Raw genomic sequence first — 286,812 nt, 5'->3', positions numbered from 1 at the left:
GCTGAGTGAAATAAGTCAGTCGGAGAAGGACAAACATTATATGTTCTCATTCATTTGGGGAATATAAATAATAGTGAAAGGGAATATAAGGGAAGGGAGAAGAAGTGTGTGGGAAATATCAGAAAGGGAGACAGAACGTAAAGACTGCTAACTCTGGGAAACGAACTAGGGGTGGTAAAAGGGGAGGAGGGCGGGGGATGGGAGTGAATGGGTGACGGGCACTGGGGGTTATTCTGTATGTTGGTAAATTGAACACCAATAAAAAAATAAATTAAAAAAAGATTAAAAATGCTAAAACAGAACAATGAGGTACCAAGAAGAGTGGAAGAGAGATGGCAAAGTAGGAAGATCCTAAGCTCACCTTGTCCCATGGATACAACTAGATAACATCCATATCAGAATAAAGAACCTAGGAAATGACTCAAAGACTGATAGAACAAATCCCATAGCTAAAAGCAGGGAAGAGGCCACATTGAAGAACACAGGAAGGGTGAAACATGATCTGGGAGCAAAACTGACTGGGGCCAAACAAGGTAGGAGGGCAGTTGGTGGTTACAGACATGGACAGAAAACAAACTTTAATACCAGGGAGCCCAGGAACAGGGAAGACGAATCTCTCTAATATTTGCCTTTGAAAGTAAGAAGGGGTGGATTTTCATGAGTTCTTAAAGCCAGCAGAACTTAAAGCTTGGAATTTGAAAAATCAGAGGGTTTGGCTCTGGGAGAACCCAATAGATAGCACAACAAATATCCTGTGCAGATACCTTGTAGAACCAGGAGTTTGAAAAAGAGATGAGGACAGACAGGAGGCAGAGTGATTTGCTCATTTCAGAGCATGGCCTAGAGACATAAGGATTACAGGGAGACCATTCCAGGAATAAAGGAGCTGGCAGGTGCCATTTCCCTCCCCTACTTCCCAGCATAAACAATGGCCACCTTCGGAAACCAGCACAGAGCCAACACTCCATACCTAACTTGGTTACAAGAGACTCTCTACCCTATGCTTCCCCTAATCCACCCTTCCCAGTTGCTCACCTGAGTCCCTGCACTGTGGTCCCCTCCCCCAGAAGACCAGTGCAAGCCTCAGCATTACCATGCCTCCTGACCCATGCTTCTTATGGGGCCTCAGTTCTGGCTGCAGTGGTAGTGGGTCTCATTTTGTAAGCAAGCCATCAAACACCTTGTTAAAAAGTGCTGACCCCTGCTGCACACAATAGGTAAAGAGAACCTCTACAGACAACTCTACTCAAGGGAAAAAAGGTCAAGACTCAACAACAGAGTACACACAACATACATAGGAGACATGCATTGAAGCACCAGGACCTAGGGAACAGGGAATACTGCACTGCAGGGCACTACAGGACCACTTCTTCACAAGGCTATTACTGTTAAGAGCAAGAGAAACAGCTGATGTTCTTGAACACATATACAGACACAGAAAGTCAGACAAAATAAGGAGATGAGAAACACCCCCCAAATGAAAGAATAGGCCCAAACCACAGCAAGAGATTAAAGTGAAACATATATAAGTAATATGCCAGATAGAGAATTTAAAGTAATGATCATAAAGATATTCTGGACTGGAGAACAGAGTGGAAGACTTCATTGAAACCCTTAACACAGAGATAAAAAAAGAGCCAATCAGAGATTAAGAACACAATAAAATAAAATTAAAAATATACTTCACAGTGGTGTGCTTGGGTGGCCCACTTGATTGAGTGTCCAACTCTTGGTTTGGGCCCAGGTCATGATCTTGGGGGTAGTGGGACTCAGCCCTTCATCAGGCTCTGTGCTCAGTGTGGAGTCTGCTTGAGATTCTCTCCCTCTCCTGCCCCTCTCCTCATTTGCATTCTCTCTCTCTTAAATAAATAAATAAAATATTCTAAAAATATACACTTCTTGGAAGATATAGCACGCTAGATGAAGCAGGGGAACAAACTACTGACCTAGAAGACAGAGTAATGGAAAATAACCAAGCTGAGCAAAGGAGGGGAAAGAAAAGTAAGGAAATTGAAAATGGTCTTACAGAAAACAGTGATTCCATCAAGTGTAATAACATCTACATTGTAGGGATATCAAAAGAAGAAGCTTAGATAAGGGGGCAGAATATTTATTTGAAGAAATAATAACTGAAAACTTCCCTAATCTGGAGAAGGAAGCAGAGATCCAGATCTAGGAGGCACAGAGATTCCCCCCCCCAAACTTCAACCCAAACAAGTCTACACCAAGATACATAGTAATTAAAATGACAAAAAGCAGCAGGAAAAAAAGGCAGTTACATACAAGAGAAACTTGATGAGGCTATCAGGAGATTTTTTAGCAGAAACTTTGTGGGCCAGACTAGAATGGCATGATATATTCAAAGTACTGAAAGGGAAAACCCTGCAGCCAAGAATGTGCTATCCAGCAAGGCTATCATTCAGAATAGAGGGAGAGATAGTTTCTCAGACAAAAACTAAAGGGGTTTATGACCACTAGACCAGCCCTACAAGAAATATTAAGGGGGACAGAAGACCAGAAGTGAAAAATATGAAAAGTTAAAAAAAGCAGTAAAAATATTTATGTAAAAATCAGTCAAAAGATTCATAAAATAAGAAAATGTAAAATATGAAACCATATAGCCAAAATGTGGGAGGGAGTGGACTAAAGAATGGGTTTAAACTTAAGCAGCCATAAACTTAATTAAGACTTCTATATGCAAAAAAATGACTTCTATATGCAGAAGATGTTATATACAAACCTAATGGTAACCATGAATCAACCATGAAGTATGCAAAGAATAAAGAGAAAGGGATCCAAGTATATCACTAAAGAAAGTCAACAAATCATAAAAGACAGTAAAAGAAGGATCAGAGAAAATCTATAGAAACAATCATAAAACAAGTAACAAAACAACAATAAATACACACTTATCAGTAATTACTCTGTGGGTAAATGGATTAAATGCTCTAATCAAAAGACATAGGATGATAGAATGGATTAAAAACAAGACCCATCTATATGTTGCCCACAAGAGACTCATTTCAGACCAAAAGACACCTGCAGATGGAAAGTGAGGGGATGGAGAAACATTTATGACATAAATGGATGCCAAAAGAAAGGAAAGTAGCAATACTTATATCAGACAAGATAGATTTTTTTTAAAAAGTTTTAAAAGATTTTATTTATTTATTTTAGGGAGGGCATGTGAGTATGAGCAGGGGGAGAGGCAGAGTGAGAGGGAGAAGCAGACACCCCGCTGGGCAGGGATCCCAACATGGGACTCAATCCCAGGACCCTGAGATCATGACCTGAGCAAAGGCAGACTCTTAACCATCTGAGCCACCCAGGCACCCCAACAAGGTAGATTTTAAAACAAAGACTATAACAAGAAACAAAGAAGAATACTATGTAATGATAAATGGGACAATTCAACAAGAGGTTATAAAAATTATAAATATTTATGCACCCAACATGGAAGCACTAAATACATAAAACAGTTAATAACAAATATAAAAGAAATAATTAATAGTAATACAATAGTAGGGAATTTTAACAGATCGTCCACAAACAGAAAATCAAGTGTGGCCTTGAATGACACACTAGACCAGATGGATTTAACAGATATATTCAGAACATTCCATCCTAAAATAGCAGAATACACATTCTTTTCAAGTGCACACAGAACATTTTCCAGAGCAGATCACATAATTCATCCTGTGCATCTTTTCTTTTCTTTTAAAAAAATATTCTATTTATTTATTCATAAGAGACAGAGAGAGAGAGGCAGAGACATAGGCAGAAGAAGAAGGAAGCCTCCCTGCCAAAAGCCCAATGTAGGATTCAATCCCAGGACCCCAGAATCACAACCTGAGCCAAAGGCAGATGCTCAACCACTGAGCCACCCAGGTGCCCCCTGTGTGTCTTTTCTAATCACAATATTATGAAACTAGAAATCAATTACAAGAAAAAAATATTGAAAGAGCACAAATACATATAGGTTCAACAACATGCCCCTCAACAATGGTCAACCAAAAAATATAAGAAGAAGTAAAATTGTTTAGCAGCACATACACTAAAATTGGAATGATACAGAGAAGATTAGGATGGCCCCTGTGAAAGAATGACACCAAAATGAAAACACAATAGTCCAAAATCTTTGGGATGCAGCAAAAGTGGTTCTAAGATGGAAGTTTATAGCCACACAGGCCTGTCTCAAGAAGCAAGAAAAGTCTCAAACAACCTTAACCTTATACCTTAAGGAGCTAGGAAAAGAACACACAAAACCAAAAACCATGAAAAGGCAGGAAATAATAAAGATTAGAACAGAAATAAATGATAGAGAAACTGAAAAAAAAAACAACAATAGAACAGATCAATGAAACCAGGAGCTGATTCTTTGAAATATCAACAAAATTGGTAAACCTCTAGTAAGACTCATTAAAAAAAGAGACAGTACCCAAATAAATAAAATTACTAATGAAAGAGGAGAAATAACAACTAACACCACAGAAATACAAACAAGCGTAAGACAATATTATGAAAATCTATATGCCAATAAATTTGACAACTTAGAAGTGGATAAATTCCTAGAGACATATAACCTACCAAAACTAAGGTGGGAAGAAATAGAAAATTTGAATGAACCAATAATCCAAAAGGAAGTTGGATCAGTAATAAAAAAACTCCCCCAAAACAAAAGTCCAGGACCAGATAGCTTCACAAGGGAATTCTACCAAACATTTAAGGAAGAGTTAATACTCATTCTTAAAGCTATTTCAAAAAATACAAGAGGAAGGAGAACTTCCAAATTCATCGATAAGGCCAGTATCACCTTGATTGCTAAACCAGATAAAGACATCACAAAAACAGAACTACAGGCCAATATCCCTCATTAAGGAAGATGCAAAAATCCTCAACAAATTCAGCAAACTGAATCCAACAATATAATAAAAAATCATACATCACGATCAAGGGGTATTTATTTCTGGGATGCAAGGGTGGTTTAATATTCACAAAACAACCAATGTGATATGTCACATCAATAAGAAAAAAGGATAAAGACTCTATGTTCACTTCAATAGATACAGAAGAAGCATTTAGTAAAGTACACCATTCATTCATAATAAAAACCGTCTGCAAAGTAGGTCTAAAGGGAACATATCTCATAATAAAGACCTTATATAAAAACCCCACAGCCAACACCATACTCTGGTGAAAAACTGAGAGCTTTCCACCTAAGGTCAGGAGCAAGGCAAAGATGTCCACTCTCACTACTATCTTTCTTTCTTTCTTTCTTTCTTTCTTTCTTTCTTTCTTTCTTTCTGTCTGTCTGTCTTTCTTTCTTTCTTTCTTTCTTTTTCTTCTTTCTTTCTTTCTTTCTTTCTTTCTTTCTTTCTTTCTTTCTTTCTTTTCTTTCTTTTTCTTTCTTTCTTTCTTCTTTCTTTCTTCTTTCTCTTTCTTTCTTTCTTTCTTCTTCTTTCTTTCTTTCTTTCTTTTTCTTTCTTTCTTTCTTCTTTCTTTCTTTCCTTCTTTCTTTCTAAATTGTTTTATTTATTTGAGAGCAACAGAGAGACAGAAATAACGAGAGAGAACATGAGAAGGGAGGAAAGGGAAAAGCAGTCTTAACACTGAGCAGGAATCCCGAGGCGGGGCTCAATCCTAGGACCCTTGGATCATGACCTGAGCCAAAGGCAGACACTTACCAACTAAGCCACCCACGTACCCCTCACCACTTTTATTTAACATAGTACTGGAAATCTTCATCACAGGAATGAGACAAGAAGAGGGAATAAAAAACATCCAAATTGGTAAGGAAGAAGTAGAACTCTTGCTATTTGCAGATGACATGATACTAAATAGAGAAAACCTCAGACTCCACCGAAACAATACTAGAACTGATAAATGAATTCAGTAAAGTCGTATGATACAAAATCAATGTACAGAAATCTGCTGCATTGCTATACACTAATCATGAAGCAGCAGAAAGTAAAATTAAGAAAAAGAATCCCATTTATAATCACACCAAAAATAAAATATCTCAGAATAAACTTAACGAAAGAGGTGAAAGACCTGTACTCTGAAAACTATAAAACACTGATGAAAGAAGTTCAAGGTGATGTAGAGAAATGGAAAGATATTCTATGCTCATGAGTTGGAAGAACAAATATTGTGAAAATGTCTATTCTACCCAAAGCAATCTACATCCCTACTGAAATCTCTATCAAAATACCAACAGTATTTTTCACAGAACTAGAACAAATAATCCTAAGATTTGTATGGAACCACATAAGATAAAAAAATTTGTATGGAATAAACAATTGTTGGCAAGGATATGCAGAAAAAGGAACTCTCTTGCACTGCTGGTGAGGATGAAAATTGGTGCAGCCATTGTGAAAAAGAGTATGGAGTTTCCTCAAAAAATTAAAAATAGAACTACCCTATGATCCAGTAATCACACTACTTGGTTATTTACCCAAAAAATATAGAAACATTGACTCAAAATAATATATGCATCCCTATGTTTATGGCAGCGTTATTTACAATAGCCAAATTATGGAAGCAGCCCATGTGTCCATTGATTGATGAATGGATAAAGGTGTGGTGTCATATATATATTATTTAGCTCTCAAAAGGAATGAAATCTTGCCATTTGCAACAACATGGATAGAACTACGAGTATAATACTGAGCGGAAAAAGTCAGAGAAAGACAAACACCATATGATTTCACTTATATGTGGAATTTAAGGAACAAATGAGCCAAGGAAAAGAAGAGACAAAGCAAGAACGAGATTCTTAACTATAGAGAACAAACCAATGTTTATCAGAGGGGAAGCAAATGGGGGAATTTGTGAAATAGAGGATGAGAATTAAAGAATACATTTACCATGAAGAAAATGAAAGAAAATAACATTAATAAACAAAATAAGAAAATAATAGGAGAGAGCTTGCACCCTTAGAGCTGGGTAAACCAAGGGAAGACCTCGGGTTTCTGGAGAACCATAATATGGAAGAAGGGCCTCTCAGTGCTGGGACTCAGACCTCTGTGGAAAGGGGGCTACCTAGTTAGTGGTGGTTTTTAAATGTGCTGAGCAGGGACCTTGATGCATACCTGGCACTCAACCTCTATGGAGGATGAGTTGCTCAGGTAGTGCTGAGCCTTAGGATCTCAGCAGAGCGTCCCCTGGGTTGGGTTCAGATCTCTGAGGAGAGAAAAGTCATTCGCGTGCAATGACTTTTAGAAAAGTCAGAAAAACTGCAAAATTGGTGTCCTTACAGAAACCACATGGCCCTAGTTAAATGAAAACCTTTGTTGGGGTGAAACTGAGAGGCACAGGAAGCAGACAGGAAGTTGCAAACCCCTTCTCAGTGTTACCTCACTATGGTACCTAACAGGGAGCCAGTTGCTAAAGGAGAAATGTGACTGAGTCTCCGGTTTTCTATAGCATAATGTGAAATGTACAGCTGAAGACCTTATGTATCCCTCACCTACTCCTTCTTCCTAAAGTATACATTGTACTAGGAAAATAACAATAAGCGCTTTAGTTACTTTGTATTTCTTTTTTTTTAAATTTTTTTAATTTATTTATGATAGTCACAGAGAGAGAGGCAGAGACACAGGCAGAGGGAGAAGCAGGCTCCATGCACCGGGAGCCCAACGTGGGACTCGATCCCGGGTCTCCAGGATCGCGCCCTGGGCCAAAGGCAGGCACCAAACCGCTGCGCCACCCAGGGATCCTGTTACTTTGTATTTCTTTTAAAACATAATTAATAGAAATAAATCACTAATGTCAGCAATATCCACTACCAAAATATGACCCCACTAAGACCATAAATTCACAAAGAAGTTCTTTTTTAAAATAGAAATCATTTAGGGACGCCTGGGTGGCTCAGCGGTTGAGCATCTGCCTTCAGCTCAGGGAGTGATCCCGGGATCTGGGATCTAGTCCCACATTAGGCTCCCTGTAACGAGCTTGCTTCTCCCACCGTCTGTGTCTCCACCTCTATGTGTCTCTCATGAATAAATAAATTAATTAAATATTTTAAAAAATAGAAATAATTTAGAGATTTTAATTAGTGATGCAATGAAGCACAATTTGCATTTTAGGGGAGTGGGTTTCAAAGCAGTGTATGCATAAACCAAGAGGTATCAAAGACAGTTAATTGAGGTTCAAGGATAAAGTAGTAATTCCATAAGTATATCTTTGTATGTAATATTTTTATTTATGTTAAAATTTAATTTCATAAGCATAAGTAAGCTTCAGTGGGAAAAAAAACAGCGATTGCCTCTGCAAGTTGAAAGAGCATTTAACAAAAAAAGAACATGTAGGAGCATTATGAAGTTAAGGTAGTGTTTTTGTTTGGTTTTTGGAAGGCAATGTTTTTGTCTTAAGTGTTCATGTTACACAGGTATATACATACAGTTATTCTCAGCAAACATCTAGTACAGAGTTTTTCATTTTCATTTTTTGTAAATTTTACAATAGAAAAACTAAACAAATATTAAATTCTAGCTAATGACATGCATGCTGAAGTACTTACAAAAAAGTTTACTGATATGCACAATGTACTTTGAAAATAAAATGGGGCAGCCCCGGTGGCGCAGCGATTTAGCACAGCCTTCAGCCCAGGGCTGATCCTGGAGATCCGGGTTCGAGTCCCGCGTCGGGCTCTCTGCTTGGAGCCTGCTTCTCCTTCTGCCTGTGTCTCTGCCTCTCTCTCTCTCTCTGTGTGTCTCTATGAATAAATAAAAATTAAAAAAAGAAAACAAAATGGATTAATGGGTGGGTTAGATATATAAATGAGTAGATAAGTAAAAAGTAGAGTCCAGGTGGAATGTAATAGAATATTATGAAAATTTTATGTCCATAAGTTCAATAACTTAAAGAAAATGTGCAAATATTTTAAAGACACTGCCCAATCACTCAAGATTTGTATGAAATGAATAATCCTTCATCTAAAAAAACATTTAGTTAGTAGATTAATATCACCATAAGGAAAACTCCAAGACCAGATGATTTCAATGGTAAATTCTATCAAATGTATAAATAAGAAATGGTGCAAGGTCATGTGTGTTGAATTGTTTATTAAGGACATAAATGTTTAGAATTCTTATGTCTTCTTCATTAACTGATCCGTTTTTTATTACAAAATAACCTTTGTTATTCCTGGTAGTATTATTTGCTCTGAAATCTTCATCTGATATTATAATAGCCATTTATGCTTTTTAAAAAATTAATTTTAGCTTGGTATGTAGTTTTTCATTCTTTTAACTTGTTTTTTCATATATAAGGTATATAAAGTATTTTTTGTAGGCAGCATGTAGCGGGGTCTTGCTTTTTTATGCAATCTGACAATCCTGCATTTTAGTTGGAGTGTATAGATCATTAACCTTCATGTAGTTATTGATATAGTTAAGTCTATTATCCTGTTCTTGGTTGTAATGTCCAAACCGATCCTTATTCCCATTTTACTTTTATTCTGCCTTTTTTTCAGATTATATTTATGATTTTATTTTACCTCCTTTGTTGATTTCTTAGCTATAACTCTGTTTTGTTATTATAGCGGCTGCTTTAGAGATTATAGTATGTATCTTTAACTTAACATGGTCTACATTCAAGTGATATTTTACTACATCACATATAATAGCCTCACAGTAGTACACTTTCACATCTCCCCTCCCAGCTTTTATTCTATTGTCCTTCATTTTATTTTTTATTTTTTAATAATAAATTTATTTATTGGTGTTCAATTTACCAACATACAGAATAACACCCAGTGCTCATCCCGTCAAGTGCCCCCCTCAGTGCCCGTCACACATTCACCCCCACCCTCCGCCCTCCTCCTCTTCCACCACCCCTGTCATCGGCGAAGAGGGAGAGTTTGACTTCTTCTTTGCCAATTTGAATGCCTTTAATGTCTTTTTGTTGTCTGATTGCTGAGGCTAGGACTTCCAGTACTATGTTGAATAGCAGTGGTGAGAGTGGACATCCCTGTCTTGTTCCTGATCTTAGGGGAAAGGCTCCCAGTGCTTCCCCATTGAGAATGATATTTGCTGTGGGCTTTTCATAGATGGCTTTTAAGATGTTGAGGAATGTTCCCTCTATCCCTACACTCTGACGAGTTTTGATCAGGAATGGATGCTGTATTTTGTCAAATGCTTTCTCTGCATCTAATGAGAGGATCATATGGTTCTTGGTTTTTCTCTTGCTGATATGATGAATCACACTGAGTGTTTTACGAGTGTTGAACCAGCCTTGTGTCCCAGGGATAAATCCTACTTGGTCATGGTGAATAATTTTCTTAATGTACTGTTGGATCCTATTGGCTAGTATCTTGTTGAGAATTTTTGCATCCATGTTCATCAGGGATATTGGTCTGTAATTCTCCTTTTTGGTGGGGTCTTTGTCTGGTTTTGGAATTAAGGTGATGCTGGCCTCATAGAACGAATTTGGAAGTACTCCATCTCTTTCTATCTTTCCAATCAGCTTTAGGAGAATAGGTATGATTTCTTCTTTAAACGTTTGATGGAATTCCCCTGGGAAGCCATCTGGCCCTGGACTCTTGTGTCTTGGGAGGTTTTTGATGACTGCTTCAATTTCCTCCCTGGTTATTGGTCTGTTCAGGTTTTCTATTTCTTCCTGTTCCAGTTTTGGTAGTTTGTGGCTTTCCAGGAATGCGTCCATTTCTTCTAGATTGCCTAATTTATTGGCGTATAGCTGTTCACAATATGTTTTTAAAATCGTTTGTATTTCCTTGGTGTTGGTAGTGATCTCTCCTTTCTCATTCATGATTTTATTAATTTGAGTCTTCTCTCTCTTCTTTTTAATAAGGCTGGCTAATGGTTTATCTATCTTATTAATTCTTTCAAAGAACCAACTCCTGGTTCTGTTGATCTGTTCCACAGTTCTTCTGGTCTCGATTTCGTTGAGTTCTGCTTGAATCTTTATTAACTCTCTTCTTCTCCTGGGTGTAGGATCTATTTGTTGTTTTTTCTCTAGCTCCTTTAGGTGTAAGGTTAGCTTTTGTATTTGAGTTCTTTCCAGTTTTTGAATGGATGCTTGTATTGCGATGTATTTCCCCCTTAGGACTGCTTTTGCTGCATCCCAAAGATTTTGAACGGTTGTATCTTCATTCTCATTAGTTTCCATGAATCTTTTTAATTCTTCCTTAATTTCCTGGTTGACCCTTTCATCTTTCAGCAGGATGGTCCTTAACCTCCACGTGTTTGAGGTCCTTCCAAACTTCTTGTTGTGATTTAGTTCTAATTTCAAGGCATTATGGTCTGAGAATATGCAGGGGACAATCCCAATCTTTTGGCATCGGTTCAGACCCGATTTGTGACCCAGTATGTGGTCTATTCTGGAGAAAGTTCCATGTGCCCTTGAGAAGAATGTGTATTCAGTTGAGTTTGGATGTAAAGTTCTGTAGATATCTGTGAAAACAATCTGGTCCAGTGTATAATTTAAAGCTCTTGTTTCTTTGGAGATGTTGTGCTTAGAAGACCTATCGAGTATAGAAAGAGCTAGATTGAAGTCACCAAGTATAAGTGTATTATTAAATTCTCAGTATTTCTTCACTTTGGTTATTAATTGATTTATATATTTGGCAGCTCCCACATTCGGGGCATATATATTGAGGATTGTTAAGTCCTCTTGTTGGATAGATCCTTTAAGTATGATATAGTGTCCCTCTTCATCTCTCACTAGTCTTCGGGGTAAATTTTAGTTTATTTGATATAAGGATGGCTACTCCTGCTTTCTTTTGAGGACCATTTGAATGGTAAATGGTACTCCAACCTTGTATTTTCAGGCTGTAGGTGTCCTTCTGTCTAAAATGAGTCTCTTATAGACAGCAAATAGATGGGTCCTGCTATTTTAATCCAGTCTGACACCCTGGGTGCCTTTTGATGGGGTCATTAAGCCCGTTCACGTTCAGAGTTACTATTGAAAGATATGAGTTTAGTGTCATCATGATATCTATTCAGTCCTTGTTTTTGTGGATTGTTCCACTGAACTTCTTCTTAAAGGGGAATTTTAAGAGTCCCCCTTAAAATTTCTTGCAGAGCTGGTTTGGAGGTCACATATTCTTTAAGTTCCTGCCTGTCTTGGAAGCTCTTTATCTCTCCTTCCATTCTGAATGAGAGCCTTGCTGGATAAAGTATTCTTGGTTGCATGTTCTTTCATTTAGGACCCTGAATATATCCTGCCAGCCCTTTCTGGCCTGCCAGGTCTCTGTGGAGAGGTCTGCGGTTACCCTAATACTCCTCCCCATAAAAGTCAGGGATTGCTTGTCTCTTGCTGCTTTAAGGGTCTTCTCTTTATCTTTGGCATTTGCAAGCTTAACTATTAAATGTCGAGGTGTTGAACGGTTTTTATTCATTTTAGGGGGGATTTCTCTATTTCCTGGATCTGAATGCCTGTTTCCCTTCCCAGATTAGGAAAGTTTTCAGCTATGATTTGTTCAAATAAATATTCTGGCCCTCTGTCCCTTTTGGCGCCCTCGGGAACCCCAATTAAACATAGGTTTTTCTTCCTCAGGCTGTCGTTTATTTCCCTTAATCTGTCTTCATGGTCTTTTAATTGTTTGTCTCTTTTCTCCTCAGTTTCCCTCTTTGCCATCAACTTGTCTTCTATGTCACTCACTCGTTCTTCCACCTCGTTAACCCTCATCGTTAGGACTTCTAGTTTGGATTGCATCTCATTCAATTGATTTTTAATTTCTGCCTGATTAGCTCTAAATTCTGCAGTCGTGAAGTCTCTTGAGTCCTTTATGCTTTTTTCTAGAGCCACCAGTAGCTGTATAATAGTGCTTCTGAATTGGCTTTCTGACATTGAATTGTAATCCAGATTTTGTAACTCTGTGGGAGAGAGGACTGTTTCTGATTCTTTCTTTTGAGGTGAGGTTTTCCTTCTAGTCATTTTGCTCAGTGCAGAGTGGCTAAAAACAAGTTTTATTGGGAAAAGGAGAAAAAAAGAGGAGAGAAAGAAGGAAAGAAAAGAGAAAAAGAAAAAAGAAAAAAGAAAAAAAGAGATGAAAATGAAAGAAAAAGAAAGAAAGGAAAATAAAGGTGGTGGAAGCAAACAGAAATTAAAAAGCAAAAAAAAAAAAAAAAGAGCCAAGGGGGAGTATCTTCTGTTTCCATATACTTTAAGTCCCTTGATTTACCCTGGAACTTGTCTATCTAGTTGGTCTTCTGGGGGAGGGGTCTGTTGTGCTGATTTTTAGGTGTTAGCACTTGGGGGCGCTGCTCTGTCCCCTGCCTGGTGCAGGGCTCAGTGTGGGTTGTTTACCCCCTGAGGCCCCAGGAGGAACAACCACAGTGGGGGCGGCCAGCTCTGGAGCCCTGGATTCAGCTCCCGCAGTAACTACAGAGCTCTCTGTCTGCAGGCGCCTGGATGCTCCGGGGGTGGGTCCGCTGATCTGCTCAGCTCTTTTAGTTCTATGATTAACTTTGAGTTAATTTTTTAAAAAATATTTTATTTATTCACGAGAGATACAGAGAGGCAGAGACATAAGCAGAGGGAGAAGCAGACTCCCTGTGGGGAGCCTGATGCAGGACTTGATTCCAGAACCTCAGGATCACAACCTGAGCCAAAGGCAGATGCTCAAGCACTGAGCCACCCTGGTGCCTCTGAGTTAATTTTTAATCTAGGTTCATTTATTATTATTATTATTATTATTATTATTATTATTATTTGCATTTGAGTGTCCAGTTGTTCCAGCACCATTTTTTGAAAAAGACTTTATCTTTTCTCCATTGTATTGCTTTTGGTCCTTTGTCAAATGTTAGTTCACTATATGTATGGGTGTCTATTGTCTATCTGTTCCACTGATCCTTTGTCCATTCCTTCATCAATACCGTAGGCTTTTGAGTACTGAAACTATACAGTTTTGAAGTTTGGTAGTGTCAGCCCTCCAACTTTGTTCTTCAAGATTGTGTTGCCTCTCCATATAAAATTGGGATCATTTCGTTGATAGTCACAAAATAACTTGCTGGGATTTTGATTAGGGATCCATTGCATTTTTAATCTCAAACATGATAGTTTTCATCTATAGATCTTCCATTTTCTTTTATTTATTTATTTATTTATTTATTTATTTATTTATTTATGATAGTCACACAGAGAGAGAGAGAGAGGCGCAGAGACACAGGCAGAGGGAGAAGCAGGCTCCATGCAACGGGAGCCCGACGTGGGATTCGATCCCGGGTTTCCAGGATCGCGCCCTGGGCCAAAGGCAGGCGCTAAACCGCTGCGCCACCCAGGGATCCCAGATCTTCCATTTTCATTTTAAAAAATATCTTCCATATCTCTATCTAATTGAACATACAGAATATAGATAAACAATTCTAATGTCAATTCTGAGTTGGTTTGGAGGTATTCATTATTCTCATTATGGATCGTGTTTTACTGGACCATTGAATGTCTATTTAATTATTAAATGGATGTCTGTTGTGTAATTTATTTTGGTGGGTGGTGGATATTTTCAAATTTCTGTACATATTCTTGGATTTGCTCTAAGTTACATTTAAGTTACTTGGAAATAGTTTATTTCATAAATTGCTTTTGTGATTCTGTAGGGTGGATTCGGAGCTATTCTCCATCTAGGGCTAATCATTTCTTCTTACTGAAGCAAGACTTTCCTGTGGATTCAGCTGAATAACCAGTGAATTATAAGAAATTCCAGTCCGGCTTGTGGGAACAGGCATTTACTCCCTTTGCCTGGAAAGCATCCTCTTATACCTCCATTTTTTCCCCCACCAGCCTGGGTTAGTTTTATGTACATGTTCTGGTTACTATTTTTAATATTCAAGGGACTTTCTAAAGAATTAGTAGCTTCTCTTTGTGGAGATTTCTCTTCTTGTGTATTTTGTTCTACAATCTGTAGTCACCCTGGTTTCTTCAAATACTTAGCTCCATCTCTCCTACCTGGGAAGTCCACTGGGCTCTACCCCAGTTCCATCTCCCTGTACCATTACCAGGAAACATTTCTAAAATTAGAAATTCAAATTTTTGTAGATACATCACTGATAAGATTTCCAATCCTTGTGTTAGTTTTCTAAAATTCTGTTTTCCATGTCTTTATGTTATTTTCTATGTCTTTATGTTATCAAAATTTATTGGCATAAAATTGTTCCTATATTCTGTTTTTATTATTTGAGTGTTTAAAGAATCTGTAGAAATATCCCCTCCTTCATTCTTGATATTGGTAATTAGTATTTTCTGTCTTTCTTAATTAGTCAAGCAGGGCTTAATGAATTTTATTTATGTTCTCAAGAAAACAAATAATGTTAGCTTATCAGAAAACTGATAATATGCTTCTTATTAGCTCTATAATGTCTTTTTTACATTACTCTGGTATTTTTTTTTCTTTCAAATTTTTTATTTATTATTTATGATAGTCACACACACACACAGAGAGAGAGAGAGAGAGAGAGAGAGAGAGAGAGGCAGAGACACAGGCAGAGGGAGAAGCAGGCTCCATGCACCGGGAGTCCGACGTGGGATTCAATCCTGGGTTTCCAGGATCGCGCCCCGGGCCAAAGGCAGGCGCTAAACCGCTGCGCCACCCAGGGATCCCACATTACTCTGGTATTAATTTGCTCTTCTTTATCTAGGCTTCTTAATGTGCACAATTAGATTATTGATTTTTAAAACTTTCTGCCATTACTTTATTTAAAAGAATGTTCAGGGCTATTCTCTCTGTATGTTATATTATGTACTTTCATCAACTCTATGGTGTTAGCATTAATATTATTCCTTTTCAACAGATAAGAAATATACATTTATAGAAGGTAAAGATTACACTAAGTTATATAGTTTATAAGTTTCAACTCTGACACTGAAACCCACATCTGTCTTTTTTTCCTGACAGAATCATTAAACATGCAACCACTCCACTATATTGCTCTCTTGGCAAACTATAGAGGGTCAATAATGATTCTTAATATTTGTCTTCTATTTTTCATCACTAAGAACCTAATGATGACCTTCATTAATTTTAGTTTCAGGTTTAATTCTGATCCAGTGTGGCCTTCTCCTGTGTGTCATCTGGGAAATAGGATGGCTTCTTCTTGTAGTAGAGTCCTTAGAAATGAACATAGAAGGTTCTTCCACTTTGCTTTTTAATCCAAGAAAGCTGTGTCATACTACGGCTCTGTCTTTCTATTCTAAATAATCCAATATTACAGAGGCTATTTTACTTTCCCCAGTAATGATGTGTTTATCAGGTCCTCATCAGCCTTACATACATTTGATTTTTTGAGTCATTGCTTATGACCATTCTAAGATAACTATATCTGAGCATCCCTACTTATTGGCAGTATGCAGGGGTTTCCTTTGCTTTAGGAACATAATTTCCATAATTTCTATGTTCAGTAGAGCATAGATCACTTTGTCAAAAATAGATGTCTTTCCAAGAATCATTTTTATTTTGCTACCATCCTCATGTACATTGTTCCAAAGATTGCCTTTGGAAATAGCTATGAATTATTGAATTTGGAAACAGCTCACTATGTTTCCTTTCTATATACTTTCTAATATTATTCCAAGGTGACCAAGATTCCCTGGGCACTCCATCTGCACAGACATTCCTGGATTCATGGAAGCCCAAGGGATTGTTATTACCAGAAAATCCCCACTTTGCTACTTGAAGGATATTTATCACGATTAGAAACTTATTTCCATATATTACTCAGATATTGCTTTTTCATTAAAATCATATCTATCATTATTTAATATTTTTCTACCACTTCATTCATTCATACATTTCTAGCATCTTGAGGAATAATAGTGCTATTTTAAGCCTACGACTCTGAGGATAAACTTAATGTGCCTATGAATGAAAAGGATAATCTTTCAATTGATGTGACAAATTTTTACACTAACAGAATGTAGTGTATTATGCCTGGAAATGAGATATTGAGCGGAGGTATGGACTGCCAAAAAACTGATTAATATCAGGGTTTGATAGTAGGGATTTTAGGTGACTCACCATTCAGTTTGTGGTTTTTGTTTGGAAGTGGAGAGAGGCAGCCTCTTTGCATTTTGTCCATCTTTGAGACTTATTTTCCTTCTCTGTCAAACCCTAGAGTCAACCTAATGATGGGTGTATATTTGGGGCTATGTTATCTTTGAGACTGCTACTTAATGTAGTATCAGTTATGCTAGTCTCCAAGGAAGTTAAATTATAAGACTAGAATCTCAGTGGTTTGTGTTTTTGAAAGGAAACCAAATCTGCTACCCACCCTATACTGACTACCTACCTAACCCATTATATGAGGTCTTTCACTCCACACTACATCGTGTTGAGCTTCTTGTCTTTAATAATGTCTATTCAATCTTTATTTTGGAAAGGGGTGTAAGTGGCTGAAGTATGGATTAAGGCTCTCACTGGGAAAATCAATTTTCACATTTTGATGACCACAGGAAGCTGTCAACAGTTCAAACATCATGGTTACCTTCTGGTTTATATGACAATTAGGATACACAGTTTTATCATGGAATAGAATCATTTAGCAAGAATATTTACAAGAAGGAAATGTCTATTAAACTTTAGGGTCTGCCACAGCCAATGTTCTGGGTTCCAATAGAGACTGCTTCTGGTAAGGTAACCAGGTTGGGTTCTACTGAACTTGAAGCTACAACTCCCACCTGGTCACTTTAGTCTTCATGGTAGTGGATCAGCAGGCAAAGAAAGTTTATATAGTATTGGGGCAAGTTGACTCTGATTACCATGCAGAGATATGAGTTGTTGCTACATAATTAGGATAGGGAGAAGTATGTCTGAACCCAAATGATTCATCAGGAATTCTTTTTTAGTGCTTCTTGCCTGGTAACAACAGTAAATGGAATCAGTTTAAAATGGGTGTTGATTTCTTCATAATTTTAAGAATTATTTACACTTCAGATCTTGGCTAAGTGGGGCTGAATGCAACAAAACGTCTTAAGATTGTTGACTCAGAAATCATTCTAGGAAGACTGCCTTCATGCTTGGTCCTTTAAAAGCCTGGTCCTTCAAAAGGAGTTCATTCTTTGGAGGCTTGAAGTAAATTTAGCACTGTTCATTAAACACCATCTAGCTCTGGTTTTTAACATCTCTTCAACTCTGTTCTGACTGCGTTCATTTCAATTGTATATTTTTTCTAAATAGCTTTAATAATGTTAAAATGTCCAAATTCTCTTTTCCTTCTCATCTGGTAGGGTTTTACAATTGCTGAGATCTCAACTATAAAGTTTTTATGAACCTGTCCCCTATTGGCACAAGTCATCTTGAAATGCATCTCAGGGAATAATTAACCCTATGCAGCAGAGTGCCTCTACACTGGAACACTTTAGTTTTGCTGGAAATAGTAGAATTAAAAGGATAGAACATACATGGACTTAAAAGGTAATCCAGGACTCTGAGGTCTGGAAAGGAAGGGAGGAAGGACCCAAACTCTAGAAACTAAGGGTCTTGAAAATCATTGGACACTAGGCATGTCAATTCTTACCTTTCAGCAAATGAGCTTAGAGCTTGCAATAGGGGAAACAGTCTTCTGTTGACCTTTTGAAATTCTGCCTCCTGTCAGCCATCCAACAAATTAGTTCCCACCTTGTCCAACACTGCCTCAGATGCAGCCTCAATTGGCTGCTCCTTAGAGCCCCACCCCCCCCGCCCTTCCTGTCGCAGGACCTCCACAGGCACAGTAGACCGTTCTATTCTTTGCCACCATCTTCTCTGCTGCCCCCACCACCTCCCAGCAGGCACTCCTGCCAACAGCCTCAGCTCAGCAGCAATCTGGCAACCGCCATCTTCACCACCTTTGTCAAGCAGTTAGATCATTTCTTCAGTTGTGGCACCAACTGCTGTATCTCTTCTGCCATGTCTGTTATAGAGAATCAAGGCCCAATCCCAGGTGAGCAGAAGGGATCCAGTGGTGAGATGGGCCAGGATCCTGGATCCATCAGGAGTGGTGCAGTGCCTGCAGAATGGGGGGCTGGAGTCTCAAGGGCTGCAGCCCCTAGGTATTTCCAGGCAGTTCGAGCCCTTTGGGAGGAGGAGGGTGGCAGGGCGCTGCCGAACCTATAGTCCAGGAAAACTGGGATGTACAGCCTGTAGAAGTGGAGGCGGAGGAGGAGGAAGAAGAAGAAATTGAGGAAGAGGAAGAGGAGGAGGAAGAGGAGGAAGAAGAAGAGGGAGAAGAGGGAGGGGATGAGGATGGGGGCAGAGAAGAGGAGAATGAGGAAGAGGAGAAATATGAGGAGGAGGAGGAAAATGAAGAGGAGCACAACAGCTATGAGGAAGAGGATGAGAATTATGGGAACAAAGAAGAAGATGAAAATGGTAAGGAAGTTGCTGAAATTGTCTCTGGCATCTGTGAGTTCCCCATTGTACAATTTTGGCCCCTATTCAGACCTGTGACCCATTCCCTTTCCTATCATGTCCATGATAACAACCATATCCTGGCTCAGCCCCACACAGGTTGCATGGTGGTCAGGTGATGCTCCGGGGAGCCCGAGGACCCCGGAGAAGGACTGGTGCCTCGGGAGGTGGAGGACCCAGAAGAGGTCCAATCACATACCAGGAGCCAAGATCCAGGAGGGAAGGTACTTGGTAGAGGTAACCTGACCCTGGGAGCTGGAGGAACACACAGAGATGGCTACTTCCCAGAAAGCAGAGGAACCAGTGGAGGTCAAGGTCTGAGAGGGTGAAGTACTGGCTGATGCTCCCACTTTCTGGGAAAGTAGGGGATTATGCACCCAAGGAGATGGAGGTGGCGAATGGAGGCAACATCTTCAGGCTCTTGTAGCCTCTGTTGGTACAGCTGGCTTACTTTCAGGCCACTCTTAGTGCTTGCCTCACAAGCAACAGGTCAGTGTTCTCAAAAAACTTCAGGTTGAATTTATCCAATTCTATAAAGGCTTTTATACTCTTGAGAAAAAGTATAATTTTTACCAGCCTCTGTTTGATAAGAGAGCTGAGATCTGAGATCATCAATGCAATTCATGAGCCCAAAGAAGGTGAATGTCAGTAGGAAGTAGGTGTTCAGGAGGGTGTGTGGGAGGAAATGGAAAGTGAGCCAGCAGGAAAAGGGCAAACAACTGGTATACCTCATTTTTGGTTGATAGCTTTTAAAAATGTAAACTCTTGGTAAGATAATATGAGAAAATGATGAAATGGTAGTGGAGCACTTTTCAGGGGTTGAGGAACAAATGTACTTCATGATAGAATTTGTCTTTAAGTCAAACACATATTTTCCAATGAAGTTCTGAGAAAAACGTACAAAATGCAGTGAGGACCAAGTGACTCTGATCCCTTCTCACAAGGGCCAGAAATAATTAGCAGTACAGGGATTGAGATCTACTGGAAATACGGAGAAAACATCACTAAGAAAATGATCAAACAGCAGAAAGCTGAGGGCCATGGAAATGTTATCAATCAGTAGGAATATTTCCAGCTATTCTTTTTTAAAAAACATATTTCTATTCTACAGATACTCCTGATGCAGAATACAGGATGCCACTATTGATTTTAAATTGTGATATTTTTTTCTGTCACCTTCTGGTCCCAAATTCCACATCATTCTTCACTAAAGAAGCAACTGAACATCAGGATAAGAACTCTGATGAAGAGGCCCAAGAAGCTGGGGGTGAGGAGATGGAAGAGGAAGAGGATGAAAATGAAGAACCAGAAGGAAGACTCAAAATGGCTGTGAAGTCAGCAGAGGACAGCTGTGTAGAATCCAAGTAGTAGTGCAGAGCCTTGAGTATTAACCATTTCTGACATATACTTGTTACTGACAGCTTTACGTTTTTAAAAATTTTTGTAAATAAAAAATTGTTGAAATTTAGTTCTGAAAAAACAGTTCAATGTTAACAATATGCTTATATGCTAGATCGTAGAAAAGGCAGGATATGCTAAAATGTACTGCATTGGTAGCTGCAAGTCCTTTGTCCTGTAGTTTTAAGACTACTACAGATAGGACATTTATTAGACATTATATTAGAGATCAATTTTGTTTTTAGAAAATGGTCACCAGAAGAAGTAGCTAAAGCAGATACACCATGTACTAACTGTACCTTCATCACTTGGTCAAGAAACATTGTCTCCTATAGTAACAATGCTTTGAGAAGATGACTCCTTACAAAAGTAGTAAAAAGTTAATGATTTCATTAGTAACTCACAAATATTAGTTCAATTTAGGTTTTTTTTATTTCATATGCTATTCAAAAGAGAAGAAATTTCATCATAGTAAGATTGTTTATCACTGAATTGGTAATTAAGTCTTAGCTTTTATTTCTCCCATCCTTTCATCTCTTTCTCTCTCCTTCTTTCCCTCTCCCTCTCTTTCTATCTCTCTTTCCAAATTTTCACAGCTATTGATGTTTGATAACAGCCTCATTCTCATTTTAAAGATACAGAAACTGGAATTCTGGGAGCATAAGGGATGTATGATCTGCAGAAAAAGCACAGGCTTCTAAGGTAGAAATATTTATTTAAATTACAGAAGGGCCTCTAAAGAAAAAAAAAACAAGCATTTATTGTGGTGGGCAAGAGAGAGTTGAGATTGGTGTGATCAAATGATTGAAGCATGTGCACCCTGGTATTAAGGGTCTGGGTTACAACAAGAAACCATTTCATATTCTCCTTGTTGAGACAACAGATGTACATAGGATTGACTCTTACATTAGAACATTACTGGTGCATGTTAGTGGTGTACAATTGTTAATTGACTCTTATTCCATCCTACAGTTGAAAGGCGTAGAAAGAAATGGATGTTGAAAGAAGAAATGAATTTATTCTTCAAAGATATTCTAGTTTTCAGTAGTCCAAACCACTAGTTTTGTTTCAAAATTAATACCCCAAAATGATATTAACTGACATCTGGCTTTACTCTTACCTTTTACAGATATATTTGACAGCATTTGTTTACATTAAAAACAAAAGCTTGCTTGAAATAAATAAGTTGCAGGGTTTTTGTTACAGAAATGACACTGACTTGGATCTTTCTGTCTTTTCTATTTGTTTTGGCCTACTTTACAGTCTTTGAGAGGAATCTCTTTCAACTGTTTGGTAAGCCTATTTTAAATTATTTTATTGCAGTCTCAAATCAATTAAGATATAACTTATAAACATTTTATGTAATGGCAGGGATGGTAGTCTAGCTTCTACTGCATTTTATTGAAAGAAACCAGTGGACAACCTAGCTTGCCTGGAGACCAAATTGTGCTATTGACATGCCATGGACCAGCAGCATCAACATCACTTGAGAACTCGTTAGAAATACAAATTCTCAGACCCTACTTCAGACCTATTGAATCAGAAATTCTGAAGGTAGGCTGCTAGCCATCAGGGTTTTACAAGTCCTTCAGCTGCTTCTGAAGTACACTAAAGTTTTAAGAACCACTGGTTTAGAGCAATGTGGGAAAACAACCTTCACCTACAGTAGGGCCAGCCTTATTTCACTGACTTGGTACTGCTGCAGGTAAACTGAACAAGATGGTAAAATCTGAATTGAGGGGCCTAACATGCAAAGACGTCTTGGAGGGATGTGTTACCTTTATAGGGCTGCCAAAAAAAAGAAAAAAAAGACATCACAAACCAGTTGGCTTAAAACAAGACAAATGTATTCTTTCATAGTTCTGGAGGCCAAAAGTCTGATATCAAGGTGTCAGCAGGACTGGTTCCTTCTGGAGGCTCTGAGGGACAGTTTGTTTCATGCCTCTCCTAGTTTCTGTTGGTTCATGCCATGCTGGTGGTGTTAAATATATATAAATATACATATAGATATATGTGTATATACTTACATATATGTATTTCTGTCTTAATATAGTTAAGATATTAACTATACAAATGACTATATAATTGGGCAGCCCAGGTGGCTCAGCAGTTTAGCGCCGCCTTCAGCCCGGGGCCTGATCCTGGAGACCCAGGATTGAGTCTGTGTCCGGCTCCCTGCATGGAGCCTGCTTCTCCCTCTGCCTGTGTTTCTGCCTCTCTCTGTGTCTTTCATGAATAAACAAATAAAATCTTTAAAAAAACTATATAATATATAATTTATATAACTATATAAGTATAGTTGTATAACTGATTATATTTTATATATACTATAATATTATATTTTATATACTATATTTTATATTAACTATAGTTACAGTTAACATATATTAAGAGCCCTTATGTGGGCTTAGGAATCTTAGGGGGTTCACATTAGACAAAATCCACACAACTCCTTTTGAGATAAACCTTTTTTGTGTGTGAATACTCAGAGTTCATGCCCCAACCCTAATTATGCTACATGGAACCTGGGGCCCTGAATTTGTTCCCCAAATGGCCTCATGTCTCAAGCTCCAAGACGCCTGGGTGCTCCTTTTCACTGTCTGCTTCTGAGGATTCAGTGACATTGTCAGTGTTGTACTACGGGACTGATTGGTAACAAAGAGGTGATGGTTATATGCAGGGAAGAGGGGACAAGTGGGCTACATTATCCACATAAATGCATGTAAAGTGTCCCTTGATGAGGAAGGATGCTCAGGGTGCAGAGAGAAGAGGGGGTAAGCTGAGTTCTGGGGATTGAGGTATGGACCAGGGACCCGAAGTGGGAGGGCTTACTCTCCTTTAGTATCACTAGAATAGAACTTTGAGTACTCTTAAGTATGGAAGACAGACCCTAAACTGACTTCCAATAATTCCAGAATTCTGGAATTCATGTTCTTGTATAATCCCCTGCCCTGTGACTTCCTTCTACACCAGACCCAGCAAAGGGCAGCCCTGGACACCCCAGGTATCCAGGTAGATAGTCTTGAACTTCACACAACAAACTATTCCAGACTTACACTTATGACTGACAGATTTGTGTTTTTAAATTCTCTTGATAAACTAAATAAGAAAAATATACTATTAAAGTACACCCAGTATTCTAAATCTGAAATTGGCCTTTCAGATCTTAAAAAGGTGAATTTTTCATGTTATTGGAGATAAGATTTTATTTAACAGCTTATTGGTTGACTTAAACATTTGTATATGGCAAGATGGCCCCAACTGAACCCTTACCCTGAAACCTTTAAATGTTACAAATGTTACTGGGGGTCCAGTTTGAATATTTGGGCTATTATTCCTTCTCCTTCCTTGCTTCCTGTCACATTTTTTTGCCTAAGGACAAAAAATAAAGTTCTGCATCTTGTTTTTAAATGGGCCCTGTAGCTAGATTCTATAGCTCATAATTCTATGGGGCTTGGACCTATGGATATAGTCCCTAAGCAAGGCTAAAGTATAACCACCAACCATTCTGCCCCTCTGCTTAGACCTGACCACACTGACACGCTCTCCCACTTAGTTTCAGTGCACATATTGTGTACACAAATCCACTTAAGACCACTTCTTCCCTGTGAAAATAGCCAGCTGGAGGCTATCAGCCATCATCTTGTTCAGGCACATCTGTATGGAGCCCATTTATGATCAGCACAATCCTCCTTAAGAATATTTTCCTTTTCTAAGCTGTTAATATCCTATTTGATTTCTCTCTTGATTACATATGGACTGAGATGCATAACAGAACAGTTTCTGTTTTTGTAATTTTATGTTTTCATAAAGCAAAGACCAAAGATGCCACAAAAAAGCTGGGAACTTGTCAGAATGTGCCTCTTGGCATTTAGATATCCTTAAACTCTTTTTTTTTATCCTTAAACTCTTTATTTGAACATAGAGTTTTATTGCTAACTTTTGTAAGAAAGTATTAATGGGGGAATTTCCAAAATGAGACTAACCTTACATTGGTTCACTCTGAGAAAAAGTAAAAAGGTTGGAGGTGTAACAGCTAGTACAGCACAATTATCTAGGTAAGGGTACCTATCCTAGTTAACTATTTGCCACGGGAATAAGAAGAAAATATAAGCAAATGTATCACCTCTAGGAGCCTAAAAATGCTCCACATAGCATCCTGGTTTGCCACAGTCACTTTAAGTGACACTGGATTTGCTGAGCTATATTGACCAAGGGGTAGAGCTGCTTGCATGGCAGCCTGGGCCCATTGTCTCCTCTTATTCTGGGCCCTGATAAAATTTGGAAGCCTTTAGATTATTCAGTAAATAGGCAGGAGTTGTATTCCCAAATAAGGTATATATATATATATATATATATATATATATATATATATATCCCTCAGAATCAAAAGAAGCCCACTAGTCATTGTGCCTATTTCTTAATAGTAGCTGAGGCGATGTGGTAATTTGTCCTTCCCTTTGGAAGGGAGATTTCAATATGCCTTAGACCTCTAGATCCCTAGAAAATTCACCAAGGAAGATTGCCTTTGAATTTTTGTGGGGTTCATTTCCTGCCCTCTGGCATGCATACATCCTACCATGGTGTTTAGGATAGTTGCTACATCCTGTTCATCAGCTCTAATCGGCACGATAACATCAATCTAATGGGACAGTGTCCTGTGGAATGAAGTGGAAGTGGTATCTTGTGAAATGAAGAGGCAATCAAGGTCCCTGAGAACCAGATTGTAATACAGAGCTAAGGGCACTGATACAGCCCTTCATATTGTTCTTGTGGATAAGAGTGTTCTGATTATTGCTTCAGCTCTGCCCCTTATTATAGTAGCTTCATCTACCTTTTCTTGTTGATTAAATATTGCCTCTTGGTTCCTGTCTTATTGGGGTTACACTATTCCTATTGATTTCAGAAAGCCCAAGTCAATGTTGGTAATTCTGGCTGTCATTTCTATCCAAAGGAGATTCTCCATCACAGAGTGCTTGCTGGAGAAGATCAACACATCCCCCAACACCTGATGTAAAGGTTCTGTGCTGGTGAATTTTTTTTCACTCTATCTGTTAGTAAAGGCCACAATGAAGCAATAATGTACTAGAGAGTAATGAGAAATTTCATTACTATCATATGTTAACAATACATGACAGGGATACAAACAAATGATAAAATGTTTTGCATTAGAGTAAGAGTGTAGCAAGAGGTGGGCTTTTGTATGAAGGAAGGATGAGTAAGCATGTCAAAGAAGTCCAAGGAAGGAGGTGAGGGAGTTCCTAATTGAGGATACCTTTAGGAAGAATGCTTCAGGAAGAAGCACCAGCCAGTGACAAGGCTTCTGTGCTGGAGCCATCCTGAAGCATTTGAGGACAGGTTGACTAGAGCTGAGTGAGCAAGCAGAAAAGTAGTAGGAAATGAAGTCAGAGAGGTGATGAGGAGGCCAGATTCTATGTGGCCTTAAAAACCATTGGAAGAGATTTGGTTTTTACTTTGAGAAAAAAAATGCAAAACCATTATAGGGTTTTTTTTTTCCATTATAGGGTTTTAAGTGGAGAAATGATACAACAGTACTAGCAAACACATGTATAGACTTCGTGTCAGAGTCTGTTGAATACTTTACAAGTATTAATGCATTTAATCCTTACAACATTTCTCTGGCAGTTAGGTGCCATTACTATCCCCATTGTTCAAATGAGTAAACTAAGGCAAAAATATTAGGAAAGTTCTCTAAGGCTACACAGCTAGTACATGGAAGAGCCAGATTGCAAAGCCAGGCAGTCTGGATCCAAAGTCCCTCCGCTTAACTGCTACAGAGAGCTACTTCTTCCAGTGGGAGTTCAGTTTTAAAAGGCTCATTTTGCTGCCATTAAGTAGGGTGTGAATGCATCAGGTAAGTCCATTGCCATCAGCTTGCCCCCAGTGCTGCAAAAGATCACTATGTTAGGGCAAGCACTAGATGAAGTCTGTGGCTTGAGTTCAGGGACCATAGCTATACTGTTTGTAAAATAACCCACTTTGCTCAGCAAACATGGGAGCCTAAGAGGGGTCCAATAGCCTGTGTCTCCACAGAAACATCAACAAAATAAGCAAAACTGTCAGAGTAAACTATGTCAGAACTTCTGGAATATTATCACTTGAATACAGTAATCAAGTGAATGCTGAATTCAGAAAAGGGGACAAATATGGTAGAAGAGCTTTGTTGTGGCCTTTAAATTTGGCCTGGCCCCACTTTGCTTCTTGGTATGATGCCAGCATTAAAGAAGGCAGCCTGTATCTACCCTGACTCCCGCCTCCCAGCCTACTATATCACTACTGAAAGGTAGTGAACAAGCCATTGGTACATGGGGCAAAAGATTATAGTCTGAATAAACAGTAAACATATCAAAATCCTGGGAAAATAAGCTCTGGAGAGTTACTTGGGGAAATAAGGGCTTTGAAAATCTTTCACATATAATGGGGAATCTAAAAAGCCACATGCATGCCCAGAGCATCATGTATGTTTAGACAAGTCTGGAGAAGGCCCTCAGCTTTCACCAATGGCTGATTTTAGGCTCATCACAAGCAGAAAGTGAAGGCTAAGATAGGATTATAAATGGATTGGCTAAGCATTTAAAGAGTGCTCCAACACAAAACCAATCTACAAAGACAAGAAAGGTATTTTTTTAAATTATTTTTATGAATTCCAGGAATTTAAGAAAATTCCTGCCAAATTACCAGCTGACCACAAGCTAATGGAACAAATACTTTAAAAACCTCACATGACAGTCTTTTAAAAACTAGTTTAGAAGAATCATGAAACCAACAAGCAACCTCAACACACAGCAATCAACAACATACAAATCCTAAGAGGAAAATCTGATTTTTTGAGTTATTACATTATTATATTCAAAACATCTAGTTTTAATTTTAAAATTTTCATTTTAAAAATGAAAAAATAAAATTTTCATTTTATTGAAAGTAACAAGAAAGTATGGCTCATTTACCAGAATAAATGATATTAACAGTAAATGTCCCTCAGACATAAACACATGAAAAGATGCTCAATATCATTAGCCACTAGGGAAATGCAATCAAAACCACAAGGCAGGGATCCCTGGGTGGCGCAGCGGTTTGGCGCCTGCCTTTGGCCCAGGGCACGATCCTGGAGACCCAGGATAGAATCCCACGTCGGGCTCCCGGTGCATGGAGCCTGCTTCTCCCTCTGCCTATGTCTCTGCCTCTCTCTCTCTCTCTCTGTATGACTATCATAAATAAAAAAATAAAAAAATAAAGTAAAAAATAAAAAAAACCACAAGGCAATACCACCTCACACACAAGAGATTGGCTACCATAACAAAGGCAGACAAGAACAAGTGTTGGCAGAAACTTAGAGATACTGAAACTCTCATACATTTGCTGGTGGGAATATGAAGTGGGTGCAGCCACTGTGGCAAATGGCTTAACAAAAAGTCAAACATCTAGTTTCCAAATGACTCAGAAATTTTACTACTAGCTGCATATCTTAAAAAACTAAAAACAGGCAATCAAATGTGTGTACAGGAATGTTCATAGCATCACTATTGACAATAGTCAAAAGGTGGAAACCGCAATATTTGTTGTATCCATCAAATGGAAAAGTACCAACCACAAAAAGGAATGAGTACTGTTACATGCTATGACATGAATGAACTTAGAAAACATCATGCTAAGCAAATGAAGAAAGAAGCTAGAGACAAAAGGATGCATATTATATGCTTCCATTTATAAGAAATGTTCAGAATGGGCAAACTCATAGATATGGAAAGCAGATTAGTAGCTGCTGGGGACTGGGAGAAGGTTGTCTCTTTTTAATGGCTATGGAATCTCCTTTGAGAGTGATGAAAATGTTTTGGAACTAGATAGAAGGGATGATTGCACAACAGTGTGTATATATAATGACACTGAATTGTATACATTAAAATGGTTAGCTTAAAAAAATAAAATGGTTAGCTTTATGTTATGTGAATTTCATCCTGATTTTTTTTAATGCTCACCTTTAACCACAGGAATCATGCTTGGAAATTCTCACAAGACTATGGGATCTCAGGAATGAGAATAAATGAAATGACATCTGGATTGTGTCTTCACCTCATGCTCAACCTTAGTCATTAATTTATTAATAGGCAGCATCAACATCAACTCCACTTTTCCCTGACTTCACATCCTTTGGGGGTTTTTTTGTATATTTTTTTATTGGAGTTCAATTTGCCAACATATAGCATATCACCCAGTGCTCATCCCATCAAGTGCCCCCCTCAGTGCCCGTCACCCAGTCACCCCATCCCCCCACCCACCACCCCTTCCACTACCCCTTGTTCAATTCCCAGAGTTAGGATTCTCTCACATTCTGTCACCTTCACTGATGTTTCCTGGTATATGTATACAATGGAATATTACTCAGCCATTAGAAACGACAAATACCCACCATTTGCTTCAATGGGGATAGAACTGGAGGGTATTATGCTGAGAGAAGTTAAGTAAATCGGAGAAGGACTTCACATCCTTTGAATATTTGAATGCATATAGGATGTTTGAATAGTTGAAAGTATATAGGTTATTTGAACATATATAGGTTAAATTTGGAGGTTTAACTCCTCTAACCAACTCTTCCTGACTTACCTGCTCCTCCCTCCCTTTTCTCTCTTGCCAGATAAGACTATGCTAAACCAAGGCTCATTACAATTGACTGCTTCCCACCTTTACTTTCATTGCACAACTTGCAGTCCTCCCAACTCTTAGGAACTTGCTTGTCCTTTGTTATTAATTTATTCCTGGCCTTGACCTGCTGCACACCAAAACCTGGAGAGTTTTCAAAGTGCCTCCTGTTTCCTTAATCTACTAAACTTGGTTCTTCTTACATGTGCCCATTCCTTAGTGTGCCACTGTCTTTGGACTCTTCTCCCCAATATACGATTGTGAAAATAAGATGCAATACACAAAGGACCATTGAGAGGGATGTTCAGTGGTTAATAAAGTATTGCGTCTCATAGTGAACATTCACAGAATGACTCAGCAGGAACCTGAGCTTTCTCTTTTGATAATTAATTCTATCTTTAGACTGTATTAGATTCTTAGGAATAAGATTAAGATCGAATCAGCAGATGCTCAATGAATACTTGTACATTGAAGCAAATCAATAAAATGTTGTTTAATGCTATGTGTTGCCTCTGTTTCAAAGCATATTGGGTCTTGGTTAGGTCAGTGCAGGTGGGTGGGTGCCTGAAGGTGGAGATAATGGTAATGATGATAACCTGTTCCATTGCATTAAGACCAAGTCAGTACTATTAAGAAACAACCTTTAACTGACAGCCAGGATAAACAGCAGGACAGAAATGACTTGTTCCTCTCAGTGTTTTTTCTAGCACCAAGCAGTGTTTAGCATATAGTAAGTGTTCATTGCTTGCATTTAAATGAAAGAATGAATAGCCAAGTTAAAATAAGGCTTAATGCCTCACAGTATGATTAACAAAAGAAGTGCTTTAGAAACAGCATTAAACACAAAATCAGAATCTCTAGGTTCTAATCCTGATCTGTGGACTCCATGTGTGGTTTTCTGTATCCTTTCCTTTTTCTAATCCTCACACATATCTGGAAAACAATGGTGTGGTGGAGAAGACAATGGACAAGGTAATTTCTACGGGTGTTCTTATTGCACTCATGTTTTATGACAAGAGTGACCACATCTTGATAAATGATGAATTGATTAAGCACTAGGGGTGGAATATGGCTGTGGAGCATGCCATCATGGGATCCAAGTTTCAGCCTCTATTAGAGAAGGTGGAAGAGACAAGATGCCTCAGAGCCCACAGCCTTGAGGGAAAATCAGTGGCACTTTTCATTGTTAAAGTCTTTTCTTTGCTATGCTGGACAGTGGCACTGACTAAAGCTAGAAGCCAATATAGCATCACCCTGATGTAGAACCTTGGCTGAAAAGAAGGAAATGCTGAAAACTTAGGTAAAAGTCAAGGGTAAGTCAAGAACTGCATTAGTACATAGACCCCTAGGAAGTTGGAACTTGAAGTGTCCCAAGCATCAAGTTATCTAATTCAATCTTTAAGTTGAAGTAATAGTAAAACAGACTTAAAAAGGGGAAGGAAGAATGTCTGGGTGACTCCGTGGCTAAGCATCTGCCTTCATCTCAGGGTGTGATCAGGGAGTCCTGGGATTGAGTTCCAGATCGTGCTCCTCACAGGGAGCTTGCTTCTCCCTCTGCCTATGTCTCTGCCTCCCTGTGTTTCTCTCATGAATAAATAAAATCTTTTTAAAAAGGGAGAGGGGAAGGAAACTGGACTAATCAGAACCAGGGCCAGGGCTGCTAATTTTAAGTTCAGTGCCATAGTTGCATCTTCAGATTAGAAGCACCCGCCTCTCTGTCTCTGTCCCTCTTTGTCTCTCTGATTCTCTCTCTCTCTCTCTCTCGCTCTCTCTCTCTCTCTCTCCTCATTTTCTTAAAGCATATAAGAGGAAAGTCCATGAATGATCTAGAATTGGAAGAGAAGGTATGATCTGGGCAGATTTTACAAAAGAAGGGAGCACATAATTTTGCCTGTACTTTCACAGGATGATCAGACTCCAGGTTAAGAACCTATGTCATGTAAGCTGTCATAGAATCCTAAAAACTCATGGCAGGAAAGGACTCTGTCACTCAGTTCACTCTTTTTTTTTAAATTTTATTTATTTATTCATGAGAGACAGAGAGAGAGAAGCAGAGACACAGGCAGAGGGAGAAGCAGGCTCCATGCTGGGAGCCTGATGTGGGACTCGATCCCGGGGCTCCAGGATCACACCCTGGGCCCAAGGCAGGCGCTAAATCACTGAGCCACCTAGGGATCCCCCACTCAGTTCGCTCTTACTGAGCATCTTTGACAGCTCTGCTATTTAATTATTTTCTTTATTAGAAGGTTTTTCTGATATTCTTTTTTTTAAAAGATTTTATTTATTTATTCATGAGAGACACAGAGAGAGGCAGAGACATAGGTGGAGGGAGGAGAAGCAGGCTCCATGCAGGGAGCCAGATTGGAACTCGATCCTGGGACTCTGGGATCACTCCCTGAGCCAAAGGCAGAAGCTCAACCACTGAGCCACCCAGGCGTCCCAAGGATTTTCTGATATTCTAATCATATCAGCATTGTATTGCTTTTGGTCAAAAGCCATTATAATACTCAGAGTGCAGTGGTTATGATATCAGCTTTAAAATAAATTAGGTGGATTAAAATGGATCAAATGAGTGTACTAGAAGTGAATCATATGTGTTAATAAAACGTGTTCTCCAATGCATACATTTCTGGTCGTTTTATATGTAGCATTTAAACCAGTTTTCACTTGGATTTCTGATGTCATCATTACAAAATAAAAGACTCTACAGGTTATGCTTGTATCCATTCTGTGTGGTAATGAACTTTTATTCTTCTATAATAATTCTAGATTCTTGGGTATTGAGGAAAAAAAATTGTAAATCAGAAAGACTGTTCACAGAAGCAGAATTGCAGGGGTGGGAGTATCCATCTGTAAAAGTTAGCAGTGGATTGATGGAAGTTAACCTGAGGTTGAAAAGATAAGATCAAGTGAAGATCAACACAAATTTGTAAGTTTGTTCCGAGTACTAAGCTGTAAGATTCTGTTTTTTAAAGTATGTACACCTTTTAAAAACCAACTGCTTTTAAAATAGATTCATCGCGATACAATTGACATACAACTAACTGCACATATTTAAGTGTGCAATTTCATTTAAGTTCCGACTTATGAACACACCTATAAAACCATCACCACATTTAAAACAGTGAACATATCTATCATCCCCAAAGTTTCTACATTCCCTTTGAAATTTCATTAATTTCTGCTCTAATTTCTTTCTTCTGCTTACTGTGGGTTTTATTTGCCCTTCTTTTTCTAGTTTCTTAAAATGGAAACATTGCTTTTAGATCTTTTAAAAAAGTTTTTACTTAATTTATTTAATTCTCATTAGTCAACAGAGAGTGCTATATTAGTTTCAGTTGTATAATATAGTGATTCAGCACTTCTGTACATCACCCTGTGCTCATCATGACAAGTACACTCCTTAAGCCCCATCACCTATTTATTCCTTTCTAAAATATGCATTCATTGCTATAAATTTCTCTTTAAGCACTGCTTTCACTGTATCCCACAACTTGTGGTATGTTGCATTTTCATTTTAATTTATTTCAAATATTATTTAATTTCTCTTGAGATTTCTTTGACTTGTCTTATCTGCTTAATGTGTCATTTAATTTGCACACATTTGGGGATTTTCCAGTTATCTTTCTATTATTGATTTCTAATTTCATTCCATTGTTGTCTGAGAATAAACATTATACAATTTATATTTTTTACAATTTGCTAAGGTGTGTCTTATGGCCCAGAATGTGCTCTATCTTGGTGAATATTTCATGCGTTTGAGAAGAATGTGTATTCTGCTATTGTTGGATGAAGTACTAAGTCTCTCTTGAGCTAATTTCTTCATTTCCATATTAATTGCCACAATTTTTGTTCAAGTCGCCATTTTTCACCTGAATTACTGCAATCGCTTCCTACCTAGTTGTCTGTGATTAGTTCAGCTCCCTTCAGTGTGTCCTCTATTGTGGACACCAGAATCATAAGTTACAAATTCATGTCACTTCCTACTGCACACACAATAAAGCTGAATTCCCCCATAATGCATTGCATTATCTAAGCCCTAACTACCTTTCTGGTCTCATCTTTCTATTCCATGTTCTACTTACCAGTCATCTTTCATGACAGGCCATTCCCTGAAGCTTCCATTCTCTCTCCCTGCATTTGTGCTCCCTCTGCTTAGCTCTTTCTTGTTTTGCCTGACTAAACAATTCTGTTCATTCTTTAGGACTCAAATATCATCTACATTTTCTGACATTTTATGCCTAGTAGAGTTCTGTTCCTACTTGCTCTCATATCACTGTAGCAGTTATCTTACCATAATGCAATAGATAGCCTATTTGACTTCCCTTATTTTCTGTGGGTTTCATGACAGCAAAGTCTTTAGCACAGTAGTAAAGCCAAAGTTAATCATCTAAAAATTAATTAAAATTTATCAGTTGATCATTTCAAGGACAGAAATATTATGATGGAGTAGGACCATGTTAGTATTTACTCAACAATACTTTGCTAAGCATTTACTACTGCTTTAGGGGCTGACACAATGGAAATGAGTAAGATACAGATTTTGCCCTTAATATGGTCAAAATCTAGTAGGAAGTGAAATGAACAGGGCTCTGGTAGGGCCAGGTCCAGAATCAGTAGAAGAAACACAAAGGGGATGCCTGGGTGGCTCAGTGGTTGGGTGTCTGCCTTTAGCTCAGGGCATGATCCTGGTGTCCTGTGATCGAGTCCTGCACTGGGCTCACCACGGTGAGCCTGCTTCTCTCTGTGTGTCTCTCATGAATAAATAAAATCTTTAAAAAAAGAAATACAAAGAGCTTATCAAGTGTTAATTATTAAATGGCGCAAAGGAGGTCAGAACACTGTTGGACTCCCCCGCCCCCAACATTTAATCCACGCTTTTTTCTAAAAATATTTCCTGACTGAACATATTTGGAAAGAAAAATGTCTCCTAAAAGCAGTCACTAGGGCAGCCCCGGTGGCCCAGTGGTTTAGCGCCACCTTCAGCCCGGGGTGTGATCCTGGAGACCTGGGATCCAGTCCTGTGTCTGGCTCCCTGCATGGAGCCCGCTCTTCTCCCTCTGCCTGTGTCTCTGTCTCTGTCTCTCTCTCTCATAAATAAATAAAATCTAAAAAGAATAAAATAAAAGCAGTCAGTACCAGGAAGCCAAAAGCAATTTGAAATAGAATGTATTAACTACTCCGAGATTCATAACTAAAAAGTCAAGTAGAAAAGGCTAGAGAAAGGGAAAAGAGGGAGGACAAGGAAGAGGTGGTGAAAGAAGTATTCAGTAAAATTATCAGAACCTGTTATTTGGCATCATTTAGTTCCAAAAACACAAAGTCAGCTTCTTTGTCTGATTCCTGAGCTTTTTGGATGGTTATGATGATCAGATCCAAGTAAGAGAGCGACTAGGGAGGCTAGACTCTATTTTCTGGCAAGAGTGTAGTTTGAGAAAAGGTGTTTTTCTTCACTTGCTTCCAAAAGCTTGCTCTGAGTTAAACAACGCCTAGCCTGTACTTTCCCAAAGCTCTTCCAAGGACCTCAACTCTAATACTCCATCTAGCTATATTTATATTCAAATTATGTTTTGCAACAAAATCTTTCTCATGAATCTAACTCTGATTCCTACCTTAAGGCCTTTGTTGTCTCAAATTTACATTTGGGGAGATATTTTATTTTTCCTCTGGGTCTATTATTCAACTTCTTAACATCATTAACTCAATTTTGGCAAAATCAAAATTGCACTTTTCTAAGGTGAGGTATAGTTGACACACGATGTTACATTAATTTCAGGTGTACAACATAGTGATTAGACAACTCTACACATTATGCTATTTACCACAAGTGTAGCTACCATCTGTCACCACACGATGTTATTCCAATAACATTGACTATATTCCTTATGATGTATCTTTTATACCTGTGATTCATTCTTTCCATGGCTGAAAGCCTGTATCTCCCACTTCCCTTCACCCATTTTGCCCAGCCCCCAGCCTCCTAACAGCCATCGTTTGTTCTCATATTTACAGGTCTATTTCTGCTTTTCTTATTTGTTCATTTTTAGATCCTACATATGAGTGAAATCATACAGTGTTCATCTCTCTGTCTGACTTATTTCACTCAGCATAATACCCTCTAGGTCCATCTATGTTATCATAAGTGGCAAGATCTCATTCTTTTTATGACTAATATTCTATTATATATAGATAAAGATATATCACCTCTTTATTCGTTCTCAAAATTTCACTTTTATCATTCTTATTAAAGATTAATCCACTCAAAACCAAGACCAGTGTTGGGGCACCTGGATGGCTCAGTCAGTTAACCATCTACCTTTGGCTCAGGTCATGATCTTAGGGTTCTGGGCTCGAGCCCTGCATCAGGCTCCCTGCTCAGTGGAGAGTGAGCTTCTTCCCCTGCCCCTCCCCCCCAACTCGTGCTCTCACTCTCTCTCACAAAAATAAATAAAACCTTAAAAGAAACAGTGTTGACATTGATATGTTGGCTGATTCCTGCCTGATATAAAATTAAAAAGTACTGATTTGCTTTTTTCTTTGACATAAATATGACAAAAATCAGAGTAGATATGTTTGAATGAAAGCAAATATCATTGGTAATCCTACTATATCTAGGCATGAGAGAATCTCGGTGTATCTTTCCGTACTCAGGGGTGGGCTTATTGACTTCTAACTATCATTCACATATGCTGGATTCAGGGGGCTTGATCCAGAAGATAGGCTGCAACTGCAAAAAGACAAAACAACTTCTATCTTGGAACAACATTCAATTTGTTTGCTGGTGTTGTTCTTGTGGACTCTGACTTTCTGGGTCTCCTACCTTCTGACTAACTTGTACCTACAGCATTTGTTTACTCCTTCACTTTCTTAACTCCCCCAGACTTAACTCTTAGTTTGGCTGGAATTGGGGTCTGCAATAGTTTTATGCATAGGTAGGCTCACAGTACTAGGGCCTTTGATGTATCCCTGTCCCATTGCTGACCATGATTTGGCATAACACTCTCTCTAGGTCTAGGTAGGGAGTAAGATGACTTGCCTTCCAGATTATTCTTTGTAGTGTCCTGGTAGGTTAAGGTATACACCTCCATGAGTATTCCCTTACCTGCACCTACCACCACCATATCATTCTCTAGTTATTTTGCTCAATTCTTACTGCTACCTCCAGTTTTTGCAGCTGTCAAAATATCCTTCTGCCCCACTAGAGCCAGAATTGAACTTCTAAATTGAATGACTTTTATCTGAATTATTTACTTTTTGTCCTTTACTATTTCCTGCATCTTTTGAAAGGGAGATGCATTCTATATAGATGAGATGATCTACAAACACTGCATCTGAGGAAGCAGGTTATACTATAGAGTACAGTTGATCCTTGAACAACATGGTGTTAAACTGCATAGGTCCACTTATAGGCAGATCTTTCCCCCATATACTACATTTTCTTTTTCCTAGCCTACTATATTGTAAGAATACAGTATATAATACACATAACATACAAAGTATGTGTCACTTGAATTTACATTATTGGTCAGGCTTCTTGTCAACAGTGGGCTGTTAGTAGTTAAGTTTTTGGAGAGTCAAGTTATACATGGATTTTCAGCTGTGTGGAGGTCAGTACTCCTAACCCCTGCATTGTTCACGGATCAACTGTAGTTACTAAAAGCATGAGATGAGCCAGAGCTCTACATCTTACCTGGTGGTATGTATGGGGGGAAGTTATCTAATCTCTGTGTCTCTGGTATCTCATATATAAAATATGAATAATAATTGTGCATACCATATATGGTTGGAGGATTAAATGAAAAAAATTCATGCAAAGCTCCGAACACAGTTCCCAGCAAACAGTAAATGCTCTATAATTTCTAGGTATCATTAATATTATCAATCCAGTCAGTATACCAGAGAGTTCTTATCAATTCTTATATTAAATGGAATGAATTGACCAAATTCCTCTATGCCAGGTTAAAAGTCATTTAGATTATGAGGCATGAGCCCATGCAAATTATCATACCCTAGAATTAGAGGAGGTTAACAATAACACTAGCTGTATTAAATTGAGGAAGTAGGCATAGGAGTAGTTCCCCTTGAAGTGCCTTTACTTCAGATGTATATACCACAGAAGCTTGTAACTCTGGAACCAAATAGGTAGAAATGAAGGCTCCTAGAGGTTACACAAATGGCCTTCCAAGGAACCATATTATTACTAAGATTTTGCTCTGTGCTGTTCTGGAGTCCTAAGGCCTTAGTGTGTCATGGGGTAGATGTTTAGGATAAAAGCCATCCTTCAGTAGGGATGAAAATCCTATATTAATATGAGTTTAAATACTTTGACTTGAAAAGAGAGAATTCATATTGGTCTTGAGTGTTCCTGAGGCCCCAGCCTGTTCTGTAGATGTCAGGTTTATAAGACATTATTCTGTGGCTCAGGTGCTTTTTGTGACTATAGGAGAGCATCTGTTTGGGTGGCTCCATTTATGGACCTGCTACCCTCCCAATTTTTGGAGTGCTCCTTCCAGAGATATTTTAAATCTTACATTCTCCACAGTTCTCGAGATTCTTGGCCACTGTCACTATTTGGAGCAGAATCCTACTCTGTGTTCATTATCCTCACTACCAAATGACTCATCTAGGTCTTTATACCAAAGCCTGCATAAGGAGCATGTGACTTACCTGAAAACTTGAGCTCCTATATATGTCATTCATGTAATTCAGTGACCACAGGGTCAAGTGTAAAATAAGGTGAATGATAGGAATATTTTCAGAATAAAAAAGGCCAAGACACTTCTGCCACTAAACCCAGTGGATCTCTGTGTCAGCCAGGGAAGAGTATTGTTTGGATCTCCCTTCAAGGAAGAATTTGCCATTTAGCTGCAAAAAAAGTGAAGTTAAGCCAAAAGCCTTCACCTATTAGCACTATCAGGATCCATCTCAGCTTTTGAGCCAAAACCACATTCTTCCTGAGCAGACCCCAGACAATAACTACCAAAAGCTTGGCCATTTCTGCCCAATGCAGAATTCTTCTAATGGGAAATGTTTGCTCCATAGCTCCCCATTGGATTGACTGAGACTTTGTCACATGTGCACTAATATCTAAGGTTTCTTCTACCCAGTTTTGCTTCATCCTTCATTTTATTTTTCACAGATGCCCTCTTATAAAGTTCTTGTACTTATACAGCTCTAACCTAGTGTATAATTTCTGGAGTGCCCAAATAACACAATCACTAGTTGTGATGTAAGCACATTTCAGAAAGAGTTGATATATTTGTTTCCCTTACCTCTACCCTTATCATCTCTGTTCCCAAAACATACACATACATCATCAGCTGAGATGCTTAAATAATGGAAAATAATGAAGAAACATATTCTTCCATATTGATCATGACAGTCAGCCAATTTGCTGTTACAAATGGATATGTGCTTCCACCCAACTCAGAATTATTCAAACATTTTTAATATACCAGATGGTTCACAAAGTGAAAATCTCCAGAGTCTATAATCAAGTCTAGGTAAACAAAGGCAATATGGGGAAGGTAACAATTTATTGAGACATGGAATCTTTGCATACAGCACCAAGCTATTTGTGCTAAGTAGTTTTCTTTCCTTTTTCAACAAAATTTGAAGGGATATTGTAAACTAGCCCATTACTGTCTGTCAGGGCAAATTCTTGGTATTTTCCATTACTTTAGGTGAACATGACTAGTAGCTACAAACTTTACCATAATATCTCTAGAATGACCAGTTGAATGTAAAATCAGAAAAATTAAAATGTGAAATTGGCTCAGTGGAATCTCTGAGTCATATAATTTTGTTTAATGGGTTGCAGACAATTTCTCAAATAGTGTCCTCAGTTACAAATGAGACATTCCCACACTAGCGAAGTCCAAAAATTCTTGACTTCTTTTTAAAAATATTGTTCTTTGTGAATAAAATCACCCCTCATAGTCTTTTTCAAAAAGCTTCCCAATTCAGTAAAAAAGGTAAGGGGCTTCTACTTCTAAAGGACACAGGATGCTCATGTCACCTATAGCCAATAATAAGGTGGTCTTAAAAAAAAATAAGGTGGTCTTCACCTCATTCCAGAAATTTTTGAGACAAGTAAACGTGTCAGAACCTTAGCCAAAGTATTTTTCTCTTTCCTGCTTCATTGAATTTTGCCCTCTAGAACCTCAGCCAAAATGCTAGACATGAGTCATTCATGGCTTCAAGGCAAGTTGTCAGAATGTAACCAGAGAAGAAAAGTGTCAGAATATTGGCTCTTGGATTTTTCAAAAGCTATAAGTTCAGGGGTAAGAAAGAGAAAATTTGGAAGCATGTGTAACCCAGTTTTCTTTTCTTCTCCTATCTGGATTGCACAGGCTGGGGAGTGAAGAGGGGAGAGACCACATGGAAAGTTATGGAGTCAGAAGGGAAAAAACAAAAGTTTCACCAGAGAAAAATCAAATCAGTGACTTTAATGAGAGACATGCTTCAAGGAGCCTATTGCTCACTGATTAAGTGTCTAGCAGGAACACCACCTGGCTATAGCCATTCAGCAACCCAAGCCCCTCATAAATTTCTGGATGCCTGAGCAAAGTGGGCTGATAAAGAACTATCTTGAGATCTCCTAGGGAATACCCACAAGATTTGCTCTTAATCTCAAGTGGTTATTGCTGTAGCGGCCAATACCATCAGTTGATACACTGGAATTGTTATGTCAGGGTTAGGAACCCTGAAATAGTCATGCTCTTTCTATTACTAGTAGTTCTGATGGAATAACATGAAGTCATCTGAAACAGAATGCTCTAGCCATTACAGCTAGGTTTTGAAAATGGCTATACCTACTCAAATACTTGTTATTTTCTGATAACTTCTGAATCCCTATTATTAGCCTTCACCTTTTAATTTTATGTGACTCCATTTATTAGTCAGGGTTCCAGCAGAAAACATAGGGCTCTCTCAAATTGGATAATTGCGGAACGTTTAATAAATGGACTAGTTACTGAGGTGTGGGCAGGGCTTAAGGAAACCAACAAGGTTGGTTCCTAGGGAAACCATACTTTCCCTAGGTCTGAAGGGATGAGGGTGCATTTACTGGAACCAAAAGGGAGATGGTAGCCATATGGCGAGGACTGCCTGACAGTTGTGAATTTCAGTATAGGGGTGAAACAAATCCCTGGTAGGCTAGCAGAGGAGTAGCCAGGGAGATTACTACTCTGTTCTCACTCTCCTTCAACCTTACCTCTGATCTCCTGAGGATGCCTCCTCCTGGTGGAAACCAGCTTGAAACCTTAAGGTGAGAGGGCTCACTGAAGCACCCCATACAGGTCAGATCAGGGGTCGGCGTAGGGGGGCAATGGAAGACATTCAGCACAAACTGGTAGGAGCTATAAATCCATGTAAAAACTCCCTTGAGGGATGCCTGGGTGGCTCAGTGGTTGAGCATCTGCCTTCGAGTCAGGGCGTTAAGTCCTACATCGGGCTCCCTGCATGGAGCCTGCTTATCCCTCTGCATATGTCTCTGCCTTTCTCTCTGTGTGTCTCTCATGAATAAATAAATAAAATCTTTAAAAAAACTCCCTTGAAAGCCTTGATCCCTTTGAGAATTAAAAAGAAAAAGCTATGAAACATTCACAACAACCACCACCACCACAAAGAAATATCAATATTTGATTTTTGCATGACTTTTCAAAGGAGTTTTCGCCCCTGTGGTTTCTCCACAGTGTATCTGGGAGTTCCATGGATACCAAATTAAGAACCCCTTGCTCTGGAGGAATGCATGCCATCCTGTAATAGTTCTTATTTCCTTAGCTTTTTTCCCCCTAATGTTTTCAGCAACTTAGATATCCCAGAGTAAAGCCGACACCTTTGGCCAACTGCAAGTGAGCCAACCAGACCCATTCTTTTTTCAGAACTGCTGTATCTGAGTAGCAGAGTTCTGAAGAAGCAGACAAAAAATATGAGGCTGGCCATGTGATATCGGGTTACCTAGCAACACTGACTGGAAGGCTCTCTTTCCTGAACCTCTTAGCAGAGAAAATTGTTTTTAAAACTGTATGAGAGCAATGGGGGTGGGGAAGCAGAGAAAGAGACAGGGACAAAGCGAGACAGAGGGCAAAATGCGGAGACAGACAAAGGAAGGCAAAGGAGAGAGTTGAGTAAACAAGCAAAAACAGAAATGAGAGAGAATGAGAGCAAATTTAGAGGAAAAGGGAAATGGAGAGAGGTTCAGGGAGTGGGCTGTGAGATACAGATGTTGAAGAGAAAGTGAAGCGTTGATGAAGAGGGAGCAATCCCTCTTCCGCACGTCCCCTCATGGATGGCTGTTGTGTGACCTTTATTTCACAATACGTTACCCAGTCTCTTTTCCTAATTAAACTTTTTTAAAAAGCCTTTATTTATTTGAGAGAGAATAAGAATAAGAGAGATCACAGAGGAAGAGGGAGAGGCAGTCTCGCCACTGAGCAGAAAGCCCGATGTGGGCTCGATCCCAGGACCCTGGGATTGTGACCTGAGATGAAGGCAGACACTCAACCGACTGAGCCATCCAGACGCATCCCTAATTAAGCTTTTTTTTCTTTTCTCGTAAGTCAAATAAATGCTCAGGTACAGCAGTAGCACCAGGAATTGTTTCTTAAGCACTGCTGGGACCATAGCATTGCTTAGGCCAGTAAAGATTCTTTTAAAATAAACACAATGATGATTTGTCCTCTGAGCAAAGCTCTTAATAGTTAGCCAAGTACTTTTACATCTGTCATCTCATGGTGCTTTTACTGCAGCTCTGTCAGACAGCACAGGGACTGTCATTACTTCAACTATGTGCATGAAGAAACTGAGGCCCTGAGAGGAACAGTCATTGCCCAGGTCCCCACATTTAGTAAGGTTAGATACAGGACTGATTACCTGTGGCCCTGACTCTAAGCTCCAGGGCTAGAGCCTGGGTGTAGTGCTCTTTGAACTTTCCAATTACACACTAAGTGTGGTGGACCTGACAGGGAGGTGTTTGCTCTCTACCACCTGCTGAGATGGGAGTGAAGAGCTATTGTAAAGTCTCAAGCCAATAGGAGGCTTATTCTTTCAACTTTTTTCCCCTAATGTGTAAATGTGTCCATCTGTGCCTCCAAGAACAGAGCTTAATTGGCCCAGACATGTAGCCAGCATCTAACAACCCCTTGAGATATCCCTGGGTACCCATCCTCTCAGGAAAACCTTGACTCTCTCATTTTCAGAATAACCACTAATGGTTGCAAAAGACCTCTTGGGCACCGGGAGGGATATTTGAGAGAGTATTAATTTGTGAGTAGAGCCCGAGGAACTGAAAGATCACACAGAATGGTAGAGCTGGCGATTGTGTGCCATGGGGCAGTTGAGTAGTTCTTATCCTCTCCCATGGCTCTCCAGTGTTTGGAGGCTGGGATGAAACAAAATAAATCCAAGTCCTCTGGCACTAAGCTTCTTTCCTGCTACAGTCTCCCTCTTGTCTGATCTAACTTATACTTGCTGACAGATTAAATTTTCAAAAATGTCACTCATCTGCCTACCAACTTTCAGTCATTTGTCTATTCCTTATGATAGTAGTTTCATTACCTGGCATTCAAGAGGCACTTAATATTGCCCCAATCTTCCTTTTCAGCTTCGTGTCTGCCTATTCCTGGAGCTCAAATGCCTGAAAAACTGGGCTACCTGTTGATTCTCAAAATATCCATACCTCACATCCATGTCCTTATTCAACCTGTGCCTGGAATTTCTTCCTTTTTCCAATCAGACAGTATTTCCCACCAGTATCTCTACATAGCACTTGGCTTTGTAAAGTGGCAAGTTGGGTAAACTAAGCTACATTTCCCAGAATTCCCTTTTCTGTAGATTAGGATGGGCCACAAGAGAGATTCTTTTTTTTTTTTTTTTAAGATTTATTCATTTGAGAGAGAGAGGGAGAAAATGAGTGATGAGAGGGGCAGAGAGGGGGAGAAGCCAATTCCCTGCTAAGCAGGGAGCTCGACACAGGGCTCAATCCCAGGCTGGGATCATGACCTGAGCCAAAGGCAGATGCCTAACCATCTGAGCCACACAGGCTCCCTCACAAGAGAGATTCTTATGGGAGATTTGCAGAGCATAGGGAAGCAGCAGCCATTCTTGAGCTCACAAACATTGTCATTCATCTACTGTCTTGCCTTGTTGGTGTAAGGCTGAAGTTAGGCCTGCAGCCACTCTATATTCCCCTGGATCCTATTTCAGCATCTCTAACTTCTGTACTAGGATGTGTGTTTAGTTTAATAACAAAGGGCCCTGATGTCTCCACAATATTTATGCCACCAAGGTTAGAGGCAACAAGAATGGACATAAATTCAGTTCATCCTTGTGAGCTCCAGAGCATGCCTGTGGTTTCCATCATGTTCTTGCTCTCCTCAACCTTGCATTCATCTTCCCTTTCCTGCTGCCTGTGGGCTTTAAGGTACAAGATCAGGTGCAAAGACAATAGCCCTACAGAAACTCTTAACCAATGTCAGCAATAGTTAAATCCCTGTGACAAATCCATGTGTATAAAAAAATCCCTTTGTAATTTTGCTTCTCTTCTCTGACTGAACTTGAATATAAGCCTCTTGAGGGCAGAATAAATGCCTTTGATATTTTCACAAATTTTACAGGTTACAACATGCTTTCATATTCACTACCTTATTGAATTATCACAATCAGAGCCACCACATCCAGTCATACATTAACCAGTACTACCTTCATCATCCTGGTATTCAAATTTTAATGGGACTGCCACTCTTTCCCTGAGTTGAACAGTATGGCAGTCATGGTCATCACAACCATTTGCAATAAATGAATTGCACAAAGATGATTCTTCTTCCTCTCCTTCCCCTTCTTTTTTTTTTTAAATAAGTGAGGACAGCTCCTATGCCTCCACCTACCCACACAATTGGCCCTGCACCACAGTGGAGGCAATGGCAGAGGTGGCCTGACCATCACATGCTACAGAACCAAGGGGCCTTGGCTACCACTGCTGCTGCGTGAGCGAATCCCACCATACAAAGCCCCCAAATATTTCTTTTTTGCCCCCAAAGATTCTTAAACTCATTGTTCTGATGAGAAAATGTGAGGGTAAAGGGGAGGTTACTCTACTTGAATGATGAAGTAACTTGCCTATTCATGCACTGAATAGGAGGCGATACTTCTTGTTCTCCTACATTCCAATCTATCATTTCCTTTTGCCTTTAAAGCCAGTTATGAGTGGGGAAAAAGTAATTTTTGCCTTACCAAAGGAAAGAAACACTCATTTCACAATGAATTGGCATTCGCCCTTTCCATGGCAAGAGCATGTGGAGAACAAAATGGTGAAAACCACTTTAATGGAGGAAATGCCTCTATGATGGCAAGGATCTATGACAAGGGTTTATCAAAACCCTTACCTGAGATATACAGCAGTTGAAGTTACTGTTCTGTTTGAGTTGCTGAAGTTGTTTCATGTAAGTCTTATCTACACAGAAGAGTCCCACCCATAATTGAGAGAATGAGACCTAGGAATAAAGTAGAACTGAAAAAGGGAAGAGAGAAGAAAATGAGTGAACATCATTTGAACTACTGGATCTACCTTGGGAATTTCCAGTTATTTAAGCCAATAATTTCCTTCGGGCTTAAGTCAGTTTGAGAGGTATTTTTGTCACTTGTAACTAAGAATCCGACTGGTAAATGGATTGGCATTAAAAACAGAGCTTTTTTTTTTTTTTTAAGTTAAAAGCCTTAAAGTAGTGCTAAGTATTTAAAGTCTGTGGACCAAGTTCTAGCTTCAGTTTTATGAGTGTTACAGATCAGTTCTCTTCTCTGGGTCTGTTTTCCCACCAATGTAAAGAAATAATCTTACCAAATGATTTTTAATGGTACTTCTAGCTCTAGTCTTTGAAATGACAATGTTCCTGGCTCTTTCGGTAATTCTTAACCTCTGGAACAACAAAAAAACATTGAGTTGGGGATAGGAGATAAGGACTGTAGCCCCCTCTGCCTCTGTTTGGCTGGAGTATCTAGGTCAAGACATATCCCCTCTTTGGATCCCACTTCCTCTCCTCCATCCATGTGAAGAAGTTAGAGTTGCTGCTCTGAGGAGTTTGCTATAGCTCTATTATAACTATCTCTCAAGGGATGTATATCTCAGAAGATGGTTTTAATAAACCTTTGTCTAGATCATGTGCTTCTCTGAGTCTCTGAGAGCTCATGTCTAAATCAGGCCAGGACATTTCCTGCATTTCCTGCTTCTCTGGATGTTTGTAGGTTTTTCTATTTCCACATGTGTGAGATATGTTCTCACTGAGTCCTTCAACCTTGAAAACTGTGCTTCTTCTAGGGAAAAGTCTATCTTGCCCCACTCTGCCTCACTTAGGAAAGGTTAAGATGTTTTGATATTTTCCTTTGTTATGGCTTAGTTCTTCTGAAAGGATTTGTTAAAAAAAAACTTCCCTTTTATTCCACTACCAGGAGGGGGCCACTGGGAGAAAAAAAAAGTGGGGTAGGGTGGGGGCCAGAGTTGGAAACAGGTTTCTGTACCAGTTGGAGATATGCTGCTAATCCTAAAGTAAGAGATGAAGAATCACTTTTACTCTAAGTCCCCTATTTTCAGATGCTTATGACTTTAAGAAATACAGATGAACATATGTTTTAGAGGTCTAACAGGACAGAATTCTCAGACTATGGAGTTTTGGTAAATATGCCATTATCAAGTCCTGTGAATTATACCATACAGTGGGATCAGTTTTGAGGGATGAAATTTATATTACTCAGAAGTCTAAGCAATGGATTATGTATATTTAGAAGATAAGAGAGAACTGATTTTCATCATCAAATTTGTGAAAAAAAAGAGCTCAAAACTATCTTTAAAAGGCACCAAAAAGTTCCATTTTTTCTTGCCTTACTTTAGACTCATCACTTCCTTACAAATTATGAACTGAGTATACACAAGGTAATATACCATATATGTAAAGTATATATTATAATAACAGAAAAATCTGTATGTATACCCATCACCAAGATTGAGAACTTGAATATGATCAATGCCTTTGAAGCCCACCTGTGCCCTCCCTGATTTATCCCCTTCATTCCTTCCCAGAGGTAATTACTATCCTGAAATTTTTTTAAAAGATGGTTTTATTTATTCATTTGAGACACAGAGGGGAGAGGGGAGAGGGGAGGGGGGGAGAGAGAGAGAGAGAGAGAGAGAGAATGAGCAGGGGGACAGGCAGAGGCAGAAGCAGACTCCCTGTTGAGCTGGGAGCCTGACGTGGGGCTCAATCTCAGGACCCGGAGATCGTGACCTGAGCTGAAGGCAGATGCTTAACCATCTGAGCCACACAGGTGCCCCAACTGTCCTGAATTTTGTTAATAATTCACTTACTTTCTTTATATGTTCACTGCACAGGTATGGTCCTTTAAGTGATGTGTCATTTTGGTCAATTTTTGGACTTTATACATAATTATATGATATGTACTAGTTGTTTGCTTCTTTCTCCCTCCTCCAACAAGTTGTTTGTGAAATTTATCCATCTTGTGTGCAGTTGTAGGGTCTATTTTCATATGAATTGGTTTTATAAAAATGCTATAATATATTTTCCTGTTGATGAACATGTGGATTATTTTTAGTTTTTATGCTTTTCCTGTTGATGAACATGTGGATTATTTTTAGTTTTTATGCTAAATTATGGTGCTATGAACCATCTCACGCATATCCCTGATGCCCATGTACAAGAGTTTATTTAGAGTAGTGGTTCTCAAATGAGGGTTTTTTTCCCCCCTCAGGGGACATTTGGTAATGTCTAGAAACATTTTTGGTTGTCATAACTGACAGGTGACATCCTGACAGTGAGGATGAGGGTGTGCTTCTGACATCCAGTGAGTAGAGGCCAGGGATGCTACTTAACATCCTACAATGCACAGGACAACCTTTTATATCCTAGAATTATCAGTCCCATAATGTCACCATTGCTGAGGTTATGAAGCCCTGATCTAGAATATAGACTCAGAAATGAAATAGAGACTGTCCAAGTTTAATTTTACTAGGTAATGGCAAATATCTTCAAAAGTGGTTGTACTGGATGAGATTTCTACTTGTTCCACATTGTCACCAATTCTTGATGTCATTACCTTCATTACTTCTTGCCTGAACTTTTGCCCTGGTCTCCTAACTCCCTCCTATCTGTCTCTTCCCCACCTCCCACAGATCCACCCTTCATGTTGTTGCTGAATTAATCTTCTCCAAACCCAACTCTGATTAATTAGGCCAAATTCCTGTGAGGAAAGTTTTGATGACTCCACAGTATACAACAAAATAAGGCTGACATTGAAGACCCACATAAAAAAGGTCCACAAAAAGGGGTTACTAGTTCTGTATACCTAATAATACCAACCTATCAAGTAAGTAGTCCTCAAAAAGCTCTGCCCTTTCTCTGCTCTCTGTTCCATCTTTACTGTTGAAGAATTACCCTTTCTTACAGTCATTTCCTAATTCATGTATTTGTCCATTCATTCAGTTAGTCAACACTTAGTTACTTTACTCTGTACCTACTATGCACCATTCACCTTCTAAGTACTGGAGATGTACCAGTAAGTAGGACATCCAAGACAGTTCTCTGACTGCTCCTCTCTTGGCCTCTCCCACCACCAAACCCTCTGAGCACAGCAGCACCCCACCATAGTTGATCTCAAGAATCTCTAGCTTCTGGAGCCTATGATTTTCCAGCCTCCAACCCTGGCCCTCATCCATCAGGTATTGTCCTTCCATCCAGGCCTATGTTATGGGTATCTAAGAGGCTGGAGGAGGGAAGGGCCACAAGGGGTCAGAGAGATGGGCTCTTCCCTACCTGTCCTGGCAGGGTTGATATTTGCTGGCTGGTGCCCAGACAAGCTCTCCCTTTGGGTCTTTCCTGGGTGCTCACGCTTACTCCTGTTGCTGTCCTGCCTGTCCTGTCCATGATGGCCATCAGGTAGATCTGGAGGAAGCTATGGTGAAAGATCAGGACAGAAGCCACATACTCCACATGCCAGGGCTTTTGGACTGGATGCAGGTTAGTTGCCCAGTGAAATGTGGAGCTCTAAATAGGGAGCCTTCAACCTGAGTTAGGGTCTGAACTAAGAGCAGAAGGCAGAAAGCAGCTTCTCGCTGCTCTGTTTTACTTTTAGATGCTCCTTTGCATCTCACCAAAAAACAAAAACAAAAACAAAAAACTACTGCCTTTAACAATCTGGTTTGGGAGAAATGGCAAAAATACTTGAAAACTAGGCCCTAAGGAAAAGTTGCCAACTTCTGCCCTACTCTTGCCCTACTCTGTATTCTGGGTACATGTACAACAAGAGTAATGGCAAGGGGTAACTATAATTCTTTAACATGCTCTTTCTGGACACTTTAGCTTTACAGACTGCCTTGCAAGTCTGTTTGCAGGTGCACTGAAGGCTACTAACTTTGTCTTTCACTGAGGCTGGACTTTGGGACACTTCAGTGGGAGGCTAAGGGAAGTCAATGACATTGATGCTACTTTGTATATGTATTATTCAGTGTTGTCCTCTAAAGTACAAGGGACTTGACTTGCTTAGGTACCAAACTGAACAGACCTCCTTAAAGTTGGTCATCATGTATCCCAGCTGGTCTTATTTTCAAGAGTTTTTTTTTTTTTCATGTTAAATTCAAATGTATTTCTTGACCTCTGAAGACTGATAATTCAAAGATTCATTTTGGTGTGTTCTCTTGCTAAGCTACATTTAGACAACAGGTCTCTGCACAGAATTTGCAGCAATCTGGTTGTCTCACAGCTAATCTGAAGTATAAAGGGGTTTTTGCACTGCTTTTAGATTGATCTTATACTAAACAAATTACCTAAATCTTGGGAGTCCATTGTATTACTTTTTCTGAGGCATCATTAGAAACATGTTGAAATCCAAGAGAGGTGATAAAGTGGTTTATTTCTTCACTCAACCAAGTAAAACTTACTACAAGGGCATCTACTATATACCTGGCCCTAATATTGTTCTTAGGGGTAGAAAGAAAAAGACATAGTCCCTGACCTCAAAGTTGCTCAATGTCTAGTAGCTAGCAAAAAGTGCAATGGTTAGCTCAAAGCCTATGAACTATTAGAGCAATGACCAAAGTTCAGTTGACTAAGTGCCATGATACTGCAAAGTCAGTACACAGGAGTATGAAGTAAGCTGAGTTTTAAAAGATGAGGAGATACTTAGAGAGCAACGTTGTGATGTATAAAAGGGATCTCCAGGTAGAAAGAACAATATATTCAGAGAAAGTCATAGAGGTATGAGAGAGTATTTTGGTACTTGCCAATGTTTCAATGTGAGTGCAACAAGGGATTTATTTTCTTAGGGGGAGTGGCAGGAGGTGAGGGTAAAGAGGCAGGCAAGGGTCTCAGTTCCCAGGGATAATAGGTTAGATTTCATATTTATGACTAAAAGAAGCCATCAAAGTGTTCTAATTTGGGAAGTGGTTTGTGTTTTCAGTATGTGACTCTGGAAGCAATGTGAAGAAAGGATCAGAGAGGGGCAAGGATAGAGTGTTGACTATAGTAATTATTTATGTGAAAGGTGCTGAAGGCCTAAACTAAAATAGTGGTAGAAAGCATGTTGAGAAGTTCCTAGAATTGAAAATCAACAATTGATGAGATTTAAGCCATGACTAGATGTGGGGATGCAGGAAGTGTTGAAACCATAGGGGAATGAGTGGTAATAGAGGTATTGCCAACTTGGGAAATTTGAGTGTGGACAGGAAGAGAAGATAAAGGGGAGAATATTCCAAAACCAAATCAATGGTAAGAAACGAAGTAGAAGACAGATGGGCAGAAATTAGAGAGGTTGAGGAATAGGAGGTCTCACTGGGATAAAAGAATATGAATAGAAGGAGTAAAAGAATGAGAGGGAAAAATAGCTAGGAGGTTGTGGTCCAAGACTGGGATATTTTTTAAAGGTTTTATTCATTTGAGAAAGAAAGAAAGCAAATGAGTCAGCAGTGGAGGGTGAGGAACAGAGGAAGAGGGAGAAGCAGGCTTCCTGCTGAGCAGGGAACCCAATACAGGGCTTGATCTCAGGACCCTGGGATCTTGACTCAAGCTGAAGGCAGCCACTGAACTGACTGAGCCACCCAGGCACCCTAAGACTGGGGTATTTTAATTTTAGATGTCAGAGGTAGAGTAGTTTTGGGTAAAGAGAAAGTTTGGAGTATGTCTGTGGGACATTGCAGTTAGTATGATGCAGAGAAGTTCATTGGAAATGAGAATATTAAGTTGCCGAATGGTTGATGTAGACGTTGGAGTCATCTGGGGGATGGTAAGATGGGCAAAGACCAGTGGATGGCTATTGTCAGTGGATGATAAATAGCATAAAGGAGTTACAAGAGGTGGCATAAATCTCAAGGGACAGAGATAATGAGGAATGGTCTAGAAGCAATGTAAGAGTGAGGAAGACCTGTATTTCTTCTGGCCCTAATATAGATGGTGTATGAGAGAAAAGAATCTCCACTGGAGAGGACTTCAGGGTAAGCTAATGTCCTCAGTAAACAGCAAGGTAACAGTTAAGGACTAAAAATGAAAGTAACAGAGCAGAGGTTGAAGTGAAGATGTTTCTGGGTTCTCCGTTTTGTTCCATTAATGTATTTATCTATTCTTGTGATAGAACTTGACTGTCTTAATTACTTAGCCTTATATGGAGACTTACTATTTGGTAGAGTGATTCTTCTATCATCTTCTTCCTTAGGAGTATCTTGACTTTTTTTGGTACTTCGATTTTTCCAAAGACATTTTAGAGTTAGACTGACAAACTCCGCAACATAGGATCTGTTAGAATTTGATTGCAAATGCATTATATTATCAATTGGAATAGTATAACATATTTATATTATTGAATCTTTCAGTCTATGAATTTGATATAACCTGATTTATTTCAGTCTTATTTCATGACCCCCAATAAAGTTCCATCATTTTCTTTGTGGAGGTCTTGTATATTTTATATTAGATTTATTTTTACATACTTCATAATTTTAACACCAATATAAGATTTAGTTTTCATATTCTAATTATTTTTTCTCCTCAGCTTTATTGAGATAAAATTGACAAATAAAAATTGTATGCATTTAAGCTGTGCAACATGATGTTTAAATATACATATATATAGAGAGAGAGAGAGAGAGAGAGAAATGTTTAAGCTAATCAAGCTAATCAACATATACATCACCTCACAAAATACTATTTTTTTGTGTGTGGTTAAAACACTTAAGATCCACTCTCTTAGCAAATTCCAATTATACAATACAACATTATTATTAACTATGGTCAAGATGCTGTACATTAGATCTCCAGAACTAACTCATCCTGCTTCTTGAGTCAATGCTGCTATCCTTTCTCTAACTTCTTAGGTCATTAATTTTCAGGCTTTCTTCTTTTTCCTCTAATTTATACTTCAACTACATCCCACAAATTATGTTATCCAGTATTTTCATTGATTTTCAGTTCAAATTATTTTCAAATTCCTGTATGATCCTTTCTTTTATCAATCAATTATTTAAAAATGGCTCTTCGTTTTCAAACATATAGGAAGTTTTCATGTTGGCATTTTGTTAATGATTTCAAGATTAATTCCACTGTGGTCAGAGAATGTGACATGGGTGGATTCAATCCTTTGCAATTTGTTGACACTTTCTTTCTGGACATGATATGGTCAATTTTTAAAAATACATATGTGCTTAGAAAAAAATTTACTTTCCATTTACTTAGTAGCTATAGTTATAAATGCAGGTATGGATATAAATGAACCTAGATGTATATCTTTATTAGGTCAAATTTGTTAATCATCTTATTTATATCTTCTCTACACTTACTAATTTTTTTCCAGCTTGTTCTATCAATTACTGAGAGAAGTGCATTATCCAACTATAATTGGTAATTTCTCCTCATAGTTATGTCACCTTTTGGTCTTGTGTTTTAGCCTATGTTATTAGGTGACAACAAATTTTAAGACTGTAGGGAATGATAGATACATCAACAATCATAGGTTGAGATTTTAACCCACTACTGTCAGAATCTGAAAGTTTAATCAAATTAAAATAAGCACTGATATCAAAGGTCTAAACACTATTATTAATTGGAGCTTTTATATAATATAAAACTTTACACTCAACAGAAAGTATAAATTCTTCTGAGTACATTGAGTATTTATAGAAATAGACCATTAAATAATTAAGAAAAGGGAAGCCTCAATAAACTCCAAAAGGTCAATATAAAAACTGCACAATGTTTATGCAGATTGCAATAACACAAAGATAGCTTTTTAAAAAAACTCCAATTTTTAGAAACAAAATAGCACATTACTAACTAACTCTTGAAGGAAACCAAGAAATAGGAGTACAGGTCCTCAACTCACCTGGTCCCACCAATTTACCCAGATAACATTCAAAATATCCTGAACACCTATGAATCTGACCTGAGATTTAAAGAGAGAACAGTGGGGGATCCCTGGGTGGCTCAGCGATTTGGCGCCTGCCTTCAGCTCAGGGAGTGATCCTGGAGTCCTGGGATCGAGTCCCGCTTCGGGCTCCTTGCATGGAGCCTGCTTCTCCCTCTGCCTGTGTCCCTGCCTCTCTCTGTGTGTCTTTCATGAATAAATAAATAAAATCTCTTTAAAAAATAGAGAACAGGAACGCTACAGAGAGAAGGGTTTTTGCCTCTAACAAGGTAGAAAGCTGGAAAAAAATAAAATAAAAAAGAATCAAGTCGGGGAAGGGCACTGCGAGGAGCTGGCCTAAAGCAGAGCAGTGACAGCCTCCGGGACAGGAAAGCCCAGCCCTGGAGAAGCGGAACTTTAAAAATCCACACTGGATTCTTCATGGATGGAAAAGTGCTCAGCAGGGAAATCGGGCAGAATCACAGGAGGGGCAGGGAAACCTCCAGTTTCCGGGAGTCACTAATAGAGGAAGTGCGCCTGTGGGGGAGAGTGCACCATAGACTGTGGGCCAAGCTGGGTAAAGGGCTGGAGGGCGCACCTGGTGTGGCCTCGTGGAGAAGCCAGTTAGTCAGGGGGCAGTCTGGGAGGAGGGGTCTGCACCGTGCCTTCAGGAGCCGCAGGCCCGGGTGCGCGATTCCAGCAGCACAGGCCCTGGAGCCCAGGGCGCCGGGCAGACACAGCCTAGGATCCTGCCCTCTCCCCGGGACAGGCGGAGGTGGCGAGGGCACAGGACAGCGAGGACGCTCCTGCCACTGGGCACCCCCAAGCTGTGCAGATCAGCAACCCGCCCCCTCCCTCCCCCCCCCCCCCCCACTGCCAGCATCCAGGCCAGTGCGGACTGGGAGACTGTGGTAGTTACTATGGGGAGCTGACTCCAGAGCTGGAGACCTGGCCACCGCCAGTGTTGTTTTTCCTCTTTGTTTCACCCTGTGCCTGGGAGGGGTGGGGCCACCAGGGAACAGAGGCCTCACAGGGTCAACGGCTTCCTGTGATCCCGGCACCCGGCAGGGCGGGGCAGATCCCCCAGGTGCACACACCTGAGAATCAGCACAGCAGGCCCTGCCCCCAGAAGACCCGCTGGAAGAACAGGGGAAGAGCAAGTTCTTGACCAAGCAACGCTACAAAGCTCCAGGGGGAAGTCGAGGGTTTTAGAGTATATAGAACTAGAGGGTATCCCACCCCCCAATTTTCTCCCTTTTCCAGTGCAACTCGTTTTTATATCAGACTAAAAATCTCCAATATTTTTCTCTTTTCCCACCTTAACTACAATATTTTACCACCTCTTCACTTTTAAGTTTCTCCCTTTTTGACTTTCATATTTCTACAATTACATGTCTTAGATATATTTTCCACTTCTAGATTCCCTTCAACATACTCAATTTAGTTTTGGGAGATACATGAGATACGTTTTTTGGTTTTGTGTTTTTTGTTTTCTCTGCCTCATTTTGTTCTACAATGGTGGAATTTAATACCTTCTAAAACATGACCAGCATACACCCAGAACCAAGTGGAAAACTGTGCTGGTTCATTCCCATCATGCCCCCCTCTTTTATCTCGTTTATATTTTGGTGTTCAATGTTGGAGTTTTCTACAAGTATTGCTGGTTTATATAAATTTGGGACTGAGCATCTTCTAACATACAGAACTTAATATATTTGGAACCAAGATGATCACCCTCTAGGACCCCTCAGACTACATTCTTCCTCCACAACAACTTCTTCACCACCATCTCTCAGTACCCCCCATTTTTTCTTCACTTTTTTTCTTTTTTTCCTCTTTACTTTTGCTTTTTTCTCTTTTTTTCTTCTTCCTTGGAATTCCTGACCTTTTATTTTTTACTACTTTATTTTAAAATTTGTTTTTCACTTTAGTCATCCTTTTGTTTTATTTTGTTCTGATCTTTGTTTTCATTTTCTGGTTTCTGACCTCATCAGAATCATCTAGGGTGAAATTTACTTAGGTGGTGATTGATATTCTTGACAGCCCACACATACAGCCAATCTGCACTAAGCAAAATGACTAGAAAGAATAACTCACCACAAAAGAAAGAATCAGAAACAGTACTCTGTGTCACAGAGTTACAGAATTTGGATTACAATTCGATGTCAGAAAGCCAATTCAGAAGCACAATTGGAAAGCTACTAGTAGCTCTTAAAAGATTCAAGAGACTTCATGACTGCACAATTTAGATCTAATCAGGCCAAAATATAAAATAAATTAAATGAGATGCAATCCAAACAGGAGGTCCTACTGACAAGGGTTAATGAAGTGGAAGAAAGAGTGAGTGACATAGAAGACAAGTTGATGGCAAGGAAGGAACCTGAGGAAAAAAAGAGAAAAAACAATTAAAGGACCATGAGCAAGGTTAAGTGAAAAAAATGATAGCCTCAGAAGGAAGAATAAATGTATAATTGGGGTTCCAGAAAATGCCAAGAGGGACAGCAGGTCAGAAAGCATTATTGAACAAATCATATCTGAGAACTTTCCTAATTTGGGGAGGGAAACAGGCATTCAGATCCAGGATTTAGAGAGGTCTCCCCCCCCAAAAAAAATCAATAAAACCCGTTCAAGACCTTGATATTTAATAGTGAAACTTGCAAATTCCAAAGATAAAGAGAAAATTCTTAAAGTAGCAAGAGACAAGAGATTCCTAACTTATATGGGGAGAAATATTAGATTAACAGCAGACTTCTCCACAGAGACCTGGCAGGCCAGAAAGGGCTGGCAGGATATACTCAGGGTCCTAAATGAGAAGAACATGCAGCCAAGAATACTTTATCCAGCAAGGCTCTCATTCAGAATAGAAGGAGAGATAAAGAGTTTCCAAGATAGGCAGAAACTGAAAGAATATGTGACCACCAAACCAGCTCTCCAAGAAAAATTAAGGGGGACTCTGTAAAAGAAAGAGGAAGTCCAAAGAAATAATCCACAAAAACAGGGACTGAATAGGTATTATGATGACACTAAAGTCATATCTTTCAATAGTTACTCTGAATGTGAATGGGCTTAACGAAGCCATCAAAAGATGCAGGGTTTCAGACTATATAAAAAAGGAAGACCCATATATTTGCTGTCTACAAGAGACTCATTGTGGATCTAAGGACACCTACAGCCTGAAAATCAAAGGTTGGAGAACCATATACCATTCAATTTGTCCTCAAAAGAAAGCAGGGATAGCAATCCTCATATCAGATAAATTAAAGTTTATCCCAAAGACTGTAGTAAGAGATGAAGAGAGACACACTATATCATACTTAAAGGATCTATCCAACAAGAGGGCCTAACAATCATGAATATTTATACCCCTAAATTGGGAGCTGCCAAGTACATCAATCAATTAATAACCAAAGTTAAGACATACTTAGATAATAATACACTAATAGTTTGAGACTTCAGCATGGCATTTTCTGCAAATGACAGATCTTCTAAGAAGAGCATCATCAACGAAACAAGGGCCTTGAATGATACACTGAACCAAATAGGTTTCACAGATATATACAGAGCGTGCATCCAGATGCAACTGAATACACATTCTTTTCAAGTGCACATGGAACTTTCTCCAGAATAGACCACATACTGGGTCACAAATCAGGTCTCAATTGATACCAAAAGATTGGGATTGTTCCCTCCATATTTTCAGACCACAATGCTTTGAAATTAGAACTCAATCAAAAGAAGAAATTTGGAAGAAGCTCAAACATGATGAAGTTAAAGAGCATCCTACTAAAAGAAAGGTCAACCCGGAAATTAGAGAAGAATTAAAAAGATTCATGGAAACTAATGAAAATAAAGATACAACCTTTTAAATCTTTGGGATACAGCAAAAGCAGTCCTAAGAGGGAAATACATCACAATACATGCAACCCTCAAAAAATTGGAAGAAATCTCAAATACACAAGTTAACCTTGCACCTAAAGGAACTGGAGAAAAAAACAGCAAACAAAACTTACACCAAGCAGAAGAAGAGACATAATAAAGATTTGAGCAGAACTCAATGAAATTTAGAAACGAGAACTGTAGAATAGATCAACAAAAGCAGGAGTTGGTTCTTTGAAAGAATTAATTAGACAAATTAACCCCTAGCCAGCCTTATTAAGAAGAAAAAAAGACTGAAATTTATAAAATCATGAATTAAAGAGGAGAGATCACAACCAATACCAAGGAAATAGAATCAATTTTAAAAACCTATTATGAGCGTCTATACACCTATAAATAGGCATTCTAAAAGAAATGGACCAATTCTGGAAAGCCACAAATTACAACTGGAACAGGAAGATATAGAAAACCTGAACAGGCCAATAACCAGGGAGGAGAGTGAAACAGTCATCAAACACCTCCTAAGGGCAGCCCGGGTGGCTCAGCGGTTTAGTGCCACGTTCAGCCCAGGGCCTGATCCTGGAGACTCGGGATTGAGTCCCACATCAGGCTCCCTGCATGGATCCTGCTTCTCCCTCTGCCTGTGTCTCTGTCTCTCTCTCTCTCGAATAAATAAATAAAATATTAAAAAAAACCTCCTAACACAAAAATCCAAGGCCAGATGGCTTCCCAGGGGAAGTCTATCAAACATTTAAAGAAGAAATAATACCTATTCTACTAAAGCTGTTTCTAAGGATGGAAAAGAACGGAATACTTCCAATCTTGTTTTATGAGGCCAGCATTACCTTGATTCCAAAACCAGACAAAGACCCCACCAAAAGGAGAATTACAGACCAATATCCCTGATGAACACAGGTGCAAAAATTCTCAACAAGATAATAGCCGATAGGATCCAACAATACATTAAGAAGATTATTCACAATGACCAAGTGGGATTTATCCTCGGGATGCAAGGCTGGTTTAACACTCGTAAAACAATCAACGTGATAGAGTACATCAACAAGAGAAAAAACAAGAACCATATGATCCTCTCAATAGATGCAGAGAAAGCATTTGACAAAATACAGCATCCATTCCTGAACAAAACTCTTCAAAGTGTAGGATAGGGGGAACATTCCTCAATATCTTAAAAACCATTTATGAAAAGCCCCCAGTGAATATCCTTCACAATGGGAAAAACTGAGAGCCTTTCCCCTAAGATCAGGAACATGACAGGGATATCCACCTTCATGGGTGTTATTCAACATAGTACTAGATGTCCTAGCTTCAACAATCAGACAACAAAAAGAAATTAAAGGCATTCAAATTGGCAAAGAGGAAGTCAAACTCTCCCTCTTTGCAGATGACATATTCTTGTACATAGAAAACCCAAAATACTCCACCCCAAGATTGCTAGAACTCATACAGCAATTCGGCAGTGTGGCAGGATACTAAATCAATGCCCTGAAGTCAGTGGCATTTCTATACACTAACAATGAGACTGAAGAAAGAGAAATGAAGGAGTCAATCCCATTTACAATTGCACCCAAAAGCATAAGATACTTAGGAATAAACCTAACCAAAGAGGTAAAGGATCTATACCCTAAAACCTACAGAACACTTCTGAAAGAAATTGAGGAAGACACAAAGAGATGGAAAAAATATTCTATGCTCATGGATTGCAAGAATTAATATTGTGAAAATGACAATGCTACCCAGGGCAATTTACACATTCAATGCAATCCCTATCAAAATACCATGGACTTTCTCCACAGAGTTAGAACAAATAATCCTAAGATTTGTATGGAATCATAAAAGACCCTGAATAGCCAGAGGAATATCGAAAAAGAAAACCAATGCCGGGGCATCACAATGCCAGATTTAAACCCTGGGTGGCGCAGCGGTTTAGCGCCTGCCTTTGGCCCAGGGCGCGATCCTGGAGACCCGGGATCGAATCCCATGTCGGGCTTCCAGTGCATGGAGCCTACTTCTCCTTCTGCCTATGTCTCTGCCTCTCTCTCTCTCTCTCTCTGTGTGACTATCATAAATAAATATTAAAAAATTAAAAAAAGACAGTATGGTACTGGCACAAAAACAGACACATAGATCAGTGGAACAGAATAGAGAACCCAGAAATGGGCCCTCAAGTCTATCGGCAACTAATATTCGACAAAGCAGGAGAGACTATCCACTGGAAAAAACACAGGCTCTTCAATAAATGGTGCTGGGAAAATTGGACATCCACATGCAGAATAATGAAACTAGACCATTCTCTTATAGCATATGCAAAGATAAATTCAAAATGGATGAAAGATCTAAATGTGAGACAAGGTTCCATCAAAATCCTAGAGAACACAGGCAACACCCTTTTTGAACTTGGCCACAGCAACTTCTGGCAAGATACATCTATGAATGCAAGGGAAATAAAAGCAAAAATGAACTATTGGGACTTAATCAGGATAAAAACTTCTGTACAGCAAAAGAAACAGTCACCTAAACTAAAAGCCAACCTACAGAATGGGAAAAGATATTTGCAAATGATCTATAAGATAAAGGGCTAGTATCCAAGATCTATAAAGAACTTATTAAACTCAACACCCAGGAAATAAACAATCCAATCATGAAACAGGCAAAAGACATGAACAGAAATTTCACCAAAGAAGACATACTCATGGCCAACAAGCACATGAGAAAATGCTCCGCATCACTTGCCATCAGGGAACTACAAATCAAAACCACAATGAGATACCACCTCACACCAGTGAGAATGGGGAAAATTAACAAGACAGGAAACCACAAATGTTGGAGAGGATGTGGAGAAAGGGGAACCCTCTGGTGGGAATGTGAACTGGTACAGCCTCTCTGGAAAAGTGTGTGGAGGTTCCTCAAAGAGTTAAAAATAGAGTTACCCTACAACTCAGCAATTGCACTACTGGGGATTTACCCCAAAGATACAGATGCAGTGAAAATTCAAGACACCTGCACCCCAATGTTTACAGCAGCAATGTTCACAATAGCCAAACTGTGGAAGGAGCCTCAGTGTCCATCGAAAGATGAATGGATAAAGAAGATGTGGTATATGTATACAAAGGAATATTAGTCAGCCATTAAAAATGATGAATAACCCTCAATGCTTCGACGTGGATGGACCTGGAGGGTATTATGCTGAGTGTAGTCAGTCAATCGGAGAATGACAATCATTATATGGTTTCACTCATATGGGGAATATAAAAAATAGTGTAAGGGATTATAGAGGAAAGGAGAGAAAATGAGTGGGAAAAATCAGGTAGGGTGACAGAAATTGAGAGACTCCTAACTCTGGGAAATTAATAAGGGGTAGTGGAAGAAGAGGTGGACATGGGGATGGGGTGACTGGGTGACAGGTACTGAGTGGGGCTTTTGACGGGATGAGCACTATGTGTTATACTATACGTTGGCAAATCGAACTCCAATAAAAATATACATTAAAAACAAGAAATATTTAGATCTGAATAAAGGGAATATTCAGTATTTCCCAAAATTTAAAATCCACTTACCACAGATTCAGCAGTATCAGCACTAGGTGCTTAACTTAGAAAATCCCATGTGCATGCACACCAGAAAATGTGGCAAGAAAACTCCGAGCTGCATTGTTTGTAACAGTTCCAAACTGTTGCAATTTGAACACAACCGAAATTCTAAAAGTAGTTGAATGAGTATTTGAAGTGATATGTCCATAAATAGGATATTATATAGCAAAGAAGATGAACAAACTTGGCTACGTATAATTTGGATGAATCTTATGGACAGTATATTAAGCAAAAAAAAAAGGGACACATAGGAATATATATTATACTCTATGAGCCCATTTTTATAAAGTTCAAAAACAATTATGCATAAATAGATGATAAAAGTATGTAAAATAAGAGAGGATGTAAAGAAAAAGCATGAGGGACTTTTGGAGGCTGGTCATGTTTTATTTGACTCAGGTAGTGCTTATATGAATGCCCACATTATAATATTTCTTTATACTGTAATAGTTATGTTTCATGCACTTTTTAGGTTTGTTGTGTTTCATAAAAACAGCTTAAATATTCCTCAGCAGGGTCATACTCCCAAATTTGAATCTCTTTATAATGTTGATTTTGAGGACAAACATGTTCTTCCATGCATTACAGCAGGTTCTGGACATGTATGTGTGTTTTGGTAGAGATGGAAGTAGTGGAGTGGGGTAAAGGATGTCACATATCATATTACAATCTGATGAAAAGAGGATATAACAGGATTCCCTTTACATGTAATTTACTCTGCCTTTTAAAACACACACACACACACACACACACACACACACACACACAATGGGAGTAAATCTGCTTTCATTCATGAGAACGGACCCATTCCAGAATTTTTTCACTTGACAGATATCAGTAATCTATACTAGTGGCCCTGAAATCATAGCATACATAAAAATCATTTCTCAGGGAGACTGTCAAATTGCAAAATCTTTGGGGTCACTCCTAGTAGGTGATGCAGCATGTGGTCAAATACCCCTGGAGAGTCTAATGCAGGTGCTCTAGGGACATAGGAAACCAACACTGCAGTGCTTACTACTTCCTTTGGTTTCAGTTTTATGGATAAAAATATCTGGTCAACTTTATTTGACTTATGCTCCTGTTCTAAAATACTTCAAGGTCTCCTATTCACTAAATGTCATGGATTCTGATTCTCTGTCCTCTGGTCTCTTCCCTCTCCAGAGCATCCATCTTATGTGATCCCTACAGGTTGGTCCTCTTAGCTCCTTGACACTCACTGTAGAGTATTTCATCTCTCTTCCTTCTTTGCAGGTAGGGATTGTGTCTTTCTCTTTCTTACTCCTATCCCAGAATGTGCAATGCTGGGCCAAACACACAGCAGAGGCTTTCAGAGTGCAGTTTTGCCTCCTCAGACAATCCAAACCTCAACATCCTGTTTTATTACTCCCCAGATGAGCAGACCAGACATAGCGCATGCTTTTGTAGACAAAATCCCAAATAGGCTGCAGTGAAGATCATGAACCAGCCTTCTAATTAGATTCCAATGACATAATGATACCCACTTCAGACACAGGTCTGGCTGTTCTTCATATTGCTTGAGTATTTCTATCTCACAATTGCAAGAATATTCTTCAGAAATTACCACTGTTCTCAAGTGATTGGATTTTTCAGTTTTTGGTGCTTTGCTTTCTAAAACTCCACAGACATCTCAGCAGTACTAAAAAATGCCCAGTCTCTTCTATTTCTTCATCCTTCCTTTGAATTCCTAGGCATTTTTTAATTTGTATAGGTTACTGCTTTTCCCAAGGATCCACTGAAAAAAGTAAGACAAAGTTTCTATCCTTGTGGAACTTATGTACAGATGTTGTATGAAAAAAATTAAACAAGATGATCTCAGAGAGCAAAGCATGCTCTTCAGAAAGTAAACATGGAAAGTAAACATAGAGAGTATATATGGGTTACACTTAGATTGGAAAGAGATGACTGTAATGAAGTGAAAAGTTGAGCCATCCACCTATCTGAGGGAAGAATATACCAGGTAGGAGGAACAGTAAACATCAAGCAAGCCCTGAGGCAAGAGTGCTCTTGATGTGTTTGAGGAACAGCAAGAGGGCAAGGAGAGCTTTGGCAAAGTCATACAGGTTAGGGTGGAAGGAAATTATGAATTTGTTTTTTATTATAAGTGGAATGGAAGCCAATGAAAGGTTTTGAGCAAGGAGGTTATAGGATCTTCTTACCTTCTGTGCAGAGAGTGAGATGGAGAGTTCTATGAGAGATGGTAGAAACCACTTTAATGTATTTAAGCAGAAATACTTGCAAAGGTGTTGAAAGAACCAAAATTTCAGAGCTATTTTCCTGAATAATATCACATAACTGGTATTATCGGGGATTGGGGGTGTGGAGAGTGAAGAATCCATTGCCATAATAGCTGGCTCTAAGACTACTCTGGCTCTGCTGAGATCATCACAAACTTTAGCTTCAAGATCATATCGCCTCATTCTCCATTTCTAATAAACGAACCATATGTCCCATGCTTTGCCTTTTGATACCCACAAAACCCTCAGGACCTCTATTATTGCTGCTGCAGAAGAAGCAAAAGCTTCCAAGACTATGATCATCAGCAGAAACCAGAAATCACAGAAGCACAGACTACACCTCATATCCCCTTTAAAATCTCATGCAAGTTTATCTGCTTTGGCAGAGGCTAAGTTATTTGTGGAATCCAAGCCATAAGGACAGAAGTTCAGAAAATGTAGATTAGCATTCGAACCTCTATCATTCAGTAAGGTTTTCCTTGATTGGGTTTGGAATGGGGGTCATTTGAACTAACCTATATTTGCCAGAGGACACAAAACCAGAAGTGGGGAAGCCAGTTAGGAGGCTATTGTAGCTGTCCATCTGAGAGATGATGGTGGCTTGGACCAGAGCAAAAAAGATAAAGGTGCTGAGAAGTGGTTAAATTTGTATTTTACTCAGAATACAGGACTTGCTTATAGAGTGGGACAGGGTTGGGGAAAAGAGAAACAAAGTGTGAAGATTAATGCTTCTTTCCTCCCCCTGCCCAGCCACCCAATCTTCTTTACAAAACCTCAAGTCAGGTTTAGGGGCTCTTCTTACGTATACCAGAGTATTATGCTGTAATGGAATCCCTTGTTTCATCATCTTTATTTTTACTAAACAAATCCCAGGGGCAGAACTTTGTCTGGCTATGCATGGCACAGTGCCTGTCACATGGGGCTCTCTTAGTAAATTTTGTTATACTAATGAATGAATACTAGATCACCTGGAATGCACCACCTCAGTGGCCTGGTGAATTTTTCTCTGTACCAAGTGCCCCTTAGGACTCTTTGCTTATTGCCAGTGTTGTCAGGTGGGTCTACATCTCCCAGTGTGCACTGTGAAACCACTTGGGTGGTCAGAATTTGGAATCCAAGAGAGGGGCAGGGGACTGAGCCGTACTCAAGCCAACACACATCATGTTCAGCTAAATTTCCCCTTTGTTATCCATGGGGAGTGATGACTCCAAGCATACAAAGCTGCTGACAGAAAGATATAAATGCTGAAGTGACTGCTATAGAAACTACCTGCCACGTAACTGCAAGGTAAAGGGCATCTTACATCAGTAAGTTTGGTGTGGACTGCAGACTTTGGGCAAAATTATATTTGAAACACTTGAATTCTGTGGCAACAAATAAAACACCAAGTCCAATTATTATAAATGACAAGGTAAAATGACAAAGTAGTTCAGTATAACTGAGGTGTTTGACATTCCTACCGGGTAAGCCAGAAACTGTGCTTTAAATCTTCCAAAGGAAAACTATGATGGATGGAACTGGAGGGTATTATGCTGAGTGAAGTAAGTCAATCGGAGGACAAACATTATATGGTCTCATTCATTTGGGGATTATAAAAAAATAGTGAAAGGGAATAAAGGGGAAAGGAGAGAAAAAGAGTGGGAAATATCAGTGAGGGTGACAGAACATGGGAGACACCTAACTCTGGGAAACGAACAAGGGGTGATGGAAAGGGAGGTGGGCGGGGGATTGGGGTGACTGGGTGACAGGCACTGATGGGGGCACTCGATGGGATGAGAACTGGGTGTTATGCTATATGTTGGCAAATTGAACTCCAATAAAAAATATACAAAAAAAGAAAAACTATGATGAATAGTCAGTTGCTTTGTAAATTGCCACTTCTAAATTAAGAGGGTAAAGTAGTCATTTAAAAATTAGTTTATTGGGATTCATTGAGCTTGGTACTTTGTATACTTCTCGAGGGTTCTATGCTCTTCATGAAGCCTGTGTAGGGAAGTGCCTTTTCTCCCATCCTGGATTCCAGGAGGTGCAGGCTAGGTCAGACACGTTTGGGACACATCCTAGATACTAGCTCCTCCTGGTCTGCAGGATTGTCTAATCCTTCTACACACCTTCCCCTGCTTCCAACCAGAGTCACACAACTCATCTCTGGAACTATGATTAAGGCCAGCCTGCTCCAAGGAGACCCACATTTTTTCCTTCTAGCTTACTTTGGTGATCCATATTTTTCCTTCTCCCTTGTCCTATCAACTGGCCCCCTAACTCTGGAAGGTATTCCATTCTTTGAGAATGGACTGTGTGCTCAGCAGCAGTTTTAGGTGTTTTATATGAATTTAACTCACTTTACCCTATAAGGAAGTCCTAATATTATCTCACTCTCAAGATCAGGAAGCTGAGGCACAGAAGTTAGGTAGCTTAAGATCATATGGCTAGTGAGTGGCAGAGCTGGGATTCAAACCTAGGCAGGTTGCTTTGAGAGTCTAAGCTCTGACTTCCACTATGTCATCTTCCCTCTTGGCTGGAAAATGGGAAGAATGAGAATGCCTACTTTACAGGGCTGCAGTGAGGATTAAATTATTATTGTTAGTCCTCTGGAGTAGGGTGGTCATTTTCTGACTAGTGAGCTGGGTTAGAGAGCATGTTTTGCAAAGTGAGTTCCAAACATAATCCTCAAGATGAAAACAAGCATTTCTACCTTTAAAAAATAAAACCAAAGTGAAATTCTGAATAAATGGAGTACCATAATAATTTCAGTGGAAAGAAGCTCTCTTAACATGTCTGCATTTAATGGAACATAAGAAGGGTCACTCTGACTTCAATCGAACAGCTGCCTCCTAAATAGGATCCACAGGTCTACAGTGAAGCTTTTCCAGACCTAATAGCTTTTGGAATAGGTTTATGCACTTGACCGTGTTTGCAGTCTGTTCCAAATGCCCTTTCCCCTACTTCAGTCATGCTGGTACTAACAAACAGAGCCTTGGTGACTTGTTTGTCTACTAATGTATGTTGACCCTTTATGTTCCACTTCAACTCACTATACTTCATGTGGGAGGAACAAAGTCTAGGGGAACCAAATCACTGAAATGAGCAATGTTCTCATAAAACAACATCAGGAACATGGAAGCTGTTAGAAGAACTGTGCTGGGTTCCTGTCATCTTATTTTATGGAAATTGATGCTGCCCAAATAATGTTATACTCACCTCTGCTTTCTATGTGAGCCCACTCCGTAAATTCAAGGGATTAAATAGATCTAATATGCCCACATCTTGAAGAACAAGCTAGAAAAAGGCTCATTTCTTTAAAATCCCATAATATCCAAGAACAAACCAGTGGCTTAAGTTAGGCTCACAAGCTAAGAAATAAATTAAATATATAGTTCAAGCAACCATCCCCCATGGGTTTGACATTTCTGAAAAAGAGAAAGCTGTAGCAGCAGAGCAAATGCAGCTCATTGCTGATTAAGGAGGCATCATTCAGTTCAGTGGAATTGATCAATTGTAGCCTGATTTTTTCCCCCACTCAGACTTCTACAATGTCAATTAGTACCTAAAATGACTTCTGTAATTTGTCATTTAGGATGTCGGGTGTTAAAATTACTTTTCAGTGTAAGCCACACAAACCCTAATTGGGTTTATCTGTTTATTTGTTAAATGGGATAGGAATTCAAGGGATTAAAAAATGGTGGGCAGAGAGTTTGTTTTTAAAATAAGACAATATGGAGAAAATGCAGCTACTTATGTAAGAAATGAAGCTTACAGACTTCTAAGGGAAATAAGACACATACACAGAGGATTCTAAGGGAGCCACACAATGCATGTACTCATAGGTGGCTTTGCTAGAAGAATATATAATACTGGATTTTCTTCTTTAAAAAAGGATGGGATTTTGGAAGAAGAAGGAAAACTGAATATTTGTAAGAGATTGTTGCTCAGGGAGTAGCCATTTGAGAAAATCAACAGTGTAGGACACGCAGCTGGTGTTGCAGAACTGCTTGGATGTAGGAAACCCCACCCCAGACACACACATCTGGTGGCAGAAGTGTTGTGAATGTGGCAGTAGTGTTTTGTATGAACAGAAAAGGAGACAACAGGAGGGAAAACTAGGGCTTCTCTAATATAGTTGGTGTCAATGAAGTGAGATTTGCTGGGTCATGGAAACATGTGGTTTGGGAAAAGAAAGGATGAAAGGGTGGAGGATAAAGAACTTTTGACTCCTGGGTGACTCTACATGGTTACATCTGGTATGGAGTAGCAGCTGTGCTGTAATCAGTTACCAATGGAAATTAGACATGGAGCCAACTCCTTGGTAGTTGGTTCACTAGATGCATAAGAAAATGCAAACTAATAAGAAAAAGGAAAATATTAGATCCCTTGGCTGTTATTTGTAATACCTAAAATGAAATTAAAAGGGAGTACTGTGTCCATATTGATGCTAGACCAGGCTCAGATTTCAGTCAGTTGGGGCATTGGCCATTAGCTTCAAAGCCAAGAGAAAAATTATGTAAGGACAAAACAAAGTCCCTCCATGATCTCTGGTCACCAAGAAAGTAGTCAATGTTGAGGGACAACAAAACCAAGAAACTACTGAAACCAGAGCGATGTCTGGTTGGCCAAGACCCCAGGAGAGAGAGCCTCAGGCTCCTCTCCAAGAGGATTCTTGCCTGTGCATGAGAAAAAATTCAAGAACAAGCCATTTAGAGTAAGGGACAAAGATTTTTTAAGTCTAGAAGTAAGAAAAGACCTACTTCAGGGACACCTGGGTGGCTCAGCAGTTGAGTGTCTGCCTTTGGCTCAGGGTGTGATCCTGGGGTCCTGGGATTGAGTCCCACATCGGGCTTCCTGCATGGAGCCTGCTTCTCCCTCTGCCTGTATCTCTGCCTCTCTCTCTCTCTGTGTGTGTCTCTCATGAATAAATTAAAAAAACTTTTTTTTTAAAGAAAGGACCTACTTCATAGAAAGATAGTGGTCTTTCCTCCCAGATGAGGAAGAAGAACCCCCCTTTCTGTCTAAGGAAGGGTTTTATAAGTCTTTAAAATTAGCTAACTGTATAGGGATGGCCTTACTTATTAACTTTCGGTTTATCATTTACATTGGGCAGTTAGTTGTTTTATTGTCTTAGGGCTATGAAATTACCCACAGGGAGCAATTTTAAGAAAGTCCAGGCTTTGTGGCCTTTACTGCCAGAGGGAGTGGAGTGTTGTGGTCTTCCATGAGTTGGATATTGTGATTCATTTTATAACCTGCTGACTTTTAGGTTAAAGGTCAGCCTAAGACCAAAATGGCTTTACTTTGGTCATTGTGTCTCCTGAGTCTCCCTTCCTTCCTGCCTCAAGAGGATATAGTGTGAAGGAGTGGTTTCATTTTGTGGATCGGTATAATCAGCTTCCTAAGGAACCTTTACTGAAATGGATAATGAGAATGACTAATTTGGGGCCTGTGTCTTTGCCTGTGAGTGCTGCAGATTGGAAGTGCTAGAGGAAGTTAGGTTCTAACAGGAAACCTGGAGATCAGCAAAAAAGGAAGTCATTGCCTGCTACTGGAAAGTCAGAGGCCTGGTTCTTGGCAGCATTCCACAGGAAGCTGGATTGAACCAAGATGGGAGGGGGGTGGTTTCCATGACAGGATAATCCAGGCCAAATAAGGAAGAAAAAGCATGAAACTCTGCTTCCAAGAAATCCCTGCCTGAAGTGATTAATATTTCACTCCCTTGTGAACAACTGTCAATAAAAGATAGAGACCTAAACCCCAGGGCTTGCATATCTCTCTCTGTCTCTTTTTCAAGTTTGCCAGCTCTCACATCTTGAGAGTATACTTTTGCTTTAATAAACTTTCCCAGTTATGTCACTTGTCTACTGTGTTGTGTCTGTCCCTGAATTCTATCTCCCTGAAGGGACCAAGAGCCTTTGGGGACATCTTTGGGATAGGCTGGGTTGAGGCCTTAGGGCCAGGGGTTTCCCCAGTTCACCAGGCAACAGAAGAGCCTATTGTGGGTTGATGCAGGGCCCACATGGTTCACTACTGAACGTTCACAGATGATGGCTATATGTGATTCAGACATCCAGGAGGTTATTCCCAAGGGAACAGCTATTCTGCAGGACTGGATAAAAGCCATTGTAAGATCTGTTTATCCTGAGAAAGGGGATCCACCCCCTGTGAATGCAAAGCTGAATACCCCCAGATGAAGCTGCTGATATGCTTTGTATGCAAGCCATGTGGACTGGTTTTGTGAAAGTTGGAATATTTTACCCACTGAATATGCCAGTTACTGAGGTCATGGTAAATGCTGTGGTTAAGGTGGCCTCTTTCACATGGGCACCCCAAAACTTCTTACTGCTACAAAACTGAGGGATAGGGATCCCTGGGTGGCACAGCAGTTTAGCGCCTGCCTTTGGCCCAGGGCGCGATCCTGGAGACCCGGGATCGAGTCCCACGTCGGGCTCCCGGTGCATGGAGCCTGCTTCTCCCTCTGCCTGTGTCTCTGCCTCTCTCTCTCTCTCTCTGTGACTATCATAAATAAATAAAAATTTAAAAAAACTGAGGGATAGTTTAAGAACTTGCTATCTCACCTTCCCCTGATGGGTATTACAGATGCTAATAAAAATATTAGGTTAGTTAACAAGAGAATAGAATGAGGCAAGGGGAGGGTCAAGTGATTTCCCAAAAAAGTGGAAAATTTTAAACTATGGAATAAGGTTATTATGGAATAAGGTGAATAATACAGATATTGATAGAAGCGAAACAAAGAGGAAAAAGAAAGGGGAGAGTCACAGGATTTGTCCTGCAGCATCAAAATCTTTAGATGGTTAAGAGATGGGATGGACCTTGATAAAGTTAAAACCAAGGTTTTAATATAACACTACCAAAGGTTGGGAGGGCCAAAAGGCCCCCTTGCTGGTCCACCAACATTAAAATTCTCTTAACAAGTCCAGTCTATTTATCCCAGTTTGAAAATTTATAAAAAGCTTAAAGGCTGAGTTTATAATGAGAAATCAACAATTGGTTGTGACAGTGGTTAGGCATTTTAATCAAGCTAAAGACTTACAAAAAGGGCTAGGGTCACTTGGCTCAACCCCTCATTGGAAACTCAAAGCCTTTTTGCACAAAAGTGGACAAAATGATCAAAAGGATGGAAAAGAGGTTTTCAAGACTCATTGACATAGGAGCCTCATGCATTGTGGTACCAAAATCCACTGGTGAAGCCCAGACACAGGCTATAGTTAAATTGAGATAAACATTAAAAATTAAAACATTAAAAACATTAAACATATTAGTCAACAAGATTATGAAAGTTGAAATGTTTAAGCAGCCTTTATGTAAAGAAGTATCTCCTTTACCTGAATATTTTCAGGGAATGGGTCTTATGTCATACTGGGGACACTTTCCCTACCTAGTATTGTAAAACCCAAACCTCTTAATGAAGTCCTAATGGGGGCTACAGTTAGGAATGTAAGGGTTAATGGAATCAAGGTAAAAGTTGTAGGAGAATTGGTATGTTTGAATAGGCTTTATGTGAAGAGGTTATGTCTTTTTTTATCTGATTGTATTATGGGGATGGACACTGTATCTGACTGGGGAACATTTCCTCTGCCTAGTACCATAAGACAGAAGGCATGCAAATTCATACTTCAAGCAATGCTCATTGGACATGCTAAATGGAAACTCGTAAGACTGCCTGAGTCCACACAGTACGGAATAGAAGCTAGAGTGCTGGTGGGATATGGACACACAGGCTGGGCCCTGTACAACTCCAGGGGCTACCAATTGCCATTTGTATAGGACCCCTGATTCTCACACCCTGGGAACAGGAGCAGAGGCAGGGGTGACTACAGGCAGGCCATCAGCAGCCCCTCTGAAGGGTAGGGAAGATAGTGGCAGCTGGGCCCCCACTACAGTGGTAGAGGTCTATCCAGTACTGCATTAGAACCTCCTTCCTATAATCCAGCAATTGCAGGACTAGGTATTTACCCAAAGGATACAGACATAGTGATCCACAGGGGCATCTGCACCCCAATGTTTACAGCAGTAATGTCCACAATAGCCAAAATATGGAAAGAGCCCAGATGTCCACCAGCGGATGGATGAAGATGTGGTACACACACACACACACACACACACACACACACACAAAATGGAATACTACTCAGCCATCAAAAAAGAAATCTTAAAAAAAAAGAAATCTTACCATTTGCACTGACATGGATGAAACTAGAGGGTATTACACTAAGTGAAATAAGTCATTCAGAGAAAGACAATTATATGGTTTTACTCATATTTGGAATTTAAGAAGCAAAACAGTATAATAGGGGAAGGGAGGGAAACATAAAATAAGACTAAGTCAGAGAGGGAGGCAAACCATAAGAGACTCTTAACCATAGGGAAAAAAAACTGAGCGTTGCTGGAGGGGATGGTGGTGAGGGGATGGGGTAACTGGGTGACGGGCATTAAGGAAGGCACTTGATGTAATGAGCACTAGGTATTATATGCAACTGATAAATCACTAAACTCTACCCCTGAAACTAAAAAATAAAAATAAAAATAAATAAAACATCCCTTAGTAGGGTCTCTGTCGCCTATGCTTTATTCCCCTGTTACACGGCGGTTTTCTTTTTCTTTTTTTTTAAGATTTTATTTATTTATTAATGAGAGAGAGAGAGAGAGAGAGAGAGAGAGAGACAGGCAGAGGGAGAAGCAGGCTCCACACAGGGAGCCCGACAGAGGACTCGATCCAGGACCCCAGGACCATGCCCCAGGCCAAAGTCTGGTGCTAAACCACTGAGCCACCCAGGGATCCCCCACGGAGGTTTTCTGAAGAATGGTTTGTAAATATCAGTCTGACTTGCCTGAATTCAGGTGACCATTTCACAGTGTATACAAATACCGAATTATTGGATTGTACACCTGAAGCTAATATAATGTTCTAGGTCAATTATACTTCAATTAAAAAGAAGGGAAACAGGGGCACCTGGGTAGCTCAGCAGTTGAGCGTCTGCCTTTGGCTCAGGTCATGATCCCATACTGCTGGGATCGAGTCCCACACGATGCTCCCTGTATGGAGCCTGCTTCTCCCTCTGCCTGTATCTCTGCCTTTCTCTCTGTGTCTCCCATGAATAAATAAATAAAATCTTAAAAAAAAAAAAAGGGAAACATATTATAAGTGCACATTCCAGTTAAACCATGAGAACTGAGGACCCCTGGTGGCTAAAAGTGGTAGTGACAACAGCCTTTCCAGATGGGCAATTGAGAAACCTCCTGGCGTGGAGGAAATGAACCCGGAAGTTGGGACACAGGGGGATTCCCTTCTGTCAGGGTTGTTCCATTATTATCACCTCCGTATTTCAGATGAGGAAACGGAGATTGAGAGGCTGTGGTACTAGATCTTCAGATTTGTAGAGGAATACCTTAGAGTTACTGGAACATTTCTCCTGCCCCTGCCCTACAATTGTAAGGGAGGGAGATACTGCTAAAAGATAATATAGATGTTAAAAGATAGGTTTCTACAGGCTTTGTGACACTTGGTCCAGATTGATGGTGCATATTGCATACTATGAATGAAGACAGGTTAATGTCTTTGCTGTTGGACAGCTCTCTACTTGGCTTGGGGTTAGGCTTTCCTGCCTGCGTAATACCTTCTCTTGGGGAAGCAGTATTCCTTGGGTGCTTGAGGAGGGGCCTTGTGGGTCCATAAGGCTGCTTGTTCCTCAAGCAATGAATGAAGGATTTTGAGGAAAATAATTGAAATTCTTCCCAGAAGAATTCATAAACAGTTATTTTGGCTTAGATTGTCATCAGGAAATTTCAGAAATTCAGGGGACCATAGAGTCTCTGATATGACTTTCCATATGGAACAGAGTTGCCTCTATCACATTGCTGACAAGCAGCCATTCATTAGTTGCATGAACAGCTGTAGTAACGAGTAGAGACCTCACTCCCTTGAAATAAAGCCCATTGTATTTTTAGGTCTCTTACAAATATAAACCCCTGCAGGAATTCTATGTGGGCTGAGCATAGGTAGTCCAGTGAATAAATGCATATGGTCAAGATTGAAGGTTGTTATAAAACACCCTGGGAACAACAACAACAAAAAATTTCTATTCTATATACTTTTCCTTAGAAACAGTGAAAGTTGGATGGGGGAGATAAGTAGAAGAATTTCTACATAGATTCACTTTTATTCTTCTTTCTCTTAAAAAGTCATATAAAAGCACATTTCTCCATCCTCAGAGCTCAGCTGCTACTAGCATTTTATTTTTGTATTAGGGCTCTTCAGAGAAATAGAACCGACTATATATATAGAGAGAGGCCTTTTTAAGGAACTTAGACCTGTATGGCCTCATTAATTCACATGGTACGTGACAGTTCAGAGGTGTCCTAAACCAGCCATTACCTGCATAAACAGGCTGTGATGCCAGCGTGGCATGTACACTGTCCTCAGATCAGAATTCCTCATCTTTGATAGCTGTGAATTAGACAAAACCTCCGTAATAGTAAAGAATATTTCCTTTTTCTGTCTCTGTAAATACTAATGAAATCGGATCATGAGGTATTGTTCGGTACCTTCCAGGATAGATTTTTAAATATTCTTAGTGCCAACTTAACAGAGAAAAAAATAGTGGTTTAAAATAATTGAAAGATAGTGGCCTTCTTCTACTCTCCAAAAATTGTCACTTTACTGAGACTGGGGCATACAGTTGGGTTGTCCTCACTTGACAATCATCACAACGCTGAGACCTGGATTTCATATTGTGTAACATCTGGATTGTCCTGCAGATGTAGCATGGTGACAGCTTCACACATGCCTTGAAAAGAGGCAGCCACACACTGACAGTTACTTATCATTCAGAACAAGAGAAAAAAAAATGAAATGGAAGAAAGATTTTCCTCCTGACTCTTAAGTTAGGCTAATCTATGTAAAATACATTATCTAATAGCAACCAGTGCAAGAGCGGTTTTCTGGCACAATTGCAAATTGCAGCTGGTCTGAATTATAGCAAGAAATATTTTACCTTGTGATAGAAAAGGGAAAAAGTTTCACCAAAGGCCAAACTGTGTAATAAAGGAAATTAAGAGTATTTGAAGATTTCATTTAATTTAATTAACTTTGTAATAATCTTAAATTACTTCTCTTTTTTATCTTTTTATAAATGCCCAATGAAGACATTGAATATGAAAATGCTAAAATAATATGTAAACCTAGTATTTTAACTAAATCAGTGCCAAACTTAAAAAAAAAATATATATATATATGTATATATATAGTACATATGAAGGTAGGTAACTAGGTAGATATGTATTCATTATAGGAAAACCATACATTATAGAGGCCAAGAAATCCCACAAACTGCTGTCTGTAAGCTGGAGAACCAGGAAAGCTGGTGATGTAATTTAGAATCCAAAGGCCTGCACTTGACGGGATGAGCACTGGGTTTATTCTGTATGTTGACAAATTGAACACCAATAAAAAATAAATTTATTAAAAAAAATAGAATCCAAAGGCCTGAGAATCAGGAGCTAATGGTCTAAGTCTCAGTCTGGATCTGAAAGTTGAACCAGAAGCATCAATGTCTGAAAGCAGGAGATGGATGAAGAAAATGAATTCAGTCTTCCTCCATCTTTTCCTTCTTTTCAGGCCATCAATGAATTAGATGTTGCTCCCCTGTATTGGTGAGGGCCATCTTCTTTACTCAGTCTACTGATTCAACTGCTTATCTCTTCCAGAGACTCCCTCACAGACATACCCAGAAATGAGGTTTTACCAGCTATCAGGATAGCCCTTAGCCCACTCCAGTTGACACATAAAATTAACCATCACAATTTCTGTGAAGAATATTCACCATTTTTATATAGTCCATGAGATAAGGGATACAAACTTATGAGATGATGGTCTTCCATGCATGAAAATAAAACTGAGAACAGCTCCTAGGAGTCAGGCAGCTTCAACAAATAGATTTGTTAACAAATGAATTTAATTCATTAGGAATGAAATGGATAATATCTTTATAAATAGCCTTTCATGGTACTTTTGAGAAAAAGGCATTTTTTTCTTTTTTTAATAATAAATTTATTTTTTTATTGGTGTTCAATTTGCCAACATACAGAATAACACCCAGTGCTCATCCCGTCAAGTGCATTTTAAAGGCCAGAGTCTAAGGGCACATCTGCTTGTCTCAATCTGTTCTGTTCCTGCCTAAGGCTAAGACTTCATTATCTCTAAGTTGGATCATTAACATAACCTTCTTTCTCTCCCCCACCACCACTTTCACTATGATGTATTTAGGAGTGGGTTTATTTTTATTTATTCCTGCCTAGGATGCAATAGGCTTCTAGAGTCCATGGAATATTGCCTTTCATTGGCTCTGGAAAACTTTTGGCCATCACCTTCCCTATTTTTCTTTCTTGTTCTTTTAAGACTCAAATTAAATGTACTTGTAGACATTCTCACTCTATTCTTTGGGTCTCTTGTCATACATTATCTCCCCCCCCATAATCTGTTTCACCAGGAAGAATTCTGTATGATTTCTTCTAATCTATCTTTCAATTTATTTATTTATATTTTTTTTCCTATCTTTCAATTTAATAATTCTCTCTTAAGGGAGTGGCATGGTATATTCAAAGTGCTGAATGGGAAAAATCTGCATCTACAAACCCTCTATCCAGCAAGGCTAGCATTTGGAAAAGAAAGAGAAATAAAGAGTTTCCCAGACAAACAAAAACTAAAGGAGTTCATGACCACTAACCCAGTCCTACAAGAAATATTAAAGGGGACACTTTAAGAGGAAAACTCAAAAGTGACAGTATAAAGGTAGGAAACACAAAAGCAGTAAAAATAAATATTTCTATAAAAAATCACTGAAGGAACTCACAAAAAAAGGATGTAAAATATAATAATATATACTAACAGTGGGGAGGAGAGGTGAAAAGAATGGGTTCAAACTTACATGATCATCAACTTAATTTAGACTACTATATGCAGAAGAGGTTATATACAAACCTAATGGCAACCATGTATCAAAAAACACTAATGAATATGCAAAGAATAAAGAGATACAAATCCAAATATATCATTAAAGAAAATCAGCAAAAAAAAAAAAGAAAATCAGCAAAACATAAAAGAGAAAAAGAAAACAAGAAATGATCAGAGAAAATTTTCAGAAACAACCACAAAACAAATAAAAAAATGGTCATTAGTATATATTTATCAATAATTACTTTGAACATAAATGGACTAAATCCTCTAATCAAAATACACAGGGTGACAGAATAGATTTAAAAAAAAAGACCTATCTATATGCTGCCAACAAGAGACTCCTTTTAGACCTAAAGACACCTGTAGATTAAAAGTAAGGGGATAGAGAAACATCTATCATGCAAATGGATGTCAAAATAAAGCCAGACTAGCAATACTTATATCAGACAAAATACACTTTAAACAAAGATTGTAACAAAAAACAAAGAAGGAAACTATCTAAAACACGAAAGGAACACTCCAAGAAGATACAACAATTCCAAATTTTTATGCATCCAACATTAGAGCACCCAAATACCTAAAACAGTTAACAAACAAAGGAACTGACTGGTAATAATACAGTAATAGTAGGGGACTTTAACATCTCATTTATATCAATGGACAGATAATTTAAACAGAAAGTCAACATGGAATCTGGCTTTGAATGACACACTAGACCAGATGCATTTAACAGATATATTCAGAACATTCCATCCTAAGACAGAAGAACACACATTCTTTTCAAGTGCACACAGAACATTCTCCAGGGTAGATCACCTATTAGGCCAGAAAATAAGCCTCAACAAATGCAAGAAGATCAAAGTCATACCATGCATGTTTTCTGATCACACTGCTATGAAACTAGAAGTCAACCACAAGAAAAAAATCTAGAAAGACCACAAACATATGGAGGTTAAATAACATGCTACTAAACCATGAATGGATCAATCAGGAAAATCAATCAGGAAATCAAAGAATAAATTAAAAACTACATGGAAACAGGGGATCCCTGGGTGGCTCAGAGGTTTAGTGCCTGCCTTTGGCCCAGGGCGTGATCCTGGAGTCCTGGGATTGAGTCCCACTCTGGGCTCCCTGCATGGAGCCTGCTTCTCCCTCTGCCTGTGTTTCTGCCTATCTCTCTCGTTGTGTCTCTCATGAATAAATAAATAAAATCTTTTAAAAAATAAAAAAAAATAAAAAGTACATGGAAACAAATGAAAATGAAAACATAATAATCCAAAACCTTTGGGATGCAGCAAAAGCAGTCCTAAGTGGGAAGTATATAGCAATATAGGCCTATTTTAAGAAGCAAGAAAAACTCAAATACCCTAACCTTATACCTAAAGGAGCTAAAAAAGAAACAACAAACAAAACCTAAAACCATAAGAAAGGAAATAATAAAAATTAGTGCAGAAATAAATGATATAGACAGTAAAAAAAATAGGAAAGATCAATGAAACCAAGAGCTGGTTCTTTGAAAAAAAATCAATAATATTGATAAACTTCTAGCCAGTCATATGAAGAAAAAAAGGGAAGGACTCAAATAAATAAAATCACAAAAGAGGAGAAATATCAATCAACACCACAGAAACACAATTATAAGAGAATATTATGAAAAACTATATGCCAGCAAATTGGAAAACCTAGAAGAAATGGATAAATTCCTAGAAATAAACTACCAAAACTGAAACAGAAATAGAAAATTTGAAAAATCTATTACCAGCAATATAATTAAATCAGTAATCAAAAAACTCCCAACACACAGAAATCCAGGACCAGATAGCTTCACAGGCAAATTCTACCAAAGAAATATAGAAGAATTAATACACATTCTCCTAAAACTATTCCAAAAAGAAAGAGAGAAAAGGAAGGAAAACTTCCAAGCTCATTTTATGAGGCCAGCATTACCCTGATACCAAAGCTAGATAAAGATTCCACTAAAAAAGAGAACTAGAGGCCAATATCCCTGATGAGCATAGATGCAAAAATCCACAACAAAATATTGGCAAGCCAAATCCAACAACATATTAAAAAATCATTCACCACAATCAAGTGGGATTTATTCCTAGCTTACAAGGGTACTCAATATCGGTAAATCAATGTGATATATCACATCAATAAGTGAAAAGATAAGAACCATCTAATCATTTTAACAAACACAGAGAAAGCATTTGACAAAGTACAACATCCATTCATGATAAAACCCCTCTGCAATGTAGTTCTAGAGGGAACATGCCTCAACATAATAAAGGCCATATATGAAAACTCATGGCTAACATCATCCTCAAGGGGGAGAAACTGAGAGCTTTTCCCCTAAGGTCAGGAACAAGACAAGGATGTCCACTCTCAGCACTATTATTTAACACAGTACTGGAAGTCCTAGCCACAGCAATTGGACAAAAAAATGAAATAAAAGTAATCCAAATTGGCAAGGAAAAAAGTCAAACTTTCACTATTTGCAGATTACATGACACTATTTATAGAGAACCCCAAAACTCCACCAAAAAACTACTAGAACTGATAAATGAACTCAATAAACTACCAGGATACAAAAATCATCGTACAGAAATCTGTTGCATCTCTATGCCTCAATGATGAAGCAGCAGAAAGAAAAATTAAGAAAACAATCCCATTTATAATTGTGGCAAAAGTAATAAGATACCTAGGAATAAACCTCACCAAAGAGCTGAAAGGCCTGTATTCTGAAAACTATAAAACACTGATGAAAGAAACTGAAGACAATTCAGAAATGGAAATATATTCCATGTTCATCTATTGGAAGAATATTGTTAAAATGTTTATATTACCCAAAGCAATCTACAATTAATGCAACTCCTATCAAAATATCAACATTTTTCACAGAACTAGAATAAACAATTCTAGACTTTACATGGAGCCACAAAAACCCTGAATAGCTGAAGCAATCTTGAAAAAGAAAAGCAAAGCTAGAGGCATCACAATTCTGGACTTCAAGTAATATTACAAAGCTGTAGTAATCAAAACAGTATGGTACTGGCAGGAAAGTAGGCATACAGATCAATGGAACAGAATAGAAAATCCAGAAATAAACCCACGACTGCATGGTCAATTAATCTTTGACAAAGCAGGAAAGAAAAAGACAGTCTCTTTAACAAATGGTGTTGAGAAAACTGCACAGTGACATGCAAAAGAATGAAAACTGGACCACTTTCTTAAATCATATACAAAAATAAATTCAAAATAGATCAAATACCTAAATGTGAGACCTGAAAGCATAAAAATCCTAGAAGAGAACATAGGCAGTATCTTCTTTGACATTGGCCACAGCAACTTTTTTCTAGATATGTGTCCTGAGGCAAGGGAAACAAATGCAAAAAGAAACTCTTAGGACTACAACAAATTAAGAAGCTTCTGCACAGCAAAGTTAATAATCAACTAAACTAAAAGGCAACCTACATAATAGGAAAAGATATTTGCAAATGACATATTCAATAAGGGGTTAATATCCAAAATATATAAAGAACTTCTACAAATCAACATCCAAAAAACAAAAAAAGTCCAATTAAAATATAGACAGAAGACATGAACAGACATTTCTCCTTTTTAAATATTTTTTTATTTATTCATGAGAGATACACAGAGAGAGGCAGAGACACAGGCAGAGGGAGAAGCAGGCTCCCCGCAGGTAGCCCAATGTGGGACCCAATCCCAGGACAGGGATCACGCCCTGAGCCAAAAGCAGACGCTCAATCGCCAAGCCACCCAGGCATCCCAGGAACAGACATTTCTCTGAAGAAGACATCCAGATGACTAACAGACACATGAAAAGATGCTCATCATCAGGGTAATGGAAATCAAAACTACAGTGAGATATCACCTCACCCTTGTCAGAATGGCTAAATCAAGAATACAAGAAACAACAGGTGTTGATGAGGATGTGGAGAAAAAGGAACCATCTTGTACTGTTGGAGAGAATACAAACTGTTGCAGTCACTCTGGAAAACAGTATGGAGGTTCCTAAAAAGTTAAAAATAGTAGTACTGTATTATCCAGGAAGCATATGACTGGGTATTTACCCAAAGAATACAAAAACACTAATTCGAAGGGATAAACGTACTCCCATGTCTATAGCAGCATTATCTGCAATAACCAAATTATGGAAGCAGCCCAAGTGTCCAGGGATAGATGAATGAATAAAGAGGTTGGATATACATGCAATGAAATACTACTCAGCCACAAAAAGAGGGAAATCTTGCCAATTTGCAATGACACGAATGGAGCTAGAGAGTATTATGCTAAGTGAAATCGGTCAGAGAAAAAGAAATACCGTATGACTTCACTCATCTGTGGAATTTAAGAAACAAAAAAGTAAAGGGAAAAAGAGAGAGAGAGAGGCAAACCAAGGAACAGACAGATTCCTAACTCTAGAGAACAAACTGATGGTTACCAGAGGGGAGGTGGGTGGAGTTATGGGAGAAATAGGTGACGGGGATTAAGGAGCACACTTGTAAAAAAAAATTAAAAAAAAAAAAAAAGGAGCACACTTGTCATGATGAGCACTGGGTGTTGTATGGAATTAATGAATCACTATATTTTACACCTGAAACTAATATAACACTGTATGCTAACCAAATATAATAAAAACAAAAACTTAAAAAATTCTCTCAAATTTATTTTCTTCATTGTACTTATCCTTGTCTAACACTTGTGTTTATTCTTCTGTTAAACACATTCACTAAATTCTCAATCATTATATTTTTTAGTTCTAGATATCCTATTTGATGATTTTTCAAATTGACTGTGTGGCCTTTTATGATTTTTCTGTTCCTTTCAGATAATTTCAAAGCTCATCTTTTATTTTTTGAACTACAGTAAACCATAGTCTGCATCTCATAATTCTGGTATCTGAAGTATTTGTGAATTTGTTTTCATGGTCTATTTTTTCTTCTGGCTTTTACAGTGCATTTTTCTTTGTGTGTATACTTATCACTATTTGCAGATATATTATTGAAAAATTATTGGGGAAACAGATTCCAGGCCTAGGAAGACAGAATCTTTCTGCAGAGAGTATTTTTCGCTTGCTGTTGACAAATGCCTGGCAATAGTACCTGCCCAAGACCACTTTAATCTAAATTCAAACGGAGTTCCTTGGATCACCCTTGTGATGGGTGATCTAGGCTTCTGGTTCACCATTATCCTGAAGGGGTAGCCACATAGTTTCAGCTTAAAGTGGCTGAGTAGCTCATTAGATTTACTCATTTGGGATGTGGGCTTCAACTTTTCATCCCCTTTGTCCATGAGGTTATCAAAACCACAGCTCACTTTCTTCTGGATTCAGCAAATGCCCATGGGCATAAGTGGATTTGAATGGTGGGCATTTCTACCTAGGTCCTTGTCTTCTAGATTTTAGCCTCATCATTTTTAGTTCTTTTAAGATTTGAATTATTTATTTATTTATTTATTTATTTATGAGAGACACACATAGAGAAGCAGCGACATAGGCAGAGGGAGAAGTAGGCTCTCTGTGGGGAGCCCGATTTGGGACTGCATCCTGAACCCCAGGATCACGCCCTGTGCCGAACACAGACGCTCAGCCACTGAGCCACTCATGTGTCCTCACTTACTAGTTCTTAATGAGGGTAATTTCTTGTTATATTTCATCTAGTTTTTTTTTGTTGTTGTTGTTGTTTTTGTTTTTTTAGTTGTCCTTACTTGGGATGGCTAATCCAAACTGCTTGGTCTGCCACTACCAGAAGCCAAAGTACAATATCCTCCTAACTGCTCTCCTTATCCCCTCTCTCTTCCTTCCAGTTTCTTTTTCTCCTTCATAAAGTAACTGTAAATTTCTTCCTTATCGTGTCATTTCCCCTGCACAAATGCTTCAAAAGCATACCATCGAATGTAAAACAGAAATCAAATTCTTTAGTTTGGCCAATCAGATCTAAAACTCTTTTTTGCTTTACTTATTCACTGAATAAGTATTTACTGTGGACTCACTAGGCCAGGCACTACCTATTCTTTTGATTTTTACCTTTTTTACCTCTTGTCTTACCTCCCAACTCACCTTAACACTGCAGCCAAACTGGAATACTCACTGTAATGTGTCACAGCCAGGTCAGAACACAGATGAGCTAACTCCTAAGTGTAGGAATATGGGATCATACTTTACACCGTCATCCCATATTCAGGTTTAAGTGCATTTAGTCTGGATATCTCTGTATATTCTAATAAATTAACTAGACAAAACCTCAACCCATACAGATTTTACTGGCTTTTATGTATTTTTTCTTACCTTTTTGGCTATTTGTCATGTGAGTCTGGAATGTAAGCTCTGGAAGTGAATTAACTATTGCCATCAAGTTTTCAGCACTCATTACAGTCACAAGGACACTTAGGGAGAAAAATAATTCAGACTTGACTTGCTTCCTTTGACAAATGTGGCACCGACTGGAATTTGTTCTAGGGTGCTTGGACATCCCACTTGCAAACAAATATACTCCCATCTGCTGGCAGTTGTCTGAAATACCAGTTATGACCAACTAAGCTGAAACAACAGTTCTGGAACTAGGCCAACCCAGAAATAGGATTCTAGTTTTAGCCTTTGCCACTATGTAACCTTGGGCCAACCTCTCTTCCTGCTCTAGGCTTCAGTGTCCGACTTGTACAATTTAGGGGGTTGGGCAAAATTACCTGGAATAGCTGTTACATTTTTGGTAAGCAAGAATTGTCTCCCCAAGGATGCCTGAGTGACCAGGGACAAGGGATGAAAGATTAAGAGTAGGAGGAGTGAGCTTGACTGACCCACTCCTCTATGTGATGGTTAGTGATATATAGATACTTCCACCTTTTTTTTTTTTCTAATCTTGCACCCATGTGGGAAGGAAGCGTTTGCTGCAATGGAAGGAAAAAGAAGGAGAAAAGGAGAGGAATAACAAAGGTGCTAGGGTGCTCTGCTGATTACAAGATGGCAGGAAATTATGAGATATATTGTAAAGTGATTTTTAAATGGTAAAAAAAAGTGTGGGTGGTTGAGGTAGGGTAAAGGGTTATATCTTTAGCTGGGTCAAACACTCAGCCACCCCCAGGAGTTCCACACAACTGAAACTTTCCCATATGCTGGGCACAAACAGTTCCATCTCATTTACCAAATACTGAAGGAAAGAGAAAGGGAACAATGTTTCTGTTGGAATGTTCTAGTTAACCAAGAGCAAACTTGAAATCTGTTATGATTTCAACACTTTTAAATGGCATGCCTTGGGAGGTGACTGAGTTCTAGTTGTTGGTTGCCCATCTGGCCTATGTGGCCTCTGCCTCTTTCTAAACTTGTTTCAAATTGGACCGAAGATGGGAAGGACAGAAGCATTTCCTCAGTCCATGATACCTTTCTATCCCACAAGAGTATGTTCAGGATGGTGGAAAGAATAAATGCCCTCTAGTCAACATGCCACGCTTTTCCATATAATGGGGCCAAGAATGCTGAAACATTAGAATGGCCTGCTCTCCCCGGCTAACTCCCCTTAAGATATACTTATTTTTGCCTTCTTTTCCAGTTCTATGGTGTCAGCCAAGAACACTCCGATGCTGTACACTCTAGTTTGGGGGGCAGGGTGCTCCAATTTGTGTCCTACTGAAGGGTCACTCCTGCTGTGGCCAGGGCCCTGTCATAAAACTTACTTGCTGATCCTCCTCCCAGTCTACCCAGAGGCGAAGCCCTGAGGTTTATTGGAGGCTCAAGCATCTGGGAATGACCAGCAGTCTAGTACCTCCTGGATTCCCTAGTGTCTAGCTCTTTCAGAACGCAGATTCAGCCAGGGCAGTCAAATCACTGCACTCCCTTCGCCACAAAAAAGCAAACTCTTAGGCACAATCTGTTCTTTTTTTTAAAATTATTTTTTATTGGTGTTCAATTTGCCGATATATAGAATAACACCCAGTGCTCATACCATCAAGTGCCCCCCTCAGTGCCCGTCACCCAGTCACCCCCACCCCCCCACCCACCTCCCTTTCTACCACCCCTTGTTCGTTCTGTTCTAAGAGAAAAGCAAATTTTGCAGTTTTGCAAGGAGGGGGTGGGGCGCGCCCGGGGCGGGGGGGGGGGGGGGGTGCAGGTCAAGCATCTGACTTCGGCCCACCCCTCCAGCTGCAGAGGTGCTAGAGCTGGCCCAGGAGAGGCTGCAGAAAAAGCAGAGGATTGGGCTGCGCCCTAGTTGGGGAAGGTGGCGGGATTGCTCGTCCTTTTGTATGGCTCCTGGCATCTGAGCCATTGGCTAGGCTGGAGTAGCCATGGAATGGGCGGAGCCGTCAGCGCATCTGGCTCCCTGCCAACCCAGCTGCAGATGGGACTGGCCTCAGACCAAACGCAATTCAAAGAAGCGGGCGCGTCCTGCGGGAGCAGCTTGGAGTAGAGCTCCTGCATGGCTGCTCCTCCCGCTGCGCGGGGCTCTGGACTCCTGGCCGACGCCCGCAGCTTCTGATCCCCTGGCCCTCTATGCTCAGCTCTTAGGGGTGACTCTTTGCCCAAGAGCTAGCGTCCCCTCCCCGCGCCTCCCTCCCCTCAGCTCCCTCTCGCCTCGAGCTTCTCGCTTACCTCCCTCGGTCTTTTTCCTGAGCCTCAGCCTTCTCTCGTGATTCGCCGTCGGTCTCAGCTATGCTATCCCGGGCTTGCTGGGAGCCACTGTCCTCCTACTGCTTTTCAGGACCCGGTTCCTGGAGGGCGACGCCCCCCTTTCCCCTCCTCAAAATTCCACTTTGACCTGTAAGGAATCCTCCTCCGATGTTCCCAGCGTCGTCTTGGACCCTCTTTTATTGGTAAGCTGGTCGCTAGGCTACCGTGAGCCAGCGGGAGGGGCGAGTGGGCGGTCTCTTGGTAGGACTGGGCTTGGGGGACACTTGGACACGGGCTTCTGAGCCACTGCCTATGCACCCTGCCCCTGAGCCCCTGAAGGGTTTGGTGGTGGTAATGAGGGTGGCCAATTGAGATGGACCCCTTTGTTTCAGTCCATATGCTACAGTGGCACCTGATAGCACCCAGTTTTAGTGTGTGCCCAAATAGCAGGGGGTAGGGATAACACCCCCTAGGGTCCACCCATCCATCCCCAGGAACTGAGGTCCCAGCCTGGCAGTTTGCTATCAATGGCAATGGCCCCTGCACGTGTGTGGTGGGCGGGGGGCGGGGTGAGGGTTGTGGGATGTTAACTTCAAACGGAGCACAAAGGGCAGTTTTATTTAAGTAGAAGAATGAGATTATTTGGGAATAACAGAGGAATTGCAATTTGTGACGAGCAAGCTATGGCAAATCGTAGGCAAGTCTGAAGAGACAAAGGGAAGGTCAGCTTTTATTAGGTTTGAGGAAGGAATTGGGGAGGATTCTGGACAGAGTTTGGAAAAGATGGGGGGGTGTTGAGGATGGAGAGGGTTTCTCATTGGCTGCAGGTGGTGATCAGTGTGTTGTTGCTGGGGCAGGGAGGAATCTTCCTTTTCTTAAAAACAGGAGCCCTCTCTTGTCAATGTAATTATCTTCTTCCTGCTGGGTATATAGGTTGCAGTGAAAGATGTGTACTTGAGAGGTCCCCCTCTGGGGCTTCTTGACTCCATTTTAAATGATGTTTCCTTTATTTATTTTCACATTTACACCTTTTGATCAAGATCTTGCCTTGAAAGTGTTGCTGACCAAGAGTCAGAATTTTCAAATGTAGCGGTTTGTCCCTGGGGACCAGAAAGGATCTTTCCTGGTTGTTGTTGGCCCACATTGGAGGGAATGTGCATAATGATTGGAAACCATTGAAGACACATTTGAGGAGTAAGGAAGATAAGAGGGAGAATTCTCACTTCCCATCTAAAGTCTATGTCTTATCAAGGTCATAAATATTGGAGATCATCTCAAAGCGCTGAGCTTGCATCACCCTATTTGATGTAATACTTCTGCAGAGGTTTGACAAGCAACAGGTAAAGTTTTAAAAAATAATTATACAAGTAGAATTAGAAGTAATATGACAAACCAATTTATATGATAGTTCCAAACCAAGACCCCAAACCCAGCTATGTAAGTCAAAAAACCAGGGGTCATTAGGTGAGATTTGTTGTAACCAGTATACATGTTGCCTGATCTTACAAAATTGAATTTCTACTTCTCCAGAGGTATCCTTGTGTAACAGGTGGCATTTGCTACTGCACAAACACATTGTTCAGCCAGTAGATAATCAAGGGCTATACGATTGTCCAAAACTATGTTAGTCAATGAATCAAGTGATAGTTGGTGGATGCTATTGCTTTGAAATTGATTGTGGAATTGGCTAGCTCTCCTAATGTTGGGGGGCGGATATCTGGTCCTGTGTTCACTGACACTTAGTCCAACCCAAGGAATAAAGCTCTCCCTATGGAAGCAAACCAGGAGTCATGTATGCCCCCTTGAAGTTCCCATTGAAGGTGGCTTTGGGGGCCTAATGAGACAGACTGATGGGAAGTCTTTTGATTTGTTACAGATGTTAACAGGAACGCTATTAAATGTGCCAATAACATTGACTTCCAAGCCGCCAGCTATTTAAGCATTCACATACTCATAGGAAATGCTGTCCATTGCAAACAAAACCAGGTGGAGCATAGAAGACTTTAGCTAAGGTCTGGTTATTGATAGATTCCTTAACTGAAAGTTTCTTGATTTACTCTTTCAAGGCATGGGTCGGAGGAGTTGGGATGACATTCTGGAGAGTTCCATCTTTTTCTAAAGGGGTCTCTTCTAAAAACCTTGCAAAGAGGAATAAACTTATTTGTATTTGCCTTGGGTACAGGGAGACCAATCAGAGATAAGGAAAAGAACCTGGGGGAGTGAAGATTGTATGGCTGTCAAAGATGGAAGGATTTAACTGAGGTAGTATGATTTCCCAGAAAGAGAAGGCAAACAGTGAGCACAAGCAAGGGAAAGAAGGTATATACATGCCTGGTTCTTCATCTTAAGGAAGCTGTTTCCTTCAGCAGCCATCAGCTTCAATTCCTTTATTTTCTGGTCACCAGTTGGTGGGTGGGGCCAGTCAGGGTTTGGTGCTTTCTTTAGATGTGACAGAGGAATCCAAAAGTCTCTTCCTTGGAATTTGGCAGCACAGGAGTTGGTTAGCAGTACCTGGTAGGGGTCTTTTCAGTGGGGTTGAAGAGAGTCTTTTTGGTACTTGTGGGTGAGTATAGCTCAGCTTGTGCTATATATAGCCAAAGGCAAAGATACTGCTTCAGTTACTTTAGAGGGAGTTGGAATTATGTATCCAGCACCCTATTTGTCATTCCACCTTTCAAATAAGAACTGCCAGTGAACCATGACAAATTAGTATCATAGAAAGGAGTTTCCTGCAAGTCATCACAGGGAGTCAGGAGGTGATCTGTCAAACAGTATCTTTTGGAGTATTGTCCTTGAGGAGGGAAGAAGAGTAGTAAAGGTTATTACAGTAAGAAAAAGTTACGTAAGGAGCTGTTAGCATGGGAATTTCAGAGTTGGTGAGATGGCCGGTTGAAAGGTGTTGAGTGTGATATTTAGGTAGGGATGGAGCATGAATAGAATATGAGGATTGGGAACAACAGGATGATGAGGGACAACGATATTGTTTATTGTTCTGAGATCCTGGACAGACCCCCATCCACAGACATTAGAATTTAGGAAGGCTTCTATTTCGTTGGGCACAAAGATGGTTAGAGGGGGCTTTAGTTGCCTTAACTAAAAGGGCAGTGGCAGGAATGGCTCAGAGGCAAGGGAAGTATCCTTATTCCACAAGGTCTAGCTATTGGCTGTTTTACTCTAGGGGATGATGGTGGTCCCTGTGTTTTTGATCAAATACCCCAAGGGCATTCCCTTCCTTTTCAGACGTAAAAGGGAAAAAAGGAAGCTGGTAATTGGGATGTCCAAGGGCAAGGGGATTTATTAAGCTTTCTTTTAAAGTTTTCTTTCTTCTTCTTTTTTTTTTTTTTTTACTTGCGCACAAGCAGTGGGGAGCAGACAGAGGGAGAAGCAAAAGCAGACTCCCACTGTACAGGAAGCCTGACACAGAACTCAATCCCAGGATCCCAGAATCATGACCTGAGCCAAAGGCAGATGCTTAACCTACTAAGCTACCCAGGCATCCCTCTTTTAAGTTATTAAATGCTAGGACATCCTGAGCTTTCCAATTAATGGGGTTAGGTTTGGTGTTCTTTAGTAATATATGTAAAGGCTGAGCCATGAGAGAAAGTTTGAAATCCATTTCTGATACTAGACCACCAACCCACCTTGGTTGGGTTGAGAGGCCTTGTAATTGGCACTTAGTTTTGGGTTTGGGGAAGTTCAGGACGCTCTGAAGCCTACTTGGATCTAGGTGTAGCCCTTGTTCTGAGATTAGATGCCGTAAATAACCAAGTTGAGTTTGAACAAACTGCACTTTTTCCTTGGGAGACCTGGTGTCCCTTTCATGCTGAAAGTTTCAACAGATGGGTGCTGTCCTCCTGTGAAAAGGGGATAGATGATGAGTGTCCTTACAACTAGCTCTAGTGTCATTACAGATGGAACACCTTAATGGCATTAAAAGTTCATTTGCTTCACCTTGTTGGCTATTTTGGTTGTTGCTGTCAAATCATAGAATTTATTTCCCCCGTTGGACAGAAAGAAATTCTAGCATGGTGTTTCTCTGAGAAATCTCAGTCCAATAAGTGAATAGAGGCAGAGAAATTAAGGAGGAAGGGTGGGTATCTCTCAGAGGGCCTCAACAAAAGGAGATGGGTTTAGAGACAGGAACCTGTTGAGGTTTGACACCTCCCTCCCATTTGAACCATTTTCATACTCAAGAGAGGGGTTATTTGATAAAAGTGATGTTGAGCACTGAAGAAGGGATAGCTCCGGTGTCAATAATGACAGAGAGATTCATTCCTAACCTGGAGAGTTGTTTTCCCAAGCTGATTAAGATCAGGATCAGGAAAAGCCCCTGTAGTTCCTTGGAGTTCCATCACTGGGAGTTAGGAAGAGGGTTGGTTAAAGGTTGATTAAAGGGCTAAAGGCACTCAGAGCCCTTAAGCTTGTAACAGCCTCCCCCCGCCCCATGCTCTGGCTTTTTGTAATAATGATAAAGATCAGGAGGGTTTGGGTTTTGTTTACGGGCCTTCATTTGTTGGAGTTGTAAACTGGGGGCTTTAGTGGTCTTCCTTTTAGTTGAATCATCTAGGGTGTGGGTGAGTGGATTTGCTAAATTAAATGAATCCAGAGTGGACGTGGTCTCCTATTCTATCTTAGTCCTTTTTAACTAGAAACTAAAGATCCCGGTTCAGCCCATTCATGACCATAGAGTTAAAAGCTACTCCCATGGATTTGACATTTAAAAGAAGACCAGAATTTTCTCTGAAAACAATTTGGAGCCAGCTGTAATAATTATGCATGGGCTCATTGGGCTCCTGGGAACAAACCTGAATCATATTCCAATCGACAGATTTTGGGAAGGCCCTAAGAATAGGCTGGTAAAGTCGTTTAGCAGTGTCAAGAGCTTGATCATATAACAAGTCAGGGGGACAGTGCCCCATTTATAGTTCTAGAGATTGTTCAGGATTATGTTGGTTGGCAGTGTTATCTGGAGTTAGGTCTGGCTCTCACTGATGAGCACATGAACTGATACAAATCTGAGAAACTGCATTGGTAAATTTGAGTAACTCATAAATTCCTCAGCGAATCTATGAGGATCCTCAGTCACTTTGGGAAAGTCTTTGACTATGGCTTATAATTCTGCTTTAGTCCAGGGAACTAAGAAATTCAGGATTTAGAATTTTTTAAAGATTTTATTTACTTAGAGAGAAGCAGAGACATAGGCAGAGGGAGAAGCAGGTTCCATGCAGGAAACCTGACATGGGACTCGATCTAAGGTTTCCAGGATCAGGCCCTGGGCTGAAGGCGGCGCTAAACCGCCGAGCCACCTGGGCTGGCCTAGAATTTTTTTAAAAGATTTTATTTGAGAGAGAAAGAAGCACACACAAGTGGAGGTGAGGAGAGGGAGAGGGAGAAGCAGACTCCCTGTTGAGCAGGAAGCTGGATGCTGGGCTAAATCCCAGGACCCTGAGATCATGACCTGAGCCAAAGGCAGACACTTAACTGACTGAGCCTCCAGGTGGTCCAGGGGTGTAGAATTTGGATCCTTGAGGGCTTTACTTGTAAAGGGCAGGTTTTAATAGTTTTGGGAGAGGAGGAAACAGGGAGAGATTCAAAAAAGGAAGTTTAGTGAGGATTAGAATGAGGAAGGGAGAGTATTAAAGAAGGTAGAGCCAGTCTGGGAGGGAAAGAGGAAGAAGGTGGGGCAGGGGGCTTAGTATAAAATAGGTGTGGCTTGCCCATAGACCAAGAAGGAGGGGGACAAGAGCAAGAGAGCACCTGAGACAAAGAGGACAGAGGAGAGGAGGAACAGGCCTCAGAAGCTTTTTTTGCCTCTTGTTTTTTGTTGTTGTTGTTTTGTTTTGTTTTTTATCTCAGTTAATTTGGAAACGGTACTTTGTAAAGAGGCGATTTTTGAGTCCTGTACATATTTGGCAGCCTCCAGGTACCAATTAAAATAGGCATCCCATGTAGTCTATTTCTTTTTAGTTTTTGTTTTAATTCCAGTTAGTTAACAAACAGCATCATAGGGACCCTTGGGTGGCTCAGTAGTTGAGCATCTGCCTTTGGTTCATGGCATGATCCTGGTCCGGGGATGGAGTCCCACGTCAGAGCTTCTCCCTGTGTCTCTCAGGAATAAATAAATAAAATCTTAAAGAAACCCAAAAACCCTAAACAGCATTATATTAGCATTATATTAGTTTCAGATGTACAATATAGTGATTCAGCACTTCCATATGTCACCCTGTGCTCATCATGACAAGTGCCCTCCTTACCAAGTAGTCTAATTAATTTTAGTCTCACGTTTTTTTTTTAAGAGAGCACACTTGTGGGGGGAAGTGGCAGAGGGAAAGGGAGAGAATTTTTTTTTAATAATAAATTTTTTTATTGGTGTTCAATTTACCAACATACAGAATAACACCCAGTGCTCATCCCGTCAAGTGCCCCCCTCAGTGCCTGTCACCCATTCACCCCCACCCCCCGCCCTCCTCCCCTTCCACCACCCCTAGTTTGTTTCCCAGAGTTTGGAGTCTTTATGTTCTGTCTCCCTTTCTGATATTTCCCACACATGTCTTCTAAGGGAGAGAATCTTATGCAAGCTGGGATCAATCTCATGACCCTGAGATCATGACCTGAGCCAAAAATCAAGAGTTGGAGGTTAAACAGGGAGCTAGCACCCCCAGTTCACAGCTTTCTAATTTGGATCTGAGAAAAACAAGTTTGGGGGAGGTCAGAAATTCCCTATAATGGCCATTGAAGTTCTAAATTAATTTTGGTTAAGTTGGTCCAGGTAGTAAACAAATGTGCATGAGGAGGGAATCATAGTTTTAAATATAAAACCAGCCAGAATCCCAGAAGAAGGACCCTCTTGAGAAGGTTTAGAAGATTGGGATCCTATTATTCAAAATCAGAGATTTGGAAAAAACAAGTGAGGACTCATCAGAAAGGATGGAGCCTCTAAATAGATTCTGAGTAAAGGCAATGAGTTCATCCCAAAGGAGGGAGCTCAAAATCCAAGAGACTTCCTGAACCAGAAGTAGATGGAGACTTGCCAAGCACCAAGGAATCTGTGTGGCTACCTTGCTTGATTCTGAGCTGTTATCTTCCAGGGTTTGCTTCCTTAGGATCCCACTTCTGAACACCAAGTAATATCAACTTTAAACAGCAAAGAGCAATTTTATTTAAGGAAAAGAATGAGTTTATTGGGGACACTTGGGTGACTCAGGTTGTGATCCTGGAGTCCTGGGATTGAGTTCCACATGAGGCTCCCTACAGGGAGCCTGCTTCTCCCTCTGCCTATGTCTCGGCCTCTCTCTCTCTCTCTCTCTCTCTCTGTCTCTCATGAATAAATAAATAAATCTTTAAAAAAAGAGTGAGTTTATTGGGAATAGCAGAGGAATTGACATTTGGGACAAACAAGCTATGGCAAGCCACAGGCAAATATGAAGAGACAAAAGAAAGGTCAGCATTTATTAGGTGTTAGGAGGAAATTGGGGAGGGTTCTGAAAAAAAAGTTTAGTGGAGAAGAATAAGAGTTTGAGGTGGGAGGTTCTCATTGGCTGCAGGTGGTGGTAGTGGTTTATTGCTGGGACAGGGAGAGATCTTCCTATTCTTAAAGGCAGGAGATAAATTCCTATGTGAAAAGTGTCCTCCCTTGTCAAAATAATTATTTTCCTTCTACCCCTGTTATATAGGCTGCAATGAGAGGTATGTACTTGAGAGATCTCCTTTTGGGGCTCCCTGTCTAAATTTGCAGTGCGGTTTCCTTTATTTTCACAGAGGTGAAGGCTAAAATTACTCTTTTGTGCTGCACTGACATCTTGTAAAATCAAGAGGACCTTGAATGAGCTAGTCACAAGTTCCTTTTCATACTTTGCTTCCTCCCTCACCAGATAGGGTCCCCTAGCCAAAGAACCCTCCTTATCAAATGGACTAGAAGTGTTCCTTTGTATCATCCCTGAGTAGTGGTTTCAGTTCCCTGTCATCTGCACAGTAATTCAAACAAGCCAATCACATGCTCTCTCAAGAAGCAGGGGGTACCTCACCCTCTTACTACAAAGCCTTCTTATAATGTTATTTCCGAGCACAGCCCTCACGTGTCCTGCATGGTATGCAGTGTCCTCTTCTTTTAGACTGTGAATGTACGTGACTGTTGATCTTTTCTTTCTAGAGTTGGGTGGTATGTGTTTAGCCATCCCCATAACTCTAGGGTGGGACTTCCTCACTCATCAAAGGGGTGAAGAGGAGGTGATTAAAACAATTGTCATCACACACATGATGATCCAACCACAATCAAGGGGGAGCTGGTCAGCTTTTACTCACTAGTCCTTGACTAATTGTTCTGTGATACAGTGAAGGCTGCCTGAGATGGGACCACCAATTGCTGGTGGGCTTGTGCTCTGGCCTTGGTGGCACTGTGTTGTTTTGTTGAGTGTTGCCATTTCTTCTTCCCTAAAACACTCTCTCCTTGGGATAAGAATTGTAGTTAACTGACCGGATCTCAGTGTGAAGTGTCTTTGAGTTTGGGCTGTGTGTGCCTGAGGATCTCTGAGGCTCCCACCTATAAAAGTGGCAATAACACAGCATCTGCACTTGAGTCTTTCATACTAGTGGTTGGGTTAGTGGCTTATTAGGCAGTGACCACTTCTTCTAAACTGGTGACCACTACTGGTTACTTGGGGCAGCGAGCCATGTGGTCATTGTGATTGCATAACTCTGGGATGGCCCTTTATTATATTTGCAGATAGGAAGGGGGCTCCTACCACACAGAGAACTAATCAAGCATGACACCCCTGGGTGCCTTAATAGTCACTGCTGGGGAAAGGGTGTGGAGCTTGTGTATTTCCTATATTGTTGCTTCCCTTGCTGCCTGTACTCTTTCCTGACAACCAAGACTATTGAAGTGCACATCCATGGTGGCTTATGGCCCATGAATTGGTGAGAAAAGGAGCTAAAGCATTTAATATTAAGCTGTTCTCCCAATACAAAACCCCGATCTGGTGTCAACAAAGCAACTGTTGACATAGGAGTTAAATGATGTATTTAGCCATCCCTATAACTCTAGGGTGGGACTTCCTCCCTCATCAATGGGGTGAAGAGGCTATTAAAACAATGGTCATCATATAAATGATGGCCCTAACCCTAATGATTCTGATTCTGGCTGAAGAAATTTATAAATCTGAGCAGAGTAGAGAGGAACACTCTAGAACAGAGTATATCCAGTGAAAAGACAAAAGAATGAAAGAGAAAAAAATAGTGCAACATACCTGAGTACAGGTGAGTGTGATATTGTGATTGGTAAGAAATAGGTGTTTGGTCTTTCAGATGATCAAAATGTATTTCTCATAGATACTTGGTCTTTGTCCATGGGTTCTGGCTCACAGCACCTAAAACCCTTGGAATTTCTTATGGTAAAGGCTTTAATATTATCTTTTGTTATGTTAATTAGTTGACTTTTGGAAAGCCCTTGGGTAACCTAAGGATAGGGAGTACTTGCCCCAAGGACCAATCAGGTTAAGGTTAGAGGGCTGGAACTTCCAGTCTCCCACCAGACCTCCAAAAAAGGAAAGAGGGGCTGGCTGGAGGTTGAATCAATAGCCAGTGCCAAATGGTTTAACCAATTATGCCAATGTAGTGAAGCCTCTATGAAGAACAGAAATTAAGGTTTGGAGAGCTTCTGAGTTGGTGAACATGTGATTTTGGCAGAATGGCATGCCTACAAAGATCTTCTTGGAAGCTCCCCACCCCTTCCCACATACTTTGCCCCATGCATCCCTTCAATCTGGCTGTTCCTGAATCATACCCTTTTATAGTAAATGGTTATTTAGTGAGTAAATGGGTTTCTTTTTTTTAATAAATTTATTTTTTATTGGTGTTCAATTTACCAACATACAGAATAACACCCAGTGCTCATCCCGTCCAGTGCTCCCCTCAGTGCCCGTCACCCATTCACCCCCACCCCCCGCCCTCCTCCCCTTCCAACACCCCTAGTTCGTTTCCCAGAGTTAGGAGTCTTTCATGTTCTGTCTCCCTTTCTGATATTTCCCACACATTTCTTCTCCCTTCCCTTCTATTCCCTTTCACTATTATTTATATTCCCCAAATGAATGAGAACATATAATGTTTGTCCTTCTCCGATTGACTTACTTCACAGAGCATAATACCCTCCAGATCCATCCACGTTGAAGCAAATGGTGGGTATTTGTCATTTCTAATGGCTGACTAATATTCCATTGTATACATAAACCACATCTTCTTTATCCATTCATCTTTCGATGGACACCGAGGCTCCTTCCACAGTTTGGCTATTGTGGACATTGCTGCTATAAACATCAGGGTACAGGTGTCCTGGCGTTTCATTGCATCTGTATCTTTGGGGTAATCCCCAACAGTGCTGGTTGTAGGGCAGGTCTATTTTTAACTATTTGAGGAACCTCCACACAGTTTTCAGAGTGGCTGCACCAGTTCACATTCCCACCCACAGTGTAAGAGGGTTCCCTGTTCTCCACATCCTCTCCAACATTTGTGGTTTCCTGCCTTGTTAATTTTCCCCATTCTCACTGGTGTGAGGTGGTATCTCATTGTGGTTTTGATTTGTATTTCCCTGATGGCAAGTGATGCAGAGCATTTTCTCATATGCATGTTGGCCATGTCTATGTCTTCTCTCTCTTCATGTCTTTTGCCCATTTCATGATTGGATTGTTTGTTTCTTTGGGGTTGAGTTTGGTAAGTTCTTTACAGATCTTGGAAACTAGCCCTTTATCTGATATGTCATTTGCAAATATCTTCTCCCATTCTGTAGGTTGTCTTTTAGTTTTGTTGACTGTATCCTTTGCTGTGCAAAGGCTTCTTATCTTGATGAAGTCCCAATAGTTCATTTTTACTTTTGTTTCTTTTGCCTTCCTGGATGTATCTTGCAAGAAGTTACTGTGGCCGAGTTCAAAAAGTGTGTTGCCTGTGTTCTTCTCTAGGATTTTGATGGAATCTTGTCTCACATTTAGATCTTTCATCCACTTTGAGTTTATCTTTGTGAATGGTGAAAGAGAGTGGTCTAGTTTCATTCTTCTGCATGTGGATGTCCAATTTTCCCAGCACCATTTATTGAAGAGACTGTCTTTATTCCAATGGATAGCCTTTCCTCCTTTATTGAATATTAGTTGACCATATAGTTGAGGGTCCACTTCTGGGTTCTCTATTCTGTTCCACTGATCTATGTGTCTGTTTTTGTGCCAGTACCACACTGTCTTGATGACCACAGCTTTGTAGTACAACCTGAAATCTGGCATTGTGATGCCCCCAGCTATGGTTTTCTTTTATAAAATTCCCCTGGCTATTCGGGGTCTTTTCTGATTCCACACAAATCTTAAAATGATTTGTTCTAACTCTCTGAAGAAAGTCCATGGTATTTTTTTTAATTTTTATTTATTTATGCTAGTCACAGAGAGAGAGAGAGGCAGAGACACAGGCAGAGGGAGAAGCAGGCTCCATGCACCGGGAGCCCGATGTGGGATTCGATCCCGGGTCTCCAGGATCGCGCCCTGGGCCAAAGGCAGGTGCCAAACCGCTGCGCCACCCAGGGATCCCCAGTCCATGGTATTTTGATAGGGATTGCATTAAACGTGTAAATTGCCCTGGGTAACATTGACATTTTCACAATATTAATTCTGCCAATCCATGAGCATGGAATATTTTTCCATCTCTTTGTGTCTTCCTCAATCTCTTTCAGAAGTGTTCTATGGTTTTTAGGGTATAGATCCTTGACCTCTTTGGTTAGGTTTATTCCTAGGTATCTTATGCTTTTGGGTACAATTGTAAATGGGATTGACTCCTTAATTTCTCTTTCTTCAGTCTCCTTGTTAGTGTAGAGAAATGCCACTGATTTCTGGGCATTGATTTTGTATCCTGCCACGCTACCAAATTGCTGTATGAGTTCCAGCAATCTTGGGGTGGAGGCTTTTGGGTTTTCTATGTAGAGTATCATGTCATCGGCGAAGAGGGAGAGTTTGACTTCTTCTTTGCCAATTTGAATGCCTTTAATGTCTTTTTGTTGTCTGATTGCTGAGGCTAGGACTTCCAGGACTATGTTGAATAGCAGTGGTGAGAGTGGACATCCCTGTCTTGTTCCTGATCTTAGGGGAAAGGCTCCTAGTGCTTCCCCATTGAGAATGATATTTCCTGTGGGCTTTTCATCGATGACTTTTAAGATGTTGAGGAATGTTCCCTCTATCCCTACATTCTGAAGAGTTTTGATCAGGAATGTATGCTGAATTTTGTCAAATGCTTTCTCTGCATCTAATGAGAGGATCATATGGTTCTTGGTTTTTCTCTTGCTGATATGATGAATCACACTGAGTGTTTTACGAGTGTTGAACCAGCCTTGTGTCCCGGGGATAAATCCTACTTGGTCATGGTGAATAATTTTCTTAATGTGCTGTTGGATCCTATTAGCTAGTATCTTGTTGAGAATTTTTGCATCCATGTTCATCAGGGATATTGGTCTGTAATTCTCCTTTTTGGTGGGGTCTTTGTCTGGTTTTGGAATTAAGGTGATGCTGCCTCATAGAATGAATTTGGAAGTACTCCATCTCTTTCTATCTTTCCAATCAGCTTTAGGAGAATAGGTATGATTTCTTCTTTAAACGTTTGATCGAATTCCCCTCGGAAGCCATCTGGCCCTGGACTTTTGTGTCTTGGATGGGAGGTTTTTGATGACTGCTTCAATTTCCTCCCTGGTTATTGGCCTGTTTAGGTTTTCTATTTCTTTCTGTTCCAGTTTTGGTAGTTTGTGGCTTTCCAGGAATGCGTCCATTTCTTCTAGATTGCCTAATTTATTGGCGTATAGCTGTTCATAATATGTTTTTAAAATCGTTTGTATTTCTTTGGTGTTGGTAGTGATCTCTCCTTTCTCATTCATGATTTTATTAATTTGAGTCTTCTCTCTCTTCTTTTTAATAAGGCTGGCTAATGGTTTATCTATCTTATTAATTCTTTCAAAGAACCAACTCCTGGTTCTGTTGATCTGTTCCACAGTTCTTCTGGTCTCGATTTCGTTGAGTTCTGCTCGAATATTTATTAACTCTCTTCTTCTGCTGGGTGGAGGATCTATTTGCTGTTTTTTCTCTAGCTCCTTTAGGTGTAAGGTTAGCTTTTGTATTTGAGTTCTTTCCAGTTTTTGAGTGGATGCTTGTATTGCGATTTATTTCCCCCTCAGGACTGCTTTTGCTGCTTCCCAAGGATTTTGAATGGTTGTATCTTCATTCTCATTAGTTTCCATGAATCTTTTTAATTCTTCCTTAATTTCCTGGTTGACCCTTTCATCTTTTAGCAGGATGGTCTGTAACCTCCATGTGTTTGAGGTCCTTCCAAAGTTCTTGTTGTGATTTCGTTCTAATTTCAAGGCAATATGGTCTGAGAATATGCAGGGGACGATCCCAATCTTTTGGTATCGGTTCAGACCCGATTTGTGACCCAGTATGTGGTCTATTCTGGAGAAAGTTCCATGTGCACTGGAGAAGAATGTGTATTCAGTTGCCTTTGGATGTAAAGTTCTGTAGATATCTGTGAAATCCATCTGGTCCAGTGTATCATTTAAAGCTCTTGTTTCTTTGGAGATATTGTGCTTAGAAGACCTATCAAGTGTAGAAAGCACTAGATTGAAGTCACCAAGTATAAGTGTATTATTATCTAATTATTTCTTCACTTTGGTTATTAATTGATTTATATATTTGGCAGCTCCCACATTCGGGGCATATATATTGAGGATTGTTAAGTCCTCTTGTTGGATAGATCCTTTAAGTATGATATAGTGTCCCACTTCATCTCTCACTACAGTCTTCGGGGTAAATGTTAGTTTATTTGATATAAGGATGGTTACCCCTGCTTTCTTTTGAGGATCATTTGAATGGTAAATGGTTCTCCAACCTTGTATTTTCAGGCTGTAGGTATCCTTCTGTCTAAAATGAGTCTCTTGTAGACAGCAATTAGATGGGTCCTGCTTTTTTTATCCAGTCTGACACCCTGCGTGCCTTTTGATGGGGTCATTAAGCCCGTTCACATTCAGAGTTACTATTGAGAGATATGAGTTTAGTGTCATCATCATATCTATTCAGTCCTTGTTTTTGTGGATTGTTCCACTGAACTTCTTAAAGGGGAATTTTAAGAGTCTCCCTTAAAATTTCTTGCAGAGCTGGTTTGGAGGTCACATATTCTTTAAGTTCCTGCCTGTCTTGGAAGCTCTTTATCTCTCCTTCCATTTTGAATGAGAGCCTTGCTGGATAAAATATTCTTGGTTGCATGTTCTTCTCATTTAGGACCCTGAATATATCCTGCCAGGTCTCTGTGGAGAGGTCTGCTGTTACCCTAATACTCCTCCCCATAAAGTCAGGTATTTCTTGTCTCTTGCTGCTTTAAGGATCTTCTCTTTATCTTTGGCATTTGCAAGCTTAACTATTAAATGTTGAGGTGTTGAATGGTTTTTATTCATTTTAGGGGGGGATTTCTCTATTTCCTGGATCTGAATGCCTGTTTCCCTTCCCAGATTAGGAAAGTTTTCAGCTATTATTTGTTCAAATAAATATTCTGGCCCTCTGGCCCTTTCGGGGCCCTTGGGAAACCCAATTAAACGTAGGTTTTTCTTCCTCAGGCTGTCGTTTATTTCCCTTAATCTATCTTCATGGTCTTTTAATTGTTTGTCTCTTTTCTCCTCAGTTTCCCTCTTTGCCATCAACTTGTCTTCTATGTCACTCACTCGTTCTTCCACCTCGTTAACCCTCGTCGTTAGGACTTCTAGTTTGGATTGCATCTCATTCAATTGATTTTTAATTTCTGCCTGATTAGATCTAAATTCTGCAGTCATGAAGTCTCTTGAGTCCTTTATGCTTTTTTCTAGAGCCACCAGTAGCTGTATACTAGTGCTTCTGAATTGGCTTTCTGACATTGAATTGTAATCCAGATTTTGTAACTCTGTGGGAGAGAGGACTGTTTCTGATTCTTTCTTTTGAGGTGAGGTTTTCCTTCTAGTCATTTTGCTCAGTGCAGAGTGGCCAAAAACAAGTTGTATTGGGAAAAGGAGAAAAAGAGAGGAGAGAAAGAAGGAAAGAGAAAAAGAAAAAAGGAAGAAAAAAAGAAAAAAAAGAGAAGAAAAAGAAAAAGAAAGAAAGGAAAGAAAAAGGGTGGGGGAAGCAAACAGAAATCAAAATGAAAAAAAAAAAAAACCCACGGGGGAGTATCTTCTGTTTCTTTATACTTTAATTCCCTTGACTTCCCCTGTAATTTGTCCGTCTTGCTGGTCTTCTGGAGGAGGGGCCTGTTGTGCTGATTTTCAGTTGTGAGCACTTGGGGGAGCTGCTCTGCCCCCTGCCTGGTGCAGGGCTCAGTGGGGGTTGTTTACCCCGTGAGGCCCCAGGAGGAACAAGCACAGTGGCTGCGGCCAGCTTTCCAGCCCTGGATTCAGCCCCCGCAGTAAATACGGAGCTCTCTGTCTGCAGGGCCTGGAGGCTCCGGGGCGGGCTGGTGATCTGCTCAGCTTGGGGCAGGAGCGTCCTTGCTGTCCTGGGCCCTCCTGGCCTCTGCCTGTCCCAGGGGAGGCCAGATCCTGGGCTGTGTCTGGGCGCCCTGTGCTCCGGGGCCTGCCCTGTTGGATTCGCGCTCCCGGCTGCGCAGCCGCCTCTCTGGAGCCGCCCCCTGAGCCCCTCCAAGCTGCTCCCAGAGCCGTGCAGCTCCCTCTGCACGGAGCCTCTTCCTCTGCCGGAGCCACCTCCAAACTGCTTCCAGGACACGCAGCCCCCTCTCTGCGGAACCGCTGCCCAAGCCCCTCGGAACTGCTCCCGGGCCAATGAGTGTGCACGCTGCAGCCCTTTAGGGAGCTCCGTGCACTCTCCCCGGGGCACAGCTGCTCTGTTAGTGTCCCAGGGAGCCCGAGGGCATCCCCTCCCTCCTGGGTCCTGCTCCAACTCCCTGGGAGCCCCTTTCCGCCCGGGAAGATTGGTGCAGCTCCTGCTTCTCCGGGACGGGGCTCTCCTGTCCTGGGGACACTCGCCCCGGCCTTAGCCCGGCTCCTCGCGGGGCCCCTCCCCCTTGGATGCCTTTTGTTTCTTTATTTCTTTTTTCCTCGTCTTCCTGCCTTGATAGAAGCGTGAACTCTTCTCACTGTAGCATTCCAGGTGTTCTCTCTTTAAATCTCAGGCCGAATTCATAGATTTTTAGGGTGTTTTGAAGGTTATATAGGTAATTTGGTGGGGACAGGTGATTTGGAGACCCTACTCTTCCGCCATCTTGACCCTCCTCTGCTGGCCTCTTGATATTGGATTTCTAGTCTATAGAATTGTGAGGAAAATAAATTTCTATAGTTTAAGCCACCTAGTCTGTGATATTTAGTTATGACAGCCCTAGCTCTAATTCACAGGATAACAGATGTCTCTATATACACAGTCAATTCTTTGTTATTCTATGTCCTGTAAAAGTCGCCATGAACACAGAATTAGTGAAGAGGAGACGGTTGCTCCTAGGCGAAATAGAGAGTTAGGTTCCTATGAGCCTCTGGTCACAACAGCATTTTCATCAACTAGTCAAACGTAAACTTGTTTTACATGTGTTTCCGTTTAAAGACATCTTATTTTGTATCTTCTGTTGATTCATTTACATTGATATTTAATATATTGTTGATATTTACATTGAACTCACTGATAAGAGCACTATAATTGCTGCCTAAACTGTGTATTTCTTGCCATTAGGCACATTGCAGCCTTCTTGTGCTCAGAAAAACTCGACAGTAGGTCAGCATTACACTTGGGGGCCAATTTAAATAGTGAAATCCCTAACACAAAGCACACCTGTGAACAACATGGCGCTAAACGTACTGTTCAAAGGTCACTTGTTTACTGTATGAGAGGTGCAGTGAGAATCTGGAATGCAGCTTTGTCTAAACCTAGCCGAGAACTTGTGGGTTGGATGACTCAATTTTTTTTTTTTTTGCCATACTGCACTGCACATGTTTGTAAATAATCACAAAATAAGCTTAGCATTGATTTTGTGGTTACAAATACGTTTTAGCAGGTAGAAAAATTTGCAGATATAGAACCTGCAAATAATGAGGATCAACTGTATTAAGGTCACAGTGTAAGGGCTTCAAACAGGAAGCTCCTTATGCCCTTTGGAGTCCAAGATCTTATTGTTATGACCAAAGCACTCATTTTAATTCTCAGAATACACAATGTGGGGCTCTTGAAAAAGGTGGTAAATGGAACTCAGACCTCCCCTGCTGGCTCCAAGCTGCTTGTTTAATTGATGGATGTCATTGGCTCCTCAAAGAACTCCTACTTAAGTTACAAAAGTGGTAAATAGCCCCCCTCTACAGGCATTGTTACAGGCATTATTATAAGCATTGATTAGCCTAAATTCATGTTCCCTAAGGACTCACTACACCAGTGCCACACAGTTGCCTTTATTAGCCATGATGGAGGGCACCTTAAAGTTCATGTTTTTCGATGACCACCTCACCATGTGGCGCTCTTCCTTTTGGGGGTTGCCTATTCCATTTCTTATGGAGGCATCACTACTCCCTGAAAGTCTCAGTTAGCATCAAGGTTTAAACTGATGTGAAGGCATCAAGAGGTCAATTATGGTACAGGGACTAAAATTAATGTTTTTTTTTAAATTTTTATTTATTTATGATAGTCACACACAGAGAGAGAGGCAGAGACACAGGCAGAGGGAGAAGCAGGCTCCATGCACCGGGAGCCCGACGTGGGATTCGATCCCGGGTCTCCAGGATCACGCCCTGGGCCAAAGGCAGGCGCCAAACCACTGCGCCACCCAGGGATCCCTAAAATTAATGTTATATGTTGTTTTGACATCTGATAAAATTAGAAGAACCTCAAATGGTCTAACCACAACTTCTCCTCCCTATTCTGTGCCTGCGGACAAGGTTTCTTAGCCAAACAACCCTCCTTACTAAACAGACCAGGTGTAGTTCCTGGTTATCTCTAGCTAGAGGCTTTCTGTTCCCTGCCAGCTGTGGATTTATTCAAATAAGCCAATAACATCCTCCCCTGGGAACCAGAGGTACTCTGTCCTCAACACTACAAAGGCCACCTCCTACAGACTCTGGTTGTTCAATCTGTTCCTGAGTGTAACTTGAGAGTGCTTCTCTGGTGTGTTGTGTCCTCCTTTCTCAGGCTGTGAGTATATGTGACTGATACATTGTTGTCATTGTGTTTGTCTGGTGTCAGGTGTTGTGTGTTTGGCCATCCTCACAACATAGGAAATAATCCTTCTTCCTTAATGGGGTGAATAGGAAGTGATCAAAATAGGGGTTTAGAGCAATGGGCAAGACACAAAACATAGATGTGAGAAATACCTATTTGAGTACAGATTTTAGCCCACTTTCAGTTGTGTGTGTGTGTGTGTGTGTGTGTGTCTGTATTGAAAGCCTGGGGACCCTATTTAATGCTAGCAGTGGAAATTATTGACTCTGCTTCATTGGAGCCCAGAGGGTGTAATCTATGGAAGTACATTCATGTGGCCTGAGATGGGTATAGTTTTGTACTTACTCTTGTGAAACTTTTGAAGATACAGGTGTTTTGTCTGTTTGATTTAAGTTTAGGTCTGAAGAGTTGTTAAATAGTCAACTATTGCATGCAGACCATACAGAAATATGTATTTGTTGTAGTCACAAGACCCTGAGCACTGGCACATGGGTAACATATAATTAGAAACAGGTTGGAAGGGTAGCCCGGGTGGCTCAGTGGTTTGGCGCCTGCCTTCGGCCCAGGTCCTGATCCTGGACACCCGAGATCGAGTCCCACATTGGGCTCCCTGCATGGAGCCTGCTTCTCCCTCTGCCTGTGTCTCTGCTTCTCTCTCTCTCTCTCTGTGTCTCTCATGAATAAATAAATAAAATCTTTTTTAAAAAAGAAACAGGTGGGAATACATTGCTTCAATTCAGGAAGAATTCATGCACATACTTTGGAATATTGCAAAACGTAATTTTGTGACTGAAGATAATCTGGAATAAGGTTTTAAATGGCAAACCAGAAATGAACATGTAACCATGGGGAAGAAATGGTATTCAGGCAAGTTTCCAGACAGCAGCTCTGCATTGTCCACAATCTCATATACCAGAGTGTGCTAGTGAGCCACCCCCTCAACACCCCCCCACATATTTGTAGGCACTGATGTTCCTTGGCCAACATGTGAAGGATCCCGTGTCATAGTGATGCTCAGGGCCTATTCTCTTTCACAAGCCCCTTTTGCGGGGAGAGAGAAATGGCCTCATTGAAGGTCTCAGGTGCCTTGGGTGAACATCTCAGAACCCTTTGGAAAGGCCAGGTAAATAAGGTTCTTGGGCCCAATCCCAACATCCAGGATGGTTCCTCCCTACCCCCACCATTTTAACAGGCAATTCTTGGATGCCAGCAGGGTGTCTGAGAGTTCAACTCAATTCTGACACCAGTCTACCTGGATACTGCATGAGATTACTGAAGTGAAGTGTTCAGTCCCACAAGACTGCCCTCCCTCCACACCAGGTGCCAGTTGCAAGTCCAGGTTGTTACCTGCACTCCTAACTGATTGCCTATAATGGAGACATTACCACTGCCATCTCCTAGGGTTTGATTCATTTGCTAGAGAGGTTCACAGAACTCAGAGAAACATTTTACTTACTAGATATAAAAGGATATAACTCAGGAACAGCTAAAGGAAAGAGATGCATGGGGAAAGGGTAGCAAAGATTCCACGCCCTCTGCATGCACTCTACTCTCTCCAAATCTCCACATGCTCACCAACCCAGAAACTCTCAAACCCTGTCCTTTTGGGGTTTTATGGCAGCTTCATTGTATAGGTGTGAATCATTGGCCAGTGGCTGTTGATTCAATCACCAGCCTTTTTCCCCTCAGGGGAGAGGTCAGGGGAGTGGGACTGGAAGTTTCAGCCCTCTAATCACATGGTTGGTTCTCCTGGTAAATAGCCCGTGTCTTACCTAACTCTGGGAAATGAACAAGGGGTGGTGGAAGGGGAGGTGGTTGAGGGGTTGGGGTGACTGGGTGATGGGCACTGGCAGGGGGCACTTGGCGGGATGAGCATTGGGTGTTATGGTGTATGTTGGCAAATCGAACTCCAATAAAAAATTAAAAAAACACAAATATGCAAACTAAGAAATGACATGTGAAAAAAATAAAAAATGAAAAAAAATAGCCCCTGTCTTTAGGTACTTCCCAAAGTCACCTCATTCACATAATGAGAGACACCTCTATCAGTCTCAACACTTAGGAAATTGCAAGAGTTTTGGGATCTGTGAGCCAGGAACTGAGGAGGAAGACAAGATATATATATAAGAAATATATATTTGGTCATCGTCTTTCAGATGATCAAATATATATTTCTTATAAATCAATATCACTCCAGTTTTCTGCAGGGCTACAGCTAGGTACTTACTCGTACTCACCCAAGATATCTCCAGGCAGGATGCACATGATTAGTGAGAGACATACCAGGCCCAGAATGAATGAGAAGACAGCCCTGAGGCCCAATAATCTGAAATGGCTTTGTTTGGTGGGAATCAAAAGGTTCTTCAGGTCATATGCTGTATACCCTAAAAACAGGTGTACAAGAGCAAGATTGTGGGGATTTACCCCAAAGATACAGATGTTATGAAACGTCGGGACACCTGCACCCCGATGTTTATAGCAGCAATGTCCATAATAGCCAAACTGTGGAAGGAGCCTCAGTGTCCATCAAAAACGATGAATGGATAAAGAAGATATGGTCTATATATACAATGGAATATTACTCAGCCATTAGAAACGACAAATACCCACCATTTGCTTCGACATGGATGGAACTGGAGGGTATTTGTGTCCCACCTTGTGAATAAAAGCTGAGGGGAAGAAGGAGAAGTCCACCTTATTGCTATGTGACTTCTGGCTAACCCACTGTGGGAAGAGAGGTGGGTGGGAGAGAGGGTGTGTACACATAGGACTATACATGTTGGCATGTGTACAGGAGAAGGGGAAGGCCCTGGAAAATTTGCAACTGGGGCAACCTCTGCTGTTGGTTGTCTGATAAACAATGTGGCATTTACTGATAACCAGTGACTTCTCTGTTTCAGCAAAAACTACAAATGAAGTTGGTTCAGAAGTTTTGGGACAGGATGCTGACACGATAGGATGTTCATCTGAGTCCAAATTTTGGAGGTAAGCCACTTATACACAATTGAGATTTGTGCATTAGGTTGACTAGGGCTGAGGTACAGCAAACCAGTCCTACCAAGTAAGCTGACCAGTGGCATGCCTTCAGGCTCTACACTTCTGCCTCTCTAGATCCCACTTTCTTGACCTGCAGTGGAGCACTTTTGGGATGCCAATCTTCAAGCCTTTTGCTCTGACCTTGGAGTTCCTCCCACTTCTCTGGCTTCATGTACAGAAGGCCTTCTGCTCTCTCCACACTTCCTAGTGAGGGTATCATAGCTGAGGTGCATTCCCTAGTGTGACCTAGAGGAGCACTACCCACAGAAATAAGTGTGTAGGCCATAGGGCCCTATGCTTTTCTAGCTGGAATTTTCTGTCATGCTCTATGGGGAGGGCACTTGAACACACATTCTTTGCACCCTGGGCACTCACCCTACTCAGTTTGTTAAAAACTGAGCACATGACCTTCTCTATCTAGTCTGCTTTGCCTGTCTAGGCTGCAAGTGCTTGTCTCTCTGTCCCCTAAGCCTTCAACTCTCACCAAGTTTTATTGGCTTTACCTCTAAAAAACATCTCATCTCTCCATAGATTATGGGCCCCCAAGATCAGGCCTTGGGAATCTTGCTGCTGAATTATTGCAACAATTTCTTCCCAACCTCTGGTCTCCCCAATGCCAGTGCTTGCCCCTCCTCTCCATTCAACACACTATCGTCAGTATGATCTTTATGAATCTAGCCTGATTTCTGTAGGAGTTTTGGATGGCTTTCTTTAACTTTCACATAAAATTCAAACTCTTTGGTCTAGCACTCAAACCTTGAGAATATAGATGAGAAATCACAATGAAGCTGAAGCACAAACTCCCAAGAAGCCCATGAGTGGTGACAGAAAACCTATCCCATATCCACAGAACAGGAGGAATGTTCTCTGGCCCAGGGGACACCCAGGAAACCTGAACCAATGACCGACAAAAGAAAGGGTACATTCAATAGAGGTTCTATAGGAGTATGAACTAGATGCCGATTCTAAAGGATTAATGCCAAGGGTTCACATTTGCGCAAATAAGTTAGAGCTTTTTTGAGTGCTCATTGTCTCAACCCTAAAGAACCCATAATTGTGAGGATTTGGCACCTAAAAGATAGATTAGTAGGGCTCCTATGTTTGGCATGGGAGCTACCTTGAAAACCAAGGCCGTTGCCATAGGCCCTGAACTTTGGAGGTGGGTCACTTGATTGATTACCCTCGGCTCCATTGCTCCCTGGAACCTGGAGTGGAGAGGACAGAAGGCAAGCTCTTTCAACAACTTTACCCTATAAGGATAGCAGTGCCTCTCCTAGGTGGATTCCCTAGGGAGGAGGACAAAACTCTTGAGGGAGGGAGGGCTGGGTATATGCGAATTCAGGTTTTAGAGCACAGCCAGCTCCCTCTTGCATGATACCGATGTTTGGATCAACTGGACCAAACAGTGGTGGGTGTCCAGGGAGTAGCTACCACATTTCTTTCTTTCCTTGTTCTCTTGCATTTTAGCTAAAGCTAACCAATGAGCATTTCTTACCATGCACATTCTTCTTCTGTTTTAAGGTAAGGTAGTTATATATCAGCAGGCATCCAGGGCCAACCTCTGGGGATTTTCAGGTGTGGATAGTCTGCATTATCTCCGAGGCACCCCACCTTCAAATAGACTCTGATCTGTTTACCACCCAATGCCTAAGTGGCAGTGGGGGTGGGAGGTAGGGGGTGGGTTATATTAAGCTTTCTCAGCATGCAGGCCTGGGGCATGGGAGAAAAGGTGGATCCTTGCCTGATTTGGTCAAACAGTAAATGAAGGGGGAAAGTGCAAGAACAATGCAAGACCTTTTTTAGACAGAAGGGGACACTGCAGGCCCTAGGCCTTCGGCTATTGTATATGTATGTGGGGAGTGGGGAGGCCAGTAGATGAGGCAACTTCAGATGCAATGGAGTGGGCAGCAGGGATGGAGGAAGCAGAGAACAAAGCCTAACATGATGGCGCAAGGTGTTCCTCCAAGGAGATAGACTCCCTTGACCTGGTCAGCGACCTTAGCATGCTCTAGGGAGAGAGCTCAGCTCAGGGGAGCAGGAGAAGAGGAAGGTGAACACCTGCTAATGGCCTATTTGTAAGTACCTACAAGGCAAGGTTAAAGTTGCTGAGGGGAGTGTTTCACTGGAAGAAAAGAGGGCCTGGGTAGATATTTACATCTTGATTCTAGAAGAGAGTAAGACTCCCAGAATCAAGGAGTGAACATACTAGATTACATTTTGAAATGCATGTAATCCAAGGAGGAAAGATACAGCAAGAGGAAAGCTGACACTGGACAGAGATGAGCAGAGAAACTAGAATGGAAACAAAGAGGGATGAGGGTACAGAAGAATAGTGAGGATAAGAAGGAAAATGCTTCCCAGTGATAAATAGTAGTTGATGTATCAATAGCCCTTAAAACCCATTCAAAACCATCACCTGCTTCAAAGGCAGGTTGAGCCCAAGCCCATCTCCATGTCCATGAGGTCATCAGTGGCAAGCAGGATCCAGGCAGTAGCACCTACCCCCATGAGAGCCACCTTCCCTCACACCTGTTCCTCTTATCAAGCCAGGCTTCAAGGAAATTAGGCTGAGGGCTTCAGTGTTTAGGGATCCCTAGATCTCCCTATGAGACCTCCCAATAGACTCAGAGTCAAATCTCTCTTTGCGTCTGCATTGAGGTAGATTTTCAGGGATTAATGCATTTGTCTTTCTCCACAAGTCCATAAGCAGAGGTGTTAGTACTGGGACATGCTTAGTTTTAAATAGGAGCTTTGTTACTTCCTTAATAAGGAAGGAGCGTTGAGAAGAGGAGGAGGAGCAGGCGCTAGGGAAAGCTAACAAAGCTGCTTCCCTCCAAGCAAGAGACTGGAAGCCACGTGTTGTGAACAGCAGCTCCCTAAGGGCTTCACACAGCCCAGCTCCTGGCATGACATGGGCACCGCCATATTGTGAAGTGAAGGTACAAATGAGACCTTATTATCACTCCTTTGTTCATCTGTTCTTTGAGTGGTTACACCTGCCACCTTTCTTGCCTCCCTGAGCTCATCAGGGAGGACAGTGAAGGGATATGGGGCTGAGGCCATCACTCTGAAGATGGGTTTGAGGCGCTTTAGCTGGGGATGCCCTGTCTTAGTTCTGGCTACTATAACAAATACTGTAGACTGGGGGGCAACGACAAGACATTTCTTATACTTTTGGAGTTTGAGATATCCAAGATCAAGATGCTGGCTAATTTGGTTCTGAGTTAGAGCTTTCATCCTACCTTGCAGACTGCTGCCTTCTTGCTGTGTGTGTACATGGTGGAGGAAGAAAGAGTTCTCATGTTTCTTTTTCATCTTCTATAGGCACAATTCCCATCATGGGAAGCCCACCCTCATGGCCTCATTAAGGCCTAATGATCTCTTACAGGCTCTACCTCCAAATACGATCCTGTTGGGGGTTAGGCCTTCAACATAGGAATGTTGGAGGGCACACAAATATGTAGTCCATAACACTTCTCTTTCAGTGATCCTTTTAGAGATGTGGGGACACTTTAGCTAAGTTCCTGTACTGATCACTGCTAGCACATAAGGTGGACTTTTTGGGTAGTTGAAGTAGAAAAAGTTTTCCTTTTTCTGGACTGATGCTCTGTGCCAGGGCACATGGCTTGGTAAGGTAAATGTGGACTGCATTTCAGCTCCCCCTTGCTCTTTTAGCTGGGAGCCCTTGGATAAAGCTCTATGCTGGCCTTTTAGGGTCTCCAGAAGGGATAGAATTGCCACCAGAATCCCACCAGAAGGGATAGAATTGCCTACATGGCACTGAATAGAATGAGTTGTATGACCCTGGGATTACTGAGGGGCCCTGGCTGCCTGGCCCTGTTCACTTCATTAAATGCATAATGCTGCTTCCATCCTCCAAAGGCACTTGGGGGTGTTGGGGGGAGGGCCTGAAAGGCTGTGATAAAAAATCTGCATCTATATAAACCCCTGTTACTACACAGCACTTTGCTGAGACTTGTTCACAATAGCCTTAAATGCTAGAGTCTGGGCCGTACCTCATCTCAGAGGCCCATTTACTTCTCCATTGTCATCCAGACAATTATTTCCAATAGCACTTTGCTTTTGGAAGCACAGGGCTTGGAGTAACACATTTCTCTCTTTTCTGCTCAGCTTCTGGGCCATCAGCCTACAGTGAAGCCAGCAGGCTGAATCACAATGGTTGTGCATATTTCCATAGCAGCAGTGTGATGTAATGCATAGAGCATAATGTGGCATTGCTATAGAGCTAGTTATAGGCAGCTTTGTGCCAATAGAGAAGAAAAATTTATTCATGCACGGCACCTTACCATTCACTGTATACTTTTAAATCCATGATCATATTTGAATCCCACCAGTGAAAATAGGGAACTAAAAAAAAGCTCCAGGAGGAAGGAACCTACTCAAACATAGGCTGATACATCCAGTTACGCTTGCACATTAAAATAACACACACAGGCATTCTTACTCACTCACACGAACATACTCATGTGTTTACACATTCGTTGATGCACACTTGTGCAATGCTCTTACATTTTCACATTAACATGCTCACATGTTTCTCACATATGATCATGCTAGTACATTTACACACAGACCCATACACTCACAGTCACTCACACGAAAATGCTCACACAGTTGGACAGACTTTATGTTCACTGAAACAAATGTGGTCACACATGTCTATATTCACAAATCATATATGAACAAGTTCACACATGAAAAAGTTCACATATTCATACATACTTATATGAATAAGCATGTTTATTCAGTCACACACAAGAATATGCTCACACTCAGACACAATGACATAACACAAACACAGACACTTGCACACAAATGTGCACACACTCATGCTCTGATATTCCCTCACAGACACAGGAACACACTGATACATTCTTTAAACACAAACACATAAAATTATATATTCATTCACACTTGCATGTGGACAGTCATACAAATATTCTTAATCACTCCCATGTGGACATACTCATGCATTTAGTCACATTTCTGAGCACATTGCCACATGAACTCACATATAGATACAATCATTACAATCACAGGATATTCTCATACATGTATGCAAATGTTAACATTTTCACTGACACGCACATGTTCCAACACACAGACTTGCTTCTATATTTACTCATGTGTGTTTATATATTCACATGTGAATGCAGTCCCATATTTAGTCATATACATGAACCCAAATCAGCATGCACATTAACACATTATAATACAGTGACATATATAGTTACGTGTTTGCTTACATGTGTACCCATGTTCACACATTTGCTTAATGAGCATATTCACACTATTCACATAGTCATACAAAAACCTCATGAATTTACTATACAAAGGAAAATATTCCTATAAATGTACACACATTCTCACATAAAATGCTCACATTCATGCATACACTAAGACATTAACATGATCACAAACATATTCATACATTCACTCACATGAACTTGCGCAAAAATTAACTCACACAGGTAGACACACTCATACACTTACAACTTCAGTTAAAATTGTACATTTTCATGCTCATGTACATGAACTTGCTTATGCATTCAATTACAGACAGGAAAAATACTCATACATTAACATACAAACACATGCCAACTTGCTCATGTATGAACTCACACACGAACATGCTCACATTCATGCACATGCTCACAAATTCACTCATAGACATGAACAAAAAAATCATTCATTCATACAGAAACAAACTTTCACTCAAACTTGCATATTAACATGTTCAAAACATGAACATGTTCACACTTTCATTCACATATGTTCATGTACATGAGTATGTTCATTCACTCACAAACTAACTTTTCTAGATACACAAATATGTTCACACAGTATCTCACTCATAATAGCACACTGCCATTTTCACTCACATTCATACATACACACATTCTCATACATTTACTCACACATGGACACAATTACACACACTTACTCCCAACATTCACCCACATTCACACACACAGACATGCTCACATGCACTCACACAATTACACATGCATGAATAAGTTTACAGTCATGTAGCTGACATGCTCATAAACATACACACATGCATTAACACATTTACTTACCCCCAATACACACTCACACATATGAATATGAACACATATTCACATACAGACAGGATCATATTCACTCACACAATCATGCAAAAACCTACATATACTCACAAATTCACATTCATTCAAACTTATACATTTTTTTATTGGGGTTCAATTTGCCAACATATAGCATAACACCCAGTGCTCATCCTGTCAAGTGTCCCCCTTAGTGCCTGTCACCCTCAGACTTACACATTAACACACAGTATTACTTCCACACAAATGAACACACATCAAGTCACACGCAAACATGCTCACATTCACTCACACCAAAAAACCTACACATTAACCTGCCCACCAAACATGTTTGATATTCATTAACTTACATACATAGGCTCCTATATTTACTCAACATGCATTTCAATAATATACACATGTATCTACATCCTCATGCATTTACTCAGATACAAATATTTTTTCACATTCACTCAAACATATAAATACAAAGCACACATTCCCTCATACTCACACATGAATACACACTTATGCTTACACATTCAAACACATGAGCATATTCAAATGTATACTCAAAATCACTTGCACACAAACATGAGCATATTCACATATACATACAAGAAACCGTCCCACATTCTCACATATACACTCATTAACACATTTATGTATATGGACATGATCAACATTCACAAAGATATTTTCACATACACACACTCATGTACTCACAGAAATCTACACATTAACTAGCTCACATGAATGAACATGGTTACATCCTCACAGATAAGCATGCTAATGTCATACTGTCTCTTACAAATTAACTGATATACATGAACACAAACACAAATTGACTTTAACACTCTCACATGAACAGGCTCAATTCACTCACACACAGACATGCTCACACATATCCACACAATTACACGTTTGGTAACGTGAACATGCCAACAGATTTACTCCCCTTAATAGACACACACACATACATTCATTTGAACACACATATATATGCAAATTAACATATTTATAAATTCACTCACACACCCAGATACGCCTCATGTATCCTGTGTCACTCACACATTTACTGATAGGCATGAACATACTCATCCTTAAGATTTTCACACACTCACATGCACAGACATTCAACCACACAGACACAAACATGGTCGCAAATTCCTCACATAGACACCTGTACATATAATTTATTTGCACACATTCACACACTAACATGCTCACATATACAAACACTGGTCACAATTCACTCACATTCACAAGTATATTCATCACAAACACACTAAAAAATTCCCTAACATTAAAACGTATTCACAGACTTATACAGACTTGTTTACAGATTTCCTTGCATAGACACACTCATAGTCATGCTCATACATTTACTCAAAGGTTCACATTCACTCACACGTGAACATGCTTACAAATTCACATACACTCATGGTCACAAGTATACACTCACATTCACTTACATATACATGTTAACATGCCCACACATTCACTCGAATACACATTTGCTCACACATCACAGAGCTTCCACATTCACACAGATACAGACACATGCATATTCTCATATATTCCTCACAAAAATACACTCACACATTAACAAGCTCACACAAGTGGACAGTTATATTCATTCACACAGGCATGCTTACACATGCATTCATTCAAACAAAACATGCTTACACATGCATTCATTCAAACAGCACTCACGTAGATGCACTCACATAGGTTCACAGTTATGTACTCACACATTTCCTAACTTACACATGTTAACACACAACAGTATCAAGCTCCTATGTTCTCACAAATGAGTTTGCACATACCACAAAGCTCACACATTTACTCACACGCATAGATATGCTAACATATACTCATGAGCCCATGCTCACACATTAACTCACAGAAATATATTCAAACTTTAACATGTTCACATAAACACATTTACTCACACACATGACTATGCTAACATTTAGGCACAGGCTTACAAAACCACTTATACATTTGAATAGTCCTACTCACTTAAACATGCAAACTCATACTTGATTAGGTTTCCACATTTACTCCCACACACATATGCTTATTTATGCACAGTCATCTTCACTTGCACAAACCTGGTCACACACTCACTCACCACTCTCCAAAACTTGCTCACACATTCACTCAGTTGAATGCATTCACAAATTCAGTGACAGTCACACTCACAGATGCTTACATGCACACACATTCACTTATACATGTGCATGAACACACTCACAAATAGGAATGTGCCCACACATTTATTGACACAAAGACATGCTCACGTTCATGAGGAAGCTCACACAGTCATTCACATATATATACAAATGCTCACAAATTCATTGATTCAAATATACTAATATTTTTAAAATACCATACAAATGAGCATACTTATAAGTTCACTCACATACACACAAATACACTAGTATCCTTGCACATGGTCACCTATTCACTCATACTCATGACATGCACAGTTACCTAATCACATAAATATACTCGTATTAACACACTTGTATTTGAACAGGCTTACATATTCACTCCAATGTGGACATTGTTATATAAAGGAGCCAAAGGTGACCTCTGTTTATCAGCCCTATGTCGATTATTTTTTCACAGTTTAGAACCCATGAACTCAAAGGCCAGCCAGCACCAATCTCAAGTTTTTGCACGTGAAATTGTTTTCAATATATCCCAAGTAAGTAGATGTTTAGCCATTTAGAGCTTGCCTGCTTTGCACACAAAGCCTATGTGAATGAATGTATAACTGTGTCCAGAGCTGGTTAATGTGTGAGTGTATTTTTGTGAGGAATACATGAGAATATGCATATGAGTGTACCTGTGTGAATGAATGTGTAAATTGTGATGAGTGTGAGGAAATGTGTATTCTAGTGAACATGTGAGCATGTTAATATGGATGTGTAAGTGAATGTGAGTGTATGTTTGTGAGCATGAGAATGCAAAACTGCACCCAACATCTGCTAGCCATAGATAAGATAAATCCTGTAGCTATAAAAGACATCAAGCCAGTGCTGCCCTTCAGCATTCTCTGATCCTCAGACTCCTCATATTGCTCAATTGCGTTGCCTAGACACATAAGTCCCTACTCTGATCTTGTTCTTTCCTGGGAATTCCCTTGCCTTCCTCTCCTTTTTAGAGGTAGCTCCCACATGGCATCCTCTGGAAGGTCTCCTGTTCTAAGAGACTCTCCTCCCCACCCACATGCACACCTGTGAATTCTTCCTCCAAAAGAAAAGGTCATCTTGTACTACTGCCAACTTTTGGTCATATCTTTTTCTGAGATTGACCTCCAAATCCCTAGCACTTGTTACTAGTGGTGGTAGGGATAGGGGAGGATTTGGGGGATGGTTAGGAAATCAATATAAGGTCCACGAGTCAGTAGGACAGTTAGGTGGCAAAATGATCCTGGACCGCCTTAACTGGTTGAGACTCGAAATTTGGAATGCCTCCATGTCAGTTTGGCATGAGATTTTTCTTTGCTGTATTATTCTATATTTTCTGTGGTCTCTCCTTGTGTGTGACTTTCTTTTAGCCTAACCAGGCAGTAGCACCAGCATTTGAGCCAACCTATGTCATTACAACTGACTTTTGGGGTTGGAGGCACTGAGTTCCCTAAGGAACTGGCCCACCTGGGCCCTTCAGTAGGCAGGAACTGGATGCTGCAAGACCTGTTGGTTTCAAGAGGAAAATGAGAGGAGTGTATGCCTCTGGACTGACAGTGGGCTCCCTCTAACCCCATAAGAGTCTTCAGCAGGAGAAGCTCCCTGCAGCTGGCCTGGTGATTTGGGGTACTCTGAGATGAGAGGACACCCTTGTCCCTGGGGACCACTGTGGCAGATAAAGGATTCAATAAGATGTTAGGCTGAGGCTGGTCTCTTTGGACACGTTTGTAAACAGGTAGCCTGCCTGTGCTGATGTCTCATTCAGATTTGTTGCACATGGTATCATTCTAGTTACTCACCTGAAGGATAGGGAGACCTAATCCCTGAGCTGAGCCAGATAAAGCATCACTTAAAGTGACTAAATGCAAGAAAGTTTATATTCCAGCTCCTCCCAGGGCTCCAAAGTATGTGGCTGTCCTACTAACTCCGTGTTCCAAACCGTGAGACACGTGTTAGGCTCTGTTCATGATTGCTTTCCCCCAGACCACCACCTAGAGAGAAGGTTAGAGTTTTCATTCCCTGGGAGGTTGAGACAGATGGGAGGACCCTGAGAAAGAGGACTGGTGCCCTCTACAAGAAGAGACAGCACAATAGCATCATTATAATAATGAGGATTGTTTACCCTCTGCTTTGCCACTAACACAAAAGTCATTAAAACAGAAAAGACAAAAGGGGAGGGCTAAAAAGGTGAGGTCAGTTCTAGATTGGAGGAGGAAGTACATTGTCTCATTTATCCTGAGACCCAGTCTCTCCTTAAGGACCTAGCTCAAGAACCAAATGGCAAAAGGGCTGTCTGGCTCTACAGAACTTACTTCGTAGGAATTGAGTTCCACCTAGCAAGGGCTGAAATTAAACAATTGACCACCATAATATGGAATGGAAAAATGGTGTCTCTACTAAGAGATCCCACACTACTAGTGCACAAGTGGGGAATGACCCCAGAGGAGACTTTGGACTCCTGATATATAATGTTTTCACTTGAGAGATTGCCCAGGGTCATTATGAGGCCTAAAGCCCCTATGGATTTTTGTTTCTTGGAATGCTGCCTACCCTATTTTAGACCTCACTTTAGGCACTTCTGGGAGCCTCTTGACCAAATGGATGAATGCTCCATTAGCTGGGGATGTTAAAATGAACTTAACAGGCAGTAGATGGCCTCAGCTGAATTAAGTCCTGCGTCCACCCAGTTAGTTGTTTCTCAGGGGAAGGGGTGCTCCTGAAAACTGTAAGTTCTCTTTATGGGCAGTGATGGTTTAGTGCTAAGACAATTCAGGAGGACATAGCCACCCTGGATTTAACAGAAACTTATAAAAGAAAAACTCAGAATCAAGTGCGGCCTGTTCATTCTGCAAACAGTACCCTACCTGGCCTAAATCAAAATTATTATCAACAGTGAGACTTCCCCTTTCCTAGGCAAAACAAACCACCTATAGCCAGCTCCCTTCTAAATGTGGGGCCCTGAGATGAACAAGAGAGGTTGTATTGGCTGCTAAGGGACAAGGGGAATCCCAAATTAGATGATCTCTGACAAATCCATGGAACAGTTAAAATACTTACTAGAATTAGATTGCAATCTGGGCAGGCTTCTCCTTCAGAGATAGCCCTGCCTTCCCTGCCTACTCTGATCTCTGCGAGTGGCACATCAGGGTCTGGTGATGTCAGAGTAGGTCCCTTCCAGCAGACAGTTGCCTTTTACCACATTAGCTATAGTTTGGGCTCCAAAATATTAACAATACTGGCTGGCTTTGATAGACACAGGTGCCAAAATCTCCTAACTCCAGGAAGCACTCAAACTTTAAAGGGATCTCACTAGAATAGGACCAGCTTGAGAGGATTAACTAAAGGGTTAATTATCTGCTTAACTATTAAAATTGGCTCAGTTTTGCTTAAAAAAGCTTCTTACCTGGTTGTCCTCTCCAAGAGTATATCTTTTCTCATGATTGGAATAGACTTCTTCAGTGAGCAGGCAACCTCATGAGACAAGTCTAAGGCTTCCACGCTACTTGTGGGCACTAGCCAGTGGGAAGCATTTAACTTTCCCCTCCCCATGTGTGCGGTTAATATGTCACAGTCCTGGCTAAGCCAAAGCACTGAAGGATCATGGCTTGTCATAGCTAACTTAGTTCCCCCATGTGGCCTGCACTTAAAGCCACTATTAATGAGAGGATGCTGTCTGTATAATGAGTACCACAAGGCTGTTACCTGGATTAGAGTAGCTCCACGACATCATTTTAATGAATGACATTCCAGATAACATTGGTAGGTGCTTCGGAATCAGATTGGGCTAATAGCACCTGTTCGTTAAACATTTTATAGGAGAGTAGTAAATCATGGTTTGCTTTCACCTTGAAGATCAGCAGTATAACTTTCCCTAGTTGTCTGTGGGGTACATCAATAGCCCTGTGATTGTATACAGAATTTGTAGACAGGACCTAGATTTCTTCCCTGCCCATTCCCAGACCCCAGAACTCCCCATTATATCAGTGACATCCTCCTCATTAGACCTGGCCAAGACTATCTCATAGGCTCTCCCAACCCCAAGTGTACATGTCACTGAGAGAGAATGAGCAGTTGCCCCCCATAAGATACAAGGCCCCTCCTAGTCTGTTAAAATCTTGGGCTACTGGTTTTACCAATCTGCTAAAAGAAGAGTTCATAGGGCTCCAACTACCCATACTGGTGAAGGAGGCCAAAAATTTTGTAAGAATGGTAAGAATGTTTGGATTCTGGTGCCAGCACATTTGTAGCCTCAGATATTTGCTGGCCCCTGCCTACTGAATCATCCATAAGTCTTCCACTTTTGGCGGCGGTGGGGGGGTGATTAAGAGCAGACCCTAGATAAATGAAAGGAGGCTATCCCTTCAGCTCTCCCACTAATGCTCTGAGCACAGAACTTACAATCAGAAGGTTTAGGCACTTCTGGGAGCCTCTTGACCAAATGGATGAATGCCTTTTCCCCGGGCACTTGTATAAGTGACAACCCCATGTGGATGGCTTGTGCCTCCTTGTCCAGCAGCTCATAAACTGCATATTCTTAATTTAATATACCAGCTCCAGGCCTTCCAACACAAGGACATTATAGGAATCTCAGTCCGTAAGGTAGGTGGCTCTTTCCAGCAAAGGCTTCAGTTTGAATAAAGGCTCACTAGACTTCCAATAGTTGCCACTCCAGTGACAAACATCTTTGACTTGAGTCTGAGAGTCACACTGCTCAAGGAAAGTGAAAGCCCAAAGGTCATCTTCCACTGAAGGTACGGTTTCAATATACTCGCACGAAGGAAGAAGGAGGTCAGGTCGCGCGATTTATTACTTACAGATCCCAGAAAGGAGACAGGGGTAGGGTGGGGAGCAAAACTAACCAGGGGAAGGGCAGTCGTCTGTCCCAGGTTCAAGATTAAGCAAAAGGTCGAGAATAGGGTAGCAAACACCTCGTAACATACTTGGGGCAGAGGTCACCAACTTTTTGTGTGGGCTCAACTCTGAACGGTTATTTTAAAAGGTGCCCTGGGAAAAGCCAAATGGGAGCTTGTGGTGGGAACCCTAAGCTCTAGCCTTTAAATGTCAACTCTGGTTGTGACCAGGGTTGTTATACTCCAAAGTGGCCAGATAGTGACCCAAAATAGTTGTTTTCTCACCACAGCCCTTGTGTGATAGAAAAAGCTCCCAGTAAATTTGGATCAGCATTGGAGGCCTCTTTAGTATGTTGGAAATAATATCTACTGGATTGAGCTAAGCCCAGCCCTACTAGAGCATCACAGCTCCGTGGAAAGAAGCCACATCCCTTTCCACTGATGTTAATTTGCTGAAATGTCCAGGCCTTCTGTTTGTTTACCCATGCAAGGTACCAACCTCTGCTAATGTTATCGAGGGGTTAACAGAACAGGTTTTACAGCTTTTGGGACTGCCACAAGTAAAACAGCCAGACTAGGAGTCCTGTTTTGCTGCAGAGCAAGCAAACAATGGGCTTAACAAAACAACATTTTGGGGCTTTTCACCTACCCTTTCATCCTACAGCATGGTATTGCAGAAAGACATAATGGACTTTTTTTTTTTAAATATTTTATTTATTCATGAGAGACATACAGAGAGATGTAAAGACAGGCAGAGGGAGAAGCAGGTTCCCCGCGGGGAGCCCAGTGTGGGACTCGATCCCAGGACCCTGGGAACACGCCCTGAGCCAAAGGCGGATGCTCAACCACTGAGCCACCAGGCATCCCCATAATAGAATTTTAAATCAAGGCCTATTGAGAAAACTTGGAGGCCAGTGGTCCTTGCAGTGCTCAAAAATACTGCTCATAGTCCAAATTATATTAAATTCATGCTCCTGTGACATAATCACACCATATTTAACATCACAGCAATTGGGGTGGTTCCCAATTGAACGATACCTAGAGGAGAGTCAGGTCCCCTACTTCTGGCCACAGATGACCTCTGACTTTTTTTTTTAAAGATTTTATTTATTTATTCATGATAGTCACACAGAGAGAGAGAGAGAGAGAGGGACAGAGACACAGGCAGAGGGAGAAGCAGGCTCCATGCAGGGAGCCCGACGTGGGATTTGATCCTGGGTCTACAGTATCGTGCCCCGGGCCAAAGGCAGGCGCTAAACCGCTGCGCCACCCAGGGATCCCGACCTCTGACTTTAAGCTTTACTCTTCTTTGTTACTGTGCCCCCTCTTTACCTGAGAAGTTTCTACCCTTACCAATGTTGATTATATGTTGTTCACCCAAGCCTGGGTAATCTACACACTTCTTTTGATCAGGTCTCTCTGGAAACAACATGCCAGACACACCACAGGGAGATACACTACATATGTCAGACTTGGGACAATGGGAACCATGATGTTGGCTATTTAGGTTCGTCAGTCATACTAACATGACCACAGACACCAGCACTGAGGCTAGCACTCCTTCTCCTATCTCTATCTACTGTTACTAGCAATACCCATTCTGGCTCAGCTGGACTCTTACATACTGTATGACTCATTGATGCCTCCTAAACCCTGTAGGCCTACTTTTATTTCAAGTTGGGCAAGACCCACTGTTATTAACTAGTGCCACCAAACAAATAGAGCAATGGGCCACTACCTATCAAGTCTCATTTAAGGAATGCCCAGAGATAATATGCTCCCGGTATTATAACCAGGACACTTGTCATTGTTGCAGTCAGGTTAAAAATGCAGTAATCCAGAGCCAATACCAACAAACTGTAAGGATTACAAAGATAAAATTAGAGCTCTCAACCTTTGATAATAATGACATATATAAACCCTGCCAAAAATATATGCCTTCACAATTTTTTTTATCACTTTTCTTATTATTATAATGCCCTCTCTTGCTTTCTCTTACTCTGTCTTGCTCTCTCTTGCTCTCTTTCCAGTGCAGGCATTACTTATTGAGGCAGAAAAGAATTGCATTAAACAGGTGGCCAAGGTCACCTTACCAAGGATTTTCTCCTTGGTTGCTAATCAGTATATACAAAGAAGGAAATGTATACAACAATATTACCTGGGACAAAGCATGCCTAAAATGTCAGGGGCTGCAGCTAGTTTGGGAATTCTTCCCTAAACCTAATCTCACAATGCCAATGTCAAGATTGACATTATGCTCAGTGAGAGCAAGCCTTTCAACAACTTCAAGGCTGACTGCCTACAGTAAACAATCATAGCTTTGGGTGGTTACAGCAAAGACATTTCTTATGAAAAAATATATCTGATCCCATGTAGAAATCTAATCACTCTCTATGTGGCACTTTCTCTATCCAAATCGACAACTACGTGTTTACAACCATTACAAAATTTTCCAGGCCTACCAAAGTCATCATTACCAAGGGCTTGGGGAAATATTTAAGGGAGACTGACACCCAATGTTACTCTTCTGGGGGATCTTGTGAAAGCATATACATCACACCCTGTGGGAGAAAGTAATGAGAAGCCCAGCAGCAAAGCTAGCTAACCTGGGAGGAAAGCTATTGGTATAGTCACATGACCACTTCCCAGGAGGCTACTTCTGAGGCTGTTAAAGCTATACAAATGTCTGTCCAAGAAAAATTTCCACTAGAATGGAAGCAGTGAAGCAGGTGGTAGTCTCCCAGTGAAATACACCAACACTGATAAACAGGTATAGAATTGGGCCAGATATACAATACAGTTGATGTCTACTTAGAAATAATTTGGCCCACCTGTGAGAATCCTATATGCGCACACTCCACAATCCAATTTAGTGCATTGCTAAATTAACAACTTTTTCCAAACTGCCAAGAGCATCTGCTAAGCTTACCTCGTGCACATGGGAACACAGTGGTGCTAATTGTTACTGGCAGGGAACTCAAACAACAATTACGCCAATCTGAACAAGGAAGAGCGTGCAGTTGTTCACCAGACCAGACCTGCATATTACCTTAGTCATAGCAATACATAAGATGGCAAGTTTAATCACATTCTGGGCTTAGTTATGCCAATCTGATTTTAGTACACATAGCATACACCTCTCTCTGGCCAAGCTTCACCATAACCTCATTTATCAAAATGATGCTATTTCCCTAACCATCCATATCCAACAATAATATCTAGAGAATAATCGCACACAAATATGTGGGCACTTTGGGCTGAGTCCATACCATTTTATCTGACCCAGGTGTTGAATGCAAGGTGGCTAATATGCAAGCTTGTTTGTATCATTATATGCTTCTATTAATACCACCTGCAATTGTACCAAGCCACACAAAATCACCCTTATAGGAACAGAAAGCAGCAGAGGAAGCCTGGTGAGAAAATCAGATGGCTTCCCCTTGTCTGACCCTGGAGAATGTTTCCTGTACTTGGGTTTGGCCCCAAATTCCAGAGTTTTACTTAGCAGCTGAACCCTCCAAGTACTTCCCCCCCCGCCACAAACCATGCTAGACACAATTCTCCAGTGCCACGGACATTTCACATACATGTACTCACTCTCACATTCCCTCATACGTGCTCACATGTACACCCTCACACTTATAAATACACATTAACACGCACAAGAACATGCTCACACATTCACTCATACACTCACATGCATACTCTCAGACATTCCTCACACGTACTGACAAGTTCACACAAATGACCCTACTTATACATTAACTTACCCACAGAAACTTGCTAAGATCTATGCACATGATCATAATTCGCTCATAACCATGAACACACAAGCACTTACTACATGAATATTCTTAAACTTGAATGTTCACATATATAATAGTGCTTAATCACTCACTTGCTAAATATCCTATCAATAGTTATTCATGCATTCTTTCACACACATCAATTCACTCACACATATGACTATACTTAAACATGGTCACGTACTCATCCATTTACTCACACAAACATGCTTATAAATTCATTCACACACATAGGTACCCTCAAATTATTTGCATATAAGTATATTCACAAACTTGCATAATAACATGCTCATATATAAATATATTCACTATTTATTGATACACATATATGCTCACATACACAAAGATGCCCACAAATTGACTCAAACATGCTCATAAGATACATTCACACACGTTTATAAACTCTCATGTCAATTTATTCACTCATGAACATGATCACAATTTTATTCACACACAGCATATTCATAAACCACTCATAAGCACTCACACTCATGTGCTCACATATTCATTCAATCACATGAGTTTGCTCACATGTTCACTTACACACTGGCACACTTGTATTTGCTTAAATGCACACCCACAAATTCACTAATACACACATGTTAACCTCACAAACAGAAAAATACATATTCACTCACCTACAAATAAACTTACATTATCATGCTACCCAAACTCACACTCATTCAATCATACATGAACATCTTTACACATGTACTCACACACAAACAATCCCTCATACACTTGACTATATTCACACATTCACTCACATATTAACATCCTCAATTAAGGATATACTTGTACATTTATTCACTCTTAACATCATACAGATTTACTCGTACACATAGACATATTCACATATATTCATGTGTTGATGCTGATTAACACACACCTAAGAACTTGACCATGTACAATTGTATTTACACATGTAAGAATACTGACATATTTGGGTACCTGGATGGCTCAGTTGATAGAACATGTAACTCTTAATCTCAGGGTCATGAGTTGAAGTCCCACATTGGATATGGAGCCTACTTAAAAAAGGTCTCTAAAAATGAGTAAAAGATGTGAATAGACATTTTTTTAAAAAAAACATACTCACATATTGACTTACTAGAGAACCTTCTTCCTTACATGAACATGCTCACACATTTACTCATGGAAATGATTATCCTCACATATTAGACACACTTTCACTTGCATACAAATTCATTCACATGAATGCACATCACACATTAATGCTTTCATGGATAAAATTGCTCATATAGTCACTCAGATATAAACATACTTACAAATGCATACTCAGTGACACATAAAATGATATGTTTACACATGTATTCACTCAAATAGGCTCACATTTAGTCACATGAACATGATTATAATATCACTCATAGACAAGACACAGTCATATATGTCACATATACACATTCCCTCACATGTGCACACAAACACACAAACCCATGCATGCTCATACATTCACTTGCAAAAGAACATACTTCCAAACACACATTCACACATTTATTCATAGGAATGTGTTTTTCCATTAAGATGCTCACATAGACAAACAGACTTACACATTCACTCACATACACAAAAATGCCCAAATGTTCACAAATTTATTCCAACTTAAAGACACACTAATACATGCTCACTTACACACATGGACAGATCCTGCACATTTGAAGACACTGAAATCTCTCACACATGCAAATTAACACACTCACAGACAGGAATGTTCACCCATTCACTTGCAAGTAAACATTTTCACACTCATCAAGAAGCTTGCAATTTCAAAGTGCAAGGAATACACAGGAACACAAAAACTCCCAAGCACATGTTCACATATTCATTCATACATATTTACTCACATTAACAATCTCATGCAAATAAGAATGCTTATACATTAACACAAATTAACATGCCTACATCCATGTACAAATTCACAAATTTATTCATACGCATGAACAGGTACAAACATTTACTTAACCACTCAAATATATTCAAACTGACACACTTGGGATCCCTGGGTGGCGCAGCGGTTTGGCGCCTGCCTTTGGCCCAGGGCGCGATCCTGGAGACCCGGGATCGAATCCCACATCAGGCTCCCGGTGCATGGAGCCTGCTTCTCCCTCTGCCTGTGTCTCTGCCTCTCTCTCTCTCTGTGACTATCATAAATAAATAAAAATTAAAAAAAAAAAAGATTTAAAAAAAAACAAACTGACACACTTATTTGTGAACAGGCCTACACATCAATATCACGCATGGGTGTGCTTGCCTACATGCACCCACACATTTATTCACTGACATGATCATGCTCAGAGGTTTACTCACACTGATGGGTACACTTATTCACTCTCATGCACATGTTCCCTCGTCCATTCACTCACTCACTCACTCACTCACTCAAATATACTCAAATTAACATGGTTACACACATGAAATACACATTCACTAATTTACCCAAATATATATATATTTGCATAATATATATAAGCATATATACACAAAGTTATTCAACTAGTCACTCACATGTATTAATACTGATACATTTACTCATGTGCATGTGCATTCTTGAATTTATGTTCACAGACACTTATTCACGTACAAACCTGCTTAAAAATTCAGTCACATGGGGTGCCTGGGTGGCTCAGTCAGTTAAGCATCTGACTCTTGATATCAATATGCTTAGGTCTGGATCTCAGAGTCATGAATTCAAGCCCCATGTGAATTCAAGCCTTAGCGTGGAAACTGCTTCAAAAAAAAATTCACTCACATACATAGACACTCACATATAATCACTTGTAAATATTCACACATCCAGTCACAGGTGCATATCAACATACTAACTATAAAAACTTGTTTACTATTCAGTCATATATCTGTTTGTGCTCAAACACACAAACTTATGAATTTACTCAAGCACATGTAGATAATATACATGCAAGTACTCACAGTTACTAGCAATAACATGTTAACATTTTACTCAATGCACAGTGACATATTAACTCACATAGTCACACAGGCATATAATTTCATGCACCCTCTCACAGACATGCTGAGACATTCACTCACATAAACATGCTCATAAAATATCACTCACATATCAGACAGACTTATTTATACTCACATGTACATATTCACACTTTAACTTACACAAATTAGCATGAGTATAGAAGGAGCATGCTCATATGTTCACTTGTACATGAACATACTCATACTTAACAAAAGCTTGCACACTCACATGAATACACACATTAACAAGCTTAAAGATGAAACCACATTCACTCACAACATGCTTACAGGTTTACTAACACATAGACACACATCCTCATGCTCACATGTTCATTCACTCACACAAACATGCCCACGAATTCATTCCCACACAGGACACACTCACATATGCTCACATTTACTCAATCACATTTTCTCTCACACATGCATATAAACACACAAACAGGGACATACTTATATATTCAGTCACACATTTGAGCATACTTAACATCACAAACTCACACAATAACACATTTAATTATACACACAAACATTTGCAAAATCTTTTGCATATATAGACATTCTTACCTGTGAGTATTTATACAAATTGCATGTCTAGTCCTACAATCATATTTACATATTCACATGTACAAACATCCTCATGTTCACTCATACTCACCTATTCTCACCCATGATCACATTCACAATTTCACTAAAACACAAATTAATGCTCACATATTCACTAACACAGACATGCTCAATTTTAGTACACATGTAGACACATGTACATATACTACCACCATCATGCATATTCACAAATTCTTTCATGTAGAAGACACACTCATATATCTAACATGAACACATTCCCTTACTTATATGCATTAGCACACTCAAAAACATGGACACACTCATACAATCACTGACTTAACATGTACATTCTCATAAACTCATACTTAGAGACACAGTCATATACACTATGTGCTCATTCTCACCCATTCACTTACATAGGCACATTAACACACAAACAGAAATACGTTTCTCACCCAAGCACACCACGTTCACCATGAACTCAAACATTCACACAAAGATTCACTTACACATTTACATTACATGTATAGTACAATCACATATTAACAAGCTCACAAAAACCCATGTTATTAATATTCATTAATACAAACATGCTAACACTTATGTATGTGCTCCCAAATTCCATATACTTGAACATACCCATTTACTTCAGCACTCAAAAATCATTACATAACACACTGTAAAACATGAAAAAGTTCACAAATGTATATGCTCACATATATGCACATGCTCACACATTCACTCATATTAACATGTTAACAATTTACTCAAAGGAACATACTGGCAAATTACACGTGTGTATACAGTCATACATGCACACCACATGCTCATAACATTCACTCATTCACACAAATATACTCACACCTTCACTCATTCACATGAACATGCTCACAAATACACTCAAATATGTAGACATAATATACATTCTCACACTAATAAATGCACTCCATACAAACATGCTTAAACATTCACTTAAGTGAACATACCCTCAAATTCACACAGGGACACAAACATATGAACTCAGATGCTGCCAGTCTCACAGACACTTACCATGTATACATCACCACTTCATAACCAGGAATATGCTTAAAGGGATAACACACAAACATGCTCCCTCCTTCACAAAGCACAAAGATTCACTCACAGAAGAAAATACACTCACATGTGCTTATATGTTCAGATGCTAACATTTCACTCATCCAAATATACTCACATTAACTATTTTACAGCAGTGACACTTGCTCATATAAACATGCTAATATCCTTGCACGTGGCCATAAATTCAGCCTACATTTGAACACTCACAAACACATACCCCAGCACTCAAATATCATTACACTAACCTACTCTCATATGTTCAGGTTTGTATGTTTACTTTCTCAAATATTCCTGTTTATATGCACACATTCACTCATACAAATATACTCATACCTCACTCATTCAAATGAACATTGTTACACATTCACTCAGATACTCAGATTTATATACACACACTCACACATTAATTATCATTGTCACAAAAAGCAATATTTTCATATGTTCACTTGCATGTGATCATAGTCACTCAACAGGAAGCTCACAAATTCAAACACATAAAACACTTGCATTCAATGACACACATATACTCATACATGACTTTACACAAATATAGTCATGTTAATAAGAATCATACCCCCAAATCTACTCACATACTCACTACACACAAACACACTAATATGTGTCTTTATGATTACGAATTCACTCATACATGTAAGTGTACACAAATACTTAAGCACAACTTTACTCATGATAGAACACCTTCACCTATGAATGGGCTCATGCATAACTGTTATATTTATGCTCACATATGTACAAATGTTCAAACATGCACTCATAAGAAAAGCTCACTCTTTGGCTCACACAAGCATGATAAGCATTTCACTCATATACCTACATACACTCAGACAACCTCAGGAGTTCTCTGGGTGAAATTTGAAACCAGCCACTGTACAGGGAGGGCAAAGACCAGAGGAAGAGGCAGACCACTCCAGGTTAGTAGGTGGCAATTTTAATAAGCAAGGGAACTTACATACAAGGCTTGTCTTGGGTGGCCACAAGACGAGTAGATCTCCACACCTGCCTGCCAGAATCTTGAATTTCTATGGAGTCCTTAATGGTGTTCAGTCACATAGGCGGTCCAGATGGTCTCAACAATACATGAATTTCTCAAGGTTATATCCTTGAAATGGCTTCTAGTGGGTAAAGGTGAGCAGAATATACATTTCAAGGACAAGGGAGGGAATAAGGAGCCTCTGATTGTACAGGTCCAGCTCACAGGTCCACATGCAGTTACATCCTCTTGATGATTTCCTTCAACATTCTGTCCTTCATGACTGGCTCTTACAATCTTTTTTTTTTTCCAAGATTTATTTATTTATTTGTTTGTTTGTTTATTTATTTATTTATTTATTTAAGAGAGAGAGAGAGAGCACAAGCAGGGAGAAGAGGCAGAGGGAGAGGGAGAAGCAGGCTCCCCACTGAGCAGGGAGCCCAATGGAGGACTCAATCCCAGGACCCTGGGATCATGACCTGAGCAGAAGGCAAACACTTAACCAAATGAGCCACTTAGGCACCCCCTGGCTCTTACAATCTTGTATGTCCCCTTCTTTTACCTTGTGCCCTAAGTGATCACCAAGAGCTTTTCTTAGTAAGAGGTGGCTCATTGGGTGGCTATCTGGACTCACTGGAGGCAGATATCACAGCAATATTATAAGCACATGCAAGGGAAATGATAGATTAATATAATGATTCCCAATAAGTAACAGATTTTCCCACCAAGAGCCCCATGATCCAAATCACAGATTTATTAGTTCCCCTAGGCTGAAGGCTGGATCACTCAAGGCATTCACTTGTGGCCTCATGTGATTCAATAAAGATGATGAGGGCAGCCCAGGTGGCTCAGTGGTTTAGCACCGCCTTCAGCCCAGCGCGTGATCCTGGAGACCTGGGATGGAGTCCCACGTCAGGCTCCCCACATGGGACCTGCTTCTCCCTCTGCCTGTGTCTCTGCCTTTCTCTCTCTCTCTCTCTCTCTCTCTCTCTCTCATAAATAAATAAATAAAATATTAAAAAAATAAAGATGATGAGTTAGCAGATTCATTGAGCATGAACATACAACATTCTGTTTGGGTAATGGTACATGGCTCTCTCTCTCTCTCTCTCTCTCTCTTTTTGTAAATGTCTCTCCTATGAGGCAGTAGCAATGTCTAAAGCCATCCTAAGGAGTTTTAACTGCTTACATACCCTACGTTTGGATTGACTCCTTTGCTGGTCACGTGAGTGGGCCCCACTGCAGAAAGGTATTTCCATCAGGGCCCATCCCATGACTGAATACCAGAGCAGCAGAAGTCTAAGGTTGAAAAGACAAATATTTAATAGAATCTTGATTAGGAGTCTTCTCCTTCTATAAGAATCACATTTGTGGACTGACTGATCCTTAGGTGTTAATGTGGCCCCAGCATTAGGAATTTTACCTGGGGGCAGCCCCCCGTGGTGCAGCGATTTAGCTCCGCCTGCAGCCTGGGGTGTGATCCTGGAGACCTGGGATCGAGTCCCACGTCGGGCTCCCGGTGCATGGAGCCTGCTTCTCCCTCTGCCTGTGTCTCTGCCTCTCTCTCTCTCTCTGTGTCTCTATGAATAAATAAATAAAATATTAAAAAAAGAATTTTATCTGGTAGTATACACCATATATGAGTACCATACATGTTGGCTAGGGGAGATTGCACTGTCATGGGTGAGGAAATGGACTAGGGATGGGATATTTCTGACCAGGACTCCTGCTCTTTCCCTTCTTTTAATGGTGTGTGTTCTAATCCAGGTATGTAGATAATAGGATCCCAGTGGAGATTGAGTAGTTCCTTCTCACTCAGGGTTGCAAATTGAGTAGTTCCTTCTCAGGGCTGCAAAATAAGTCACCCATTTCAGTGGAACACCTCATTGCAAATTCCAGTAGGTAATGCCTTTCCCAGGTGTGATGGGTCTTGGTATTCTCAGCAGCATGGAATGACGATCTATGGTGAAAGTTGGAGCAGTAGCTGTTTTCTGCAACTTACATACCTTTCTGGTATTGGGTTTCTTGGTAGGAGTCTCCAGTCTGGCATATGGGGCAATCGGCCCTACTGGGTGATCATTCAAATGTATGAAGACCTAGGATAGTACTTTAGTCTTCCTGGTCAAGGCGGTTTTACCTGTTAGTAATTTAATCTGCTGCTTTAATATTCTATTTTTCCTTTCTGTCAATCCTATTACTTGCAGGTTATAGGGGAAATGGAACCTTCATTCAGTGTCATGTTCTTTGGTCCAGTCTTGCCCATCAGGACCTTTGAAATATGCCCCCCATCATTGTCTGTTCAATGATGGTATCCATATATGGCACTTAGCTTTTCTAATCCCCTAATGGTAATAGCCTTATTTGCATGGCTGTAGGGGAAAGCTTGGGTTAGGCCAGATGCAGTGTCCACACAAACTAAAGCATATATAGAACCTTCACTCAGAGGGGGCCAATATAATCAATTTTCCAATCCTTCACTGGTTAAGAACTCTTAAGGGATGGCCCCAGATGCCTTTGGCAGTTGCCTTGGGCATTGTTTAGAACATGTAGGACATGCTGTTACTGCATTAACCAAGTCACTGCATTTGAAGGGCAATCCATCATCCTTGGCAATACACCATCTCACTTGGGCACTACGGTGGCCACTTTCTGTGCACCCAATCTACCATGTCTGCTGAAGGGCAAGTTGCTAGAGCTTGTACCCAGGCTGGAGCATCAGATTCATGATTGTCAGGGCCTGTCAGCACCTTATGATCTGGGACATGGGAAACAGTGAGGACTGCTTCAGATTCTTGCAGGCAAATCCAACTGTCTTTCCATATATTCTGATCCCACAAGGGCTTATTCATGATCATCTACCCTTTGGCTTCCCATTGTTCAAGACATGGGGTTGATCACTGTAGAACAGCCTAGCTGTCAGTGTAAAGGGTTAATAGCCAGGACTCAGGAAAGATCACCAGCCATATTGCTCTCAATTCAGCTCCCTGGCTGTGGTTCATTCCTGTTCCTCTCCAGATGGTGTCAGGGTTAGGCTGAATAGTGACTTTAGTCTGTGCTGATGGGTTGCCTTGACTTGAGACTAGACCTGTCTATTCCAGGTATCAGTGGGCATTTTCCTCATTCTCTCTATGGGTGGGCCTCCGGCTGCCACAGGAATTTAGTGGACGTCATGGGAGGATTTACATATTCTATAGGGCCTAGTAGCATTTGTGTTTCTAGAGGCAGTGGGCTGGTGGACAGGGTGCTCCTCTGATGCAAACAGGCATACCATTTAGTCAAAGTGAGGGTTTGAGCCATGGCAGAGGTGGGTTGATGGAACATATTCTCCAATACCCCTTGATAGGAAGAGAGGTTCTTACCACAATATGCTGTTCATTAAAGCTGTCTGGTCATATTTGATTCTATGTACATTCTCAAATACAACATTCCAGTCAAAGCCTTGGGAATAGAACCAGTGTTTCTAAATGTGTCCAATTACAAGAAGAACAGATTCTTAGTGAATTTATGCAAATAGATATATTGCCATGAAAATAAGAGTACTCACTAGGAGTTTACGAATTCTGGAGGTTTCGGGTAGGGATCATCTTTGTTCACAAAGGTATATATTAGCAAATTTTGGATAGCTTAAGAGAGAGAAGTTTTTTTTTTAAATCTGGAAAAACAAAAGAATCAATGTTTCAGACAAAAAGTCATAAAAATTATAATCTTCCCCATCAGTTCATTCAAGTTTGTGTAATTCATTCATGTCACTCTCTTGTTAGCAGTTTTATGAATTCATGTTTTTCTATTAGAGTTCTGTAAATTTTTATTCACTTCAGTGGTATGATCTTATTACAAACCTGTACTTGTCAGAGTCTTTTCCATGAATCTCTTTGAAGATGAAGCACTCGTGCAGGACTGCTTCTGCAAAAGCATTAGAGTAAAACAATTATCTGTAAGTGATAAAAGTAGCCATGGTTAGAGATCTGATGAGAGTTCATGATAATGCAATTGGCAGGGGAATTTGGTTATTTCTGTGACACATAAACATCCAGACAGGCACAGAGACCCCATAATTTTTGTTCTAAAACTGGAACCATGAATCAAGGTACAATACAAAACTATTTTATAAATAACAGCTGAACTCAAATTGTGTCTCTGGCAGATGAAACAAGTTGAGGTTACCCACTCCTGTGGCTAAAGCTTTTTACTAATATTTGAGAAAATTTTAAGGTTTGTATTTGCCCTTGAGTAATCTTATGGAAGCTGTGGTCTAGATTTTGGGCAAGGGAACTTCATAACAGTCTGGATTTTAAGAAACCTCTTTCTCCCTTTTTTCTTCAGTCTCAGTCAATTGTGGACAGTGTTGTAGGCATTTCCTAGGATGTTTACATTTCAAAGGCACAGTAAAATTTACAACTGCAAGGACCAGAGAGAGAATGCAAGTTTTTCTCCTGGTAGATTTGAGATATATTTCTCTATTATCAGAAGTCTAGGGTAATTACTATTTAAAATTTTCCTTTGTTTTAGGGATCAGACAGCATAGAGTACTTACTCCATCACTGTCAATCATCACATCTCCCCTTGTTTTCACCTTTCCAGAAATTCCACCTCTTAGCATCTCAATCAGGCTTTGTCACAAGTGCTGGGACCTTAATCCATGTCATTTTTGAATCCTCCTAGCTTTGTAAAACAGCATGCTGGTCTTGAACATATCTTGCTCTCCAACCTTTTTGTCAGCCTCAAAGCTAGCAGAGTCATGGACCTTGACACATTCTTCTAAGCTTGGCTCTTCCAGCTTTCTAACTTGAGCTTTAGCCTTTAATTGGACATCAGTGGCCAGCCAAACTGCCCATAGTAGAGGCCAGCCCACAGCTGTTTGTTTTCCCTGTTGTTGCCACAATGCACTATGTGTAGTTACTTAAACAAGTGCATTAGACCAGCTAGTGTTTTCAGGGCATCCCCATACTCACATATGGTTCACAAGTCTCTAACAGGCCACCCCTATCCACACAGAGGTTGAAGGCCAACCCAGGATTTTCCCTGTGAATGCCTTTTTCCTAAAACCCATTTCTTTGGTCTCCTGGATGGCTTACCAATTATTGGTTTGTAAGCTTGGAGATTCCTCTGGTGAAATTTGAAACAGGCCCCCAGATAGGGAGGACAAGAAATGATAAAAGAAAGAGGCAGACCACTCCAGATTGGTAGGTTGTAGGTTTAGTAAGCAAGGAAACATATATGAGGCTTGTCTTAAGTGGCTGCAAGAGGAGATTTCTGTACCCATCCACCATAATCTTAAAAGTTCACATAGAGGCCTTAAGTGGGGTTCAGTCACATATCTAGTCTAAATGGTCTCAACAACACATCATTCTCTCTAGGTCACATTGTTGAAATGGTTCCTAGTGCAAGAATAGTGGGTAGCATGTAAATTCCAAAGATGGGGAAAAAGTAAGGAGCTTATGATTGCTTGAGTCTACCTTGTGGGTCAGCCAGTGGTTACACCCTCTTGATGACCTTCTCCAACAAATATACACTCACATGGACACTGACATATTCATTCCTTCCCACAACTTGCTTAAACATTTTCTTAGTCACATGAGCATGCTTATAAATTTATTCATACAGGGAAACAGATACATACACTCAGATGCTCCTATATACCTCTTCATTTATACATGTGCATTAAACAACTCAATATAAGGAGCTGATTCACATACATACACACACATAGACATGCTCACATCCACTGTGAAGATCAAACATTCAGTCACATGTAAATAAGCTCACAAGCACTTTCACTCATATGGTTATGTTAAATTCATGTGAGAATTCCACAAGTTAAGCTCGCACAGATGAACCCAGTACATATTTACTGCCTTATGTGAACATACTAACATTCATGCATATGCTTACAAATTTTAGGTGTGTGTTTGAATACACAAACATTTACTTCACACAAATATTAATTATCACACTAACAGACTCTCACATGTATGGGTTCACATATCTATTTTCATGAATGGTCATGCTCACATATAAGAACACACACACGTGCTCACATTAGCACACTTAAAATTCACTCAAAATACACGGTGACCAGATTACTCCCACACATAGACATACTCACATTTCCACTGCACACTCACATTCAGTATAAAAACAAACAGTGAAACAAACTTGCTCAGCACTCACTCTCATGAACATCATCATATACTCACTCATGCACATGAATAGGATTACAGATTCATTGTCACAAACAGGAACATGTTCACATATTCACTTGCATATGAAAATGATCACACTGTCCAGGGTCACAGATTTACTCAATACATAAAAGCACATTTGTTTACATACACACTTAACAAATTACCTTACTCAAATATATTCCCATATTAACAAGATAACACAAACATACCCACTCATTATACATGAACATGGTAGCATGCATGCATATACTTACAGAAGCCCTCATATAGATGGTCATACATAGATACTCACTTTAAACACACATATTTACACAATAAAATACTATCAGCCCCCCCACTGGCTGATACCCCTGTTGTCACACATAGAAATGCTCACATACATACATACACTCACATGTTTAGACACTAACAAAACACATGTCCAGTCTCAAGTATGCTCATAAGTACACAGATATATAGACATACGCACATTGACATTTATTCTTTCACTCAACTAATTCAATCATATGAACACACAAATTCACTGACATAAAGACACAAATAAATATTCTCAGATGTTCACACACATCGATGCACTTTCACCAACAAATTAACAAAATCTCAAACAGAAACATGCTCACATAGACACACACAGAGATGCTCACACTTACCAGGAAGTTTAAACATTCGTTCATACTGTGATACACTCAAATGCTCACCATCACTCAAATAATATACTCATACATTAATAAGCTCAAGCAAATGAACACAATACACATTTATTCATATGAATATGCTATCATTCATGCACATGCTCACAAATTTATACGTATAAAAGAACACATAGATTTATTTCATTCAAATATTGTCACACTACCATATTATCCTGTATAATTCATTTATTTACTCTCATGTATAACTGTGCTCACATATATGCACACATTCATATGTTCGCTCATAGTAACACAGTTTGCTCACTAAAAACACACATTGACAAATTTAGTAATTCTCGGAGACATACATATATTCACGCCTTCATGTACACACACATGTTTCATCTAAACAAACATACCTACACTGCATTCACTCACAGCATTATCACCCACTCACATACACAGGCATGGTCACAAAGTAACTCATACACAAACACATTTGTTGCTGTTACACAAATACATTCACTTACCCATGCAAATTATTGTCACTGAAATTTACATGTTCATGTATTCGTGGCACAAGAACATGCTCACTCACCAAAAAGCTCAAACCTTCACCTCCATACATAAAATACATCTACTCACATACAAACACACATGCTCATACATTACCTCACTCAAATCTACTCACATATTAACAAGATTACATAAAAAATACACACTCAAGTACACACAAGCATGCTAACATAACGCAAATGCTCACACACTCATACAGATGAGTGCACAAAAATACCTACTTTAAGCTCATAAATTTACATGCTATATAACATTCTTGCCCATAAATCAACTCGCACATAAATTGTCACACACATTCTTACATACATACATGTGCCGAAACATTGAAACACTCACTAAACACATGCATAATTCACTCACCCACAAAAACATGCTTACAAGTGTACACATTTGTAGATATATTCATCATGTGCACACTGACACATTCAATCACATACGCATGTGCACAGATTCACGGGGCCTCAAATATGTACACCCAGATGCCCCACTCAGCCCTTCCCTTAGACATGCATATTAACATGTTCACAATCAGGAAGATAATCCCCTATTTGCTCACACATATACTAACCATGAAGCTCAAATGTAATTCACACATATACACACTCACATGTATTTACAGTTAAATGCTCCCATTTTACTCACACAATATACTTACACATTAACAAGCTGAAGCAAAGATGATACATATTTATATACTCAAATCAAGATGGAATCATGCAAACATGTTAAGAAATTCACACACATGCATGAGTGCACAAATATTTACTTCAATGCTAAAATTGTCACATTCACACTCATGTATAAGATGGCATAAACATCACTCACAAATGTACATGCTAAAAATATCTATATGCATATATATATGTACATCCTCATACATTCACTGACATTAACACACTTGCAATTTACTCACTCAAATGACAGACAAGTTTACTATAACACATACACTAATACACTCCAGTACTCCCATTTTACCCAGTCTCTTCACATATATTAACAGGCTCTACAATCAGGAACGTGCTCACATATATTCTTGCATACATATATGCTTATACTCACCACAAAGCTCAAGCATTAATACATGAGTAAACTCACATACAGTCAGTCACATGATCACATTTCACCTACACGGTACACACATACACTCATATTTTCAGAAAATGAACACAATACACATTCATATACTCCCATGAACATGGTATCATCCATGCATATGCTTACAACTGAATGCATACATATTAATACAAACATTTACTTCACCACTCAAATATTCTTCCACTAGCATGCTCTAAGTTGTATACAAGTTCACATGTTCACTTTCAAAAGTGTACATGCTCACATATATGCACAGGATCACACATTGACCCATGTTAACATGATTATAATTTATTACTCTAATGAACATTAGAGATTATATATGTAGACATACTCACATATATTCACACTCACACATCCCTTCACATAAACATGCCCACAACTCAGTGACTCATAGAAGAATTATTACATATTCACAAGCATAAATATAATAAAAAATCACTTATACACCATCACCACACATATTAAGTTTATATATCCACAATCACACATTCACTTACACATGTAAAATATCATTGTCTCAAGTGGAAACATGCTTAAATATCACTTGCACACAAACAAGCTTACAGTCACCAAGAAGTTAAAAAAATCACAAAGACATAAAATGCATTGCTTTACACACACACTTGCACACATTGCCTTACTCAAATATTTTCACATATACACAGGATAACAGGCCCATTATATATTTGTTATACACAAACATGCTGGCATGTCTGCACATGTCCACAACTTATTTTTTTAAGATTTTATTTATTCATGAAAGACACAGAGAGAGAGGCAGAAACATAGGCAGAGGGAGAAGCAGGCTCCATGCAGAGAGCCCAAGTGGGACTCGATCCCCGGACTCCAGGATCACACCCTGAGCCAAAGGCTCAACCACTGAGCCACCCAGGCATCCCCATGTTCACAATTTATACGTACAAGGAATATACCAAAATACTCATTTACACACAAAATTTTGATTACAGCAAGACACCATGAGCAGTCTCACACATATATTGTTACACGGACATATATACATACACACACTCACATGTTCATCATTCACAAACAAGTTTAAGCATTTCTGCGTTGAAATATGCCCACAAAATCACTCATATTCACAGACAACATATATATTCAGACACACCCATTGACACATTCAGTCCTTCACACAAACATGGTGACATTCATTCAATCACATGATCATGCCCACAAATTCATTCACGCAGGAACTCAAATATATATATTCAGATGTTCCCAATCACACATTCAGTTATACACGCATATTAACATTGTGAAAGTCAGGGACATGCTTATATGGACACTCACGCAAAAACATGCTCATATCCACCATGAAACATACACTTTAAAACACAAATACTCATGCCAACACTCAAATGTTGTCATCCTAACACCAACTCATATGTTTAAGTTCACACATTCATTCTTTTTGTTTAAAGGTTTTATTCATTTGTTCATGAGAAACAGAGAGAGAAAGAGAGAGAGAGAGAGACAGGATCCAGGCAGGGAGCCTGACGTGGGACTCGATCCTGGGTCTCCAGGATCACGCCCTGGGCCAAAGGTGGCACTAAACCGCTGAGCCACCCCGGCTGCCCCACATTCATTCTTATGAATATATAGTGTTCAAGTACATTCACACAAACATTCTCTCATATATTAGCATGTTTTTAATTTACTTATTCAAATGCATACACTGACAAATTCTCACACATACGCATATTAACATATATTCACATTCAAATGCTCATGCATTTGTTCAAAACAGTTCATATGTTACTCCCATAAGCATAATGATGCATTTTATGTAGACACTTGAAAGTGATTACAAATTCACCCGTACTGCAGACACACGCATTGCATTTACAACACACACATTCCCACATTAACTTTCCCACATAAATTATCATTGTCACAAACACAACATACTCATATTCAGTTGCACAACAATACACTCATTAAGAATCTCACTAATTCAAAACACATTCACTCACACACATGTTCACAAATGACCTTATTCAAATATAATCAAACATTATCAAGATCACATGAAGAGCATAATTATGCGCTCACTAATATACCAATAGGATTTTCACATGCTAGCAAATGAATTTATAGAGATGAGAACACATATTCACATAATAAACACAAATTTACACTCAATAACCTACTCACTTATGGATAGGATCACACTTAAACTGTCATAGAAAGACATGCTCATGTGTATACACATGCTCACACATTCACTTATAAAACATGCTCAGCTATTCATTCATTCAAATATGCTCAGAAAGTCACTCACATTTTTTAAAAGATTTTATTCATTTATTTGAGAGACAAAGAGCTAGCACATGAGTGGGGAGCAGAGGGAGAGGGAGAAGCAGACTCCCCACTGAGCAGAGAGCCCAATGTGGGGCTCAATCCCAGGACCCAGGGATCATGACTTGAGCCAAAGGCAGACACTTAACGACTGAGCCACACAGGTGCTCCAAAAGTCACTAACATTTAAAGACACATACACATTCACACACACACATCCATTCCTTCATGCAGACATGTTCAAGCATTCACTCAATCACATGACCATGTCCACAATTCATTAACACAGGGACTTAAATATATAATATACTCAGGTGCTCCCAATCATACATTTACTTACACATATATATTAACATGATGAAAATCAGGAACTCATTCACATATACACTCACATCTGTGATGCTCACTCACAGAAGAAAATATACTCATATGCACTTACACTCATATGTTCATTCATATTTTACTTATAGTTATAGTCACCTGTTAACTAGCTCACAGCAGTGAAACTGACACACATTCACTTAATCTCATAAACATGCTAACACCATGCACATGGCCACAACTCTAAGAACACAGTTGAGGGGTGTTTGGCTGGCTCGAGCAGGTAAGCGTCTGCCTTCGGCTCAGGTCATGACCCCAGGATATTGGGATTGAGCCCAACATTGGGCTTCCTGCTCAGTGAGGAGGCTGCTGCTCCCTTTCCCCACCCTACCCTGCTTATGCTCTCTCACTATCTCTCTCTCAAATAAATAATCTTTTTAAAAAAGAATACAGTTGAACACAGATATTTGAAGCAATACTCAAATATTGAAATACTTTCAGATGTAAGTTCACATATTTGCTCTCACAAATGGACAAGCTCACATATATGCACATGCTCATTCATTCACATGAACATGCTTACAAATCACACACCCATTCTGACAGATTTACTCACACATATACACATACTAACAACATACATTCAGTTGGTGGCTCACAGTTCACGTACACAAAATGGCCCCATGTTCACTCATTCACAGGATTATAATCACAGATTCACTTAAAAACAGAAACAAGTACAAAATGACTCACACTCTAGATATACTCACTTCATTTATTCATGCACACTCACATTCAGTTACCTGTACAAAATATTGTCACAAACAGTAATATGCTTATATAATGAATTGCACATGAGCTCACAATTTCATTTATTTACTTAAAAACCACTGCATTTACTTTCACACAGATGGTCACAAATTACCTTATTCAAATATATTCACACAAGAACAATATCACACATGAAAAACCACATTTACCCCCTCACTCCTCACAAATATGCTAACATGCATTCACATACTTATAAATTCATTTATACAGATGGTAACAGTTAAATATTCACTTTAAGCACACAGATTTATACATAAAACACCTGTGAACATGCTCACACATACAGTGTCACACAGATGTATGCTCATATTCATATACATCCTCACACATTCACTCCCTAAACACACTGAAGTATGCCCACAAGTTCACTCACATTCAAAAACATATATATTAACATGCATATACTGGCACATTCACTGCTTCATAGAAGCATGCTGAAATCTAATGACCATACAAATTCACCCACACGGGGACTCAAATATATACACTCAGATGCTTCTGGATGTTCTTACTCACACTTTTGCTTACACATTTATGTTCTTAGAATCAGGAACATGCTCACATAGAAACTTGCACACAAATATGCTGATATCTGCAATAATGCTCAAACGTTTGCTCACAGAAGAAAATATGCTTATATGTACTTAGACTTACACGCTCACATTATCTCACAGAAATATGCACACATATTAACTGGCTCACAGTGATGAACTTTTTTTTTTATTGGAGTTCAATTTGCCAACATATAGCATATCACCCAGTGCTCATCCCACCAAGTGCCCCCCTCAGTGCCCGTCACCCAGTCACCCCAACCCCCCGCCCACCTCCCTTGCTACCACCCCTTGTTCATTTCCCAGAGTTAGGTGTGTCTCATGTTCTGTCACCCTCACTGATATTTCCCACTCATTTTTTCTCCTTTCCCCTTTATTCCCTTTCACTATTTTTTATATTCCCCAAATGAATGAGACCATATAATGTTTGTCCTTCTCTGATTGACTACTTCACTCAGCATAATACCCTCCAGTTCCATCCACGATGAAGCAAATGGTAGATATTTTTCATTTCTAATGGCTGAGTAATATTCCATTGTATACATAGACCACATCTTTATCCATTCATCTTTCGATAGACTTGATAGACATTATGTCACATAATATACTAAAACCCATATTGTCAATAAACAATTGAACTATATGGAGTCTTAACAGACAAGGCAGGCTTTATTCAAGACTGTTGTAATAGGGGAAAAATTAAATTCAACTCTGTATACAGCAGAGAAAGATGAAGATTTATGGCCAGTAGAGAGGGTGATAGAGTTAGTGATTAAAAAATTACTGGGCGCCTAGGTAGCTCAGTTGGTTGAGCTTCTTCCTTCAGCTTGGGTCATGGTTTTGGGTCCTGGGATCGAATCCTGTGTCCAGCTCCCTGCTTGGTAGAGAGTCTACTTCTCTTCCCTCTCCTTCTCCCTTCCCCCCTCTCCTCTGCTTGTGTTCTTTCTTTTTTGCGCTCTCTCTCTCTCTCTCTCTCTCTCTCTCAAAAAAATTACTAAGAGGAACTTGGTTAGGTATTATGTTGGTTTATTTTATGCATCCACTTGATTGGACTAAGGGAATGCCCATATAGCTGGTAAAACATTCTTGGTGTGTCTGTGAAGTTGAGTTCAGATGAAATTAGCATTTTATTTATTTTTTTTAAAGATTTTATTTATTTATTCATGAGAAACGCAGAGTGAGAGAGAGAGAGAGAGAGAGAGAGAGAGGCAGAGACACAGGCAGAGGGAGAAGCAGGCTCCATGCAGGGAGCCCGATGTGGGACTCAATCCCGGGACTCCAGGATCAGGTCCTGGGCTGAAGGCAGCACTAAACCGCCTAGCCACCTGGGTTGCCCGAAATTAGCATTTTAATTGATAAACTGAGTAAAGAAAATTGCCCTCACCAAAACCGATGTAAGTGGGCATCATCCAGTAATTCATTTAGGGTCTGAATAGGACAAAAACATGGAGGAACTACTAATTTGCTCTTTCCTTGAGGTGGAACATCCATCTTTTCCTGCTCTTAGTCATTGACACTGCTCGTTCTTGGGCCTTCAGAGTTGAACCAGGAGTTACGCCATAGGCCGCTGATTCTTAGGCCTCTGGACTCAAACTGGGACTTACTCCCCTGGTTTTCAAGGCCTTCGGACTCAGGCTAAATTATACTGCTGGCTTTCTTGGCTCTCTAGCTTGCAGACAGCAAACTATGGGATGTTTCAACCTCTGTAATTACCTGCGCCAATTCTTATAATAAATATCTATAGCTAAAGAAAAACAACCAATAAGATATCTATAAATGTATATTATGTAAAGACATATAAAGGTAGATTATATAAAATGTAAATCTAGATATTTATTTCTATATTATGTATTAATATAGATATATAGATGTCTTATCCCAATATTTATAATACAGACACAAAGATATAGATATCTATCTCATATATCAATAACTATAGATAGATAACTATATCTTTCTCTCTATATATATTTATTGGCTCTATTTCTCTGGAGAGCCCTAACACAAGTATCCAGAGGGACTGTGGTCAGGGGTGAAACTTGATTATATATCAAGGGGAGGGATGGAAAACTTGATTTAAATATGAAGGATGGGGGGATCCCTGGGTGGCGCAGCGGTTTGGCGCCTGCCTTTGGCCCAGGGCGCGGTCCTGGAGACCCGGGATCGAATCCCACGTCGGGCTCCCGGTGCATGGAGCCTGCTTCTCCCTCTGCCTGTATCTCTGCCTCTCTCTCTCTCTCACTGTGTGCCTATCATAAATAAATAAAAGTTTAAAAAAAATTAAAAAAAATAAATAAATATGAAGGATGGGGCATTCTCAGCTGGCTTAGAAGGATTCACTCCATAGGCATACTCAGATACACTCATTCACACACAGACACATTATCTCCACATAGATACACTCATTCATTCAATCATATGAGTATACTCATAGATTATCTCACAGTGACACAATTAAATACACCCAGATGCTCCCATCACTCATTCACTTCTACATACAAGTTTACATATGCATAATTAGGAACATGGTCAAACATAATTGCACACAGACATATCAGTCATCATGAAGCTGAAACTTTCAATCTCAAGTAGATTTACTGACATTCACAAGCTCACATATTACTCACACAAATGGTCACACATTAACAAGTTCACGAAAATGAACCTAGTAAACATTCACTCACTCATACAAACATGGTAACTTCCATGCACATGCTCACAAATTCACATGTACACATAAACACAGAGCAACGTTAACTTGAACATTCACACAAACAACCTGACAAGGATAAGTACACATATTCACTTTCACAAATGTGCATGCTGATATTCATATACATGCTCACACAATCACTGACTCACCTCAATGTAACTATAATTAAATTCACTTTAATTAACATAGTAACAAATTATACATATAAACATACATACATTCACATCTGCATACTCACACAAATATGGTCACACCTTCATTTATTTAAGTGAACATGATCATATGAACATGCTCACAAATTCACATACATACACTCTTTTATAGAAATGTGCTCAAATGTTTACTGAATCATATGAACATACTAACAAATTCACTTACATAAGGACAAATATATGCACGTAGATACTCCCATTCACACAGTCACTTACACATGCATATTATAATGCTCACAAACATGAACATGCTCACATATATGCTCACACAGAAGGATGCTCATAATCACCAAGAAGTTCAAACATTTGTACGTAGATACATTCAAATCCATTCACACTCACTGATCCCTGAATATACTCAAACCTTAACAAGTTCATACAAATGAACATGATACATACAGATATGCTAACATCCATGCATATGATCACAAATTCATGCATACAAATGGACACACAAAACATTTACTTGACACTCCAGTACTGTCACCCTAATACTCTCTCAAATATGTAAATTCCCAGATTTATTTTCATGAATATACATACTCACCTATATCCAAATGTTCTCACATGCACTCATTCACATTAGTATGTTTAAAATTTACTCAAATAAATATACTGGCAAGTCTATCACACATAGATATACACATTCAGGGATCCCTGGGTGACGCAGCGGTTTGGCGCCTGCCTTTGGCCCAGGGCGCGATCCTGGAGACCTGGGATCGAATCCCACGTCAGGCTCCCGGTGCATGGAGCCTGCTTCTCCCTCTGCCTGTGTTTCTGCCTCTCTTTCTCTCTCTGTGTGTGACTGTCATAAATAAATAAAAAAAATATTTAGATATACACACATTCACATTCGCATGCTCATTTACTCTTTGAAAAAATATATTCACACTTTAATATACTTACATTAGCATGATCACACATTCTACATTCAGTCATTCACATGAACTTGCTCACAAATTTACTCCAAATCATAGATACATCAGGTACTCTCATGCTCATACCGATAAATTCACTATATTACACAAACGCTCAAACATTCACCCAGTCACATGAGCATGCTCACTGTTTCACTTCCACAGAGACACAAATACATCCACTCTGCTTCAATCTTGTATTCACTTATGTACACACTTGGTTCACAAACAGGAACATGCTCATATATTTATTTGCACTCACACTCACCAAGAAGATAAACATTGATTCATACAAGATATACTCATATGCCCACATTTCACTCACACAAATGTAATAACATGTTAACTGTCTCACACAAATATATTCCACACATTACTCACTCAAATCAACATGCTAACATCTATGCATACAGTTACAAATTTAGGCATACTCTTGAGCACACACAAATATTTACTTCAATATTCAAACTATTGCTAACATACTCAAACATGTACAAGTTCACATAATGATTATTATGGGTGTACATGCTTGTGTATATACACACAATCAATCATTTACTTTTGAAACTTGCATATACCTTCATGCACTCACATGAACTTTATCACATGCACTTACACATAATCACAAATTTATTTACAAGACATATTCATTGAATTTATATGCAGAGTTAAATGTGCAAATTATACTCACAGTGTAAATATACTCACATATGTACAGACATCCTCATGCTTGCCAGGAGGCTCATATCATAAATATACTCACATTCACTCATACACATGCTTATACTTTCTTTTACACAAGTATATTCATACTTTTACAAGATCACACAAAATAAACACATATACACCTACATGGTAATATATATACACATGCTTAGAAATTTACTCATACAGATGAAAACACACAAAAATTCACTTTATCACATAAATATACTTGTAGTAAAACACTCATCCATGCATAGGGTAACACATTCTGTCTCACACATGTACATGGCCACATATGCAGGTTTACTCATTAACCAATCCTTATGAACTTGATAATTTATTTACTCCCACTCATAGACATATTCACACATTTTTTTAATAAATTTATTTTTTATTGGTGCTCAATTTACCAACATACAGAATAACACCCAGTGCTCATCCCGTCAAGTGCCCCCCTCAGTGCCCGTCACCCATTCACCCCCACCCCCCACCCTCCTCCCCTTCCACCACCCCTAGTTCATTTCTCAGAGTTAGGAGTCTTTATGTTCTGTCTCCCTTTCTGATATTTCCCACACACTTCTTCTCCCTTCCCTTATATTCCCTTTCACTATTATTTATATTCCCCAAATGAATGAGAACATATGTTTGTCCTCCTCTGATTGACTTACTTCACTCAGCATAATACCCTCCAGTTCCATCCACGTTGAAGCAAATAGTGGGTATTTGTCATTTCTAATGGCTGAGTAATATTCCATTGTATACATAAACCACATCTTCTTTATCCATTCCTCTTTTGATGGACACCGAGGCTCCTTGAACAGTTTGGCTATTGTGGACATTGCTGCTATAAACATCGGGGTGCAGGTGTCCTGGCCTTTCATTGCATCTGTATCTTTGGAGTAAATCCCCCAGCAGTGCAATTGCTGGGTCGTAGGGCAGGAGGAAAGACTATCCATTGGAAGAAAGACAGTCTCTTCAATAAATGGTGCTGGGAAAATTGGACATCCACATGCAGAAGAATGAAACTAGACCACTCTCTTTCACCATACACAAAGATAAACTCAAAATGGATGAAAGATCTAAATGTGAGACAAGATTCCATCAAAATCCTAGAGGAGAACACAGGCAACACCCTTTTTGAACTCAGCCACAGTAACTTCTTGCAAGATACATCCACAAAGGCAAAAGAAACAAAAGCAAAAATGAACTATTGGGACTTCATCAAGATAAGAAGCTTTTGCACAGCAGAGGATACTGTCAACAAAACTAAAAGACCACCTACAGAATGGGAGATGATATTTGCAAATGAAGTATCAGATAAAGGGCTAGTTTCCAAGATCTATAAAGAACTTATTAAACTCAACACCAAAGAAACAAACAATCCAATCATGAAATAGGCAAAAGACATGAACAGAAATCTCACAGAGGAACACATAGACATGGCCAACATGCACATGAGAAAATGCTCTGCATCACTTGCCATCAGGGAAATACAGATCAAAACCACAATGAGATACCACCTCACACCAGTGAGAATGGGGAAAATTAACAAGGCAGGAAACCACAAATGTTGGAGAGGATGCGGAGAAAAGGGAACCCTCTTACACTGTGGGTGGGAATGTGAACTGGTGCAGCCACTCTGGAAAACTGTGTGGAGGTTCCTCAAAGAGTTAAAAATATTCACAAATTTTTAAAAAGATTTTATTTGTTTATTCATGAGATACACAGAGAGAGAGGCAGAGACAAAGGCAGAGGGAGAAGCAGGCTCCATGCAGGGAGCCTGATGTGGGACTCTATCCTGGGACTCCAGGATCACGCCCTGAGCCAAAGGCAGATGCTCAACTGCTGAGGCACCCAGGCGTCCTGACATACTCACACATTTTTTAAAAAGTTATTTATTATTTATTTATTTATTTATTTATTTATTTATTTATTTATTTCAGAGAGTGTGTGTGTGTGCATGAGAGTGGGGGAAGGGCAGAAGGCTATAGAGAGGGAGAGAGTCTCAAGCAGACTCCCCTCTGAGCCTGATTCAAGACCCTGAGATGATGATCTGAGCCAAAATCAATAGTCAGATGCTTAACCAACTGAGTCACCCAAGCGCCCTTGTACTCATACATTTAACAATTTCAGAAATATATGCTAACATTCTTACACATGAGAATTCTCTCATTTATTCACTCAAATATACTCACCTACAAACTCATCCACACATTTACTCACATGTATCTACACTCTGACACATTCATTCATAAAAATGCTTGAGAATTCCCTCAGAAATACCAATATCATCCCCAGATATAATCATTTACATGTGCTGATGCATCAGGTCACAGTCACATAATTGTATGCTCTTATGTAAAATATGCTCCCTGATCATTAGTGCACAACATGCTGAAAAATATACTCATCAAATTTTATAAAAAGAAAAAATTATTGTGTACAGTCTTGTTCACTAAATCATTTACACAGCACACATTGATTAACACATATGTTCACAGGTTTTTCTCATGCACACATTCATGTGCACATGCTATCAACTTCATTCACACAAGTATACATTCATATTAACAATCTTACAGAAAAAGCGTGATGCACATTCACTAACAAATATGAACCTAAAAAAAACCAAAAAAACAAATATGAACCTAACATCCATGTATGTGTTCACAAAGTCATGCAGTGAATTTACTTAAGCACTCAAACACAATCACATCTATCAAACATAAACAAGTACACATGTGTACCCATGAATATAGTGCTCCCATACATGCTCATGCTTACACTTTCACCAACATTATCATACACAGTTCATACAAACATACTTACAGATTTACTCATACATAGACACCTTTACATACATTAATACCTACATACTCCCATGTTCATTCACTCACAGAAACATACCTACACCTTTATTTATGATATTATGATTACATATTCACTCACTCATGTAATCACAAAGTAAATCATATGGAAATATACATTCACATGCACACACTGACTCATTCTTTCACACAAACATGCTCAAACATTCACTCCGTCATATAAGCATGTTCATAAATTCTCTCGTGCAGGGTCAGAAGTCTATGCATTCAGATGAAACCACTTACCTATTTACTTACAAACACATTAATATGCTCACAACAGGAACATGCTTATATCTAGGCTCATGAATGTACATGCTCATACCAAGAAGCTCACATGTTCACCCTTGGATATAAATACACTCACAGTCACTCACACAAACATGGTTATACATTGTCTCATAAAACATACACATTGATAAGATCACACAGAGGAACACACATTTTTCACCTATCCACATTCTAACATACATGCAGATGCTCACAAATTCACTCACAGATGAGCACAGACAAATATTCACTTAAACTCAAAAATTTACACACAAAACACCCATGAATAGGTTCACATACCATCATACACATGTGGGTATGCCCATGTACATGCATAGAATTACACATTCTCTCATTCATAAAACAGGATCACACATTGACTCACATTTTCAAAGTTTATTCATATATATGGACATAGGTACACTCATATGCACACATTAACACACCCACTATGCACAGAAATGCTCAAGCAATTCCTCAGTCACATGTGCATGCTCACAAACTGACACACAGGAAACACAATTGTACATGCTCAGATGCTCAAAGCTATATTAATTTACACATATACACCACCATGCTAACAACAGCAACATGCTCACATGTTGACTTACACACAAATATACTCACTGTGAAACTCAAACACTTCAATAGGTACCTTCACATACACTCACATGCTCCCAATTCCATCACAAAAATATATTAACATGTGAGCAAGCTCACAGGTGAACATGATCAGATCTATACACGTGATTATAATTCAAGTAAACACTTTCACACAAAAAAATTTACTTACACATGCAAGTATTGTACATTAGCCTACTTTCAAACATGGTCAAATTCAGATGTCATCTCAAAATGGGCTTGCTTACTGACCCTTTATTCACTGACACTAACTGGCTCACATTTTATGTCATGTCATTCACATGAACCTGCTCACACATCCACAAGGCACATTTACATATGCTTTTTTCACACACACACATATTCCTTTATGCACATACATTAACACACCCCCAAATAAGGACATACTCAGACATTCAAAATAACATGATCACACTTTCCATGATCTCAGACACATATATACAGTCACATACCTATGCATACACTCACAAATAAATACACTCAAACATGAACAAGCTCATACTAAGGTACATGCTTACAAATTCTATTATAAATTCCATTCTAATGGGATAATATTCACATGCTCATGTAATATATAATATATGAACACAGTGGAATATTACTCAACCATTAAAAAGAATGCAATCTTGCTATTTGCAATGATGTGGATAGAACTAGACTGTATTATGCTAAATGAAATAAGTCAGAGAAAGACAAATATCATATGATCTCACTCATATGTGGAATTAATGAAATAAAACAAATAAAACAGATGAACATAGAGGGGGGAAAGAGAGAAAGAGGGAAACCAGAAACCAGACTTTTTTTTATTTTTATTTTTTTATTTTTTAGAAACCAGACTTTTAACTTTGGAGAACAAACTGGGGATTGCTGGAGGGAAGGAAGGTGGGGGGAGATGGGTTATACAGGTGACGGGTATTTAGGAGGCATTTGTGATGAGCACTGGGTGTTGTATGTAAGTGATGAATCACTAAATTCTACACGTGAAACTAATGTTACACTGTATGTTAACAGGAAATTAAATAAAAACTTGAAACTGCAAAAAAAAGAATAAAAAAGAGAAAAATAAATTGATCACCCTATCAACCATATACATAAATTTGCTCACAAATTATTCACACACAGATACATATACACTCACATCCACATGCTTACACATTCAGTGCCTTACAACAATATACTCATGCATCATTAACTCCAACAAACTTGCTCTCATATTCACTATTTACCCATGTGAGCCTCCTCATAAATTCACTCACATACACTGTCACATCTATTTATAGTCACACTTTCACACATAATCACTTACATGGGCATGCACAAAAATTCACACACACAGACACATATTCATCATAGGCATACACTCATACATTCCCACACACATATTAACCCACAGAGACGTTCTCACATATTTGGTCAAAAATGAACATGCTTCACCATAAAACTCCCCATGTTCACTCATACACATAGATACACTCCCATGACCATGCTCACATATTCACTTTTATAAATATACATTAACAAACTCAACAGGTAGATGTGCCTGTACATTCACATACACAAACATGCTAATACCATTATACATGCTAACAAATTTAGTCATACATGCTAAAATGCACATTCACTTAAACATAAACTCACATTTACACGTTTTCACTTGTGAAGAGGCTAACACTTTCAGTCTCATACAGGCATACTGATACACATGCATATGCTCACCCATTCACTCACTCACATGAGTGTGCTCACAAGTTCACTCACATAGACACACTAACATATACACAGGCTTACAAATTCACTCACACATGAATACACAAACCAATTTGCTTACATACATCACATACATGAAAAACCTTATTCACTCACACACTGAAATATGCTTACATAAATTAAGTCATTCATATTTTCACTCACGTACATCAGTATTTTGAGACATTCATTCATCTACATGATCATACTCAGGTTAGTTTGCTCACACATCCATATTCATTCACACAAACATGCTTAAAAATCCACTCCCATGTTAAATACTGCCCCACATATCATCGTTTACCCACACTCACACTTTGAGTCACACATGCACATTAACAGGTTCACATATATAAATATGCCCACTATTTACTGACACATATGTACAGGTTCACACGTATGAAAATGCCCACAAATTCATGATTTTAGTATAAGATTCTCTGGTATATGTATAGGAATCGCATTAACCTATAGGCACTTTGGAGAGAACGACTTCTTTACTATGTGGATTCTTCCATCTCATAAATCTGTTTATATGTCTCTCCATTTATTTCGGTCTTCTTTGATTTCTTCCACAAGAATTTTATAATTTTCAGCATGTAGACTATACATTTTTTCTTAAATTTTTACACAGGTGTTGTATAAATTTTTTTTTTTTTTTTTTGCCTAGTCTTTGTTCCAATTACCTGGCTTAGGGCTTGTAAAACCCTTGGAATTTCTCAAGTGATAAAAATGTCTTTGTTATTCACGAGCTCCTTAAATCACTCTTGATTTTATGCAGTGAGATGATGGAGCATGGCAGCTGGTCACCAGAACTGGTGGAATTAGAGGATTGGGGTTTTGAGTTATCCTGACCACAAGGTAGAAGACTGACCTGGAAATTGAATTTAATCACATGGCCAATGATTCAGCCAATCATGCTTACATAATGAAACCCCAATAAAATCTCTGGACATTGAATCTCAGAACAGCTTCCTGATTGATGAATACACTGATTTGCTGCGATAAAGGATATGCTCTGATTCCAGAATGAGAGAGTACAGAATCTCTGCAGTTTCTCCTAGAAGACCTTGCCCTATGTGTTTCCTCATTTGGCTGGTCCTCCTGATTCGTACTGTATCCTTTATAATAAAATTGCAGTAGTAAGTAATGCACTTTACTGAGTTATGTGAGCCATTTTAGCAAACTCTCAAGCCTAAGGTTGTCATGGAACCCCTGAATTTATAGCCAGTCAGAAGGTGGGTGACCTGGGGACCCCACATGTGACTGTCATCTGAAGTGGCAGCAGTCTTGTGGAGGACATGGACACCCCATTTAATCTTACTGCTGTAAAATCTAGTAACGATCTTAGAAACCTTATCAGGTTTGTTATTTCAGCTTTTCCTTAGGGGTCTTACGAATGCAGAGAAAAATTATATTACTTAATAAGAAAATGGGGAAAGGCAGAGGGGAGAGTTAAGGGACTCATCCTAGCACGATGAGAATCTTTAGATAGTTTTTAAGAAATTAGATAAAGTGGACATTGATGGGGTTGAAACAAGTGTCTTAATGTAACACTATTAATAGGTAAGCACACCAATTGGAGCCACTGCTTGGTCCCCTTAAAAAAGTATGCTATGCTTTCCCCAGTTTGGAAGAATTAAAAGAACTGGCAGACAATATTATAATAAGAAACTCAACCTGGAATTGTAGGGAGTAATAGGCAGATTAATAAAGAAACAAAAATTGACAAGAGGAGCCAGGGTCCCTTGGTTCAGCCTTCTACTGGGAATCCAAGGCCATTTGCACATGAGTGTATAAAATGGTCAAAGAGTAGAGATGAGAAGTTTCTGAGACTCTTTGACATGAGATTTCATGTGCTGTGGTATCAAAACCTGGTGAAGCCCTAACTGGAACTACAATTAAACTGAGAGAATATAAAAATTCAAGAGTTGATAGGATTAAGATGAAAATTAGAATGTTTAACCAGACTTATGTGAAGAGATAGTATCTCCTTTACCTGAATGTTGTATGGGAATGAATATTAAATCTGACCGGAACATTTCTTCTACCTGGTATTATAAAATAGAAGATATGTAAATATATGCTTCAATAAACATTTATTGGGCATAGTAAATAGGAACCAATGAGATTTTCTGTGCCCACACAGTATAGCATAGAGGCTAGTGTTGGTACAGACAAGTTTTTCTGTACAATATCTTGTGCAGAGCATAGGTTAGGGATTGTGACAGTAGCATATAAGGGCTTCCCAGTGGTAAATACCAGGAATTTGTACCCAAGAATTTCCATTTAAGGGGCTATTACTAGCTTGTTATCAGATATTAACTGAAATTGCCCCATGACTTACAGACATATCTTTACACCTGAAATACACATAATACTTTAAGTGGTGTCAGAGAAATGTTCTAATGGGTAAGACAATGCTCATAAGTGTTCTATACTAAAATGCAAGTGGGTTGTGCAGGAATATGCTACTGGGGGAATTCTGAGGGCTACTCAGCATATTCATGAGCAAGTAGACTTTTTCTCTAGGACTAACTTTGGAACAAACTACCTGAGGACTTGACAGATTCTTTTACCACTTGGACAGTTCCCTAAGGGCCTGATAGAGTGGATTGAACCTTTGTTCCATCTGGCAAAATTGGGATTAACAGTGAGTGCAACTATACTACTGAGTGGTAGAAATAGCCTACTAGTTCTGTACTTAGGTAACCTTACCCTATGTGAATAGGAATGGACTGATAGGTAGGTACTTGTTACAGCAGCATTGCTGCCTGCAATCTGGATCAGTGGAATGATCAAAATGATGTCCCTTCCAAAGGTGGAAAAGTTTGAGTATAAATGAAGAGGATTAGGAATAACAGCTGAGGGTAAAGGAATGCATCAATGGGTTATGCAAGGAAATTCAATATGCATTAATACTTTGAAAGAAGCTCAAAGCAAGAGATAATATTGTCTTTTAGTTCAGTTATACCAGATACCTGAAAGCCATATATTGCTGAAACCACTTCTGTTTTTGGAACTGATCAGATCAAATGGAAGCCTGTAAATCTTGTGGCCTCACTATGGAAGACATTTTGGTCATAAGGACTAAGCTAATTATTAATAACTTAGTGAACTTTAGTAATGTACCAACATTTTTTAACTCTTTTTTTGCTGTGTGAGTGGTTACATCTGCCATATTTCAGGTGTATTGATAAGATTATAATACTGATATTAATAGTTAAATATATTGGGAAATTGAGTTAAAAGTCTTCTGTCCTTACCCTACATTAGCTTCTACGAAGGTTAGGCATATTCATGTTGGTACCATTGCTTTATGTGTTATATAAATGCTATATCAAATATAGATATTCAGACAGGTATGACCATTTTGTCATAAGGGACTTGTGGCCATATAGATCAGGGTGTGACCAATTATATGATAAATTTGTTTGGTTTTTGCTCCAGATTTTAGGCATGGAGCTTCTAAAATCCTTAGAATTTCCTAAGTAATAGGAATGCCATTGTTATTCATGAGCACCCTTGGATAACTCTTGAATTGTTACAAGATGATTCCAGATGGGGGCTGGGCAACAGAAGGACTAGCCATGTGATTACAGGGTTGGGCTTTAAGCTAGCCTGAACTCTAGATAGTGGAGGGGATCTGGAGATTGAATTTGATCATGTGGCCAATGGTTTAGTCAATCATACTTAAATGATGAATCTCCAATAAAAACTCTAGACACTGAAGCTTGGTAGATCTTTCTTGTTAGTGAACACATTAGTGAGCTGGGAGGATGACATGCCCTGATTCCATGGGTAAGGGGTGCCTAAGTTCTGCATTCAAGACCCTCCCAGATCTTGCCATGTGTGTGTCTTCATTTGGCTAGTCCTCTTCATTGCATCATTTATAATAAAACTGTAAGTATATTACTGAGTTCTATGAGTCATTATAGTGAATTGGTCAGAAATGCAGATGACCTAGATACCCCAAAGTGTAGAGTCTGAAGTGTGAGCAGTCTTCTGAAGGATTGAGTTCTTAACCTGTGGAATCTGTCCTAACTCTAAGTGGTTAATGCCAGAGTGGAATTGCTATGTACCAGCCGGCATTAGAATAATAGATATTTCATTTTCTTTAGAGATTTTACAAATAGCATTGTGTATTTAGTTTGATTTCTTTTTTTAAGATTTTATTTATTTATTCATGATAGACACAGAGAGAGAGAGATAGAGAGACACAGAGAGAGAGAGGCAGAAACACAGGGAAAGGGAGAAGCAGGTTCCATGCAGGGAGCCCGAGGTGGGACTCGATCCAGGGACGCCAGGATCATGCCTTGGGCCGAAGGCAGGCGCTTAAACCGCTGAGCCACCCAGGCTGCCCTAGTTTGATTTCTATTCTATATATTCATGGTGAGCATATAGAAATTCATTTTATGATTTTGTTTTGATTTCGTGTTTTACAACCTTTCAAAAGCAATTTTTTAGCCCCCTATTTTCTATGAGATTTTCTACATTTCATTCACAGAGAGGGACATGTTTATTTCCCCTTTTCCAATCTATACTCCTATTATTCCTTTTTCTCCCTTGTACTATGTTGAAGTGTGAGAGTAGGGCAGCCCCAGTAGGCCAGCGGTTTGGTGCCGCCTTCGGCCTGGGGCGTGTCCTGGAGTTCGGGATCCAGTCCCATATGGGGCTCCCTGCGTGGAGTCTGCTTCTCCCTTTGCCTGTGTCTCTGCCTCTCTCTCTCTGTGACTCTCACGAATAAATAAATAAAAACCTAAAAAAAAGTGTGAGAGTAGTTATCCTTATCTTATTCCCTATCTTAGGATGAAAGCAGCCACTATTTCACCCTTAAGTTTATATAATCTGTAGGTTTCTTGTAGATGTTATCTTGATGATGAAATTCATAAATTGCTAAAAGTTTTTATCTAGAATGAAAATTAGTTTTTTTTCAGAGGCTTTTTCTGTGTCTACTGATATTATCACATGATTTTTCTCTTTTATCCCGTTGGTATGGTACATTACATTGACTGGCTTTCAAATGTTGATCTAGACTTGCATAGCTGAAATAAATCTCATGTAGCCATGATGTACTATTATTTTTGCACATTATGAAATTTGATTTTCTATTATTTAATTGAGCATTGATACATCAAAGATCATGAACAGTACTGATCTGCATTTTTTTCTATACTATCTTTGGTTTAGATGTTAGAGTAATAGGGATCTTAAAAATGAGTTTGAATGTGTTCCTCTTCTATTTTCAAGAATAAGCTCTTTAAACTCAGAGCTTTTCTTTTTTTAAAAGATTTTATTTATTTATTCATGAGAAACAGAGACAGACAGAGAGAGGGAGGGAGGGAGGCAGAGACATAGGCAGAGGGAGAAGCAGGCTCCATGCAGGGAGCCCAACATGGGACTCGATCCCAGGTCTCTAGGATGAAACCCTGAGCCGAAGGCAGGGCCAAACTGCTGAGCCACCCGGGCTGCCCCAGAGCTTTTCTCTAAATGCTTGGTAGAATTACATAATTGAGACCATCTGGGTATGGGATTACCTTCTCAGGAGCTCTTTAATTATGCACTCAATTTATTTTATTGTTTTTTTTTTAATTTTTATTTATTTATGATAGTCAGAGAGAGAGAGAGAGAGGCAGAGACATAGGCAGAGGGAGAAACAGGCTCCATGCACCGGGAGCCCGATGTGGGATTCGATCCCGGGTCTCCAGGATCGCGCCCTGGGCCAAAGGCAGGCGCCAAACCGCTGCACCACCCAGGGATCCCTATTTTATTGTTACAAAGATATTCAGATTAACTATTTTATCATGGTTGTATTTAGGTAGTTCTTGGTTTTTAAAGAATTGGTCTATTTCTTTTAAGTTTCTAAATGTATGTCCATGATATATTTGTAATATTTCACTATTATCCTATAATGGATATGGAATCTGTAGCACTATATCCTATTTAACTCCTGATATTGGAGTTTTGTGTTTTCCCTTTATCAGTATTTTTTTTTTACTGGAGTTTGATTTGCCAGCATATAGCATTAACACCCAGTGCTCATCCCATCAAGTGCCCCCATCAGTGCCTGTCACCCAGTCACCCCAACCCCCTGCTCACCTCCGCTTCCACTACCCCTTGTTCTTTCCCAGACTTAGGAGTCTCTCATATTCTGTCAGCCTCTCTGATTTATCCCACTCATTTTGTCTCCTTTCCTATAATCCCTTTCACTATCATTTATATTCCCCATAGGAGTTAAACCATATAATGTGTGTCCTTCTTTGATTGACTTATTTCACTAAGCATAATACCCTCCAGTTCTAACCACGTTGAAGCAAATGGTGGGTATTTCTCGTTTCTAATGGCTGAGTAATATTCCATTGTGTGTGTTATATACCACATCTTCTTTATCCATTCCTCTTTTGATGGACACCGAGGCTCCTTCCACAGTTTGGCTATTGTGGACATTGCTGCTATAAACATTAGGGTGCAGGTATCCTGCCGTTTAACTGCATCTGTATCTATGGGGTAAATCCCAAGTAGTGCAATTTCCGGGTCATAAGATAGTTTTATTTTTAACTCTTTGAGGATCCTCCACACAGTTTTCCAGAGAGGCTGTACCAGTTCACATTTCCACCAACAGTGCAAGAGGGTGCCCCTTTCACCACATCCTCTCCAACATTTGTTGTTTCCTGCCTTGTTAATTTGCCACATTCTCACTGGTGTGAGGTGGTATCTCATTGTGGTTTTGATTTGTATTTCCCTGATGGCAAGTGATGCGGAGCATTTTTGCATGTGCTTGTTGGCCATGACTATGTCTTCCTCTGTGAAATTACTGTTCAAGTCTTTTGGCCACTTCATGATTGGATTGTTTGTTTCTTTGCTGTTGAGTTTCATAAGTTCTTTATAGATCCTGGATACTAGCCCTTTATCTGATAGGTCATTTGCAAATATCTTCTCCCATTCTGTAGGTTGTCTTTTAGTTTTGGTGACTGTTTCTTTTGCTGTGCAGAAGCTCTTTATCTTGATGAAGTCCCAATAACTCATTTTTGTTTTTGTTTCCCTTGCCTTCATAGATGTAATTTGCAAGAAGTTGCTGTGGCCAAGTTCAAAAAGGGTGTTGCCTGTGTTCTCCTCTAGGATTTTGATGGAATCTTGTCTCACATTTAGATCTTTCAACCATTTTGAGGTTATCTTTGTGTATGGTGCAAGAGAATGGTCTAGTTTCATTCTTCTGCTGGTGGCTGTCCAATTTTCCCAGCAACATATATTGAAGAGACTGTCCTTTTTCCAGTGGATAATCTTTCCTACTTTCTCAAATATTAGTAGACCATAACATTGAGGGCCCATTTCTGGGTTCTGTATTCTGTTCCACTGAACTAGGTGTCGGTTTTTGTGCCAGTACCACACTGTCTTGATGATCACAGCTTTGTAATATGGCTTGAAATCTGGCATTGTGATGCCCCGGTATTGGTTTTCTTTTTCGATATTCCTCTGGCTATTCAGGGTCTTTTATGATTCCATACAAATCTTAGGATTATTTGTTCTAACTCTGTGGAGAAAGTCCATGGTATTTTGATGGGGATTGCATTGAATGTGTAAATTGCCCTGGGTAGTATTGACATTTTCACAATATTAATTCTTGCAATCCATGACCATGGAATATTTTTCCATCTCTTTGTGTCTTCCTCAATTTCTTTCAGAAGTGTTCTGTAGGTTTCAGGGTATAGATCCTTTACCTCTTTGGTTAGGTTTATTACAAAGTATAAGATACTTAGTAATAAACCTAACCAAAGTGTAATTGTAAATCGGATTGACTCCTTCATTTCTCTTTCTTCAGTCTCATTGTTAGTGTATAGAAATGCCACTGATTTCTGGGCATTGATTTAGTATCCTGCCACACTGCCAAATTGCTGTATGAGTTCTAGCAATCTTGGGGTGGTCTTTTGGGTTTTCTACATATAACAACATGTCATCTGCAAAGAGGGAGAGTTTGACTTTCTCTTTGCCAATTTGAATGCCTTTTATTTCTTTTTGTTGTCTGATTGCTGAGGCTAGGACATATAGTACTATGTTGAATAATAGTCATGAGGGTGGATATCCCTGTCGTGTTGCTGATCTTAGGGGAAAGGCTCTCAGTTATTCCCATTGAGAATATTCACTGTGGGCTTTTCATAGATGTCTTTTAAGATGCTGAGGAATGTTCCCCCTATCCCTACACTGTGAAGAGTTTTGATCAGGAATGGATGCTGTATTTTAACAAATTCTTTCTCTGCATCTATTGAGAGGATCATATGGTTCTTGTTTTTTTCTGTTGTTGATATGATCTATCATGTTGATTGTTTTATGAGTGTTGAACTAGCCTTGCATCCCGGGGATAAATCCCACTTGGTCATGGTGAATAAACTTCTTAATGTACTGTTGGATCCTATTGGCTAATATCTTGTTGAGAATTTTTGCATCTGTGTTCATCAGGGATATTGGTCTATAATTCTTTTTGGTGGGGTCTTTGTTTGGTTTTGGAATTAAGGTGATGCTGGCCTCATAAAATGAGTTTGGAAGTATTCCATCCCTTTCTATCTCTCGGAACAGCTTTAGTAGAATAGGTATTGTTTCTTCTTTAAACGTTTGATAGACTTCCCCTGGGAAGCCATCTGGCCCTGGACTTTTGTGTCCTGGGAGGTTTTTGATGACTGCTTCAATTTCCTCCCTGGTTATTGGCCTGTTCAGGTTTTCTGTTTCTTCCTGTTCCAGATTTGGTAGTTTGTGGTTTCCAGAAATGCATCCATTTGTTCTAGATTGCCTAATTTCTTGGCGTATAGCTGCTCATAATATGTTTTTAAAATTGTTTGTATTTCCTTGGTATTGGTTGTGATCTCTCCTTTTTCCTTCTTGATTTTTTTAAATTTGACTCTTTTCTTTTTTGTGTTTATTAAGGCTTGCTAATGGTTTATTTATCTTTTTAATTCTTTCAAAGAACCAACTCCTGGTTTTCTTGATATGTTCTACAGTTCTTCTGGTCTCTATTTCTTTGAGTTCTGCTCAAATCTTTATTAACTCTCTTCTGCTTGGTGTAGGTTTAATTGCTGTTTTTCTCCAGTTCCTTTAGGTGGGAGGTTAGCTTGTGTATTTGAGTCTTTTTCCAGTTTTTTTGATGGATGCTTGTATTGTGATGTATTTCCCTCTCAGGACTGCTTTTGATGTATCCCAAAGATTTTGAATGGTTGTATCTTCATTCTCATTATTTTTCATGAATCTTTTTAATTCTTCTCCAATTTCCTGGTTGACCCATTCATCTTTTAGTGGGATGGTCTTTAACCTCCACGTGTTTGAATTTCTTCCAATTTCCTCTTGTGATTCAGTTCTAGTTTAAAAGCATTGTGCTCTGAAAATATGCAGGGGACAATCCCAGTCTTTTGATATTGGTTGAGACCTGATTTGTGACCCAGTATGTGGTCTATTCTGGAGAAAGTTCCATGTGCAGTTGAGAAGAACGTGTATTCAGTTGCGTTTGGATGTAAAGTTCTGGAAATATCTGTGAAATCCATCTGCTCCAGTGTATCATTTAAAGCTCTTGTTTCTTTGGAGATGGTGAGCTTAGAATATCTGTCATTTGCAGAAAGTGCTGTGTTGAAGTCTCCTACTATTAGTATATTATTATCTAAGTATGTCTTTACTTTGGTTATTAATTGATTGATATACTTGGCAGCTCCCACAGTAGGGGCATAAATATTCATGATTGTTAGGTCTTTTGGCTAGATCCTTTAAGTATGATATAGTGTCCCTCTTCAACTTTGACTGGAGTTTTTGGGATCAACCTTAATTTATCTGACATGAGGATTGCTACCCCAGCTTTTTTTTGAGGACCATTGGAATGGTAAATGGTTCTTCACCCTTTCATTTTCAGGCTGGAGGTGTCCTTAGGTCTAAAATGAGTCTCTTGTAGACAGCAAATAGATGGGTCTTGCTTTTTTATCCAGTCTGAAATCCTGCATTTTTGATGGGATCATTAAGCCCATTCATGTTTAGAGTTACTATTGAATGATATGAATTTAGTGTCATCATAATACCTATTCAGTCCCTGTTTTTGTGTATTGTTTCTTTGGACTTCCTCTTTCATTTACAGAGTCCCCCTTAATATTTCTTGCAGAGCTGGTTTGATGGTCACATATTCTTTCAGTTTCTGCCTATCTTGGAAGCGCTTTATCTCTCCTATTCTGAATGAGAGCTTTGCTGGATAAAGTATTTTTGGCTGCATGTTCTTCTCATTTAGGACTCTGAATATATCCTGCCAGCCCTTTCTGACCTGCCAGGTCTCTGTGGAGAAGTCTGCTGTTAATCTAATATTTCTCCCCATGTAAGTTAGGGATCTCTTGTCTCTTGCTACTTTATAGATTTTATTTTTGGGATTTGCAAGTTTCACTATTAAATGTTGAGGTGTTGAATGGGTTTTTGTTGTTATTGAACGGTCTTTATTGATTTTAGGGGGGCACCTCTATCTCCTGGATCTGAATGCCTGTTTGCCTCCCCAAATTAGGGAAGTTCTCAGCTATGATTTGTTCAAATATGCTTTCTGGCCCTCTGGCCCAAGCAGTACCCTCTGGAACCCCATTTATATGTAGATTTTTCCTTTTGAGGCTGTCATTTATTTCCCTTAGCCTTTCCTCATGGTTTTTAAATTGTTTTTCTCTTTTTTTCCTCAGGTTTCTTCCTTGCCATCACCTTGTCTTCTATATCACTGACTCTTCTACCTCATTAACCCTCATCGTTAGGATCTTCAATTTGGATTGCATCTCATTTAATTGATTTTTAATTTTGACCTGATTAGATCTAAATTCTGCAGTCATGAAGTCTCTTGAATTCTGTATTTTTTTCTAGAGCCACCAGTAGCTTTATGACTGTGCTTCTGAATTGGCTTTCTGATATTGAATTGTAATCCAAATTCTGTAAGTCTGCGGCAGAGAGTACTGTTTCTGAATCTTTCTTTAGTGGTAAGTTCTTCTTTCTAGTCATTTTGCTCAGTGCAGTGTGGCTGTATGAGCAGGCTGCATCAAGAATGTCAATCACGACCTCAGTAAGTTTTACCCTAGATGGTTCTGCCAAGGTCGGAGACCAGAAAATGAAAACCAAGATCAGAACGAAATAAAAGAAAAGGATCACTAAAATGAAAAATAAATTTTAAAACAAAGTAGTAAAAAATAAAAGGCCAGGAATCCTAAAGAAGAGGAGAAAAAAAAAACAGTACAGAAAAAAGAAAAAAAAGTGGAAGATGAAAAGGGGGGACTGGGAGATTGTGGTGGAGAAGTTGTAGTGGATGGAAAATGTAGTCTACCAGAGTGGTTCTAGAGGGTGTTCCTCTTTTTTATGAGTATATTAAGTTCTGTATATTAGAAGATGATCAGTCCCAAATTTATATAAACCAGAAATACTTGTAGAGGGCCCCAACATTGACCACCAAAACATAAATGAGATAAAATAGGGGGGCAGAATGGGAATGAGGAATCTCACAGAATGAACCAGCACAGTATACTACTTGGTTCTGGGTGCATACTGGTCATGTTTTAGAAGGTATTAGCTTCCACCATTGTAGAACAAAATAAGCAGAGAAAACAAAAAACACAAAACAAAAAATACCATATCTTGTATATGTCCCCAAATTAAGTTGAGTATGTTGAAGGGAATGTAGAAGTGGAAAATGTATCTAGGTCCTGTAATCGTAGAAATATGAAAGTCAAAAAGGAAGAATCTTAAAACTGAAGAGGTGGTAAAATATTGTAGTTAAGGTGGGAAAAGAGGAAAAAATATTGGAAATTTACAGTCTGATATAAAAATGAGTTGTACTGGAAAAGAAGAAAAAAAAGGAGGGGTATCTTCTGGTTCTATATACTTTAAATCCCTTCACTTCCCTTGAGCTTTCCGTCACTGCTTGGTTGAGAACTTGCTCTTCCTGGTCCTTTTAGAAGGTCTTCTGGGGGAGGGGCCTGCTGTGCTGATTCTCAAGTGTGTGCACCTGGGAGAGCTGCCCTGACTCCTGCCAGGTGCAGGGTGACACCAGGAGGAACAACAATGCTGATTGTGGCCTGCTCTCCAGCCCTGTAGTCAGCTCCCGGCAGTAACTACCGCATTCTCCCAGTTCGCAGTGGTCTAGATGCTCCGGGGGCGAGGGGTGCACTGATCTCAGCTTGGGGCCGCCGGGCGGCAGGAGAGTCCTCGCTGTCCTGGGCTCTCCCAGCTTCCACCTGTCCTGAGGGAAGCGCAGGACTTGATTATTTTTTATTTTTATTTTCTGACTTCCTACCTTGTTAGAAGCGAAAACCCTTCTCTTTGTAGCGTTCTGGCTGTTCTCTCTTTAAATCTCAGGTCAAATTTGTAGGTTTCAGGATGATTTGAAAGTTATCTAGGAAAGTTGGTGGGGAAAGGTGACTTGGAGACCCTACTCCTCTGCCATCTTGCCCCGCCCCCCTTTTTTTCTCTCTTTGTATCTCTGTCATTTTTAGGGGTTTATCAATTTAATTGTGGTTTTTTTTTTTGAGTCAGTTCTCTGTTTCTTTAATTTCTCTATTATTTCCTTCTGTCTTCTTTCTTTGGGTACATTTTGAGTAAATGTTTTACTTGATTGATATGGGAACGATATCGATTTGAGATCTTCTGTTTTAATATAAGCATTTGGTCATATAACTTCCTTCTCAGCAGTCCTTTGGCTGTATCCCACATATTCTGATATATTTATTGTATTTCTATTTTTTATTCAGTTCCATTTTTAAGAATTTTTTAGTATTCATCTTTGACTCTTGGATTATTTAGAAATTTGTTGATTAATATCCTAGTATTTGGAGATTTTCTCCTTGTTATTATTACTAGTTACATTATATTTACAGGACATATTCTATATTAGCTCAGTTTTTCAAAGGTTTGTTTTATAGCCTGTGACATGATATATCTTGATGAATATTTCATGGATGCTTGAGAAAATGTGTATTCTGCTATTTGGCGATGGATTGTCATATACATTTTTGATTAGGTTATTCCAATTGATGGTGTGATTCAATTCTTCTACATTTTTACTGATTTTCTAGTAGTTTAGATAGACCTTCCTCCACTCAGGGTGGGGTTATGTTCCAATAAATCCATTGTAAGTTGAAAACGTACTTTATACACCTAATATCCCAAACATCATAGCTTAGCTTAGTCCATCTTAAATGTGCTCAGAGCACTTACATCAGCCTACAGTTTTGCAAAATAATGTAATACAAAGCATATTTTATAATATGTTGAATATGTCTTGTAATTTATTGAGTACTGTACTGAAAGTGAAAAACAGAATGCTCATGTGGATACAGAAAATTTATTAGTGTATCAGTTGTTTATTCTTGTGATGTGTGCCTGACTGGGAGCTATAACAAGCTGCCACCACCCAGCATCATGGAAGAATATTGCTAGCCTGGGAAGAGGTGAAAATTCAAAATTCAAAATATGGTTTCTACTGAATGTGCATAAAGTTGAAAAATTATAAATCAAGCCATCATAAATTGGGGACCATCTATATTTCTCTTTTCAGCTTTATCAATTTTTGTGTCCTGTTTTTTTGAGGCTATGTTGTTTGGTACATACAAAATTGAACTCTTTATGTCTTCCTTGTAGATTTATCCTTATGTCATTATGTAAAGTCCCTCTTTACTCTGGTAATGCTTTGACCTGAAGCCTACTTTAACTGATAAAGCTATTCCTTTAAAATCAATGCTTATGTAGTATGTCTTTCTATATTTTTACTTTCTATCTACCTGACATCATTGTACTTGGAATGAGTTTCTTACAGAAAGAATATTGTTGGATCATGATTTTTTTTATCCATTCTCACAATCTGTCTTGTAATTTGTGAATTTTGATCATTTACTTTTAAGGATATATGATTTATTGGTTATTAGGTTTTATGTCTGCCTTTTATTATTTTCTGTTTGTTTCCTCTTTTTTGCCTTTCTGCAGGTTGTGTGAATATGCTTTAGGATTTAATCTTCATAAAAAAGGATTTAATCTTCATTTACTCCTTTTTAGTATATTTCTTTTTGTTTCTTTCTTATTGGTTGTTCAAGGTATTACAATATACAGGCAAAATTTATCATATCATACTAGTACCAGTGATTTACTGCTTTAAATGAAGTATTGAGGCTTTGCTTTCATTGAGTCTTTTTATTCTCTGTACATTTAAAATATAATTTTATTAATTCTGTCCTTTATATATTTGAACACTCCATCAAAATGATGTTATGTTTGCTACAACCATCAAATATGATTTTTAAAACTCATAATAAAGATAGTATGGTATATTTACTGATAATTTTACCCATTCCAATGCTCTTTCAATTCTGAAATTCAAAGCTTCTTTTGTTATCATTTTTTTCCATTTAGAGGACTTCCTTTAGCTATATTTTAAAGGAGACTTTCTAACAACAAATTATCTCAGTTTACTATGTATTTGAATATTTTTCCCATCCTTAATTCCTAAGGATATTTTTTTAAAGACCTTTATTTATGCATGAGAGACATAGCAAGAGAGAGAGAGAGAGGCAGAGACACAGGCAGAGGGAGAAGCAGGCTCCATGCAGGGAGCCCGACGTGGGACTTGATCCTGGGTCTCCAGGATCAGGCCCTGGACTGAAGGCGGCGCTAAACCGCTGAGCCACCGGGGCTGCTCCCTAAGGATATTTTTAATTCAGGTATAGAATTTGCAGTTGGGATTTATTTGTCTATAAGTCTATAAAACTGGTCATTTCATTCTAGTCTCCATAGTTTCAGAGGGGAAATCTGATATCACTTAAATTAATATTCCTCTGTAAGTAATGTATCTTTACTTTCTGATTTATTTTTTCTCCATGTTTGAGAAGCTTTCAGCCATTTTATCTTTGAATACTTTTTCAGTCCCACTCTCCTTTTTCTGGGACTCCAAATAATACAAATGTTAGACTTATTGTCCCTCAGGACTCTCAGGCCTTGTTAGTTTTTTTTTAAATTATTGTATCTCTGTTTCTTAGCTTCACTAAATTATATTATTTAGTCTTAAGGTCACTAATTCTATTATCTGTCATCTCCATTTTACGGGTGAACTCATCCAGTGGTACTTTTTAGTTTATTATATTCTACAGTTATTAAATTACTAATATCACAAATGAAAAAGTCATAATTAGGGATCCCTGGGTGGCGCAGCAGTTTGGCGCCTGCTTTTGGCCCAGAGCGCGATCCTGGAGACCCGGGATCGAGTCCCACATCGGGCTCCCGATGCATGGAGCCTGCTTCTCCCTCTGCCTGTGTCTCTGCCTCTGCCTCTCTCTCTCTCTCTCTCTCTCTCTGTGACTATCATAAATAAATAAAAATTAAAAAAAGAAAAAGTCATAATTAGAGATCTATATGAATATTAAGAGAATAATAATAAATATGAACAACTCTGCTCACAAATTTGATAACTTAGAAAAAATTGACCAATTCCTTGAAAGACACATCTACCAAAACTCACACAAGAAGAAATAGATAATCTGAATAGAATTATGTCTATTAAAGAAATTGAATCAATAATTTATAACCTTCAAAACCAGAAATCACCAGGCATAGATGGTTTTACTGGTGAATTCTACCAAACATTTCAAGAAGTAATGCCAACTTTTGAAAATTTGTTTTTGAATTTGAAGCCGAGTGAACACTTCCTAACTCACTCTATAGGCCAACATTAGCATAATACTCAAACCAGACCAAGATATTACAAGCTAGAAAACATATACCAATATATCACATGAATATAAATGCTCAAATCTCAAAAATTACTAACAAATAGAATCCAGTAGTGTATAAGTTATACACCATGACCAGTGATATTGATATTTATTGTAGGCATGCAAGGCTGGTTTAGCATTCCAAAATCAGTTAATGTAATGCACTACACTAACAGACTAAAGAAGAAAAATAATATTTTCATATATCATAAATATATTTCAACAAATAAATACCCATTCCTTATTTTAAAAAATCCTCAGGAAACTTGAAACAGAAGGGAAATTTCTCAATTTAATAAAGAATATTTACCAAAAAAATCCATACAGCTCACGTAATATTTAATGGTGGGAAACTAAATATTTTCCCTCTAAGATCAGGAAAGGCAAAATGTATGTTTTCACCATTTCTAATCAACATCATAACAGAAGTCCTAGTTAATGCAATTATAAAACATATAAGCAAGAAAAAAATAAAACTAAAAGAAAGAAAAGAAAATGAAATAAAAATTCCAAAGAATTAACAACATCCTCATGAAACTATTAAGTGATTATAACAAGATTAAAGGATAGAAGTTTAATATATGTGCCATTATACCAACATATACATACCAACAGTCAACAATTAGAATTTAAAATTAAAAACATACACCATTTATATTATCACCAAAAAATAAAGCTCTTAGGTACAACCTACAATATATGTATAAGATCTGCATGAGGAAAGCTACAAAATGATGATATATAATGCCTTTCATTTATTTGAAGGATCCAAATAAATGGAAAGATATTCCATGTTCATAGACAGGAAGACTTAGTATTGTTATGATGTAAGTTCTTCACATCTAGACATATATAGATTCAGTGCAATACATATCAAAATCCCTGCAAGTTACTTTGTGGATATCAACAAACTGATTCTAACGTTTATGTGGAAAGACAAAAAAGATCTTGAATAACCAATACAATATTGAAAACAAAGTTGAAGGAATCCCACTACCTGAGTTTAAGTTGTACTGTAAAGTTACAGTAATCAATTCTGTAGTACTGGTGAAAGAATAGATGAATGGATCTATTCCATGGATGAATGGAGAGTGCAGAAATAGATCCACAAAAATATAGTCAACTGCTCTTTGACAAAGAGACAAAGATAATTCATTTGGTTGGGGGAAGAAGAGTCATTTCAACAAATAGTACCAGAACAACTGGACATGCACATAGAAAAAAAAAAGATGAAAGAAAAGGAAAAAATAGAATTTTGACATAGTTCTTCTATTTTTCAGAAAAATTAACTCAACATGGATCATAGACCAGACCTATGTAAAATGCAAGACTATGAAACCCATAAGGGTCACTTGAAAAAATCTAGTTGACTTTGGGTTTGGCAATGAGATTTTATCTACAAAAACATAAGAAGGATCCAAGAAAGAGAAAATTGATAGGCTTCATTAAAATTAAATATTGTCCTGTGTAAAAGACACCATTAAAAGACCAGAAAGACAGATCACAGAATGGAGAAAATATCTGCAAAACATATATATATATATATATATATATATATATATATATATATATGATAAAGGGATGGTAGACAATACACATAAGGAAGTTTTATAACTCATCAATAAGAAAACAAGGACTCAATTAAAAATGGACAAATGATCTGACTGAACAAAAACCTCACCAGAAAAGATATAACGTTGGCAACTGTGCATATGAAAAGATGCTCAATATCATATGTCTTCAGGGAATGTCTTAAGGGAATTGCAAATTAAAACAGAAAGGAGATACCATTATACACCATTAGAGTGGCTGAAATCTAAACTATGACAACACCAAATGCTGACACGCATATGGAGCAACAGGAACTCTCATTCATTACTGGCAGGAATGCAAAATGGTACAGCCAGTTTGGAAAACAGTTTAGCAGTTTCCTGTAAAACTAAACATAATTTTACCATATGATCTAGCAATCATCTCTTGATACTTACCCAAAGGAGATGAAAGCTTATGTCCATGCAAAAACCTGCACACAAATGTTAATAACTTTATTCTTAATTGGCAAGACTTGGAAGCAACCAAGATGTCCCTTATTAGGTGGATAAACAGTCTGGCATATCCCTATAAGTATATATTATACAGTGATAGAAAGAAATGACCTATCAAACTATGAAAAGACATGGAGGAAATTTGACACATAGTAGTGAGTAAAAGAAGCAAATTTGAAAAGGCTACATACCATATGATTCCAACTATAACATTCTTGAAAAGGAAAAACTATGGAGAGAATAAAAACATCAATAGTGGCCCAGGATTGGGACTGGGAAGAGGGATGAATAGGCAGAGCAAACACAGTGTTTTTAGGGCAGTGAAAATACTCTATATGATGCTTTAGTGATGAATAAATGTGAGTATATACTTGTCCAAATCTGTAGAATGTACAATACCAAGAGTGACTCCTAAGGTAAACCATGGACTTTGGGTGATAATGAAGTGTCAATGTAGGTTCATTAGTTGTAACAAATATTCTACTATTGTGGGGGATGTTGATAATGGGGGAGAGTATGCATGCATGGGGCAGGAAATATATGGGCAATCTCTATATCTTCTCCTCAGTTTTGTTCTAAAAATAAAGACTTCCAAATACCACACGATATCACTAATATGTGGAATTTAGGAAACAAAACGGATGAACTTACAGGGGAGGGGAAGAGAGAAAGAGAAACAAATAATGAAACTCTATAGAGAACAGACTAGGGGGTTGATGGAGGGAGGTGGGTGTGGGAGGGACTAGATGGGTGATGGGTATTGAAGGCACTTGTTATGATGAGCACTGGGTGTTGTATGTAAGTGATGAATCACTGAATTCTACTACAGAAACTGATAATGCAGTGTATGTTGTTAACTACCTAAAATTTAAATTTAAAAGAGAAGATATTAGTTGAAAAAATATAGTAGTTGAAAATAAAAATAAAAATCAAGTCTTGCAGAATAAAAAGCATATTACCAAGGAAAATAAAGCACTCAGAAAAGCTGTTGGATTCCAACTATATGACATTCTGGAATAACCAAAACTAGAGAGACAAAAGATGATTGGTTACTAGGGCTTGGCAGGTGGTGGGGGGATAAACGAGTGAGATTGAATAGGTAGAGCACAGAAGCATTTGAATTTCAGAATACTGAAACTATTTTATATGATAGTGTAAAGGTGGACACATGACATAATGTATTTAGCATAACCCATACAACAGTACAGACACAAAGAGTGAAACGTAATGTAAACTGTGGATTTTGTTAATAATAATCTGTCAGCATATTGATTCATAAACTCTAATGACTGTATAACACCAATGGAAGATATTAATAATAATGGAAACTGAGGGCAAGGGAGAGGCAGTGTACAGGAACTCTGTATTTTTTAATAAATTTTTTTCTGTAAACCTAAGACTGCTTAAAAATTTTTTATTTTTATTTTAATGTTTATTTTAATATTTATTTTTATTTAAAAAATTAAAGTATGTTATTTTTAACAGAATTTAAGTTTGCTTTGTTTAACTTCTGTTCCTTTGCTGACTATATTTGTTTCAAAAGACTGTAGTTGCTTTACTGTGGTTAAGTACGTAACATAAAACTTATAGTTTAACCATTTTAAAGTATAAAGTGCACATTTAGTACATCCACAATGTTGTACAACTCTATTATCTAGTTTCAGAATAATTTATCACCCCAAAATGAAACCCCGTACTGTATCTCCCTATTTTCCTCCCCCAGCACTTGACATCCACTAATCTCATTTCTGTTACTATGGATTTGTCTATTCTGGAAACATCAAAGAAATAGGATCATACAATATCTTTTTTTTTTTTTTTACAATATATTGTCTTTTGATCTGGATTCATTTGTCATAAATTAAAGGTTTACCCCTGTTGTAGCATGGATCAGTGTTTCATTCCTCTTTTTATGGTTGAATGACAGTCCATTGTATGGATATAATTCTTTTGTTTATGCATCTATTAATTGATGGATTTTTGGTTGTTTCCACATTGTGGCTATTGTGAATAGGTTTACTATGAGCATGTATACAAATTTTTATTTCAACACCTATTTATAATTCTTTTGGGCATGTACTTCAGAGATAAATTGCTGGGTCATATGGTAATTTCATATTTGACTTATTGAAAAACAGCCAAAATGTTTTCCACAATGGCTGCACCATTTTACATTCCAATCAGTAGTGCATAAACATTCTAATTTCTCCACAGCTATGCCAACACTGGTTATTTTCTGTTTTCACAGTTACAACCATTCTAGTAGGTGTTGTTGAGTTGTAAGAGCTGTTTACGTATTCTGACTAATAGACCCTTACTGGATATATGATTTGCAAATATTTTCTCCTATTCCGTGGGTTGCATTTTCACTCTCTTCATAGTGACCTTTGATACAGTAAAGTTTTTAATTTTGATGAAGGCCATTTTATTTATTCTTTTATTGCTTGTGCTTTTGGTGTCTTATCTAACAAACCATTGCCAAATCTAAGACCATGAACAGTTACTCCTATATTTTCATGTAAGAGTTCATGGTTTAACTCTCCTGTTGTGAGTTAATTTTTGTATTTAGTGTGAGGTAAGGTTAAATTTTATTCTTTTACACATTGATATGCAGTTGTCTCAGTACCATTTGTTAAAGAGACTATTTCTTCCGATTAAATGGTCCTGGCACCCTTGTTGAAAACCAGTTGACCATAAATGTATGAGTTTACTTCTGAATTCCCATTCTTTTCCATTTATCTATATGTTTGTCTTTTTTTTTATTTATTTTTTATATATTTTTTTATTTATGATAGTCACAGAGAGAGAGAGAGAGACAGAGACAGAGACAGGCAGAAGCAGGCTCCATGCACCGGGAGCCCGATGTGGGATTCGATCCCGGGTTTCCGGGATCATGCCCTGGGCCAAAGGCAGGCGCCAAACCGCTGCGCCACCCAGGGATCCCCTATATGTTTGTCTTTATGTCAGTACCATAGTGCTTTGATTACTGTAGCTTGGTCAGAATTTTTAAAATTTACTGTAGCTTTGTCATAAAAATTTTAAATGTGAACCCTCTATTTTTGTTTTTCTTTATCAAGAATTTTTTGGATATTTAGGGTTACTTATAAATCCAAATGACTTTTAGTACCAGCTTGCACATTTTTACAAAAATGGCCACAAGATTTTTATAAGGATTACATAGAATCTGTAGATTAATTTAGGGACAATTACGATTTTTATAATATTATTTTCCAATCCATGAAATTAGATGTCCTTCCTTTTATTTAGGCCTTCTTTAGTTCAGCAGTATTTTGCAGTTTTCAGTGCACAAGTCTTGTCCTTCATTGGTTAAATTTAATTCTAAGAATTTTGTTCTTTCTGGGGCTAGTGGTTGATGTAGTCTGTTAAGCCTCCAGCTTTGTTTCAGCTCAGGTCATGATCTCAGGATCCTGAGATTAAGCCCTGCATCAGGCTCTGTGTTTAGCATGGAGTCTGCTTGAGACTCTCTCTCCCTCTGCCCCTACCCACCACACTCACTCACTCTCTCTCTCTTACTAAAATAAACAAATATTTGTTTTTTAAAAAAGAATTTTGCTCTTTCTGATGCTATTATAAATGGAATTGCTTTCTGAATTTCCTTTTTGGATCACACATTGCTAGTGTATAGAAATAAAACTGATTTTTGTGTGTATCTTGTATTCTGCAACTTGCTAAATTCAGTTATTAGCTGTAATAGTTTTATGAATTGTTTAGTTTTTTAAATATATATCATGTATCATGTCATATGCAAATATAATTTTACTTCTATCTTTCCCCACCAGGATGCCTATTATTTCCTTTCTAATATCTGACTAGAGTTCCCAGTCCAATGGTGGATAAAAGTGGCAAAAGTAGGCATATTTATGTAGTATACTACTGATTGATTTTTGCGTATCAAACAACTCTTACATTCCTGGGATAAATCTCGTTTTTGATATGTGCTGCTGGATTTGGTTTGTATTTTTTTGAGGATTTGCATTTATATTAATAAAGGATGTTGGTCTATAATTATCCTTTTATCAGGATAATGCTGACTTCATAGAATGAATTAGAAAGTATTCTCTTGTTAATTTTTGGGAAGAGTTTACGAATTGATGTTCATTCTTTTTAAATGTTTGTTGAATTCACCAATGAAACCATCTGGTGCTACTGATCCTGAGCTTTTCTTTGAAGGTTTGTGGTTACTAATTCAATGGCTTTACTTGTTCTATTCAGTTTTTCCATTTCTTTTTGACTCAGTCTGTTCATGTGTTTCTAGAACTTTGCCTATTAAATCTAGGTTGTTATCTGTTGGCATACATTTGTTTATAGTATTCTCTGATAATCCTTTAATTTGTGTCAGATTTATGGTAATGGTCTCATATATTTGATTTAGAATTTGAATCTTCTCTGTTATTTTTGTTGTTAGTCTAGCTAAAGGCTTGCCAATTTTGTTCATCTTTTCTAAGAACCAACATTTGGTTACATTGATTCTCTTCATTATTTTTCTATTCTTTGTTTAAATTACCTCTTCTCTAATCTTCATTATTTCTTTTTTTCTGTTATATTTGGTTTAATTTGCTCTATTTCTGGTCCTTAATGAGTAAAGTTAGATTATTAACCTGAGATCTCTCTTGTTTTCAGTGTAGGCAATTGTAGCTTTAAATTTCCTAATGAGCAGTTTTTGCTACATCTCATCAGGTTTGATATCTTGTTTGTTAATTTTAACTCATCTCAACACATTTTCTCATTCCCATTGTGATATCTTATTTTACTTATTGTTTTTTAAGCATATTGCTTAATTATCACATATTTGTGAATTTTTAATTTTAAGTCCTGTTGTAGATTTCTAGTTATTTCTTTTGTGATCAAAGAAAGTATTTTGTATGATTTAGATTTTTAAAAAATTATTGGGCAGCCCTGGTGGCTCAGTGGTTTAGTGCCGCCTTCAGCCCAGGGTGTGATCCTGGGGACCTGGGATTGAGTCCCACGTCAGGCTCCCTGCATGAAGCCTGCTCTTCCCTCTGCCTGTGTCTGTGCCTCTCTCTCTCTGTGTCTCTTATGAATAAATAAATAAAATCTTTAAAAAATTATGTAGACACTTTTGTGGCCTACAATATGGTCTATCCTGGAGAGTGTTTCATGTGCACTTTAGAAGAATATATATTCTGCTGTTGGATGGAGTGTTCTGTATGCCTGTTAGGTCTCTTGATTTATTGTTGTTTAAGTTCTCTCATTAATGTTTTGAATAGTTATTCTAATTAGTCTTGGAAGTAGGTTTGAAGTCTCCAGATATTATATGGTCTATTTCACTCCTTAATTCTGTCAAATTTTGTCTCTTATATTTGAGGTTCTGTTGTTAGGTGTATATATGTTTATAATTGTTATATGTTGTTGGTAGATAGTTCATTACATCAATACCCAGTGTTCATTTTGCCTATTGGAAAACTATTTGGTTTAAAGTCTTTTTTATTTGATTTAATAAAGCTACCCTATCACTTTTTTTGTTACTATTTGCAGGGGAAGTATTTTCTGCCATTTCAATTTCAGCCTACTTGTATATTTGTATTTCAAGTGAGTCATATAAACAACATATATTTGGATTATGATTCTAAAAATTTCTTATTGAAGTATAGTTGTATAAAATGTTCTATTAGTTTCAGGTGTAGAACATAGTGATTCAACAATTCTGTACATTACTCAGTGCTCAGCATGATGTGTAGACACCATCTGTCACCATACAATGTTATTACAGTATTGTTTTCTGTATTCCTTGTGATATACTTTTCATCTCCATAACTTACTTATATTTAACTGGAAGTCTATACCACTTAAGCCCCTTCACCTATTTTACTCATCCCCCCAAGCCCCTCCTCTCTGACAACCACATTTCTTCTTTGTATTTATGAGTTTGTTTCTGTTTGTTTGTTTTTTAGATTCCACATATAAGTGAAATCATACAGTATATGACTTTCTCTGAGTTATTTCACAGAGCAAATGCCCTCTATGTCTACCTATGTTGTCCTAAATAGCAAGATCTCATTCTTATTTAGCCTAATATTCCATTGTGTGTGTGTGTGTGTGTCTTACATGTTTATCCATTCATCCAACAATGGATATTTTGCCTGCTTTTATCTTGGCTATTGTAAATAATGCTGCAAAAACATAGGGATGAATATATCTTTTAGAATTAGTGTTTTCATTTTATTTTTATTTAGAAAGATTTATTTATTTATTTTATTTTATTTTATTTTATTTTATTATTATTTTTTTTTTACCTTCTCCATTCTTTTTTTTTTTTTATTGGTGTTCAATTTACTAACATACAGAATAACCCCCAGTGCCCGTCACACATTCACTCCCACCCCCCACCCTCCTCCCCTTCCAACACCCCTAGTTCGTTTCCCAGAGTTAGCAGTCTTTACGTTCTGTCTCCCTTTCTGATATTTCTCACACATTTCTTCCCCCTTCCCTTATATTCCCTTTCACTATTATTTATATTCCCCAAATGAATGAGAACATATAATGTTTGTCCTTCTCCGACTGGCTTACTTCACTCAGCATAATACCCTCCAGTTCCATCCATGTTGAAGCAAATGGTGGGTATTTGTCATTTCTAATAGCTGAGTAATATTCCATTGTATACATAAACCACATCTTCTTTATCCATTCATCTTTCGTTGGACACCGAGGCTCCTTCCACAGTTTGGCTATCGTGGCCATTGCTGCTATAAACATCGGGGTGCAGGTGTCCCGGCATTTCACTGCATCTGTATCTTTGGGGTAAATCCCCAGCAGTGCAATTGCTGGGTCGTAGGGCAGGTATATTTTTAACTGTTTGAGGAACCTCCACACAGTTTTCCAGAGTGGCTGCACCAGTTCACATTCCCACCAACAGTGTATAAGGGTTCCCTTTTCTCCACATCCTCTCCAACATTTGTTGTTTCCTGCCTTGTTAATTTTCCCCATTCTCACTGGTGTGAGGTGGTATCTCATTGTGGTTTTGATTTGTATTTCCCTGATGGCAAGTGATATTTATTTATTTTAGAGACATAGGGAACATGAGCAGGGTAGTGGCAAAGGAGAGAGGGAGAGAAATCCTCAAGCAGACTCCTTGCTGAGCACAGAGCCTGGTGTGGGGCTCAATCTCAGTACCCTAAGATCATGACTTGAACTGAAATCCAGAGTTGGACACGTAACTGACTGAGCTACGCAGGTGCTCCCATTTTGCAATTTTAATTATAATTTGTCTTGGTGTGAATCTGCTTTTATTGATTTTTTTAGGAGTTCTGTGTGCCTACTGGACCTAGATATGTTTCCTTCCCCAGATTAGGGAAAATTTCAAATATTATTCCTTGAAATAAATTTTCTGCCCCCTTTTTTCTGTCTTCTTCTTCTGGGATTCTTATAATACGAATATTACTATGTTGGTGGAGTCATTGAGTTCCCTAAGTCTATTTTTATTTTTCATAATGTCTTTTTGTTTTTTGTCATTCAGCTTGATTATTTTCCATTACTCTATCTTCTTGATCACTAATTTGTTCCTTTACTTCTTCCAGCCTGCATGTTTTGTATTTCATTTTTTGAGCCCTTTATCTCTGCTATGTTCTTTATCTCTGTGTTACAGGTCTCACTGATGTCTTCCACTCTTTTCTCAAGTCCAGTGATTATCTTTATGATCATTACTTTAAATTTTCTATAAGGCATGTTACTTATATCTGTTTTGCTAAGATCTCTGGCTATGGCCTTTTTCTGTTATTTTATTTGAAACAAATTCCTCTGTCTTCTCATTTTGCCTAAGTCTCTGTGTCTGTTTCCTTTGTGTTAGGAAAGTTAGCTATATCTCTTATTCTTGAGGGTAATAGTCTTATGAAGAAGAGGTCCTGTAGTGCCTTGCAGTGTCATGTGCCCTATTCCCCAGGATCTGGTGCTTTCCAAGGAGTGCCTTCAAAGTGTACTCTGCTGTTGGGTCCTAGCCACTTTATCCTTCAGTACAGTCATCTGTAGAGGCTCTCTTTGCCTCTTGTGGGCAGTGTTTGGTCCCTGGCCTGAATTTGGTGAGTTATAAGTTGGTGTGCTCTTGTCCACTTGTGAAATGACAGCTGTCTTCACACCAGAACCAGTGACCTGCAAAAAACTACCAATTTGGGAGACATGATGCTGGCAAGGGTCTGGGCTGGTCATCTGGGCAGGAGGGCCCACCATGCTGGGATTGAGGCAAGCATGACTAGAAAGGGTAGTTTCACTAGAGCATGGGGGGGCTTTCTTTAAGCAATTAGATAGCAGTGTCATCACTATGCTGGTTCCCACATGTGGCCCTGTGCTTATATTGAAGGGTGGGAGGGGGAAATGGTGCCTGCCGTTTTTTTGTTTTGTTTTGTTTTGTTTTGTTTTTTTTCCTGGAGTATTCTTTCTGTGATTGCTGCCTCTGTGGGACACACTCCAAGATGAGTAAATAACCTCCCCACTCTGCTCCCAGTGCTCTCCACTTGCTGTTTCCATGTTGTGTGTCTGTGGGCTGTTTGCCCTTCCTCTTCTCCAAGAGCAGCCCTGATGTGTCTGGGTTATCCCAGAGCCAAGACTACTTACCTTTAAATCTCCAGGCTTTCTGCCCTGCTGGTTGCCACAGATCGCAAAATTCATTCCCTCTTGCTTTCCAAGCTAATTGCTATGGGGATTCATCTTCCCCATGAGGGCTTCCCTGTGTGCTAGACTATCTCTCACTCTTCTCTGCAACTGTGGCTCCCTCCCTATTGCAGTAGGCACAATCCATTTCTCTCCCAAACCATGTCTCTACACTTTCTGCCTTCTTTGATGTGGCCTCTTCTCTGCCTTTGGTTGCACAGTTTATTCTGCTAGTCTTCAGGTTTATTTCTGATGTATTTAGGTTGATTTGATAGTTCTCTAGGTATATTCATGGGATAAAGCAAGCCTACGGTCTTCCTACTCTGCTGCCATCTTCTCTATTAATCTGTATTGTATAAAAAGTCATTTTAAGTATTTTATTAAGATATTTGTGTGTGTTTGTGCATGTGCATGTGAATGCACTCATGCACATGTGCATACCTAGGCTATGGGTTCTTGCATTTGTAATTTAAATAATTAAGGGGGAGCACTAGGAAAACAATATTTAGTGCACCATCATTGGGCTCTAGATGGATGACTGAGAGTGCAAATGTGAGTGACATAGGAAATCTGGGAAGCAGAAAAGAAAATGAGGTTTGATGCTATTGAGCAGAGTAGGAAGTGAGTACATCCGATTATTCTCTTCAGTGGGTGATTGAGGAGAAATGTACCTAGTGAACAATCATGATCTAATGCTGTGGTTACTGAGAAGATGACATAAGGGAATAGCTACTGCTTCACTAACAAATTATAAGCAACAACATGGAAAAAATAGTATTAATAGCACAAGTATACCCAAGTCAAACTTGTTTTAACACTACTAATATTGTGTAATTCATTAAAAAGCATAAAGCAAGGACCCAAAATCAGTACAATATTCTCTAAATCCAAAGATTCAAGAAACCTATTTAGGCTCCCTAGAAACTGAAGTTACTACTGCCACTCACTCTCACTCAGATTTATCTGAGTTTGTTCCAGGCTAAAAATTTTTGATTTTGAAAAACTCAAAATTTCATGACTTAACAACACCTCATCATTGGGATGATGGGAGTGTCTGGTCAGTGTAGTTCAAGCAACACACTTATCTGAGTCAGCCAATGAAGGATCTACAGCTTCTGAGCCACAATAATTGATCAGATGTGTGAGGAGATATCCTGAGGTAAGCCAATAAGAGACTTCCTTGTTGCTCTGTGTTGGAGATTGAGGAGAAAGAAGCTGTATTTTTTACCTGTTGTTTTTCCTTTGCTTGATTATTTATATGTTTTGAGTCATGGTCATTTCAGGATATTGAATTAGTTTTCTAGGAATGCAAAACCAAATATCAGGAACTGGTCAAATTAAATAACATCATTTATTGCCTTAAAATCCTGAATGCTTGAAGTTTATCATTGTGTATTACATGGTTGAGTGAGTCTCAGGGCTATGAGGCATGTATCTTTTACAGGCCATTCTCTTTGGCTTAAAATAGCCATGGTTTCACAATATATATTCATTTCCTGGGTGTCTGTGACTCCAAATCTCCCCCCTTTTACAAGGACAACAGTAATACTTGATGAGGCCTACACTAATCATTTCACTTGAACATAATTCCCTCAGTAAGGCCTCTATTAATAAATAAGGTCACATTTGAAGGGGGTCAGGAATACAACATATCAATTTTAGGGCACAGAATTCAATTCATAATAACCCACTGCAAATCCAAAATTCATGTCCCAATGTGCACAATACATTCTTCCTTTGTAAATGTCAACAAAAGTCTTCACTGATTCTAGCACCAAGGCTGAGGAAAAATCTAATTGAAATACCCTGCATCAGATAGGGGTGCATTTACAGCTGTAATTAATGCTGAAGCAATATTCCTGTCCAAGTGAGAATGTGTGAACACAGTCAACAAGTTATCTGCTCCCAAATAAAATGGCCAGAGAGGCACAAGATAGACCTCACTATTCCAAAATCAAGAAATTGAAAAGGGAGACAAGGTTTCATGTGTCAGGAGCAAACTTGGATCCCAGTAAGGAAAGATTTTTTTGGTTTCAAGTTTCTACTTGAATTCCAGTTAGTTAACATTTAGTATAATATTAGTTTCAGTAGTAGAATTTAGTGACTCATCACTTATATATAACACCCAGTGTTCATCACAAATGCCCTCCTTCAGTACCTGTCACCCATCTAGTCCATCCCCCACCCACCTCCCCTCCAGCAACCCTCAGTTTGTTCTCTATAGTTAAGAGTCTGTTTTATGGTTTGCCTCTTTTTTTCCCCTTAATTTCATCTGTTTCATTTCTTAAATTCCACATACAAGTGAAAATTGTATTAGATCATATTGATTGAAAAGTATCCTCTCTGGCTCTAGGCTCTGACCTCTGATCCCATGGAGTGGCAGCTTCACATTCTCAGCCATGGTAATTGGTGGCCTCCCACCCATCTAAGGTTGCTGCAGTATATTCTTCTGAACACCTTAGGTATCCCTAACATTTGGAGCCCAGGAGATGACCATGGTCTTAGGAATGAAGGAGGAGATGGCTATATCCCTTGGCATTGTGCCTCTGAGTTCATGGTGGCAGTGGCAGCTCTGCTAAGCCCTGAATCTTCTTTGGGGTCATTTTCCCTTTTCTGGGGGATAACGCATGTTTCCAGCCAGATACATCTGTAGGCCCTCTTGTCAATAGAATGCCAGTAGTACAACAGTTTTTCTTCATTTTGTCCCATCAATACTTGCTGTCCATGGTTCTGCTGATATTAAAATTTCAGGATAAAACACTTGGTTTTCCTTGCAATTCAAGATGTTAAAGCTGTAACACAGGAGTGTCTTCCACTCACCTTTTCAACAACCATATCTTTGGCTACTGATGAGATGTTTGATTTTACCCACATTTTACATGCCTAACCTCCCACCTGATAGTTTTTCAGCCACACCCTTGTCCCCTTTCTTAAAAAGCAGACTATCTGGATAGGGTAAGACAATTGCAAATCATCACATGCTAGTTTCTTTTTGTTTCATGGTACTTGTCCTAATTTATGTCTGTCCTCTGGCATTTACAATGAGCAACAAGGGGAAAGCAGGCCATGCCTTCAACACTGTGCTTAGAAATCTCCTCAGTTTACTGTCCCATTTTATCATGTAAAAGTTTTATTCTTCATAAAATACTAGAACACAGTTCAACTAAATGCTATGCCACGTTTTAATAAAGATGGCCGTTTTGCAAGTTTTTAATAACATGTTTCTAATTTCCATCTGTTATCTCACTAGAGGTATCTTGATACTCATATTTCTAGCAACATATTTTTCATGATGCTATATGTATTGTCTGAGATGATAGAATGACTCTCCATAGCTCTCCTCTTTTCTGTATGAGCCCTCACCTGAAGTACGTCTAATGTCTATATTTCACCCAACAGTCCCTTAAGAAATCTTGGCTTGTTCTGTCATACACCTCAAAACCTTGCCACCTTTACTCATTACTCAACCTCAAAGCCATTTCCACATTATTTATTCTTTGTTATAATTTCACTCTACTTCCAGAACCCAAATCTGTGTTAGTGTGCTAGGTCTATCATTACAAAGTATCACACTGGGGAGCTTAAAGAACAGAAATGTATTGTCTTACATTTCTAGAAGCTAGAATTCCAAATCAGTAGCTGCGGGTCATGCTGATTCCTTCTGAGATGTGTAAGGGAAGGTGTACTCCTGGTCTAGTCCCTAAACTCTTACACGATTGATTTCTCCCATCGTCTTTTCATGTTGTCTTCCCCATGCGCATGTCTCTGAGCCCGTTTTCCCTTTTTATATAGAAAACAATCATTTTGGGTTAGGGCCCATGTTAATATATTTTAACTTGATTGCCTCATTATGGACCCTATCTCCAAATATCCTATTTGAGGTATTGAGAGTTAGGACTACATGGTATGAAGTTAGGACAACATGATTCAAACCCTGAGATATGAAACCAGAGCTATACATGGGCAATTGTGCTACCTCTTCCATGATACTGATTATATGGGCTCCCCTTAGAGAACAAAGGTGACCTCATTCACCCTTCTTTTACTCAAGGCTCTTTGAATGCCACTTAATTTTATTGTATTTTAATTTTTCTATCTTTTTATCATGGTGAAAAGATACTTGATTTCAATCCTTAGAAACTGATTAGGATTTCCTTTAGGGACTAATATTTGGTCAATATTTTAAGAAAGGCATTTGTACTTTTAAAATAATTAGTAAATGCCCCTATGAAAGATGATACTTTCAACTAAACAAAGAGATAAATCTGGAAAATCTACAAAATTGAATGCTATTTTTTTTTGGCTGGGTACAGTAACCTTATTGATGGTACATGACAAGGTAGGGCTCCCCAAGCCCCTCCCCTTCCTCGGGGTCTAGGATGTAAATTGGAGGTCAGGAGATTCTCAGTGTGTTGGGAGATTAAGTTGGGGCAGGGACTCCCCAGCAGCTGAGGGCCTCTCTCTTCCTCTTGTTCTTGCTGGGGCTGGTGGTCCAGGAGGCTCTTACTCCTTGGAGGCCCTGTGGACCATGAGGTCCACCACCCGGTGGCTGTAGCCGAATTCATTATCATACCAGGAAATGAGCTTGACGAAGTGGTCATTGAGGGCAATGCCAGCCCCGGCGTCGAAGGTGGAAGAGTGGGTGTCTCTGTTGAAGTCACAGGAGACAACCTGGTCCTCAGTGTAGCCCCGGATGCCCTTGAGGGGGCCCTCTGATGCCTGCTTCACTACCTTCTTGATGTCATCATATTTGGCAGCTTTCTCCAGGCGGCAGGTCAGATCCACAACTGACACATTGGGGGTGGGGACACGGAAGGCCATGCCAGTGAGCTTCCCGTTCAGCTCAGGGATGACCTTGCCCACAGCCTTTGTGGCGCCAGTGGAAACAAGGATGATGTTCTGGGCAGCCCCTCGGCCGTCACGCCACAGCTTCCCAGAGGGACCGTCCATGGTCTTCTGGGTGGCAGTGATGGCATGGACGGTGGTCATGAGGCCCTCCATGATGCCGAAGTGGTCATGGATGACTGGCTAGAGGAGCCAAGCAGTTGGTGATGCAGGAGGCATTGCTGACAATCTTGAGGAAGTTGTCATACTTCTCATGGTTCACACCCATCACAAACATGGGGGCATCAACAGAAGGAGCAGAGATGATGACTCTCTTGGCCCCGCCCTTCAAGTGAGCCCCAGCCTTCTCCATGGTGGTGAAGACCCCAGTGGACTCCACAACATACTCAGCACCAGCATCACCCCATTTGATGTTGGCAGGATCTCGCTCCTGGAAGATGAAGATGGACTTCCTGTTGATGACAAGTTTCTCGTTCTCAGCCTTGACTGTGCCATGGAATTTGCTGTGGGTAGAATCATACTGGAACATGTACACCATGTAGTTGAGATCAATGAAGGGGTCATTGATGGCGACAATATCCACTTTGCCAGAGTTAAAAGCAGCCCTGGTGAGCAGGCGTCCAATACGGCCAAATCCGTTCACTCCGACCTTCACCATCGTGTCTCAGGGACGCGGCTGGCACTGCACCAGAAGATGCAGTTGTCTGTTGAAAGGGGAGGAGCAGAGAGCTGAAAGCTATTTTTATCTGTAATTTCAGAAATTACATAGGTACATGAGTAAAACAACATTGTATAGCACCACATAGACTATTAAAGACTGGGATTGCAAGGGTGAGTGACAGATATGAAATCCAAGGGATAGTGAGGAAAAATGGGTGTTGATGTTGAAGACAAGAGGAGGAAGTGAGTACATTTGATTACTTCAAAAGAAGATTGAGGACAAAGAGCATATGGTGAGCATTCATTCTCTAATGGTGTGTTTAATAATTCTCTAATGGTGTGGTTAAGAGTAAAGATTAATTGAGAAATGGATTTATTGCTTAAATAACAAATGATAAGCAATAATCCTGGGGGAATAATAAGTCAAATGTACCCACTCAGACTTACTCAGCATTATCCTTGTTAGAGAATTCATTGAAAAACTGAAGGGAGAACCCAAACTCAGTACAGAAATTGCTAAATCTAAAAGTTCAGCCTATTTCAGGCTCATTAGTAACTGGAGTTCCTATTCTAGGTTGCTCAGATTTATCTGATTCTATTCCTTCCGAGTCTGTAATCTTTCCAGATTTATCTGATTCTATTCCTTCTGAGTCTGTAATCTTTCCTGAGGATAATAAAAACTTTCATGACTAGCACATTGGCATCATGAGGATGGTCGAGGCATTCAGTCAAAGCAACTCAAGCCACACTCAGCTCTGAGTAAGCCAGTCAAAGATGTGCAGCAACTGACTTAACCATGGGCCCAATGCACAGTTAGGTGTGTCAGGCCAAACTAGTAAGAGTCTTGCTAGGTACTCAGTCTCAAAAATGGAAGAGGATCTCATATTATACTTTACTTGCTGCTTGCTTTTTTGTTTGATTAGTTGTATGCTTTTAATCATGATAAGAAGGATATGAGTCCAGACCTGTGAGTGGAAACCTCCTGTCACTTCGATCAAGTCAGAGAAGAGTTGTACAACTTAATAGTATTAAAATGACTTTCCTTGATGGTGGCCACATATTTTAACTTAGACTATTTGAATGTTCAGGTTTTTCTATTTTTACCTTTAGCCACATTGGCTGACAAAATACGACCCATCACGTTAAATATTCAGCTTTGCATGATGTGGTGCTTGAATGACTACATTCTGTGTGAAAACTGTACTTTTTTCCATTGAGAATAGGAGATGCCAAGGAAAATTCTATTCCCAGTCCTAGGCTCTGAGTGAAAGCAAAAAGTCTCTGAGGATTTGCAATCTCATGAGTGTTATAGTGAAACCCTGTGGTTCAAATTAACAGTATCAGCATGATCCAAATAATACCTGGTGGCAACCCAATCTAAATGGCAGCTGTATAATAGTCCTTTCTGGAAGAGCTTAATCTTAATTAAGGCTTTTGCAAGATTGCTGCAGATAAACTCCTTCAATATAAGCACACAATCCAAAAACAAGCCTCTATCAGCAAAATAGAACAAGAAATCAGAATGGAAGCCACTACAGAATTATTAACAAATACCAATATAAAAAAATAAATGTGTTTGATGTGTGTGTGTGTGTGTGTGTGTGTGACAGAACGTATAAGGAAGCAATAGTTCATTATCAAAGTGCTAAATGAGTTTTCTCGACTTAACCATTGTAATCACTAGAAGAAAAGATTAAAGAAATTTATACAACAAAGGAGATGCCTGGATAGAGAATTGGTGAAGTAGAACACAAGTGAAAGAAATAATACAGAATACCTCTAGAAGGATAAAGAAAAAAATAGGAAGAAAGAGAGGCAAAGAGACTTAAGGAATATAGTAAGTCATTATTCAGTACATCTCATAGGTACTCCAGAAGCAGAAACATGGGTGGATTTTGGAAAAATAGTAGTCAAATGAAAATTTCTGGTAATAGCCCTGAATTTAGGGAAGCCATGACACCATGGATTCAGGAAGCCCATGTTGAATACATTGTAGTGAAGCTATGATATAAGCATAGAGAGCACAATAGCAGACAAAAGGACATGGTAACTAAAAATGGAAAACAAAATAGTGTGACAGGATCCCTCTTTTCATCAATAAATGGAAGCCAAATGCAAGTGCTGTTTCCTACCTGGCCAGAGTATCATTTGATAATGAACTTATGATAAACATGAATATGGACCACCCAGAACCCCCTTCCAAAGACAGACTTTCTCCTTCAGCTTCTGAGAGTTCAGTCAGCTGGCAGTCCTCAGCCATTAGCCCTTTTAGTCATTACCTCAGCTACAGAGACCTGGTATGCCCAAGCTTGGGGACTTCCTCTGATAGCCACATCCAGTTTTGACCAAGGAAGGTTGATTAATATTTGTCTGATCTTTTCCTCAGTTATTAATCCTGATTAATTGACCTGCACACTGAATACTGTTTCAGTGTTGGCTCATTTAAGATCTTAGCTCTGAAATATAGACGCATGAGCTCTGAAATATAGACGCATGAGAAGTCATAACTTGTAGGGTTTTCACCAACTGACCCATATTAAGGGAATATATCAATGTTATTTGGAAGTTGGAAGATGATTTGAGATGCAAATAGAAATGGTAATAGAATGAATTAGTTAATAGGGGTAAATAACAAATAGTACCTATATAAATTAGTGGTAATCACAATTATAGCTACATTAGTAATCGGAGTACACAAGCCATTACTAAATATTGCCAATATTCATCACTTGAATGATTGGCGTGTGCAATGAGAGCAGGTCCTAACCCACTCTCCATTGGCTTCTCCAATAAAGGGCTTAGAACCACTGTGTCAGAGCCATTGGCTCAGAGTTGGAAGATGACCTAGGATAATCCAGTAAGAACATTCCTGGGATATCACCTGTGGAGATGGAGGAGGAAATTGGTGTGGTACTTTCCCTGACTTTTGTTTGCTAGCTTCATTGTAACCAGGATGACTTAATGATAGGAGTTCAGAGAAACTGACATGTTTCTTGAATCTTTCATCAAATTAAGGAAGGTTTGATTGTTAATATCTCAAATGTGATATTTGTATCCTCATTTGTAAATGGGAGCGTTCAGAAATCTGCTCAGTAAGATTTCTTTGCTCCTTTCATCATATTTTAATTTCTAGTAATAAAAATGACATATTTTCCTTTCATAATTGGGTTCCTTTTTATTAGCAGTAGCATCTGCTGTTCTTAAAGCTCTTACAGAAAACACCCTGGGAAGCCTTGTCATATTTACCAAGTGACTTAATTTGTATCATGTTAATTATTGCTGCTTCAAAATGCCCATGTTTGTCAATATGACTTACAGGTATTTTTCAAGGTTCAAGTATATTGTTCTAATATATATTATGTTATGTAAAAAATAATTTTTCAGTTTTAAAATTTCAATGTACTTCATTTAAAAAATTTAATTACAGTACAGTTAATATACAGTGTTATATTAGTTTCAGGCATGCAATATAGTTATTCAATAATTACATACAATACTCAGTGTATATCATAAGTGCACTAAATAATCCCCATCACCTATTTCATACATCTCCCCTCCCACCTCCTCTCTGGTAACTATCAGTTTCTTCTCAATAGTTAAGAGGCTGTTTCTTGGCTTGTTTCTCTCTTTTCTTTCCTTTCCTCCTTTTCTTTGTTTCCTAAATTTCACAAATGAGTGGAATCATATAGTGTTTGTCTTTCACGGACTTATTTCATTTAGCCTTATACATATAGTTCCATCTATTTCATTGCAAATGGAAAGATTTCATTCTTTTTATGGCTTAATAATATTCCATTGTGTGTGTGTGTGTGTGTGTGTGCATGTGTAGGTACCATATCTTCTTTTTCTATTCATAAACCGACGAGCACTTGAGCTTCTTCCATATCTTGGCTATTGTAAATAATGCTGCTGTAAACATATGGTATGTGTATCCCTTTAAATTACTGTTTTTATATTCTTTGGAAAATAGCCAGTAGTGTGATTACTGGAACAAAGTGTAGTTCTATTTCTTACTTTTTAAGGAAACTCCATACTGTTTTTCACAGTTGCTGTACCAGTTTGCATTTCCCATCAACAGTGCAGGAAGGTTCCTTTTCCTCCACACCCTTGTGAACACATATTCTTTCTTGTTTTTCTGTTTTTTTGCCATTCTGAAAGGTGAGTTGATACCTCATTGTAGATTTGATTTACATTTCCCTGATGATGAGTGATGTTGAACATCTTTTCATGTGTCTGTTGTCATGTGTATGTCTTTGGAGAAATGTCTGTTCAGGTCTTCTATTTTTTTAATTGGATTATTTGTGGGCTTTTTATGATAAGGTATATAAGTTTTTTATATCGGGTATGTCATTTGCAGATTTTCTTCTACCATTCACTAAGTTGCTGTTTAGTTTTGTTGATTGTTTCATTCCCTCTACAGAAACTTTTTATTTTGCTGTGTTCCCAATAGTTTATTTTTGTTTCTGATTGCCTTGCCTCAGGAGACATGTATAATAAAATGTGCCTATGGCTGATGTCAGAAAAATTACTGCCTGTGTAATCTTCTAGAATAATTCTTTCAAATCTCACTTTTAGGCCTTTAATCCATTTTGTTTATGTGTAAGAAAATGGTCCAGTTTCATTATTTTGCATGTAGCAGACTAGTTTTGCCAGCATCGTTTGTTGAAGAGACTTTTTCCTATTGAACATTCTTTCCTCCTTTGTAGATTAGTCGACCACATAACTGTTTGCCAGCATCGTTTGTTGAAGAGACTTTTTCCTATTGAACATTCTTTCCTCCTTTGTAGATTAGTCGACCACATAACTGTAGGATTATTTCTGGTGATTCTATCCTGCTCCATTAATCTATGTATCTATTTTTGTGCCAGTACCATACTATTTTGTTTACTACAGCTTTGTAATATAGCTTGAAGTCTGGAATTGTGATATCTTTAGTTTTGCTTTTCTTTTTCAAATAGCTTTAGTAACTCACGATCTTTTGCAGATATATACGAATTTTAGGATTTTCTGTTCTAGTTCTGTGTAAAACAGTTGATATTTTGATAGGAATTGCATTGAATGTGTAGATTGCTGTATATAGTACAGACATTTTAAAAATACTCGTTATTCCAAGTCATAAAAATGGAATATCTTTCCATGTCTTTTTGTTGTCTTCAGTTTTGTTCATCACTGTTTTATACCTCTCAGAATATAAGACGTTTACCTTATTTGGTTAAGTTTATTCCTAGGTATCATCAGTTTTAGTACTATTATGAATAGGATTATTTTTCCTTAATTTACCTTTCTACTACTTCATTATTAGTGTATAGAAATGCAACACACTTTTGCACAATGATTTTGATCCTACAATTTACCAAATTCATTTATCATTTCTAGCAATTTTTTGGTGAAGTCTTTAGGATATTATTTTGTATTATTTAAATTCAATTAGCCAATATAATGTACATTATCAGTTTCAGATGTAATGTTTTCTATATAGAGTATCATGTCATCTGCAAGTAGTGAAAGTTTTACTTCTACCTTAACTTGGCTGCGTTTTATTTCTTTTTGTTGTCTAATTGCTGCAGCTAGGACTTTAGTACTAGGTTGAATAAAAGTGGTGAGGATGGACATCCTTGTTTTCTTCCTTGTGTTAAAGGAAAAGCACTCAGTTGTCCAGCTTTAAGAATGATTTTAGGGGATCCCTGGGTGGCTCAGCGGTTTGGCGCTGCCTTTGGCCCAGGGAGTGGTCCTGGAGTTCCGGGATCGAGTCCTGTGTCGGGCTCCCTCATAGCATGGAGCCTGCTTCTCCCTCTGCCTCTCTCTCTCTCTCTCTCTCTCTCTCTCTATTTCTCTATCATGAATAAATAAATAAAATCTTTTAAAAAAGAATGATTTTAGCTGTGAGTTTTTCATATATGGCCTTTATTATGTTGAGTTATGTATCCTGTAGACCCACTTTGTGGAACGAATGTATTTTGTCATATGTTTGAGATGATTATATGGTTTTTATCCTTCCTCTTATTAATGTGGTATATCACATTGATTGATTTGCAAACAATGTACCACCTTTGCTTCATCCCACTTTATCATGGGATACATCCCACTTTACCATGGTGAATGGTCCTTTTAATGTACTGTTGAATTAATTTGCTAATATTTTGTTTGAGGATTTTTGCATCTATGTTCATCAGATATATCGGCCTACGGTTATGGGGTTGTTTGTAGTGTTTTTGTCTGGCTTTGGTAATCAGAGTAATGCTGGCCTCAATAAATGGATTTGGAAGTTTTCCTTTCCCTTCTATTTTTGTTGGAATAGCTTGAGAAGAATAAGTATTAACTCTTTTTTAAATGTTTGGTAGAATTTTCCTGTGAAGCCATCTGGTTCTGGACTTTCATGTGGAGAATTTTCTCATTACTGACTCAATTTTGTTACTAGTAATCAGTCTGTTTAAATTTCCTATTTCTTCCTTATTCAGTTTTGGGAGATTGCATGTTTCTAGGAAATCATCCATTTCTTCTAAGTTGTCCAAATTGTTGCCATACAAGTTTTCATAAAATTCTCTTATAATTCTTTGCATCTCTATGGTGGTGGTTGTTATTTTTCCTCCTTCATTTTTTATTTTATTTAGTTGAGTCCTCTCTTCTCTTCATGATGCATCTGGCAAAAAGTCAACAATTTTGATCATCTTTTTGAAGAACCAGGTCTTGGTTTCATTGATCATTTCTAGTGAGTTTTTAGTCTCTATTTCAGTTAGGTCCACTCTAATCTTTATTATTGCCTCCCCTCTACTAGCTTTGGCCTCCATTTGTTCTTTTTTTTTCTAGTTCTTTTAGGAATCAGGTTAGGTTATTTAATATTTTTCTTGTTTCTTGAAATAGGCCTATATTGCTATAAATGTCCCTTTAGGACTGCTTTTGCTGGGTGGTCCAAATTTTGGATCATTGTGTTTTCATTTTCATTTGTCTCTATGTATGTTTAAATTTTCTCTTTGACTTCTTTGTTGACACATGGGTTGTTTGATAGCATGTTGTTTAGCCTCCACGTGTTTGGGCTTTTCCCAGTTTTTTCTTGTATTTGATTTCTAGTTTCATAGTGTCATAATTGGAACAGATGCTTGATATGATTTCAGCTTTGTTTTTTTTTAAAGATTTTATTTATTTATATGACAGAGAAAGCAAGCGAGCACGCACAAGCAGGGGGAGTGGCAGAAGGAGAGGGAGAAGTGGGCTCGCCATGCAACAGGGAGCCCAGTGCGAGGCTCCGTCACTGGACCCTGGGATCATGACCTGAGTAGAAGGCAGATACATAACTGACTGAGCCACCGCACCCCTCAGCTTTCTTAAATTTATTAAAACTTGTTATCCTAGCAAAAGATTTATGTCCACTTGAAAGTAGTGTGTATTCTGCTATTTGGGATGGAATGTGATGCATAGATCTGTTGGGTCCATCAGATCTAAAGTGTCATTCAAAGCCACTGTTTCTGTGATGATATTTTGTCTGATTATCCATCCATTGATGGAAGTACAGTGTTAAAGTCCCTTACTATAATTTTATTACGTCAATTTTTCCCTTTATGTCTCTTTGCTACTTTTTCCCTTTTTAATTACTATGTGTCTTGGTGTGGAACTCCTTGGGTTCATATTGTTAGGGCTCTCTGTGATTCCTGTACCTTGATGTATTTTTCCTTTCCCAGATTTGGGAAGTTTGGGGCTATTCTTTCTTCAAATAATATTTTCCCCATCCTCTCTCTCCTCCCCTTCTGGGATTTATAAAATACAAAAGTTATCGTGCTTAATTAAGTTTCCAGAGCTCCCTTGGGTTATAATCATTTTTTATTATTGTGTGCTCTTTTTGCTCTTTGGCTTGGTTCCTTTCCATTACCCTGTCTTCCAGATCACTCATCCATTCTTCTGCACCCTCTAACCTGCTGTTGATATCCTTTAGTGTATTTTTTCACTTCAGTTATTACATACTCAGCTCTGACTGGTTCTTTTTTTTTTTTAGTTTCTCAGTCTCTTTTCTAAAGTTCTCACTGAGTTCATCCCTCTTTTCTCAGGTACAGTGAGTATCTTTATGAGCACTATCTTGAACTCTATCAGGCATATTGCTTATCTGTTTTGTTTAGCTCTTTCACTGTCACTTTGTATTGTCCTTTCACTTGGAACATATTGCTCTATTTTGTCTAACTCTCTGTGGTTGTTTCTGTGTATTAGGGAGATGAGGCACATCTCCTGGTCTCAAAAGTAGTGGCCTCATGTAGAACAGGTCCTGTTGTTCCCTATAGCACAACCTCCCGAATCACCAGAACTAGGAACACCTGGGTACACCCTGTGTAGGCTGCATGCACCCTCTTGTTGTGCGTGGGCTGTGATTACCTTCAGTCTAGCCAGTTGCAATGAGTTGCATTGCCTGTTGTGGATACATGGGGCAGGGTTTGCTCCCTGTGCTATCAAGAGATCTGGCTGGAAAACTATGAGTTCACTGGGGTGTGGGGTTTTCTCACCCTGTCTCCTGGGCCAGAATCACCTTAGTTTGGTGCTAGTCCTGGCTAGGGCTGCCTTCAGTGTATGGCAGGGGCAGGAGCCACATTGAAGGGATGCCTGATGAGGAGGCTGGGTTGAGTGGGAATGTTGGGGCAGGGAATGCCATGCTAGCAAGGTAGATGGAGAGGGTTAGAACTGGCTCCTGCAAGTGTCTGGCTACCTAGGCTGAGGGAGGGGAAGAAATACAGCACCCACCAGCACTTTAGTTCCTGGGGAAATCTCTCTTGCAGATCCCTGCCCCTCTGGCACATGTTCTGAGATTTGACAATAATTCCTCACCATATGTTCTGGGTACTTTTCAAACTACTGCTTCTGTGCTGCGTCTCATGCTGAGTTATTTGGTATACTGGGTCTTTAAGGGTGGAGACTCAGTTGCCTATCACCCTTTGACTCTCTCCAAGTTAAGTCCTCCTGATTTTTAATGCTTTTGGAGTTAACCCCCGCTGGTTGTCAAAGCCAGACATGATGGGGTCTTGTCTTCCTAGTGAGGGTCTCCAGTGCCAGAAGTACTTGATGTGGGGTCTGGTCCTCTCACTTTTCTGCACTTCTAATGTGCCTCCCATTGGTGGTTCGTCACACCAAGGATTTGGTTTCTGACTGCATCTCCATCTGACCTACCCTTTTATAATGTGGTCTTCTCCCTATGACTAGCTGTGGAAGATCTTTCTACAAGTCTTCAGGTCATTTACAGAGTCAGTTGCATGGGAGTACTTGTCTCACTGTGTCCATGGGATGTGATGAGCTCAAGATCCTCCTACTCCACCATCTTAGACCACAGTCCCAAGGCCCATTTTTATGCAGTGGATCGGGGATTGACAGACTGTGCAAAAGTGCTTTTCCCAACAATTACATTGACTGATTTTCATATTTTAATTGATATTTTATTCTTGGGATAAATTCCACAGAGTCATGATAAAGGATTATTTTTTATGTTGCTGAGTTAGCAGTGCTAATATTTTCTTGACAATTTTTGTATAAATATTTGTAAAGAATTTTGATCTGTGAGGGTTTTTCTTTTTCTTGTCATCACGTTGTCTCTATGAGTGCCAGGGTAGTACTGGACTTATTGTATGAATTGGGAAGTGTTTCTTCCTCAACTATCTTTTGGAAGAGTTTTTTAAAAGACGGATGTTAAATCCCCTTTAAATGTAGTGTACAATTCTTTCTTAACCATAGGAAACAAACTGAGGGTCTCGGGAGGGGAGGGGGGTGTGGCAATGGGGTAACAGGGTGACTGACATATAGGAGGACATGTAATGAGCAGTGGGTGTTATGTACAACCGATGAATCACTGAACTCTACCTCTGAAACTAATAATACATTATATGTTAATTAATTGAATTTAAATACAAAAGAATGTAGAGTAGCCCAGTGAAGCCATCTGGTCCTGGGCTTTTGGGTGGGGGTGGGGGTGGGGGGTGGGTAATTATTTCATTAGCAAGTGAATATCTTGTTATAAGTCAATTCGGAGTTCCCATTTCTTTTTGAGTCCATCTCATTGCTTTGTGTCATTCCAGTAATTTGTACATTTCATATAGATTATCTAATTTGTTGGCATATGCATTTTCATAGTACTACCTTATAATCCCTCTTAATTTTGTAGCACTGGGAGTATCAAAAAATAAAACTCAACTGAGTGAATTTTAAAGAGCTTATCGTCTTTATTCAATGATTCATGAGTCAGGCAGGATTCAGTGGAGCAGATAGAAAGCAGCTCCAAGGAACTGTGCAAACTGAAAGAGTTTTATAAGCAGAGGGGGGCAGGACCAAAGGAGTTAGACCAGGAAGAAGTGGATTGCTTGTGGCAAGGTCATTGTTCTTTTCGAGATGGCAGGAAGGTTACCTAACTAGTGCTGATTAGGTGATCCCTGATGGACTGGTTTAAGTTTCCATTTCTAAGAGAGCTGAAGCTGTAATTAAGTCTTGGATTCATGATGTGGGGCTTAGCAGAAATGACTCTTTGGGTCTGTTGTCTTATCTTTAAAAATATCCCTTCTTTCTCCAGTTTCCCTTGGTCAATCTAGTTAAAGGCCTGCAACATTGTTTAATTTACTTATAAAAAAGCTTTAGGTTATTGATTCCCTCTATTCTTATTCTATGCTCTATTTTACTTATTACTACTTTTATCTTTATTTGTACTCCATAAGGGTGATATCTTGTATTTTCCTTTTCATCCATATCAGAGTATTTTCTAATTTCTATTGTGATTTTTTTCTCTTTGATTCATAAGTTATTTAGGATTCTCTTGTTCATTATTGTGAATTCTCCATGACTTATTACTGATTCCCACTTTCACACTCTGCCATGGGCAAGAACTTCCGAGTCCCTTTTGTTGTAGCAAATTACTGAAAGATGTTTTATGTAAAAAAAGGCAGGAATCATTCCATCCTTGCCAAAGACCTCTATTATTACTTCCAAGAGGGTAAAATAGGTAATTTTCCATCACCTATCGAAAATCCTCACTGGTACTCAATATACACAGCGTCTTGTTCTCATAAGGAGATGTTTTCAAGGTTATTCACTACATTATCTTCTATAGTAACAAGAAAATATCCCTTCATGAAATGAAAGTGTCTATCAAAGTATGAAAGAATAAATAATCTGTGCCCTACCCAGAAAATGGAATATCACACATCAATTAAAAAGAAGGAGGCATACAAATATAACACGTGGAAAGGTAAATCAAATGAAACTAAGTTTCCAAATAAGTACTAAATTATATCTTTTGGTTTAAACGCACAAATATGCATAAAGAAAACACACATTTCTTATAATACACAAGGACTTGTGAATGCACATAATAAAGGTCTTGAACTATATACCATTGTCTACTGATGGACTAACATATGAAGTCAGAAAGAATGAAGTAGGTGGCAGGTGGTAAAACCGGGCTTTAGTCTTCTCATAAGGTTTGAAGATTTTACAAGGAGAATGACTTTACAATTCACACATGCAACTAAATGCTACTTTTTAGAAGTCTCTAAAAAGAAGGAAAGCATACAGAGAAAGCATATGTGAACAAAGCAAAATAAATGTAGCAAAGTCTATACAGGAAATAGAATTTGTGACAAAAAACTTTCAGAGTGACTTCGATATTCTAGTGAAAGAAACTAGTCATCATAAAATGTTAAGTACATGACAACATAATTTTGGAATCTATAAAACAAAGTAGGGTACAATTATATGGAGAATAAGCAAATCCAAATGGAAATTCTACAACTAGAAGGAGCACTTACTGAGATGAAGAAATGAGTTAGAGTAGCACTTCTGGAACGGTGAAGTAAGGAACTCTGAATATCACTTCCTCCATATATGCGATGAGAACGCTGGAAAAAATTGTCAAAATCAATGTTTCAGAATCCTGGGAATTAATGAAAGGCTTTCAGTCATCCCAAGAATATTAATTCAAGAAAAATGGTCAGATTTTATCATGAAAAGTAAGCTTTATGGCATTTTACTTTGGCCTATTCTGAACCCCTTCACCCCAGATCTGTGGTAGCATTGGAAACCAACAAATCAAAACCACAATGAGATACCACCTCACACCAGTGAGAATGGTGAAAATTAACGAGACAGGAAACCACAAATGTTGGAGAGGATGTGGAGAAAGGGGAACCCTCTTACACTGTTGGTGGGAATGTGAACTGGTACAGCCACTCTGGAAAACTGTGTGGAGGATCTTCAAAGAGTTAAAATTAGAGCTACCCTACAACCCAGCAATTGCGCTACTGGGGATTTACCCCAAAGATACAGATGCAGCGAAAAACAGAGACACCTGCACCCCAATGTTTATAGCAGCAATGTCCACAATAGCCAAACTGTGGAAGGAGCCTCAGTGTCCATCAAAAGATGAATGGATAAAGAAGATGTGGTATATATGTACAATGGAATATTACTCAGCTATTAGAAATGATGAATACCCGCCATTTGCTTCAACGTGGATGGAACTGGAGGGTATTATGCTGAGTGAAGTAAGTCCATCACAGAAGGACAAACATTATATGGTTTTACTCATATGGGGAATATAAAAAATAGTGAAAGGGATTATAGGGGAAAGGAGAGAAAATGAGATTTTCTCTCTAGGGAAAAATCAGGGAGGGTGACCGAATATGAGAGACTCCTAACTCTGGGGAACAAACAAGGGGTAGTGGAAGGGGAGGTGGGCGGGGGGATGGGGTGGCTGGTTAACAGGCACTGAGGGGGGCACTTGACAGGATGAGCACTGGGTGTCATAGGTTGGCAAATCGAACTCCAGTTAAAAAAATACCCCCCCCCCAAAAAAAAAAACCCTGAAAACCAACAGATCTGCACTTATGCCACTTGTGAAACTGCAGCCTGGCACCTAGTAGAGACGCGGAAAGATGCAGAGCCCCCCAACAATCTCATCCTCAAAGAATTACCAGTGTTTGACCTGTCTGGCAGTTCTCTAAAGAGTTCCGTTCTCAGACATGACTTCCTTTGTTCTCAGTAAGAGTCTGTTTTGTGTGAACTGGCCTATCTTCAAGGCATTAGAAAAAAGATATTCCGCGGCAGTGATTTATCACTGCAGCTTCCAAATGTAATGCGACTAGTTGGGGCTAATAAGAAGCTATGCAAAAAATGAAAAATGAAAAATTGGGAAAGGAAATATCCATAGGATGCTTTGAAAAGTTTCAACATATAACTGAGATCTAGGAGGCCATGAGCGTGTGTAGAACTGTGTGCGTGCTCAGAAGATACCTGACAAGACTAGCCCTCTCCTCTAGGTGAGAATAAGGCTCTGTACATGCAGAATCCGAAGGATTTGACAAGAGTTGTGAACTGCCTTGCATGAGCATGGAAGCCATGTCAAAAACACATACACAAAGTACCCTGATAAAGGCTGGAAGGTTTACTGGTTCAAGGAATTTAATTACATCTCTGTATGATCAGTAGCTCATCAGTAAGCCATCAGAGAGGAGAATCCAGTGGCCACAGATGAAAAAGCATCCAGGTTTTAATGAACCATTAAGGCAAAGTCAAAGTCACTTTATAGTCAACTAACAACAATAGGAACAAATAATAACAATGAACCTGGAGAGGGAGGCATAATCTGATTTATGGAGTTTCCACAATATATTACTTGTAGTTACAACTTATTTCTTAAAACCTACAAAATGGGCAAACAACTTAAAAAGTATGGCTCAGGAAAAAGGAAAGAAACAGTCAACCTGTTCCTAGATGAAGCCTAGACATTGGATTTACCAACAAAGACTTTAAATCAACTATTCTTTTAAATTTTGTCTTGTTTTAATTCATATTTTTATTTAAGTTTAATTCATATTTTTATTTAAGTCTAGTTGACACACAGTGTCACATTAGTTTCAGGTGAACAACATAGTGATTCAACTTCTTTTCCTTATGTTCAGCTCACCAGAGGTGTAGCTACTGTCTGTCACCATAAAATGCTATTACAAATGCTATTACATTCCCTGTGCTGTGCCTCTTATTCCCATGACTTATTCCTTCCATAACTGGAAACCTGTATCTCTTACTCCCCTTCACCCACGTTACCCATCCTCTCTGGCAACCATCAGTATGTTCTCTTTATTTATAGGTCTCATTTGCTTTTTGTTTGTTGGTTTATGCATTTGTTCTGTTTTTTAAATTCCACATATAATTGAAATCAGATTCTCTTTGTCTTTCTTAGTCTGACTTCTTTCACTTAGCATAATACCCTCTAGGTCCATCCATGCTGTCACAAATGACACAATCCCATTCCTCTGTCTGGCTGCATAATATTCCTGAGTGTGTCTCTGTGTATGTGTCTCTGGGTGTGTGTGATGTTTTCCTTATCCATTGATATTTCAGTGGATCCTTGGGTTGATTCCATATCTTGGCTATTGTAAATAATGTAACAATAAACAAAGGGGGTGCATATAGCTTTCTGAATTAGTGTTTTCATTTTCTTTGGGTAAATACCCAGAAGGGGAATTACTGTATAATATGGTATTTCTATTTTTAATTTTGGGCGACCCTCCATACTGTTTTCCACAGTGGCTGCACCACTTTGCATTCCCACCAACAGTGCAAGAGGGTTCTTTTTTCCTCCACATCCTCAGAAACACTTGTTATTTCTTGTCTTTTTAATTTTAGCCATCCAGACAGGTATAAGGTGATAGGCCATCATTGTTTCATAAATCAACTATTATAAACATGTGCAAATAATTAAAGGAAAGCACGTGCACATAATCAAAGTTAAATGAGAACAGCATCTCTCCAAATATATAAAATAAGAGACATTATTTTTCTTAAAAAAATAGAAATTCTTGGGCTTCAAGTACAGTAATTGAAACGAAAAATTCCCCCATTGGCTCTCAATAGCAGATTTGAACTAACCAAAGAAAGAGTCAGCAAAATGAAGGTAGGTCATTTGAGATTATCCAGACTGAGGAATAGAAAGAAAAAAAAATAAGGTTGAACAGAGAGTCAGAGGCCTATTGAGCAAAACTCAAGCATATCAACATACACATAATGGGAGTCTCTGTGAAAGAGGAGAGAGAGGAATGGGCAGGAAGACTTTACGAAGAAATAATCAACAAAACTTCCCAAATTAGTTGAAAAACATTAATCTACACATTCAAGAAATTCAGTAGATCCAAGTAGGATAACCTCAAAGACAGGTAACCCAAGACACAATATAATTACACTTTCAAAGCCCAACACAAATAGAAGACTTGGAAAGCAGCAAAAGAAAAACAAGTTCATTACATTTAAGAGATCCTTGTTTCTCATCAACAATCATGGAGACCCAAAGCCAGTAAGAGGATGTTTTTCAGGTGTGGGAAGAAAAGGACTGTCAATGAGGAATTGTTTTACACCAAAACAAAAACAAATCTATCCTTCAAAACTGAAGAAAAATGAAGACCTTTACATATAAATGAAAAACTAGATCTTCTGTTTTTCCCACAAGCAATATTAAACTGAACTTTCAGGCTGAGATAAGAGAACCCTAAACAACAACTCTAATTTACATAAAGAGAAAAAGTGCCAGCAAATGTAACTAGATAGGTAAATATATAAAGAGAGTGCATATGGACTTTTGATTGTTTCTCTTTTCCTATCTGAATCAGGACATACAAGAAATAGTCATAAAACTACATTGATGAACTTATAACATGTACATACATAATTTGTGTATCAATAATAAACTTGAAGAAGGAGGAAATGATAACAAAGTTTTTTTTGTTTACGATTGAAATCAAGTCGGTATTACTCCATAGATTATTTTAAGATAGAATGTCAATTGTACTCTCTAGAGCAGCCATTAAGAAAATAGCTCAAGAATTTAGTAAAATTGAATAATAAGACAATTATACTGGATAAATAAAAATATCTGTTTAAGCTTCAAAATGGGCAATATTAAGTGAGTAAAGGAACAAAAGATGTAAAATCGATGGAAAAGAAATAGCTAAATGGTAAACATAAATCCTGTCTTTAAGTACGTTTAATGAAAAGGACTGAATCTTCCACTCAAAAGTCACATATCTGTACAGTGGATCTAGAAACCCACTGTCCAACAATATGCTGTCTACAAGGGACACAGTTTCGATTCAAACTAGATTGAAAGTAAAAGCATGGAAAAATACATACCGTCAAAAAATTAGCAAAAATATCCTTTTTTTTGACTATCATAATTTCAGATAAAGTAGAGTTTAAGGCCAAAGAGAGTTGCTGACCAAAGACAGTTGCTAATGATTAAAGAGACAATTCATAGGAAGGATATAATGATTAAAAACAGGAATGCACCTAACAGCAGAGTGACTAACTACATGAAACAAAAACTGACACAACTGAAGGGAGAAATATACAATTCATCAATAGTTGGAGACTTCAACAACCCACTTTTACAAAGAACAACTAGGCAGAAGATCAGCCAGAAATTAGGAGATTGAAACAACTCTATGAATGAGTTATAGCTAAGGGACAACTATAGAATACTCAACAGCAGAATACACATTCTTATCAATAGGACGTGGAATATTCTGCAGGGTGGACCTTATATTGGCCATAACATGAGCCTCAGTAAACTTAAAAGGTTTTGATTAAACTCTGTTCTCTGAACAATATAATGCCAGTACACATGTTAAGAAAATGAGATTGAAGGGAGTGTAAATATTCACATCCCTTCATGGGGAAGGGGTGTAAAATGATGCCAAGTTGTATGATAAAGGCAAATTGCAGAACAGTCTGTAATGAAAATCTCATTTTTGAGGCAAAATGAAAACACAATGAAAGTGATAGAAACTTGGCATCATTTGTGTACACATAGTTGTCCTCTATACCTGTCTCTAAGTTTGGTGGAACTCTCTGGGCACTCAAAAAGGCTGCGTACATATAGTGGCTCTGAAGTTGACTGATGGTGGTTTTAATACCACGTGGAAGTGTATGGTGCAGCTTTGCCTTTGACAGTTATCGTGTGTGTGTGTGTGTGTGTGTGTGTGTGTGTGTGTTGTGTCCGTGTGTGTCTATACACATATGTGTGTATACATACATACACATGTATTTATATATATAAATTTGTATATATGTATGTATCCCTATATTTGTATATATGTGTGTGTGTAGATAGTGAAAAATTAGAGAATAGTATTCATTATTTTTTCTCTGTTACCAACAGCTACCACTTTGCACGGTATGATTGTAATAGGTGCTTCAAAATCTTTTTCTGCTATTTCCAATACTTGTGTCATCTTCGTGTGTGCCCCTGTTGCTTGCATTTCCCCCTGGAGTTCATGGACATTTCCCTGGTTTTTCATTTACTAATTAATTTTAAGTGTATCTGGACATGTTAGTATTCTGTTTTTAGAGACTGTATCATGAAATCTCACCGAGAATGTTTATGTGTTTCCTTTTTGCTTAGTTTAGCTTTGTTTTAGGTTCAGGCCACAAATTCGTATCTAAGTTTTGTTGGCTTTTTTTTCGAGTCTCAGGTCACATTTCAAAGCCTTTGTGCTGTTTTTCATATCTGGATTAAAAATGTGCCAACCAGTGAGGAATGTGGGATAATGACAGTGGTCTCCTTATGTGATCAGTACTCACATCATTTAATATTACTTTTAGATTCAGATACATGCATATGTATCAGATCAGATATGCACAGTTTTATGCATAGAGCCCAGATCTTTATGCACAATTTTATGTGGTCATTTTCATGAGCTCCATCATCTCAGCAAACTCATGGGTGAATTCTAGTGCTTCAGGATACCTATTACTGACTTTTGGCTAAAGTATTGCAGTTTAATTTCTCTCCTCTGAAAGTTCTCTGATGGGTTTCACTCCAAAGCTCAATAGCAAAAGTATAGAACTAGAATGAATAAGAAAAACTACAACAGCACCAATGGAAAAGAAAAAGGATGTTTCTGCGGGAGCTTTGTCTGTCCATACCTGATATTTTAGTGTTCTAAGGCTGCCATCACAAAATGCCCCAGAGTGGATGGCTTAAAGAACATAAACATATTTTCCGACAGTTCTGGAGGATAGAAGTCTGGGATCAAGTTGTCAGCAGGTTTGTTTTCTTCTGAGGACTCTCTCCTTGGTTGTAGATGGCCACATCCTTCCTGTGTCCTTAGGCAATCTTTCCTCTGTATGTACACATTTCTGGTGTGTCTTTGTATGTCCAAATCATCTCCTCTTTTCTAGGATACCAGTCAGTCCGGGTTAGGACCCTTCCGACGGGTATGATCTCATTTAACTCTAATTACCTTTTCAAAAAAAAAATAATAATTACCTTTTCAAAGGTCCTGTCACCAAATACAGTCAAGCTTTGAGATAATGGGGCCTAGGAATTCAACATTTGAATTTGAGAGTGTAAATAAATCAGTCCATTAGGGGTAAACCTCCATGATCTTTGATTTGGCAATGGAGTCTTAGATAGGACAATAAAAGCACAAGGAAAAAAAAAAAGGAAAAACAGATAAACTGGACTTTGCCAAGCTAAAAACGTCTTTGTGTCAAAGGATATTAAGAAGAAAGCAGAAACAACCTATAGTATGGGATAAAAATTTTGTGGTAAGCACATACCTAATAAGGGTCTAGTATCCACAATGCATAGAAAACAACCCAGCAACAGGTAAACAATCCAGTTTAAAAAATGGACATAGGAGGAGGCCTGGGTGACTCCGTTGGTTAAGCATCTCCCTTTGGCTCAGATCATGATCCCAGGGTCCTGGGGCTAGCCCCACATGGGGCTCTCTCTTCAGCGGGGAGCCTGCTTCTCCCTCCCCCACTCCCCCTACTACTGCGCTCTCTCCTTTTGAGTGTGTGTCTGTGTGTAAAAACGATACACATATACGCAATAAGGACAGGAAAATCAGCTCGCCGTCTTTAGTCATTAGGGAGATCAAACAGAAACACCATGTGATGCCACAGCCTACTCACAATGGTGGTGTAATTGAATTATTTTTAAATGAAAAATAAAACATATTGAGCAGAATGTGGAGAAATTAGGATCCTTGTGCATTACTGGTGGGTATCTAAAATCAATGCTGTCACTGTGGAAAAGAGTTTGGCAGTTCTTTAAATAGTTAAATGCAGAATTACCATATGATTGCCTCAGTAATTCTACTCTTAGGTGTATACTACACCCCCCCCCCAATTAAAAGCGTTTTCTCAAACGAAAAGTTGTACACAGATGTTCATTAACAGTCCTATTCACCATTACCAAAAGGTGGAAACGTCCCAATTGTCCATCAACTGATGGATGGACAAACAAAAGTGATACATCCATACGGTGGAGTATCATGCAGCCATAAAGAGGAATGAAGTACTGATACATGCAACACAGTGGATAAACCTCAAAACCATTATGCTAATGAGAGTCCAGACCCAAAAGGTCACATATTGTATGATTTCATTTGTATCAAATATAGGTGATATAGAATAAATGTAGACTAAGTAAACTCCTAGAGAAAGAGAGCAGATAAGTGGTTTCCAGAACCTGGAGGCAGGGATGGGGAAATTCGGGAAAATTAACTAATGGGTATGGGGTTTCCTTTTGGGGTGATGGTGTATTTTGGGACTAGACAGAGGGGATACCTGGAGAGCATTGTGAATGTACTAAACACCACTGAAATGTACCCTCAAAACAGTGAATTTTATCACAATAATAGCAATAATAATAATAATAATAGTAAGCAGAATAAAGGTGCTGATTGGCTTTACACTTATTATAAATAGACCATGAAATAACTTCAATATCTGCTAAAATGCCTCATTTAGGAAACCTTTATGTTCTTAATAGTAGGGCTCAAATTATAGAAATACTTGGGAATCCCACTAAATTTTACAAAGAAGATTTTTTTTACAAAGATTGCATCTCCCCTGCAATCTTAGGGGAGATAATGATTATAAAAGAGAGAACAGAGAGGTTCACCTTGCCTTGCACATTGGAAGTATTGCCTTGCCTTGATTCCCCATGATCATGGCACCCACTGTCCTAAAGAATTCTACAGTGGACATGGGCACTCTGACACAATGATTCATAAAGTTTAAGTCTTTGCCACTTATAAATCGGCTTGACAAAATGGGACCCCAACGGACTGTCCCCATGGAAAACGTTGATTATGAGCTAAGGAAAAATAAATAGGGGACTATAAGGATTGAAATCCATTGTCTAATTCTATGTAGAGAAGAACGACTTTCCCCACTGCTTCTCCATTTCGGTTGCTCTTTAACAAGGAAAGAATGAATGATGCCTCAGGGTGCACTACCACAGCCTTGGTACCTCAGGGCCTGGTGTCACACATTAAGGCCTCCATCCCCAATGTTATTGAAATTATGGACTCCATCCCATCAGCAACTGGTAAAGGCTTTGCTGTTATAAATTTGGCTAATGTGTGCTGTTCAGTACCTATATACCAAAGGGTCTCAGTTGCAGTATGCCTTCACTTCTGAAAGGACACAATGCACATTTACCTGGCTACACGGGGGTACCTCGACAGCCCTGCCATCGTACACAGTCTTTGCAGGCAAGGTTTTAACTGCATTCACGTTTGTCTAGGATCATCAGTATGACATTACATGGATGACCTCTTCCTCTGAGGATAGGCATTTGAAACCCTCAGGACATGCAAATACCCACAAAGGGGCTTATAAAAAAGTAGATGGGCCCTTGTCTCACAGATGGGGCAAGACCACGCCACCTTGGTTAAACTCCTGTAAATTATTCCTAAACCAAGGGCTGCTTCCTCACTGACACTGTCAAGAAGCAAATGTTGACCCTCTTGGCACCCACAATGGTAGAACAAACCCAGAATCTTTTGGACCTTTCTGGGTCCAATGGGAAGCTCCTCATTTGCCAGTGTTAGGTGAGCCTATCAATGTGGTTACTTAAAAATTGGCCTGCCTTGAAAGGGCTCCCTACAACAGAAAGCTCTAGAATCTGTCCAAATTATAAAACAGCAGGCACTCCTGTTAGGGCCTATCAGAGAGTCCTTCAGCATACATGCTTTAGCGACCTCCTCTGATCCCTCTTGGGATCTCAGGACCTCCTGTGATGCCTGTAAATTGCTCGTGGGACTCTGATGTAAGAAACAGCCCTCCTCGACCCCATGATATAAGACATGAGAACAGCAGTTGCTGGCTGCCTACTGAACTGTCCTGGATTTGGAAGTTCTCATGGGCCCCAGGCCTGTGACACTCAGTAGCCAGTTGCCCATTAGGCCTTGGCTTATGGTAGCAGCACCCCTGCAAGTTTATCAAACCCACCAGGACAAGGCCTCCTTGTTGCAGATGGAAGCAAACCTGGTCCATCAGGTATATCCCACTTGCAGGGGGGGGCTTGGCCTTCCCCGTTGTCACTCTTTACCGGATGCTACTGTATTGGAGGAGGTAATCCCTCTCTCAAACACCTTGGCTACCACAAGATCCACTTGGCATCACCTGAGTGAAGAGCAATGGGTGTTCCTCCACTCTACAACTGGAATTGTCACCACCACTCTGGTAACCTGTGTTGGAGCTCTCAGCCCCTAACCAGGACATCTCTAATACAAGATGGGACCCAAGAGTAAACACAACTGACTGAACTTCAGGTAGTTACCTTAGCACCGGATGTGCTGGACAATAGCCCAATCTGCACATTTTTACAGACTATCAGGTCACTGGCATTGGTCTGGCTGTCTGGTAGGGCCAGCAGCAGCAACGACAGTTCTTTGTTCAAGACCGTCCTCCTTGGGGTAAAGAACTCTGGAAATCTCCTGCCCCGCAGATTCCCAAAATATAAATCAAGATGACACATAACTCTGCATATACGGAAGCCATGACCAAAGGCCTCTCACCTGACACTCCTTATCTGCTTTGGAGTTCTAGATATTATTGGTAGTTGCTAAAGCATTCATTTCACTTTTCAGGACACACAATGCTGAGCCCATGAACAGGCACTCAAGGGACAGTTTGCTTCCCTATCTGGCCTCAGGTTGCAGGATTCCTAGAGAGCCACGATGGCCTACTTCCATGGTTTCAAATTCAGTGAAATTGAAGTGGCCCATTCTGGTCTTCGGTCATACATCAGGGATGAATTGTAACAAAGTGTCTGATTTCCTCCTTTGGTGTTTGCTGAGACTTTTAAACCTCAGCCCTTCCTCAACCCCAGTGCCCCACATCTGGGCGAGCTTGTAAAAACACCCATGTGTTCTCTCCCTTGGTGCCGCTGGACAGGTGGAGTTCAAACTACATGAGCCCCAGACAGCACATGGAAACTCTCCTGTTTCCCCCATCCACTAACCGCAACCAAATGCCCAATCCAGTCTCTCCTTTCCTGTCTCTCTCAAGCCTGTTTTTGGAGATGCTTGGGAAGCCGGCCCTGCTCTCCTGACCTCCCCGTCAAAAGCCTCATTATGTAAGCAAGTGATAGGCTTTTCATAGTCTCTTAGCGGTAAGCGTGGTGCCACTAGTCTTGAAATTTGAACCGAATTTTGCGTAGGGGTTCATACTGTCTCAGAGTAGCTGCAACAGCTCTTCTCACGATTATTTTAGTAGCACACTTGTGGAAGGTGTGTTTCCCATCCTTGAAGCTTTGGTGTTTGTCAGATCCAAAGAGAGTGTGAATCCAGTAAGGACATAGTTCATGTTCTATTGAACTTGAAGTGACAACTAGCACCAGTCTTGCTTCTGTGCCCAGTGATGACAGCAAAATGGAATTAGCCAAAAACCGTTGATTTCTTCTTGGTTTGCAGAATCTTTACACATGAGGTCTTGGTTCAGTGGCACTGAATACAACCAAAAGTCTTGGACACTCTTGACTCAGAAATTGTTCACGGAAGCCTGTCCTTTCAATATCAGCATGCTGTGTTAGTCTGCTTGGGCTGCCAGAACAAAATGCCATAGATTGGGTGGCTTACAAAACAGACATTTATTTCCCATGGTTCTGGAGCCTGCCAAGTCCAAGGTCAGGGGCGGGGGGCTGGCTAACTGATCAGGTTCTTAGTGAGAGCCCTCATCTTGGCCTGCAGACAGGTGTCTTCTTTATGTGTCTTCACAGAAGGGGATGGGGGTAAGGTTGGAGTGGGCAGATGGAGAGCAAGCTGTCCAATTTCCTCTGATAAAGGCACTAATCCCAATACGTGGAACTCACCCTCATGGCCTCATCAAAGCCTAATTACCTACCAAAGAACCCATCTCCAAATACCATCACACTGTGGGGAAGGGCTTCAATGTATGGATTTGGCACCCCATTCAGTCCATAGTATGTGCTTAGCCCAGTCCTTTCTTTTAAAGAAGTAGGCATCTCTCTTTATTCATTCTTTGGATGCTTGAAGTGAATTGAGGAACATTCATGAATCACCTTCCACCTCCTCGTTTAAAACTCCTCCTATGCCCTGATCCCACTGCATCCATTTCAACCTTGTATGTTCTTTCCTAAGGAGCTTGAATACATTAAAACACGCAAATTAGCCTTCTCTCTTATGGGAAGTCTTTTACCATTGCTGATACTTGATGTGCACACCTTGGTGTTTTTGTTTTTTTCCTTAAGTAACTGTGTCTCTACTGGCATGAGGCACTCTGAGCTAGAAACTGGGGAAGAAAACACAGTTTGCATAGCCCAGGGTGCCACCATACAGGGACACTATAGTGTTCACAGAATTAAAAGCAAGGGACTTGTGTGTGATTAAAGGTAACCCAGGATACTAAAGGCTTGAGGGAGGCAGAAGGCTTTTATCTCTCATTGGACAACAGGCACGTCAATCGTCGCCTCTCAACAAATGAGCTTAGAGCTCATGGTGGAGGAGGAAGTGGCCCTTTGTTGACCCTTCCATGTTCCACCTCCTGTCACCAGGCCAACAGAATCTTTCCCACCTTTGTCCACTGCCACCTCAGGCACAGTCTTGGGCGGCAGCTCCTTGGGGTGCCCCTCTGTGCCTGCTGTGACAGGGCTTCCACAGGCACCTTCATGGATGGACTGTTGGGCCCTCTGAAGCCATCCTCTCTACCGCCCCCACCGCCTCCTGACAGGTGCTGCTGCCAAAAGCCTCCCCTTGGGGTAGTCACTTCAGCGGGCGCCATCTTTGCTGCAGTTGTCACTGTGGCCTGATCACAGCTCCAGTTCAGGCACAGACTGCCGAGTCCCTCTTTCTATGTCTGCCACCGAGGATCCAAGTCTGATGCCAGGTGGCCAGGACCCCAGACCCCTCGGGGTCCTGGTGTCACCTTCAGAAGGGGTGGATAGAGTCGCGGAGGGCGACTTCCCAGCTTCTGAAGGGCTTTCCAGCACCCTTCCTGAGAAGGAGGGTGGGCGGGACGCTGCCCAGGCTGCAGAACAGAGCTGGGATGTAGAGCTGCTAGAAGAGGAGGATGAGGGAGATGAGGACAAGGAAGAGGAGGAAGAAGAATAGGAAGAGGAGGAAGAGGAGTTTGATTTCGAGTTCGGGGACCAGGAAGACGATGAGTACCAGTCGCCAGATTTTGAGTATGAGTTTGGGAACCAGGAGTAGTCTGAGTCAGAAGAGGGGGAGGCCAACAGGGAAGAGAATGAGGAGGAGGAAGAAACTGAAGAGGATGAAGACAACGTCCAAGCCCAAGAGCCCGAAGAAGTCGCAGTGGCTCCTCCTGAGGCCCCATGGCGTGGTTCCAGACCCTCTTCGGGTCTCTGGTCCACTCTCTTCTACACCGTATCCATGATAATGACCGTGTCCTGGTCCAGCCCCACACAGGCTGCATGGTGGTCAGGCGCCCCTCCCCGGAGCCCCAGGACCGTGGAGAGGGACCTGCACCTCCAGAGGCAGAAGAACCAAGAAGAGGACCAGCAGTCCTGGATTAGGAGCACCCGAGACAGGAAGAAGAAGTCTGGATGGGTGAGTACCAGGCAGAGGGCACCCCGCCCTGGGGGCGGCAGGCACCAACAGAGGGCCCTGCATCCCAAAAGGCAGAGGAACCTGCAGCAGAGGCCCGGGGCAATGCCTCCAAGTCCTGGGAGGATGGGGCCTGCGTACCCTTCAAGTTCCAAGATGGTGAGTGGCGGCCAAGTCCTCAGGCCCTTGAAGCCCCCACTGGGGCACCCAGCTCAAAGGCAGGTGGTACTCAGCACTTGCCTTTAGCCATTGAGTCAAAGCTCTCAGAAACCTTCAGGCCCAGTATGCCCAAGTAGAAGCTCAATTCTACAGAGATTCTCACGATCTAGAGAAAAAGTATGCTGCCTTCTACCAACCTCTGTTTGATAAGAGATCTGAGATCATCAATGCAATCCACGAGCCCACAGAAGGTGAATGTCAGTGGCAAGTAGGTGTTCAGGAAGGTGCGTGTGGAGATATGGAAAGAGAGCCTGTGGAGAGAAGGGCACACAAATGGCATACCTCACTTTTGGTTGACAGCTTTTAAAATTGTGAAGATCCTCAACAGGATGATCCAAAAAAATGATGAGCTTGTACTAGAGCACTTGGAAGATGTAAAAATTAAAATTTCAGGGTTCGAGGAACCAATGAGATTCACCATAGAATTCATCTTCAAGTCAAACGAATACTTTTGCATCAAAGTCCTGACAAAAACCTACCACATGCAATCGGAACCAGATGATTCTGATCCCTTCTTCTCCAAAGGGCCAGAAATTATCAGCAGCACAGGGTGCAAGATTTACTGGAAAGAGGGGAAAGATGTCACTGTGAAAACCAGCAAGCTGCAGAGAGGTAAGGGCCGCAGAAGTTTTGCATCCACCACCAGGACGATGCCTGGCTATTCTTTCTTCACCTACTTCTATCCTCCTCATTCTCCTGAGGGCAGAGAGATGGATGTCACCACCGATTATAAATTGGGCTATTTTTTCCGTGAAGTTCTGGTCCCGAAGTCCTTGTTATTCTTCACTAATGAAGCGAGAGATTGTAACTACGAAAGTGCTGATTATGATGCCCGAGAAGCTGGAGGTGAGGAAAAGAAAGTAGAAGTGATCAGAAATGAAGAGTTTGACAAAGGACCTGGAAAAGATCTGGACCCAGAAGAGAGCAGTTGCTAAGAACCCAGGTATGTGTGTGTAGTTTTGTGTATCACCCAACCATGCCTGACATACATCAGTTATGCTGCTAAACCTTCTCAGTGATGTAAATTACAAGATCTGTGTCTAAAAGGTAGTTCGATGAGCCAGTGTAATGTTAATGATGTATATTGGTATAGAATGCAGCATATTCTGAAATGTACTTCATTCACAGCTACAAGTCCTTCCAGTTACAGCTGTAAGTCTTCTACAGGTGGGAAATGCGTCAGCCCTGGTAGCAGAGACCAATGTTTCTTTAGAACATGGTTATCAGAACAGGTGGCTAAAGCAGTCTGAATGAACACTAGCTGGGCCTTCATCATTTAGCCACAGAAATATGGTCTCTTATACCAAGTAAGAGAGAATTGCTTTGAGAAAGTGAGTACTTACACAGGTATCATAAGAATTGTATGTAGGACCACCTTAAATGAGTGATGCCTAACCATTTGTTCACTTGTAAGTTTTTATATATCAGGGGGACGGTGAAAAGAAAAAACAATAGTCCTGTCAGGATTATTGTTTATCACTGGATTGTAATTAATTTGATGTATATCCAACATATCTTTTCCTCTTTTTCTTTTTTTTAATTTATTTTTTATTGGTGTTCAATTTACTAACATACAGAATAATCCCCAGTGCCCGTCACCCATTCACTCCCACCCCCCGCCCTCCTCCCCTTCCAACACCCCTAGTTCGTTTCCCAGAGTTAGCAGTCTTTACGTTCTGTCTCCCTTTCTGATATTTCCCACACATTTCTTCTCCCTTCCCTTATATTCCCTTTCACTATTATTTATATTCCCCAAATGAATGAGAACATATAACGTTTGTCCTTCTCCGACTGACTTACTTCACTCAGCATAATACCCTCCAGTTCCATCCACGTTGAAGCAAATGGTGGGTATTTGTCATTTCTAATGGCTGAGTAATATTCCATTGTATACATAAACCACATCTTCTTTATCCATTCATCTTTCGTTGGACACCGAGGCTCCTTCCACAGTTTGGCTATCGTGGCCATTGCTGCTATTAACATCGGGGTGCAGGTGTCCCGGCGTTTCATTGCATTTGTATCTTTGGGGTAAATCCCCAAATCCCCTTTTTCTTTCTTTTCTTTTTTCTTTTGTTCTCTCATTCAGTTTTGCGAAAATGGAAATAGAGGCCCTTTTAGGTTAAAAATGTGAGTGATAGAGTATAGTTTTTGACGTTTAAAAGACTTATTAAATGAGTCTCTAAAACAAACGAATCCAAGTAGGTTTTTTTGCTGTTTGACAAGTGGAAAAGAGGTTGGTATCATCATATCATGGATATGATTAAAGACATATCCAAAGGTGTATGTTACAGGAGGATAACTGTTGATTGCTCCTGTTAATACAATATAGGATTGACAATTTTCTTACATTTAGAAAATCATTATTGCCTGTTATTGTTTTACAATTGTTAATTGTCTCTTATTTCATTCTACAGTTTTAAGACCTACATAGAAGGACACCATGGAGGAAGAAACAATGAATTTGTTCTGCCCAGTTTTTGATTTTCTGCTTTTCGAATGCCTGTTTTTTTTTGCAGATTTCTTCACAGAAAACCCAATATCTAGCAACACCTGACTTTTACCTCCCCAGATAAATTTGTCAGCATTTGTTCAAGTTAAAAATAAAGTTTTCTTGAATAATTTGCAGTATTTTTAGATATATTAACAGACACAAACTTATCTTTGTATATTTTTGTTTTGGCCCACCTTACTGTAATTTAAAGGGATCACTTTCTACCATGTTTTATGTTTTTTTATTACAGTCTCAAATTAATTATAATATCAAGTTATAAATAATTTATGTAAAGAGAAAGAGGAATCCGGTCTATCCTTGACTGCATTTTATTGAATGTAACCTATGTATAACATAGTTTATATGGAGACCAGATGCTGCTCCTTAAATTCCACATCTAAGTGGAGTCATATAGTTTTTGTCTTTCTCTGACTGACTTATTTTGCTTAGTTTATACTCTTTAGCTCCATCTGTGTTGTTGCAAGTGGCAAGACTTCATTCTTTTATGGCTAACTAATATTCCATTGTATATATACATCATGTATTTATCCATTCATCTGTTGATAGATAGTTGGCCTGCATCCATAATTTGGTTATTGCAAATAATGCCACAATAAACAGAAATGCATATATCCTTTCTAATTAGTATTTTCATATTCTTTGGGTAAATACTCAGTACTGTGATTACTGGATCATATGGTAGCTCTATTTTTATGTTTTTGAGGAATCTCTATACTACTTCCACGGTGTCTGCACCAGTTTGCATTTCCACCAATAGTAAACAAGGATTCCTTTTTCTCCACATCTTCGCCAACACTCGTTTCTTGTGTTTTTTATTTCAGCCACTCTGATAGATGTGAGGTGATATTTCATTGTGGTTTTGATGATGATGGGTGATGTTCAGCATCTTTTCATGTGTCTGTTGGCCATTAGAATGTCCTCTCCAGAGAAATGTCTGTTCATGTCTTCTACCCATTTTTAAATTGGATTATTTGTTTTTTTCGGTGCTGACTTGTATCAGTTCTTTATAGATTTTGGATACCAACCCTTTATCAGATATGTCATTTGCAAATGTCTGCTCCCATTCTTTAGGTTTTCTTTTTGTTTTGTTGTTTCCTTTGCAGCTCAGAAGCTTTCATTTTTTTTTAAATGTAGTCCCAATAGTTTGTTTTGCTTTTATTTTCCTTGCTTCAGGAGACATATCTAGAAGGATGTTGCTATATGCCAATGTTAAGAGACATTATCACCTGTTCTAGAATTTTTATGGATTCAGGACTCATATTTCAGTCCTTAATACACTTTGAGTTTATTTTTGTGTATGGTGTAAGAAAGTGATCCAGTTTTATTCGTTTGGATGTAGCTGCCTACATTTCCCGACACAATTTGTTGAAAAGACTGTCCTTTTCATATTGCATATTCCTGCCTCCTTTGTCAAAAATTAACTGACCATATAGTTGTGTGTTTATTTCTGTATTTTCTGTTCTGTTCTATTGATCTATGTGTCTATTTTTATGCCAGTACCATACTGTTTAGAATATTGCAGCTTTGTAATATAACTTGAAGCCAGTTTTGTTCTACTTTTTCAAAATTGCTTTGGCTATTCAGGGTCTTGGTACTTCCATACAAATGTTAGGATTGTTGATTCTATTCCTGTGATCAATGCTGATGGTGTTTTTATAAGGATTGCATTAAATCTGTAGATTGCTTTGGGCAGTATGGGCATCATAACAATACTTGTTCTTCTGATCCATGAGCATGGAATATCTTTCCATTAGTTTGTGTCATCTTCAGTTTCCTTCATCAGTGCTTTATAGTTTTCTGAGTATAGGTCTTTCAACTCTTTGGTTAAGTTTATTCCTAGGTATTTTATTAATTTCAGTACAGTTATAAATGGGATTACTTTCTGCTCCTTAATTATTAGTGTATAGAAATGTAACATATTTCTGTATATTCATTTTATATTCTGTAACCTTCCTGAATTCATTTTTCAGTTCTAGTAGTTTCTTAGTGGAGTTTTTAGGGATTTCTATATATAGTATCATGTCATCTGTAAATAGTGAAAACTTTACTTCTTCCTTACCAATTTGGATGCCTTTTTCTTTTTTTTAATTTTTTTACTGGAGTTCAGTTTGCCAACATATACCAAAACACCCAGTGCTCATCCCGCCAAGTGCCCCCCTTAGTGCCCATCACCCAGTCACCCCAACCCCCCGCCCATCTCCCCTTCCACTACCCCTTGTTTGTTTCCCAGAGTTAGGTGTCTCACATGTTTTGTCACCCTCCGTGATATTTTCACTTATTTTCTCTCCATTCCCTTTATTCCCTTTCATTAATTTTTATATTCCCCAAATGAATGAGACCATATAATGTTTGTCCTTTTCTGAATGACTTATTTCACTCAGCATAATACCCTCCAGTTCCATCCACCTCGGAGCAAATGGTGGGTATTTGTCTTTTCTAATGACTGAGTAATATTCCATTGTATACATATATCACATCTTTATCCATTCATCTTTCGATGGACACCGGGGCTCCTTCCACAGTTTGGCTATTGTGGCGATTGCTGCTATAAACATTGGGGTGCAGTTGTCCCAGCGTTTCACTGCATCTGTATCTTTGGGGTAAATCCCCAGCAGGGCAATTGCTGGGTCATAGAGCAGATCTATTTTTAACTATTTGAGGAACCTCCACACAGTTTTCCAGAGTGGCTGCACCAGTTCACATTCCCACCCACAGTGCAAGAGGGTTCCCCTTTCTCCACATCCTCTCCAACATTTGGTGGTTTCCTGTCTTGTTAATTTTCACCATTCTCACTGGTGTGAGGTGGTATCTCATTGTGGTTTTGATTTGTATTACCCTGACGGCAAGGGATGTGGAGCATTTTCGCATGTGCTTGTTGGCCACGTCTATGTCTTCCTCTGTGACATTTCTGTTCATGTCTTTTGCCCATTTCATGATTGGATTGCTTGTTTCTTTGCTATTGAGTTTAATAAGTTCTTTATAGATCTTGGATACTAGCCCTTTATCTGATAGGTCATTTGCAAATATCTTCTGCCATTCTGTAGGTTGTCTCTTAGTTTTGTTGACTGTTTCTTTTGCTGTGCAAAAGCTTCTTATCTTGATGAAGTCCCAACAGTTCATTTTTGCTTTTTGTTTCTCTTACCTTAATGGATGTATCTTGCAAGAAGTTGCTGTGACCAAGTTCAAAAAGGGTGTTGCCTGTGTTCTCTAGGATTTTGATGGAACCTTGTCTCACATTTAGATCTTTCATCCATTTTGAGTTTATCTTTGCACATGGTGTAAGAGAATGGTCTAGTTTCATTCTTCTGCATTTGGATGTCCAGTTTTCCCAGCACCATTTATTGAAGAGACTGTTTTTTCCAGTGGATAGTCTCTCCTGCTTTGTCGAATATTAGTTCACCATAAAGTTGAGGGTCCACTTCTGGATTCTCTATTCTGTTCCATTGATCTATGTGTCTGTTTTTGTGCCAGAACCACACCGTCTTGATCACAGCTTTGTAGTACAACCTGAAATCTGGCATTGTGATGCCCCCAGATATGGTTTTCTTTTTCAATATTCCCTTGGCCATTCGGGTCTTTTCTGATTCCACACAAATCTTAAGATGATTTGTTCCAACTCTCTGAAGAAAGTCCATGGTATTTTCATAGGGATTGCAATGAACGTGTAAATTGCCCTGGGTAGCATAGACATTTTCACAATATTAATTCTTCCAGTCCATTAGCATGGAATATTTTTCCATCTCTTTGTGTCTACCTCAAATTCTTTCAGAAGGGTTCTATAGTTTTTAGGGTATAGATCCTTTACCTCTTTGGTTAGGTTTATTCCTAAGTATCTTATGATTTTCGGTGCAATTGTAAATGGGATTGACTCCTTAATTTCTCTTGCTTCAGTCTCATTATTAGTGTATGGAAATGCCACTGATTTCTGGGCATTGATTTTGTATCCTGCCACACCACCGAATTGCTGTATGAGTTCTAGCAATCTTGGGGTAGAGTCTTTTGGGTTGTCTATGTACAGTATCATGTCATCTGCAAAGAGGGAGAGTTTGGCTTCTTCTTTCAAGTTTGAATGCCTTTTATTTCTTTTCGTTTTCTGATTGCTGAGGTTAGGACTTCTAGGTACTTCTAGTACCCCGCCTGGCATGCGGTCCAGCCCCTATAGTGAGCTCAGCCGGCGGTGTGTGGTGGGGTCTCTCCCAGGGCGCAGCTCCTCTGTTAGTGCCCCTGTGAGCCTGAGGGCATCACTGCCCCTCCTGCAATCCTGCCTTTCCGTCCGGGAAGATTGGTAAAGTTTCCGCTTCTCCGGGACGGGGCTTTCCTGTCCTGGGGGCACTCACGGTGGGGCCTTAGCCCGGCTCCTCACTGGGGGCCTCTCCCCCTTGGATGCTTTTTTATTTCTTTATTTTTTTCCGTCTTCCTACCTTGATAGAAGCGCAAACTCTTCTCACTGTAGCCTTCCAGCTATTCTCTCTTTAAATCTCAGACCGAATTCATAGGTTTTCAGGATGATTTGAAAGTTATCTAGGTAAGCTGGTGGGGACAGGTGACTTGGGGACCCTACTCTTCCGCCATCTTGCCCCGCCTTTTGGATGCCTTTTATTCCTTTTTGTTGTCTGATTCCTGTGGCTAGGACTGCCAGTACTATGTTGAATAAAAGTCATGAGGCTGGACATCCTTGTCTTATTTCTGACCTTAGGGGAAAATTTCTCAGTTTTCCACCACTGACCATAATGTTAGCTGTGGGTTTTTCATATATGGCCTTTATTATGCTGAGGTATGTTCCCTCTAGACTTGATTTTTGTTGAGGGTTTTTTTTTTTTTATCATGAATGCATGTTGTACCAAAGTACAACAAAGGCTTTTTCTGCATCTATTGAAATGGTCATATGGTTTTTATCCTTTCTCTTACTGGTGTGATGTATCACATTGATTGATTTGTGAATACTGAACCACTCTTGCATTCAAGGAATGAAACTCACTTGATTGTGGTGAATGATTTTTTAATGTATTGGTGGATTCAAACTGCTAATATTTTGTTGAGGATTTTTGGATCTATGTTCATCATTTTTGGCCTGTAGCTCTTTTTTTGTAGTGTCTTCTGGGTTTGGTATCAGGGTAATGTTGGTCTCATAGAATTAATTTGGAAATTTTTCTTTGTCTTTTATTCCTTGGAATAGTTTGAAAAGAATAGATACAGGTATTAACTCTTCTTTAAATGTTTAGCAAAATTCACCTGTGCACGTGTTTGTTCCTGGACTTTTGTTTGGTGGGAATTTTTTGATTAGTGATTCAATTTCATTGCTGGTAACAAGTCTATTCAAATTTCCTAGGTCTTCCTGCTTCAGTTGTGATAGGTTTCATGTTTCTGGAAATTTAGACATTTCTTCTAGTTTGCCAATTTGTTGGCATATAATTTTTCTTTTTTTCCCTTTCTCTAAATTTTTATTAAAATTTCAGTTAGTTAACATATAGTGTAATATTACTTTTCAGGTATAGAATTTAGTGATTTGTCACTTATATACAACACACAGTATTTATTTACAACATAAGTGCTCTCCTTAATACTCATCACCAATTAAACCCATGTCCCTACTTACCTCCCCTCCAGTAACCTTCAGTTTGTTCCCTATAGTTAAGAGTCTATTTCTTGGTTTGATTCCCTTTTTAAAATAATTTTTCATAATATTCTCTTATAATCCTCTGTATTTATCTGGTGTTCTTATTTCTCTTCCTTTATTTCTTATTTTCTTTAATTGAGTCCCCCCATTCTCTTATAATCCTCTGTATTTATCTGGTGTTCTTATTTCTCTTCCTTTATTTCTTATTTTCTTTAATTGAGTCCCCCACACACACCTCTTTTGATGATTCTGGCTGGAAGTTTATCAATTTTGTTCATCTTTTGAGAAAATTAGCTCCTAGTTTCATTAATCTATTCTATTACTGTTTTATTTTATATTTTGTTTATTTTCTGATCTTTATTACTTCCTTCCCTTCATTCATTGCTTAGTAGCATGTTATTTAATCTCAGTGTATTTATGCTTTCTCTGGAATTTTTCTTATGGTTGATTTCTAGGTTCACAGTATCTTAGAAAACATGCTTGGTATGTTATAGATGTTTTTGAGTTTCTTGAGACTTGTTTTCTGGTCTAACATGTGACCTATTCTGAAGAATGTTCCACGTGCACTTGGAAAGAATGTGTATTCTGCTATTTTAGGATGGAATGTTTTGAATATAACTATAAGATACTTTTGGTCCAATCTGTCATTCAAAACCGCTGTTTCCTTGTTTTTTTTGTTTTTTTTGGTTTTTTTTTTTTTTCTATCTGGTGATCTATCCATTGATGTAAATGGAGTATTAAAGTCCCCTACTATTATATTACTATCAATTAGTTCCTTTATGTTTTTTATTAACTGCTTTATGTATTTGGGTGCTCTTAGGCTGGGTGCAAAAATATTTACAATTGCTACATTTTTCTTGTTCAAGGGTTTATGATTATATCATGTCCTTCTTTGTCTCTTTTTATAGGCTTTGTTTTAAATTATATTTTGTCTGAAATATGTATTGCTACCCCAGCTTTCTTTTAAATTAGTTTGCATAAATGCTTCTCCATCCCTTCACTTTCAATCTGCATGTGTCTTTAGGTCTGAAATGAATCTCTTGAAGGCAGCATACATATATGTCTCACTTTTTCATCCATTCTGTCATCCTAGGTGTTTTGATTGGAGACTTCAGTCCATTTTCATTCAAAGTAGTTATGATAGGTATGTATTTATTGATATTTTGTTACTTGTTTTGTGGTTGTTTTATGTTCCTTCTGTGTTCTTTTCTTCATTGATCTGTTCTTGCATGATTAGGTGGCTTATTTTATTGATATACTTGAATTCCTTGCTCTTTATCTTTTTCATATATCTTACTGGTTTTGATTTGTGATTACCATTAGGTTTATATATACCTCTTTTTCATATAGCAGTCTATATTAAACTGATGGTATCATTCTTTAGTCCTCTCCTTCCAACATTTTAGGTATATGGTGTCATACTTTACATCCTTGTATTTTGTGAGTGACTTGACTGATTTTTATGAATATACTTATTTATACTGCTTTTATGCTTCCCTATTCTTAGTTAAGGTCTTTCCTTTCCACTCAGAGTCTCCTTTAATATTTTTTGTAGGGCTGGTTTAGTGGTAATAAAGTCCTTAATTTTTTTGTTTGCCTGAGGAACTCTAACTCTCCTTCTTTTTTTTTTTTTTTTTTTTTTCTAACTCTCCTTCTATTCTGAATGATAGCCTTGCTGGATAGAGTATTCTTGGTTACAGATTTTTTTCCTCTTCTTGAATATATCATGCCAATCTCTTCTGGCCTGCAGAGTTTCTGCTGTGATATCTGCTAATACCCGTATGGTGCTTCTTTTGCATATAACTGTTTTTTCTCTTCGTGCTTTTAAAATTCTCTCTCTCTACATTTTGCCATTTTAATTACCATGTGTCTTGGTGTGGACCATTTTGAGTTGACTTTGTTGGGTAGTCTCTGTACCTCATAGATCTGGATTTGTTTCCTTCCCCAGATTTAGGAACTTTCAGCTATAATTACTTAAAATAAATTTTCTGTTCCCTTTTCTGTCTCTTCTTTTTTTTCTGGGATCCATGTAATGCAAATATTATTACACTTGATGGTGTTGCTGAGTTCCCTAAGTCTATTCTCATTTTGTCTAATATTTTTTCTTTCACCTACTCAGCTTGATTACTTTCCATTACTTCCATAATCCATTAATGATTTCCCCAGTGAAATCATTCTTCTGCTTCCTATGGTTTACTATTTATGCCACCTAGTGTATTTTTACTTTCATTAACTATGTTCTTCATCACTGGTTGTCTCTTTTTGTATTTTTGTTAAGGGTCTCACCCTCTTTTCTCAAGTCCAGTGTGTATCTTTATGATCATTACTTTACATTTTCTATCAGGCATATTACTTATCTCTATTTTACTTAGGTCTCTTGCTGTGATTTAGTCCTGTTTGTTTTTTCTTTTTCTTTTCATTCATGACCTATTCCTTTCTATCCTCATTTTGTCTACTTCTCTGTGTTAGGAAAATCACCAATGTCTCCTGTTCTTGAAAGTAGAGGCCTTATGAAGAAGAGATCCTGTAATGCCCTGCATTGCAGTGTCCCTGTTCAGTGGAATCTGGTGCTTCAGAGTGTCTACTCGGTGTGTTGCATGTGCCCTGCTTCTGTGGCTGAGTCACGGTTTCCTTTAGTCAAGTTTTCTGCAGTGGATCTCTTTGCCTGTTTTTGGCAGTTTTTGGTCCCTGTGGTGTCAGTCTGGGGGTGCCTTGGGCTTGAGTTGAATCAGACCAGGCATTTCCAAGATTCGGTAGCACCAAACTGCAAGGCACTTTCCCTGTTTTGTCCTCTGAGAAACCAGACCAGTTGTCTGCCCCAAGTCCACTTTGGGGACCACAGTCTGACTAGCATATGTGGTTAACTTACCCTCTCCCTGGGGCAGGAGTCACTCTGGAGTGATGCCCCCCTCCTCTTAAGGTCTATTTGCATACTGCCTCGATTGTGGTACCACATGGATGGGTTTCAACCAAGAACTTATTGAAGGGGATGGATCCACAATGTACATGGGGGCAGGACATGCAGTATTTGTAAGTTTTGTGTTCTGGTCATCTGGGGTAGAAGAACTGCAGTGCCAGGCCTGAGGTAGGTTTGGTTAGAGGTGGTAGATATGCCTAAGCATTAGGTGGGAGGCAGGGCAGTAGTTTTAACAAATGTTGGCACCACGCTGTTTCCCCCAAGTGGCCATGTGTTTATGCTGGGGGACAGGGGAGCAAAATGGTGCCTGCCAGCTCCTTTGTTCCTGGAAGAGTCTCCCAATGAATTCTGTCCCTCCAGGATGTTCACTGAGATAAATATACAACTCTCCCTCTCATAAGCCCCAGGTGTTTTTAAATTGCTGCTTCTACACCGTATATCTCCATGGGCTGTTTTATATTTTTAAAGAGTCTGTTTCTTTATTTCTTTATTATTTCTTTTTTTATTTGGCAGAAAGAGTGCAGAGAGAGAGAGAGAATGAGTGGGTGTGGGGGCAGAGAGAGAGGGAAAAGCAGACCCCCGACTGAGCAGGGAGCCTGATGCAGGGTTCCATCCCAGGACCCTGGGATCATGACCTGAGCTACAAGCAGATGCTTAACCAACTGAACCACCCAGGTGCCCCTCCATGGGCTGTTTATTGTGGTGTCTCTTTAACGTCAGGGACTCAATTTCCTCTTATCCTCTTGGCTCTCTCAGACCTCAGGCCCCTGGTTTTTAAAATTTCAGGTTTTAAGTCCCACCAGTTGTAAGAACTCTGGTTTTTAAAGCCAAATATTATGGGGATTTGTATTTTCTTTGTGGGCTACCCACTGTGATAGTCTGTTTCTCTCCCCCTCTCCATGCCCTCAGCATCCCTCCCTCCCAAAGATAGTTCCGTAGGACCAGTGAACTCCCCACTGTTTCCACTCTTCCTACCCTCTTCTGTGTGGCCTCATCTCTACCTTTAGTTATGGACTTTGTTCTGCCAGTTTTGGGGTCTTTGTCTGGGTTATTGCACTGATGTATTATGCAGTTGTATCTATGGGACAAGGTGAGCTTAGGGTTCTGCTACTCTGCCAGCTTCCTAGCCTCATACATAAGGTTTTATCCAGGAGCCAGACTTCATTTTTGTTATTTTTAGTGGTTTTTCTATGGCTTAACATATATGTCTTAACTTTTCAGCATCAACTTCATATTTATACTAATCTAATTCCAGTTAGATATAGAAATGTTATTTCTATATAGCTGCATTTCCTTTACCTTATATTCTGGTATCATTGCTATACAAGTTAAACAATAAATGTTGCAATCCCAAGAATACATTGTTATAATTACTGCTCTATACGCCTCTTTGTCTCTTAAAGAATCTGAGAGAATAAAGGAGAACAAGCATGTATTCATACCTTTTGTTATATTAACCTTGTTATTTATCACAGTGGATTCATTTCATTTGTTCCTGAGAATTCAAGTCACCATATGGATAAAACCCAATATTTTGCTCCAACCTATCTCCTTTCACACTGTTATTACATATATTAAATTTCTAAATATTATAGACCCAACATTGTTTCATACAATTGCTATTTAAATCAGCTAAGGAAATAAAGGAGAATAAGTATGCATCTATATCATCTTTCATAAATATATAGTTTCACTTACTGTTGCTCTGTTGTGTATGTGTGTGTGCATGTTTCTCTATTCAAATTACGTTCTGGGGTCACCCACTGTCAGCCTAAAGAACTTCCCTTAATATTTCTTATATGGCAAGAAATATTACTCACAAGAAAATCTTTAAGCATATGTTTTTCTGGAAAGTGTTTATTTCACTTTCATTTTTGGAAGATCACATTGCTTTACAGAGGATTTTTGGTTGACAGTTTTCTTCTTTAAGCACTTTATTTTTCTGCCTTCTGGCCTCCATTGTTTCTGATGGGCAGTCATTTCATAATCTTATTGAGATTCCCTTGTAAATGACAGGTTCTTGTCTTTTGGGGATTTCAAGATTTTCTCTTGGAGTTTGGATTTCAACATTTTTACTGTGATGTGTCTGTTTAGCATCTGTCACATTGGCATAATTAATATTGTTTCAAATTCTCTGAGATTCTGTTTACTTGTATTTATTCTATTTTTCTCTTCTATTTGATTAACCTGTTTTCAAGTTTACTAATTCTTTATTCTGAATTTTATAATCTACTGTTGAACCCCTACAATGAATTTTTCATTTCACTTATTGTATTTTTCACTCCAAAATAATCATTTGTTGATTTTTAAAATAATTTCTTACTCTTCATTGATAATCTTTTTTTTTAATTTATTTTTTATTGGTGTTCAATTTACTAACATACAGAATAACACCCAGTGCCTGTCACCCATTCACTCCCACCCCCCGCCCTCCTCCCCTTCTACCACCCCTAGTTCGTTTCCCAGAGTTAGCAGTCTTTACGTTCTGTCTCCCTTTCTGATAATCTTTTTTAATGACGCATTGTGATTATACTTCTGTGTCTTCTTTAATGGCAGTTCCTTTAGTTCTTTGAACATATGGTGGTTAATTTATACTTACCATTTGTTGAATCTGACAGCAGGTCATTCTCACAAGCAGTTCCTTTTTTTAAACACTAATATTTTATTTCAAGAATTATAGAGACAAAAAGCATAAAGATGACTAGATATTCTAACAAAAATACATTTCAATGATTCTTGTTCAGTCTGTAATAATATTTCCTGTAAGCAAAATACCTTTAAGTAAATAAAAAAGATGGCATTCTGAATTGCAAATTATTTCAATTATTATTGCAGAAAATCTGCCATAATTATTATTTTTTGTACATGATACCAGCATGTCTTTCAGTGCTGTTTTTTTTTAATTAAGGTATTATGCTAAGTCAAATAAGTCAATCAGAGAAAGACAATAATCACATGATCTCACTCATATATGGAATTTAAGAAAGAGAACAGAGGATCATAAGGGAAGAGAAGAAAAAATAAAATGATGAAATCAGAGAGAGAGAAAGACAAACGCTAAGAGACTATTAATAATAAGAAACAAACAGTGTTGCTGGAGGGAAGGGGGGGGGATGGGGTAACTGAGTGATGGACATTAAGGAGGGCACATGACGTAATGAACATTGGGTACTGTATGCATCTGATGAATCACTAATTCTACCTCTGAAATTAATAATACACTATATGTTAATTAATTAAATTTAAATAAATTTTTTAAAAAGTTTGTTATTTTAATTCCAGTATAGTTAACATGCAGTGCTATATTAGTTTCAGGCATACAATATAGTGATTCAACAGTTCTATACATCATTACCCAGTGCCTATCATAATAACTATACTCTTAATCCCCTTCACCTATTTCACACATCCCCCTCACCTCCTCAGTGATATGCTTTTTTAAATGAGCACCCTGTTAAAGTCATTATTTTTCATCTGAATATTTTTTACTTGAAGCATATTTCAGAATACATGATTCTAAGATATATATATATGTATATCTTCATACACACACACACACACACACACACATATATATATAAAACATAATATTGGAAGTAATGACCAATTAAAAAACAAAATTGGCAATGCTTTAACTACATTAAGAAAAAAAGGAAAGATTTAAAAACCAAAATGATAAGTGGAAAACAATACAACAGATAACCACAGAAATACGAAGTGTAATAACAGATTACTATAAACAATTATATACTAACAAAACAGATAAATTAGAAAAAATAATTCCTCAAAACCTACAAATTATCACAATTGAATCATGAATCTTGAATCCAAGAAATAGGAAAACATCTGAGACCAATAACAAGAGTGCAAGTTGAATTCGGAATGAAAAATTTCCAGTGCAGAAAAGACCAAGATCACATGGTTTCATTGATGAATTCTACCAAACATTTAAAAACATATTTAATGACAATATCAAAGCCTTACAAATAATGAAATAGAGGGGGCACATTCAAAGTCATTTCATGAAGCCTGTACTATCCTGATACAAAGCAGGATGAAAATAAAAAAGAACAAGAGGGTGGGGCAAGATGGCAGAGGAGTAGGGACCCCAAGTCACCTGTCCCCACCAACTTACCTAGATAATTTTCAAACCATCCTGAAAACCTACAAATTTGACCTGAGATTTAAAGAGAGAACAGCTGTAACGCTAAAGAGAGAAGGGTTTTCACTTCTAACAAGGTAGGGAGGCAGAAGAAAAAAAAAATCAAGTGGGGAGAGGCACCGCGAGGAGCCAGGCTAAAGCCGGTGGCGGGAGCCTCCATCACAAGAAAGCCCAGTCCCAGAGAAGCGGGAACTTTAAAAAATCCGCACCGGATTCTTCCTGGACAGAAAGGCGCTCAGCAGGGAAATCCGTTAAAATTGCAGGACGGGCAGTGAAGCATCCAGATTCCCGGAGTCACTAGTGGAAGAAGTGCACCTGGAAAAAGTACAACACAACCTGTGGGCCAATCTGGGTAAAAGGCTGGAGCACACCCCGCGGCATCTCGGAGAAGCTGGTCAGTCAGGTGGCGGCTCCGGGAGGAGGGGGCTGCGCCCTGCTGCCTTCGGGAGCCGAGAATCCTGGAGCATGATTCCAGCAGCACAAGCCCTGCATCTCAGGGCGCTGGGGGACACAGCCAGGATCCTATACTCACCCTGGGACAGGCGGACGTGGGGAGGGCCCAGGACAGCGAGGACTCTCCTGCTGCTGGGCACCCCCAAGTTGTGCAGATCAGTGCCCACCACCCGGGGAGCATCCAGGCCAGTGTGGAATGGGAGTTGAGTTAGTTACTGCATGGAGCTGATTCCAGGGCTGGAGGCCTGGCCGCCACTGGTGTTCCTCCTTGTGTAACCCTGTGCTTGGGAGGGGCGGGGTTGCCAGGGAACAGAGGCCTCACAGGGTAAACAGCTCCCACGGAGCCTGGCACCTGGCAGGGGGTGGGACAGCTCCCCGAGGTGCACACACCTGAGAAGCAGCACAGCAGGCCCCTCCCCCAAAAGACCAGCTGGAAGAATCAGGGAAGAGAAAGTTCTTGACCAAGCAGCGCTCTAAAGCTCCAGGGGAAGTTGAGGGATTTACAGTATATAGAACCAGAGGTTGCCCCTCCTATTTTTTTTTCTTCCTTTTTCCAGTACAACTCATTTTTATATCAGACTATGAATTTCCAATTTTTTCCCTTTTCTTACCTTAACTACAATATTTAACCAGCTCTTTATTTTTAAGATTCTTCCTTTTTGACTTTCATATTTCTACAGTTACAAGTCCTAGATATATTTTTCCACTTCTAGATTCCCTTCAACCTACTCAACTTAATTTTGAGAGATAAACGAGATATGTTTATTGTTTTGTGTTGTTTTCTCTACCTCATTTTGTTCTACAATGGCAGAAGTTAATACCTTCTAAAACATGACCAGCATACATCCAGAACCAAATGGCATACCATCCTGGTTCATTCTGTGAAATTCCTCATATCCATTCTGCCCCCTTCTTTTATCTCCTTTATGTTTGGTGGTCAATGTTGGGGACTTCTACAAGTATTTCTGGTTTATATAAATTTGGGACTAATCATCTTCTAACATACAGAACTTAATAAAATCAGAACCAAGTGGATCACCCTCTAGAAAGAAACCCTCAGGTAGACTACATTCTCCCTCCACGAAAAATTCATCACCACCACGATCTCCCAGTGCCCCCCTTTTTTTCTTCTTCTTTTTATTCTCTTCTTCTTTAGGATTCCTGGCCTTTTATCTTTTACTACTTTGTTTTAAATTTTGTTTTTCACTTTAGTGATCCTTTTATTTCGTTTTGATATTTGTTTTCAATTTCTGGTCTCCAACCTTGGCAGAATCATCTACGGTGAAATTTACTAAAGTTGTGGTTGATATTCTTGACTCAGCCCACCCATATAGCCACTGAGCGCTGAGAAAAGTGACTAGAAGGAAGAACTCACCACAAAAACAGAATCAGAAACAGTCCTCTCTGCCACAGAGTTACAGAATTTGGATTACAATTCAATGTCAGAAAGCCAATTCAGAAGCACAATTAGGAAGCTACTGGTGGCTCTGGAAAAAAGCATACAGAATTCAAGAGACATCATGACTGCAGAATTTAGATCCAATCAGGCCAAAATTAAAAGTCAATTAAATGAGATACAATCCAAACTGGAGGTCCTAACGATGAGGGTTAGTGAGGTGGAAGAAAGACTGAGTGACATAGAAGACAAGTCGATGGCAAGGAAGGAAGCTGAGGGAAAAAAAAAAACAATTAAGGGACAATGAGCAAAGGTTAAGGGAAATAAATGATAGACTCAGAAGGAAAAAATCTACATTTAATTGGGGCTCCATAGAGTGCCAAGAGGCACAAAGGGTCAGAAAGCATATTTGAACAAATGATAGCTGAGAAATTCACTAATTTTGGGAGGAAAACAGACATTCGGGTCCAGGAGATAGGTCCTGCCCTAAAAATCAATAAAAACCATTCAACACCTTGACATTTAATAGTGAAACTTGCAAATTCCAAAGATAAAGAGAAAATCCTTAAAGCAGCAAGAGACAAGAGATCCCTAACTTATATGGGGAGAAATATTAGATTAACAGCAGACCTCTCCACAGACACGTGGGAGGCCAGAAAGGGATGGCAGGATATATTCAGGGTCCTAAATGAGAAGAACATGCAGCCAAGAATACTTCATCCAGAAAGGCTCTCATTCAGAATAGAAAGAGAAATAAAGAGCTTCAGAGATAGGCAGAAACTGAAAGAATATGTGACCACCAAACCAGTTCTGCAAGAAATATTAAGGGGGACCCTATAAAAGAAAGAAGAGGCCCAAAGAAATAATCCACAAAAATAGGGACTGAATAGGTATTATGATGACACTAAATTCATATCTTTCAATAGTGACTCTGAGTGTCAATGGGCTAAATGATTCCATCAAAAGATGCAGGGTTTCCAACTGGATAAAAAAGCAAGATCCATCTATTTGCTGTCTACAAGAGATTCTTGGACAAAGAACTGTCGTTGCTGCTGCTGGCCCTACCAGACAGCCAGACCAATGCCAGTGACCTGATAGTCTGTAAAAATGTGCAGATTGGGCTATTGTCCAGCACATCCGGTGCTAAGGTAACTACCTGAAGTTCAGTCAGTTGTGTTTACTCTTGGGTCCCATCTTGTATTAGAGATGTCCTGGTTAGGGGCTGAGAGCTCCAACACAGGTTACCAGAGTGGTGGTGACAATTCCAGTTGTAGAGTGGAGGAACACCCATTGCTCTTCACTCAGGTGATGCCAAGTGGATCTTGTGGTAGCCAAGGTGTTTGAGAGAGGGATTACCTCCTCCAATACAGTAGCATCCGGTAAAGAGTGACAACGGGGAAGGCCAAGCCCCCCCCTGCAAGTGGGATATACCTGATGGACCAGGTTTGCTTCCATCTGCAACAAGGAGGCCTTGTCCTGGTGGGTTTGATAAACTTGCAGGGGTGCTGCTACCATAAGCCAAGGCCTAATGGGCAACTGGCTACTGAGTGTCACAGGCCTGGGGCCCATGAGAACTTCCAAATCCAGGACAGTTCAGTAGGCAGCCAGCAACTGCTGTTCTCATGTCTTATATCATGGGGTCGAGGAGGGCTGTTTCTTACATCAGAGTCCCACGAGCAATTTACAGGCATCACAGGAGGTCCTGAGATCCCAAGAGGGATCAGAGGAGGTCGCTAAAGCATGTATGCTGAAGGACTCTCTGATAGGCCCTAACAGGAGTGCCTGCTGTTTTATAATTTGGACAGATTCTAGAGCTTTCTGTTGTAGGGAGCCCTTTCAAGGCAGGCCAATTTTTAAGTAACCACATTGATAGGCTCACCTAACACTGGCAAATGAGGAGCTTCCCATTGGACCCAGAAAGGTCCAAAAGATTCTGGGTTTGTTCTACCATTGTGGGTGCCAAGAGGGTCAACATTTGCTTCTTGACAGTGTCAGTGAGGAAGCAGCCCTTGGTTTAGGAATAATTTACAGGAGTTTAACCAAGGTGGCGTGGTCTTGCCCCATCTGTGAGACAAGGGCCCATCTACTTTTTTATAAGCCCCTTTGTGGGTATTTGCATGTCCTGAGGGTTTCAAATGCCTATCCTCAGAGGAAGAGGTCATCCATGTAATGTCATACTGATGATCCTAGACAAACGTGAATGCAGTTAAAACCTTGCCTGCAAAGACTGTGTACGATGGCAGGGCTGTCGAGGTACCCCCGTGTAGCCAGGTAAATGTGCATTGTGTCCTTTCAGAAGTGAAGGCATACTGCAACTGAGACCCTTTGGTATATAGGTACTGAACAGCACACATTAGCCAAATTTATAACAGCAAAGCCTTTACCAGTTGCTGATGGGATGGAGTCCATAATTTCAATAACATTGGGGATGGAGGCCTTAATGTGTGACACCAGGCCCTGAGGTACCAAGGCTGTGGTAGTGCACCCTGAGGCATCATTCATTCTTTCCTTGTTAAAGAGCAACCGAAATGGAGAAGCAGTGGGGAAAGTCGTTCTTCTCTACATAGAATTAGACAATGGATTTCAATCCTTATAGTCCCCTATTTATTTTTCCTTAGCTCATAATCAACGTTTTCCATGGGGACAGTCCGTTGGGGTCCCATTTTGTCAAGCCGATTTATAAGTGGCAAAGACTTAAACTTTATGAATCATTGTGTCAGAGTGCCCATGTCCACTGTAGAATTCTTTAGGACAGTGGGTGCCATGATCATGGGGAATCAAGGCAAGGCAATACTTCCAATGTGCAAGGCAAGGTGAACCTCTCTGTTCTCTCTTTTATAATCATTATCTCCCCTAAGATTGCAGGGGAGATGCAATCTTTGTAAAAAAAATCTTCTTTGTAAAATTTAGTGGGATTCCCAAGTATTTCTATAATTTGAGCCCTACTATTAAGAACATAAAGGTTTCCTAAATGAGGCATTTTAGCAGATATTGAAGTTATTTCATGGTCTATTTATAATAAGTGTAAAGCCAATCAGCACCTTTATTCTGCTTACTATTATTATTATTATTATTGCTATTATTGTGATAAAATTCACTGTTTTGAGGGTACATTTCAGTGGTGTTTAGTACATTCACAATGCTCTCCAGGTATCCCCTCTGTCTAGTCCCAAAATACACCATCACCCCAAAAGGAAACCCCATACCCATTAGTTAATTTTCCCGAATTTCCCCATCCCTGCCTCCAGGTTCTGGAAACCACTTATCTGCTCTCTTTCTCTAGGAGTTTACTTAGTCTACATTTATTCTATATCACCTATATTTGATACAAATGAAATCATACAATATGTGACCTTTTGGGTCTGGACTCTCATTAGCATAATGGTTTTGAGGTTTATCCACTGCGTTGCATGTATCAGTACTTCATTCCTCTTTATGGCTGCATGATACTCCACCGTATGGATGTATCACTTTTGTTTGTCCATCCATCAGTTGATGGACAATTGGGACGTTTCCACCTTTTGGTAATGGTGAATAGGACTGTTAATGAACATCTGTGTACAACTTTTCGTTTGAGAAAACGCTTTTAATTGGGGGGGGGTGTAGTATACACCTAAGAGTAGAATTACTGAGGCAATCATATGGTAATTCTGCATTTAACTATTTAAAGAACTGCCAAACTCTTTTCCACAGTGACAGCATTGATTTTAGATACCCACCAGTAATGCACAAGGATCCTAATTTCTCCACATTCTGCTCAATATGTTTTATTTTTCATTTAAAAATAATTCAATTACACCACCATTGTGAGTAGGCTGTGGCATCACATGGTGTTTCTGTTTGATCTCCCTAATGACTAAAGACGGCGAGCTGATTTTCCTGTCCTTATTGCGTATATGTGTATCGTTTTTACACACAGACACACACTCAAAAGGAGAGAGCGCAGTAGTAGGGGGAGTGGGGGAGGGAGAAGCAGGCTCCCCGCTGAAGAGAGAGCCCCATGTGGGGCTAGCCCCAGGACCCTGGGATCATGATCTGAGCCAAAGGGAGATGCTTAACCAACGGAGTCACCCAGGCCTCCTCCTATGTCCATTTTTTAAACTGGATTGTTTACCTGTTGCTGGGTTGTTTTCTATGCATTGTGGATACTAGACCCTTATTAGGTATGTGCTTACCACAAAATTTTTATCCCATACTATAGGTTGTTTCTGCTTTCTTCTTAATATCCTTTGACACAAAGACGTTTTTAGCTTGGCAAAGTCCAGTTTATCTGTTTTTCCTTTTTTTTTTTCCTTGTGCTTTTATTGTCCTATCTAAGACTCCATTGCCAAATCAAAGATCATGGAGGTTTACCCCTAATGGACTGATTTATTTACACTCTCAAATTCAAATGTTGAATTCCTAGGCCCCATTATCTCAAAGCTTGACTGTATTTGGTGACAGGACCTTTGAAAAGGTAATTATTATTTTTTTTTTTGAAAAGGTAATTAGAGTTAAATGAGATCATACCCGTCGGAAGGGTCCTAACCCGGACTGACTGGTATCCTAGAAAAGAGGAGATGATTTGGACATACAAAGACACACCAGAAATGTGTACATACAGAGGAAAGATTGCCTAAGGACACAGGAAGGATGTGGCCATCTACAACCAAGGAGAGAGTCCTCAGAAGAAAACAAACCTGCTGACAACTTGATCCCAGACTTCTATCCTCCAGAACTGTCGGAAAATATGTTTATGTTCTTTAAGCCATCCACTCTGGGGCATTTTGTGATGGCAGCCTTAGAACACTAAAATATCAGGTATGGACAGACAAAGCTCCCGCAGAAACATCCTTTTTCTTTTCCATTGGTGCTGTTGTAGTTTTTCTTATTCATTCTAGTTCTATACTTTTGCTATTGAGCTTTGGAGTGAAACCCATCAGAGAACTTTCAGAGGAGAGAAATTAAACTGCAATACTTTAGCCAAAAGTCAGTAATAGGTATCCTGAAGCACTAGAATTCACCCATGAGTTTGCTGAGATGATGGAGCTCATGAAAATGACCACATAAAATTGTGCATAAAGATCTGGGCTCTATGCATAAAACTGTGCATATCTGATCTGATACATATGCATGTATCTGAATCTAAAAGTAATATTAAATGATGTGAGTACTGATCACATAAGGAGACCACTGTCATTATCCCACATTCCTCACTGGTTGGCACATTTTTAATCCAGATATGAAAAACAGCACAAAGGCTTTGAAATGTGACCTGAGACTCGAAAAAAAAGCCAACAAAACTTAGATACGAATTTGTGGCCTGAACCTAAAACAAAGCTAAACTAAGCAAAAAGGAAACACATAAACATTCTCGGTGAGATTTCATGATACAGTCTCTAAAAACAGAATACTAACATGTCCAGATACACTTAAAATTAATTAGTAAATGAAAAACCAGGGAAATGTCCATGAACTCCAGGGGGAAATGCAAGCAACAGGGGCACACACGAAGATGACACAAGTATTGGAAATAGCAGAAAAAGATTTTGAAGCACCTATTACAATCATACCGTGCAAAGTGGTAGCTGTTGGTAACAGAGAAAAAATAATGAATACTATTCTCTAATTTTTCACTATCTACACACACACATATATACAAATATAGGGATACATACATATATACAAATTTATATATATAAATACATGTGTATGTATGTATACACACATATGTGTATAGACACACACGGACACAACACACACACACACACACACACACACACACACACACACGATAACTGTCAAAGGCAAAGCTGCACCATACACTTCCACGTGGTATTAAAACCACCATCAGTCAACTTCAGAGCCACTATATGTACGCAGCCTTTTTGAGTGCCCAGAGAGTTCCACCAAACTTAGAGACAGGTATAGAGGACAACTATGTGTACACAAATGATGCCAAGTTTCTATCACTTTCATTGTGTTTTCATTTTGCCTCAAAAATGAGATTTTCATTACAGACTGTTCTGCAATTTGCCTTTATCATACAACTTGGCATCATTTTACACCCCTTCCCCATGAAGGGATGTGAATATTTACACTCCCTTCAATCTCATTTTCTTAACATGTGTACTGGCATTATATTGTTCAGAGAACAGAGTTTAATCAAAACCTTTTAAGTTTACTGAGGCTCATGTTATGGCCAATATAAGGTCCACCCTGCAGAATATTCCACGTCCTATTGATAAGAATGTGTATTCTGCTGTTGAGTATTCTATAGTTGTCCCTTAGCTATAACTCATTCATAGAGTTGTTTCAATCTCCTAATTTCTGGCTGATCTTCTGCCTAGTTGTTCTTTGTAAAAGTGGGTTGTTGAAGTCTCCAACTATTGATGAATTGTATATTTCTCCCTTCAGTTGTGTCAGTTTTTGTTTCATGTAGTTAGTCACTCTGCTGTTAGGTGCATTCCTGTTTTTAATCATTATATCCTTCCTATGAATTGTCTCTTTAATCATTAGCAACTGTCTTTGGTCAGCAACTCTCTTTGGCCTTAAACTCTACTTTATCTGAAATTATGATAGTCAAAAAAAAGGATATTTTTGCTAATTTTTTGACGGTATGTATTTTTCCATGCTTTTACTTTCAATCTAGTTTGAATCGAAACTGTGTCCCTTGTAGACAGCATATTGTTGGACAGTGGGTTTCTAGATCCACTGTACAGATATGTGACTTTTGAGTGGAAGATTCAGTCCTTTTCATTAAACGTACTTAAAGACAGGATTTATGTTTACCATTTAGCTATTTCTTTTCCATCGATTTTACATCTTTTGTTCCTTTACTCACTTAATATTGCCCATTTTGAAGCTTAAACAGATATTTTTATTTATCCAGTATAATTGTCTTATTATTCAATTTTACTAAATTCTTGAGCTATTTTCTTAATGGCTGCTCTAGAGAGTACAATTGACATTCTATCTTAAAATAATCTATGGAGTAATACCGACTTGATTTCAATCGTAAACAAAAAAAACTTTGTTATCATTTCCTCCTTCTTCAAGTTTATTATTGATACACAAATTATGTATGTACATGTTATAAGTTCATCAATGTAGTTTTATGACTATTTCTTGTATGTCCTGATTCAGATAGGAAAAGAGAAACAATCAAAAGTCCATATGCACTCTCTTTATATATTTACCTATCTAGTTACATTTGCTGGCACTTTTTCTCTTTATGTAAATTAGAGTTGTTGTTTAGGGTTCTCTTATCTCAGCCTGAAAGTTCAGTTTAATATTGCTTGTGGGAAAAACAGAAGATCTAGTTTTTCATTTATATGTAAAGGTCTTCATTTTTCTTCAGTTTTGAAGGATAGATTTGTTTTTGTTTTGGTGTAAAACAATTCCTCATTGACAGTCCTTTTCTTCCCACACCTGAAAAACATCCTCTTACTGGCTTTGGGTCTCCATGATTGTTGATGAGAAACAAGGATCTCTTAAATGTAATGAACTTGTTTTTCTTTTGCTGCTTTCCAAGTCTTCTATTTGTGTTGGGCTTTGAAAGTGTAATTATATTGTGTCTTGGGTTACCTGTCTTTGAGGTTATCCTACTTGGATCTACTGAATTTCTTGAATGTGTAGATTAATGTTTTTCAACTAATTTGGGAAGTTTTGTTGATTATTTCTTCGTAAAGTCTTCCTGCCCATTCCTCTCTCTCCTCTTTCACAGAGACTCCCATTATGTGTATGTTGATATGCTTGAGTTTTGCTCAATAGGCCTCTGACTCTCTGTTCAACCTTATTTTTTTTTCTTTCTATTCCTCAGTCTGGATAATCTCAAATGACCTACCTTCATTTTGCTGACTCTTTCTTTGGTTAGTTCAAATCTGCTATTGAGAGCCAATGGGGGAATTTTTCGTTTCAATTACTGTACTTGAAGCCCAAGAATTTCTATTTTTTTAAGAAAAATAATGTCTCTTATTTTATATATTTGGAGAGATGCTGTTCTCATTTAACTTTGATTATGTGCACGTGCTTTCCTTTAATTATTTGCACATGTTTATAATAGTTGATTTATGAAACAATGATGGCCTATCACCTTATACCTGTCTGGATGGCTAAAATTAAAAAGACAAGAAATAACAAGTGTTTCTGAGGATGTGGAGGAAAAAAGAACCCTCTTGCACTGTTGGTGGGAATGCAAAGTGGTGCAGCCACTGTGGAAAACAGTATGGAGGGTCGCCCAAAATTAAAAATAGAAATACCATATTATACAGTAATTCCCCTTCTGGGTATTTACCCAAAGAAAATGAAAACACTAATTCAGAAAGCTATATGCACCCCCTTTGTTTATTGTTACATTATTTACAATAGCCAAGATATGGAATCAACCCAAGGATCCACTGAAATATCAATGGATAAGGAAAACATCACACACACCCAGAGACACATACACAGAGACACACTCAGGAATATTATGCAGCCAGACAGAGGAATGGGATTGTGTCATTTGTGACAGCATGGATGGACCTAGAGGGTATTATGCTAAGTGAAAGAAGTCAGACTAAGAAAGACAAAGAGAATCTGATTTCAATTATATGTGGAATTTAAAAAACAGAACAAATGCATAAACCAACAAACAAAAAGCAAATGAGACCTATAAATAAAGAGAACATACTGATGGTTGCCAGAGAGGATGGGTAACGTGGGTGAAGGGGAGTAAGAGATACAGGTTTCCAGTTATGGAAGGAATAAGTCATGGGAATAAGAGGCACAGCACAGGGAATGTAATAGCATTTGTAATAGCATTTTATGGTGACAGACAGTAGCTACACCTCTGGTGAGCTGAACATAAGGAAAAGAAGTTGAATCACTATGTTGTTCACCTGAAACTAATGTGACACTGTGTGTCAACTAGACTTAAATAAAAATATGAATTAAACTTAAATAAAAATATGAATTAAAACAAGACAAAATTTAAAAGAATAGTTGATTTAAAGTCTTTGTTGGTAAATCCAATGTCTAGGCTTCATCTAGGAACAGGTTGACTGTTTCTTTCCTTTTTCCTGAGCCATACTTTTTAAGTTGTTTGCCCATTTTGTAGGTTTTAAGAAATAAGTTGTAACTACAAGTAATATATTGTGGAAACTCCATAAATCAGATTATGCCTCCCTCTCCAGGTTCATTGTTATTATTTGTTCCTATTGTTGTTAGTTGACTATAAAGTGACTTTGACTTTGCCTTAATGGTTCATTAAAACCTGGATGCTTTTTCATCTGTGGCCACTGGATTCTCCTCTCTGATGGCTTACTGATGAGCTACTGATCATACAGAGATGTAATTAAATTCCTTGAACCAGTAAACCTTCCAGCCTTTATCAGGGTACTTTGTGTATGTGTTTTTGACATGGCTTCCATGCTCATGCAAGGCAGTTCACAACTCTTGTCAAATCCTTCGGATTCTGCATGTACAGAGCCTTATTCTCACCTAGAGGAGAGGGCTAGTCTTGTCAGGTATCTTCTGAGCACGCACACAGTTCTACACACGCTCATGGCCTCCTAGATCTCAGTTATATGTTGAAACTTTTCAAAGCATCCTATGGATATTTCCTTTCCCAATTTTTCATTTTTCATTTTTTGCATAGCTTCTTATTAGCCCCAACTAGTCGCATTACATTTGGAAGCTGCAGTGATAAATCACTGCCGCGGAATATCTTTTTTCTAATGCCTTGAAGATAGGCCAGTTCACACAAAACAGACTCTTACTGAGAACAAAGGAAGTCATGTCTGAGAACGGAACTCTTTAGAGAACTGCCAGACAGGTCAAACACTGGTAATTCTTTGAGGATGAGATTGTTGGGGGGCTCTGCATCTTTCCGCGTCTCTACTAGGTGCCAGGCTGCAGTTTCACAAGTGGCATAAGTGCAGATCTGTTGGTTTTCAGGGTTTTTTTTTTGGGGGGGGGGGTATTTTTTTAACTGGAGTTCGATTTGCCAACCTATGACACCCAGTGCTCATCCTGTCAAGTGCCCCCCTCAGTGCCTGTTAACCAGCCACCCCATCCCCCCGCCCACCTCCCCTTCCACTACCCCTTGTTTGTTCCCCAGAGTTAGGAGTCTCTCATATTCGGTCACCCTCCCTGATTTTTCCCTAGAGAGAAAATCTCATTTTCTCTCCTTTCCCCTATAATCCCTTTCACTATTTTTTATATTCCCCATATGAGTAAAACCATATAATGTTTGTCCTTCTGTGATGGACTTACTTCACTCAGCATAATACCCTCCAGTTCCATCCACGTTGAAGCAAATGGCGGGTATTCATCATTTCTAATAGCTGAGTAATATTCCATTGTACATATATACCACATCTTCTTTATCCATTCATCTTTTGATGGACACTGAGGCTCCTTCCACAGTTTGGCTATTGTGGACATTGCTGCTATAAACATTGGGGTGCAGGTGTCTCTGTTTTTCGCTGCATCTGTATCTTTGGGGTAAATCCCCAGTAGCGCAATTGCTGGGTTGTAGGGTAGCTCTAATTTTAACTCTTTGAAGATCCTCCACACAGTTTTCCAGAGTGGCTGTACCAGTTCACATTCCCACCAACAGTGTAAGAGGGTTCCCCTTTCTCCACATCCTCTCCAACATTTGTGGTTTCCTGTCTCGTTAATTTTCACCATTCTCACTGGTGTGAGGTGGTATCTCATTGTGGTTTTGATTTGTTGGTTTCCAATGCTACCACAGATCTGGGGTGAAGGGGTTCAGAATAGGCCAAAGTAAAATGCCATAAAGCTTACTTTTCATGATAAAATCTGACCATTTTTCTTGAATTAATATTCTTGGGATGACTGAAAGCCTTTCATTAATTCCCAGGATTCTGAAACATTGATTTTGACAATTTTTTCCAGCGTTCTCATCGCATATATGGAGGAAGTGATATTCAGAGTTCCTTACTTCACCGTTCCAGAAGTGCTACTCTAACTCATTTCTTCATCTCAGTAAGTGCTCCTTCTAGTTGTAGAATTTCCATTTGGATTTGCTTATTCTCCATGTAATTGTACCCTACTTTGTTTTATAGATTCCAAAATTATGTTGTCATGTACTTAACATTTTATGATGACTAGTTTCTTTCACTAGAATATCGAAGTCACTCTGAAAGTTTTTTGTCACAAATTCTATTTCCTGTATAGACTTTGCTACATTTATTTTGCTTTGTTCACATATGCTTTCTCTGTATGCTTTCCTTCTTTTTAGAGACTTCTAAAAAGTAACATTTAGTTGCATGTGTGAATTGTAAAGTCATTCTCCTTGTAAAATCTTCAAACCTTATGAGAAGACTAAAGCCCGGTTTTACCACCTGCCACCTACTTCATTCTTTCTGACTTCATATGTTAGTCCATCAGTAGACAATGGTATATAGTTCAAGACCTTTATTATGTGCATTCACAAGTCCTTGTGTATTATAAGAAATGTGTGTTTTCTTTATGCATATTTGTGCGTTTAAACCAAAAGATATAATTTAGTACTTATTTGGAAACTTAGTTTCATTTGATTTACCTTTCCACGTGTTATATTTGTATGCCTCCTTCTTTTTAATTGATGTGTGATATTCCATTTTCTGGGTAGGGCACAGATTATTTATTCTTTCATACTTTGATAGACACTTTCATTTCATGAAGGGATATTTTCTTGTTACTATAGAAGATAATGTAGTGAATAACCTTGAAAACATCTCCTTATGAGAACAAGACGCTGTGTATATTGAGTACCAGTGAGGATTTTCGATAGGTGATGGAAAATTACCTATTTTACCCTCTTGGAAGTAATAATAGAGGTCTTTGGCAAGGATGGAATGATTCCTGCCTTTTTTTACATAAAACATCTTTCAGTAATTTGCTACAACAAAAGGGACTCGGAAGTTCTTGCCCATGGCAGAGTGTGAAAGTGGGAATCAGTAATAAGTCATGGAGAATTCACAATAATGAACAAGAGAATCCTAAATAACTTATGAATCAAAGAGAAAAAAATCACAATAGAAATTAGAAAATACTCTGATATGGATGAAAAGGAAAATACAAGATATCACCCTTATGGAGTACAAATAAAGATAAAAGTAGTAATAAGTAAAATAGAGCATAGAATAAGAATAGAGGGAATCAATAACCTAAAGCTTTTTTATAAGTAAATTAAACAATGTTGCAGGCCTTTAACTAGATTGACCAAGGGAAACTGGAGAAAGAAGGGATATTTTTAAAGATAAGACAACAGACCCAAAGAGTCATTTCTGCTAAGCCCCACATCATGAATCCAAGACTTAATTACAGCTTCAGCTCTCTTAGAAATGGAAACTTAAACCAGTCCATCAGGGATCACCTAATCAGCACTAGTTAGGTAACCTTCCTGCCATCTCGAAAAGAACAATGACCTTGCCACAAGCAATCCACTTCTTCCTGGTCTAACTCCTTTGGTCCTGCCCCCCTCTGCTTATAAAACTCTTTCAGTTTGCACAGTTCCTTGGAGCTGCTTTCTATCTGCTCCACTGAATCCTGCCTGACTCATGAATCATTGAATAAAGACGATAAGCTCTTTAAAATTCACTCAGTTGAGTTTTATTTTTTGATACTCCCAGTGCTACAAAATTAAGAGGGATTATAAGGTAGTACTATGAAAATGCATATGCCAACAAATTAGATAATCTATATGAAATGTACAAATTACTGGAATGACACAAAGCAATGAGATGGACTCAAAAAGAAATGGGAACTCCGAATTGACTTATAACAAGATATTCACTTGCTAATGAAATAATTACCCACCCCCCACCCCCACCCCCACCCAAAAGCCCAGGACCAGATGGCTTCACTGGGCTACTCTACATTCTTTTGTATTTAAATTCAATTAATTAACATATAATGTATTATTAGTTTCAGAGGTAGAGTTCAGTGATTCATCGGTTGTACATAACACCCACTGCTCATTACATGTCCTCCTATATGTCAGTCACCCTGTTACCCCATTGCCACACCCCCCTCCCCTCCCGAGACCCTCAGTTTGTTTCCTATGGTTAAGAAAGAATTGTACACTACATTTAAAGGGGATTTAACATCCGTCTTTTAAAAAACTCTTCCAAAAGATAGTTGAGGAAGAAACACTTCCCAATTCATACAATAAGTCCAGTACTACCCTGGCACTCATAGAGACAACGTGATGACAAGAAAAAAGAAAAACCCTCACAGATCAAAATTCTTTACAAATATTTATACAAAAATTGTCAAGAAAATATTAGCACTGCTAACTCAGCAACATAAAAAATAATCCTTTATCATGACTCTGTGGAATTTATCCCAAGAATAAAATATCAATTAAAATATGAAAATCAGTCAATGTAATTGTTGGGAAAAGCACTTTTGCACAGTCTGTCAATCCCCGATCCACTGCATAAAAATGGGCCTTGGGACTGTGGTCTAAGATGGTGGAGTAGGAGGATCTTGAGCTCATCACATCCCATGGACACAGTGAGACAAGTACTCCCATGCAACTGACTCTGTAAATGACCTGAAGACTTGTAGAAAGATCTTCCACAGCTAGTCATAGGGAGAAGACCACATTATAAAAGGGTAGGTCAGATGGAGATGCAGTCAGAAACCAAATCCTTGGTGTGACGAACCACCAATGGGAGGCACATTAGAAGTGCAGAAAAGTGAGAGGACCAGACCCCACATCAAGTACTTCTGGCACTGGAGACCCTCACTAGGAAGACAAGACCCCATCATGTCTGGCTTTGACAACCAGCGGGGGTTAACTCCAAAAGCATTAAAAATCAGGAGGACTTAACTTGGAGAGAGTCAAAGGGTGATAGGCAACTGAGTCTCCACCCTTAAAGACCCAGTATACCAAATAACTCAGCATGAGACGCAGCACAGAAGCAGTAGTTTGAAAAGTACCCAGAACATATGGTGAGGAATTATTGTCAAATCTCAGAACATGTGCCAGAGGGGCAGGGATCTGCAAGAGAGATTTCCCCAGGAACTAAAGTGCTGGTGGGTGCTGTATTTCTTCCCCTCCCTCAGCCTAGGTAGCCAGACACTTGCAGGAGCCAGTTCTAACCCTCTCCATCTACCTTGCTAGCATGGCATTCCCTGCCCCAACATTCCCACTCAACCCAGCCTCCTCATCAGGCATCCCTTCAATGTGGCTCCTGCCCCTGCCATACACTGAAGGCAGCCCTAGCCAGGACTAGCACCAAACTAAGGTGATTCTGGCCCAGGAGACAGGGTGAGAAAACCCCACACCCCAGTGAACTCATAGTTTTCCAGCCAGATCTCTTGATAGCACAGGGAGCAAACCCTGCCCCATGTATCCACAACAGGCAATGCAACTCATTGCAACTGGCTAGACTGAAGGTAATCACAGCCCACGCACAACAAGAGGGTGCATGCAGCCTACACAGGGTGTACCCAGGTGTTCCTAGTTCTGGTGATTCGGGAGGTTGTGCTATAGGGAACAACAGGACCTGTTCTACATGAGGCCACTACTTTTGAGACCAGGAGATGTGCCTCATCTCCCTAATACACAGAAACAACCACAGAGAGTTAGACAAAATAGAGCAATATGTTCCAAGTGAAAGGACAATACAAAGTGACAGTGAAAGAGCTAAACAAAACAGATAAGCAATATGCCTGATAGAGTTCAAGATAGTGCTCATAAAGATACTCACTGTACCTGAGAAAAGAGGGATGAACTCAGTGAGAACTTTAGAAAAGAGACTGAGAAACTAAAAAAAAAAAGAACCAGTCAGAGCTGAGTATGTAATAACTGAAGTGAAAAAATACACTAAAGGATATCAACAGCAGGTTAGAGGGTGCAGAAGAATGGATGAGTGATCTGGAAGACAGGGTAATGGAAAGGAACCAAGCCAAAGAGCAAAAAGAGCACACAATAATAAAAAATGATTATAACCCAAGGGAGCTCTGGAAACTTAATTAAGCACGATAACTTTTGTATTTTATAAATCCCAGAAGGGGAGGAGAGAGAGGATGGGGAAAATATTATTTGAAGAAAGAATAGCCCCAAACTTCCCAAATCTGGGAAAGGAAAAATACATCAAGGTACAGGAATCACAGAGAGCCCTAACAATATGAACCCAAGGAGTTCCACACCAAGACACATAGTAATTAAAAAGGGAAAAAGTAGCAAAGAGACATAAAGGGAAAAATTGACGTAATAAAATTATAGTAAGGGACTTTAACACTGTACTTCCATCAATGGATGGATAATCAGACAAAATATCATCACAGAAACAGTGGCTTTGAATGACACTTTAGATCTGATGGACCCAACAGATCTATGCATCACATTCCATCCCAAATAGCAGAATACACACTACTTTCAAGTGGACATAAATCTTTTGCTAGGATAACAAGTTTTAATAAATTTAAGAAAGCTGAGGGGTGCGGTGGCTCAGTCAGTTATGTATCTGCCTTCTACTCAGGTCATGATCCCAGGGTCCAGTGACGGAGCCTCGCACTGGGCTCCCTGTTGCATGGCGAGCCCACTTCTCCCTCTCCTTCTGCCACTCCCCCTGCTTGTGCGTGCTCGCTTGCTTTCTCTGTCATATAAATAAATAAAATCTTTAAAAAAAAACAAAGCTGAAATCATATCAAGCATCTGTTCCAATTATGACACTATGAAACTAGAAATCAAATACAAGAAAAAACTGGGAAAAGCCCAAACACGTGGAGGCTAAACAACATGCTATCAAACAACCCATGTGTCAACAAAGAAGTCAAAGAGAAAATTTAAACATACATAGAGACAAATGAAAATGAAAACACAATGATCCAAAATTTGGACCACCCAGCAAAAGCAGTCCTAAAGGGACATTTATAGCAATATAGGCCTATTTCAAGAAACAAGAAAAATATTAAATAACCTAACCTGATTCCTAAAAGAACTAGAAAAAAAAAGAACAAATGGAGGCCAAAGCTAGTAGAGGGGAGGCAATAATAAAGATTAGAGTGGACCTAACTGAAATAGAGACTAAAAACTCACTAGAAATGATCAATGAAACCAAGACCTGGTTCTTCAAAAAGATGATCAAAATTGTTGACTTTTTGCCAGATGCATCATGAAGAGAAGAGAGGACTCAACTAAATAAAATAAAAAATGAAGGAGGAAAAATAACAACCACCACCATAGAGATGCAAAGAATTATAAGAGAATTTTATGAAAACTTGTATGGCAACAATTTGGACAACTTAGAAGAAATGGATGATTTCCTAGAAACATGCAATCTCCCAAAACTGAATAAGGAAGAAATAGGAAATTTAAACAGACTGATTACTAGTAACAAAATTGAGTCAGTAATGAGAAAATTCTCCACATGAAAGTCCAGAACCAGATGGCTTCACAGGAAAATTCTACCAAACATTTAAAAAAGAGTTAATACTTATTCTTCTCAAGCTATTCCAACAAAAATAGAAGGGAAAGGAAAACTTCCAAATCCATTTATTGAGGCCAGCATTACTCTGATTACCAAAGCCAGACAAAAACACTACAAACAACCCCATAACCGTAGGCCGATATATCTGATGAACATAGATGCAAAAATCCTCAAACAAAATATTAGCAAATTAATTCAACAGTACATTAAAAGGACCATTCACCATGGTAAAGTGGGATGTATCCCATGATAAAGTGGGATGAAGCAAAGGTGGTACATTGTTTGCAAATCAATCAATGTGATATACCACATTAATAAGAGGAAGGATAAAAACCATATAATCATCTCAAACATATGACAAAATACATTCGTTCCACAAAGTGGGTCTACAGGATACATAACTCAACATAATAAAGGCCATATATGAAAAACTCACAGCTAAAATCATTCTTTTTTAAAAGATTTTATTTATTTATTCATGATAGAGAAATAGAGAGAGAGAGAGAGAGAGAGAGAGAGAGAGAGAGGCAGAGGGAGAAGCAGGCTCCATGCTATGAGGGAGCCCGACACAGGACTCGATCCCGGAACTCCAGGACCACTCCCTGGGCTAAAGGCAGCACCAAACCGCTGAGCCACCCAGGGATCCCCTAAAATCATTCTTAAAGCTGGACAACTGAGTGCTTTTCCTTTAACACAAGGAAGAAAACAAGGATGTCCATCCTCACCACTTTTATTCAACCTAGTACTAAAGTCCTAGCTGCAGCAATCAGACAACAAAAAGAAATAAAACGCAGCCAAGTTAAGGTAGAAGTAAAACTTTCACTACTTGCAGATGACATGATACTCTATATAGAAAACATTACATCTGAAACTGATAATGTACATTATATTGGCTAATTGAATTTAAATAATACAAAATAATATCCTAAAGACTTCACCAAAAAATTGCTAGAAATGATAAATGAATTTGGTAAATTGTAGGATCAAAAGCGTTGTGCAAAAATGTGTTGCATTTCTGTATACTAATCATAAAGCAGCAGAAAGTGAAATTAAGGGAAAAATCCTATTTACAATTGTTACAGTAACAATGATACCTAGGGACAAACCTATCCAACGGGGTGAAAGAGCTTTACTCTGAAAACTATAAAACATTGGAAAGAAATTGAGGAATAAAAAAACAAATAGACATTCTATATTCATGGATTGGTTAAGATTAATATTGTTAAAATGTCCACAGTAACCAATGCATTTTACAGATTAAGTGCAATTTCTATTAACATCCCAATACCATTTTCCACCTGACTAGAAGAAATAATCCTAAAATTTTTATGGAACCACAAAAGATCTGAAATAGCCGTAGCCATGTTAAGAAGGAACAAATCTTGAGATATCAGAATTCCAGATTTCAAGATATACTACAAGTCTCTCATAATGAATACCATATTATATTGGCACAAATTTTTTTTTAATTTTTTATTGGTGTTCAATTTACTAACATACAGAATAACCCCCAGTGCCCGTCACCCATTCACTCCCACCCCCCGCCCTCCTCCCCTTCTACCACCCCTAGTTCGTTTCCCAGAGTTAGCAGTCTTTACCTTCTGTCTCCCTTTCTGATATTTCCTACACATTTCTTCTCCCTTCCCTTATATTCCCTTTCACTATTATTTATATTTGACACATAGATCAGTGGAATAGGACACAGTTCCCAGAAATAAAGCCACACCTCTATAATGAATTCATTTAGGAGAAAAGAGGCAAGAATATATCATGGAGAAAAGACATTATTTTCAATAAATGATATAAAGAAACCAAGATCTACGAGCAAAGAAATGAAACTGGACTGCTTTCTTACACCATACTCAAAAATAAACTCAATGTGAATTAAAGACCTAAATGTGAGACCTGAAACCACAGACTCTTAACAGAAAACACAGGCAGCATTCTCTTGGACATTGGTCTTAGTAACATTTTTATGGATCTGTCTCTTCAGGCAAGGGAAAGAAAACCGAAGGCAAACAAATGGACTACACCAAAATTAAAAGCTTTTTAACACAAAGTCAGTCTAGTGAATGGGAGAAGATATTTGCAAATGATACATCCAATAACGTTTGAATATCCATAACATATAAAGAAATTATACAACTTGACACCAAAACACCAAACTATCTGATTAAAAAAAAAAAAAAACAAAAAACAGGCAAGTACCTGGATAGACATTTTTCTAAAAAGGACATATGGCCAATAGAAACATGAAAAGTTGCTCAATATCATTCATCATCAGGAAAATGCAAATCAAAGATGCAATGAGTTATCACCTTACACTTGTCAGAGTGGCTGGTATCAAAAAACAAGAAATAACAAGTGTTGGTGAGGATAGAAGAAAAGGGAACCCTGACGTACTACAACCTATTGGTGGTGGAAGATGGTATGGACGTTCCTCAAATTTTTTTAAAATTAAAAATAGAAATATCATATAATCCAAGAATTCCACTACCATGTGTTTACTTAAAACAAAAACAGTAATTTGAAAAAAATATATACACCCCCCTGTTTATTGCAGCATTATCTATACAATAGTGAAGAAATGGAAGTGATATAAATGTTCATTGATAGATGAATGGATAAAGAAGATATAAATATCCTAGAATATATGTTTTATATATATAATGGAATATTACTCAGCCACAAATAAGAATGAGATCTTGCCATTCGGGATAACATGGATGGATGTAGAATGTGTTACGGTTAAGTAAAATAAGTCAGAGTGTGAAGGACATACATATGATTTCACTTATATATGAAATCTAAATAAACAAAAGAAAAACAGACTATAAATACAAAGAAATTGGTGGTTGCCAGAGTGGGGGTGGGTGGCTGGGGCAATGGGAAAAGCAGGTAAAAGGGATTAAGAGTTATAAACTTCTAGTTATAAAATAAATAACTCATGGAGATAAAAAGATCATAGAAAATGTAATCAATAATATTGTGATAGTGTATGCTGAGAGATGGTGACTACATTTATTGTGGTGATCACTGAGTAAGGTATAGAATTGCTGAATCAATGTATCGTATATCTGAAACTAGCATAACATTGTATGTCAGTTATATTTCAGTAAAAAAAGAATGTGCTTTGGCCCTGGAACAGTTCCTTGCTGAGAGATAAAGGGCCCTCACAGCCTGTGCTGGGCCTATCAATTTGTGAGGGACTATCTTTTCCTTCTCTGGGCTTAATATATACCCCATTGCTCTACTAATATGCTGCATCAGTGGCTCTTAGCCACACCCCCAGCTATCTGTATTTCAGACTACATGATAGAGAGGTTCCTTCCACTACAGCACAAAGTAATATGCATGCAGTCACAGTGCCCGAGTGGGCTACAGAATTAATCCACTGGGGACTTTGCATTACAAGGAGTTGTATCTTGTGCACACCATCTCCCCTCTTGCTTTAAGTGCTGTACCATGTAAGCCTGGTGTATATGTATCATTTATTCTCAGTGACCTTGAATCATACAGTTGTCTCTTCCCACATGACTATGATCTGATTTTTAACCTTGACCACACTTATGTTATATTCTATCTTGCAGTATAGCCCAACTACCCAGTTAACGGCAAAAAAAAATAATATATCAATTTCATAGAGTAAAGAATAAAAGTTACATAATTATCTCGACACAGAAAAAAAATATTTCCTTCAAATCCACCAGCTTTTTATAATAAACACACCCAACAAAGTAATAGAGAAATCCCTTACCTGTTAGAGAGCATCTGTGAAGTCTCCAAAGCTGTTATTATACTTAATGGTGAAAGACTAAAAATATTCCCCCTAAATTCAGAAACAGACAATGATGTCTGCTCTTACTACTTCTAATCAACATAATGCTGGAGGCTATAGCCGGGCAATTAGATAAGAACAAGAAAAAAAGATATGCAGATTGGAAAAAAAGAATTAAAATTATTTCTCTTTGCAGAAGGCATCATCTTATATATAGCATTCCCTAAAAAGTCTATACAAAAATTATTTGAGCTAATAAATCAATTCACCAAGGCTGCAGGATACAAGATCAATATATAAAAATCAATTATGTTTCTTTACATTAACAATATACAATACAAAAAAACAATAAACAATACAACAACAAAAATAAGACATCAATTATATGTACAGTAATATAAAAAGATACTTAGGAATAAATTTAACAACCCAATGCCCATAAAATGATGGACAGATAAAATATGGTATATTCATATGGCAGAATATTGTTCAGCCCTGAAAAGAAGGAAGTATTGATAAATGTTACAACATGTATGAGCTATGGAAATATTCTGCCAAGTGAAAGAAAGTAGTCATGAAACATCTTGTATTATGTGCTTCAATTTATATGAAATATCCTGAAAAATAAATTAATGGAAACAGAAAACATACTAGTGGTTGCCTGGGTCTGAGTCTGGGGGTTGGGAATGTGAATTGCCTGCAAATGGGAACAAAGTATTTTTTCAGGTATTGGAAATGTTCTTTTTATTTTTAAAAAGATTTTATTTATTTATTCGTGAGAGACAGAGAGAGAGAGAGAGGCAGAGACATAGGCAGAGGGAGAAGCAGGGTCCATGCAGGAAGCCTGATGTGGGACTCAATCCTGTGACTCTGGGATCATTCCCTAAGCCAAAGGCAGACGCTCAACTGCTGAGCCACTCAGGCATCCCAGGAAATGTTCTAAATTTGAATAGAATGTATAGATTGTGATGATGGTTTCATAATTGTATAACTTTACTATAAAGTCATTAAATTGTACATTTTAAACAGATTATTATATTAATTATACTTCAATAAATATGTTAAGTGATCTCTACTAATAGTGGTTTTTTATGCTGTTGTATGAAGTAGTCTATAAGAATCAATTGGAGATTTGGTGTAAGGAAAATTTCACTTTCCCATTATTACTCAGATGCTGATTCCTCATTAGAGTCATCTCAATGTTCAGATCCTAACATATTCTATTTTATCTCATGCATTTATTTTAGAAATGTGAGTCAAGTGTGAGCCACTGAGCTGTGGTACAAGGCTATGATTTTGAAGATAAATTTAAGGTACTATAGAAATAATATCTTAATCTTGTGTACCAGGTCATCTGGAGCTCTTGAGGATTTGCACTGGGATTTGGAGATTATTTGAAATCTCTTTCAGTACAAGTACCTGTTATTTCATGTTCTAAGGTGGTCCTGAACATGTATTGAAACAGGATTGGTGGGATCCCTGGGTGGCGCAGCGGTTTAGCGCCTGCCTTTGGCCCAGGGCGCGATCCTGGTAGGCCCGGGATCGAATCCCACGTCGGGCTCCCGGTGCATGGAGCCTGCTTCTCCCTCTGCCTATGTCTCCGCTTCTCTCTCTGTCTCTCTCTGTGACTATCATAAAAAAAAAAAAGAAACAGGATTGGTTTGTCTAATGAGAAAGCTAGAATGCTTATCTTTTTTGTCCACCTTAACCTACTTGTTATATTTTTTTATTCCAATGGTTATTGTTAGAAAATTGCTTTATAACTTTTATTATTTTATTCATTAATGATATTTGATTCTGAGGATAAAATTGTATACCTGAGTTTCCATAGAAACCTAATGTCAAGCTGATTGTTACACTAATATTCTTGTGAAATGACAACTGGGAAAGGTTATTTGATAGGTGCTGGTATAAATAGTTTTTAGGAATATTTACACAAGGGAAAGGTGGCATACTTATATCCATAACAGCCCGATTGGAGAGTCTACCATGACTGTGACTATGTTTATGTATGTATGTATGTAGTGTATCTGTGTATGTTTGGGAAGGTAACATATTTTATTGAAAAAGTTTTGCCTGACAACTCTGTTATATGGGATAAATTGTTAGCTCCTTGTGAGTGGAGCTGGAAGTAGCTGAGTCACCAGTTATTCATTTACTTCCCTTGTTTCTGTGTCCTAAAATAGCCTGACAACTGTATAGGGAAAGCCTAGCTAGCTTTTAATACTTTCAAATGGCTTATGTTGATGGACATAGAATAAAATTTGGAAGATAAAAAAAGAATAAAGTTTTCAGTCTTTTATGATACTTGAAGTTAATTTCATGCATTTATAAATTTTTATAATATTTTTAAATTTTAACATTATATATTAAAAATTCCCCTGCCAAAATGGATATTACTTATCAGAAAAAATTGGAACTTTAGTGAAGTCCTAAAATCTCTCTGAATTTTTCTATATATTGACTATGCAAGCAGTTAATTACCAAGTTTCCTTTTAGTTATAGAAGGCAATTGTAATATTGATGTCCTATCAGTAAAGTGCCAGATTAGCCAAAATACATTTATTACACAAGACCATTATGAACTTTCCTTTTGTTGTAAAAAAGAAGTATCCTTTATTTTTATTTTTCAGAAATTTCAATTGCCTTGAAATTTTCACAGGCTACATCATAAAAGAAGCTCCACAGTAACAGCTTGAAACTTCAGTGGGGGAATTTGAAATAAAAATGAGAAAAAAATCAGTTTTCCCAAGGGTCTTGGTGTTCATGGGGGTTATTTTATTTTATTTTATTTTATTAATTTATTTTTTATTGGTGTTCAATTTGCCAACATATAGAATAACACCCAGTGCTCATCTCATCAAGTGCCCTTCATGGGGGTTATTTTAAGACATATGCCCTTATTTAGAGAGACCTCTATACCTAGGATTTCTTTTCCTTTCCTTTGGGTATATGTTAACTAATCACCTTCGGAGGAATTATTAGAATATAATTTCCAAATTAATACTTTTTGTAAGGCACGGCCTTTATCTGGATAGTGGAAAACTATTTTTTATTCAGTGATTTTTGTTTTTAGCCTAGAAGAAATGGTGGAAAACAAATCGTTATTTTTGTTAACATTAAATTGTTGGGAATTAAAAACTCTTCATTTGGACATTTTATTTCTTGATGATCCTCACAAACATTTAATTTGTTGGGCATAGATTTATAAAGATTAATATATGTTCTTTACGTCACTTTTATTGTGGACAGGAGATTACCTTGGCAAGCCCGGGTTGTTCAGATGATGTACATTTCAAAGAAGTGCCTGTATTCTGGACTGGCCCTTGGCAGGATTCTGGGGGATAACCTCTGAGCCCTTGGAATATTCTACCTGACAAGTTTACTTTTATATGTCTGAGTCCTTGGGCCATGCTGTACCTATTTGAACAGTTAAATTTATTCTAACAAGGTGATTTACTCTGAATGCCTGTTTTTGCTCTGGGGGATGGCCTGAAATATGAGCAGCTGTGGTCAGTCACAGTTACTGCATACCTATGTGACTGACCTCTAGTAAAAGCCTCCAAGGCTCGAGTGAGATTTCCAGGTTGGCATACATTATTTCTGGTAGAGTTAGGTGTGTCTGTATGTGATTTCTCTGAGAAGGGACTGGTGGAAGCTTGCACCCGGCTTCTCCTGTACTTTTCCCCATATGTCCTTTTTCTGTTTGCTGATTTTAATTGTTTTCTTTCACTGTAGTAAGCTGTAACCATGAGTACAAGGGCTTTTCTGAGTGTTTAAAAAAATTGAAGTATAATTAACATACAGGGTTATATTTCAAGTGTATAATATCACGATTCAACAATTCTATACTTTTTTGAGTTCTTTGAATCCTTCTAGCAAGTCATGAAACTTGGGAGTGGTCTTGATGATATCCAGCAGAGTTGGCATCAGAGATGGGATTCACTGGAATGACCCTGACTCATTGAAACATGGTAGTCTTCTTGTTTGGGAAAAGGAAGGATAAGGGGGTGATGGACTGGATGGTGATGGATGACAGACCTTTGATGACTGAAGGGCTACTTAGTTACCCATTGTATGAGATAGCAGCCGTGCTTTAGTCAGCCCCTGAATACATAAGAAAATGAGAAACAAGCTAACTTTTTAAAATCTGTAATCTTTTAAAATCTGTAATAGACAAAATGAAATAGAGAGTGTTGGAGTGGATCCTAACAATGCACTGAACTCAGATTTTAGTCAGTCTAAGCTATAACTACTAGCCTTAGAGCTACTGCTAAAGGGAAAAACTGTTCTGAAACAAAAGATAGCCCCTCTATGACATATGGTCACCAGGAAGGTATTCCATGTGTTGGGGGAGGCAAATACCCCAAACTACTAAAACCAGTGGGTATAGTGTTAAAGAATTGTCTCCTTTTGTAGATCAGTATCAGTAGCTTCCTGACGATCCTTGAGTAAAAATGGATTGTGTTCATTACTAAACTAGGAGTCTCCTTAATGTTGAATGCTGCAGAATGAAAGAGTATGTTGGGATTGAGATAGAACCTACTGCTTACTAATGAACAGATGGCTGTATATGATCTAAACATGCATCATGGCAGGAAATCTAGCCTTGGCTGGATAAAAGCTACTGTAGTTATTTTTTCCTGGTAAGGGGAATGGTCTTTTCCCTACCTGAAAAGCCAACTGGAACTCTCAAGATGAAGCAGCTGATATGTTGCATATGTGATATGCTGGATTGGCTTTACAATGATCAGGATGTTCGTCTACTTAATGCACCTCTTACCTAGATCATGATAAATGCTGTGATTTAGAGAAACTCTTTTGCATTGTTACCCCATGTAACCTTGTTGTTGCAAAATCAAGCAATGGTCCAAGATTTGTTATATCAGCTGACCTTTATGGGTCTCACAGATGCTAAGAAAATTAGAGTGATTGACAAGAGAATAAGGAAAGAATTATGTGATAGTCAAGGGATTTACTCCAGCAAAGTGGAATTCTAAATCATTATTAAGGATGGGGATAAAAAAAAAAAAGGATGGGGATAAAAAAAAGGATGGGGATGAATAAGGTAGCATTGATGGGGCTGACACTGATAATGGGAGAATATAAGGATACTGTGGTTTTTGGGAGTAAGGTCAATGTATGGATGGAAATTGAATGTTTGAACAGACTCTATGTAAAGTTATTGCATTTCCTTTCCCTGCATGTATTATTGAGAAGGATATATGTCTACTGAACACTACATAAGAACATTTTCTCTATGTAGGATTATAAAACAGAAGACATGTAAGTTCACCCTATAGTCAGTATTAATTGGACATACTAAATAGGAACCTACAGAATTTCCTAAGCTCACAGAAGTTGTTAAATTGAAATAGTATAGAATACTTGGTAGAGAAAAAGACTACTATTTTAATGAATGACATATTAGAAATTAAAATTCTGCAACCAATAAATGCTACACAACAGCCCTGTGTAGCCAATGAACAGGCAGATGGTACATAGAGACCAATAGCAGATTATCAAGTCCTGGATAATGTAGAACTTCATATAGCATCAGCAGTCCAAAAAAAAAGAGAAAAAATGAAAGCTAAATAAGGTGACTTTTCAGTGATTGATCTTGAAAATTCTTTTTAAAAATACCAATCATGAGAACAAGTCAGCCACAAGTTTTCTTTATATAAAGGGGATCTCAATTTGCATTTATTATATTGCCACAGTTTTATCTGAATTCACTAGCTGACTGTAATAATTTGGTTAAAAGGGATTTGGACTTGATGCAGATGTTGAGTGCTTTGAGGTTGTCATGATAGCAGAAACTGAAGAACAGGGCAGCCCGGGTGGCTCAGCGATTTAACGCCGCCTTCAGCCCAGGGTGTGATCCTGGAGACCCAGGATCGGGTCCCATGTCAGGCTCCCTGCATGGAGCCTGCCTCTCCCTCTGCTTGTGTCTGTGCCTCTCTCTCTCTGCATCTCTCATGAATAAATAAATAAAATCTTAAAAAAAAGAAACTGAAGAACAAGATACAACTTAATGCAGTGGTGATACACATGACTAAAAATGGCTTACTGATAAATCCAGCAAAGATCCAAGAGCCTTTACAAATGGTGAAATTCATAGGAATAACATGGGCAGGAGCTCCTAAGACATTTTATAAAATGATGTCTTTGCTTACCCTTGGAAATAAGCAAGAAGCACAATACTTGGTTGGCTTTTATTTTTAATTTAAAAAAATTTAAAATTTAATTTAGGATGCATTCCCTCTCTGAGAATATTGCTTGCTCCAATCCATAATGCCATCTGTAGGAAGGCCACCTGAACAACACCAGGCTATGTCTGAAATGCAAAAAGTAGTGTCTTAGTTAATGACTTTGAGCCTTTATGATACACACTCAGATATGATTTTGAAAGTATCTGCAGCTTGCACTTATGCTGACTGGAGCTTATGGCAAAATATATGAATGCTGCCCAGCAGTGACCACTGGAATTTTGGACTACAAAGTTTACAGACAAGGAAGTACACTGCATAATGACAGACAATTATTGATTTGCTATTGGGTCTTTATTGAAATTGCCCCTTATGACTGGAGGACATAAAATAATCTTGAAACTATTACATACAATGTCTTGGGTAATATCTAATAAGGAAGGCATTAAAGATGCCTTCCAGAAGGAACATGCTACTGGAGGAATGGAAAAAATATACTCATTGTGTTTATTATGATTAGGGAGGTTCTTTTGCCTTATGCCAACTTTGAAGTCACCTGAATAACTGCAGATCCTATTGTCACATGGGTGGTGTTCTATGCACAACTCTCAATTGACCAAAAAAGGCACCTGCTTGGTTTATAGATGTCAATTACAAGGTGGATGGGAAGCATACTTTTTGGAAGGCTGCTGCTTTATAACCTGCTGATGGAAAAAACCCTGAATAAGGAAGATAGGAATACATTAGCTCAATGGGCTGAACTGCATGCTCTTTTCCTTGAAGTAATAAAAGAGTTGAAAAACAATAAAAATTTAAAAGTCTGGGTTTGTTCTTACACATCATTGAGATAGGTGTATTTGGGAGATTGCCAGTGGACTGGCCATGGAAAGAGGTAGATGGGCAATGGAAAAATTGGATAATTAAAGGATTCCTGCACATGTCACAGCCCTGTGAAAATTACTATGGAAATTTAAGAAGCACATTGAAGAACTTCCTGTATCTGAAGGTAATTTGAATCAACAAATGGACTTTCCGGTGTGCTTGTTCGTGATGGCAACCTGGTTCATAAAATTGGTGAATATGGAGTAGCTGCAGCAATGCAGAGATGACCCGATAACCACTATAGTCCACTTGAACCTTCTAAGGTGCAAAAAGTCAACAAAAATGTTCTGTTTCTCAATCAGAGAGATAAAAACTACAGATGGTTATGTGACATATTTCCCCAGGAGAGAAAGTCTCCACACATAGCTGGCACATAAATAACATTAGACTACTACCAGTAGCCTTAGGAAATTACACCTAAGTCCTGACAGAAATAGGTATTTATGTGGACTAAATTTTGCCTACCCAGTGGTAGATGCAAATTCTCAAAACTTTATAAAGGATTGGAACAGGAGATATTGTACGAATTGAAACCATCAAGTTACACTCCTTCAGACCAAGGATCGTATGTTACAGCCCATAGGTTCCAATGATGATCAAAGATATATCAAGTGGATATATCATATTACATATCATCCTCAGAGTAGTGATTTGGTATTTAGAATGGGCAATTAAAACACTAGTTGTCTAAAATTAGTGGAGATAAAGACATGAAAGTTTACTCACCTTCATGAATATGAACTCATGTTCAATGTGAGAAGGGGACAAAGGAGAATCCTTGCTTGGTAGATTCTTGTTTTTCTGGGTGGTTTGGTAGAAGAGGAGGTCAAGGAGGATGCTGGTACAACTATACAATGCTTCCGCAAATCACCCCAACTTTCCTTTTTCCTACCTGACTCAGTGGTCTTAGGATAAGGGTTGCACATGCCAGATGCAGAAATGATACCTGAGCAAGAACTATATACCATTAAACCTTTACATCAGTGTTCCTAAGGGTCTGATGGGATGGACAGCACCTTAACTTCATCTGGCAAAATTGGGGTTGACAGTGAAGGCAGCTGTTTTTCCTAGTGGCCGAGAAAGCCCACTAGTTCTTTACTTACGTGACCCTATCCTATATGGATGAGAATGGACTGAGTTTCTCTTTACACAGAAAACGTTGAAACTGTTGAAGGTAGATAATTGTTAGACTGGTATCGGTGCTGATGATATGGACCAACAAAATGCCTTGACCTATAATACCTTTGAAGTATGGAAAAGTTTAGGTTAAAAATCAATGCAAAACAGAGAAAAGGGGGCAGCCCGGGTGGTTCAGTGGTTTAGCACTGCCTTCAGCCCAGGGCCTGATACTGGAGACCCGGGATCCAGTCCCACGTCAGGCTCCCTGCGTGGAGCCTGCTTCTCCATCTGCCTGTGTCTACCTCTCTCTCTCTTTCTGTGTCTCTCATGAATAAATAAATAAAATCTTAAAAAAAAAAAACAGAGAAAAGGAACAATAGGACCTGAGGCTAAAGGAATTGGTTATGGAAAAAGGAAACATTGGTGTCCTGAGAGACTCAGAGCAAGAAAATATTGTTTCTTAGTACAGTTATACCCTAAGGCTCAAAAGAGCAAAGCATGTATTTTCCAAGACCACCCCTGTTTTTTTTAATCTAATAACTTTGAATGGAAACCTGGAGACCTGAGTGGTATTGCTCTGAGACATTTTGGTCATACATTATAACGAAACAGGTCCTATAGTTAATGACTGAGTGGAACTCTCATAATGTGTTGGTATCTTTTGGCTCTTACTTTTCAGATTATATTTACTACAAAGGATATCATTTGAGAAGAATTTCCAAGAACTACTGCTTACTGTTCCATTGGTCTGTGGAATATACAGCTTCTGGCAGACTAATTACTGGGTAACTATAAACTTTTATGGTAAATAATTAGAAGGATCCCTGGTTATAATGAATGAAATGCAGCAGTACCATTCCCAATACTGGCTTATCCAACTTCGTGCTGAAGTTATATATATTTTTTGTATCTATTATATAAATGCTATACCAAATGTAGATGCACAGAAAAAAATGTGATAATTTTGCTATAAGAGGGCCTACACCTAGGGTCAGGGGAGCTGACTGGGCAGGAGAGGATTAACTTAACTGGCCTGGTCTTCTCAAACATTGCATATTCTAAAGAAAGGGCTATCTTCACAAACAGCCTTGGACTAACTTCTGGGAAATAATCTCTGTATACAGGAATATTCTACCTGATATGTTTGTTTTTATATGCCATTTAACTTTATCATTTATGGTGGAGGTTTGTTTTGGCTTGAGAAGGGGAAGATGGGCAGAGGTACAAGTAGATGAGGTCAATCACATACTTGTGTGACTAACTGTACCAAAATGTCTAGACACCAAGGCTCGAGTGAGCATTTTTAGCAACATTTCACATGTGTCAGCACGACTGTTTCCTGGAGGCACTTAAGAGTGCCCCTGTGCAAATTCATTGGAAAAAGACACCTGGAAACTTGAGCTTAGTTTGTTCTGGACTCTGTCCCATATACCTTTTTCTTTTGCATATTTTGACATATTTGGCCTGAATTTTCACTATAATAAACTGTAACTGTGGGAATAGCAGTTTTTAAAATTTTCTCGAATCCTTAGAGCAAGTGTATAAGCATGAGCATGAAATAGATTGTGTACTGAAACATACATCACATGGTAGAAAACTTAGGTCAATATAAATTGACATATTTGGTTATTTGCGAAAACACCCAAACTGTGAGAATTTGTGAATAGTTTAACATAGAATATGGGTGTTGTTGAGTTTCATTACTAATAGTGAATGATAAAAAATTGGAGAGAAAAAGAGGGAATGAGAAACACTATGAGAGAGAGTGGAGGGAGAGGAGAAAGATGACAAAGTAAGAGAAGGGAGGGAAAGTGAGAAGGAGGGGAGACAAATTTAAATGAGAGCGATATAGAGAGGGAAGTGATAGAGTGGGATTTCTATAGGTATAGAAAATGAAATGACATTACTGAAAGTTTATATACAAACATAGTAGTAAAGGGTATATTGAGAAAGAGCCACTCGGAGCTGTACCTATTCATTTGGAAAATTTTTATGTAAGAGATCTTTTTATTTATTTATAACTAGTATGTATCATTTTTATCAGACAATCCTGATTTTGAGAGTATTTGAGAAATACATCACCAACATGATACACACTAAGTAATACAGAAATATGAACAATGAAATATATTAAAAAGGGCAGCCCCGGTGGCTCAGCGGTTTGGCGCCGCCTTCAGCTCAGGGCCTGATCCTGGAGACTCGGGATCGAATCCTGTGTTGAGCTCCCTGCATGGAGCCTGCTTCTCCCTCTGCCAGTGTCTCTGCCTCTTCTCTCTCTCTCTGAGTCTCTATGAATAAATTAAAATAAATAAAATTTTGCATTTTATCTCATTTCATCTGTACTTTTTAATCTTAATGTGCATTTCACTGTTTCTTCTTTCACTATGTCTAATACAGCAGATTCTTGATTTCATCAATTTGCAGGGGGACTGGTCTTCCAGACTTTTCTGTTTGATTTGTTAAATATCTTTGTAGTCCTTTCAGATAAATTTTAATAAGGAACATAAATTTGGATACGCAGGAAATATCTTTACAAATGCTTTCTAAAGCTTTTTCCTGATTTTTAATTTTTCTATTATTGTAGCTCCACTTGCATTTTTTGTTTCATTTAGGTCTAATATTTCTTTTTATACTCCTTGTGTTTTTAGAAAGTTATGTTTAGGTGCATAACTGTATGCACTTCTTATGAAATAGTGTAATCGAACAGTAAAGTTGAAACTATCACTCACTACAAGCTATGACCCTGTTTCCTCTTGTTTTCACAAGAAATTTATTTCATCAGCTTTAGAAATAGCATTCACAATTTTTTCTAAGGTTTTACTTGGCTTTTTGTTTCAAGATAAAACCATGTAAAATGGTTTTTCAAGTTTATGGGAGTTTTACATAAATCATACAATTTTGGATGTATTGGTCTGTAACCTGATTTATTTTCACCTAGTATTTTCATTTTATGTAGATATTTTTAAATGTCCTATTCTTTAAATGACTGCATAATTTTATACTTTCTTCTTATATTTTGTCAATAAGCAACTTTGTCAATTCTGTCTAATAACATTTTGTTTTTACTAGTATTTTTTATGACAAAATAAAATGCAGTGAATAATAAATCCTTTGAAGATGGGCACTATTTACCCACCCATTTGGTGTAACGGGGGCTGCACAACTACTGGACTCGGCAAGTAGTAATCCTCCCTGGAAGTTAGCGATTTTGGAGGTCTCATCTCTAAAACAAAGAAGAAGTTAACATGGGCTGTGTAACCCAAATCCAGCAAATAATTCAATTACAAAACTATGGATTTTCAATTTGTCACCTTTGATTTGTTCACAGGGCATGGAAGGCAAAATAGCATCTTTTAAAATGATGTTGGCCTGCAAAACTAGAAGCACAACTGACTATTTTTGAGGACATAGACAATGAAAGAGGTAGAGTTCAAATGTGGAATTAAGATACAAATGGAGGGGCAAAGATATCAGTGAAAATGGCAGAATAGAGAGATCCAAAAGCTGATACTTCCATAAAAAAGCAACATATTCATTGGAAAAAATGTCAAAATTAACTTTATAGTTTCCAACAACCAGGCAAATGTCTAATCAAGATAAAAAGGAGAATCTCAGTAAGAGAGTTCTGTGGCATTATAAACCACCATGGCCCCATTCCAAACTTCCCGAGAAAGCCCATGCATTTGACTTAATAGACAAAAATTTTAAGTCATCTATCTTAAATATTGTCACAGAGCTCAATTAGCCATATGCAAAGAACTAAAGAAAATCTGCAAATGATGTCTTAGCAAATAGTTAATATCAATAAAAATATAGAAAGTTTCTAAATAGAAACTTTAAAGTTGAGAAGTATAGTAACTGAAATAAAAAATACACTAGAGCAGACAAACAGCAGATTTGAGCCTGCAAAATAAAGAAGCCGCAAATTAGGAGATAAGTCCAAAAGCAGAATATACATTCTTAAGTGCCTATGGCATATGCTTCAGGATAGACCATATGTTAAACCACAAAGCAACTCTCAATAAATTTAGAAAAATTAAAATCATGCAAAGTATGTTCCCTGACCACAATGGAATGAAATTAGAAATTGATAATAAAAAGTATTCATATTAATCCAGTATATGTGGAAAGTATAGAACACACCCTTTAAAAACCAGTGAGTCAAAAAGAAATCACAAGGAAAATTAGAAAACACTTTGAGACAATGAAAATGAAAATGTAATTTTTATTTTATTTTATTTTATTGGTGTTCAATTTACCAACATACAGAATAACCCCCAGTGCCCGTCACCCATTCACTCCCACCCCCCGCCCTCCTCCCCTTCTACCACCCCTAGTTCGTTTCCCAGAGTTAGCAGTCTTTACGTTCTGTCTCCCTTTCTGATATTTCCCACACATTTCTTCTCCCTGAAAATGTAATTTAACAAAACTTATGGGATGCAGATAAAGCAGTGCTTGGAGAGATATTTACAGCCATAAGAATATACATTAAAAAAAGAAGGATCTCAAATCAATATCCTGACTTTCCTAGTATAAGAAATACAAGAAATAACAAGTGTTGGTAGGATTTAGAGAGAAGGAAACTTTCATGCACTGTTATTGGGAATGTACATTAATGCAGCCACAGTGGGAAATGGTATGGAGTTTCCTCAAAATTAAAAATAGAAATACCCTATAACTCAGAAACTCCACTTCTGAATATTTACCCAGCAAGAACAACACTAATTTGAAAAGATTTATGTATCCCTGTGTTTATTGCTGCATTACTTACAATAGCCAAGTTATGAAAGGAACCTAATTATCCATCAATTGATAAATGGATAAAGAAAATGTCATACACACACTGGAATATTATCCATAAAAAGAATGAAATCTTGCATTTTGTGACAACATGGATGGACCTAGAAGGTATTGTGGTAAGTGAAGAAAGCAGAAAAAGATGAATACCATATGATTTCACTTATATGAGGAAACTAAAAAAAAAAAAAACCAAATGAGTAAACAAACAAACATAAATAGACTCATAAATACAGAGAACAATCTGTTGGTTGCCAGAGAGGGCAGGGGAGGGAATGGGTGAAATAAGTGGAGGGATTAAAAACTACAAACTTGTAGTTATAAAATAAATAAGTCATGGGGATGAAAAGTACACCTACAGAATATAGTCAATAACATTATGATAACTTTGCATAAGTGTAGATGTTAACCACTCTTACCATGGTGAGCATTTCATAATTGTTGAATCACTATGTTGTACACCTGAAACTATATAATATTGTATGTTGTCTATAATTAAAAAATCTTGACTTTCTACTCTAAGGAACTATAAAAAGAAAAAAAGAATAGACTAAACCCAAACCAAATAGAAGCAAGGAAACAGTGAAGATTTAAGTGGAGATTTACAAAATGAAGAAAACAGAATCAACAAAACCTATAATGGCTCTTTTAAGGTATTAACAAATTGAAACCATTAGCTATAATGACCAAAAAAAGATTAGGTTGAAATTACTAAATTCAGGAATGGAAGTGTGACATTACAACCAACCTTACAGGAAAGAAAAAGGATTATTGGTGAATACTATGAACAACTGAATTCCAACAAATTAGATAACCTAGGTGAAATAGACAAATTCCTAGAAACATGCAAGCAAAACCAATTTAAGTACAAGTAGAAAATCTGAATAGTACTATGATTGCAAGGAGATGTAATCAGTAATGAAAAATTCCAACAAAGAAAAGTTCAAACCAGATGGCTTACTGGTGACTTCTATCAAACAGTTAAGAGAAATTAGCATCAGTTCTTCTCAAACACCTCCAAAAAACACTTCTAATTCATACTATAAGGCCAGTATTACCCTGATGCCAAATCTTGACAAAGCCATCACAAGAAAACTGCAGACCAATAGCTCTTATGAATATAAAGGCAAAAATGTTCTACAAAATACAAGCAAAGCCAACACAGCAGTTTATTAAAAGGATTGTACACCAGGATAAATTGGGATTTTCCTCAGGAAGGTGAGGGTGATACAACACATAAAAATCAATCATTGTAATACATTATATTAACAAAACAAAGGGGAACCCCCCATGATCATCTCAATTGATGCAGAAAAAGTATTTGGTAAAATTCAACACCCTTTCATGATTAAAAAAAAAAAAAAACAACCCAAAACCTCGGGGAACCTGGGTGGCTCAGCGGTTGAGTGTCTACCTTTGGCTCAGGTGTGATCCCGGGGTCCTAGGATCGAGTCCCACATCAGGCTCCCTGCAGGGAGCCTGCTCCTCTCTCTGCCTATGTCTCTGCCTCTATATCTCTCATAAATAAATATATAATCTTAAAAAAACACAAAACTTTCACAAGCTGAGTTTAAAAATAAACTTCCTCCGTGTAATAGAGTATGTTAACGAAAACAAAAACAAAAAACCTAGAACTAACATCAGACTTAATAGTGACAGACTGAAAACTTTCCTCCTAAGATCAAGAACAAAACAAGGATGCCCACTCTTGCCACTTCTTTAACTCAGTAATTGATAATGAACTATGAAAAGCTTTCAAAATCATAACTTGAGTTACTAACATTATTTTCTATAGGACAAAATATATGTGCATTACTCAGAACAGGAATCATTTACATTGGAATGGACAGGAAACTGTGGCATTACTATCAGTTTTCTACAAGTTAGCTTCTGCCCCTTACAGAGTAGCAAAGTAGCCTAATCAATCAAAGACAACGGAAGGCTTACTTATACAAAATGAGATAATTCCCATTATGTCCACTAGCCAATGCTCAGCATTCTACTGAAAATGAGTCTCGTGCTTATTACTAATTCTTTGGCATATTTTCTCTGCATGCTCATATTAAGAGACATGCATTTAAGAGAACCCTTAGCCTATGCCCCTTTTTTCCCTGCACAAATGTCCAAAGCCAATGTTTAAGAAAGGGGTTGTCAGAATCTAACTTCCAAATTAATATATTGATAAGGCATAAATGTTCCTTACATGACTAAAAGCTTAACTTACTGTGTAAGAACTTAATTTTTAACCAAAGAGCAAAAGTGGAAAAATTTGATGTTATAAAATGTATTAGAAAATATAAAGTGGGCAGCCCCGGTGGCGCAGCGGTTTAGTGCCCCGGGATCGAGTCCCACGTCGGGCTCCCTGCATGGAGCCTGCTTCTCTCTCTGCCTGTGTCTCTGCCTCTCTTTCGCTCTCTCTGAATCAATCAATCAATCAATCTTTAAAAAAAAGAAAATATAAAGTACTCATTTGGGGATCTTTTTTAAAAAATATTTTATTTATTTATTCATGAGAGATACAGAAAGAGAGAGGCAGAGGGAGAAGCAGGGTCCCTGCAGGGAGCTAGATGTGGGACTTGGTCCCGGGACCCCGGGATCACACCCTGAGCCAAAGGCAGATGCTCAACCACTGAGCCCCCCAGGTGCCCCTCATTTGAGAATCTTATTGCTTGGTCATTTTCAGTAGACTAAGGTTAGTATGTGGAGAATTTCTAGTAATAGTATTTGCCCTCCATGTTGATTTAATTGTGACACCTCACCTTGCAGGCTTAGATATTTTATTCAAGGATATATTCAAGTCCTGGATACTTATGCATAAAGTTCCTCTGAGAAATTGGGGATAGATTAAAACTAGTTGGATGATGTTCAGTAACCTAAAGTGATCACATTTTTTTCTAAAATGTATATGAATCTAGCAATAGAGAAAACAATGAGGCAAGAGGGCTGTTTAATGGTCTTACTGAAGAAATTTCCCTATTAATTGTTTATCTTAAGAATATATTACTTTGTAGTAGAAAAATAACTTAGATTATTATTTCTAAGGTGTGTGGAACATACCCCATTAAAGTTATATTACGATGTAGACAAATAAGAGTGAAAATATGCTATGGAAGTGTTGAAAAGGGTTATTCATAGAGTTTATTAAAATATATATGGGTAGAATAAAAACTTGGGATACATGTTTACACTGAATCTTACAACCAAGTGTTAGAATTTTCAATGAGCATTTCTATGATGAAGGAAAAAAAGATAGAAATAATATATGTCATTGTGTTATACAGAATATTGTTTTGAGAGGAAGATAGAGACATACACACTAACTTTGTCATTGGGTAATGATGGAATATCCCATGGACTGGAGAGTCTTGCCTATGAACCTGGTCTTTCATTGCCCTAGTGTCCTAGATCATGTTTCCCTTTCATTCTTCTTGTGCAGAATACCAGCTTTGGTCAGCTGATGGCACTTATCTATATTCCTGTAAATCCTCAGAGCAAGAGATACTACATTTAGTTTTTGGAAAGGATGCTTGTGATGTAATATGGGGCACAATACAAACATACATAAATCCATCCATGCAATGGAATAGTATTATAGTTTATGCAAAGTGAGGTAGAATGTTATGTAGTGATATGGAATAGTATCAAGTTGCATGAAAAAAGAAAACTCTAGAATGACATGCATTGAATGACAAAAATTGGGGGGAAAATACCACTGAAGTAGGGTATACACACAGTCATGTCTCCTTATTAACTGAGGAGGATGGATCTTCTGAGCATTCATGTAGGCTGCACACAGACACAAGGGATATAGTACCTTTTGATTTCCTACTACTTTGCAATGTAGATGGTGTTTTGCATTCTGATCCATGGCCATGTTGTATTTTTTGGAGAGAAACAGTGAGAGAGAGTTGATGTTTTGAAAGTCAGGTCACAAAACTATGAAGCAGATTTATGGCCACCTTCCTAAATTCTTCAATAGTTCTTATCAAAATTTTTGTTCTAAAGACCCCAAAAGCTTTTATTTAGGGACTTATGTCTGCCAATATTTGAAAATTAGAAAATAATGCTAAGCACTTTTACATGTATTTATTTATTCACTTTAAAAGACAATGTTAAACCCATCTCATGCTTAAATTAAAAAACACATGCTTTATAAGAAAACACAAAATGTTCCATTTCCTTTAGGCCTTTGACCACCCTTTTGTGGGCATAGACATTATAACTTTATTTCACCAGAATGGAGACTAGGGGATGGAGTAAACAACATGCTGAAAGTCAGACAGTTGATGAGTGGCAGAGCTGAGACTCAAACCCTCACCTATCTTTCTGAAAGTCTCTGATTTAAAATGAGTGACTATGAAAATACCCCACAATGTTCCCTCCCTAAGAAACTAGATAAAGTAGATTGTGAGTCTTGTTAATTGATCTCCATTTCCTGTGCTGTAAGAACCTATTGAAATCCTTCATCTAGTTTGCACACCGGTGTATCTCTAACTTGGCATGACCTTTCTCTTGTGGATCCCAAAGTGGGTGGACTTTGTTTTGCTCTAGAGGGCACAGATCTAGTTTTGTGCTGGAGCTGGCTCAGACCAGCACATGAGAGCTGATTCTCTGCATCACTTGCCAGTTCAGTGTTCAGTGACATCATCTTGGTGGCTAAAAGAGCAGACCATGGTGGGGTTTTTTAAACCAGGGAAGTTGGAAATGCTGGATCACAACTGCATGCCTCCTCACCAGAGGGTCTATTTCATGCACATTACTGCCCAGGACTGGCCACACAGGCATTGCCTCTAAGCTTATTATTGGAGAAAGTACTACATCATAGTGCAGCTCTACCTCTCTAATGTGAACTTATGCCTACTTGTGTACCCTGACGATAACTTTGTACAATCCTTATTAACCTTGCTGAATTTTTTAAATGTTAACATGATTATAAGAAAATTACCTCTACATATATTATTCACTGGGAGTGTGGTTTCAGCATTACCCAGACCGAATAGATGCCCAAATGTGAGATACTTCGCTGTGGCTCCCCATTGCCCTAGGGGTACTTTGTGGGAGTTGTTTCTCTTCTCAGGAGCTGTTTTATCCTCCAGTCATAATAACACACATTTGTCTAAATGTAGGGCCAATTTCCCTCGACACTGGCAAAATCTGATTTTCTAGTTTGCCTTCCCCTGACATCCAGACACTTTATCCTCTCCAGGTCATTTTAGAGTGACTGAAAATCCACAGACTTCTAACTGAACAAATGTACCTACTCTCTCATGTTATGGCAGGCTGAATGGTGGTTTGTAACAGAAACTGGAACAGGAGTCTGTGTCTCTAACAGGGGAACCATACTTTTTTAAAAAAGATTTTATCTATTTATTCATGAGAGAGAGGCAGAGACATAGGCAGAGGGGGAAGCAGGCTGTCTGGGGGGAGCCCGATGCGGGACTTGATTCCAGAAACCCAGGATCATGACCTGAGCAAAAGGCAGATGATGCTCAGCCACTGAGACACCCAGGCATCCCAGGAATCATACTTCTTAACCTTTCTTTCCTTCCTTGATAACCCATTGGGTAAAAAGCTTCCTTTCTCTAAAAGCCTATTTCATGAAGAACTTCAGGTATTGTCTCTAATATTTCATTCATTCATTAGATTGGGTGTGGTATAATTGATTCAGATCAAGAGCAATGCTCTGCTTCTGAGGATGTGTGTGCATGTCCTGGTTTTCTTGGAAAACTGACATCAACAAGAACATTTTGATGACATTCTGGTTTCTATGACAACTGAGATATGCCATTTTATCCTGGAGAAACATATAATGAGGATATTTACGGACAGGAAGGATAGATTAGCAGCAAAACTATATAGCCTAGTAGATGCCTATTATAACTGTGAGATAGTGTATGTTCTGTGTGTTTGTGTATGTGGGTTTTGAGAAGGTGAGTTATTTACTTGGGGTTTAGGGGTTATCATCCCTACTGTTTTATTGAAGAAGCTGGAAGTTCTTACTGAAGAGACTCTGAGGTGATGAGTCATCTTTCTGTGTTTGTGTCCTAGGATCACACCTGTTCTGTGAATGCAGTGTGATATGAGTTCTTTAAAGCAGAGGTCTCCAAACATTTCTGATCTTTACAGCTCTGTTTTAAAAAATTTTTTGCTTGTGGCGCCTCGCTGGCTCAGTTAGTTGAGCGTCCAACTCCTGATTTCAGGTCAGGTCATGATCTCAGGGTCCTGAGATGCAGCCCCAAGCTGGGCTCCCTGCTCAGCAGGGAGTCTGCTTGTCTCCCTCTCCCTCTGCCTCTGCCCCTCCCCCTGCTGAAACTGGCTCTTTCTCTACAATAAATAAATCTTTTTGAGAAAGAGTTTTGCTTATACCCTTAAAGATGTACTTTACTCATTTTATCTTTACTTCTAGTAAGAAATTACTACTCTTGCACATTATGAGCATGAAAGTCTAAGGCCAATGTATGATGAAATAAAATGAGTAGAACTGGAAACTCTAATGTAATTTTTGGTGGTTGATATGGTACTCACTTTAAGTACCTGACAAACTGATTAAGAAAGTTCGCTTAAAAAGATAAATTTGCTGTTATCACGCCACTAATTAAAATCTGTAAATGGCTCCCCATTTATCATATAAACATAAAGTATGAGCTCCTTAACAAAGGTTCTGGTATTTGTCTTTGTTGTTTAGGAAGTGGATGTTGCTGATGTGATAGTTATTTCTCTATTTATTATGTTTTTAAAGAAAGTCATAAACTTTAATGGACTTACTATTTCCTTTGTTATGAGGATATGTACTTTAGAAAAGGATAAAGGGTAGGTAAAAGATATCTAAGTCTCTCTCTTGGTATCAAATCCTATACTCTGCTCTATGGTGCTGACTCTCATGCTACCATTAAATGAACACTTATTGTTGTTATTATTTACATCAAAAATTAATAAGGGAACCAGTAAACTATTAAACACTTTTTGAATAAGAATTTGAGTTACCAACAGTTACTGAGTGGCTCAGTCAGTCAAGCCTCTGACTCTTGGTTTTGGCTTAGGTCATGATCTCAGGGTCTTAAGATCGGGCTGCATGCTAGGCCTTATGTTGGGCTCTGAACTGAGCATAGGGTCTGCTTGAGACTCTTTCCCTCTCCCTCTGCCCCTCACCCCTCTCTAAAATAAATAAATAAATCTTTAAAAAAAGGATTTGGGTTACCTATATTGTTTTTTATAGGGCAAATTGTATTGCATTGCTAAAAATAGAAACCACTTGCACTGCTATGGATAGGAAACAATGGCTTTACTATTAGTTTTCTACATGTCAACCTCTGTCGCTTATAGATTGGTTAAATAGTCTAATTAATCAAAGGCAGTGAAAAGTTCATACCTCTATAGAATGAGGTATGGAGGGCCCATAATCTATGGAAGGCCCATTAGCCAACACTTGGCATTCCCTTATAAAATCCCAGTGATCTCTTGTACCTATTTCTGAGTCTTTGACATGCTTTCCAGACAGAGTGGTATTAAGAGAAGTGCTCACATTTTAAGAGAATTCCCCACTAGAAGAGTTTTGTTGTCTTTTTATCCCCTGCATAAATGTTCAAAGCCACCCCTCAGGTAGGCAGATGGTACTTAATGATATTGTGCTCTTTGTATGTAGCTGACACACAAATTAATAATATTCTCAATAAATATTCTCTTGACTTATTCTACAAAAAAGAAATAAACAAATTTTCTGCCATTACACTCCTAACTGAAATCTGTAAATAGTTCTCCCCTTATTATATAAGCAGAGAGAACAGGCTCTTTAACAAGGTCCCAATATTTGAGTTTTTTTAAATAAAGGTTTTATTTATTTATTCATGAGAGACACACAGAGAGAGGCAGAGACACATTCAGATGGAGAAGCAGGCTCCCTACGGGGAGCCTGATACAGAACTGAATCCCAGGACCCCAGGATTATAGCTTGAGCTGAAGGCAGAAGCACAACCACTGAGCCACCCAGGTGCCCCGGCATCGTCCCCTCTCCATCCCAAGATCAACATATATATAGCATTGTTCCCCACATGTATTAGTGTTGTACTTCATTGGTCTCTAACCTGATTATCTTAACCTGAATTTTTCTCTGTCAGTGCATTATATCTGCATTAGTCCTTGTAGCAGGTAAAGAACATATCCTTGTTGGCTTAAGCTGTCAGTTTTGTAGTCTGTCCAATGGATAGCACTTTGCTTATAACCAGTTTTGTCACTGTTGATGTGATGAACTACAAGGCAATGACTGATCTGGTTAACTCAGGCAACTCCTTCCCCTTGTGCACAACGCTGTGAAACCAATAGGTTCTTAAGAACACAACCTATCCCCTCACCAGATACTAGTAATTATGACGTTCTCACCTTCAGAAAAGAAAAAATTACCCTCGACTTTTTAACTCAAAGCATCATGTGTGGTATTATTACAATTCCAGGGCATACTGGATGTCTTCCCTGTGGCAGGAATAGTAGGGACTCCTGAAGGGCTAAAAGAGTACTTTTTAAAGTTGGCCTACTACAGTGGAGAAACAAGCTGAGTTTTGTAAAGGAATGGCTTGGAAAGAGAAGACATTCATTCTAGTCTTAAAATAATGACCTAAAGATAAACTATGCATTTTGTATAGTTTTTTTCCCCCAAAGTACTCATATTTTTTCTTTTCTAAGTAGGAGACGACCCTCTAAGGTGTGTATCTGAAAAATAGGTTTCATCACTGGTTATTTGTATAGGAAAATATTGGGAATCAGAGATTCAGTATTGAAAGTCTGGCAAGTTCAAGTGTGTATGAATTTTTATGGTCATATGATATAATTTGGAAAATGCCAATTCTCATTTTTTTATTCTTAATTGCCAAACTGAGGGCAATTTCATGAATCCTCGGTTTGTTATAGTTGCCATTTATACACTACATGCAGAAAACAGCTTTCCTAAAATGAGGCATGACCCTTTTGAAGAAATATATAAACTGCTGAAGAAAGTAAGAGAAAAAAATTTAAAGATAGAAATTCCTACCCAATTGTTCTAAAAATTCACCACTAACTCAATGACATCTTAAAAGCTTTTTAAAAAATAAAATCTTAAAAAAATAAAGTCTTTCAAAAAGAGGGGGCACCAGTGGTTGGCTCAGTGGTTGAGCATCTGCCTTTGGCTTAGGTCATGATTCCAGGGTCCTGGGATCTAGTCCCACATCAGGCTCTCTGCAGGGAGCCTGCTTCTCCTTTTGCCTATGTCTCTGCCTCTCTCTGTGTCTCTCATGAACAATAAATAAAACCTTTTTTAAAAAAGCTTTTTAAAAGGTACATGTTGAAAATTTATGCTAAAATTGAATGGAGATGGAAAGAGGTAATAATAGGCAAAAATGTCCTTATAAAACTAATTTCATAGACTGCTTTTATTATGATAAAGAGAACTTCTGACTCATATTTTATAAAAGTACTTGAATTTGGAGGCTTTAAAATTATAAAGCCTAGAGCTTCCAAGAAGCTCTAGTAATAGCTAGTAATTATAGAGAAGGACCACTGAGGTAAAGTTGAGCGGAAATAAATTGCTGCCTCCAGATAATGGTGTGGTGAGATTTATATCAATAGAAGTACCCCCTTTTTGAAAGAATTCCTTACTAAAGGTTATTGTTTCTCCTCAGTAATGATTTAAGCCGTCAGTTGAGAAAGAAATTGATAGAACAGAGCTTTCAAAATAATTCTGTCAAAAACCACGGCTGTTGACTGAAGAAAGTTAATGTGACTCGTTTCACTCTTTAACTAAAGGGCAATTATCACAGGGGTGCCTGGGTGGCTCAGTCAAAGGAGTGTCTAACATTGGCTCAGGTCAGGTCATGATCTCAGGGGTCCTGGGATGGAGCCCCGCCTCTGGATCCCCTCTGAGTGGCGACTCTGCTTGTCCCTCTTCCTCTGCCTCTCACCCTCCCCCTGCTGTGCTCTCGCTGTCACCCTCTCAAAAAGTAAATAAAATCTTTTTTAAAAAATTAATGAAATAAAGGGAAAAATATCACAGAAGTTAAGCAAGGACTTCAAAAATTAAACTACTCAATTGAAAAATATATTTCCTGATGATCTAAAATTGAACATGGTGCTAAAGATTTCAGAGTTGTCAATTATAGCATTTTCTTTTTATTTGTCTTGTTGCATATTCATACTTTTTCAGGCAACTGAGCTCAGTTGCCTGAAAAGAGAGATATCAGATACACTTTTGTATCCATTGGCCCATGAGAAGTTGAATTTGTTTTTAAAGTTACTATGATGTTTTTCAGGATTTTATGGCTTTGGCACTGGGGTGCAAGAGCGGATCAATATTTACAGATCTTTCTCTCTTTTCTTTCTCTGTATCTGTTTGTCCCTCTAGAGGAAGAAACATGTATTCTCATTACTACAAAATTGAAAAGAAAAAGATCTGTAAGATTCTAAAAGAAACTAAACATGTGGTCAGGGAATAAACATTTTTACTTAACATGCTCCCTTTCTGATTGCTCAAAAATGCAATGCATTGCTTTTGTAATCAGAAAAAATCATGATTGATGTTTTGATTACATGTTGAAAGCACTTCTGTAAAAGGAGTCACACCTCAAAAAATAGAAGCAAATTTGAGTATCAAGAAATATTAAAATATGCTGTATTTTTAAATGCATTTTGAAATCATATATAAGCATATGTATACATAGAACAAAAATTCAGGGGTATGTGGACTTGGGTTTATAAAAAAATTCCTGGGTGATTGGAATTCTGATGAAATACATAAGTTATATATATATGATTTAATTATTAATTATAAACTTCAGTCTCCCTGTGAATATTTAGGTAATTAGTAAATAAGTGAAGGTGAAAAAAGCATTTACACTGGAAATAAATATTTTCAGACATTTATACAGGCAGGGAGCATGTAATATACACATCAGTGTTAGGCACCTTGTTTTTTTTTTTTTTTTTGACTTACTGTGGGGCCTTTATTGGTTGTGCACTGTAGGATGAATTAGTAAATATACAAGTCTCACTCATAGATTCAGTTGTTCTCAACAGAGATTTGTGTTCAACAAGTCTAGTTTTCATTAATTTTTGGTATATGATTTTATTGGAGCTTGATTTCCCAAAATATACTATAACACCCAGTGCTCATCCCGTCAAGTGCCACCCCCAGAGCCTGGCACCCAATGCCCAACACCCTGTTGCCCACCCACCTCCCCTTTCACTACCCCTAGTTCATTTCCAAGAGTTAGGAGTCTCTCATATTCTGTAACCCTCTCTGATATTTTCCACTCATTTTCTCTCCTTTCCTCTATAATCCCTTTCAGTATTTCTTATATTCCCTCTATGAGTGAAACTATATAATGATTGTCCTTCTCTGAATGACTTACTTCACTCAGCATAATACCCTCCAGTTCCACTCACATTGAAACAAATGGTGGGTATTCATCATTTCTAACTGCTGAGTAATATTCCATTGTATACATATAACACATCTTTATCCATTCATCTTTCCATGGACACCAAGGATCCTTCCACGTTTGGCTATTCCGGACACTGCTCCTATAAACATTGGGGTGCAAGTGTCTTGGTTTTTCACTGCATCTGTATCTTCGGGGTAAATCCCCAGGAGTACAATTGCTGGGTCATAGGGTACCTCTATATTTAACTCTTTGAGGAACCTCCACATAGTTTTCCAGAGTGGCTGTACCAGTTCACATTCCCACCGACAGTGCAGGAGGTTCCCCTATCTCCACATGCTCTCCAATATTGGTGGTTTCCAATCTTGTTAATTTTCACTATTCTCACTGGGGTGAGGTGGTATCTCTTTGTGGTTTTGATTTGTAGTTCACTGATGGCAAGTGATGCAGAGCATTTTCAAATGTGCTTGTTGGCCATGTGTATGTCTTCTCTGGTGAAATTTCTGTTCATTTCTTTTGCCCATTTCATGATTGGATTGTTTGTTTCTTTGCTGTTGAGTTTAATAAGTTCTTTATAGATCTTGGATACTAGCCCTTTATTTGATATGTCATTTGCAAATATCTTCTTCCATTCTGTAGGTTGTCTTTTAGTTGTGTTGGCTGTTTCTTTTGCTGTGCAGAAGCTTTTAATTTTGATTAGGTGTCAACAGTTAATTTTTGCTTTTCTTTCCCTTGCCTTCAGAGATGTATCTTGCCAGAAATTCCCGTGGCAAAGTTCGAAAAGGGTGTTGCCTGTGTTCTTCTCTAGGATTTTGATGGATTCTTGTCTCACATTTAGACCTTTCATCCATTTTGAGTTTATCTCCGTGTATGGTGTAAGAGAATGGTCCAGTTCATTCTTCTGCACTTGGATGTCCAATTTTCCCAGCACCATTTATTGAAGAGACTGTCCTTTTTCCAGTGGATACTCTTTCCTCCTTTGTCGAATATTAGTTGACCATAGAGTTCAGGGCCCATTTCTGGGTTCTCTACACTATTCAATTGATCTAAGTGTCTGCTTTTGTGTCAGTACCACACTGTCTTGATGATCACAGCTTTGTAGTACAACTTGAAATCCAGCATTGTGATACCCCTGGCTCTGGTTTTCTTTTTCAATATTCCCCTGGCTATTTGGGGTGAAAATGAAGCAGGAAACCACAAATGTTGGAGAGGATGTGGAGAAAGGGGAACACTCTTGCACTGTCGGTGGGAATGTGAACTGGTATAGCCACTCTGGAAAACTGTGTGGAGGTTCCTTAAAGAATTAAAAATAGAGCTACCCTACCACCTAGCAGTTGCACAACTGGGGATTTACCCCAAGGACACAGATCAGTGAAAAGCGGAGACAGCTGCACCCCAATGTTTATAGCATCACTGTCCTTGGTGGCCAAACTGTGGAAGGAGCCTCAGTGTCCATCAAAAGATGAATAAAGAAGATGAGCCTGGCTAAAGCCAAGCAGTGAGAGCCTCCAGGAAGGGAAAGCCCAGTCCCCAAGAAGCAGGAACTTTAAAAATCCACACCAGATTCTTCCCAGATGGTATATATGTACATTGGGATATTACTCAGCATTTAGAAACAATGAATACACCATTTACTTCAACGTGGATGGAACTGGAGGGTATTATGCTGAGTGAGGTAAGTCCATCGGAGAAGGACAAACATATGGTTTCACTCATATGGGGACTATAAGAAATAAAGGGATTATAGGGGAAAGGAGAGAAAATGAGTGGAAAAAGTCCGAGAGGGTGACAGAACACGAGAGACTCTTAACTCTGGGAAACGAACAAGGGGTAGTGGAAGGGGAAGTTGGTGTGGGGATGGGCTGACCTGGTGACAGGCATTGAGGGGGGCACTTGTCGGGATGAACACTGGGTACTATACTATGTTGGCAAATCGAACTCCAATAAAAAATATATATATACATAAAAAAAGACAAAAATAACAAAGGGCTCAAAAGGGGAAAACAAAGCTTTAATCTATTAGGGAAAAGAGATAAATGTCATGCTTTAACCAAATAAACCCAAAAAAAGTAAAAAAAAAAGTATATATAAATACCATCACATATTACATATTATATGAGTACATGTAAAAACATGCACATATAGACTTTTATTATGGAAATAACTTTTATATTATGAAACATAATATCTGAAGTCAATAATACATGGGTAGAATATACAAGTGAGTTATACACATTTCTACAATGTATACAGAAAACTGGAAATATTTATGCCAACTATTAACACAGTATATCTGAGTGGGAAGGTGGCAAGTGAGAGATCGAGAGAACAATTACTGCGGAGGGCACTTGATGGGATGAACACTGGGTATTATACAATATGTTGGCAAATAGAATTTAAGTTTAAAAAAGTACTTCATATTACCCATTTCTGTATTGCTTGAGACTTTTAAAAACTCATTTCAGAACCATCAAGATCTTTTTAAAAGAGATTCACTAGTAATGATGTTGAAAATATCATTATCAGGGGCACCTGGGTGGCTCAGTCAGTTTAACAACTGCCTTGGGCTTAGGTTTGGTTTCCAAAGTCATGTATAGCTATACAAGTAGAAGTAAGCAAGATGATGGTGTATTGGAGCCCAAAAATGTAACATTAGATTTTTCATAACATTTAAAAGCTAATCTTTATAACAGGTGTCAGCAAACTAAAAGTCTGATGGTTGTGTATGGCCTGCTGCCTTTAATTTTTTTTTGTTAGGAATCCCTGGGTGGCTCAGCGGTTTAGCGCCTGCCTTTAGCCCAGGGCGCGATCCTGGAGTCCTGGGATCGAGTCCCACATCAGGCTCCCAGCATGGAGCCTGCTTCTCCCTCCTCCTGTGTCTCTGCCTCTCTCTCTCTCTCTCTCTCTCTCTCTCATAAATAAATCTGTTAAAAATTTTTCTTATTAGAGAATATCTATCCCTCATTTTTGTATCTTCATGCACATGGCTGCTTTTCTGTTACAGTGATGCAAGTGAATAATTGGGATAGAGACTTGTGTGATCACTAAGCATAGGGTATCTAGTATCTGGCATTTCACTGAAAAAACTTGCCAACTCTTGTTTTATAATTTAAGTTTGGGTGTATTTCTTAGAGTACAAAAATGATTATTACTGTATGAAGATATATAGTGACATGTGACACATCTTAAAGTACTAAAAAAAAGCTTTCTTAAACAAGGATGCTTGCCTAGAAAAGTATAGAGACCTCCGGTTTATGAAATAGATACCAAATTGCTCATCTAGTGTAAGGGTTCTATCATCTTAGTTCACTAAATCAAAACAGGAAAAGTACTGGCTGATAACTCAGTCTCTCTAGGTTCCTCTTACAAGAGCTGCCAGTGTGTCTCCCACAGAAAGTGATAAATAAAACACCCTCAACCCCCCAATATATATCTCAACCCACAAATACAGACATACACAAACACTGATGACAGACTTTAAATAGGCCTTTAATGGATGCAGCTTTTCCACTTTTTCTGCCTATAATTAAATCTGATCAACCTAAAAAAAAATAAATAAATAAATCTGATCAACCTACCAGGAAACAATAGCAGAGACAGTTGTCCTAAAAAAAGAATGCTGGGATATTTCCTGCATTAGTGTAGCACTGTATGCAAGCAGGGAGATATACATTCACTCTCAGAGTCAGATTCATCGTTTGGAGGTCAGCCACTTTTAACTATATCACTCTGAATAACGAAGGTACAAAGCCACATTAAGGAACATACCATCAACGTTTAACTAGTAGGTATTTCATGGAATAAACTTTCCAAACAATGATAATGCAGAAAGTTAAGGATTTCTTGTAAGATCAGATTTCCCATCAGACCCACAATCAGGATTAACTTAGAACTGATAATAAATACTACATTATTCCTGAAGGTGTGCCCAAATCCAAAAGCTTCCAAAATTACTTCCAATACTTGGTTGCCACAGTTGTTTCCCAAGCACAAGGATGGGGAGAAGGTATTGGAAAAATGTCTGAGATGCCCTTTACTGAGTACCTCAGGACTGACTGACATGTCAAGAGGGCTCTAAAGTTTGCCACCATTGGCCACCAGAAACATGCAGTCAATGTTACTAAAGTCATGTCACAGGAATTTCTGGGAGCAGACCGTTGATGCACAGAAGTTGCATCAGTCAGTTCCTAACACTGCTTTATTACTTCACCCTCCAGGCATAAGTCACCCTCCAGGCATAAGTCACTGCAACCTCAGTCAACGAGAGACTCCACTGGCACTTGAACTACAAGAGGAATATATACTTTTTGTGACCCATTAGCTTTAGCATGAGAACATCAGCATTGTAAGAGACTGCAAAGTCTCACATGTGACTCACATTGCCACAGCTGGATGACTGAAGTAGGAAAGAAGATGTCAGAACCTGGCATTGTGATGACTCAATGCAGAATACAGGGCCAAAGCAAAATACAGGAAAGGGTTTTTTCCTTTGAATAATTTGTAAGTTGTGATTGGAGATATTCTTGTTTTAATAGGCTGTTATGAGGGTAAATTCATTGGTATGGGTGGAATGCCTAAGAAATCTCAAGATACTTTGAATAAACATCATGATAGAAGAAGGCAGAGATATCGAACCCTTCAGGTACAAAGGGAGGCAAGCTTCACATGGAGTTAATATCCGGGCCAAAACAGATCAATATATGGAAATATATATATGACAATAATAGTGAGAAAAAGAGTTTTGACAAAGGACTGAACTCCAACAGACCGCCTTGTGTTTGGCAGTCACTGAGAAATGAATTTGATTTGATGACACTGTAGAATCTGCTTTCCTCAGGCAACGCTGGAATCTATACCCTGTCAATAAATAACTGTGTTTAGTTGTATGACTCTTATAGATAGGTTAAGAATTTTTTTTAAAAAGCCACTGAGGGTTGACAAGTAGCATGCAAATTTATCAGTGTACCCAAATATATATAGTTTCTATCTCACAGAAATATCTAGCCTAGAGAGGCACAAGTGCGCTGTTGTGTTCATTCAGAATTAAAAAGCAAAGAGAAAATTCCATTTGTTGTTAATCCTGGAATCTCCTTTTCAAGAAGCCACCACATTCTTCCTGGAATACATTGGAGTAAGGCTCGGTGGGACAGGCATGACCATTTGTAAGTGAAGGAAAGTTTGCAATAGTCTCTATGTGGAAAAAAACGAGACATATCATGATGCACATTCCAGTTATTATATTTTTCATGTATTAAAATGAATCCATGAATAAAATTTCCAATCATATAATCATTCAAAAACACAGACGAGGTTTGATGTGGCTCTGGTACTTACGCCGTGTGTGGCTATAAGCATTTTCTTTAGCTGCTCTTGTTCCTAGTGTCCTTTTCTGGGAAATAGACAAAATATCAAATTTCTTCAATATGAGGATGAATTAGAAGTCACAAATAACAAGGGATAGAAGCAAAAAAAAATATTAACCTTTAGCCCAGAAGGCTGACCTATAGTTTTGATAAGGATCACGTAAGTGTTGGTTGCTACATTCTTAAAGGGTCTCACGACTGCCGGTGCATCTCACTGATAGTTAATAGTGAACTGAATCATAAGCATCAGAGAAATATGGTGAAAGTCATTTTACAAGTAGAAATTTGAAGACTTTTATGATCTAATACTCCCTGCACATCCCCTCCCCTTTGAGTACTAAGCATACAACCATCAGCTTCATACAGCAGAAATGCAGCTCTTTCTGTCCACAGGTCTTGTCCTTGTGCTTTAATAAATACATCTTTTTGCACCAAAAGTGTCTCAGAAATTTTTCCTTGATTGTTGGCTCACAGCCCCACATCAACAAACACAGAGTTTCATCTAGAATATCAAAGATGGATAAAAGTGTTTTTAAAACTCCAAGGTTATATCTTTAATAGAGGCACCAGTCCATGAGAGCAATAGATTACAGTCTAGAAATGCTGGACTCCAATTGTTGCTATGTATGTATGTATGTATGTATTTATTTATTTATTTATTTATTTATTTATTTTAAGACTTTATTTATTTGAGGGGATCTCTGGGTGGTGCAGCGGTTTGGCACCTGTCTTTGGCCCAGGGCGCGATCCTGGAGACCCGGGATCGAATCCCACATCGGGCTCCCGGTGCATGGAGCCTGCTTCTCCCTCTGCCTTTGTCTCTGCCTCTCTCTCTCTCTGTGACTATCATAAACAAATAAAAAAAATTTAAAAAAAAAGTATTTATTTGAGAGAGAGAGCACAAGCAAGATGGGAGGGGCAGAGGGAGAGGGAGAAACAGACTCCCCGCTGAACAGGGAATCTGACATGGGGCCTAATCACAGGACCCTGAGCCAAAGAAAAAAGCCCAACTGACTGAACCATCCAGGTTCCCCCAATTGTAGGTATTTAAATGGCCAGCAGATATCCGAACATTCTCACATGCTGCATGGGGAAGAAAATGAGATTTATTGCACAGCCTTAATTCCGTAATAAGGAAACATTAAAAAGACAACAGCCAGATAATAATAAAAGTTACCTTTCAATAATAAAGGAATGCAGCTTGGAAACAGGCTTGATGCAATGAACATGAGAATGAAAGAAGCACATCTGTCCACAGACATTTGGCAAACCAGAAGGGAGTGGCATGATCTATTCCACATGCTGAACGGGAAAGGACTGCAGCCAAAAAGACGCTATCCAGGAAGGGTACTGTTCAGAATAGGAGGGGAGATCAAGAGTTTCCCAGGTAAACAAGAACTAAAGGAGTTCATGACCACTGAAACTGATCTTCATTCTTGTGTTCTTGTGAGATGTCATTTCCCAATCTATTCTTTTTTGGAGGGTAATTATTACATAGAATGCCATCTTTTGCTTTGTAGCACCTCTTTTTCTGTTACCCAATCAGTTTTTTTCCTTTATATATAACCAAGTGCTTTTTTTTTTCAAGTAGTTATTTTTTGCATGCAAGATAGTAATTTATGTGCAAACATGTAACTGGATTTTCCTGTACCCTATCCTATGAAAATAGTTACCAGGGTCACCATTCTTTGCTCCTGTACCTAGGATGGATGTATTTCATATTTTCAGCCAGTATTTGTGTAAGAGAAATCAATCTCTCTTATTGCAGTCATTTGACTCTTACCTACACATAGATGATGGTGATTAGTCTAATTACACAAGTCTTTAAATATGGTAAGAAAACGAAATGAAATGTCCCATTTAACCTAAGTCAAAACATCCTTTCTCTGGGAAGATTGCATTCTGTGGTAGTGAATGCAGATTGAAGGAGGCTGAGGGCTGAGGAGGAGGAGAGGCAGGGAACGAAGTGACCCAGATCATCAGGGCAAACTTTTGAGAATTGATAGGAGAATGTAATGCATAGCCTGATCTTTCTCATATCCAGTGTTACTAAAGGATAATAATTTTCCTGAATGTAATGAGAAAAATAAATAAAAGTAAGATGGCAGGCTAAAAAAGATAATAATAAAGGAATGCAACATGCAAAAGCATCCAATATTTCACTCTGCAGATTAGTGAAACAATAAAAGAATGGTCAAATATAGATGATGCAAAGTCAGAGTTAACAGGTAACTGGGGGGAGAGTTGCTGTTTCCCAAGATGACACACATGGGACATGGAACACCTAAATAAAAGCCCAGGTTAATCAACCACCAAAGCAGGCAGTTATTTCTTCATAGCACTCATCATTATAGGAAAGCTCATTGAAAATGACAAATAGGGATGCTTGGGTGACTCAGTGGTTGAGCGTCTGCCTTCTGCTCAGGGTGTAATCCCAGAGTCCTGGGATCGAGTCCTACATCAGGCTCCTTGTGTGGAACCTGCTTCTCCCTCTGCCTGTGTCTCTGCCTCTCTCCCTATTTCATGAATAAGTAAATAAAACCTTTAAAAAAAGAAAATGACTAATAATAATGAGGTAAAAATACTACTGTCAACATTTGAGCCTCTTTTTTCTTTATCTTTTTATTTCTACAACTAAAAGTCTGTTTTTTTCAAGTTTTTATTTAAATTCCAGTTAGTTAACGGAGTATAATATTAGTTTCAGGTGTAGAAGTTAGTAATTCATCACTTGTTTCTGGGCTTGTCTCTATTTTCTTCCTGTATATTCATCTGTTTTGTTTTTTTAAATTCCACATATGAATGAAATCATATGATACTTGTTGCTCTCTGACTGACTTATTGTGCTTAGGATTATACTCTCTAGCTCTATCCACATCATTGCAAATGCAAGATTTCATTCTTTTTATGGCTGAGGTGATATTTCATATATATATGAATATACATATCACATCTTAATCCATTCATCGCTCGATAGACATTTTGGTTTTTTCCATAAATCGGTTGTTGTACTTAACGCTGCTAAAAGCATTGGAGTATCCCTTTAAATCAGTATCTTTGTGGGATGCCTGGGTGGCTCAGCGGTTGAACCTCTGCCTTTGGCTTAGGGCACGATCCCTTGGTCCTGGAATCGAGTTCCGCATTGGGCTCCCTGCATGGAGCCTGCTTCTCCTGCCTCTGTCTCTGCCTCTCTCTCTCTGTATCTCTCATGAATAAATAAATAAAATCTAAAAAAAAGTAAAATAAGTTTAAAATAAATAAATCAGTATTTTTGTATACTTCGGGTAAATACCCAATAGTGCAATTGCTGGATCATAGGATAGTTTTTGAGGAACCTCCATACTGTTTTCCAGAGTGGCCGCACCAGTTTGGATTCCCCAAAAACAGTGCAACAGGGTTTTCCCTTTCTCCACATCCTCACCAACCCCTGTTGCTTCTCGTGTTGTTGATTTTAGCCATTCTGACTGGTGTGAGGTGATATCTCATTGTAGTTTTGATTTGTATTTCCCTGATAATAAGTGATCATAAACATCTTTTCATTTGTCTATTGGCCACCTGTATGTGTTCTTTGAAAAAAAAAATGTTTGTTCATGTATTCTGCTGATTTTTTACCTGGATTATTTGGTTTTGGGTTCTGAGTTTGTTATATATTTTGGATACTAATCCTTTATCAGATATGTCACTTGCAAATATCTTATCTCATTCTGGAGGTTGCCTTTTAATTTTGTTGATTGTTTCCTTTGTGCAGAACCTTTTTATTTTTATTAAGTCCCAGTAGTTTATTTTTGCTTTTATTTCCCTTGCCTCAGGAGACATAGCTAGTAAGAAGTTGTTATGGCCCATGTCAAAGAGGTTACTCCCTGTGTTCTCCTCTAGGATTTTAATGGATTCCTGTCTCACATTTAGGTCTTTAATATATTTTGAGTTTATTTTTGTATATGGTGTAAGAAAGTGGTCCAGTTTCATTCTTCCGCATGCTGCTGTCCAGTTTTCCCAACACCATTTGTTGAAAAGACTCTTTTTTCCATTGGATATTCTTTCCTGCTTGGTCAAAGCTTAGTTGATTGTATAGTTGTGAGTTCATTTCTGGGTTTTCTGTTTGGTTCCACTAATCTATGTGTCTGTTTTTGTGCCAGTACTGCACTGTCTTGATCCCTACAGCTTTGTAATATTACTTGAAGCCCAGCATTATGATCCCTACACCTTTAGTTTTCTTTTTTAAGGTTGCTTTGGATGTTTGGGGTCTTTTGTGGTTACATACATATTTTAGGATTGTTTGTTCTAGCTCTGTGAAAAACGCTTGTGGTATTTTGATAGAGATTGCATTAAATGTGTAGACTGCATTGGGTACTATGGACATTTTAACAATATTTGTTTTTCCAATCCATGAGCATGGATTGGTTTTCTATTTCTTTGAGTTCTCTTCAATTTCTTTCATAAGTTTTCTATAGTTCGCAGAGTACATATATTTTACCTCTTGGTTAGGTTAATTACCAACTATCTTATAGTTTTGGGTGCAATTGTACGTGGGATTGATTCTTTGATTTCTCTTTCTGCTGCTTCATTATTGGTGTATAGAGCTGCAACAGATTTCTGCACTTTGATTTTCTATCCTGTGGCTTTACTGAATTCACATATCAGTTCTTGCAATATTTTGGTAGAGTCCTTTGGGTATTCTATTTATAGTGTCATGTCAACTTCAAATAGTCAAAGACTTCTTCCTTGCCAATTTGGATGCCTTTTTGCTGCGTGGCACGTTCTGATGAGAGATAATGATTACTCAGAGTCCAATATTTTGGAACAAAGAGAGGTCCGAAGGGATTTCACTGTGAAGCACTGCCAAGAAATGCAGGTGCCAGGGTGAAGCCCTGAGTCCAGGTTGGCTCTTGGTTTTATTCTTGTAGAATGTAAAGTATGTGGAAATAAGGAAGGAAAAACAACTTAAGAAACCAATCATGAGAGGGGAAGCAGGGAACTGCGAACGTGACTGTCTGCATGGGTCTCAGAAGAGCATTAACTAGGGGGCTGTGGGGGATGAAACAACCCACCTCAGCAGGCCTGGCTGTATATTTACCATCATTGCTGTTTTCAGCATGGACTGCTTTCAGTACAGACCGATGGCAGGAATAATTGACTTTTGCCACAGGTGTAAAGCTGTTGCCATTTATGTGTGTCCCTGTTCTTATTGTTTTGTTTTGTTTTGTTTTTACCCCCTGAGGTCTTGTTCTTCCACACCTTTTATTTCTTTTTGTTGTCTGATTGCTGATGCTGGAACTTCCAGTACTATGTTAAATAACAGTGGTGAGGGTGGACATCCCTATCTTGTTCCTGACTGGAGAAAAAAATCTCTCAGTTTTTTGCCATTGAGGGTGATATTAGCTGTGGGTTTTCTTTTTTTTTTCTTTTTTTTTTTAGCTGTGGGTTTTCATATATGGCCTTTATGATGTGGAGGTATGTTCCTACTAACCATATATTTTTAAAGTTTTTATTTATTTATTTATTCATGAGAGACACAGAGAAAGAGGCAGAGACATTGGCAGAGGGAGTACCAGGCTCCATGCAGCAAGTCTGATGCAGGACTCAATCCCAGAACTCCCGATCATGCCCTGAGCCAAGGCAGATGCTCAACTACTGAGCCACACAGGTGTCCCAACAAGCCATATTTTGTTGAGTTTTTTCTTTTATCATGAATGGATGTTATATTTTGTCAAATGCTTAAGAATCATATGGTTCTTATTCTTTTTTTATTAATGTGGTATATCATGTTGATTGAAAATATTAAATCACCCTTGCAACCCAGGAATAAATCCCACGTGATCATGGTAAATGATTCTTTTAATGTACTGTTGGATTCAATTTGCTAGTATTTTGTTGAGAACTTTTGCCTCCATGTTCATCAGGGATACTGGCCTATAGTTCTCTTTTTTTTAGTGGAATCTTTGTCTGGTTTTGGAATCAGGATAAAGCTGGCCTCATAGAATGAATTTGGAAGTTTTCCTTCCATTTCTATTTTTGGGAATAGTTTAAGAAGAACTCCTCTTTAAATATTTGGTAGAATTCCCCTAAGAAGCCATCTGGCCCTGAACTTTTGTTCATTGGGAGTTTCTGGATTACTGATTCCATTTCTTTTCTGGTTATAGGTCTGTTCAAAATTTCTATTTCTTCCTGTTTCAGTTTTGGTAGTTTATATGTTTCTAGGAACTTACCCATTCCTTCCAGGTTTTCCAATTTGTTGGCATGTAATTTTTCATAATATTTTCCTAAATTTGTTTGCATTTCTGTGGTGTTGGTTGTGATATCTTCCCTTTCATTAGTGATTTTATCTATTTGGGTCATTTCTCTTTTCTTTTTGATAAGTCTGGCTAGGGCTTTATCAATTTTGTTATTGTTTTTAAAGAACCAGCTCCTAGTTTCATTGATCTGTTCTACTGTTTTGTTTTGCTTTTTTTAAGTTTGTATATCATTTATTTTGGCTCTAATCTTTGCTATTTCCCTTCTGCTAGCTTCAGGATTCATCTGTTCTTTTTCTAGCTCCTTTAGGTGTAACGTAAGGTGTATATTAGAGAGTTTTCTTGCTTCTTGAAGTAGGCTTATATTGCTATATATTTCCTCTTAGGACTGTTTTTGCTTCATTCCAAATGTTTTCGACTGTCATGTTTTGATTTTTATCTGTCTTCATGTAATTTTTATTTCTTCTTTTGAATTCCTGGTTAACCCACTCATTTCTTAGTGGCATATTGTCTAACCTCTGTGTATTTGTGATCTTTCCAAATTTTTTCTCGTGGTTGACTTCAAGTTTCATAGTGTTATGGTGAGAAAACATGCATGGTATGATCTCAATCTTTTTATACTTATTGAGGGCTGATTCGTTACCTAGTATGTCATCTATTCTGAAGAATGTCCCATGTGCACTTGAAAAGAATGTGTATTTTGCTGTTTTAGGATAAAATGTTCTGAAAACATTTGTTAAGTTCATCCTATCCAGTGTGTCATTGAAAGCCATTGTTTTCATGTTGATTTTTGTTTAGATGATCTGTCCATTAATGTAAGTGTGGCATTAATTCCCCCTAATATTATTTTATTATTATCAGTGAGTTGCTTTATGTTTATTATTGTTTTATATATTTGTTTGCTCCCATATTCAGGGCATAAATATTTACAATTGTTCGATATCGTTGTTTGGTAGATCCCTTTATTATGATGTGGAACCCTCCTTCATCTCGTTATACTTTTTAGTTAATTTATTTACTATCATATTTTTAGTATGTGATTTATATTTATATATATATATATATATATATATATATATATATATATATATATATATGTTTTACTGGAGTTTGATTGCCCAGCATATATATTTGCACTCAGTGCTCATCCCGTCAAATGTGCCCCTCAGTACCCATCACCCAGTCACCCCATCATTTGCCCACCGCCCCTTCCACTATCCCTTGTTCGTTTCCCAGAGTTAGAAATCTCTCATATTTTGTTGCCCTCTCTGATTTTTCCCCACTCATTTTCTCTCCTTTCCCCTATAATCCCTTTGTTTCTTATATTCCCCATATGAGTGAAATCATATAATGATGTGCTTCTCTGATTGACTTACTTCACGAAGCATAATACCCTCCAGTTCCATTCACATTGAAGCAAACGGTGGGTATTCATCATTTCTAATGGCTGACTAATATTCCATTGTACATACATACAAATCTTTATCCATTTATCTTTCAGTAGGCACCGAGGCTCCTTCCACAGTTTTGCTGTTGTGGACATTGCTGCTATAAACATTGGGGTGCAGGTGTCTTGGCGTTTCACTGCACCTGTATCTTTTGGGTAAATCCCCAGCAGTGCAATTGCTAGGTCGTAGGGTAGTTCTATTTTTAATTCTTTGAGGAACCTCCACACAGTTTTCCAGAGTGGCTGTACCATCAAAATCCTAGAGGAAAACACAGGCAACACCCTTTTTGAACTTGGAGACAGCAACTTCTTGCAAGATACATATATGAAGGCAAGGGAAACAAAAGCAAAAATGAATTATTGGGAATTAATAAAGATAAAAAGCTGCTGCACAGCAAGAAAATTACTGTGGCCAAGTTCAAAAAGGCTGTAGCCTGTGTTTCCTCTAGGATTTTGATGGATTCTGGTCTCACATTTAGATCTTTCATCCATTTTGAGTTTATCTTTGTGTATGGTGGAAGAGAATAGTCCAGTTTCATTCTTCTGCACTTGGCTGTCCAATTTTCCCAGCACCATTTACTGAAGAGACTGTCCTTTTTCCAGTGGATACTCTTTCCTCCTTTGTCGAATATTAGTTGACCATAGAGTTCAGGGCCCATTTCTGGGTCCTCTATTCTGTTCCATTGATCTAGGTGTCTGTTTTTGTGCCGGTACCATGCTGTCTTGATGATCACAGCTTTGTAGTACAACCTGAAATCTGGCATTGTGATGCCTCTGGCTCTTGTTTCCTTTTTTCAATATTCCTCTGACTATTTGGGGTATTTTCTGATTCCACACAAAACTTAAGATGATTTGTTCCAACTCTCTGAAGAAAGTCCATGGTATTTTGATAGGGATTGCACTGAACGTGTAAAATGCCCTGGGTAGCATTGACACTTTCACAATATTAATTCTTCCAATCCATAAACATGGAATATTTTTCCATCTCTTTGTGTCTTCCTGAGTTTCTTTCAGAAGTGGTCTGTAGTTTTTTGGGTATAAATCCTTTACCTCTTTGGTTAGGTTTATTCCTAGGTATCTTATGCTTTTGGGTGCAATTGGGAATGGGATTGACTCCTTCATTTCTCTTTCTTCAGTCTCATTGTTAGTGTATAGAAATGCCACTGACTTCTGGGCATTGATTTTGTATCCTGCCACACTGCCGAATTGCTGTATGAGTTCTAGGAATCTTGGGGTGTGTCTTTTGGGTTTTCTAGGTACAGTATCATGTCATCTGCAAAGAGGGACAGTTTGATTTTTTCTTTGCCAATTTGAATGCCTTTTATTTCTTTTTGTTGCCTGATTGCTGAGGCTAGGACTTCCAGTACTATGTTGAATAGCAGTGGTGAGAGTGGACATCCCTGTCTTATTCCTGATCTTAGGGGAAAGGCTCCCAGTGTTTCCCCATTGAGAATGATATTTGCTGTGGGCTTTTCGTAGACGGCTTTTAATGCTGAGGAATGTTCCCTCTATCCCTACACTCTGAAGAATTTTGATCAGGAATGGATGCTGTGTTTTGTCAAATGCTTTCTCTGCATCTATTGAGAGGATCATATGGCACTTGTTTTTTCTCTTGCTGATATGATCAATCACATTGATTGCTTTATGAGTATTGAACCAGGCTTGCATCCCAGGGATAAATCCCACTTAGTCATGGTGAATAATCTTCTTAATGTACTGCAGGATCCTATTGGCTAGTATCTTGTTGAGAATTTTTCCATCTGTGTTCATCAAGGATTTTGGTCTATAATTCTCCTTTTTGGTGGGGTCTTTGGTTTGGAATTAAGGTGATGCTGGCCTCATAGAGCGAGTTTGGAAGTACTCCATCTCTTGCTATCTTTCTGAACAGCTTTAGTAGAATAGGTATTGTTTCTTCTTTAAATGTTTGATAGAGTTCCTCTGGGAAGCCATCTTGCCCTGGACTTTTGTGTCCTGGGAGGTTTTTGATGACTGCTTAAATTTCCTCCCTGTTTTCAGCCTGTTCAAGTTTTCTATTTCTTCCTGTTCCAGTTTTGGTAGTTTGTGGTTTTCCAGAAATGCATCTATTTCTGCTAGATTGCCTAATTTATTGGCGTATAGCTGGTCATAATAAGTTTTTAAAACTGTTTGTATTTCCTTGGTATTGGTGGTGATCTCTCCTTTCTCATTCATGATTTTATTAATTTGAGTCTTTTCTCTCTTCTTTTTAATAAGGCTGACTAATGGTTTATCTATCTTATTAATTCTTTCAAAGAACCAACTCCTAGTTTTGTTGATCTGTTCCACAGTTCTTCTGCTCTCTATTTCACTGAGTTCTGCTCGAATCTTTTTTAATTCTCTTTTTATGTTGGGTGTAGGATCTATTTGCTGTTTTTTTCTCCAGCTCCTTTAGGTTCAAGGTTAGATTCTGTATTTGACTTCTTTCCAGTTTTTGGATGGATGTTTGTATTGTGATGTATTTCTCCCTCAGGAGTACTTTTGCTGTATCCCAAAGATTTTGCACAGTTGTATCTTCATTCTCATTAGCTTCCATGAATCTTTTTAAATTCTTCTCTAATTTCCTGGTTGACCCTTTCATCTTTTAGCAGGATGGTCCTTAACCTCCACGTGTTTGAAATCCTTTCAAAATTCTTCTTGTGGTTTAGTTCTAGTTTCAAAACATTATGGTCTAAAAATATGCAGGGGATGATAACAATCTTTTGGTATCAGTTAAGACCTGATGTGTGACCCAGTATCTGGTCTGTTCTGGAGACAGTTCCATGTGCACTTGAGAAGAATGTGTATTCAGTTGCATTTGGACATAAAGTTCTATAAATATCTGTGAAATCCACCTCATCCAGTGTATCATTTAAAGCTCTTGTTTCTTTGGAGATGTTGTGTTTAGAAGATCTATCGATTCTAGAAAGCGCTGTGTTCAAGTCACCAAGTATAAGAGTATTATCTAAGTATGCCTTAACTTTGGTTACTAATTGATTGATATACTTGGCAACTCCCATATTTGGGGCATAAATATTCATGATTGTTAGGTCCACTTGTTGGCTAGATCCTGTAAGTATGATATGGTGTCCCTCTCCATCTCTGACTACAGTCTTTGGGATAAACTTTAATTTATCTGATATGAGGATGGCTACCCCTGCTTTCTTTTGAGGACCATTTGAATGGTAAATGGTTCTCCAGCCTATCATTTTTAGGCTGGAGGTGTCCTTATTTCTAAAATGAGTCTCTTGTAGACAGCAAATAGATGGGTCTTGCTTTTTTATCCAGTCTGAAACCCTGCACCTTTTGATGGGGTCATTAAGCCCATTGACGTTCAGAGTTATTACTGAAAGATATGAATTTAGTGTCATCATGATATATATTCAGTCCCTGTTTTGTGGATTATTTCCTTGGACTTCCTCTTTCTTTTACTGAGTCCCCATTAATATTTCTTGTAGAGATGGTTTGGTGGTCACATATTCTTTCAGTTTCTGCTTATCTTGGAAGCTCTTTATCTCTCCAATTCTGAATGAGAGCCTTGCTGGATAGAGTATTCTTGGCTGAATGTTCTTCTCATTTAGGACCTAAATATATCCTGCCAGTCCTTTCTGGCCTGCCAGGTCTCTGTGGAGAGGTCTGCTCTTAACCTAATACTTCTCCCCATAAAGGTTAGGGATTTCCTGTCTCTTGCTGCTTTAAGGATCCTCTCCTTATCTTTGGAATTTGCAAGTTTCACTATTAAATGTAGAGGTGTTGAACGGTTTTTATTGATTTTAGGGGGGGCTCTCTCTATCTCCTGGATCTGAATGCCTGCTTCCCTTCCCAAATTAGGGAAGTTCTCAGCTATGAATTGTTCAAATACACTTTCTGGTCCTCTGTCCCTTTCAGCGCCCTCTGGAACCCCAATTAAACGTAGATTTTTCCTTCTGAGGCTGTCATTTATTTCCCTTAACCTATACTCATGATTTTTTAGTTGTTTGTCTCTTTTTTCCTCAGTTTCCTTCCTTGCCATCAACTTGTCTTCTATGTCACCAACTCATTCTTCTACCTCATTAACCCTCGTTGTTAGGACCTCCAGTTTGGATTGCATCTCATTTAATTGATTTTTTATTTCGGCCTGATTAGATCTAAATTTTGCAGTCTTGAAGTCTCTTGAATCCTTTATGCTTTTTTTTAGAGCCTCCAAGTAGCTTTATAGTTGTGCTTCTGAATTGGCTTTCTAACATTGAATTGTAATCTAACTTTTGTAACTCTGTGGGAGAGAGGACTGTTTCTGATTCTTTATTTTGTGCTGAGTTTTTCCTTCTAGTCAGTCATTTGGCTCAGTGCAGATTGGCCAAAAACACGTTGTACTGGAAAAAGGAGAAAAAGAGAGAAAAAAAGGGGTAGAGGGGAAACAAACAGAAAACAAAACACAAGGGGGAGTATCCTCTGATTCTATATACTGTAAATCCCTTGACTTCCACTGGAACTTTCCAGCGCTGCTTGGTCAATAACTTGCTTTTCCCCTGTCCTTCTATTTTGTCTTCTGGGGCAGGGTCCTGCTGTGCTGATTCTCAGGTGTGTGCACCTGGGGGAGTTGTCCAGCCCCCTGTCAGGTGCATGGCTCAGTGGGAG

General features: G+C 38.9%; 1 protein-coding gene, 1 long non-coding RNA gene, 1 other non-coding gene and 1 pseudogene across 3 annotated transcripts; 3 read left to right on the top strand and 1 right to left on the bottom strand.

Annotated features, from left to right (window-relative positions):
• Nucleotides 1-4,035: 4,035 nt before the first annotated feature.
• On the top strand, nt 4,036-4,140 carry LOC112649585 (U6 spliceosomal RNA). Its single transcript, XR_003129646.1, has one exon. It is a non-coding gene; the product is annotated as a U6 spliceosomal RNA (small nuclear RNA).
• A 79,739-nt stretch (nt 4,141-83,879) lies between these two features.
• On the top strand, nt 83,880-255,877 carry LOC125754679 (uncharacterized). Its single transcript, XR_007409426.1, has 4 exons — nt 83,880-84,327; nt 105,207-105,291; nt 235,441-235,530; nt 253,642-255,877. It is a non-coding gene; the product is annotated as an uncharacterized LOC125754679 (long non-coding RNA).
• Nucleotides 181,246-182,478, bottom strand: LOC118353704 (glyceraldehyde-3-phosphate dehydrogenase-like; annotated as a pseudogene).
• Nucleotides 206,277-210,215, top strand: LOC112649376 (nucleosome assembly protein 1-like 1). Its single transcript, XM_035711984.2, has 2 exons — nt 206,277-208,442; nt 209,917-210,215. Exon 1 carries the CDS (start codon nt 207,829-207,831, stop codon nt 208,432-208,434), a length of 606 nt encoding a protein of 201 aa, XP_035567877.1. The 5' UTR covers nt 206,277-207,828; the 3' UTR covers nt 208,435-208,442; nt 209,917-210,215.
• Nucleotides 255,878-286,812: the final 30,935 nt, after the last annotated feature.

This window comes from Canis lupus, chromosome X, assembly GCF_003254725.2.
Source record: "Canis lupus dingo isolate Sandy chromosome X, ASM325472v2, whole genome shotgun sequence".
Lineage (NCBI taxonomy): Eukaryota > Metazoa > Chordata > Mammalia > Carnivora > Canidae > Canis > Canis lupus.
The sequence above is the reverse complement of the archived record's forward strand: the minus strand, read 5'-3'. Positions and strand labels throughout refer to the sequence as shown.

What these genes read in the sequence shown, in the direction of transcription:
- LOC112649376 (XM_035711984.2), top strand. Translation starts at nt 207,829, where the DNA reads ATGATCCAAAAAAATGATGAGCTTGTACTAGAGCACTTGGAAGATGTA.